The sequence below is a fragment of the Balaenoptera ricei genome, chromosome 3 (genome assembly GCF_028023285.1).
Source record: "Balaenoptera ricei isolate mBalRic1 chromosome 3, mBalRic1.hap2, whole genome shotgun sequence".
Classification (NCBI taxonomy): Eukaryota; Metazoa; Chordata; class Mammalia; order Artiodactyla; family Balaenopteridae; genus Balaenoptera; species Balaenoptera ricei.
In genome coordinates this window covers 114,227,811-114,515,920 of record NC_082641.1, presented here as the reverse complement: position 1 = coordinate 114,515,920, position 288,110 = coordinate 114,227,811, and the positions used below count along the sequence as shown (strand labels likewise).

General features: G+C 42.6%; 3 protein-coding genes and 2 pseudogenes across 9 annotated transcripts; 4 read left to right on the top strand and 1 right to left on the bottom strand.

Annotated features, from left to right (window-relative positions):
• Nucleotides 1-64,195: 64,195 nt before the first annotated feature.
• On the top strand, nt 64,196-64,787 carry LOC132363796 (neuronal vesicle trafficking-associated protein 1-like; annotated as a pseudogene).
• A 3,128-nt stretch (nt 64,788-67,915) lies between these two features.
• Nucleotides 67,916-191,970, top strand: TRPC7 (transient receptor potential cation channel subfamily C member 7). 5 transcript variants are annotated; one of them, XM_059919486.1, is made up of 11 exons: nt 67,916-68,686; nt 100,656-100,838; nt 133,709-133,873; nt 139,444-139,660; nt 154,588-154,821; nt 160,087-160,351; nt 176,076-176,271; nt 181,747-181,968; nt 182,613-182,693; nt 189,734-189,809; nt 191,801-191,970. In XM_059919486.1, exons 1-11 carry the CDS (start codon nt 67,934-67,936, stop codon nt 191,968-191,970), a joined length of 2,562 nt encoding a protein of 853 aa, XP_059775469.1. In that variant the 5' UTR covers nt 67,916-67,933. The 5 variants fall into 5 exon arrangements, with proteins under 5 accessions (XP_059775469.1, XP_059775470.1, XP_059775472.1 ...); XM_059919487.1 differs by having other exon boundaries at nt 67,922-68,686; nt 182,616-182,693; XM_059919489.1 differs by lacking the exon at nt 100,656-100,838 and having other exon boundaries at nt 67,922-68,686.
• Nucleotides 94,646-95,237, top strand: LOC132362066 (small ribosomal subunit protein eS4-like; annotated as a pseudogene).
• Nucleotides 191,971-209,786: 17,816 nt separating the features above from the next.
• SMIM32 (small integral membrane protein 32) lies at nt 209,787-211,473 on the top strand. Its single transcript, XM_059919485.1, has one exon. The coding sequence runs from the start codon at nt 210,416-210,418 to the stop codon at nt 210,725-210,727; it is 312 nt and encodes a 103-aa protein (XP_059775468.1). The 5' UTR covers nt 209,787-210,415; the 3' UTR covers nt 210,728-211,473.
• A 5,294-nt stretch (nt 211,474-216,767) lies between these two features.
• Nucleotides 216,768-270,026, bottom strand: SMAD5 (SMAD family member 5). 3 transcript variants are annotated; one of them, XR_009502395.1, is made up of 8 exons: nt 269,899-270,026; nt 250,345-250,898; nt 243,525-243,776; nt 239,698-239,817; nt 228,484-228,705; nt 226,410-226,666; nt 222,627-224,975; nt 216,768-216,832 (listed from the first exon to the last, which is right to left on the bottom strand). XR_009502395.1 is itself a non-coding variant. In XM_059917151.1 (7 exons), the coding sequence occupies exons 2-7, from the start codon at nt 250,745-250,747 to the stop codon at nt 224,832-224,834; spliced, it is 1,398 nt and encodes a 465-aa protein (XP_059773134.1). In that variant the 5' UTR covers nt 250,748-250,898; nt 269,899-270,026; the 3' UTR covers nt 219,902-224,831. The 3 variants fall into 3 exon arrangements, 2 of the variants coding, with proteins under 2 accessions (XP_059773134.1, XP_059773136.1); XM_059917151.1 differs by lacking the exon at nt 216,768-216,832 and having other exon boundaries at nt 219,902-224,975; XM_059917153.1 differs by lacking the exons at nt 216,768-216,832; nt 269,899-270,026 and adding an exon at nt 269,267-269,708 and having other exon boundaries at nt 219,902-224,975.
• Nucleotides 270,027-288,110: the final 18,084 nt, after the last annotated feature.

The following is a 288,110-nucleotide window of genomic DNA, read 5'->3' as shown; positions in this document are numbered from 1 at the left end:
AGATCCCATAAACCGAGCGGTGCAGCCAAAAAGAAAGAAAGGAAAGAAAAGAAAAGAGGTTCATGGGCTTCACCAGATGATAAAGGGTTTGGGGTGCAGCAACGTTAATTACCCTTGGCCTAGAAGGACAGGGCTGATTCCTATCAATACACAGAATCTGGAATCTGAACCCCTTTCTATCAGCTATCAGACTCCATCATTCCTGCTTTAATCATCACACTCTACTGGGCTTTGAGAGTGAGAGTAACTCTTTCAGGTATTTCAAATACCATCAAAAACCTGAGTGTTCCTGAGAACACTCCTGGCACTGATGCAGCCTCGGAAATCCCCAGTGCACACTAGAGGAGTAGTTTTTTCATCCAAAAGACCAGTCCTTTTCGGGGAGGGGGGTCACCTTTCATCATCTTTGAAGAATTTCACTCTATTTTCCCACACACATTGCCTTTTCATTTGCAAAGTGCCTTTTCCAGTGACTTCATTAAGACATGTCAGAAATATGCAGCTGACTCCTGTTTCCATCAGGCAGAGTAATGACATGTACAAAAATTAAACGTTTGGTGTGCTTACAGGAAGATATAAAGATGCTATCTTAAGACTTTTTCCATGAAACATCCAAGTCAGAAGACACCTGTGTGGCATTTTCTTTTCTGACAGGGCTTCCATCTGTGAGTATGGCTAAAAATATGGATGGCCTGTTTGTCATCATGTATCTGAGAATGACATAAATAGAAGAGATCTCATTTAACAGATAAAGAGACCAAAAGAAACAGTGTCATGGTTAAGGGCTCAGCTGTAGAGTCAAAAGGACTTGGGGTTGAACCCAACTTCTCATACTATTTGTGTAACAATGGGTACAAATCCTGGTTAGAGAGTCACTTTATCACAAGTTCATCATCTATCGGCAGGGGCCGGGACAGGGGGAGCGGGGGCGGTAGATTTACTTCTCAAGACATTTTCTTTTTTTTAACAAATGAGATAAAATATGAGCTGACTAGCACGCACAATGAATATTATTAACACAAAAGAGACAAAATTACTCAAGGTCATAAGACGGGATGGTACAAAGCCAGGTCTACAACCCAGGCTTCTGGCTCTTTCTGCAGTGTTCTTTTCTGCATGAAGACCTTCTATGTGACAGCTTTCTATCCTCTAGGACTTGGCTGGGCAGCTGGTGAACTGCGTGACGCCTTTCTAGCTTGTCCTTAGAGAAGGAAAAGTGTAAAAACACCTTTTATGTTTATGTAACAAGCAGAGACTCCGTAAGTATCACTTGCTTCTTCTATCCCCAGAAAATGAAAGAATAATAGCAGAACAGCCGAAAATAGATGTGAGGGGAGCTTTTAATCTCGTACCTGCTAGTAATCAGATTTCTGGACTCTAAGCTCCCTCTGATAAACTGGCTATTCTCTTTTCACATCTCCATGATCCATTTGTAGCACCTGCTCAGCCAAGGCTTCTGTTCAAATCATAATCATCTTTGGCAAACTCATTTGCAGGTGATTCAACAGATTTCTGAGAGCTGACATGTTCCAAAGTTGTCCTGGGGGCTCCCTTTACCACTCGCTTGGCTGATGTGGCTCGTAGAAGAGCACCTCTGACATAGCCCAGGTCCTCAGGGACTCAGAGTACAGGGGAGAGCACAGGCCACAAACTGATAAACCCAGGATTCTGGGGAGCACGTGGTAGGAGGGCGGATCTTCATGGAAGAGGGAGTTAGGGAGAGCTGCCTGGAGGGAGTCACGTTGAGGAGCAGTTCAGCAGGTGAAGAAAAGGATAAAAGCCAGGCAAAGGAAGTAGCATATTCCATGGCCCAGAGGTAAGAGAAGCGGAGTGGGTTTGAGAAAATAAAAAACAATTCTATGAGTTTCTGGGGTTGGTGGACCTTCAATAATCCTTTTCCCTTAATACCCTGATACCAAAAAGAAGTTGTTTATGCTACACTGAGATGGAGCCAGCTCTTTTCAGGGCGGAAGAATCACTTCTGTAGACCTCTAGTTCACAGCTGAGAAAGCACTGATGAGCGCTCAACAGCTGCTGGGGTTCGTGGGAAACACAGCAAGGGCCTTAAAGAGACCCGTCAGGCTGGGCCTGGCAGCCAGGCTGGACTCACTGTACACTGACCACCCAATGAGAATGAACCATGCAGGAAGAAGACAGCATTCCCTCTGATACAGCCACCAAGAGACTCCCTAATGGAGGGTCTGACCAGAGGTGGGACTGAATTTCCACTGGGCATTCCACTTACTCCCTCAAGTTCTCGAGAGCCAAGGGCAAGACAGAGAATCAGTATTAGGGTTCAGTTTTTACTGATTCAGCCTAGGGTGTCAACCATTCCAGTTTGCCTGGGACTCAGGACTTCCAGAACTTCAGAATATGGGAAGGTGGGTGCCAGGAGGGTGCCAGATGAACCAGGACAAGTTGGTCACCCTAGTTCAACCCACTGCAAGTGTACCTACTCTGTGCTGGGCTCCTAGGTGCTAAAAATATGGAGATGGATAAGACACAGTTCCTGCCCTCAAGAATTTCACAGCATAAGGGAAAAACAAACATGTAACCAAAATAAGTCCTGGGCCCACCATGTACCCCTGTTTGATTAAGTGGTGAATTCAAAGAAACAAGCTCAACAACTAAAATGAATTAAAACACAATTCTAATTTCTATTCATATCTCTCACAAAGAATATCACAGGAGATCCAGTTCCTCACCCACATTCCTCTTCTTTTTTAATCACCCTTTCTCTCATCTCATCTCCAAATCTCTTTAAACCTCAATGTGCCTGAGCCTCTGGGGCCTTCCTCACAGTCAGCTCCCTCCCCGAGGTTTCCCTGGCATCCTAATTACAGGGATCTTCTTCCTTCTCCCTTCCCTAAACATGTAACACTATTTCCCAACCAGAAGTGCCTGCTGGGACTCTTTCTGGGTCATTCCAGAAAGGCCAGAGACCCAATGACTCCATAGCCGCAGTCTTCCTCTCGGCCCAGAAAGGAGCAGAGCAGTTGTTTTCTCATGTGATTGCTTTTCTTGCAAGAAATTCTCCACCTCATTTCTCTCATATAAGCAGATCATTTCCAACTGCTCTGGAAAGGGCCGTGATGAGGGTAATGTGTGTACAGGGAGGTGTGCGGCCACAGAGGTCGGCACTTAGCTCAAGAACAAAGCAGAAACTTGGTCGTTGGAACCAACTCAGGCTTTGTCCTACAGATTGGGGCTTTCTCACTGTTCCAGACCCAGAGGAACTAACTGTGTGTGTGTGTGTGTGTGTGTGTAGGGGAGTGGAGATGAGGCTTTAAGGCTGCATCCATCCAACCCACAAGCAAAGTTGAAAACAAAGTGAAATGCACAAACCAAGCCCATGGTCCTCTATTTTCCAAATCACTTAAGAAAAAGAGCTTCTTAGAGGGGAGTTAGGGATAGGGGGTAGCTAGGTCTGCCCGGGATCATCTATTTGGTCACTAGAAATGCGGATTAATTCTGTCCTTAAAGGAATAGAGCGTCACTACAGTGAGTGCTAGCAACATATTGTTTCGGGGGAGGGGGCTTTTTCATTATAGTTCATATTTATACCTTCAAGGCCCTTTGTCATTGTCCTTTATGGAATATCATTATAACCATGAGGCTGCACAGACTGATTTGGAGCCAAACTGCCTGAGTTTAAATCCACTGACTATTTGTGGGATCCTGAACAAGTTATTTCACCTCTCAGTGCCTCAGTTTCTACCTCTGGAAAACAAAGACAATTATATTACCTACCTCATAAGAATATTAAACAAGATAATATCTGCAAAGTACTTAGAACAGTGCCTGGTACATAGTAAGCATCACGTAAGTATTTGTTAAATGACTATCATTTTTAGTACCATTTAATTGGTACTCACTGCGTGCCAAGCACTATTCTCACAACTATTCTCTCCAAAAGGCAGGCAGTTTGAAATTATCTCTTGTTTACAGCTGAGGAAACTGAGGCTCTGAAAGGAAAGTAACTCACCCAGATCACATGGTTGATAAATGGCAAAATCAGAAGCTAACTGCATGTCTGCCTGGCTTTGGAGCCCATGCTCTGGGCTCTTTTGCCATCCTAACTCCCCAAACCAAGTTTTGGAGAACTATCCCTCCAAGAGTTTGTCTAAGACCTGCCTCCCCACCACAGTCCCTCAGAAATCTGGGGATGGACTTGGAAGAACCTCTGGGAGCTACAGTTTGTCCGAGGAGAGGCAGAGACATGGGGCTGGACAGCCTCCACCTGGTTCCGGGCAGGTGCGGTCTCAGGCAGGACTCCACTGCCTAACAATCAGCACATGCCCCCAGCACCCGTGTGGGACCCAGCACCACCATCACTTCTGCTGGAACAATCTGCTCCCTGGGAAGCCCTCGCATCTTCAGGGCCAAGTGACTCAAAGAAAACCTTAGCTCCCCGGAGCCTGCTCTCCTCTGGCCAGTCCTCCTTCCTCAGGGGAGGAGTGCTACCTTTGACTCTGGGGACAACTCAGAGAGGCTCAGGCAGGACAGAGGACAAGGTGATTCCCCAACCTAACGCCACAGCTGTGTCCACAGATCAACAATAAGAATAGTAAATGTAACAACGAATGTAGTGGTTATTACACATGGAAATGGGAGCTAACTGAAGGAGTTACTGTGTGCGGGGAGCTATTCTGAACAACTTACACACATCATCTCATATACTCCTCACAATAACCCTAAAACATCTGTAATATACCCATCTTACAAATGTGAAACTCAGACCCAGAAACAGGAAGTTACTTGCCTAAGGCCCCACAGCTAGTGAGTGGCAAAGCAGGGGAAAGGGCCCAGGTCATCTGATTCCAGAGTGTGTAAGTCTCTTTCCCCTGCTCCACAAGACCTGGCCAAGTTGAGGTACCACCAGGCCATTTTTCCCATAACTCTGTGGATCTAACTTCTAAGCCATATGTTTCGTTTCTCTGTCCCGCTCCTGCCCCACGTCTTCCTGGCCAAGTTGAAAGTGCCAAAGAATTCTTCAGCGCACATCAGACTAAAGTATGGAGTGTCCAAAGCAAATAACGTTTCAGGATAATTTAGTTAAATAAATGTTCCAAAGTGAGAAACCGTATCAAAGCTTCCCCTGGGGAACGTCAGTCCAGCTTGGCAAGCTCAGCAATCAGGTAGGATCCTGCTGCTCTGTAACTGCCTCTCTTTCTAAGTGCTTCTGAGTACCACCCAAATGGGCCTCATCAGGGCATCTGCACCTTGCGGCGGTCCTGGGCTGAGAGGCATGTCCCTAGGACGGCTTGCACCCTCTGCTTTCTCCCACACTGCCATGGCCTATGCCGTAGATACCTTTGCTCTTCTTTGGCTGGTACCCAAGGCTTTCCTGGGGGTGCTGAGGCACACTGCAGCATGAGCATCCCTGACACTGGCCCCCTCTGCCTGGTGTGTTTAGAACTGGAGGGTCCAGCCCTTTGGTGGTGGCCATGAACTGCTGTCTATGACAGGCCAGATCGTTCCTCCAACACAAGAAGGCGTCCACTAGGTAAGGGAATAAGTCCTCACAAGCAGTTTCTCAGAAGATAGAACCACTACTGGGCCTCTTCCTCTCCCCTGGGGCCAACACCCCAACTCCTTGCTTACTCTCCTGGTATGCCCCAAGGCTGGGTGGCTTATGGTTAAGAACAAAGGGTGGGAGGGAGGGAGACGCAAGAGGGAAGAGATATGGGAACATATGTATATGTATAACTGATTCACTTTGTTATAAAGCGGAAACTAACACACCATTGTAAAGCAATTATACTCCAATAAAGATGTTAAAAAAAAAAAAAAAACAAGAACAAAGGCTTTGAAACCAGATAAAGTTAAGTTTTGATTCCAGCGAGGCCATGTGCTGATTGTGACCTCAAACAAGCTGCTTTGCTTAGCTTCTCTAGACCTCAGTTTCTTCACTTATAAAACAGAGGTAATAATAAACCCTACCTCAAAGAGTTGCTACAATGGTTGAGTGATTTAATGCACACAAAGAAATCAGCACAAGGCTGGAACTCTTTAGCACTCAAAAACTGGTGTCTGTCCATTCCATGTTGGTTGATAACTTCTCAAGGTACCAACCTCCTCATATAGGCTGGTGACTTGAAAGTCTGTATTTTCATTACTCACTGCCTCCTGGGCCTCCATGTGTGAGGGTACAGATACCTCAGTTTCAAAATATCCACAAAAGAACCCTCCTCTTCTCCCCAAATTAGTGTGACACATAAGACCTTCACCACCTCATCCATTCCCGCCCCTGACATACATAGCTTTAACTCTCACTTCACAGGACAAGTTACGTTTTTCCAGAAAGAAAACAGCATGTTTCATGCCTCTGTACCTTTGTGTGGCTTCTTCCTCTTCCTGGAATACCGCTGCCTAGTTTCTTGGGCTAACTCACTCCTACTGCTTTCCATTCAAGCATCACTCTCTGAAAGCCTTCCCTGACACCCCCTCCCTCCCACCCCAAGCTGGGTCAGGTGACCTCTTATGAGCTTCCATAGAGCCCTGTCCTTCCCCCATCATTGCCAGTATCACACTGAATCAGAATGGCCTGTGTGGCAGATAAGTATCTCAGTCTACAATCTAAATTGTGCACAAAAAAAAACCACCTTTCCTCTGTTGCTTGACAATTGAACTTAATTTCCTTTCAAGCTCCCAAATCATAATCTCAGTCACTTCAGGTAATATTAGTGAATTTAAGATTTTCTCAGCCAATTTGGCCCCTCTCCCAATCCCCACATTTCCCCAGCTTGAGTATGGGCTCTGAGAGCCTCACAGAGAGCGGAAGCACGGGCGGGGTAGGGAGAGAGATGGATGGGGCATCTGCTCCTCAGCTGCCATCATTCACTCATGTTGACATCTGCTGAGATGAAGCCCAAGCCGCCTCTGATCCTCTGTTATCAATCTACAAAGGTCTTAGCTCTGCCCCATGATCTGCCTTTCCATGTCCGGTATCATCTGGTTCCTTCTGTGTTTCTTTGGGTACATGGGAATCATTTTCCTGTTCTCCATGCAATGCTGAGCTCTAAGAGGCCGTCTCAAGGCCACCTGCCCCAGACACTGCACATACCCATCTCCACTGCCCCTGTGACCTTGAGTGTTAAGGAACAACGCAGGAGTCTTGTCATCCTCCCAGGCTCCACCAAGAAAATTAAGTGCAGATACCCTCCCTGCCAGGTTGTCCCCAAACCAACCTGGATATACTGTCAGTTTTCTCACCCATCCTCCCTAGAACTCAGCCCTGAGAGTCTTGGGCCCCATCTGAGGGAACAGCACCAGTGTTCATTTCTACTGCATTCCCTCCAATTTTCCTCTTTTAGACCAGAAAATCTTTATCTTTTATGGAGGACGGGAAAAAAATCCTAAACTCTGATTGGTTTTATATCTTCTAGCCTCTGAGACTTCAAGGCGAAGATTTTTGGAACCCTAAATTCCTCAGCTTTTGGAAGACCCTTTGAAACTTTTGGAAGTTTCCTTTGAAACTATTGTCTGTGCCTTGAGTTTTCAAACAAATTTTGAAACTCAAAAGCCAAGACTTGACTCCTATCTTTCTGTGTTCTGCTGTAAAAACCCTTCCCTGAGGCAAAGAATGCCTCAAGGTCTAGTTTGCATAGTTTGCATAGGAAATGTGCCATAGGACCAAAAAAAAAAAAAAAAAAAAACCCCCACTAACCAGACACAGTACTAAATACACCACGGAAACAGTATCTCACTCCCCTTAAATTGTCTGATTGTTCACCAGACTGAGCTCTCTGAAAGCAATTATTTCATTTCTTTCACTAATACCTACCATGTGCTCAATAAATTTTAGTTGAATAAATAATATGTCTATTTCTGTTCACAGTGTTTGGAATTTCAAGAAATAAACAACATACTGGACTATCAACTTGCGTGTGGAAAAGTGATGCAGAGCGAGCAAAGCTCCCTGTAGCAGAATGGTAAAGCCAACAGAATGGATCTCTTGACTCTTCCACAGGACTCTTTTTTTTCCAGCATTTACTAAGCAGTTATATGATCAGACATTGTTAAATATTTTACATACATTATCTCACTCGACTCTCTCGTAGAAATGAGAAGGTGGAATCTTTTAGGCGGTAAGTCCTAGTGCTTGGGGCTCAGTTTTTTCACTAGAAAATAGAACGGCTCTCTTTTCCCACAGAATAGCCACCAAGTGCAAAGGCTTATCAGTACAGGTATAGTGAGATGGGGAACATGGGAAGTTACAGAAAATGAGCATCTTTCCTGGCATCTGTGGCTCCGCAAGTGAGAAACCAGGGAACATATTTATCATTTCATGTTCTGTATTATCAACCCTCGCACTGAGATAAATTCATGGACGTTAATATGGGGAAACTGGTAATAATTTCAGGAAGGCTCTTGGAAACCTCATATTGCCTTTGCCCTGAGGCTCATAATTTGACTTTCAATCAATGAAGCTGAAATATGTGGCATGAAAATTTTATAACAAAAGGAAAATGTGTGTGCCAAGAGGTAACCTCCTTTATGGGTTAATTATTTACCTTTAAAGGGAAAATATTGCAGCATAAATCACAGGTGCATTGTTCCTCAGTGTCTGGCTGGAGTGTGGAGGTGACTATGCTCTCTAAAATCAAATGAGTCATTTATTCAGATTCGTCCTAAAGCTACTGTTGCCCAGCTGTATTGCCAAAGTGGAAATTAGGAAGGAGGCAATCTGGTGCAGGAGAATGACTGCTAGACTTAGACAAAAGGCTTGAGCTCGAGCCAGGCCTCTCTTTCTTCACTTGCTAAGTCACTTATGACCCTGACCCCGTTTTCTCATCTTCTGGGAATAATAATATCAACACTGTCTATAGCATACGCTTGCTGTGAGGACCAAATTAGTTGTTACATGTGAAAGAGCTTTGTAAACATTATGCCCTTGTGAAAGGAGAGAAGGTAACCTGGCGAACAAGCTTACACGCTTCCTGTTCCTCTTACAGAAATAACAGCTGGCACCCCTGTAGTGCTCACCAATGTACAGGGACTGTTCTAAGTGACTGAATATTAACTCATTTAGTCCTCAAAAAACCCAATGTGGTAGGTTCTACTAATATTCCCATTTATAGATAAGGAAACAGAGTCAAGGAGACGCTAAATCACTGGCCCAGGAGAGCAAGCTGTAAAGCTGGGATTTGAAGGAAGGCCATCTGGCTCTAGAATCTCTGCTATTAATACCCTTGGTAAGGATGTCTTCCAGCCCACCTTCAAGCCTCCTCTCAGATATCTTCATCCTTTGATCCTACTGTAAAGCCATACTTCTTTGGGCCATAAAACAGCTACAAGAAGTACATCTCTCCAGGAAAGAGTCTGCCTCGGGATCTGGTGCTCCTTCCCCACTTGGTACTATATTTGTGTGTCCTACAGAGATGGAACTTCTGCTTTCCAGTCCTCCCTCTGCCCTCTGAGCTCATGCAGAGTAAGGTGAACCCCTTCCACATGGAAGCAGTTCAAATCCTGAAGACAATCCTCAAATCTACCACAAGTCTTTTCTAAAAGCTAAATGACTCTTCGACTCTTTATCCCATGGAACAGTCCTAGGAATTTTCCAGATGCTCACTGCCCACTTCTGTATTCCTGATTTTCTCCCCTAGAAATGGGCTGTCTGTGATTGGGACTTTAACCACAAGGGTGGTCTGTCCAGGGCAGAGGCCAGGACTGGCATTTCCTATAGCCAGGACTATACCCCCAACACTAAAGCACAGCTAAAAACTATGCTTAATTTTCACATGCTGCTATATCTGTCTGAGCTCAGCTTCCCTCCAGCCTGGTGTCTGAAAATCCTAAGATATGGAAACTCTTTCTGCAGAGAACAACCTTCCTGACTGAGGAACACTCAGCCAACTCCCATCACCCAGAGATAGACTATTACTATTTTAGATTATTCTGCTCCTGGATTATTCTTCTCATCCTCCTTCATTTAGGCCCCCTTTTTTCAACTTCTCTAGTCATTTACTAATTCATTTGTTCAACAAATATTTAGATTCTATTAAATAACTGGTACTCCAGAAGCTGGGGTCAGAAAATATTAGAACTGTTTAGTAGCTCTGAAGAAGGTGGAGACTCAAGACATCTTTTGGAAGTCTTTTGGGAATTTGCACAGATCTCATTCAGACTCTCTCTCTCTGCTTATACAGATATGATTCTACCTTTACTTATAGTAAGTGTTCAATAAGCATTTGCTGAATTGAATTAAAGGTGTATAGAGGTATGATATACATATGTATAATGATCCATGACATGTCCAAGTGCCTGCTCCAAGGAAGGCAATGGAGGGGTATATCCACCTTACTTTGTAGGTTCTAACATTTATGTTTTCATCTTGCAACTGCATTAAGAGAGTTAACAAATTGGGTAATTTAAAAGGAAATGTCTAAGCAAAGAAAATCATTTGTAGATTTTCTCAAGGGCAACTTTTATTCTGGCTTAGCTGTTGACTTTGGGGAGATTTTAGGTACCAAATGGTTAGTTTTAATAATTTCCATAGATGAAGGTCCTCTTTGATTTCCTTGGTATTTATGACATTTCTCTGTGTAATAAATTGTTTAATTCTCAGCCAAGAATTAAGAGTGGAATTGTTGTGAAGTCAACCTTTACTTATAAAGAGTTATGAACAATTATAAATAAGTGTTTTAGGCCTTGACTTTTAATAGAATTTTCCTCTGCCTTTATATAGTGCATCACTTATCCACTGCTGTATCACACACCACTCCAAGACTCAGTGGTTTAAAACAACAGCCATGTTGAGGCTCACAATGTGGGTTGGCTGGGCTCAGAGTGGATGGCTTGTGTCTGTTCCACATGGAGCCAGCTGGGATGACTCAGCTAGCAACAGAAATCCAAGAAAGCCTCATCCACACATCTGGGAGCTTGGTGCTTGCTTGCTTGTTAGCAGTGGGCTGGGGTGCCCCAGTTCCCCTCCAGGTGACCTCCCTCTCCAAGTGGGCTCTCTGCAGCAAGACGGTCTAGATTTCTTTACATGGTGGTTGGGTGTTGAGAGCACAAGCAGAAGCTACAAGGCCTATTAAGGTCTGGGCTGCAAAATTCCAGAACAACACTTCTACTAGATTCCTCTTGGACAAAGCAAGCCACAGGGTCAATGCAGAGTCAAGGGGTAGAGAAAAAGACTCCACGTCTTGATAGGTGAGACAGCAAGTCACATTGCAAAGGGGTAGAGACACAAGAAGGCATAACTCACTGCATGCTATCTTAAAGAATCCATTACATGTAGGCGCGCCAAAGAGACGGAATGATATCACTCAGATGACAGTAAGAAGGACTCTTTCTGCCAAATCCCAGTGAGAGGGTGACCTGGAGTGTTTCACTGAGCCCAAGTACGCCCACCAGAATCAAAGCAGTCAACAAGGAGGAGTGATGTGACTGAAGAAGGTCCTCCTTGAGGTCCACCCTGAGTCTAGTGGATGAAATGAGGACTCCTGTTCAAAGCCCAGTGCATGGACTGGGCAGCCTAACAGACATGGGTTCAAATCCCAGTTCTGCCATTTGCCAGTCCTGGCGAGTTCTCGACCTCTATGATCCTTTTTCTCTCAAGCGTGAAACAGGCATAATATTATTAGGGGCCTCCCAAAGACGTTTGTGAAAATTAAATAAAGTGTTTCAGACAAAGTGCTTAGCACAGAGCCTGGTAAAGAGTGAGTGCTTAATAAACAAACAATAGCTCCCATTTCACCTGGAATGGAAGCTTTTTCTTCTCATGAAAATGCCCCTCCTATCTCCACGGAAGAAGGCAAGTCGGGCTTTCCTTGGCCAGGAAACAAGAGTGAGATTCAAAACCCTGAACAACCTGTGTGGCCCTGGACTAGCCATTCAGAACTGAAGCCAGTCTTAGGGCTCTGCCGGAGCTGAGCATTAACCCTTTGGTTGCTGGATTAGGAGAGATTTAAGAGATCCCAGGGGACAGGCCAGGGCAAGCAGGGTGGCAGGGAAGCCCACGAAGGGCTTGGAGCAGTGGCTATTTACCAGTAAATACAGAAAGATTTCAATGTTATAACCCCAAGGATGGACACACAGGTGTGGACCAGCTAAAACAACAGCCTTATCTAGGAGAAGAAGTGCCAAGGCCCCTTTTCTGCAGGTGATTTGATTAGTACAGCCAGCCTGGAAAAGAGAGCCAAAATCTCATCCTTCCTGCCTGAAGGACTGGGGTTTAAAAAGCAACTGATACTCAGCAGTGATTCAAAACAGGGAACAAAAGTACAATTCTTCAAATCTGTTGGCGTCCCACTTACATCCAGTGGCCTGGCAGCTGGTGCTGGAAGCTAGACAGCAGCCAGGAAACAGCATGTGAAGCTGAGCGTCAGAGGGAGCAGGTAAGGAGTGTGTGAAGGCTCGGATACAGGTGGACACTAGTAAGGCAGGAACACAAGGTCTGCATCTACAAGTGTCATTAAGCCAGGTCAACCAAATAGGTGGCGCTCTTTAAACTGAGTAAACGGAAGGAGAAGCGGGTTCCGCGGGAAATATCCACACAACTGCTGTTCGTCCAAAGGTCTGCGCTTAGTGCTGTGGGTGCTGAGACAGCGAGACTGTGCCCACCCTTGCGGGGCCTGTGTGCACCGTGACCAGAGAGCTCACTGCCCCAGCCGGAGGTGGGGGCACCCGGTAAGGCCGGTGACTGTGATAATGACAAGCAGGAGGCTGAAGGGGGGACTCCAGAGAGAGCGGGCACAGGATGGAGGACACAGATGGACGTGCTCCCGGCAAGAATATGGTAAGTGGGTGACGGAGCCTGCCCTGGCTAGACCTTGGAGGCCTGGGCAACTGGGACGGCCTCGAGAGGGATTCACCCAGTGGCTCAGGTAAAAGTCTCCTAAGCCAACCGAATAAGGTCCTACTTCCCAAGCCTACAGTCAAGACCCTCCAAAACTGGCTCCAACTTACTGTACCAGGATTAAGCCCCCCTAAGTGGAATTGCATGGGATGGGGAAATGAATAGCACATCCATCACAGGGCAGTTATGAGGAGTAAGAAAGTTATTATATGTGTGAAGCATTCAACACAGAGCCTGGTCCTCAGTGATAAATTTGATGATTCTTTCTACCACCGCGTACACTTCAGCAGTTGTGCACTGCACAAGGTTGTCCAGTCGCTCCAAGTCACGTTCCCATGAGGTGTCTGCCATTTTCTTATTCCCCAGAACTACCGCATAGGCTAGCAGAACCCTGATTTCCTCATAAGGTTTTGTGGGAATGAACTGAGATTAAAACTATTGTGTGTTTAGCTCAGTGTTTGACAAGAATTATATGTTCAGGAAGTGTTCATTGTCACTGCTTTGTTGTTGTTGATGATGATGTTTGATGTCCAATTAAAAAAAATATTTCCTTTCCTATTAGACCAGTTTTCCCATTGCCTGCTGAACACGGAGTGTGCACTGCCCTCCCAAGTTTCCCATCGGCCTGTCTAGTGCACCTCCAACGGTCAAAGCTTTCCCGTGCCCCAAATTCCTCTTCAGTTCCTGCATCCTCTGTAAATTCCCTTACAACCTTTGCCTTCCTCTTTTGAACCGCCAGAGCATCAGCCGTCAGCATAATTCACTTGGCAGTTAATTATTCTGTGCTTTGCCACAGCTGTCTACTGTGGGTAAGCCGAGGGTGCTGAGCTGACTTTGTACCTTCCTACCGCCTGTGTCCTCACACACCCCCAACCTTTGGATGTCCCTGAAGCGCCTAGTCCAGGATCTGGTTCCTAGGAGGAGCTGGGATATTCATCCGGAGAATGAGATGAGACATGGCAGTGACTTGAAGAGTTAAGAGCAAAGTGCCTATGGAAGCTTCTGGGATGATTATAAAGAAATGTGCAAAAAAGAGACTCAGCACTTCAATTGATCAAAATTATCTACTTCAGGGGCTTTGTGTGGACAGAGTCTAAACAGGTGTCTAAACATGCCTATGTGGTGCTCATCTCCCAGGCTGCTCCCACATGAAACTCAGAGTCCCAGTGAGCCCCTGTGAACTCACGGTGCAGTTCCGAGAAACTGTTCGCTAGCCAAGGGAAGAGGGGAGCCTTGGGCCTAACTTAATAATCCTTTTGAAACTGGGGAGAAATGAACTCTTGCTTCATACATTGTGACCCCCTCCCTTACCTGGGACCCTATTCATTAAGTAAGAATGTACTGAGCATCTGGCAAAGTACGGAAGATGACACAGGGCCAAGATGAATGAGTCACAGAGCCTGGCCTGAAGGGGCTAAGGGACCACAGAGAGGAAGTTCACACAGGAACAGTAGATGACTCTTGCTCAGCCAGTACCAAGTGCCAGAACCCACCTACATCAGGCACCAAATGTGCAGGAGGGTGCAGAGGAGGCAGATGGTCCATGTGGACCCCACTCCGTACCCATACCTTTCACCAACAATCCCTTCCCCACCTCCGAGACTCATTCCAATACCAACTCCTTCTGGGGTTTTTTTCTGGATTTTCCAGTCATAGGAATTGCTCCCCTACTAGGATCATTCAGCCCTTTTGGTCAATACCTGTAGCTTCCAAACTATCTCACAAAACATTCTGCATCAATGTTGCCAAAATCCCACCAAGGTTTCCTTCTAGTTTAGTAAGATGCTGAAGTAAATGTGAGCCTGGGAGCACCACCATAATGCCCAATTTCAAATACTTATGTTCCTCAAAGTGGCCACACCGATTGACTGTATAAATGTATAAACGAATGGTATAAACATAAAATCAATCTGTATTAATAAAAAGATTTTATCCATCTTAAAATGTATGTGATCTTGTTTGAAAATGGGTCCCACTGCTGAAAACAAAATAAAACACAAGTCTGAAAAAGACTGCTTCCTATCATACATCTGGTAATTAACCCTTAATGTTCTAAAAAAATCACTGGCATTGTTTCCCTATACTTTCAATATGTGTTGACCACATGTTAATTATTAATTATGGTGTTTTTTTTTTTTTAATGTTCTAGAAATTGAGTTCAGTTCCAGAAGCAGCAGGGAGCTGAAGCTGGGCATTCTGTCATTCTGACAGAAGCAGTCCAGCTATTCCTTGCCTTTCTCCAGTTTGAGGAACTGGACTCAAACACTTCAGAGGAGTGTGCACCGAAGACAGGAAAGGTGTTGATATCACTTTCTAAGCTTTTACACAGATGATGTTCATCTGCTCTGCTCTCCAAATCCATCCTAACACTGATAAAATCAGTGATCCCAAAGGGGTCACTGATGTTCCACCTCCCCTGGCGGAGCTAGCTCTTCTTGATCAAACTGGTATTCTAGATCTCCTTCTCCTAAGGGGCCTGCAGTATGTTGCCAGGTTTGCGGAGTCCCATTTGAGGACTGTTGGAATTTGTGGGCTGTCCAGAGTTCTTTCAGTCACAGAGATCAAACACCATGGGTTGCCATGATCTATTGTCATGGATGTTTCAAATCACTTAGAGGAAATAGTTTAAGTTAGAGTTAAAATACTAGAAGGCAATTTAGCATAGATGATAAGCACATTCTGGAATTCAAGTAATTGTTAGCCCAGGCTTCCCCACTGATTTGCTGCATGACCTTGGGAAAGTGACTTAACCTCCTTGAGCTTCAGTTTCCTCTTTTTTTTTTTTTGGCTTGCGGTATCTTAGATCTTAGTTCTCCGACCAGGGATTGAACCGGGGGCCCTCAGAAGTGAAAGCGCAGAGGCCTAACCACTGGACCGCCAGGGACTTCCTGAGTTTCCTCATTTTAAAAAATATATAATATTAATACCTGCCTCTTAGGCATTTTGAGGATAAGTAGGACAATATACATAAAGTGCTCAGAGAGTGTCCATCATTCAACAAATATTAGCTGTTATTTTTAATTAGTAAAGTTTATACATTATTTGCTTTTAAAAAGTTAAATGAACAAGGCCTCACTCTCACTGACCCACTTCTAAAATGCATTCCTGAATGCCAAGGAAAGGCTGGAGGTGCAGTTAGGCTATGGGAAATTGCTCACGGTATCAGGAATATCAAATAGTGTGCCATGCGCTCATAAACATTCACCACGTATTGGAGAGGATTCAGACATGCTTCTATGCCTAAAGCCAAAGGCATTTCTTTAGGTGTGAAAATCTCAAGGCTTAGTGGTGGTGATTGTTTCTTTTTAAAATGTAAGGACTTGGAGATCATGTCTAGAGCCCAAAGATGTCAAGATGTACAGCAGTAAGAAGACACAAGCTTTGGAAACACAGAGATATGTGTTCAGAGCCTAGCTTAACCACAACTCATGTGAAGGCGGGCAAGTTACTAAATTCTATTGTTCTCTGTTTTTTTTTTTTTTTTCTGTAAAATGGGACAAGGAAAAGATATCCTTGTGAATTGCTATAAGGATTTAGTTAAAAAATGCAAAGCACATAAGCTGGATTTTTTTTTTTCCCTATTGGACATTAATCAAGATAACCGCTAAACATCAGTTTCTTCATCAATACACTGAGGATGAAAATAATCTCTCCACGTTGGTTTTTTTTTTATACTTTTATTGAGTCATAATTGACATACAATAAACTGCATTTACTTCAAGTGAACAATTTCATCAATTTTTTTTTATACAGCAGGTTCTTATTAGTCATCAATTTTATGCACATCAGTGTATACATGTCAATCACAATCTCCCAATTTATCACACCACCACCCCCGGCCCCCTGCCGCTTTCCCCCCTTGGTGTCCATAAGTTTGTTCTCTACATCTGTGTCTCAACTTCTGCCCTGCAAACCGGTTCATCTGTACCATTTTTCTAGGATCCACATATATGCGTTAATATACAATATTTGTTTTTCTCTTTCTGACTTACTTCACTCTGTATGACAGTCTCTAGATGCATCCAAGTCTCTACAAATGACCCAATTTCGTTCCTTTTTATGGCTGAGTAATATTCCATTGTATCTATGTACCACATCTTATTCATCCATTCGTCTGTCGATGGGCATTTAGGTTGCTTCCATGACCTGGCTATTGTAAATAGTGCTGCAATGAACACTGGGGTGCAGGTGTCTTTTTGAATTGTGGTTTTCTCTGGGTATATGCCCAGTAGTGGGATTGCTGGGTCATATGGTAACTCTGTATTTAGTTTTTTAAGGAACCTCCATACTGTTCTCCATAGTGGCTGTATCAATTTACATTCCCACCAACAGTGCAAGAGGGTTCCCTTTTCTCCACACCCTCTCCAGCATTTGTTGTTTGTAGATTTTCTGATGAGGCCCATTCTAACTGGTGTGAGGTGATATCTCATTGTAGTTTTCATTTGCATTTCTCTAATAATTAGTGATGTTGAGCAGTTTTTCATGAGCTTCTTGGCCATCTGTATGTCTTCTTTGGAGAAATGTCTATTTAGGTCTTCTGCCCATTTTTGGATGGGGTTGTTTGTTTTTTTTAATATGGAGCTGCATGAGCTGTTTATATATTTTGGAGATTAATCCTTTGTCCGTTGATTTGTTTGCAAATATTTTCTCCCATTCTGAGGGTTGTCTTTTCGTCTTGTTTATGGTTTCCTTTGTTGTGCAAAAGCTTTTAAGTTTCATTAGGTCCCATTTGTTTACTTTTGTTTTTATTTCCATTACTCTAGGAGGTGGATCAAAAAAGATCTTGCTAAAAAAAAAAAAAAAAAAAAAAAAAGATCTTGCTGTGATTTATGTCAAACAGTGTTCTTCCTATGTTTTCCTCTAAGAGTTTTATACTGTCTGGTCTTACATTTAGGTCTCGAATCCATTTTGAGTTTATTTTTGTGTATGGTGTTAAGGAGTGTTCTAATTTCATTCTTTTACATGTAGCTATCCAGTTTTCTCAGCAACACTTATTGAAGAGACTGTCTTTTCTCCATTGTATATCCTTGCCTCCTTTGTCATAGATTAGTTAACCACAGGTGCGTGGGTTTACCTCTGGGCTTTCTATCTTGTTCCATTGATCTATGTTTCTGTTTTTGTGCCAGTACCATATTGTCTTAATTACTGTAGCTTTGTAGTATAGTCTGAAGTCAGGGAGCCTGATTCCTCCAGCTCTGTTTTTTTCACTCCAGACTGCTTTGGCTATTCGGGGTCTTTTGTGTTTCCATACAAATTTTAAGATTTTTTTCTTCTACTTCTGTAAAAAATGCCATTGGTAATTTGATAGGGATTGCATGGACTCTGTAGGTTGCTTTGGGTAGTATAGTCATTTTCACAATATTGATTCTTCCAATCCAAGAACATGGTATATCTCTCTATCTGTTGGTATCATCTTTAATTTCGTTCATCAGTGTCTTATAGTTTTCTGCATACAGGTCTTTTGTCTCCCTAGGTAGGTTTATTCCTAGGTATTTTATTCTTTTTGTTGCAGTGGTAAATGGGAGTGTTTCCTTAATTTCTCTTTCAGATTTTTCATCATTAGTGTATAGGAATGCAAGAGATTTCTGTGCATTAATTTTGTATCCTGCAGCTTTACCAAATTCATTGATTAGCTCTAGTAGTTTTCTGGTGGCATCTTTAGGATTCTCTATGTATAGTATCATGTCATCTGCAAACAGTGACAGTTTTACTTCTTCTTTTCCGATTTGGATTCCTTTTATTTGTTTTTCTTCTCTGATTGCCATGGCTAGGACTTCCAAAACTATGTTGAATAATAGTGGTGAGAGTGGACATCCTTGTCTTGCTCCTGATCATAGAGGAAATGCTTTCAGTTTTTCACTATTGAGAATGATGTTTGCTGTGGGTTTGTTGTATATGGCCTTTATTATGTTGAGGTAGGTTCCCTCTATGCCCACTTTCTGGAGAGTTTTTATCATAAATGGGTGTTGAATTTTGTCAAAAGCTTTTTCTGCATCTATTGAGATGATCATATGGTTTTTATTCTTCAATTTGTTAATATGGTGTATCACATCATATGGTTTTTATTCTTCAGTTTGTTAATATGGTGTATCACATTGATTGATTTGCATATGTTGAAGAATCCTTGCATCTCTGGGATAAATCCCACTTGATCATGGTGTATGATCCTTTTAATGTGTTGTTGGATTCTGTTTGCTAGTATTTTGTTGAGGATTTTTGCATCCATATTCATCAGTGATACTGGTCTGTAATTTTCTTTTTCTGTAGTATCTTTGTCTGGTTTTGGTATCAGGGTGATGGTGGCCTCATAGAATGAGTTTGGGAGTGTTCCTTCCTTTGCAATTTTTTGGAAGAGTTTGAGAAGGATGGGTGTTAGCTCTTCTCTAAATGTTTGATAGAATTCACCTGTGAAGCCATCTGGTCCTGGACTTTTGTTTGTTGGAAGATTTGTAATCACAGTTTCAATTTCATTACTTGTGATTGGTCTGTTCATATTTTCTATTTCTTCCTGGTTCAGTCTTAGAAGGTTATACCTTTCTAAGAATTTGTCCATGTCTTCCAGGTTGTCCATTTTATTGGCATAGAGTTGCTTGTAGTAGTCTCTTAGGATGCTTTGTATTTCTGCGGTGTCTGTTGTAACTTCTCCTTTTTCGTTTCTAATTTTATTGATTTGAGTCCTCTCCCTCTTTTTCTTGATGAGTCTGGCTAATGGCTTATCAATTTTCTTTATCTTCTCAAAGAACCAGCTTTTAGTTTTATTGATCTTTGCTAATGTTTTCTTTGTTTCTATTTCATTTATTTCTGCTCTGATCTTTATGATTTCTTTCCTTCTACTAAATTTGGATTTTATTTGTTCTTCTTTCTCTAGGTCCTTTAGGTGTAAGGTTAGATTATTTATTTGAGATTCTTCTTGTTTCTTGAGGTAGGCTTGTATAGCTATAAAATTCCCTCTTAGAACTGCTTTTGCTGCATCCCATAGGTTTTGGATAGTCGTGTTTTCATTGTCATTTGTCTCTAGGTATTTTTTGATATCCTCTTTTATTTCTTCAGTGATCTCTTGGTTATTTAGTAATGTGTTGTTTTGCCTCCACGTGTTTGTGTTTTTTACATTTTTTCCCTGTAATTGATTTCTAATCTCACAGCGTTGTGATCAGAAAAGATGCTTGATATGATTTCAATTTTCTTAAAATTACTGAGGCTTGCTTTGTGACCCAAGATGTGATCTATCCTGGAGAATGTTCCGTGCACACTTGAGAAGAAAGTGTAATCTGCTGTTTTTGGATGGAATGTCCTATAAATATCAATTAAATCTATCTGGTCTAGTGTGCCATTTAAAGCTTGTGTTTCCTTATTTTCTGTTTGGATGATCTGTCCATTGGTGTAAGTGAGGTGTTAAAGTCCCCCACTATTATTGTGTTACTGTCGATTTCCTCTTTTATAGCTGTTAGCAGTTGCCTTATGTATTCAAGTGCTCCTGTGTTGGGTCCATATATATTTATAATTGTTATATCTTCTTCTTAGATTGATCCCTTGATCAGTATGTAGTGTCCTTCCTGTCTCTTGTAACATTCTTTATTTTAAAGTCTATTTTATCTGATATGAGTATTGCTACTCCAGCTTTCTTTTGATTTCCATTTGCATGGAATATCTCTTTCCATCCCCTCACTTTCAGTCAGTATGTGTCCCTGGGTCTGAAGTGGATCTCTTGTAGACAGCATATATATGGGTCTTGCTTTTGTATCCATTCAGCAAGCCTGTGTCTTTTGGTTGGAGCATTTAATCCATTCATGTTTAAGGTAATTATCGATATGTATGTTCCTATTATCATTTTCTTAATTGTTTTGGGTTTGTTTTTGTAGGTCCTCTTCTTGTGTTTCCCACTTAGAGACGTTCCTTTAGCATTTGTTGTAGAGCTGGTCTGGTGGTGCTGAATTCTCTTAGCTTGTGCTTGTCTGTAAAGCTTTTGATTTCTCCATCAAATCTGAATGAGATCCTTGCTGGGTAGAGTAATCTTGGTTGTAGGTTCTTCCCTTTCATCACTTTAAGTATATCAGGCCACTCCCTTCTGGCCTGTAGAGTTTCTGCTGAGAAATCAGCTGTTAACCTTATGGGAGTTCCCTTGTATGTTATTTGTCATTTTTCCCTTGCTGCTTTCAATAATTTTTCTTTGTCTTTAATTTTTGCCAATTTGATTACTATGTGTCTCGGAGTGTTTCTCCTTGGGTTTATCCTGTAAGGGACTCGCTGTGCTTCCTGTACTTGGGTGGCTACTTCCTTTCCCATGTTAGGGAAGTTTTCAACTATAATCTCTTCAAATATTTTCTCTGGTCCTTTCTCTCTCTCTTCTCCTTCTGGGACCACTATAATGGGAATGTTCTTGCCTTTAATGTTGTCCCAGAGGTCTCTTAGGCTGTCTTCATTTCTTTTCATTCTTTTTTCTTTATTCTGTTCCACAGCAGTGAATTCCACCATTCTGTCTTCCAGGTCACTTATCCGTTCTTCTGCCTCAGTTATTCTACTATTTATTCCTTCTAGTGTAGTTTTCATTTCAGTTATTGTATTGTTCATCTCTGTTTGTTTGTTCTTTAATTCTTCTAGGTCTTTGTGAAACATTTCTTGCATCTTCTCTATCTTTGCCTCCACTGTTTTTCCGAGGTCCTGGATCATCTTCACTATCATTATTCTGAATTCTTTTTCTGGAAGGTTGCCTATCTCCACTTCATTTAGTTGTTTTTCTGGGGTTTTATCTTGTTCCTTCATCTGGTACATAGCCCTCTGCCTTTTCATCTTGTCTATCTTTCTGTGAATGTGGTTTTTGTTCCAGAGGCTGCAGGATTGTAGTTCTTCTTGCTTCTGCTGTCTGTCCTCTGGTGGATGAGGCTATCTAAGAGGTTTGTGCAGGTTTCCTGATGAGAGGGACTGGTGGTGGGTAGAGCTGGGTGTTGCTCTGGTGGGCAGAGGTCAGTAAAACTTTAATCTGGCGGCTTCCCTGGTGGCGCAGTGGTTGAGAATCTGCCTGCCAATGCAGGGGACAAGGGTTCGAGCCCTGGTTCTGGGAGGATCCCACATGCCGCAGAGCAACTAGGCCCATGAGCCACAATTACTGAGCCTGCGCGTCTGGAGCCTGTGCTCCACAATGAAAGGCCACTATAGTGAGAGGCCCGCGCATCACGATGAAGAGTGGCCCCCGCTTGCCGCAACTAGAGAAAGCCCTCGCACAGAAATGAAGGCCCAACACAGCCATAAATAAATAAATTTAAAAAAAAACAAAACACTTTAATCTGCTTCACTGCTGATATGTGAGGCTGGGTTCCCTCCCTGTTCGTTGTTTGGCCTGAGGCAACCCAACACTGGAGCCTACCTGGGCTTTTTGGTGGGGCTAATGGCAGACTCTGGGAGGGCTCACGCCAAGGAGTACTTCCCAGTACTTCTGCTGCCAGTGCCCTTTTCCCCACGGTGAGCCACAGCCACCCCCGCCTCTGCAGGAGACCCTCCAACACTAGCAGGTAGGTCTGGTTCAGTCTCATATGGGGTCACTGCTCCTTCCGCTGTGTCCCGATGTGCACACTACTTTGTGTATGACCTCCAAGAGTGGAGTCTCTATTTCCCCCAGTCCTGTTGAAGTCCTGCAATCAAATTCTGCTAGCCTTCAAAGTCTGATTCTCTGGGAATTCCTCCTCCCGTTGCTGGACTCCCAGGTTGGGAAGCCTGACGTGGGGCTCAGAACTTTTACTCCCGTGGGTGGACTTCTGTGGTATAAGTGTTCTCCATTCTGTGAGTCACCCACCCAACAGTTATGGGATTTGATTTTGCTGTGATTGCGTCCCTCCTACCATCTCATTGTGGCTTCTCCTTTGTCTTTGGATGTGGGGTATCTTTTTTGGTGAGTTCCAGTGTCTTCCTGTCGATGACTGTCCAGCAGCTAGTTGTGATTCTGGTGTTCTCACAAGAGGGAGTGAAAGCACGTCCTTCTACTCCACCATCTTGGTTCAGGGAATTACATAATTTTTGACATATGTATACATCTGCAAAACCATCACCACAATCAAGGTAATGAACACATATTCACCCTCAAATGTTGCCTTATACATCTCTGTAATCCCTCTCTCTTGCCCCTCCCCATTCTATCCCCACCTATGAATTCAGGCAACCAACCATTGGTTTTATTTCTATCATTCTACATTAGGTTGAATTTTCTAGAATTTTAGATAAATGCAATCATACAGTAAGTACTCTATTTTTGTGTGACTGTTTTCACTCAGCATAATTATTTTGAGAGTCATAATAGTGTGAATCTGTAGTTCATTATTTTTATTACTGAGTAATATTCCATTGGATGGATATAGCATAGTATGTTTATCCTTTTGCTTGTTGACAGACATGTGGGTTGTTTTCATTTTTAGACTATTCCAAATAAAGTTGTGTGGAACATTTGTATACAAGTCTTTGTATGGACATATGCTTTCATTCCTCTCAGGTAAATTCCACTCCTAAGAGCAGAATGGCTGGGTCATACATTATTGGTAATGTTTAACTTTTGAAGAAACTAAAAAACTGTTTTCCAAGGTGCTTTTACCATTTTACATTCCTACCAGCAGTGTATGAGAATTTCAGTTCCTCCACATCCTCACCAACATTTGATATGGTCAATCTAATATTAGGCATTATAATCAGCGTGTAGAAGTACTTTATTGTGATCCTCACTTGCATTTCCCTAACAACTAGTTATGTTGTTCGGTTTTTCAAGTGCTTATTTGCCATCCATGAATCTTCTTCATTGGGGTGTATGATTAAATCTTCTGCCCATGTTTTTATTGGGTTGTTTTCTTATTTTTGCATTTTCAGAGTTCTTCACATATTCTGGATACAAGACTTTTATCTGATATCGGTTTTGCAAACAGTTTCTTAGACTCTAGCTTGTGCTTTCAGTCTCCTACAGTGCTATTCAAAGAGCAGAAGTTTTAATTTTGATAAAGTCCAATTTCTCAATTTTTTTCTATTATGGATCATCTTTTTTGGTGTCATATCTAAGACATCTTTGCCTACTTCAAGGTTACAGAGGTTTTCTTCCATATTTTCTCCTAGAAGTTTTATAGATTTAGGTTTTACATTTAGGTCTACGATCTATTTTGAATTAATTTTTCATATGGTGTGAGGCAGGATCAAAGTCCTTTTTTTGTTTGTTTAGTTTTGTTTTGCATATGGATGCCCAATTGTTCCAGCACCATTTGTTGAAAAGACTACTGTTTCTCCACTGAATTGCCTCTGCACTTTTATTAAAAATCAGTTCCTCATATATATGTGAGTCTATTTTTGGATTCTCTACTCTGTTCCATTTTTCTCTTTGTCTATCTTTGCAGTGATACCATACTATATTAATTACAGTGGCTTTATAATAAGTCTTCATTCACCAATTTTGTTCTTCTTTTCAAAATTGTTTTGCCTATTTTAGGTCCTTTGAAATTCCATTAACATTTTAGAATCAGTTTGTCAACATCTACCATTAAAAAAAAAAAAAAAAAGCCTGCTAGGATTTTTATTGGGGATTAAGTCTATGAAATAATTCAGCAGAATAGTCATTTAACAACAGCTGATGACCAATGGTATTATACTAACAATGGTATTATATTTAGTTGCCTAACCCATAAATACAGTATACCTCTCAACATTCTTAAGACTCCTTTAGTTTTTCCTGATGTACTGATTTTTCACCTCTTTTGTCAGACTTCTCCCTAAGTATTTTCCATTTTTTGATGCTATTGCAAACAAAATTTTTATTTCAATTTCCAACTGGTTTCTGCTAATATAGAAAAAGAATTGACTTTTGCATATTGATCTTGTATTTTCAAACTTGCTAAGCTTACTTGTTAGTTCTAGAAGCTTTTTGTATATTCCACTGCATTTTCTACAAAGACAAAAATGTTATCTGTGAATAAAGACAGCTTTACTTTTCAATATGGATGCCTTTTTTTTTTTCTTGCCTGTTTGAACTGGCTAGAACATCTTGTACAATGCTGAAAAGACAGGATAAGAGCAAACATCCTAGTCTTGTTTCTGTTTTTAAGGGGAAAGCTTTCAGCCTTTCATCATTAAGTATTTGTCTTTTGTAGGTATTTTTGTATATACCTTTTCAGTTGAGGAAGTTGTATTCCACTTCTACTTTGATGAAAGTTTTTATCAGGAATAGATTTGGGATTCTGTCAAATGCTTTTTCTCATATATCGAGTTGATCATATGGCTTTTCAGTTTTAAGATATTAATATGATGAATTACATTGATTTTTAAACATTGAACCAGCTTTGAATTCCTAGGATAAATCCAACTTGGTCTCTTTTTATATATTGTTGAATACAATTTGCTAAAATTTTGTTTAAAATGCTCATATAAGGGATATTGGTCTGTAGTTTTCTTTTCTTGTAATGACTTTCTCTAACAAGAGAACTTGTTTTGCTAACAAGTTAAGGCTAGCCTCAAAGAACTAGTTGGGAAGTGTTTCCTCCTCATCAGTTTTCTGAAAGAGTTCATATAATATTAGTACAATTTTTCCTTGAATGTTTAGTAGAATTCACCAGAGAGCCATCCGAGCATTAATTTTTCTTTATGGGTAAGTTTTTAAGTAAAAATTCAGTATCTTAAGTAGGGTTATTCAAGTTTATTTGCTTCTTATTAAGTGAATGTTGGTATTTTGAGTCTTTCAAGAAATTTGTCCATTTCAACTATGTTGTCAGATTTATAGGCATAAAGCTGTTAATAACATTTCCATATTATCCTTTTTTTTAAATTTATTTTATTTTATTTATTTATTTTTGGCTGCACTGGGTCTTCGTTGCTGTGCGCGGCTTTCTCTAGTTGCGGCGAGCAGGGGCTACTCTTTGTTGCAGGGCGTGGGCTTCTCATCGCGGTAGCTTCTCGTGTTGCAGAGCACAGGCTCTAGGTGCACGGGCTTCAGTAGTTGTGGCACACAGCCTTCAGTAGTTTTGGCACGCGGGCTCTAGAGCACAGGCTCAGTAGTTGTGGTACACGGGCTTAGTTGCTCCGCGGGATGCAGGATCTTCCCGGACCAGGGCTCGAACCCGTGTCCCATGCACTGGCAGGCGGATTCTTAACCACTGTGCCACCAGGGAAGCCCCCATATTATCTTTTTAATAGCTGTAGAATCTATAGTGATGTCATTTCTCTCATTCTTGATACTGGTTAACACATGTCTTCTTTTCCTCTGATTAGTCTGGCTACAGGCTTAATTTTATTGATATTTTCAAATACATGTAGTATTATATTTCATTTTGATTTTTCTCTCTTTTTTTGTTTTCTTTCATTGATTTCTGCTTTAAACTTCATTATTTCCTTTCTTCTCCTTACTTTAGTTTAACTTGCTCTTCTTTTTCTGCTTTTGTTTTTAAGGTGGTAGCTGAGATCATCAATTTGTGGTTTTTTTCTGCTTTTCTGCTTTTGTTTTTAACGTGGTAGCTGAGGTCATTGATTTGTAGTTTTTTTCCTAATATAGATGTTTAGTGCTATAAATAGCACTAAATAAAATACTGTTTAGCAGCATCCCACAAATTCTCACATAGCGTTTTTTTTTCACTTTAATTCATTTCAAAATACTTTCAAATTTCTCTTTTAATTTCTTCCTTGATCCATGTGTTATTTAGAAGTATGTTATTCAGTTTTCAAACATTTGGGGATTTTCCACAGATCTTTCTGTTACTGATTTATAATTTAATTCTATTATGATCAGAGATCATATTGTAATCCCTCTAAATTTATTGAGACTTATTTTATGGCCCAGTAGTCTATCTTGGTAAATGTTCTGTGTGAATTTGAAAATAATGTGTATTCTATTGATATTGAGAGAGCCATATAAATACCAATCAAGTTAGGTTGGTTGATAGTGCTGTTCAAGACTACTATGTCCTTGAGGAATTTCTGTCTGTGTGTTTGAGTGGGGGTATTAAAATCTCTGACAATAATTGTGCTTTTGTTCATTCTTCCTGAAGTTTTATCAGTTTTTGCCATGTGTTTTGAAGCTGTGTTGTTAGGCATGAAAAACATTTAGGATTGTTATGTCCTCTTGATGTATTGACCTACTTATCATTATGAAATTACCTTCTTTGTCTTCTATCCCTGGTAATAGTCTTCACTCTGAAATATACTGTGTCTGATATTAATATTGCCATTCCAGCTTCCTTTTGACTACTGTTACCAAGATATACATTTTCCCATTCTTTTACTTTTAACCTATTTGTGCCTTTACATTTCTTGTAAGCAGCATATTACTGGGTCTTGCTTTTTTATCCAATCTCATAACCTCTGCTTTACTGGAGTAGTTACATTTAATATGAATATTACATTTAATATTAGGTTTAAGTTTTTCATCTTGCTTTTTGATTTCTATTTGTCCCCTTTGTCCTTTGTTCGCTTTTCTTCTTTTTCTGCATTTTTTTGGATTGAGTATTTTTTTATAATGTAGTTTTATCTCCTTTGTTGGCTGATTAGCTGTTACTCTTGCTTTGCTGTTTTAGTGGTTTCTTTGGAGTTTATAGTACATATCTTTAACTTATCATAGTTTATCTTCAAGTGATATTATACCCCTTCATACAGAGTATAAGAACTTAACAAAAGCACAATTTCATTTCTCACTGCTAGGTTTTTATGCTATTTTTGTCATATATTTGCATATGTGTGTATGTATTATAAACTCCCCAATTCATATTGTTTTTGCTTATGTCATCAATTATCTTTTAAAGAGATTTAAATAATAAAAAATCATATATATTTACCTATGTAATTACCATTTGTTGTGCACTTTTTCCCTGGATATACATTCCATCTGGTATCACTGTCCTTCTGTCTGAAGGACTTCTTTTAATATTTCTTGTATTGGAGGTCTGCTGGTGGTGAATTCTTTCAGCTTCTGTATGCCTGAAAACATCTTTATTTTGCCTTCACTTTTTCCTTAAATATCGATATTCTCCATGGAATTTATTTATTTACGTCTTTTTTTTTTTTTTTTTTCTGGCCATGCCACACAGCATGTGGGATCTTAGTTCACCGACCAGGGATCGAACCTGCGCCCCTTGCAGTGGGAGCATGGTGTCTTAACCACTGGACCACCAGGGAAGTCCCTATTTTGCCTTCATTTTTGAAAGATACTTTTACTGGGTATAGAATTCTAGGTTGACAGTATTTTTCTTTCAGTTCTTTAAAGATGCTTTTCCACTTTTTTCTCACTTTCATCGTTCCTGATGAGAAATTTTCTGGTGTCTTTATTTCTCTGTACACAAGGTCTCATTTTCCTTTTATTAATGATTTTGAGAAAACTGATTATGTGCTGTGCTGTAATTTTACTTATATTTCTTGTGCTTGCAGCTCATTTATTTTCTTGGATTTGTGATATCAGATGAGGAACATCTAATCTGGAGTTTAAAATGAAGTAGTAGTTTGCATGACCCAAAAGGTCTCAAAGATAAGGCAACTTTTAATACACCAACAGCTAATCTGAAAATTTTTCTTTTTTAGCCATCCTGGATCAAAGGCTAGAATCAGGGATGGTATCTGGCAAATAGACTTTGTGGAGAAAGTGTCTCAAACCTCTGTTTCTGGGGTCATTCAAGTATCATAAGGCTTTCTATTAATGGGAGATACTCCAGGCAGATTCTTGTGTTTTATGAAAAGGAAAGAGTGGAGAAAAAAATAGAGACTGGGTATAAGGAAATGAGGGAGTTTCAGCATTTGACACACCAAATTTGGAATGGAATTTCAAATGGAAACAAATTTATTGTATCAAAGATGTCTCAAAAATGCTTCCCCACAATGACTAAATTTACGTAATTCTCAGGTGGATGTGTTCTGTGGTCTACACTTTTCTAAGAGTTTTAGATTTTAGAGTGCACTAAAAAATCTTAATGCAAAAAGAAGAGAACGAGGTGAAAGAGGAGTATAAAGGGGAGGGGAGGGGAGGGCAAATGTTCAAGCTTATTCTAAAATCTTGGTTTTGCAGAGGTAATTTAAGAATACCTCTGCTGTCATTCCGGTCTCCTTTCACAACTCTACATTCAGCCCTCTAGAAGAGCTGAAAATAATTCTTCACATGCACCAAGATACCTGATATAAGAAAAGCCTTTTGAAAATGGCTTTATCGTGGTAAGTCATCATACGGGCTGGTATGGAAGTAACAGAGCTAGGTCTAAAGGAGAGGGGAAATAACTATATTTCTAAATTGTAAACTTTGTGTGTCTTTTTGAGTAAGAGGAACAAACTTATAAATAGAAGAGAACTCTAAAAGGATTTCATGAAGAACACATTCCTGTCTGCTGGCAGACTGAACAGCCGAACTTGGGCAAAGCAACATGATTTTATAGCAAAGCACTGAATCCTAGAATAGGCAAAGTCAATACAGATGGGTGGCAGTGGCTTCTTGTGACACTGCTGATGCATAGAAGCCTCCTTCTTCTATAAAATCATAGAAATGCTTGATAAAACATTCTTCACAAAATGTAAAATTCAAAATGTAAAATTCTTTCACAAAGATCAATGTCAAAGACACAAAAGGAAATCCCCAAGGGTCAGAAATGAATAAGCAAAGCAGTAAGGGGAAGGAACTGTCATGGTGGATTAAGGGAGTGTAGGACCATACATAGGCTTTAGGGACTGGGAGTTGCGGTTTTAAGATCCCCTCAGGAACCCAGGGTTCCTGAGGGGGACACAGCCCCATATTATAGGGATACAGTGTTCCATGGAACAGAGCTGTCACAGGGATATAGAATCCCCGCTACCTAGTATTCCATTGTATAATTACACCAGAATTTATTTGTTCATTCTCAATTGATAGACATTTGGGTTATTTCTGGTCTTTATGAATACAGACATTGCTGCTATGAAAAGCCTTATACAAGTCTCAGGGTGCACAAAAACAAGCGTTTTTACGGTATATATACATATGCCTAGGAGTGGAATTGCTGGGTCATAAGGTATTGTAAGTTGTTTACAAAATGTGATGTTTTCAGATGTTTTAATTTTTACTAACTGATGGATATAAAATGGTATTCATTGTGGTATTAATTTGCAATTGTTTGATTACTAATAAGGCTGATCATCATTTCATACACTTATTGGCCACTTAAGGTTCCTCTGCTGTGATATATCAGTTTATCTTTTGTCCATTTTTCTACTGAGTTTTTGAGCAGTTATTTATATATTCTAGATATTAAATCTTTGTCAAGTACATGTATTACAAATATCCTCTCTAATTTTGTTTATAGCAGGTTTTGATGAACAAAAATTTTTAATTTATTGTAGTCAAATGTAACAATCTTTCCTTTTTAGTTTGGAATTTTTGCTACCATTTTAAGAAGTCATTTCCTACCCCAAAGTCATAATATATTCTCCAATATTGTCTCCTAAAGTTATATGGTTTGAACTTTCATCTTCACTTATTGTCATATTTTAGGAAGGAAATCAATATGTAAATGAGCCCAGTACCATTTATTGAAAAGCTTATCCTTTCCCCCACTGATCTGCAATTCCAGTCTGTCTGAAAACAAAGTCTGTTTCTGGATTTTCTATTCAGATTCATTGGCCTATTTTTCTATCCATATACTAATAACTCACTAAATTACTTTTTATAACTTTAAGATAAATCTTGATATCTGCTAGGCCAATCCCCTCCTTTGGGATGTTTTAGTTATCGCTGCCTTTTTGCTGCTCTGCATAACTTTCAGAATTAACTTAAATTCCCAAAACCAAGCAAAGCACCCCACCACCACACATACACACACACACACACACACACAGACCTGTTTTTATAATATTTTTAAAAGTTTGGTAAAGAAAGATAAAGCAAGAAAATATTAACAGAAACATGATATAATAATACTGATATCAAATTATACTAAGGCAAAATGCATCTTTAGGGATAAAACAGGATCTTACTTAACGATGAAATTTAAAATTCATCAGGAAGATATGACAATCCTGATCCAGTATAAATGAACCACACAGTCACTTATTTTTTATAAGAAAAATAAGTAGACTCACGATGAGAAATTGATCAAAGAATCACCATGGGATATTTTATCTCATCTCGGAAACTGATAGATCAAGCAGGCAAAAATAAATAAATAAGGTGATAAAAGATTTGAACAGCAAAATAAACCATACTGGTCCAGCAGACATATCCTACAAATAAAGTAGATGCATTATTTTCAAGTACATATGGATAATTCACAAAAATTGACCATGTTCTGGACCACAAAAGAAGTTTCTACCAAGCTATTGATACAGAACAGTGAATTCTCTAACTACAAGACAATAATATTAAAAATCAATAGCAAAAGGACAACTTTTCAAAGTCCATACGTACAGCTCTCACAGGTTTTTCACAGCTTGCCAAGCTCTTGGAAAGAGAGCCAGTGAATGGCCTCTCCCACGACAGTAAAGAAAAGTCACCTAACAATGTAGACTATGGACTCAACCAAACCCTAATGGGGATTCTAACTCATTATACCAGCCTGTGACCTCGGGCAAGTTAAACAGTCTTTCTGTGCTTCTATTTCCTCATAGTTAGAATGGAAAGTGCCTTTCTCATAGGGCTGTATAAGGATTAAATAAGATAATACACAGTACTATGCATAAAGACTACAAAGAAATATCTAATGTTTGGGGTGTTTTTAGGTTTTATTTGATTTTGTTTAGTTATTACCATTGGTATTATTAATTTACGAACATTTGCTTCTCAGCATCACAAAGTGAATTTCTCTTATGCTTTCTGTCCTGGCATAGGCACCCTTTTTCAAATCTGAGCCACTGATTAAAGTTCAAACACAGCATTACAGTAGAACAGGCCAACCAAAGTAATAGCTTCTAGTTTCTCCCACTTGGTTTCTCTGGCAATTCATGGCTCCCAAGGAAACTCTCTCTCCAATTTCCCTATTTAAAACAGCTAAAGAGATCATTCAGATTTGATTACCTTTTACCAAACATATGGACGAATGATTTTTTTTATTATATTTTATACTGCATATCTTATCTTGTAAAAGGTACTATTTTTACACGTTATGTTCAAAATGTGAAAATTGGCAGTTTGACACACACATTGTATAAATCATTCAATGTCTGTATTAGAAATTACCAAAGTAACACCTGCAAAGTTTTGTGATATTTTGTCACCACATTAGGAAAGCCTATCATTATAGCTTGTAATCACTGATGGAGCGAAAACACCATCTTAGAATTAGTCTGATTCAAAGGAGCTGGAATTGAAAATAAATATTTTTCCACATACTACACAAGGAAGGAGATCTTAAAGGCCCAGGGACAGAGCCTCATTTCTTACACCCCAGGAAATGGTCATCTTTTACTGAATTGTCCTAGTAACTGAGAGATATCAAGCCTGATCTATGCAGCTCTGATGAAACTCATTACCTGTTATATCTGACAAGGTTCTATTAGAGAAGCAAAACCACTATGACAGATCAGATACATTAAAAGACGAATCAGGGATTTGACTTTACACAATTGGTGGAGCAGGTTAAAGAGTCTATGTGAAACTATTCTACCTTCTTCTGGTACTAGAGCCTAAATCTGCAGACAAGACCATCAGAAAGAGAAGACAGATGGGAAATGGGGGAAGCAAGGAAAAGCTGGAACCTATGAGGATGAGGAGAAAGGACTAGTACCCACTGCAGTCTCTCACTGCCTCCAAGCTCCTACTCTGATGATGGAGGCATCCTGCAGGGGAAGCTGGCACGCTTCATCAAAGAACTAATCACATGTCTGGGTCCAAGAGTTAGAGAAGCATGAAGGCAGAAATGCAGTAGGAGCTGGAGGTGAACCAGTAGATCAGCTACAGCATGTGAGAAGATGCAGCGGGCTGTACCAGTACCATGCCCTGCACTGACCTTCTAGGCATAAAGAACACGGCTGCTGCTTCACTTCCACCCACCACACCTCCTGTGAAATGCCTCACACGGCCCAAATGATTTAGAATTATACAGGGAAAGGAATTCTGGGAAATTTAGTTTTAGCTAAATTGACACAATACAAAACTACCACACTTACTTTTGAGGGCAGATCTAGGACAAGAGGGGAGTGATCAGATATTTCACCTGAGAAAATGTCACCTTCGATCTTCTCAACGCAGTTATTAGCATTCTGTAGGCAAAGACTTATTTTTTTTTTTCAAAGAAATAGTGATAAGTTAGTAAATATCAATACTGACACTGTGGATTTATATCCATTACCTTAGTTAACTCTTATGGTTAATATTATATATATTAGTCCTATTTTGGAAACAAATGCAATGAAGCTCAGAGAAATTATCAAGCTTACTCAAAGCTACACAGTATGTTGCGAATTCCATAACTCCTGCCCATCACCAATTCACTCTGCTACTCCTGCGGCGTAAGTTAGAGAAAATCTTTTCAATCACTGCCTTTTATGAACATCTGAGAAGGGCTAGACTCTTTATTGCCTTGGTATAGACCTACTTCCTTTTTCCTGAGTGGACCCTGAGAGAAAGTCAGAGACCCATAGAGACTTAGAACTGGAAGGGAGCCAAGAGATGGCCTACACCCAGAAAGAATGAAGGGGAAGAGGAAAGAAGAGGATTAAAAGTTCAGGAATAAAGTAAGAGAAGAGAATCACGGGCTTGTAAAGGGAATATCTTCAGGCAGAACTAAGGTGGGAAGAAGAGATGTATGAGCAGAGGAAGAGAAGTACTTCTGCATTTTCAAAAGGAAAAGAAGGATCTGTGTAGAGTCATGAGCAGACCAAGGGAAAGTCGGGAATTTGAGTGAGGGCTGGGGTGAGAACACAAGTTGCACAGCTCTCAGTCAGACCTCTGTAAATCTGCATTGTCATGACCAAAATGGCCTTATAATTCCTCCAGCTTAACTAAACTTCAGACAGGCTTCCCTTTTCCTAGAGCATTTACTTTTGAAAACTTATAATTGCAAACCCTTTCTCTGCTTCTTTGAGATGTAAATCTTTTAAAAAGCTTCTTAACCGATTTTACAAGCCTGTACTATCTTTCTCAAGGACCTGGGAGCCATCCCTTTGAAATATAAACATCAAGGGAGACAGCTCCCTTATCTCCTAGTTTCTGTGGGAGGATGGAGTCTAACCTCCCATGGACACCCTGCTCCAAGCTGTAAAACTACTTTCTGCCATGAAGATACAGAAAGTTTACTTCTCCTTTGGGTAAGGTCAGTTAGCGAACATGGATGGCCTATGATCCTCCCCACCCACCATCCCAGCTCTTAAAAACTTTCCAGCCCTTTGTTTCAGTGGAGTAGAACTCACTGGGTTCTAGTTTCTCTTTCTTACTGCAGTAACCTTGAATAAAGTCTCTCTTACCTGTTTAATTTTTGCTCTGACAGTCATAAGCCCGATATGGAATGGGCAGAAGTTTAACTTTAGTCTACCTAATGGGGAAAACATTTATTATGCAAAGGAAGGTAATAGTATCAACCAAAAAACAAGGAATTCAAGCACTTGGGATGTCAAAGTGAGAGAAAGATGGGGTAGAGGTTTAGAGCTCAGGCTTTGGAGTTCATCAGACTCAAGTCTGAGCCCCTGATCCCCCTCTTACTGCTCTTACTACTCTTGCAGTGCTGGAAACATTCTTTAACCTTATTTTTCTCTATGACACAGCAAAACAGTGATGGTAACGATAGTACTGGTAGTGCTGAGAACTAAATCAATGTACCTGACGCTTGTATGAGTAGGGTCTAACTAGGAATAATGAAAATTACCCTAATTATTTACACAGAGGGAGGTTTTTTCCCCCAACTTTTCATTCTGAAATATTTCAAACCTAAGGAAAAGTTAAAGAATGGTACAATGAATAACCACATTCTCTTTACCTAGATTCACCAATGTTTATACTTGGCGTCTCTCTCTCTCTCTCTCTCTCTCTCTCTCTTTGCCATTTGAAAATAAGTTGCAGACATCATGCCTAAATACTTCACCCCTAAATACTTCAGCATCCATCTCCAGAGAACAAGGATATTCTCTTATAACTATAACTGAAATGCATTATCATACCTAAAAAGATTCAATAATATCATCTGTTATTCAGTCCATATTTAAGTTTCTTCAACTTTTCCCAAAATGTCTTTCATTGTTTTTTTACTTTCTGATCCAGGATCCACTCAAGGTTCATACACTACTCTATACTTTCATTGTTTTTCTACTTTCTGATCCAGGATCCACTTAAAGTTCATATACTTTACTGTTTTGGCTCTTTAGTCTTTTTAAATCTAGACAAGTCTGAATGTTTTTGTGTATTAACTGTTTTTTACACCATTAACTTTTTAAAAGACTCCAGGCCAGTTAGTCTGTAGAATAAACCAGATTCTAAATATGCCTATTATTTTCCTCATTTTAGATTTAAGTTTCTCAACAGCTGCAGAATACACATTCTTTTCAAGTACACATGGAACATTTGCCAAGCTAAGTCATATGTGGGGGCCATAAAACAAGTCTCGAAAATGTCAAAGGATTGAAATCTTACCCAGGATGTCCTCTGACCACACTGGTATTAAATTAGAAATTAATATCAAAAGATATTTTAAAATTTCTCAAATATTTGAAAATTAAGCAATACACCTAAACAATCCATAGGTCAAAGACAAAATTCTAACATAAAATAGAAAATAAACTGAATAACATTGAAAACACATCTCAAAATTTGTGGGATACAGCTAAGCACTGCTTAAAGGGAAATTTATAACTGTGAATAGTTATGTCAGAAAATAAGAAAGGTCTTAGGTCAGTAACCTAAGGTAAAGTCAAACCCAAAGTAACCAGAAAGGATGAAATAATAAATATGCATAGAAACTGATAAAACTGAAAGAGAGAAAATTAATAGTTAAAAATTACTTGAAAAAAATAATAAAATTGATAAACATTTACTAAGACTGATCAAGAAAAAAAGAGAACACAAATTACCAATATTATTAATAAGAAGTATTATACATCACTGAAAAATCTACCAATGTTAAAAGGATGAGAATATTATAACTTTATGCCAATAAATTTGACCACTTAGATGAAATGGACAAATGTCTCAAAAAATGCAACTTATCAAAACTGACCTAAGATTTAGATTAAATATTTTTAGCAAATATACTACCTAGATGATGTTTTATACATCTCAGTTTATTACTTCAGGAGGCACATAATGTTAGCTTATTCCATTTTTAGAGATGCCAGGTTTGATTACTTGGTTAAGGTGTGAAACATCAGATATGTCCATTATAAAAGTATATTTTTCCTTTTACTCCAAATAATCTCTGGGATGTACTTTTAGACCACATAAATATCCTATTCCTCAACAATCTCTAACCCGATAGTTTCAGCATTCACTGATCATCCTAGTTTGAATAACTAATAATTAATTGATAACTAATAGTTTATTACATTGGAGTGAAAACACTTATTTCCTAATAGTGTTATCCCACCTACATTTATTAGCTAGCATTCTTTTATAAAAAGAGCTTTTCTTCTCTCTCAGTCTCTCTTTGTATCTCTCTCTTTCTCTCTTCTCAACATGAGGAACTCATGAATTCAGTTTACTCAACATGTTATAATCAATTATCATCATTCTTTTTGATGTGTAACTTGTCTCAAGCCAGCTTTTGTACTTTTCTTTGTAAGGAACCTATTAGTCTTTGTGCACTTACTTGCTTTTTGATATGAGATTTTTCAGGTTTACCTTGTAAGTTCCCTGCTCTGGGCCTGGAAATACCCATTTCTCTAGGAAACACTTTAGTGGTGACTGGTATTTAGAAATCCAGATCTAGGTGCCAGCTGTACTCATTGCTACCTGAAGCAGATTCGCTTAAATTCCTTTCAGCAAACAGAACTAGGAAGTGTACACACATGTCCCTGTTATCTATCAAAATATATACTATACTATACTATACTATACTATACTATACTATACTATACTATACATTTTGTTGGCCAAAAAGTTCATTCATTTGTAAGATGTTACTGAAAAAACCTGAATGAACTTTTTGGCCAACCCAATAATATAAATAATGAGCTCATATTGATATCTCTTATTGAAATCCAACACTATATTATTTGTCCTCACTTATGAAAGTAAAAACTCTGCTTCCCCAAAACATCGATACATTTACTCAATTGCTTTATCCTATTATACACACAAAACAATTTCAGAATTACACCACCAAATACTACCATCAAGAACAAAGCTGCTAAGCAAATGTCAACAGTTCTTTGTACCGATAGTTCTTTTTTACTTTATAATACATTCTGTTTAGGGTATACAGTCAAAGTCTTGTGTTCAGGTTACTTAATTCTTTTCTCTGTGTGACTGTTATCAATTTGACATAAAGTAGGTTATTTCTCACTTATTCAAATTTACTGTCCGCCTTTTCATGTTTTGTTAGATTTTTTAATATTTACAATATTCACATGTTCAAAATTAAAACCACATAAAAATGGTCTACTAAGAGAAATCTCACATTCATCCCTATACCCTCTCCACACCATCCCAACATACCCTGTAAGTAAATATTTTCATTGCTATCTGGTTGATATACCCTGTTTCATTTTGGAAGAATGAAGAATTTCCCCTTCTTTCTTACATGACAGGTAGCCTATTATACGCACTCCATTATATCCTGGATTCATAGACAGCTTCCTTATTCTTCCTCTTTGGCCACATCGTATACCATTGTCTGGAGCACTGTATTTAATTCGATTACTTTCCTTTGAGTGGTCATTTAGATTAACTGGAATGTTTTGTTATTACAACTCATTCCTGAATGCAAACCTTACACATATGCTGTTTCATATTTGTGGAGGTGTTTCTTCAGGACAAATTTCCAGAGCTGGGATTTCTGGTTCAAAAGGTAAATGCATATATAATTTTGTTAAATACCATCAAATCCCCTCTAGAGGGGTTGTTGTCATTTTGCATTCCCACCAGAAACGTACGAAAGTATCTGAATTTCCACAGCCTTGACAAATGTGTTATCTAGATTTTGAAATGTTCTACCATTCTGATAGATGAGAAATGGTCCCTCAATAAACTTCTAATTTGCATTTTATTATGAGTAACGTTGAATATCTTTTCTTGTATTTAAGGGCCATTTTATATTTTTTGTGAACTGTTTGGGGGTTTTTGTCCACTTTATATCATATTTTGTGATTTTTTTTTTATTGATTTTTAAGAATTCTTTATTATTAGAGAAATCAGCCCTTTGACCATAAATCTTTTGATTTTTTTATTGGTCTTTTGACTTTGCATGTGGTATTTTGCCACGTAAAATTTTTTTAATTATTTATTTATTATTTATTAATTAATGGATATTATCAATCTTTTCTTTTATTGTTTCTAGATTTGGGATTATAGTTTGAAAGTTTCTTCATGCCCAGGTCAAGAGATAAATCACCCTTGTTTTCTTCTATTATTATATGGATTCATATTTTACATTTAGATCTCTGATCCATTTGGAATTTGTTTTGGCAATTGGTATGAGATAGAGGCTATTTTTTTTTCCAAATGACTATTCAGTTGTCCCCAAACAATTTATTTTAGAACTCCATATTTTCCAAAACAGAGGGAATTTGAGAATTAGTTTTATGAGTGATGGATGAGCTGAGAAGTCAAACAGGGGGCAATGAAACAGCTCAGAGATTGGTAACCACAGGAAACCATCATCAGCTCTGGGTTAAAGTATCAAAGGGAAAAGGAAATGTTCCTGAAACCCAGGGTTTAGGGCCACCAAGCAAATACAGAAACCATAGCAGTCTGTCCAATGAGACCTGAAGCCTTCCAAGAGCTGCACTTGCTGCCTAAGCATAGAGACAAGCATAGAAATGTCCCTTTACTCCTGCCCTCAAATCTCCCACCAATGATTCTGATTGGCCACACCCAGATGGAAGCCAGCTAATGGGAGCCTGAGAAATGCATCCTGCAGAGATTAGATCCCTTGCAAAATAAAATGGAGATGGAAAAGGGGGAAGAACTGCTCTGAGGGCAAAGTGCCAGCATAATAGTGAAAAATATAAGAATTCTTTATCTTTTCATTAAAATAAATTTCCAGAAGATATCATGTAATTTATTAACATTCCAGCAATATGTAAAGTAAGTAAATGTAAAGGCATACATGGGTTTGAAGACAGACTGTAATACAATCTTCTTCTTAGTTCGAACCATCGCTACTGAAATTAATCTGAATCAGTGAGATTTTTATTATGTATAATTGGCCCTCCATATCCTCAGGTACCACAATCGCAGATTCAACCAACCAAGGATAGAAAATACTCAAAAGAAAAATTCCAGAAAGATCCAAAAAGCAAAACATGAATTTGTTGCATGCAGGTAACTAGTTACAAGGATTTATATTGTACTTACAACTATTAACCTAGCATTTACATTGTATTAGGTATTATAAGTAATCTGGAGATGATTTAAAGTACATGGGAAGATTTACGTAAATTATATGCAAATACTACACCATTTCATATGAGGGACTTGAGCATATGTGGATTTTGGTAACCCTGGGAGTTCTAGAACAAATCCCCTATGGATACCAAGGGACAACTGTATATGTTTTGGATAAAGAAGGATTGGGAAAATCAAGAGTGTGGGGATGGAACTAGAAAGATTTAAAAAATAGAATTAGCTCTGCAGAAATCAGAAGCATCCAAGAAACTGAAAATGAGATAAAAAAGTAATAACTGGAAACAACTGAATAAAAAAGATTTACTTTTCGTTTTAAAAGAATTAAAACTGAATTTAAAAAAGAAAAATTATAAGCCATATACAATGAATGCAGGAGTTTAGATACTCAGAGGAGGCAAAAACTTCTTTTTAATCATTTAAAATTTCTCTAGGTGCTGCATTTTAATGTAATATTTTTAGAAATATGAACTTTAATAAATCTAATGATCTATTTTATACCTCAAGAAACCCATTACACTATTTATACATCTAATCTAGCAAAATCCAAATATAACCCCAGTTTTGAAGGTTTGTTAGTTGTCATAAAAGAAATACTTTGATTTTTTGAAGGAATGATTTATTCTCAGAATTAGTCCAATGAGATAAGATCACTTTCTTGTAAGGAAACCAGTAATGTATCTCTGTTCAATAGAAAATCAAGGGCTCAAAATCAAACGCTTTGCTGACTTGTGATTCAGGTACTCAAGAAAGAATTCTCCAGCTGTAGGATTCTCTGGGCCTGTCAATGTTCCACTTATTCCTTCTCCTTTTTCTCCTCTTCTTTCCTCCCTTCTACTTGCCTGTGTCCTCCTCTGCACTGAGTAGCATCTCCATTTGGGGGAAGGAGAATCAAAAGCGTAAATAAGTCAGCTCAAGCAAAAACATTCTGGTGCATAGGAGGATGAAATAAATAATAGTGCGTGAGGCACCATTAGTCATCGTGGTTCTGCACACTCCATCTCCAATAAAACCATCTTAATCAAACACCCTTGGATAATTGGTCCCAGTGACTAATACATGCCCACTGATCCAGAGCCTGAGGAGCGTGAGTGACAAACAATAAACCTGCTTAGGATAATGTGATTGATTGTAATTCCATTTAAGATAAATGTAACAAATGGTGATGCACCACCTAGTTAACCATGCAGCACAACTGTAATTGCTAAGGTTGCTCATTTCATTACACAGTGTCCTTTCTCAAGAAAAAAAAAAAAAATTCTACTCTTAGGATGAAGAATTGTTGCCCTTCATCTGATCGCATGGTTTCCCCTGGCTACTTGGCTTTTTATTTCACTCTGGCTTCTAGAAGACCTGGAGCCTGTCTATAGCCTGTGAATAGGACTCAGAGAGATATCTGCATGTTAGCTTAAATCAAGTAGTTTATGTCCTATCCTTATTATGCCCTATTCTTTTTCGACTATCTCTAATTTTGATTCGTGATTTATTTATCCCTGTAAATCATCTGTTGCAGGTTCTCTAGAAATAGATCAGAGATAGCGTTTGGGGTCCAAGATGTTTATTTGTAATAAATACTTGTGAGGAGACGAAGGAGGAAGTAGGACTGGGCAGAGGGAAAATACAGGCCTGATCAAACCTTTGCCAGCCTAGCAGGGCTCTGTGAAGTGGTGAAGTGAGTACAGTCCTGTGCCAACCCATAATGGCTGGTATACTCTCCCCCAGTCAGTCACCAGAAATAGGTCCCCTCCGCCCCCCACAAGGACGGGAGCTCAGGCAAGGTGGGCCTCTAGAGCTGAGGGAGACTCTGATGGAGCTGAAATGTGGGGACTGCTGATTCTAACACTCTCAGCCAGCAGCAAGTCCTGCCTTAGGGGAAGCTGTCATCCCTACCTTTTTCTACTCCAATCCCCTACTGCACACAGGATGGAAGAGAAGCTTCTCCAGGGGTCTGGGGTGCCTCTCCTCCTAAAAGAAGCTTAGAAGAGAGATATTAATGCGATAAATACAGTGCCTGAAGTAGAAGTGGGTCTCAGAGTCCCAAGAGATACTCATTATTTTCTCCTTCCACTATCCTTTTTAGATTCTATTAACCATCAACCACCACCTCTGCTTACCTATTAATGTGCTTCAGACCTTCAGCCATAAAGACCTGAACCTACGGTCACCATGCCCTTTGGCTGGGGTCACTGTACCAGCTCACTTACAGCCACACTAGGCAAGGGAGTACTAATATAGGCCCAAGTGGACCAGTTCAGTTCCACCCATACTCCTCCCTTCCTCCTTTGTGTAATATCAGCCCATCTCCTCCAAATGATCAGTCAATTACCCCACCAAGATCGGGACTCCTCTTCTTGCTTTTGGTCCCTAAACAGAAGGAAGTCAAAGTGCCCAGGTGAAAACTAAAGCTTATAATTCAATGGGGTTCTTTCTGTGTGCCCTTGAGAAAGTGTGCTCCCTTTGGGAAGCAGGAGCTCTAACCCAGCAGAACCCAGAATTGCGGGGAAAAGAAACACAATGACCCTCAGTAGGTCACTGAGAGTGATGGTAAATGGGGTCACTACTGTTTCCACCCCTTGATTCCTGTGTTCATGTATTCTTCCTACTGGACACAACACCATATAAAGGTCATTAATTCAAAGCATTCTAAAAGATGGCATCTCACTCCTGTAGAGCATTGCCTCTGAGCTTCCAATGATCTATCAGGCTAGCAGTTTATGAGTGGAGTAGAATGTGATATGGCCAGTGAATCTCACGGTCAGACCCATTCATGAACCTCCTTTGCTAAAAAGGGGGGTCCTTTGGTCTGAGGCTATGTTACACAGGATCCCATGCCAATGAATCAAACCCTCTATAAGCCCTTGGACAGTAGTGCTGGATGAGACCATACGGACAGGAAAGGCAAACTCATACCCAAAATACATGTCCATTCCTGTGAGACGTGAAAATAAACAACGAATCCTTCCAGAATAAAATGAGTTCAACATAGTCTACCTGCCAGCTACAGGACCATTGGTCTTCTTGATTAATGGTGTCATTTTAATATTATTCTCTGTTGCTGGCATACTGGATATTAAGCAGTAGCCATAGCTAGACAAGCCTTGGTAAATGGGAGTCCAGGCTGTTGAGGCCTTGCATATCCTTTGTTACCATCATTGATGTGTCCATTGTGTCAGCACTGAGATGGCTGATGACAGAGGCTGGTTGCTATCAGCTGGACAGGTCATTTTGTTTACTTGGTTGCTTAGTATCACTGCCGTGGTAAATACTATCTGGTGGACATCAGCATGTGGTACGATGATCTTCACAATTCATACCCACTCTCATACGTCCATTCATACCCCTCTAACCCAGACTTTCTTGTCATCAATCTTCCATTCTTTCTCCTTCCAGGCCCCTGATCAGCTGGCCAAGCCATTCCTTACTGTCCATGAGTTTGCATACATTTAATCTCAGGTTAGTTCTCTTTCCACGCAAAAGGGGTAACCAGGTCCACCAATCCTCTGTGCACTGAGAGGACTTCCCTTATCTTTCAAGGCCAACTTTGAATGAGATTCTGGTGTAGCTACCATTTTTGACTTGTACCCATACATGAAGCCAACTCATCTGTATACTGCATTCAGGTTTTCTCCTCCTCTTTCACCTGGTATATTAAATTCTCTGTATAGCCATTGGTATAAGCTGAGGAAGGATCACTTGTGCCACACTGGTGGATGCCATGGGGATCTGAGCTACCGGCTCATGCTCATGCATTTTGCTTGTGTCTTCTGATCCTGATATTACTCAGTCCTAGATATACCACTTTCATTTTTCAATGAATTGTTCCTGGGCCCATCTGACCTGATGATTTGTGGATCTGACAGGACCCAGTTCATCATGGACAGTTCTGGACATAAAGTCAATTAGTTTGGCCATGATCCAAACTAATGGATCCAAATGATCCATCACTGCCAGGACCCAGTAGCATGCCAGAAGTTGTTTTTCAAATGGTATAAAATTTTCCACTGCAAATGGCAAGGCCATGCTCCAGAACCCGAAAGGTTTACATTATGATTCCCTCACTGGGGCTTAACACAAACTATATATGACATATTTTCCCATCAATGATAACCCCTAATCATATTTGTTCTGCCAGAGTGTGTGGTCCAAGAGTGCGGCTACTTGCACTACAACCTGGTCCTACTGTAGACTTTTCCTGCTCTGGGATGCACTCAAAGCTGTCAATGTTTCATGCATCCTGGGATATACTAGGTTAGCAAAAAAGTGCCTTCTGTTTTTAAGTAAAAATAAAAGACACATTTTTCATTTTCACCAAGAACTTTATTGAATGATGTATTCACCCTTTTGTTCCACTACCTTCTGACATTTTTCAGGCAACTTCATAATTCCATCTTCCCAAAACTTTTTATCTTTTTGAGCAGAGAACTGTTCCAGGTGCCTTTTACAGTCTTCCAGGGAATTGAAATTTTTTCCCTTAGGAGAATTTGGTAAAGACCTAAACATATGGAAATCCGAAGGTGCAATGTCTGGTGAATACAGTGGATGAATCAGAACTTCCCAGCCAAGCTATAACAGTTTTTGCCTGGTCATCAAAGAAACATGCAGTCTTGCGTAATCCTGATGGAAGATTATGTGTTTTCTACTGACTAATTCTGGACGCTCTTCATCAAGTGCTGCTTTCAGTTGATCGAATTGGAGGCAGTACTTGTTGGAATTAATTGTCTGGTTTTCTGGAAGGAGGACTCCCTTCCAATCCCACCATATACACAACATCACCTTCTTTGGATGAAGATGGGCCTTTGGTGTGGTTTGTGGTGGTTCATTTCGCTTGCCCCATAATCTCTTCCCTTCTACATTGTTGTACAGTATCCACTTTTCATTGCCCGTCACAATCTGTTTTAAAAACGGAATGTTTTCATTACTTTTCAGTAGAGAATCGCAGGCGGAAATACAGTCAACAAGGTTTTTTAGCGATGAACATTACCAAGCTGGTGCAAATGATTTTCAACACTTGATTTGGATATTTTGAGTATGTCAGCTATCTCCTGCGTGGTATAACGTTGATTGTTCTCAATTAATGTCTCAGTTTGATCGCTATCAACTTCAACTGGTCTACCTGACCATGGAGCCTCGTCCAGCGAGAAATCTCCAGCACAAAACTTTGCAAATCAGTTTTGACATGTTCGATCAGTCACAAAACCTTCTCCATACACTGCACAAATCTTTTTTTTTTGCTTTTCAGTTGCATTTTTACCCTTCTTGAAATAATAAAGCATAATACACCGAAAATGTTGCTTTTTTCTTCCATCTTCAATATTAAAATGGCTACACAAAAATTCACGAATTTTGATAAGTCATTTTTTAAATGCATGCTGATATGACAGCTGTCACATACAATCTAACAAAATTATTTCGAATGAAGTTAAAGACAACTAAGTGCTACTAGAGCCATCTTACGGAAGAAGATGAACAAACCTTCTGGCCAACCCAATAACGTTATAGCAGAATCCTCAGATGTGGAACTTGCTGCCTCCAGAACCCAAAGTGGCCTACCAGTCAATGTGCTTCTTTCTTTGGATAGAAGATCGCAAGACACAGTAATTTGTTTTTACTTGAGAAGGGATGTACCAGCATGCTCCTGATTCCAGGACCCTTAAATATGTTACAGACATGGAAAACCCATAAATCTTCACAGTTTTCATATTCTACCTTCTGGAGTACATGTGTCTTACCAGGACCTCCAGCATGCTGACCACCTGTGGTTCATCTGGCCCAGTAAACATAATATCACCAATCCAATAAATCAATATGATGTTCTGCAGTATGTTTAGGGAGTCCAGATTACTTTGTTCTACGTTATGGCAGACAGCAGGAAAGTTAATATAAGTCCTCAAGCAAAACTATAAATATATACTGTTATCTCTTCAATGTGAATATCTGATCCTCTTTCATGATTTGGGATAGAAAATAATGTATTTTCCAAAACAATGACAACATATGTGAGGCCTATTAATCTACCCCAATTAAGATACCACATCTAGTACAGAGGCTGTGATTGGGACTACTATTTGCTTGAACTTGCAGTAGCCTACAGTTGTCACCCTGGGACCACGGGCTTCTTCAGGTGCTAGACTGACCAATTAAATGGAGGTACCTTGAGGGCTATCACCTCTGTTTTTTAAATCCTAAGGAGTGCTACTAATCCTCACTACTTTTCTTCTCCAGGATGCCCTATTGCTTTTTACTTTACTATCTGTGTAAGAGGTATGGGGGATAGCTTCAAGAGCCTTCCAATTGATTTTCCCTGCTGTGATAGTTCTTACCCCACATGACTACAGCCTAATGTGGAGGTTACATCTGCCAAGTATGCCAAACTCACTTAATATCCTGGGACCAGGGAAATGGCCATCAGGTGGGTTCATGGACCCAGTGGATCTCCTGTAAGCTCAGTGTTGGCCAGCACTCCATTGATCGCCTGGTCATTGTATACCACCTCTCTAACAAGGGGGACATGATGAGGCTTTGGGTCCCTGGGTGTTAATGTCAACTCAGACACTGCATCCAACAGATCTCAGAATGCCTGGACATTCATTCCCATTTCTCTTTTCCCTAGTGCGAAGCTGTTCAGGTAAATGACCATAGGACCCTTTGGGGAAGGACGAGAGGAATCATTTCTATGTAAAGATCCTAGGTGTTCTTTCCCACCTCTTTAATCAGTGGGTTCCAGGCCTGAAAACTGGATCAGATCCAGAACCTGGGTAAGGAATCTTGACCTTGTTTTAAAAAAAAAACTATATTCTCTAAAGCAGTTTTAGGTTCACAGCAAAACTGAGCAGAAAGTACTGTGTTCCCGTATATCCCCTGCCCCCCACACATGTACCGCCTCCCCAACCATCACCATGCCCCACCAGAGTGGTATATTTGTTACCACTGATGAACCTACACTGGCACATCATTATCACCCAAAGTCTACGGCTTACATTAGGGTTCACTCTTGGAGTCATATATTCTATGCATTTTGACAAATGTATAATGACAAGTATCCACCATTACAGTATCATGAAGAATAGTTTTACTGCCCTAAAAATTGTCTGTGCTTTGGCTATTCATCCCTCCCTCCCTGCTAACCCCTGGAAATCACTGATCCTTTTACTGTCCATATAGCTTCGTCTTTTAAAGAACATCATATTGTTAGAATCATATAGTATGTAGCCTTCTCAGACTGGCTTCTTTCACTAAGTAATACACATTTAGGATCATGACTTTTTATTAAAGTAACACTCTCAGCCTACCAGTTATCCTTTCTTGATTGTTCTACAGGCACAAACTGAATAGCATCTTAGTCAGCTACCCATCTATTTTGTCCTTACAGGTACTGTTTTCTATTAACAATTCCTATAACTCTATAGGTTATACTCTTGACTGACCCTCCAGTCTTGCTGATCATTACAATATTGCAACAGCCTGGCTTGGGATGTTTAAGTACACCTGACTCCATTGTTTCAGGGTTCTATTAAGCCCACTGCTATCAGCGAGCCAAGTTCTGTAACAACTATCCTACTACCAGCCTTGGTCTACAGAAAAGAACCACACTGAAAATTTTAGTGATACTGGTGCCCTTCTAACAAATGCATTTCTTATGCCCTTAGTAAAAGATGTGTCCTCTAGGTCCCATGAACACAATCATATCACACGCTTTCTATCCAAACAATAGTTACGGCATCCCCACATCTACAAGCTTTTTATTCCTTTCCTCCAACCTCTGCCATGGAAATTCTGTCATTTCAACTTTGTGTATTGTGAGCCATTGCTTTTTTCATGTTTCCAGGGACCAGCCTAGTAGTAACTTCATGCCATCTCCTGGGATCCTTGCCAGAATGTTAAGCCCTGTAATTCAAGAGTCAATAAACTCTTTACTATCCAATTTTTACTTCAGGCCCCCTTGATCAAGCACCCTCAGAATGCAGTCCCACACGTACTCCCCTGACCCCTTCCAGTATATGTTGGCTAGTTCTCGTACCTCCTTTGGAGCATCATCCCTTTCCTGCCTTATCTATCTCAGAACATCCTCTGCTATGTTATGGGTCTCTAGAATTAATGTCAACTCAGAGCCTGTGTATAACTTAACCCTAGTTATAGGCCTTGTGGGCAATAGGGAAGGTGGTGTGAGTCCTGAGGCAGGCATATGGTACCCTCAGGGGTGAGAGGGCTATATATGCCTTCCACAGGGATGAGTGGGCCATGTCTGCAGTCTCAGAGGGTTCAGAGGTGTATGAGAAGTCAAAATCTTCAGAGAAATTTATGCAGACATCTTTATCCCATCAGAGTCCTGGATTTTCCCAACGAAGGTGCTAACCTCAGCATGACAGACCTAATTTGGTTGGGCATTTAATCATCTCTGAAACTCAGTCTTCTAAGTATTAACTGTTAGGCTCAGACCTTGACTTTCTCTACCCTCCCACTAGAGTTGATAAGAGATTCTTTGTATGCAACCAAGAGGTCCTCTGGCTTTTACACCTGGATTTCAATTGCCTATTATACACCCTCAACCACTCATTATCTTTTTGTTGGGCGTCAGTGGCATTTATTAACAGCCATCCAATACCACTGTGCTTGTCATTATTATTTCTCCTGTAAGTTTCAAATACATTACACATCACACCTGTTAATGTATTCTCTTCTACCAGTACAACCTCCCAATTCAGCACAGGTGAAGTTTAGGACCATTACCTTGTTCCAGGAGTTGATGTGCTTCACATGTGACCCATGATGGGGTCCACACTGCTATCTGGATAGTGGTGATACAGCCTGAAAATCCATTTTATCACCTACTTTCTTAAACCACAGTTGGTACCAATTAGTGCAGGCTGTATTCTCTGGACACTGAGAGTTTGAGGTAAAAGATACTTATTAGGGATCAACATTTATGAAAGGAAGAGAGAGGAAGAATGACTGGGCAGAGGGAGAAATCAAACTAGGATAATTTGGCCAATATACCAGTGAGCTATGGAATAAGTATTGCTCAGAAGAGTGCCCCTAAAATGGCCTGTATACTCCCACCTTGCTCAGTCACCAGATAAAGGCTGCTGAAGAAAATATATGGCCTCAAATAAGATGGCTCTTTGCAGCTGAGGCAGACCCTGAAGGAACTGACAGCTGGACTCTGTCAGCTGACTGCTATCTCCACGCAAGTCCTTCCTTGAAAGAGTATTCCCATGTGTTAATAATCATTTCATACTAGTTTCTGTTTGGTTTTTAAAGAAAACTTTCAGAGGCTACTGGTCAATTATTGCTGATATAAATCCTGTAAAGGTACAACCATTGAAATCCAAAAGTTACAGCTCAAACTGGAAGGTCAGTAATTTTCCATAAAATGCATAAATGAATAGGATTAAATCAGCATTATTCTTATCATCACTTTGAGATATTGTGTCATTTCTAGTCACTTCCCACCTGCTTGCAAATAAAGACACAATTTTCATGACTTGAGAACAGTCTAGAACGTAGGATTTTGACTAGATCTTGTGCTCACTCTGCAGAAGTTTTGTAGTGATACTGCCATCAACCAAAACAAGAAAGAGATCCCCTGTTCTTTTTGAATATGAGCTTAACATAGTGATTTCTGGCAATTTCAACCAGAATTTTTTTTCTATGAGACTGATTTGCATCACTTTCTTAAATCAAAAGTATAAGAAGAAGTATGCTTATATTATATAACAGTATATTGCTGTTCCTATCGAGGATAAATAGCCAGGTCTGTCCAGCAACCAAACAAAGTAGCATGCACTATTAAGGAACATTCTGAAAGGGGGGAAAAGAGAGACAATGTGTGTCTCAAAGAATTCAATCATTTGAAATAGACTTTCATATTCATGGCTGTGGTTTCTGAAACAGCTTAGTCTTCCAACAGACAAGAGCAGTGTTTCCTCAAAGTATGATTTATGAATCACCTGCATGAGAATCACCAGAGGATCTTGGGGAAAAATGCAAATTCTCTGGGGAAGGAGCACCAGACATTTGTATTTTTATATTTTTAACAGGCTGGAGCACACAAAGTCTGACAACCACAGATCAACAGTACATTCACTGCTCAGTTATAGATTGAGCTGTTAAGCAACAATGAAAGCTGACAGGAGGGGTCCAAGATGGAGGTGTAGGAAGACCCTGAGTTCACCTCCTCCCACAGACACACCAAATCTACACCTACATATAGAGCAATTCTTCCTGAAGAAGAACTGAGGGCTGACTGAACAGCTAGCTACTGCACACAGAAGAACCACATAGAAATGGGTAGGAAAGATGGAGGCATGGTATCCAAAGGAACCCCATCCCTAAAGGAGGCAACCTGCAGTAGGGAGGAATATTGCTGAGGGGCCTGAGTGCAGACTCACTCACCCTGGAACACAGAAAAAAAAAAAAGCGGTTTAAAAGGCACTTAGACTTCCTGGAAGGTAATCCATTCACTAACCCCAGAGCTTCTGCCAAACAGGCAGGGAACTGCTAAAACCCTCTCCAGGGCCAGAGGCACCAGTAAGCACCATTGTTTGAGTGCCCCTGCGACTCCCCCCAGCCTGTGCCCACTCCAGCTCCATCCATCCCATCAAGGTGGCCTTAGGTGCAGCACTCCCCAGCAAATGCCCCTGGCCCCGGCCCCTAAAATGCTCTATCCAGTAAGATTATCATTCAGAATTGAAGGAGAGATAAGGAGTTTCCCAGACAAGCAAAAACTAAAGGAGTTTATCACCACTAAACCAGCATTACAAGAAATGTTAAAGGGTCTTCTTGGAGTGGAAAAGGCCACAGCTAGAAATAAGAATATATGTAAGAAAAAAATCTCACTGATAAAGGCAAATATATAGTAAAGGCAGTGGATCCACCACTTAAAAAGCTAGATTGATGGTAAAAAGGCAAAAATAGAACAATCAACTCTAACTACAATAAGTAAAGGATTGAAAAAATAAAAAGGTATACAATATTACATCAAAAACAAACAGAAGGGAGTAAAAATGTAGTGCTTTTAGAATGCCTTCAAACTTAAGTGACTACCAGCTTAAAACAAATAGCTACCTATACAGGTCTATACATATGCAACAAACCAAAAACCTATAATGGGTACAGAAAAAAATAAAGAGAAAGGCATCCAAACACAACATTAAAGGAATCCATCAGACAACAAAGGAAGAAACCAAGAAGACAGGAACAAAGAAGAATGACAAAGACAACCAGAAAACAGTTAACAAAATGGCAATAAGTAGATGCCTGTCAATAATAACTCTAAATGTAAATGGACTAACTCCTCCAATCGAAAGAGAGTAGCTTAAGGAACAAGAAAAATAAGACCCATCTATATGCCACCTACAAGAGACACCACAGCTCTAAAAACACACACAGACTAAAAGTGAAGGAATGAAAAAGATACTCTGTACAAATGGAAAAGAAAGCTAGCAATACTCATATCAGACAAAATAGACTCTAAAACAAAGACTGTAACAAAAGACAAAGAAGGGCATTATATAATGATAAAGAGGTCAATCCAACAAGAGGATATAACATTTGTAAACATTTATGAGCCCAGAGGAGAAACATCTAAAAATATAAAGCAAATATTAACAGAAATACAGGGAGAAAGAGAAAGCAATACAATAATTGTAGGGAACTTTAATACCCCTCTTACATCACTGAACAGATCATTCAGACAGAAAATCAACAAGGAAACATTGGCTTTAAATAACACATTAGATCAGATGGACTTAACAGATATATATCCTAAAGCAGCAGGGTATACATTTTTTTCAAGTGCACATGGAAGTTTCACCAGGATCTTTCACATGTTAAGCCACAAAATGAGTCTTGATAAATTTAAGAAGACTGAGATCACATCAAGCATATTTTCTGACCACAGCAGTATGAAACTAGAAATCAAATATAAGAAGAAAACTGGAAAAAACACAAACATGTGGAGACTAAACAACATGCTATTAAACAATCAATGGATCAATGAAGAAATCAAAGAGGAAATCAAAAAATACCTTGAGCCAAAAAAAATGAAAACACAACTTTCCAAAATCTATGGCATGCAGGAAAAGCAGTTCTAGGAGGGAAGTTCACAGTACTAAAGGTCTACCTCAAGAAATAAAAAACTCAAATAAACAACCTAACTGTACATTTAAGGAAACTAAAAAAAGAACAAGCAAACATCAAAACTAGTAGAAAGAAAGAAATAATAAAGATCAGAGCAGAAATAAATGACATAGAGACTAAAAACCAATAGCAAAGATCAATGAAAGTAAGAGTTGATTCTTTGAAAACATAAACGAAATTGACAAACCATTAGCCAGGCTGATCAAGAATTAAGAGAGAGCCTAAATAAATGATATCAGAAATGAAAGAGGAATTACAACCGACACCACAAAAATACAAAAAAATCGCAAGAGAATACTATGAACAATTATAAGCCAATAAATTATACAACCTGGAAGAAATATATAAATTCCTAGAAATATATAATTTTCTAAGACTGAATCATGAAGAAATAGAAATTTGAATAGATGAATTACTAGCAACAAAACTGAATCAGTAATCAAAAACTCCCAAAAACTCCAGGTCCAGATGGCTTCACGGGTGAATATACCAAACATTTATAGAGGAGTTTATACCTCCCCTCAAATTATTCCCAAAAACAATTGAAGAGGGAGGAAGACCTCCAAGCCCAGCATTACCCTGATAACAAAACCAGACAAGGACACCACAAAAAAAGAAAATTACAAGCCAATATCCCTGATGAAAATAAATGCAAAAATTGTCAAAAAAGTATTAGCAAACCAAACTCAACAATACATTAAAATAATCATAAACCATGATCAAGTGGAATTCATTCCAGGGTTACAAGGATGGTTTAACATCCATAAATCAATCAGTGTAACATAGCACATTAACAAAGGATAAAAATCATACGATCATCTCAACAGATGCAGAAAAAGCGCTTGACAAAATTCAACATCTGTGTTTGATAAAAACTCTCAACAATGTGGGTATAGAGGGAAATACCTTAACATAATAAAGGCAATAAATGGCAAACCCATAGCTAACATCATACTCAATGGTGAAAAGCTGAAAGCTTTTTCCCCAAGATCAGGAACAAGACAAGGATGTCCACTCTCACTACTTTTATTCAACAAATTATTGGAAGTCCTAGCCACAGCAGTTAGGCAAAAAAAAAAAGAAAGAAAGAAAGAAATAGGCAACCAAATTGGAAAGGAAGAAGTAAAACTGTCATTTGCAGATAACACGATACTGTATATAGAAAACTCCAAAGACTCCACCAAAAAACTATTAGAACTAATCAATGAATTCAGTAAAGTTGCAGGATACAAAATTAATACACAGAAATCTGTTGCATTTCTATATACTAATAATGAAATATTAGAAAGAGAAATGAAGAAAACAATCCCATTTACAACTGCATCAGAAAGAATAAAATACCTAGGAATAAATTCAACCAAGGAGGTGAAAGACCTTTACTCTGAAAACTATAAGACACTGAGGAAGGAAACTGAAGATGACACAATTAAATTGAAAAATATGCCATATTCATGGATTGGAAGAATCAATATCATTAAAATGCCCATACCACCCAAAGCAATCTACAGATACAATACAATCTCTATCAAAACACCAATGGCATTTTTCACAGAACTAGAACAAATAATCCTAAAATTTGTATGGAACTACAAAAGACCCCAAATAGCCAAAGCAATCTTGAGAAAGAAGAACAAGGGTGGAAGTATCATGCCCCCAGACTTGAAATTATACTACAAAGCTACAGTAACCAAAACAGTATGGTACTCACAAAAACAGATACAAAGATCAATGGAATAGAATAAAGACCCCAGAAATAAACCCATGCTCATATGGTCAATTAATCTACAACAACAGAGACAAGAATATACAATGGGGAAAAGACAGTATCTTCAATAAATGGTGTTAGAAAACTGGACAGCAACTTCCAAATGAATGAAACTGGACCACTTTCTTACACCATATACAAAAGTGAACTCAAAATGGATTAAAAGCTTAAAAATAAGACCTGAAACCATAAAACTGCTAGAACAAAACATAGGCAGTAACCTCTTTGACATCAGTCCTAGCAATATTTTTTGGATATGTCTCCTCAGACAAGGGCAACAAAAGTAAAAGTAAACAAATAGAAGTACATCAAACTAAAAAGCATTTGCACAGTGAAAGAAACCACCAACAAAATGAAAAGGCAACCTACTGAACCGAAAAAGATATTTATTTGCAAATTACATATCTGCTAAGGGGCTGAATTCCAAAATATATAAAGAACTCATAAAACTCAACTATCATAAAAGTAAACAACCTGATTAAAAAATGGGCAGAGAACTTGAATAGACATTTTTCCAAAGGAGACATACAGATAGACAACAGGCACATGATAAGGTGCTCAACATCACTAATCACCAGAGAAATGCAAATCAAAACCACCTCATACCTGCTAGAATGGCTATTATCAAATAGACAAGAAACGTCAAGTTTTAGTGAGGATGTCATGCACTGTTGGTCAGAATGTAAACTGGTGCAGCCACTATGGAAAACAGTAGAGTTTCCTAAAAAAAAACTAAAAATAAGGGGGCTTCCCTGGTGGCGCAATGGTTGAGAATCTGCCTGCCAATGCAGGGGACATGGGTTCATGCCCTGGTCTGGGAAGATCCCACATGCCGTGGAGCAACTAAGCCCGGGCACCACAACTACTGAGCCTGCACATCTGGAGCCTGTGCTCCACAACAAGAGAGGCTGCGACAGTGAGAGGCCCGCGCACCGCGATGAAGAGTGGCCCACGCTCGCCGCAACTAGAGAAAGCCCTCGCACAGAAATGAAGACCCAACACAGCCAAAAATAAAAATTAATTAATTAATTAATTTTTTAAAAAAAGCATTAACCTAACATTTATTTAAAAAAAAAAAAAACTAAAAATAAACTACCATATGGTGCAGTGAGTCCATTTCTGGGTATTTATCCAAAGAAAAGAAAAACACTACTTTGAAAAGATATATGTACCCCCATGTTCACTGTAGCACTGTTTACAATAGCCAAGATATGGAAGTAATCTAAGTGTCCATCAATAAATGAATGGATAAAGAAGATGTGGTGTGCATATACACACACACGCACACACACACAATTGAATATTACTCAGTCATAAAAAAGAATGAAAACTTGTCATTTGCAACAACATGGAGAAACTTACAGGGTATTATGTAGGTGAAATAAGTCAGAAAGAGAAAGACAAATACCATATGATTTCACTTACGTGTAATCTAAAAAACAAAATAAATAAACAAAACAGAAACAGACTCATAGATGCAGAGAACTGGTGGCTGTCAGAGAGGATGGGATGGAGGAATGGGTGAAATAGGTGAAGAGAATTAAGAGTTATAAAAAAATAAGTCACAGGGATGTACAACATAGGGAAAATAGTCAAGAACAGTGTATCAACTTTGTATGGCAATGAACGGTCACCAGACTTACTGTGGTGAGCATTTATATAAAAATATCGAATCACTATGTTGTACAGATGAAACTACTCTAATATTGTATGTTAATTATAACTCAAAAAAAATTTTGTTTAAAAAAAAGAATGAAAGCTGACACATGCTGAGTTCTGACTTTGTGCCAGGCATTGCTATAAGCACTTTATGTGAGTTCTCTCATTTTATCTTCATTGTAACTCTACAAGTGAGGGACTGTTATTACCTTCATTTTATAGGTGATAAAACTAAGTGACACATTGGGGAATGGAATATTTGGAATTAAAACACAAGAAGTTTGACTAGAAGTGCTATGTACTCTGCTATGAGCCTAGGAAAAAACAAAGCTCAAGACCTTCACAGGAACCTTAGACATCTAACATCTTCTGAACTTTCACTGTTGATAGTAAGAACTTAATTACTTCTGCATTTTACATATTGAAAATATTTTGATATGTACATAACTTTTTTCAGATTACAAGTATTTACCCATTGAACCAAATGTTGTGTATAATATCCTCCAGAAGTGATAAAGCTCTCTAATAATGTGTACACTGCAGGTTGGATTCTTCATAAAACATCATCTTATCCCATCATTTCTGAAGAGCTGATTCTGACCTATCTTCAATTAATATATCTATAAAATAATTAGCTCATTTCCTCCATATATATGACTGTTGTACTGTCATTAGCACACTTTTTAAAATATGCAGGTTTTTTATGGGCTCATCATAAGTGGAAACAAGTACATAGTTCATGTCACAATTTATCTTGGTTATGTATTCAAAACAAATATAATAAGAATTCATCTCCATCATTATCAACTAAAAGCCAAAACCTAGTAGTCTTCAGAAAGTATTTTATAATTAAGAGTATCTTATTCTGTATTGCTTCACTAATCATGATGATGAGGATCCCAATCAAAGGAGTATTATCAGTGTCATAGCTAATCTTCTAACTCTGGGATTGTGTAAGACACTTTTGTTGGCTTCACATTTCTTTTTCTACAAAAAAATGTAATACTAAATAGCTCTTAATTTATTAACATTTTATTCAAAATGAGTTAAATGTCTTTGTTGCTGATTCTAATTAAAAATAACATTCCCTTGTCCTCAAGACTGCAAAATTTTTAAAGAAAAAGTCTTAATGTTAAGGAAATTTCTTTTTAAAATAGTATTTTATCCAATAAACCAGAATCATTAACATTGGAGAGCTTGTGTAGAGGATTATAGGAATCAAATTAGTTTGTTGTCAAACTTTTTAGAGTTTTAACTAGATAATTAACTTCTCTTGAACAAGGAGGGGAGGAAGAACAGTCAAACTTATTATGCATCTCTTAAATGCACGCATTTGGAAAAAAGCATTGTTACCCATTTTCACCCACCATTTACATATGAGAAGACTGAGATTCAGTAAGGTTATTATGCCCAAGGTGACACAGTTAATAAGTGAATCAAAATTCCGGGGTCTTTTCCCACATACCATGTTATATGCAGAGAAAATGCTAGTAGCATGTTAATGAACCAATGTAATCTGATTTGCATGTAAACCTAGAATGACATTGTGCAAAATATATTGAAGCCAACTCTTTAATCCTAAGTATACAGACTGTCAGTTGTTAACCATGAGTTGGTTTCAAAGAATAAGCCTTCTGATTTATTGTTCAGTGACCCAGATAGATCCTGGGAGTAATCCTGGTTTCTCTCACACAGGTAATATTTCAATTAAGGAGGTTTCTCTCCAATGAGGCCATCAAAATACCTTGGTGTTTAAAAATCATAGATCATTTGTTAACAAAGCAACTGGTGAGAGGGGGGGATGTGGGGAAATGGGTTTTTGCATTACGAATTTCCTTTCAAAAAGTGGAAAGTTACAAATGAAAGCTAACCCTTTTAAAGTCTTTTTACTAGTATCAGACTTGCTCTACATCACTGACCTCTTCCTGATCCTAGGCAATGCTAAAAGATCATGAAACAAAAGGTTAAATTTAGAAAATGCATCACTCACAGAAGACAAAGTGGGGTGTGACCTTAAAGCTTACTAAAGTAAACTACTTCTGTTATTCTTAAGGTTCCTCTGGTTTTAGTTTTCTTCTCAACTCCTCCCCTCTGTAAACACACAGATACAACAGGTAGAAAACCAGTTCATTCCTTATTTTTCATTTAACAGATGAATATTCTGCTTCGGGAGCCAGAACCTGCTACCTTATATAATTGAGGTGTGTGTGTGTGTGTGTGTGTGTGTGTGTGTGTGTGTTATGTGCCGTTCTGGGGCTTGAGTGGGGGCCGGCAGAAATCCTAAGGAGCTGTGGTAGGAAGGCAGAGTTGCTACCTCCCTTTCAAAGCTACTGGAGAGGGGGTGGGGACTATAAGAACCCATCACCACACCGCGTGCCAGTCTCACACACAGATCCCTCTCCGTCATGTTCCCTGGGAAATTTCCCCCAGATTAGGAAAAGAACAGTAAAGCGGATCTGCCACGGAAGGCGAGTTTTTACTATTACAACACAAAGGACACTGGAGTGCGCTTTCACATCCTTGCAACTCAACTCACTCGACCAGCTTCATACTTCAGCACCACGGAGAGTGGCATCTATTCGGCTACCACCCATGGGGAGCCAGAATCCCACGACTCAACACCGGATTCCGGTCATCTAGAGAAGGACAAGCCTGCGTATTTCACCCTCAATGTAAGCAGCTACGATGATTCTTTCATAATGATTTTTCCAGTACAGCTTGTTTTTCGCTGAAATATGGAATTAAACTTTTATTAGCCCTCTCCCTCTTGTGCATTGCTTAAGATTTTTAGATGTAAATCTGGATCTAAAGTCTCTTATTTGCTGGGTTGGTAGAGAATTTTTTTGTTTACTTTTTCATTGAAAGTCTAAGTTTACAAAGCCTTTTAGAAATAGGCAACTCATCTTGGTAGCCCAGCCGTTTTGTGCTAGAGTGTAGTTTTATTCCTATAAGAGAGTGTGCGTGTTGTCTCTTCTCCTCCTACTTCACTATTGAGAGATTTTTAATTTGATTTTTTTGTGGTTGTATTTATCTTAATATAAATACAGGGGTAGGAGGAGGAAAAAGTTATATCCTAATAAGTTGCCACCACTAAAGAACTACAGATGGGAAGAAGGAGATTATTACCTTATGTTCCTTTCCATTGTTGAAAGCATGTCCTTTAGACAACCATTTCAGCATAACAAATATGCTTTTAATAAAAGAGATGTAATCTGTCAGGGCTTTGACGCAAGCTTTGAAACTCTGGAACACAGAACCTCCCTCTTTAACTCTGAAGTTGTAAATTCACTTAAGTATAATTGGGTAGACATAACCAGGATACTACTGCCATTAATTGCGACTTAAAGCCTTAATGGATTTAGGGTAGATTTGAAAGAGGCAATAATGAATGACCCTGTCTGGTGGCACTCAGTGAATTTTTGCCTCAGAATGCCACCTGCTGGTGGGTCCTATTTCTGAAGCATTGGGCACACATCAGATTTATGAATGAATTCACATTAAATCCAGAATATTCATTATGGATATGATTCAAACTCACTCTCTAAGATCTTTTAAACAATGACATTGGTTCAATTATTTAACAATTTACTAAGGTTCTATGTCACAATTATAAGTTCAAAACAATTATTTCTAAAAACACTTGAGCTAACTCCTTTAGGCAGTAATTAACCCAGAAAAAATTCAAAACTATGTGAAGCCTCATTGAGGCTAATTACACATGCATGTGGTATCCTGGATGAGAGCATCTCTTGCTTAGGAAAAGCAATCAACACTGCCCCTCACCCCCAGATAAATATTCAGCATGTTACTTTTCTCAGTATTACATTTCATAATTTAAGAGCCTCTCTTACTTTTTTGGTACTAGATGTTTATTTCAGACTCTTTTGTCACAGAGGTCAATAAACAATCAAACGGTTACACATATCTATTGTATTCCAAGACAAATCTTTGGAGGAAAAAAAATATGTAACTATTAGAACTTACTGTTTCAGCTCTACCTGGAGCTATACACAATGAGATATAGATATTCAGTTTCGTAACTCCCTAGTTCCAAATAGACCACTAAGGATCTAAAAAGAAAAAAGAAATAAAAGAAGCACACACAAAGCACCAGTTATACTTGCATGGCTAATACACAGGGTAGTTTGAAAACACTAAGAGTAACCTCTTCCCTAAATGATGTTATTTGGTGAAAGATAAATGGATGATACAATCATTTATTAACATTCAGGAACACTGGATAATGTTTTTCAATCCAAGATGCAATGGCAAAAAAAAAAATCCCACATTAGCGGAAGTGTTTGGAAAGTATGTCTCAATATAATGTATTGTAATGAGTAGCAGAAGAATACTTTGCTTCTTTCCTGTAGGACCTGACTGGCAAGGAATATGAATTCATGTATATTCATGGAGTAAATAAGTGAATATCTTTTTTATTCAAAATATATGTGTTGCACAAGCAAATTATTTTCACTAGCTTAGGTGGGAACTTGAATGCTTTGAATCCACAGTTATTATAAATGTATTAAACTGAAATAGTTAATATTATCCAATTATTACTAGAGCACTTACTAAACACTGTAATTTATATGTACTATCTCACCTCAGCTTTGACAAAATAAGGAAGATGATACTTTAGAAATAAGTTGGATGCCTTTAGAAATACATTAAAAAACATTTAGAAGTATTCAGTCACCCACAAGACTTAATACACCCTCTGATATTAGCAGTCTCACCTAGCAACTTATAGGCCATTATTTATAGTGGAGCTAACTGGAAACTAATTTTCCTTTGCAACTCATACCTTATTTTAAAAGTTGTCAGTTACACATAGGAAACAGTATTTATAGGATTACATGGCTCCTGTATTTGTAAGAAAGAGGACACTAGTAAACATTAATACCTCTGTTTTATTGGCCTTCTTTAATAACCAACCCAAATTCAAGTATTTAAGAATTAAGTTATTTGACCATGCACCATATGCCAAGCATCGGGTGCCAGGTACATATACCATAAAAACAAGTAATTCCCCTGCCCTCAAGGATCCTGCACTCTAGAGGGAAAATTTACTATCTAAGGAAACTTAGAAAAAACGCATGAGGAAGATGGATGGCAGGGGTATACCAGCTAAAAGCACAGGCTTTGAAATCAGACAGATTAGACTCCTAACAGTAGGTCTACCACTCACAAATTATGCAGCCTCACAAGTCGTATAGGCAAAAGTGGTTAATTTACCTGAGCTTCACTTTATGACCTGTTAAATGGGAATGACAATAGCAAATATATCATATAGTTTATGAGGATTTAAAGTGATAATGCACGTAAAGTACTCAGCATGGTGCCTGCAATGTGGTTAATGTGTAATTAGTGTTAATCATATGACTAGTCATTAAGGACAATAGCCAAGCTTATCATACGATTTGTGTGAATTTAAAACAATTCATATAAAGCAGTTAGCACAGTATCTGGCACATGGCAAATGTGTAATATATGTTACCTCTAGCTATTATTTAGAAAAATAGCTAAGCTTTATATATCAGTGTAGAGTAAAATGTGAGCCAATTTATAATCATTTACTTAAATGTACTGATATGTAAGGTGTTCATCATTATTGTCATGGACATTTGTATAAGGTTTTCAGTATCCAGGGCATTTGATACACATTATTTCATCTTGACTGTAGTCTTGAGGTCCATGGAGGGTGGATTTTAATACTTCCTTTCTACTGGCAAGAGAACTGAGGTTTAGGAGAAAACTCGAAATCACCTGACTATTTCATCACTGTTGCTCTGAACTAAAACTCACAATATGTACACTTGACAGAGGATGTACAGACCAGAGCTAGGTTTTCCTGGATGACTGACCTGACTCCTGGATTTTATTTGGTTCTAAGTTTAGTTGTGGAATGTTACAGACTAAATTGGTTTCAGGCTTGGATAATTTCTACAAAGACCTATGGTGCATGTAGCAATTTTATAAAAACTACAACAAATATAGCTAAAAAGACATTGTGATTAAGTGTGGCCTTTGCTTCATCAGTAATTAACCACAGTCCCTGTCTCCAAAAGGGGCTGTGGTCATGCTCTTTTGCAGCGGGACTTAGGGTGCAGAATCCATACTTTTTATGGATCACTGACATCTGGCTTCCTTCAGACTGGCTGATGCGTCTGTAAGAGCAGCTTGATAAAAATAGCAACCAAGGGATCAAGAGGGAGTTTAATAATCAGTCCTCCTCTCAAATATGGTTTTGTTTCCACTGAAACCCTTCTTCTCAATGACATCAAATGTCAATGTATGCATTTATGGAAAATGGAAAAGATACACAGTATCTTAATTGAGGTGTTTGATGAGTTTGATCACTTGTTATCTCAGTAATATATGCAAATAAAAAGGCATTTGCATTCAAAGTTCATTTTTAAGAAAAAAATTAAAGAAGGGGCAATTAAATACTAACTGCATTTTAGGGAGAATCATTTTGCTCATTATTGGCAGTAAAACTGACAGGATCCCCAGAGTCCAACAGAGCAACACATCTGATTCATGAGTGTGAGCTTTGTCCACCAGCTATTGTGGACCAAATGACTATCTTTCTGACATATCATCTTTTGTGGAGTCTTTCCAACCCATATGAAAAGTATGGCTAAAGCCTGACTATATTATGTCAAGATTAAATGGCAAGGATACGGTGGCTAAATATTTTCATAGGTATATAAATGTTTAAATGGGGGAAGTAGGAAGAGGTTGGTAAAAGGGTACAAACTTTCAGCTATAAGATGAATAAGGTCTGAAGATCTAATGTAAAACATGGTAACTATAGTTGATAACACTGTATTATATAATTGAAATCTGCTGAGAGTAGAACTTAAATGTTCTAACCAAAACGTATAAATATATATCAAATCACCACAATGTGTACTTTAAATATTTTATAATTTTGTCAATTACACCTTAACAAAGCTGAAAAAATAAAACGTTTTGAAAGTATCATTAGAATAGAAATCGGAGCTAATAAGACTCCCAGTGAGGTTAAAAGGCCTCCATCAATATCTGAATCAATTCACGTAGCTCCAGGGTTTGCTGTGAAACCCCTTATGTTAAGAGTAATCTCATGCAGTAGCAATGTCCCAGTATACTCTTGTATACGTACATGATTTGAAGCCCCATAACGTTTCATCAATGCCAGATTCTGTAAGGAAAGGAGCTGAACTGACAATTCTGTGAGCATCCAAATGTAAGTCAAAGCTGAGGTATTTAAGGATGGGAAAGAAAGGCTTGTTTATTTCTTACTATATCTGAGTGTCTGCTTTCAAGGTCATTCAGGAAAATACATGGGAAGTAATAAAGACATTTTAACTTCTGACAAATACTAGCCACACATTTTTTCTTTGATAAAACATGATTATTACAGAAACATCAAGATTTATATGATGTGCAACTCTTGCACAGAAATTATCTGCCCTGAGGTTTAGTCATTTTGCTTCATCTACCTCAGTTTCTCCACCTGAAAATGACAATGTTAATACCTTGTTTTTTATGTTTGTTTGTTTATTTAATGAAGGGAATTAACAAACGATGCTTTCACATCCTTTAAGTTTGTAGGCTACAGCGTCTATGACATCCATATGGACTCTGAATTTAGATTGGGTACTTATGTGTTCCTTGAGAAATTTTTCTCTGCTCTGACTTGGTTCAGTAGTTATTATGTTTCCTTTGAATTAATCTCTCCATGGCTCACTGCTGTGTAACAGTTATGTACTCTTGACCTTGGCACCTGACCTATTCTCCCTCCTGAGCAGACCTCCAGTGGAAAAGTGATGTGGAATCAAGCTCAAGCTCTGGCTCCTGCTGGGACAGTTACTGTTACGTCTCTGACACACTGCTCAGGTGCTCTTGAGTCTTTTCTCAGGTTGAGTTGTGACGGCAAGTCCAGAGAGGTGCTCCTGAGAGGGGAGAAGCCTCATCATAGGACAGGCTGAGAAATTCCATGAGAAAGAGTTTCAGTCTTTTGTGGGCTTAATTCCCACCTGAGTGTGTGTCCCCAGATAACAGACCTTGAAACTGAGTTCACATTATCTTCTGAAACAAGGCCCTTTGGGGACACAAATGAGGTGACTGCTTAGCTTTCAACTCAGTTACCTCCTCTCCTTCTAGAAGAACTTATAGTAATAAACACTGTGCCCAGTTTGTGAGTCTTTCCCTCTCGTCGGGAATCCCAATCTACGGTCTGCGTTGGCATCAACGAGCACCCTCCCTCCCTGGAATGATGGCATTGTTGAGAGAAATGGGCTCAGGAGGAGCTCGTAAACTTGAATTCTGGGAATCTTCCCTAGCAATTTTTTATCAACGTACACTTTAGGAAAGTGGATGGCGGTTCAGAAGCTCTTCCTAAAGAAGAGAGGAGCATTCTATCAGGATTTATCACCCACAGCTGCCTTTTGAAGGAGTTGCCCATCATTATTCCTTTTACTTTTTTGCAGATGAAGAAGCTGCTCCACTGAATAGCTTAGCAGCTTCTCCCAAGAAGTGTGACTCAGGCCTAAGCAGGATCAGAGTACAAAGTCTGACCTCCAAGTCTCTGCTTTTTACCAGACTGGGGCCCCAAAAGGAGCTAAAACCAGAAGGGTTTGAGCATGTCAGAAGGTAAAATGAGCAGAAAACTAAATAGAGCCCAAATTTTTAAAAATCACAAGACTGAATGACAATACTTTTTTTTTAATCTCAAAATACTAGGTATAATTTAAAAGCCTTCCTCTGTGAATACTTTTGTTTATCTTTTACAAATGACTTCAGTGAAATACTCAATACATGGACACATGACCTATAACAAAAAGACAACTGGGAAGATGGAAAATAGTTCAAAACCAATCCCCAAGTGCTTACTCTTTAGAACAGATACTTTCTTATTGAAATGCATGCCATTCTAATATTATTTGAATAATATGAGTGTGGGTAGACTAGAAAAAGAGGCTAGATAATGTGGGTAGGGCCAATTGCAGAATAAAAAAGTTTGAGAGGTTCAAGTTTGTAGAGACGTAGGGACCTGGTCCAGACTCTCTATTTTACAGTTAAAGCATCTTGAACTGGGAACCTGATCAAGGAGTCCAGGTGAGCTAGAGATGGGATATCCAGCTCAAGCTCAAATCACACGACAGCTATTCTTCTCTCCAGTCTGCCATTTTAAAACCCTGACAAACTAAAAGGTTCAGTAACTTGGCCAGAGTCACAAGGCTGGCAAAAGGTGGAGCCAGGATTCCAACTCTAGACCTTTTAACTTGAAAGCCTGTCTCTCAGCCCCACTTGTCTCAAGATCTTCGTCTGAGATTGCTGTGAGCAGGAGCGGGCAACACGGAGGCTCAGAGTGCGGTCGGAGCCCAGACCTGCCGGAGCCGGGCGTGGGGCGGCAGCCTCGGGTCTCCCGGAACCATGGTGAAGTTGGGAAACAATTTCGCGGAGAAGGGCACCAAGCAGCCGCTGCTGGAGGATGGCTTCGACACCATCCCCCTGATGATGCCCCTTGATGTCAATCAGCTGCAGTTCCCGCCCCCAGAGAAGGTGGTCGTGGAAACTAAGGCTGAAAATGAACCTGACCGAAAGAAAGGCAAAGCACGTCCTCCCAAGATAGCCGAGTTCACTGTCAGCATCACTGAGGGTGTTACCGAGAGGTTCAAGGTGTCTGTGCTGGTCTTCTTTGCCCTGGTCTTCCTCACCTGTGTCATCTTCCTGGTCGTCTACAAGGTGTACAGCTATGACCGTGCCTGTCCCGATGGCTTCGTCCTCAAGAACACCCAGTACATCCCAGGAGGCTTGGAGGGCTACTATGCGGAGCAAGACTCCAACGCCCGGGAAAGTTTTACACTGTCATCAACCACTACAACCTGGCCAAGCAGAGCATCACCCACTCGGTGTCGCCGTGGATGTCAGTTCTGTCGGAAGAGAAGCTCTCAGAGCAGGAGACTGAGGCTGCTGAGAAATCTGCTTAGCGAGATGGGCAGGTTCCTTACAGTTGGAAGGTAACAAAGGGACTTTGAGGGACATTTCATTAAATATAATTACTGATAATTTAGAGGTTACTCATGTATGGTGCAACTGCTTCTGTTTGCTAATGCTGCTTTGCAAATACAGCTTGCTGCAGACCACCCTTGGCATAAAATCAAGTGCATATCAGCATTGCTTAAAGAGCTCTGACACCACTTGTCATGTTAAAGAATCTTAATTTAGCGACTTTACTGGGATTTATTGGATGCCGTCAAAAAATAAATTTACACTGGATATGCAAGGGATTCAGACTTCAGATAAATATGCATTTTGTGGGATTGATTTTTTTTTTTTAAACCACCTTGCCGTTTGCAAACCTTACTCCATAGCCATATCTAGAGTGATCCCTTGCTTTGCTAAGAGCAAGCTGTACTGCACGTTTCTTCCCACCTCCCGCCAACGGCAATAGTGCCAATGGTCAAGACGCACCATAGTTAGTGGCAGAGGGAAGGAAGGAAACATGCCATCAGGTTGCAGTTGTGCCCTCGCCTGCCCCGTGCTCACTCCTGAGTGCGCAGGCGCTGCAGCAGGTCGGCTCAGGCCGGGGTCACTGCTGCGGGCAGAAGGCAGCCTCTCAGCACAGAGGGCGCCTGCTGGGCAGGGGAGCCGTGTTTCCCTCAGTGCATGTGGGCTGGGTCAGAGCACGTGAGGTGGGGACTCTGGGAAGAGGGGACCCGGGGCCACAGGCTGCAGAACCCGTCTCCCTGTAGCTAGTCCGTCTGCTCTGTGATGGGCTGAGTAGGAATGAAACCTACCGGCCCTTTTGTTCACATCTATTATGAATAAGTTTGCACCAACAGCCGTATCAGCTACTTAGTTTTAAAACAATTAGCTGGGTGAGAAAAGTGAAAGTGTAATTGCTGGTAAGCCAAGGCTACTTTAATTTTTATTTTGTGGGACAGATGTAACTCCTTTGATGTAGAAACAGGCAGGAAAGGCTAGGAGGGGGGCTGGCGTCACACCTTGCAAGTCCAATTATGACATTTTCATTCACAATCTTTCTAAGACAATTACGTTTCAACCTGAATCTTGACAGTAAAGTATATGTTTACGAAATTGCCAGGTAGATAAACTAAGTGTGTAAGACGATTAAACAGAAAAAAGACATTCATGGACATTTTTTTCCACGTTATTTAAATGCGTCGTTTCTGGTGGACATGTCAAAAGTCTCACTGTTTTTTTAGATCAAAAATAAATGACAAATAGTGCAAGATCTGTTGTGAACAAGCATGGTGGTCATGGCCAACTCCATTACTGTTTCCTGAAATATGCCTCCAAAACATACAGTATTTTATTGTCAAGGGTGTTTGGAAACAACGACCATGACCTCGGAGCAGTGGGTGGGCGTAGAGTCATGGACGTTGTGAAGCTGTGGCGACGCATAAGAGCAATAACTACGTGCTAAAACTTCTTCTGTGTAGAGATATCATCTATCAGCAACTTCCAGCCCATGTCAATGCAGTGCCAAGGCAACCCTATTTGTATTTTCTAGTAGACGTGTATTTTATTGACTGTAAGTTCATTCACATGTAACTTTTGACATTTTCACTCTGTGCAAATAAAGAACACAGGACCCTCCCCACAAAAAAAAAAAAAACGATCTTCATCTGAGATAAGGATAATAATAGTACCTACGTCATAGGGTTTATGCAAGAATTCCACAGGCAATATATGTGAAGTATATTAACCTCTTAGTATAGTTCCTGGCATATCAGAAGTGCTTAATATATGTTGACTACTACTAATAGTATTAGTATTAATGTCTACACTATGGCACAATGGCAAAGAACAACGTGTTAGAAATGAACCATCTGTAGAGATGTGGATGGACCTAGAGACTGTCATACAGAGTGAAGTAAGTCAGAAACAGAAAAACAAATATCGTATATTAACGCATATATGTGGAATCTAGAAAAATGGTACACATGAACCGGTTTGCAGGGCAGAAATAGAGACACAGATGTAGAGAACAAACGTATGGACACCAAGGGGGGGAAGTGGGGCGCTGGGGGGGGGGATGGTGGTGGTGGGATGAACTGGGAGATTGGGATTGAAATATACACACCAATATGTATAAAACTGATAACTAATAAGAACCTGCTGCATAAAAAAATAAAATAAAATAAAATTCAAAAAAAAAAAAAAAGAAAGAAATGAACCCAGCATATAAATTAACCTGTTTTTCCACCCACATAAAAATCTAGGTTTGATCTTAAGAAACCGTGGCTGAATTTCCTCAGGAAGGCGGCTTCAGTGGCCATCAGTAAGCAGCAACGAGTCTAGGCCCGCTCCGTGCAACACTGTGCCCTTTAGTAGGCGCTCAGGCTGCATGGGGACGAGCAAGAAAGCACAGTCCCGCCATAGTATAGCACTGAAACAGAGGTGTGTGGCCATGCCTGCAAGTTGCTGCAGTTTTGTCACAGTGTGGGAGCTCAGTGCGGGTAATACACCTGAAGCAAAGGCAGCAGTATCCATGGTGGCCATTCCTATGGCAGAACCCCTGAAGAACTAGGCACATCAACAGGCAGGAGGGGACAGAATAAAACTAACGTGGACTGAGTACTTTCTACATGCACGTTACCTCATTTAATCCTCCTACAGACTCTTTGGCACACAAAAGTTATCCACATTGTACTGGTAAAAGCACAGAAAAGCATTGTACTAAAGCACAGAGAAGTTAAGTGACATTCTCAACTTTGCACAAATGGAAATAAAACAGACAGCCCTTGGCCTGTTTCCGCCACATCATGACCTCACACTCTCCATCTCCACCATTAGCTTGGCCTAAACCCACATTTCAGCTTTTCGGACACTCCTCCACCCAAGGCGGAGAGACTGTTGTGTAACTTAACCAATATTCTTCCATTAGTGTAAGAATAGTTCAGGTTATTAAATTGGTCTTAATCTCAGTGATAGGACAATAATTTCTAACAAGATTTCATAACTTCTCAAAATATTCCAATCACGATATTCTTTTTCATCTCAACAATTTTTGTTTGCTCTGCCCCTGGGGAACCTGCAGGATCCTGGGAGAGTAACTAGCATCTTTGCCATATCACCCCACAGGTTGGGGAGCAGCACCTTCAGAAACATGCAGCGCCGGCACACAACACTGAGGGAAAAGGGCCGCCGTCAGGCCATCCGGGGTCCCGCCTACATGTTCAATGAGAAGGGCACTAGCCTGACGCCCGAAGAGGAGCGCTTTCTGGACTCGGCTGAGTATGGCAACATCCCGGTGGTCAGGAAAATGCTGGAGGAGTCCAAGACCCTCAACTTCAACTGCGTGGACTACATGGGGCAGAACGCGCTGCAGCTGGCCGTGGGCAACGAGCACCTGGAGGTCACGGAGCTGCTGCTCAAGAAGGAGAACCTGGCGCGGGTGGGGGACGCGCTGCTGCTGGCCATCAGCAAGGGCTACGTGCGCATCGTGGAGGCCATCCTCAGCCACCCGGCCTTCGCGCAGGGCCAGCGCCTGACGCTCAGCCCGCTGGAGCAGGAGCTGCGCGACGACGACTTCTATGCCTACGACGAGGACGGCACGCGCTTCTCCCACGACATCACACCCATCATCCTGGCGGCCCACTGCCAGGAGTATGAGATCGTGCACATCCTCCTGCTCAAGGGTGCCCGCATCGAGCGGCCCCACGACTACTTCTGCAAGTGCAGTGAGTGCACCGAGAAGCAGCGGAAGGACTCCTTCAGCCACTCGCGCTCCCGCATGAACGCCTACAAGGGACTGGCAAGTGCTGCCTACTTGTCCCTGTCCAGTGAAGACCCTGTCCTCACCGCGCTGGAGCTAAGCAACGAGCTAGCCAGACTAGCCAACATTGAGACTGAATTCAAGGTAACTCTCCCACTTACCACCCTGCAGGCAGACTGCCCCGTGGGCTCTTCCGGGTGTGTCCAGGAGCCAAATGGGTTGTCTTCTGGTCTAACACTGGGTCTTGCCTATTCAGGCTCACAGGGAGGAAGGGGACTTCCTCAAGCTGTGGCAGATGTAGGCCTGAAGGAAAAGCAGCCCATTAGGTGAAATATTTGAAACCACATAAATGTGGTATAAAGAGGTGACTTAAATGCAAATCCATATAGTAAAAGACATGCTGCACACAGGCAAGATTATACTGTGGTTCTAGTATAAATGTCTCAGCTCTGCCCCAGGCACCTCAGGAATGTCTAGGATACTTCTGGTTGTTTCCTAGTCCAGGTCTTGGACTTCTTGATTGTCTCACCTGTACCGTTTTCACATTTGTTTTGTTCATAGCTCTAACCCATCCTAGACTCTGTTGATCCTAGATTCAATAGCAATAGCTTGCTGAATTGAGAAAGGCTTGCAGTTATGTCAAAGGGCTGAGGAGGAGGTACACCAAAATAAAAATAAAACTCTCTCTGCAGAGCTGGGCTTGTCATCCCAGTAGATGGGCCCAAGGCAACACCCCCTGAGAATACCTGGAACTACCAGGTTAGTCCAGGAGATGGAGACCCATCTCCAAAGTCCATTATTCAATAGTGGTCCTGTGCTTTTACTGTCAACTGTCACTCCCCCTGAAAGAGAAAACTGGGACCTAATTCTTTCGACAGTTTAATAATAAATTAAAAGCAAATATTTAGTGGGCACTTACTGTGTACCAAGCACTAACGTCCTTACCTATATGATATTTTTTGATCCCCTCAACAACCATTGGTATGGGTACCATTATTGTCCCCATTTTATATGAAGGTACAGAGGTGGAGAGGTATCATGTAGCCAATAACTAGTAAAACCACTGTTTTAATCTAGGCACTCAGACCCCAGGGCCAGCTCTTAGCCATTCTGGGAAGTTGTGAGTCAGAGGCCTTGTTCATACATTGGGCTTCTCAGAGTTTCACTTGTCTCTATCTGAAAGATACCTTCCACTGCAGAAGGTGTGGCTGAAAGAGTAGAAAATACAACTGGGCTCATAATTTCTCATCCTGCCATTCAGTCAGAGCCTATGATGCCACGAAGCATGCAAAAAGGTTTCACATGTTGGGCTGACACAAGATGTCACCGGCAGGAAAGGAGTTCATTGTCCAAATAAGATGTCAGGGCAAGAGTTGCCCCTGCATGGGACACAATTAGGTGGCGAAGGATTGGTACCAAGTCACAGCAAAGGAGGCCTCATGGACCATGCTGTTCAGGAAGCTCTCAAAGAAGGAAGCAGAATTGGGCTAGGCTTTAATGAGCAGAAGGAACTGAATCAGTGGGAAGAGAGACGTAGGCGTTCAGAGGAGGCAAGTGAAGGTGAGGTCCAGAATGGCCCACAGCAGGCAGGGGGCTGATGAGATACTCCATGTGACTACAATAAAGACTTCCTGTAGGGGCACCAGAAGGAAAGCTGAAGAGATGAGTGGGCAGACCTCAGAGGGCCCTGCATGTCAAGCTGAGCAGTTTGGATATTACCCTCTTAGAAATGGAGAGCCCCTGAAAGTTTGTGATTAGGAGACTAAAATGAAAGCTAGGGTTTTGGAAATTTACTTGACTGGTAGGTAACATGAATTAGAGGATTTGGAGTGTGAGACACTGAGACTGAAGAGGGGGACAATTTAGTTGTGCATGCATGAGGCCATTGAAGCCTCTCTGTAGGAATGGGATCACCCACAGCCAGGCACTGAAGAACCAGGCTTACAGGAAGCTGCAGGGCACTGCAAATTATGAATAGATGAAAAATCCTGTAATTAAACTAATTTTACCCCATCTGTCCCCTTATCTTGGATCCATCTACTGAACTGGAGCCACTTCCATAAACCCTGTAACATTCATAGCCTCATCTAGAAAAATTGGTGGATGTAGATGTAGAGATTAACCAAAGAAGCTCCCAAGGAATGTGGCTATTGCCTCTCATTTCCTTGTTTCTGTACAATAAACTCCACCTGCCAGCAATAAGTCCAGTGATGTCCCAAGGAAGCTTAGTGGAATTTTGCTTGTTCCCTAGGCTTCAGACTGAATATGCACAAGCATATAAAAGAAATGGCTAAGCCAATTAACTTAGATATTTCTGCCCAAGAAAAAAACAATTCAAGCAAAAAAATGTTTTTTGGATCAGATTATCTGGATAATTGCCCAATTCTCTATTTATCTGGAATCTGGGAGCATGCCAGCCTTATTAAGTAAAATGATGCTAGACTAACATTTGGAAGTACATCTGAGCCATTTGTTTTCTTTACTAAAACCCAAAGTCTGGCATATTTTAGTATATATAATAATCTAAAACTGGAAGTTTGTTGAAAGCATCTACTATGATATTTTGATTTAAAAAGTAAATTATGAAAATTATGTACAATTGAGAACATGACTAACATAATGACAAATCTTTTCTACAATGCAATGAATAAGAGTTAGCATAAATACATTTGCTGGCTATTAACATCCCCCTAGTTACCTTTGTTTGAAATAATGTCTTTCAGATTGTCGACAAATGGTGCATTATAAATTAACATAAGCCTTCCTTTAGAACTTTATTATTTATTCAACTGTCCTTGCATGTGCATTCCTGACATTATAAATCTTCTCAGAGAAGAGAGCAGCTTATTAGCAAGAGGGAAGTCAAATTGCAATAAAAGAATAAAGAGCAAGTGATGTGTCCTAAAATGTACTCTTCAGGAGTCTGTTCTGCTTTAGAGGGACTACACACTGATGAGTGCAGCCATGTGTCGTGGAGATGACCCAATGCCATCAACTGTGTAAAAAAGCTATCAGGTTCTCACTGCAGATGTCATAAGTCGTCCTCCAGATCCTCTAAAACACTCATTCTGGGAGTGACTCTTCCTGACTAGAAAATATCATGCAGGAAAACCTGGATTCAGTTGCCCAAGCTATTGTTTTTAGAGTCTTTTCAATTTATCACCAGAAGAAAGTTTAGTCATTAGCAATAAGTAGATCCAATGTCAAGGTCTTCAGTAAATTCTGGCTGGAGTCAGATGCCTGCTAGAAAGCCATTATTTGTAGTGTGGAAATTATGCACATATTTTCTTACGTCTCTCTAACCTTCTTGGGTCTAGAAAGACATTAAAACTTGATGTGGCAGTGAGGTCTCCCTAATGCCATGAATGGTGGCCAGTGATCTAGTAAGCACTCCATAAATACTTGAATAAAGGAAATCCTGAAAGGATAGTCATATCACTGATGAAGCAAGTGATGACTTTTATCTATGATTTAAACTCTTCCAACAACTATGGATTTAACAGAGGTATTTGATGGACCTGGTGAAATGAGGAAGCTCTAAAGATTACAAGGTGGTTGAAAACTAACACACGTTAAATAACTGAAGACCAATCATATGCTTCACCGTCTGGTGTCAATGACCACTCAACTCCTGGAGGGCAGAGAGTGTTTTCCTGGTCTTGCCCACACAGAACAGAACATGTGGCATCTTGGAGCACTGCCCACAAATGGCATTTTGGTTAACTGACTTATCTACACAGTAGGAGACAAAGAAAGGGAAAATCTATCGGATAGACTTTTCAGAGGTGTTTCATTCTGATGGAACGGGCTTTCTGTGTAGAGGTGCCTGGAGTAGCCTGGAAAAATAAGGAATCTGCCTATCTCAGTTGAGTTACAGCTCTGCCACCATGAACACAATGTAAAGACCTGAACACAGGTCTTTACATTTCTCTTGAATTAGCCTGCATGGTTTTCTTCACTGATCATCCTTCTGATAAAATTGCTCAAGGTCCCCTTTATTTTGCTGGAATCTTCTCAGTCAAATTCCTGGGCATCCTGTCTAGGTGTGTTATTTATCTGTGGAGCTGTTGTTTCAGAAGGATTACAGATTTGTTTCAAAAGGATTTCTTTCTTCCAACTTAGAGTTATGCCAACAGTAATGTCTAGTGGGGGTGGGGAGGGGATGGGGAAGGAAAGTATGACAAAGGAATATTGTAGAGGGAAGTTTAGGGGTTTGGAAGGAAAGAGAAAGCAGGATCAGGATTGGAGGTATTCCTCTTGCTTTCTCACCTCTTGCTTAAATTGAAAAAGTACCCAGTGTTCCCAAGTCAAGAAACTGTGGGAGCCCAACAAACACTTTACCTTAGTTATGTAAGATTTGGTCATTCTGAATAATAAGCTGCAACTAAGAAGGCTTTTCCTGTTGACAAAACATCAGCATGGCGGCTGCAGACTGTGCTTCAGATACAAGCAATTTATTCTTAGAGACCACAGAGGGGAAGAGTAGGGGGAAAGAAAGCTAAAGCTATAACTTCATCTTGCTTGAAGTGCTGATGATTTTTCTGTTTGTCGATGGGTTGTTAACTACATGCATTACGAAAAATAGATAATGAATTATGTATCAATGTTTCTGTTGCCATTTTAAGACCCATAAAAAACTCTCTGGGCCTAAAATACCACAAATTAAAAATGCAAATAATGATAAATCGGACCAATTTGCCACCTGCTACGATCTCTAGTGAGATCCCATTGTGAAGGTAAAGATGTTGAGATGACAGTTTGCAATTTGCTTGCAAACTTATCAAAATGGAAAAGGGAAGAGGAGGGGAGAAGGGGAAGGAGTGACTTCGTATTGTGGAACACATCTGAACCCTGGAGTCTGGAGCCACGAAGCTTGAGTAAAGCCTACTCTGGGCCTGGGGCAGTACCGAAAGCTGAACAAACCCATTACCCCCAGCCTCCGGAGGAATCTGTGTTTGCACTTGTTTCTCATATGCTTTGAATATTTTTACTATTTTTAAATTTTATAGACCAACATCCTGGGAAAATACATCTCCTTGAAGTCTGAAAGCTTGGCTGGTAGTGTAAACAAATGCCTGCTTAATATGCAGGAAATGACTTGAAAATTGTTTCCTTTTCCTTTGGGAAAATATTTTTAAGCTGTGAAGGATACAGGTCCTAAAAGCAAGTTGTTGTTGCTGTTGTTTAAGAGAATCAGGCAGAAACCTCCTCAAAGCACTCATTTATATATCATCCAAAAGACCCTCAGGGATGTGTGTCACCCAATCCCTCTGCTTGAGCATCTGAGGATGCAGAATGTAAGCACAGAAGAGACAGATCACAGATGTCAGGTGATGAGCTATAATGGGACAGCCCCCCCCCACTAAGCACGCACAGGTAAAATGTGGCCAGAGCATGTGCGCTGGTCTCCATACCTGAGAGAAAGATCCAGGGACTGGCTTATGCCAGGAGAAGAGGCAGAGGTGATTCTGCCCATGTTAGCTTTGTCTTTTTCTATTTTTCTACCTAAGTGTCTGGAGGAGCACTTTCACCAGAGCATTCATTAATGAGTCATCACAGGAAAATGAGCTAATTAATGTGTCCTTTAATGACAGTTTTTCATTGGGTCACAACTAATGCCTTAAATTAAATGATTTTTCCTCTTCTACTCTTTATGCCAAGAGTATTAGCCTCTAAAATACAGGGAGACAGTGTAAGTTGGGTGACAGGTATTCAGATGGGAGAAAGGAGGCCACTATGCTAGATGAGGACAAGGACGGGGACAGGCTTTGGGTGAGCACCCAGTGCAGCCATGCTTCATTTTCTCAAGGCTATGGAGTCGAAAGCACAGAGCTTGGCTCCGGAATCAGAATGACCTGGGTTCCAGTTCAGAGTCTTCTCCTAGCAACCATACAATCTTGGGCATCTATTGGAAGTTTGTTTTCTTATTTGAAAAATGGAGATGGGGAGGGAACAGGTGTTAAGAAAGAATTGCAACGTGTCAGAAATGGAATGTTTGTTTTCCCCACCCAAACACTTGCCCTTACCCTAATCTCTGTAAATGACATCTCCATTCACCCCACTGTTATGAGCTTTCAATGCCTCATCCCATTCAACCTCCAGAATGTCCTGGCACATATTAGGTACTCAGTAAATATCAGTTCAGTAAATAAATGAGTCAGTGAGTGAATTAATGAATAATGACCTCCAAGGGTGTTGATGAGGATTAAATGAGATGAAGAATATAAAACTCTTTGAAGAGGACCTGACCCATAGTAAGTACATAATTTTCCCCAGAGATCGCAGTGGGGATCCCTTTTTGTTCCCCAAAGCCCACTGGATTTTCAGCACCACAACTTTTCTTCCCAATAAACACAACTTAAATTTCTAACACCTCCTCTGTTCAGAGGGTCTTCCCAATTTCTGCTAAGCTTCCCTCCCCAATCCCAAAGATATTTCCAGAATAAGAAAAAGTACAGGCTGTATGTGTGAGCTTCATGATTGACAATAGGTCAAGGGAGTATTTTCCAATTGGAAAAATGCAGACCACTGAAACTGAAGAAGCCTGGCGTGCTGCTAAAATATTGCTGTGAAAAGAAGCAACATGGGCAGGAAAGACAGAGGCTGCAAAGAAGGGGAGGGAGAAAATGGGCAAGCAGAGCTCCTGCCAAGTACAGACGGAGATTATTTTTTGAAAAATATCTCTGTGTTAAAGATTCATCACTATACACAAAAAAACTGGGAAAAAATCATTTCCTATACAAGTGCAACTATCAGTCTGAAATATCAGAGATATGGAGAAAATGGAGGCAGTTCTTAGAGGATATCAGTCAATGAGTAGTAGCGCAAATTACATCAAAAGGAAATGATGAAAATGTAGAGTTTTTCTCTGAAAAAAAGTTACAATTCTATATATAAATTAATCATAATATGCCAACAACAGCGAGGCATGTGTTTTACTAGCAACAAATTCACATGTAGATTAAATGTGGAAAATATATGTCAGGAGGGTGGATGGAAATATGGTCTGTAGACCCGTAGAATATCAGAACTGGATGGACCCTAGTTACAGAGCTATCTGAAAATTCAGCATTCATGCAAAAATCACTTAATTAAGACTCTAGTATGAGCCAGGCTCTGGGTTGGGTGCTGGGATGAAATGATGAAAAGATAAAGTTCCTGCCCTCAGGACCTTACAGTCTAGTGGAGGAGATAGGCGTTCTTCATATAATCACACAAACAGCTTTACAAATCATGCTGAGTGCTAAGCAGTAAAAGAGCAATTTTAAAAGCATTGACTTACTGGGACAGCTGACTCTGTGTGCATGTGTTTAAAGATTTCTCAGAGATGACAATATTTAAATGGAAATGGAGGGTATGAGAGAGAGAGACAGCAGGGAATGGGAAAGATGGTTCCAGGCACAGCAACTGCACATGAAAAAGCCTAGTGAAGAGAGGGAAAAGAGAGGTCTGTGTAGAGAATTGTGACTAGCTCCCTATCATAAGGAGTAAACAGAAGAGGTGACAGGTGATAGAGGTGCTAAAGAACCACTCAGCCATGGCCTTACCACTTGGCAGCCTCGGTAAGAAGTTGGAATTCACCGTAGGGTGAATGGGGAGCTATCTGAAGGTTTCAGCAGGTGAGTGAGTGATGCAGCTTGGAAAGATCCACTCTGCCTAGTGTACAAAGTGGCTTGGAGGGGACAAGACTGGCAGGAGTTGGACAACTGCTGTAGAAAGGGGCAGTCCTCCCAGGAAGGTGGGGGGAGTGGCAGAAGGACCAGCGCATCTCAACCAGCAGGTGACTCACTGCAGGTGGAGTGACAGCACAGCCAGAGAAGGTGACGGCTCCTGGCTGTTTCCAGGACAGCTGTCTTATCTAGGAGTTCCCAGGAACTTCTTCTGTCCCTAGGGCCTCTCAGTGCTCTCCAGAGAGACACAGGGAGGGGAGGGAGAAGAGAGCCAGCTCTTTATTTCTTCTCCAAGGTGGAAGCCCAGTGGAGAAGCAGGAGGGCAGGACAGTGATGAGGATTCGGATTTTCTACCTTGAACTTTGGAGGTACAGAAGGGCGTGCCCCAGGCTTGGCCAAACTATTCACGGCATAGCACTGCCGGCACAAAGTATCGGAAAGTGGGTTCAGAAGTGATAACCCCAGTATAAAAAGCTTTCCACTAGATTTCAATCTTTCCACTGCGTTTTTCCAGATTCTCAAGACATCTTTCTCCCTGTGTTTGCTGCATGGCCCAAGTAAAGTTTACATTAAAGTAGAGGAAAATATCTAATCTCATCTCTGATTTGTGTTCAACTGGAGCTCATTTTAGCATAAATAAAGGCACAAAGGAGACCGCTCCCTCGTCTTCCTCCAAGACTCTGGATGTTGAGAATACCAGACCAGGAGGATACTGGAGGCAGATGAGGCTCTTCTGGGTACCCAGAATCCTCCCTGGTGAAATCCCAGTTGAGTCTAGGTGGATATATTAATTTCCTAGGGCTGCTGAAACAAAGTACCACAAATGTGGTGACTTAAAACAACAGAAATTTATTTTCTCACAGTGCTGGAGGCCAGAAGTCCAAAATCAAGGTGTTACCAGGGCCATGCTGGCTCTGAAGGCTCCAGGGTAGGAAACGTGCTTCCTTGGCAATCCTTTGCTTATAGATACGTCACTCCAATCTCTGCCTTTGTTGTCACATAGTGATCTCCCTGTGTGTTTGTTTCTTGCTGTCTTCTTATAAGAACATTCTTAAAAGGACCAGTCATTTTGGATTAAGGGCTCACTCTATCCCAGTAGGACTTTGTTTTAACTAATTATACCTGCAAAACCTATTTCCAAATAAGGTACCATTCTGGAGCTCTAGGAAGGATGTGAATTCGGTGGGGACACTACTCAACCCTATACAATAGGTAGCAGCAGGTTGAGAAACTGAGGAAGGGTGACACCAGGAATCTAGGCAGACCCACAGAGCAGGGCAGGATAAGAGCGCAAAGGTCAGTTATTCTGGGAACCAAAGACAGTCCTAAAACTAGGAGGTCATTCTGGAAGAAAGGACAGAGACTATTGATGCTTTCTACTGACCAAGGCACAAGCTGAGACACAGACAGGCTAATTCTGTAAAAGTCTGTGTGTGTGTGTGTATGTGTGTGCGTGTGTGTACGTGTGTGTGTACGTGTCTCCGTGTGTGTGCACGTGTGTGCATCTGTGTACGTGTGTGTACATGTGTGCATGTACGTGTGTGTGTACGTGTTTACGCGCGTGTGTGAGTGTGTGTGCCTGTGCGTGCGTGTGTGTGTGCATGTCCGTGTGAGTGTACATGCGTGTGCATGTCCGTGTGTGTGTGCGTGTGTGTGTGTGCGTGTGTGTGTCTAGGAGAGGCAGGGTGGCTAAGAAGTGGGAGGTAGCTGATAGGAGCAATGGGGGAGACAGTAATGGGCCACGACCCCTATCAAGTAGGAGAAAAACATTTCCAAGTGTTGGGTTTGGGGATAATGAAAATAAAACACACGGATTAGAAAACTTTTAGAGAATATAGAAAAGTAGAGGGAACAAAAAGTTCAGCGTTAATTCTGCCACCTAAGAGTACTTTATATTTGGTATGTTTGTCCCTAGTGCTCCCTCTACCCCCAGGTACAAAAATTGAATTAATACTATAACCACTTGATGCATCATTACTATCATATTTTTGTTTCCCTTCATACTTTATCCCCTATTCTCCCTCACCCCCAAAAACAGCACCCACTTCAATGTATTTAACGTATTTACACCGAATATTGTGGCATTCCCCCATGTGATAGCAACACATTACAAATAACAGTTCCTAGAAAATTTTAGTGTCATGTGTCCTGAGGAAAACTTTTCCACTACCATCTTAGGTTGCAATGGTTGGGGGCCTGTGAATTAACTAACAAAAGACAGATTAACAGGAGAAAAGACAGAGTTTATTCACATGCACACAGAAGTGCATAAAAGAAGCGACTCCCTAAGCAGCTAAAGACAGGGGTTTATATACCAACATAGAAGGGTAAGGAAGAGGAGAAAAGAGTTTAAGGAAAAACAGGATGTTTAGGAAACACATGGGCTTTTAGGGAAACAAAGGGAAGGCTTGAGAGTTCATGAAGTTTGTTCTCATCCTGGTGGTCAGTCTCCTTTCTGGCTGTAAACCACGCCCCCAGCCCCACCACAGAGGGGATTTATGGCAACTGTATTTTTGGGAGGCTCTCCTCAAGTTAGCAAAAGTTTAGCTACTGTTTGTTCAGATGTTTTTAACTTAAAATAATCTTCATGTCATTTTGATGATTTTGAGAGTCCCTACACATAATCATGAAAACTAAACCTCTGAGCCCCATTACAGAACTCCTGTGGACCAGTATGAGGTGAGGCTGGGCCCCAGGGACTAAGGAAGGGCCATGTGAAGCAGGGTGTCTGAGTCGTGCCCAGGGAGAGATAGATTTGCCTGTGTAGGGGAGGAATTTTCCCTCCACCCTTCTGAGTGCATAGCTGAGACCCCTGTGATAAAGATTAACAAAAGAAAAACAAACACAAGTACAGAAGCACGTATACCTCGTGTATACATGAGAAATACCCAGGGGAAAATGAGTAACTCTTTGAAGCGGCTTAGAATTCAGGATTAAATACCATCTAACAGGGAAAGGTACGGAGGATGGGGGCAGGGGTGCAGGCCTTTTAGGGAAGAGTAAATGAATTTTAGGAAACACGAATGGGCACGTAGAAGAATAGATGGGAGGTCTGATAGTTTGTGACAAAGTCTGTCTGGGTATAGAACCTCCTCTCCTGTGACAAGAGCCCATCTTCCCTGGTTCAAGAAGCTCCCAGGGAAGGGATTTATGGCCATCAAGTTCCTTTTGGAGGATCTGTCTTGAGGCAGAAAAGAGGCATTCAGAGAAAGTCTCTCTCTGTATTTGCTGTTTTTTTTAAGTGTATCGTGCAAACAGATGAGAGAACTCAGAGATGAGTAACTCAAAGGGGTGGTTAGAACTTGGGCTTATATAACGTTGTAACAAAAGGATAAATGTTTAGACACATGACAAGACAACAGAAAAGAACTCTGAGCTTCTAGGGGCATCAAATTGTGGGAAGGTAAATATATGGGGAAACTAATGGTAGATGAGAGCTAGTTTTAACAAGGTTGTTGTGTAGATACCTCTGGTGCTGTCTCTGGGCTGGTAAGGGTCTAGAGTTGTCTCTGGTGATTAACATCTGTTTTCCTTGGTAGAGAGCAGAGGAGGGACACCCTTTACAAATTTATGTTCTGCTTTTAGCCAAACAGGGGAGGGCAGAGAGCTTTTCTTGTATCTGCTTCTTCTTAATTGTCCTTAGCTCAAAAGAATCCTTATGACAAAGTGGCACATTTTAGGGTGGCAGATTCTGCTACCTTTCAAGCTCATGAATTGTAAGAAGCTGGAAAATACCATAGCAGCTCTTGGATTCCAGGTAGAGTTCCATTTAGTACCAATTAGGAAAACTGAGAGGACTGCACTTGATTGCAAAGGGAAAAAAGTTTCCATCATTCAGAAATCTCGCTAGACATTGATGAACTAGTGTCTCTCTCTCTCTTTCTTTCTCATTTATAAACTATGTGATCAGCACCTACCGTAAGTGTTATACACTCAAACACAGTGTAGGGATAATAAACACTCTTTTAATATCCTGGCACAGGCTTCCTTTCAAAACATGTATTACCCTAGCACTAGGAGGCCATGGACTTTTCCATCAGCTCTCAATAAGACAGATCAGGTGGTATGGTACCATCTGCACTCTTGCCGACCCCAGGAGCCTGGAGGAGTTGGAGTACAGGCTCTGGTCACCGCAGATGCAGAATGGTATAAGGCCCAGGAAAAATAAGGAAACTAATCTTGTGTACCTAGTCCTAAAATTACAGTGATGTAAGAATGACTGAGCCTAAAATTTTCTAAATACTATCAATTCTCAAACAGAAAAGTGCTCCCCAAATGCTTGGTAGCATGATTATCTTTCATATTATTATGTTCTTTCCATCTCCCATACCTACAGTGTGAAATTAATAATAATGACCTGTTTTTCTGGGCTGCAGAGCAGGTTTACTAATTACTGATGGATAAGTGCTTTGAACATTAAGAAGGGCCATGCTGAGATGCTAAGCTTCTCTCTCTCTTCCTCTCTTCACCCCCACATACACATCCTGGAAATACAGTACACTTCCATTTACCAGTAATACAGGTGCTTGGACCGGGGGCATCAGAACTCATGTTTGCATTTTGGGAAAGGATAGCATGCCTTTTACTGATACATGTTGAAGACCAGGGCTTTGCCTGTTGAGTTAATAGCTCCCTCCAGCTTCTCCTACATATACTTTGAAAGCAGTAGCTCAAGAATCTTTCTGATGACAAGTTCTCTTTTCTGGCGATTATTAATTTTGCTTAAAGTTTATACTCCAAAGAATTCACCTAATACCTTCCTGCAGCACATCAGAAACTTGACTTTTTATGTGCTTAAACCTGATATTTTAATGTAAGCATGGAGATGAGAGCCAGGAAATGTGGAAAAAAATGTTCTAATTTGGCTTAAAAAAACTAGGAGCAAGAGTTTATTTCCCCAAATGGTATTCCCTCTAAGATTACAAAAGTAGAAAGCAGATTTTAAACACAGGGCTGGATCTTTTCTTTACCTAAAGCAAATATGTGTGGAGTGCGCTCACGGTAGTCAGATTTCAGAGATTACTTGAGGGAACCAAATAGCTTGGAGCCTCGTGGTCACACTCTGCCCAGGGCATGGCATATGTCACACAGGTGATTTGCCACCATAAAAGACGATCCTCTGGGGCAATGCTAGCATGGGGGGCACTGAGTGAGGAGACCCGGGGCTCCACCAGGAACTGACTTGTGACCTTGGCTCAGTCACTTTACTTCTCTGCAGCTCATCTTCCTCATGCATAAAGCCAGGTACTTTTACTAACAATCCCTTGTTGAGGCCCCACTTCTCTAGGCCTTTCTGCTTCTCATTCCTACAGGGCATTTTCATAAACAACATCTAAGCTGAGATTTAAGAAGAGATGATTATTCCCATTTTACAGTTGAAGAAACGGACTGAGAATGGTTAAATGGTTTTCAGCAAATGGTGGTCTTCTTTCTGTGTGCCAGATACTATACTAGGTACTAGGTCTACAAGCGTGGAAGAGACCTGAACTCTGTCCTCAAAGCAATGGGGGAGACTGGAGTGTTGAGGGATAAATACAACATAGTCGAGTAGGAGCAATATGCTATGAGAACACAAAGAAGAGCGCAGCAAACTGCCTGGTGATGTGAGATAAGGATTCCTGGAAAAGATGATATTCTGAAGTGGTTCTTGAAGGATGAGTTTGGCAAATGGAGAAGGGAAAGAAAGACATAAAGGCAGACGAATACCATGTGCAGAGGCGTGAACGGCCCAGTGATCTTGGTGGACAGGTGCAGCTGGATGGGTTTAAGGGAAGGGGGCTAATCTTAGGGAGGTATATTGAAATATGGTAATAAAGATGCATGGATTTTTTCCTGTAGCTTTTTAACCAAGGGGAGAGTGGTTTGGCATCTGGGTAGAAGGAACTGTTGTCGGTAAACAGTCCAATCAGGAGGCTAATTCAAAAGTCTAGACACTAAATTATAAGGACTTGAATTAAGATCACGACTGTGAGTGTGGGCAGTAGGGCTCAGACAGTAGAGATTCTTTAGATCAGAATCCATAGATCTTGGTAACTAATTGGCAAAGACAAAGATGAACCCAGGACTTCTAGCTCAGGAGGCTGAGTGGATGGGGACTCTATTTCCTGAAGCAGGAAGCAGAACATTGGGTTTGGAGGTTTGGAAGACCCAGGTGTTCAGCTTGGGGCACGCAGAGTTTGAAGTGCCTGCGGGACTTACCAGTGTAGACGACCACTTGGCAGTTGGATACTGAAATCCGCTCCTTAGAATACAGGTTGGGGTTGGAGGTAAAAACCTGGGAGTCATCAGCACATAGGTAACAATGGAAGCTGTAGAGAGAAATGAAAGCATATCAAAGCCTTGGTCTCTCTTTTTTTTTATTTTTACAAAACAGCTTTAAGTCCTACTTCCAAGTGTTATTAAGTCATTCTTTGGATAAATCAGTCAAAGAACTAGAATCTTATTTTCCTGATTAGATTTGAACTTATTTAAATGCAATCACTGACTCACCTTTTACCCGTGTCTTCTGGGACTTTTAGAAAGTCAGTGCAGTTTGCTATGCACAAGATAATGAGCCTTTATCAGGCAGGTTTGGCTCCAAGACCATCTCTGAGAGCCAAGAATATACCCCCATTCGCACCTCCTAGATCTGTTCCCACACACCAGCACCTACTTGTGCCTCAGCTTCCCATAAATAAAATTCTTGAATCAGAGTATATGTATGGTCATTTTATGCAACATTTATCAAGTCCTATAATGTGGCATGCCCTGGGCTGAGACATACGAATGAATGAAGTTAATTAGTCAAGTATGAACGTGTCAAAAATACAGAGAGCACTTTGACAGGTCTACTGGACCCTAAGAATAAAATGCACTGGGTGCCCAAGCGTGAAACAGTGGATTTCCCCAGGGATATCAGGAAAGCCACCCTGGATCACCTTCCGCCTGGTCTTAGGAAGAGCAGAGGTTCTTAGAGGAAGTAAAGAGGAGCATCAGTCCAGACTTGGGAACACAATGGACAACGGCACTGAGGTGAAAAGAACGGTGTATGCTCTTTTGATCAGAGAAATCATAAGTATTGATTTGCCTAATTTGGTTCTGGGGTTTTGTTTTATAATTAGCAGGGCTCTACATTTTCTTAATTCCTACTTTGCCATCTAGTCTTTAGCCCCTCTTAATCAATAGCATTTTTCAGCAATCACAAGTAAATTTTTAAAAAATTACTTCTATACATATGCTGTGCTGTAATTACTCTTTAAAAAAATTTTCCTGAACATTTACTATTCTGAATCTATAATCAGGTGAATCATGACATAATCCTCTGGAAGGGTATGTTATCTGGTGATGTCAATTCTAAATTAGTGTTTCTCTGAAATGTTTTCACAATATCCGGTAAGTACAAATAAGATGCATAGGTCATATATGCTCTGAATCTCATTTTGGATCTTCTTTTAATTTGATATTTTAAAAAAACAAAGTTATTAGATATCAAGTAGACAAGACTGCAGTCCTGGCCAAGACAGCACCAAGGGTAAATACTCCTCTCCAACACTGAGATTTAAGGGTTTAGCAAATTCACCCAAAGGAAAACAGGCAGGTTTAAACATCATAACTCACTCAAATTTTTTTGCTTACGTTGGTAAATGTGCAATTAATGTAGAAAATGAAACTGTTTATAAGAAAAAGAAAATTCACCTATAATCCCATCAGATACTACCATGTTATAATCCCATCAGATACTAATTTCTTTCCAGCGTTTGATGTCCAAAGCACACCACATACTGAGTTCTTGCTTTCCTTCTGTACCTTAAATCCTGCTGCTACTAAAACTTAAATGTATCCCCAATCCATTTCCATCCCTGCATCCTTACCACCACTCTTCTTGACCAGATGATCACAAGAGCTTCCACCACATAGGTGAAGCTGTCCTCCACATAGGGCCAGAAGGATCCCACTGAAGTGCAAATCAGACCGTGCCTTTCTCCCACTTAAAAAGCTTTGGTGCCACCCCACTGCCTGTGGAATGAAGTTCAAGCTTATTATCATGGAAGACAAAACCTTCCATGGCCCTCCATGGTCCTGTCTACTTCCCCAGACTCATCTTCTGCTGCCCTGTGCCTCTACTTGCATAGTTTCCTGTATATTCATATAGCATGTTTTTTGTGCTTTTGTTTATGCTATGTCCTCAACTTGGAATACGCTTCCTCCACTTCTTGAACTCGGTAACTCTGATTTATCCTTCAAGATCCAGTCACAACTTATTTTTTCCAGGGCAACTTCCCTGAATACCCAGGCAGGGCTAAGAGCCCATCTTTGATGTTGATGTCCCAAAGCACTCAGCCTACTTCTGTCCCTTTATCATTCAGTTATTGCCACAATGATGTTGTGTAACAAACCACCCCAAAATGCAGCAGTCTACATGTCAACATTTACTGTCATGTTCACAAGTCTTCGGGTCAGAGAAGGAGGCCGCTCTCCATGCCTCATTCTGGGATCCAGGCTGGATGGACAGTGGAAACCGAGGGCACTCCCAGGGCAGAGGTCAGAACTCCCACACAGACAAGGGAAAATACATGATGCCTCTTAAGCCCTAGGTTTAAGGGTCACACACTGTAATTTCATGAACTAAAGCAAGTCCATGACCAAGTTCCCTACCAATGGGGAAGGAGGCGTGCTCATCTCAAGGAGATGGGGAAGCAGGAAGGAAACATCTGCTAAACAAGGAGCTCATCTAACACAGTGCTCACGTCATAAATGGTAACTATCCTCCCAGCTGCTTGGTCCAAAACCTCATTCGTCCTTAACTCTTCTCTTCTTTTTTCTTGATGTCCAATCCATCAATAAATCCTCTTGGCTCTATCCTTCGAAGACATCTAGAATTCTATACTTCTCTCCTGCTTGACCACTTACTTCTCTGGTCCAGGCCACCTTCATCTCTCCCTTGGATAATTGCAACAACCTCTTACTTGGTCTTCAGGCTTCTGCTCTTGCCCCTTACAATTCATGCCATCCCAACAGCCAGAGTGATCCTCTTCAAGCATACACCAGATCTTGCTAACACCGCTTCTTGAAACCCTCCAATGACTCCCTATCTCACCAGAGGAAAAGCCACAGTGCTACAAGTGCCTATTAGGGCTTTGGCCATCTGTCCCCTGCAGTTCCTCTGGCCTCACCTCTTCCCTCGCTCTCCTCCTCACCCACTCTGCCCCAGCAGTTGGCCTCCTCGCTGGTCCTCAGAAACACCAGATGCTCTCCCTCTTCTGCTTTGCACTCCTCTCCCTCTTTGTACCGGTGACCCTCTGTCTGGAGCGCTCCCTCCTCATATATCTACACAGATAGCTCCCTCCTTCACCAACTCTCTGTACAAAATCACCTCCTCAGGGAGTTCCTGCCTAACCATCAATGTAAAACAGAAACCTGAAGTCCCCAGGCCCCCAGTAAAACATAAGCTCCACGAGGGCAGGGAATCTATTTTGCTTATGGCTGTATTCAAAGACTGAGAACAGTGCCTGGAACAGGGTAGGAACTCAATGACTATTTGTTGAATGAGTGACCAGCACCACCATATAATATGAGAACAACTGGGTTACGTCTAGTCTCACCATGGCTAGGCAGTGACCGTATCTCACTCCTCCCTGCGTCTCCAGTGCTGGGCACAGCTTCTAGGACACAGAAAGCACAGTAAGCACAGGCTGAACTGGATGGAACATTCTGTAAGGATGGATTACTGGAAAGCACTCAAGCTTTCCATCTAACAGACTCTTACTGTTTCTACTGCTTGCCAACTGGGTTTATTTGGAAGGTAATGTTTTCCCAGGAATTACTATGAGGCTGAATGTAAAGACACTCAGGTCTAATTTGCACAAAGAGGGGAGATCCTCATCACATTTAGCTGCAGGACCTTCACTGTCTATCTTCCCCTCTGCTCCGTCAGCTCCCTGGGGGCAGAGACCATGCCTGCCTTGCTCCTCATTTATCTCCAGGGTGCTAGCACAGTGCTCAGTGTGGGGTAAATGCGCTATTCATTTTTGCTGATTAAATGAATAAATAAATGAATACATGAGTTCTTCTATGAGCCAATCCAAGGACCAAAGTGGCTTAGGTGTGCTTGTGGACGAAAGCTTTGGAAGGAGCCAGGAACAGAGAGTTGTTAACTCAGCTTCACTCTGCAGCTATACGGTATGCCTCAGCTCCAACACAGCAAACAGACCCAAAAATCATGCTTGCTAAAAGCCCGTGCACCATGCACAGCAGTCACCGCGCTGCCCCCTTTGGAATTCAGATGGCAAAAGCAATGCAGCCTCATCCCGCCACTCTCAGTTTCTCTGTGTATCTGAGGAGTGAGCTGCAAGGTGTCCCAGCCACCGCAGGGGGAAATTCTGCAGACCCTCTGCTTCCCACCCATAACTTCTCACCATGAAGACAGTGATCCTGCATGGGGGAGGGGGACCTGTTACAGAATAGAGGTGGATGGCCCCTTGGTGAAAGTCATAAGACTGAAAAGGATGTGGGGGAGTGGACAGACTGGCACTTAAATAAGAGGCTTAGGGCCTTGGGAGCAATAGGATGGCACATCCCATTAGGGATGACTTCCCCCAACATTCTGATGCCAACGCACCTGCTGGTAACGTAGAGCACGGGGCAAACTCAGCTCTCTGGGCTCAGCCAGTCTTACTCCCGGCCTGCCCCTGGGTGTGGATACACAGGGTATTGCCTCACGCAGTTTCAGTACCTTTGCCTCTTACCAACAGGCCCTCATCTCTCTCTTCCTCTTCACCAGGAAGGACCCTGAACCTGCCCCTTCAGGGTCGTGCTCAGGGTTTTAGAGCACGTGTCAGAGCAGTTGGTATTTTTATCAGATGAGCACTTCCCAGTGTTAGTATTAAGGAATTTGGAGTCAGCCATACTCAAGTTCAAATCCCAGCTGCTACTGAAGTCTCTGGGCCTCAGTTCTCCTTTCTATAAAGAGGAATGATAATTGTATCTACTTCCTAGGTTTGTCATGAGAATTCAATGAGCTAAATATGTAAAGCATTCAGCCCAGGGTCTGGCACATAGTGAGCATTCAATAAATGATAAATAATACTGCAGTAGTAAAAACTCTAAGCGTCATATGCTTTAATACTGTCTCCCATTCTAATGGGTACAGAGACCAACCAATCATGCTTAGGTAGACCCCACGCGGGGGCAGGACAGGAAGGCAGGGGAAAGGTGGGGCTGCTTCTATGTAAGCGAACCATGGGGCTTCCTGAGGGTCCCTCCTTCTCTTTCAACTCACACCTCCTGACTAATTTCCTGAGTCACAGCTTTGAGCAATCCCTCTACCATGGAGCACTGACCTGTGGTTGACAGAGTGATGTGTGAGAAAGAGAGAGAAAGGGAAAGGAGAAGGAGATAGAGAGAGAGACAAAGACAGAGAGTGTGCAGAGCGAGGGAAGAGAGCCCTGGAGCCTCCAGGGAGGCCTGGAGCTGTGAAGTGCTGGGGTGGGGCAAGGTTCACACAGGCAGACCTGCCTTCCTGTGTCTGTTCCCTGTGGTTCCTGCAGAAAAAGCAGAAAGCTGAGCAAAGGCTCTTCTGGGAGCTCAGCAAATGAGAACCAAGCAGCATCTTTAATCTGGATAAGGATGTGCAGAGAGCGTATGTGAATTCCTCTCTGGATACGTGAGCGCGTTCATGTTTATTTAATTATGAGAAGTTATGTAAGACGCTGGATAGTGTGCATAACCTATGTGTAACCCTCAGTGGTTAAAGTAGCTGACACCCATCACAGTCTACCCGTTGGTGAACGTTCTCTGCCCTCTGGGCCTTTGCACTTGCCAGCCCCTCTTCCTGGAATGTCCCTTCCCTGTTACTCTCCTCCCCACACCTGCCTCGCCCCTGTGAGCTTCTACCCATCCTCAGGGCTCACACTCTGCCTCCTCTTGGAAGTCCCGCATATTTGTAGCTGGGTGGCATGTCCCAAGACACTTACATCACCCTGTGGTCCTTACCTAGTCACTTGTCATTCTCTCTAGCAAGACCCTGAGTTCCTCAGAGGCAAGGACTGTATTTTACTTAGGTCTCTATCCCCAGTGCCTGGCACACAGTGGGTACTCAAATATACCTGCTGAATTAGAATAAAATACTCGAGTTGCTCATCTGTTTCCTTGAAAGACAGCCTCTATTCTCCTTAGGCAAGCCTCTGAATCCATCAGAGGGGACTTGTTATAAAACCAACAAGCAGAGCAATCCATTACTTCTGGGACTTCACAACATCATGGTGATGGCTTAAGGAGCCCCTTAAAGATGTCAGTAGCTGCCAATTAAGTAAACAAAAATCAGGATGGAAACCAAAGTATCAACAGAGACACTGTCAACACTGCCTGGCTAAGAAAGGCGGTGCAGTCACCTACAGACTCAGCTCAGCACCCAGGGGCCTGCACCTTCACTGTGAATTATCAAGGGCTCTGCTCCAAGCTTCTGTCCTGCTACCTGCACCTTCCACCTGAGGACTGACACAGGTGAAGCTGCGAAATTAAATCCAACAATGCGTGTGTCTGCTTTGTTAGAAAAGGCACTTGAAGACCAACACCCTGAAAGAGACAAATTTTCCATGTTTACACTCTCTGCTAACCTACAAGCACATGTATCTTAATATTGGCTGATACTGGTCACATATTGTGTTAAGCAACTTATATGGATTATCTTATTTAGTTTACAACAACTCCATGAGGCAGAAAACAGTATCAACCCCATTATACAGATTAAGCTAGAACACAGAGGAAGCTTAAGTTATACACGCAAACACAAAGACAGTATGCAGCAGAGCTGGGATTTGAACTTGGACACTCTGATTCTAGAGCCCAACCAAAGACTAAACACCCAGTCATCTCTCTCATGCAAAGACCGATCAGCCCCGTCCCAAGAAATTCTAAGATCACCAATGGCTCATATACAATCATCCTTCCCAAATTCTGAAACACTTAGGACACAGAGAACCCATTAGGAAATGCAGGGAGTAAGTCTAGGATGAATAAGGGAAGGCCTCCTGCAGAGAACAGATAATAAAGTCAAGGAGGGAGTGAGTAACCAGTGTGGGAGTTTGAGAGTCGCGCCTTTGAGAGGGTCACTAGAGCAGGGAGCCAGCCCTACCCCCCCACCCTGGGGTCAGAACCCTGGATTCTGAGGACCTAGGGGCTGTGTAAATCCCCCTGGGAAAGCCAAGGCAAGAAATGCTGGCTAGCTGATTCATGTACCGGACTTGAACCACCTTTCTTGGATCTGAGTTCCTAAAGGCAAATTAAATGCTGAAGGATATTTGCCTTTTATGATCCTCTGGAGCCCGGGCTTATTTATATGGTGAAGGTTAATGAAACAGTCAAGTGTGTGCATGAAAGCTAAAACAGGGATTGAAACTCTTCAATTTTCCTCTGCAATAACGAGCACTAGGCTCAGGTTCTTACCCTGCATTTCACATCCATTGATTATTTCAGTGACTCCAGTTACAATTAACAAGGATTCAGCCATGTGTGTTAAATCTTAACATTCAGTTTTCTCATCCATCAGCTGAGTGGGGGATGTGCAGAAGGGAGGGCTGGAGGGCAGGATGAGGCTCTGAAGTCCTTCCTTAGCTAAACGGTACTGATCCAGACCTATGTGCCCAACGCACGCTATGTGCTTCACCTGCTTTACCTCACTAAATCCTCACAATATAATTTCAGCAATTGTTTTAAACTCTCTTATGTCATCACTGCCTCCCAGGTAACCCCTCAGAACCTGCACTTGATTCTCCACAGGCTCCTCGTATGCCCCGCTCTGTCCTCACACCCCGCTGCTTCATCTCCAGATACGCTCCTACTTCACCCTCCAAAAGGCATAGTCTCCCCTCAGCAAAACCCCCCGTGTCATTGCCCCCTCCTCTTAGAGATGCGCCACCTTCTTGCTCTTTCTGCAGACAGGCTCCCCTAAGGACACACTTCCCCTCAGTCCTCCCAGGCAGGGGGCTGGCTTTCCTCTCACAGTCCTCATACCACTGGGCCTAGAGAAGGCGGGGAGGGAGCACATATCTCTCTTGCTGTTCCTTATGACTTCCAGACCTTTCTCCTTCTCTCCTCCCTAAGAACACTGAGTTCTGAACCATATTTCATCAGACTATGTCACCCATTATTCCATATCATTGGAATCTGCAACAATGGGTCAATCCCTGTCATTTCTCCACAGTTTTAGTTCCTGCTATTTAAATTCTTGACAATTTAATATATACATAGACCATCATTTTAACGCCCTGACTCAGTTTTATGAGCTCATCTCCTCCAGTGGTCTTACTTTAGTCACGATGAGCCTACCTGAGCCTATACCTGTCGTGATCAATAAATGCAAACTCTCCATAATCTCTGACTACTAGCTCAAATTTTTATATCTCCCTCTAATATCACAACTCTGTCAATCTTTTGCCTACCCCCAAGACTTCCAACTCACTAATCTAACCATGTTTTTTTTAATAGACCTTATTTTTTAGAGCAGTTTTAGGTTCACAGCAATATCGAGCAGAAGGTACAGAGTGTTACTATACACCCCCTGCCCTCACACACGCATAGCCTCCCCCATTATCAGCATCCCCCAGCAGAGTGGAACACTTGTGACAACTGATGAACCTACACTGACACATCATTAGCAGCCAAAGTCCATACTTTATATTAAGGTTCACTCCAGCTTTTATACATTCTGTGAATGTGGGCAAATGTATAATGACATATATCTACCATTGTGGTATCATGCAGAGTAGTTTCACTGCCCTAAAAACCCTCTATGCGCCATCTATTCATCCTTCCCACTCCCCAACCCCTGGCCACTGTGATCTTTTTACTGTCTCCATAGCTTTGCCTTTTCCAGAATGTCATATAGTTGGAATCACACAGTATTTTGTAGCCTTTTAAATTGGCTTCTTTCACTTAGTTATATGCATTTAAGGCTCCCCCATGTCTTTTCATGGCTTGATAGTTCACTTCTTTTTAGCACTGAGTAATATTCCACTGTCTGGATGTACCACAGTTTATTTATCCATTCACCTACTGAAGGACATCTTGGTTGCTTCTAAATTTTTGCAATTATAAATAAAGCTGCTATAAACATCCGTATGCACGTTTTTGTGTAGACATAGTTTTCAACTCCTTTGGGTAAATACCAAGGAGCATGATTGTTGGATCATATGGTAAAAGTATATTTCATTTTGTAGGAAACCACCAACTTTATGTTTAAAGTGGGTTTCTTGTAGACAACATATAGTTGGGTCTTTCCACATTCCTTCTCCCCTGGAAGTCCTGTCTCCCTTCATACCAGCCTCAATTCCATGGACTATCATTATAATCTCCCCCACATACATCTCAGTTCCTCTGCCCCTCTCTTGATTTCTTGTATCTTTTGGCAAAAAAATACAGTCCTGGTAAAATCTAATTGTCTGCTGGCACCCAGGGAGGTGAATGTGGTTACAGAGAATCAACCACATTAGCTGGTCTCATTTTAAATTTCTAACCATGAACTTCAAATGGGCTCTTACTGTTCTTCAGCAATAATATCCTGTCTCCTTAATTAATTCACTCTTAAATCTCCCTAAAATCTATTTCAGACCTCCTCTCCTCAAACTTCCATCACCTTCTCCCCAATTCTTACTCTCAGCTGATAATTTTTCTTCCTATTTCACTAGAAGAAAAATTGAAACAATAGAAAGAAAATGGCTACAGAGTCCTACCACCAATGCATCCATCTACTAGCCTCCTCACTCACATACTTGACCTTCCCTCCCACTATAGATAAACCGTATGTGATTCTATCGGAATTCATTCCTCTATTTATACACTATACCTAATCTTCTGTCATATACACTGTTGAATTACTGGATTCATACAATGATATACTGATATCATATACAATGACCAGCATAATTATCTACTGGAAAATTCCCATCAACATAAAAAATATTATGGTTTCTCCCATAAGGAGAAGGAGGGAAAGAAGGAAGGAAGGAAAGAAGGAAGGCATGCAGGCAAGGAGGGGGGAAGGGAGGAAGAGTGAGAGAGAAGAAAAGAGAAAGCTTCTCTTGACTCCACTTCTCACACCAGCTACTTATCCATTTCTCTGCCCTCCTGTTTAATAAAACTCCTCAAAAGGGCTGTCTGTATTACTGGCTTCAATTCTTCTCTCTCTTCTCATTCTTTAATCCTTACCAGTCACACCCTCCACTCAAAACTGCTCCCATCAAGGTGACCGATGACCTCCAAGTTGCTATATCCAATGGTCAATTCTCTGTCCTCCTCTTATTTGGGAATAATATTATACTATCAGCTTTATAAGGTAACTGTGACCATTTAATGAAATACTACAATGTTTAGAAACCTTTTATTGTAATCGTTTCTTAAAAACTCAGCCTAAATGTCCAAAACAGAAAACCTCCTAGGTTTACAGCATGCACATGTATGTTGATTTATCTCCGTTTGTATTTCAGTTGGAGCTTTCAATAAACACTCCTTCCCCATAACTGGGTCTCTGAAGGGAAGAGAAGGGGGTGTGGATTTGAGGCCCACACTCTTTTTCAATCTAATTTCTAAGGTCTCCATGGAGGAATAAGTGTTAATTATCCTGTACTGTGTGGGTGCCTCCACAGCATCAGTCTGAGAAATTCATTTAACTTCTGACCAATCAGAATAATGAGCTTCTTTCTCTCTCTTTTGATTTAAGTTTGTCAGTAGCTTTGAAAAAGTTTGAGAATTGGGGTTTTTAACCAAAGTCAAACAAACTAATAAGTTCCTAAAATTGGTGTTGTCAAAACAATAGCTTGAGCACCAAAAATTCAAGGTATCAAAATAACATGTTAGATCATTTTGGTTTGTCTTCTGTGTTAAAGCCAGTGATTCATCTCAGTAATAAGTGAGTTTGTGAAATTTATGGACCAAAAGGAAAGGGAAGAAATTCTGGGCCAATCAAAAATCAAAGAATCTCTGTTAATATCTGTGTTGAGCAGAGCACAAGAAATAAATGGTGGATGAATATTCTAAAAACTGTTCAATACATTGACCAAATAAAACACTCTGAGCAAATAATTTTGGGTTGAAAGCCAGCAAAAAATTGTTAGCAACATTTTGTTCCTAGAAATAATACTTTGTAAATCTTCAAACCAATGTAAAAGCATCTAACTGACCATTTTATTAGTCATATTAATAAATGCTTCTAAGCTTAAGTGTTCAAGAGTAAACAATCCATATGTGCAAACAAGATGCTTACCTATGTAGAAAATTCCAAAGAATCTACAAAGCACAAGTATGTGAGTTTAGCCAGGTCATAGGATATAAGGTTAACATACAAAAATGAATCATATTTCTATATACAGTAATGAATAATTAGACACCAAACATTTTAAAAATATTTCCAATAGTTAAAAAGGGAAATATTTATACAAGTCTTACAAAACATATGTAGACTCTATAGGCTGAAAGCTATAAAACACTAATGCAAGAAATCAAAGAAGACCTAAAAAATGGAGAGATAACACCATGTTCATGGTTTGGAAGATTCAACACAGGATGTCAGTTCTCCCCAAACTATCTATAGATCTAACATAATTCCAATAAAATTCATAGCAGAATTTCTTGTAGATATGAACAAGCTTATCCAAAAATGAATATGAAAAAGAAAGGAATGAGAAAAGCCATAACTGCTTTTTTAAGAATGGTAAAGTTGGAAGACTCAAAGTACCTCATTTTAAGACTTAACAAAGCTATAAAAATAAAGATAGTAGGTGTTAGTGAAAAATAGATATACAGATCAAGGAAACAGAATAGAAATCACAGAATTAAACCCATACAAATATGGTCAACAATTTCTGACAACTGTGCAAAAATAACTTGATGGAGTAAGAATAATATTTCAACAAATGAGGCTGGAACAAATAAATATCCATGTGCTATAAAAGGAACCCTGGGGCTTCCCTGGTGGCGCAGTGGTTGAGAATCTGCCTGCCAATGCAGGGGACACGGGTTCGAGCCCTGGTCTGGGAAGATCCCACATGCCGCAGAGCAACTAGGCCCGTGAGCCACAACTACTGAGCCTGGATATCTGGAGCCTGTGCTCCGCAACAAGAGAGGCCGCGACAGTGAGAGGCCCGCGCACCGCGATGAAGAGTGGCCCCCACTTGCCGCAACTGAAGAAAGCCCTCGCACAGAAACGAAGACCCAACACAGCCAAAAATAAATTAATTAATTAATTAAAAGGAAAAAAAAAAAGAACAATTACTAAAACTTAAAAAAAAAAAAAATGAACCATTAACACACACAACAATATGGATGAATCTCAAAGGAATTATACTGAGTGAAAGAAGCCAGTCTCAAAGGATTATATACTATATGATTCCACTTATATGACATTCTGGAAAAGGCAAAACTCTAGGGCCTCTTTGTTCCACGCCCAGCACAGCTACAGCTCATGGTCCCAAGAAGCACTGCAGCATGTAGCAGCTTCAAAGCCCTGAATCTGGATAAACTGACTTGTCTGCTAACTCTGTGTCCATCCAGCAGTCCCCGCAAGCTAAGAATGGCGGTCCCTTGTCACTTTCTTTAAGAAGAGACTTGAGTATGCCCTAATAGGAGATTAAGTAAAGAAGATGTGCATACAGCAGTTCACTGAGATGGATGGCAAGGTCCACACTGATATAACCTACACTGCTGGTTTTTTGGATATCATCAGCACTGACAAGACTAGAGAAAATTTCCATCTGACTATCACACCAAGGGTCACTTTGTTGTTCACTGTATTATTCCTAAACAGGCCAAGTGTAAGTTGTGCAAAATGAGAAAGATCTTTGTGGGTACAAAAAAAGATATCTCATTTGGTGAGCCGTGATGCTGACACTATCCACTACTCTGATCTCATCAAGGTGAACAACATCACTCAGACTGATTTGGGGACGGGCAAGATGACAGATTTAATCAAGTTCAATACTGATAACCTGTGTGTGGTAACTGGAGGTGCTACCCTGGGAAGGACTGATGTGATCACCAGAGATGAAGAGAAGTGAACAAATTCAGAGTATATTTTTAATATATGGATTAGACATGAGTGAGAGAGAGAGAAGAAACAAGGGTTTCTCCAGCATTTTGTGTTCTCCTCTCCATGGGCCAGTCTTGCTCCCAATCCAGTAACTAAAAACAACAAAAAGCAAGACGTCTAGAGTTTGAAATCAGTGGTCAAAATAAGGTGGTAACTAATTAAAATTACCATTTACAGGCTTTATATTTATTATCAATTTTTATTTATTTAGGTTTTTATTTATTTTCTTATTTGTGTTATTTCCTGTTAACTACACTAAGCATTTTACATTGTTTTGGTATTGATTCTCCCAATCATTATATGGTACGTATAGTATTACAGATTAAAAACTGAGATGCAGAAGAGTTACATGGCTTGTTCTATTTCCCACAACTGACAAGTAGTAAAAAAGAAGTTCAAACTCCAGGTCTTTCTGACTTCAAAACCTGTGCACTCATCTACTACACTACAGAATCTGTTGGGTATTCAAATATCCATATCCCAGCCCACCCTTTATTTCTCCAAGTTAGTTGAGCGTCAGCCCCAATTAAGTCTCTAGTTTTAAGTGTGCTAAGTAGAAGGGAACACGCTGCTCACCAAGGGGAAACACGTTGAGAGGGAAGAGCACAGTATTTGGGTCAGACTGACCTGTCTTGAAACTTGGCTCTACCACTTAGTCACTATGTCATCTTAGACAAGTACACTGCTCCAATAGATTCAACAAGCATTTACTGAGTGCCTATCATGTTCCAGGAAATATTCTAGGCTCTAATGTTATATTTGTGAACAAAACAGCAAAGATTCCTGCCTTCGAGAAGCTTACATTCTAGTGAAAGATATGGACAATAATTATAATAAATAACATGTATAGATGTCAGAAAGTCATAAGTACTATGAAGAAAAAAAAAGCAGGAAAGGGTGATTGCAAATGGAGAAGGGTTACAATTTTTTAAAGACAGTCAAGGAAGGCTTCTGAGAAAGTGACATTTGAGCAAAGACTTGAAGGAGTTAAAAAAGTTGTTCATGTAGATACCTGGGGAAAGAGCATTCCAAGTAAAGAGAATAACTAGTACAAAGGTCTAGTCCATGCCAAGTGTGTTTGAAGAATAGCAGGGGGGTCAGAGTGGCTGGAGTGGACTGAGGGAGGGAGAAAACCACAGGAAATGAAATCAGCGAGAGAATGGAGAGGCTAGATAATGTATGTCCTTATAGGACAGTATAATGACTCCACTTTTACTCTGAGTGGATGGGGAGCCACTGGAGGGTTTGAGCAGACCAGTGCCATGACCTGACTACTCTTCCTAAATGTCTGACTGATGTATGGAGAATAGACTATGGAAGACCAGGATAGAATCATAGAATCAGGGAGGCCAGTTAAGAGTCTCTTGGTTAGTCCAAGCAAGAGATGATGATGGCTTAGACCAAGGTAGAAATAGTAGAATTGGTGAAAAGAGGTCAGATCCTATATATATATATATATATATATATATATATATTTTTTTTTTTTTTTTTTTAGAAGGTAGAGCTGGTAGGATCTGCTACTAAATTATACGTCGGTTTTGAAAGGAAGAGAGGAATCAAGGATAAATCCAAGATTTTTTGTCCTGGACAACTGAAAAGTTGGGGAATACTAACAAGGTGGAGAAGACCAGGTCCAGAGTTAGTTTCATTAAGTTTGAAATGCCTATTTGGCATCTAAGTGGAAATACCAAGATGGCAATTGGATATATTTGACTCAAGTTCAGGAGAGAGGGCTGAGCTAAAGACATAAAATTTGAAGTCATCAGCATATGGATGGCATCTAATGATTTTAGATAGGATCACTAAGGCAATGAGTGTAAACAGACAGGAGAATTCAAAAGACTGGGCACATCTTTGGGGCATTCTAAAACTAAGACATCAGGGACACGAGAATTAATCAACAAAGACGCAAAAGTACTCATTCAGGAAGAAAAACCACAGAAAAGTATGTTATGCTAGAAGCCAAGTGAAGAATGTGTATCAAGGAGGAGGAAGTGATCAGCTATGTCAAAGCACCTAACAGGTCATGTAAGATGAGGACTGAGAAGCAACCACTGGATTTAGCATATGAAAGTCACTTGTGACCTTGAAAGGACAGTCTCAGTGGAGGCAATGGGTAGAGTGTTAAAGCCTTACTGAATGGAATAAGAAAGAGTATAAGGAGGACAACTGTCAACTATGAGTGTAAACAAGTCTAATGAGGAGTTTTTCTATAAAATGGAACAGAAAACTAGAGTAGTAATTGGAGAGGGAAGTGGAGTCAAGAGGAGTTCCTTCTTAAGACAAGACAATAGCAACATGTTTGTATACTAAGCCAACAGAGAAAGGGAGAAATTAACAGTGCAGGGGAGAGAAAGGAAGAGTGCAGGAGCCATGTCCTTGAGTGGCGTAAGGGACTGATATCCAAGACACAAGTGGAGGAGCTGGCCTTAGATAGAGCAGGAAGAGTAAGAAGAGGGAAAAGAGTCCATGAGCACAGATGAAAGCAGACTATGTGGATGGTGCGACCATGTGAAGCTTCTCTTCCGATGAGCGCTATTTTCCAAGTAAAATAGGAAATTAGGAGGGGGATGAAGTGTTAGAAAACTGAGACTAGAGAGGTATGAAATGCTTGTTTGGGACAGGGAGGAGGGTAAATTGCCCAGGAGCACCACGGACTGCTTGAGGTTGGAGGTAGTGAGTTTACAGCACGCCTGTTCAGTGCAGGTGTGTGCTCTCCAGCCGCGTTAACTGTGCAGAGGCGGGAGCAGAGTAGTGGAGAGCTAGACGCAACCAAGGTCAGGCTTTCATCCAGTGAGGAGGACAAAATAAGAGGAGGGTAAGAGAGTTGATGTGTGCAAGGATGATGATAAAGACTACCCATAAAAGAGAAGCTCTGCGAGGAGGGAGACAGGGGCCTGAGGGGGACGAAAACCAGTGAAAAGGTGGTGTGGTCAATGGCTTGTAGGTTTGGTGGAATCAAAGGACTGCTAGAATTGGGGTCCCGGGTGAAGAAAGCTGGACATATAGGAGGTAGTGGTCAGAGAGAGGGAGACCTAAAGTTAGGGTCATGGAGGAGCTGCAGTTACTGGTAATAACTAAGAGAATGAATGGTTGAGTTGGAGTTGAGGATAAGGTCACTGGAAAAGATGGTGTCAAGGAAATGAGAGGGCAGGGTAATGGAAGGGACATCTTCTTGGATACTGAAACCACCAATAACAACAGCAGTTAATGTTGGGAGAGCAACAGTAAGACAGAAGCTAAAATCTTCAAGGAAGGTAAGAGAGTAACCAGAGATGAGTAAGTGACCAATATAAGGAAAAGTGGATTCAGCCTGTTAGTTTATCTCTCCGAGTCTCAGTTTTCTCGCTTGTGAGCTGGAAATGCTGACAGTCCTTCTAACATGAGGTTTTTATAAGGATTAAGTAAGATGATGGAGGTAGAACAGCTGTCACCCACTGGGCCTGGCAGACTTCAGTGTGCAGGAATATGGAATTATTTGTAAAAGGGCACCTGTGAAGTCTTAGGTATATGTCTCATCTTTCCAACTAAAGTTGAGGAGTGTGGCTGAAAGGCTCGCTGAGCTCAGGGTTGACCCATTTCTCCTAATCATCACAACTCCGCAGAGATGTGTGCCCATGGCTCTCTCTGGGAGGCCTGGGCCTGGCATGACCCTCCCGTCTGCATCTATCCATACCCATGTCCATATCATCTCTGTCTTCCTGGCAGGCCCAGGCCTGCCTCCTCCAGCCATCTGCAGACACCAGGCATGTTGCCTTCCAGACTGAGCATCTAATACAGAAGGCAAAAAGCAAACCAGCTGTTTTGGCTGCTCTGGTGTGTCTCCCTTTTATATGGCCCGGCTAGCTGAAAGAGCCCAGGGAAGTGAAAGTCTCTAATGAAGTGGTACCTTCTATTCTGAACTGCACTGAACCCAGAAATGCGCAGAGGCTCTGGGATGGCACAGTCTGACTTGCCCATGACAGTCTGCCTGAGCTGAACGTCATTTTTCTACCCAGCATTTCCAAAGCACCCTGCTTATCCCTGAATTCTATATAGAAATGAAGGGTAGCCACTCTTGTCTGAAAACATTTTCTTGACCCTTTCCCTTTTCTTAGCAAACAAACACTTATCAACACTTACTTCTTTCTCTAACGCAAAGGGACATTTTGAAGCAGCAGTGCTGCAAGGAGAAACGAATCATTGATTTAGAAAAATTGTTGAGCTTCTGCAGTTTGCCAGCCTCCCATCTATTTGCTGAGGAATCCAGGTTCTGGAAAAGCAAAACTGCACTCCTATTTACCAACTACTATTTACCACTCTCAGGGCTTTTGACATTGATTAACACTGAAAGTGACATTTGGTTCTTGTGTTGCTTCTGAATAGACTCGTTTCAACTAAGAAACCAATAAGGAAGCCTTTAGGGGAAAATATTTTTGGGGCATAGTAGTTTGAAGGTGACATGAAACATTCTTTTGTCCAACATTTTGGATCATTATCTGGAATTGAAGCAGTGTGTTTTAGGGGAGAGAGAAGTTGGCATGTCACTAGGGAAGGCAGTCAGCCTCTGAAAGATAATTTAGAAACGTATGCCTAGGGAGGAGACGAGAGAAACCCAGAGGCAACTCACTAAAAAAAACAAAACAAAACAAAAAAGAGGTCAAGGTCTGAAAATGATTATTCAACAGGCAAGTAATTTAAGGTGTCATGATTTGCTGTACAAAAGGATCTGTGGTAAGAAAGGATTCTGTTAGATTTAAATTACATTTGATTTTTAAATTTATAATTTACAAGCAGATTTTCCAGCATGTTAAAAGAAAGCACACCTGTGTACATTTTTTCCCCAAATTTAGCATATCAGCCATATCTTTCCAGTAAACTTCCTGCGTAGAGCAGTTGCCATTACAGATTGGTGGTAAATGAGTTAAGTGATATTTCCATCAGCCTTAAAAGTGCATTTCCTTATAGCTCCTCCCTCAGATTTGGCTCAAAATTAGGCAAGGAGAACTGCTGCTTTCAAAGAGCTCAGGGTGGGCTTTGGTAGGCATCAGAATTACGTAGAGAACGAGGTTAAAAGACAGATTCCTGGGCCTCATCCCCAGGAATTCTGAGTCAGTAAGTCTGCAACAGGGCCTGGGAATCATAGTTATAGCATGCACCCAAGGTAACTCTGATACAGGTGGCTGAGGAGCACACCTTGACGAATCTTGGCTTAGAGAAGATGCCCTCTAGATTGCTGTGTCAAGAGAAGATGCCCTGCCTTCTGGATCCAGCATATCCTCTGGTTCCAACGCACTCTGTAAGCTCACACTTGGTGGACAGTTTTGCTGATCGACACTGCTATGCTAGGCAAGCCCATCTGTGGGGCTCAGTGTGACACAACCCTGATTTCTCTTTATTCTGTTAGAACGATTACAGGAAGTTATCTATGCAATGCAAGGATTTTGTGGTGGGCGTGCTGGACCTATGCCGAGACACAGAAGAGGTGGAAGCGATTTTAAATGGTGATGTGAACTTCCAAGTCTGGTCCGACCACCACCGTCCAAGTCTGAGCCGGATCAGACTCGCCATTAAATACGAAGTCAAGAAGGTAAGCTTCCCCACCGCTCCCGGCCTTCCCAACTCCAGGGCTGCTGGCCTGCCTTTGTGTTCATGCTTATTTTCTGTTCCCACAAGAGGACGGTGACAACACTGATTACCCAACTTGCCTCTAGACAGGGAACTTCCAGACCTGCAGGACTGCTCAGAGCTCCTTCCTTCACTCCCAGCCCACCAGGAGAGAGAGATGAATCATGACAGTTACTCCATGAACAGGCTTCAAGCCTGGAGAACAAAAGAGCAGATTTTCAACCTCCAAGCCACTAGCAAGGACAAGATTACAGTGAATGTTCCCATCAGCTAGCAGGCCAATTCCCAAGTTTTCATGAAAAACATATCACTCAGCTCTGTGAACAGCATTTATTGAGCTTTCCCTGTGTGCCTGGGGACTTATGTAGAAAATGTCTTACTGTAGAGGATTTGTAGGATCCATGGTTCTGGGAGGCTCAGAGGAATTTCACTCGCAAGGCTTATGAAACCTTTAATAGGAAGCATGACTAGACTTTCAAAAGAGTTAAGTCCCACCTCCTCAATCAACCTCAAGGTGTCTTTAATGGCCACCAGCACCCAGTAGCCCTCACACCCACAGTGGCTGGTCAGACTGAGTCCCTAAGGAGCAAAATTCAGTTATGGTTCCACTTTGGATATACTCTGGATTCTTTAGAATCTGCTCTTACGTTAGATGACCTCATTCATCCTGGTGAAAACTGCAGAGCCGCGAAGATCCATATGCTTAAACACCAATGTGCTTTCCACATACGCAAGGTGGCTGATCAGTCTTTAAGGGTTTGTTTGTTTTTCCAGCTCTTTTACAGGGTGACTACTGGGGGGACTTCCAATGCCCCCAAATTGGCCTCTTGGCATTTCTCCTCTTGTCTGATTATCTTAATTTGTGTGGGATGAACCATCCTTCAACAAACCACATATATCTGTGGTATTCATCTAGAGAGAGCTTCCAAGTTTGATAAAAATCTTCCTGTCCTTTTAATTTTAATAATATACAAAAATTCTAGGAAAAATAGCTTTTATCAAAGACTCTGAGTCCTGAAGATAAAATTGATAAATCATGGGAAAGGTGGCCTTAGATTAATATTCAAAAGCATAGAATTACAGGAGGGGAGGAGTCAGGCTGCAGTTTCAAGTATGTACAATCCTATTTATTTAGTGTAGGGAAACTCACTTTTTAGCTTATCTCAAGAGCTCACTGAGGCGCTTCAGCAAAGCACAGCAATCCCTTCCTAAAGGTGCTGAGATATCCATGGTCTTGGGGTTCAAAGAAACCCTGCAGAAGAGACTGCTTGGTAATGAATGGTAACAAGCCTGAGTTTCTAGCATTTCCTTCCTTCCCCAAGCCACAGTATTCTCCTGCTTCCCAACACAGGGTGAAAGGTGAAGATGTATTTGACACCCCAAAGAAAAGATGATGTTTGGCATTTGCAGATTTACATTCACAGTTTTGGCTATTCACAAGCAATTCCAACAGCCCATGAAAATGCAAGCATTCACCGTTTTTCTGAAACATAAATCCAACTTAGCAACACAGTCACTGAGGGTAAATCACTGAGCAAGTCCAGAGTCTGGCTACCACTTCAGAGCCTATATGTATGTTCCTTCTCATTGTCAACTACAAGTACAAAATAGCCCTGGTGATGAATGAGAAGAAAAAGTGAAAACACTCTATGAACATGACAGTTTTGGTCAGAATAAAAAGGTTTTGTGAGGGAAATTATTTACTCTAGTGGTATTTGCTAATTAGGAGAATCATAAAGGTCTCAAGAAATACTCATCATGAATGTCAAGTGTCTGCTGCAATCCATAGGTAGGAAGATGATAAATGACCTGCATAAAATGTCAGCCTTGCTCATTTCAAAATCTCCAATAGGTAAATTCTCTCAAACCACATATGCCATCATTCGAGAGCAGACAGACTCATAGTTTTCCTTGACATTTATTCTATCGTGAATTACCAGCAAAAATACATAACATTTTAAAATCTTATTGATATTATAATGAGATTTCATTTTTAATTTATGAACTTTAGAATGCTTGCATGGGCACAGTCTAACCCTGGGTCTTTGAATTATGAAACAACTAGCACCAAGGCTTATTTACACCTGACATATATATGTGTCGTAAGGCTGGAATATAAAACCATAAAAAAATTCCTAAGGCTCTGCCACATATCAAATCAAACCATTAATTCAGTGATTAAAACAAACTAGTTGTTCTTGGCAGTTCCATGAGCTGCTAATAGGTGACCTTAAGAAAAGTTTTTGTGTTCAAATAAATTTAGAGACCTTAAGTTAAGCAGAGTCAAAAAGACTTCTTTGCTTAAAAACATTATAGAACCTTGATCATGCATTGCTACTCTAAAAGAAGAAGGATACAATGTGTATGACTTGACCACAGAACTCCCTTTCTCATGGAGCATCTGGTAAAACTAGTTTTCCATGTAACAGTATTTGGGAAACTCTAGTATAGAATCATTCTTTATATTTCTGAAATGCATAGATCTGAGTGAAATGGGTGCCACTCTGTGGCTGGTACTGCACCCCAGATCATGTCCTTCATTTGAATGTTTGCCTCTCTTCGGGCATCACCCTCATGTCTGGTCCTCTGGCTGCCTCAGCCATAATGTCAGCCTCCGTTACATAAAGACAATTACCCCACCATGGCACAAGGGACCACCTGGTAAAGAGGAAGGAATGATGAAGAGGGTGTCAGGAGATTTCTAGCATGATTCTTACATTTAATGACCACATGGTCTTGGATAAGTCTTTGAAGCTCTCTGGGCCTCATTCCCCTTCTGAAAAATAGGCATATCCGCTTTTGCTTCACAGGGTTTCTGTGAACTTTCAAATGAACTGGTATGAGGGGAAATGCTTTGGAAACTGAAAAGGTCTCTACAGCTCCACAGGGAAACATCAGCACTGTCACTGAGTGATGCTATGCTCCCCCTTCCTTGGGACTAGAGGGGTCCTTTTATCCCCAGAGACATTCCCTAGCTTGTCCTTTGTTATCTTCCCAGAGAATGCTGGAAATGTCCCCCTGGGTAAGGACATCGTCCCTATAGCCTAAAACTCCTCCCCCAAAGACCAAAAGGCCTTGTGAGGATACGGCTGCTCTCCATGACTTCTGCCTTAATAGGGTGACTCAGCCTTCCCACCGTGTTTGGAGGGCAGTGTTGGAGAAGTGGCTAAGAAGGTACCCTTAGAGGTTAATCACGGTCCAACCACTTATTAATGGGGTCACTTAAGCAAGTCACTTAGCCTCTCTGTGTCTCACTTCCCTCATCTATAAAGTCTGGTTAATAATGCCTACTTTATTGAATTGTTATAAGAATCAAATGGAATAAAGCACGTGTGCCTCAAATAGCCCCAGGCCTCACCAGCCTGTGGGTATAAATGAGGCAGTGTTAATACACACATTGCACTGGCTTAGAGTCAGTGTTCACGTTACTTAAGACATTTCTGTTATCCATCTCAGTCCCCCGCAGCCTTTACAGGCCACAGTCCCTTCAGAAGCCAAGCATGCCTCTTGAAGAAGCAAGGATGCTTCTTCCCCATACTGAGTCACAGTTAAGCCCAGAAGCAACTCTACTTTCGCTTCACAGATAAAGAAAACAATCCCTCCAGCTTTGGCCTACAGCCCCAGTATATATACAGGCCTTGGTCTTCTCCCCCAGGGCCAACCTGAGTGACAGACATCTTGCCGACTCCTCCATTTCTAGCTCTGTCTCCAGGGAACATGCATAAATATCCTTCTTAAAGACTCTCCCCTCCCCCTGCACATCAACTCTAAATAAATGCTTGGGGACTCTGAGTCACACCAACTGGGAAGACCTAACCAGTCTGTGATTCATTCAGGTGCAGCTGGCCCAGTCTGCACCCGTAAAGAAAGATCAGTGTCTGGCACATGGTCGTTGCTGAGTGACTGGTTACAGAGACAAGATGCTTAGTGCTCTTTTCAGCTTGTCTAACTGAAGACCCACATCGGGGCCCTTCACTCTCATCCCTTCCTCTCTCTCCTCTTTATCGCTTCTTCATTTCTAGGCTTACAGGGAGGCTATCTCCCTTTCTTTCCCCTGTGTCATCTCTTCCTCCTTCCTGACTTCAGGTCTGCCTTAATGAGGATCAGGTGCATCTCCATTCACTGAAAGAACTTTGTGGGCGTGTGTCCTCCAGGTTCAAAGCGCCAAAGGAGAGTGAGACAGGAGACCCGTAAGGTCCTATTTTCTACAATAGAAGCCTTAACTCCACCTGTAGAGGAGATGGAGGCCCCTCTGGACATAATTAAGCTAAGGTCTGCTACCAAAAAACATGGGAACACATGAATATTTTGTCCAAAATTATATCACTGTCATTGCAGAAAGCAAGTCTATTATTAGGCAATATCACCAATAAGGGTGGTTAGTTTAACCTGACAAGTTGTTTTAGCCACGGCCTGGAAGCCCTACAGTCACTGATCAGCCTGTGGGGGATCCTGAGGAAAGTAAGACACAGTCTTGCCCTCAGAGAGCCATCAGTGTGGCGGGTGAGGTGCGGACAGACAGGCTCTGACCACAGCAGCAACAGCGTCTGCACTTCGCTAGCTGAGCAAAGTAGAGTTCATAGCATTTGCCTCTTTCAGACCCCAGGTGGCCCCCAGTTCTAGCGTCTTGACATGTGGCTTGATTTGGAGGATGCAGTCATGGTACCAGCTATCTTTCCTTCCGGCTGATGAGACCCACCCACTCACCTCAAGAAGCAGCACCACTCAGCAGAGCCTTCCAGATCCCAGAATTTCAGAGGTGCCCTTTCCTGACTCTGCCAAGCTCCTGGGTGATTCCTGGACCAGAAAGCTAGTATCACATGAAATAAAGACCTGGGACAGGACCATGGGAGGGGGAAGAATGCAGGCGGAACCCTCACTAGCCCTACTTAGTAACACAGTTCCCTTTTTCTTCACACTGCTGTACTAAGGAAATAATATCCCCTGTGATTTTCATTCACTGGCTGACTCATCATTTAACTAACATTCACTGATGTCTACTACATCACCAGCTCCGTGTTCAGCACTGGAGAGACTGAGAAGACCCAGGCCTTGTCCTTGAGCGGGGTTCATGTAGCACTGGAGAGAGATGTGTGAACAAAGGGTCACAATCCTGTCTGAGCAAGGCAAACAGGAATGGGAAGGGGACAGCATGGGGGTCAGAGGAAGCACTGACCAGCTCAGTCTAGACCTCAGGAAATGATTTTTCCCAGAAGTGGAAATGCTTGAGGTGGGGCTTAAAGGATGAGAGGTTCTGGAAGGGATGGCAATTTAGGTAGAGAGAGGTTAAAGTTAAAAAGCCACAGATATCTTAGTTAGAGTGGCACGTTTATGAAAGGAACATGTTTAGAGGGGCATGTGGCTGAGGCTGTACTATTGTGGGAAAGAAACAAACTGGAAAGTTTGTCAGCAGCAGATCCTTGAGGGGATCATATGCCATGCGCAAGGAACTTGGGCTTTATCCTGCCAGCACCATCCAACAGAATTTTCTATGATGATGGAAATGTTCTGTTTTCTACCGTCTAATATGGTAGCCACTAGCCTCATATGGTTAATTAGCACTTGAAATGCGGTTAATGTAATTATGAAACTGAATTCTTCATTTTTTTAATTAATTAAAATTTCAATAGGCCCATGTGGCCAGTGGTTACTAAACTGGACAGTATGACTGTATACCCTCATTCATGCATTTAACAAGCTTTCTCTGAGTGACTACAAAGTATGCCGTGCCAATCACTGGGGATGTGGCAGTGAATAAAAATGACGTGATGCGAACCATGGTGGGGAAGGCGGATATTCATCAGAACATCACACCAATACATTGTAATGTTCCAACTGAAGTCAGTGTTATGAAACAGAAAAACATGGTATTACAACTTCTAAAGGCAGATATGACCTAACTGGGAAGGTCAATAAAGGCTTCTCGGAAGAACTCATGTTTGCTCTGAGAGAAGTTTACCAGAGGTGGGGAGGACATTTCTGGCAGGAAAAAACATGTTCAAAGCTGTACAAAGGCCCTGTGGTGAGAAGAAATACAGCCTATAAGAGGAACTGAAAGAATGTGAATGTGGCAGAGTCAGAAGGCATGAGGAAGAGTGGGGTGTGGGATGACTCTAAAGAAGCATACAGATCATTGTTGCTTTTGTTGTGGTCATCCATGTACAATGCTTGGTGTCAGTCGATTTATCTCTTGTAAAAATAAAATACAGTGTGTGTGTGTGAAAAAAAAAAAAAAAAAGAAGCATACAGGAACCAGACCACGCAGGACCCAGAGGCTGTGGACCACGCTAAAGGATTTTGTTTTTGTTCTTTTTTAAGGAACAGTAGGAAGCCATCGGAGGAGTTTAATCGGGGGTGGTTTTCTCAGCATAGAAAGCCTCTGAGAAAGGCTGAAAGGCAAAAAGGGTGGGTATGGATGCAGTGTAATTGTTGAGCAAAAGGGACAGACTATTAATCAAGGCAGGTGAAGTTATGCTGCGTTAACAAGCAAAACCAAAGCTGTATTGGCTTTTAACAAAAAAAAAAAAAAAGGTTTATTTACTGCTCATCCTATTTCCATCTTGCAACAGAATTCAGAGGAATTCACTCAGGAACCCAGGCTGATAGAAATGCCACCATCTCAAATGTTTCCACCCTGCCAAAGGGAAATCCAGCCCTGGAGAGTCTCACATCAGCAATTAAATGCTTTCACCTGGAAGTGACACACATTGTTTCTGCTTACAACTCACTGTCAACAATTAGTCACATCACCCACCCCACCACAAACGGGGCCAGGAAGTGCTGAATAATCCTGCCATGTGTTTGAAAGGAGAAAAAAAAATGGAGCTATTTAGTGAAGAGCACTAATGACCACCAACAGGAAAAAAAAAGTTGAGGAAATTCATATTAAAAGCATCAATGTCTCTATAAATAGGAAGCAGAATCACCCTCTGAGGTAGAAGGCACCCTGAAAAAAAATTTTTAAAAAGGTTTGGGAAAAATTCTGTGGGAGATGGGAAAGAGAGCTGAACAGTAGACCCAATAGCCCAGCCAATACTAGAGACTGTAAATTCTTTGCAACAGCCTGTGTTCTTAACAAAAATGGGAAATCTCTACAAAAAATGGTAACATACCAGGTCAGTGCCCTCCATGAACCTCAATTCCCTGCTGTGAACTTCATTTCAAGATTCTTTCATAGAGATGGAGCCCAGAAGTGCACAAAATGTGCCCACAGAGAAGAATACGAAGGAGGGAGGGGCAACCTTAGAGGGGAGGGGTGTGGGGGGAACATTCCACCGGCATCACTACCCTGTCTAAAGGTGGGCCAGGGCCTCTAACAACAGCAGAAGTCTGTTTGTTCTTTCCTCCAAAAATCACCATCTTGTGCACATTTTACAGTCATGCCATAAGCTGGCCCATTTTTCTACCTGGAAAAACTCCCATAAGAAGAAAACGGAACCTGTTGTGTAGCAATTTATAGTGTCATGGCCAGGAGCGTGCCTGCTCACGTTCTCCACTTACTAAATATGTGGCTTTAGTAACCTGTCTCAAGTTACTAAATCTGCTGGCCTGCAGGAGCCCCTTGGATAAGGCAGATGCTACTCCAACCCTCAAAAGCCTCCTGGCCTAAATCTGTGCTAAGAGAGACAATGAGGCCCAGCAGTAGATGCACAACTGGCTGAAACCCCTCACCCTAGTGTGGTGACCTAGAGACGGCAGCTGACCTCTACTGGGGTTCTGTTTCATTTCCTCCGTCTGCAGAGAGCACAGGGCCAGCGAGCAAAGGGAATGTGGGGACACTGGGGCTTTCTAGAGGACGCCTGAGAGGCCAATCAGACGCTCACATGCTCTGAGCAGACATTCTCCCACTGTGTTTTCCTGCTGAGGCATCATTTCAACAGATGCTCAGAGTTAAGGAGACCAGAGCTGTCACAAACACAGTCTGGCTGGTCAGGCACTACCCCAAACTGTGCTGCAGGACGCCCAGGAGCTGCCAAACGCTGCTGGAATCCATCGGTATCGAAAGCATCAATCAGTGTCCTCTTTGGGGAGTCCTCTCAGCACTTTCGTGGCCCCAGCTGGCACAGAAATGACCGACGTCCATTAATCTCTTGGCTCAGAGCGGCTATCTTTTGCCTAGGAAAAGTAGTCTTGATTTTCTCAAGCAACAATCCTAAGAAGAACTAACTCAAGTATGTATGTACCCCTTTTCTGCCTGGAAAAACACTCAGGAGAAGAAAAATAAACACTGTTGGGCAGCAGCATACTGTTACGGCTAGAAACCTGACTACACGTGTGCAAATCCCAAGTCCTTCATTTACTAGACAGGTGGCTTTAGATAAGTTATTTCATCTCTGGGGCTCAGTTTTCTTATCTGTACTGTGGGGACAAACAATAGTACCTAATAAATGATAATCAATGTTTATTAACACATAATGTAGCTACAACACAGTTAGTGCATAATGCTAGCTAATGGAAACTATATGCCATGTTGGTTTCACAAGCAGAAACTACCCTTAAGACAAAACCAGCCTTTTTCAACCTCAACACTGTTGACATTTGGGGCCAGATCATTCTTTGCTGTGGGCACTGTTCCATGCGTTAGAGGATATTTAGCAACATCCCTGGCCTCTACCTACTAGGTGTCAGTAGCACCACCCTCCTCACAAGTTCTGTCAACCAAAAATGTCTCCAAGACACGGTCTCTAATGTCTCCACAGGAAGACATGGAAACAAAATCATTCCCTGTTGAGAATCTCTGGGATAGTTTTCAGGATCTAGGCTATAACCCCTTAACTGTAAACCACTGAGGACAGGGATTGTTCCCCAAGGATGCACTGCATCTGTCTAGACCAAACCCAACGTTAGATCGAAATCAAACTCAATGTATCTCTCTAGAACAAATTAAGTTCTCATACTTAGCTGCATAAAGGAAACCACTTGGGAGCTTTGTAAAAAAAAAAATGTCAATACCCTACCCACAGAGCTTCTAATCCAATTCTCCTGGGTGGGAGCCCAGGGACTGTGTTTTTAAAAGGCTCTCTGATGATTCTAAATTTTGTAAAGACTGAGTTCCTGGCAGGTGGGACCTCTCCTCATTCATCTTGGTCTCTGAAGACAGAGAAATAGTACTCACACTACACATCATGTGCAGTCTCCATGGTGAGCAAATGAATAGACAGATGGGTGTAAAATGTGAAGCCACAGGCTTTAATGTACTTCAAACATCTGTAATTCCCCTCATGATCAAAAATCCATACAACAGAATTCAGATGATGTTCCAGGCTGGCCTGAGAGTATGGGGCCATCATCTCCACGCCCTCCATTGCTGACCTGTGTCCCTTTTGGGTTTGTAACTCTGGAAAAGAGCTCTTACTATGCAGAGATGCTGTAACAGTGGTTCTGGCCTGGCAGTCTTAGGGATGGAGGAGAGCCGCAGGTGGCTCCCGGGGTGGCCCCGCACGGCAGGGAGAGGCAATGGGGCCGCTGTCCTCCACAGGGGAGCTCAGCTCACTGAGTGGTCCACAGTGGGTCTCAGGAGTGCTCCTCCACTCACTGGCCTGAGTTGCTGACCCGCCCCCCCCCCCATCCTGGCTCAGCTTTAAGAGGGAAAAGCAGAGCGCCTGATGCCTCCCTCTCTGCCCTTCCTCAGGCCTGCTGTTGAATCATCTGACACAATTTTCTCTAAAGAGCAAATACTACTGCACATTTGCAAAAGAGATTTCACTTCCTCAAAGTCCGCACAACCAGACAAAACAACTACTGCCTTTTTGGTTATTCTGCTGCCTTCTGTTCAGCAATTTGAATATATAAATATTTGCATGGAAGGATAATCCTTTAAAGCATTTTTCTTCTCGGTTATCATGTTTCCTAAGCTGTGTAGCCTTAGCTTACCTATCCTTATATCTATCATGTGCTGCATTTGTTAAGGTATTCAGAGGCTGATTATTATTACATTCTGAGTTAGGGACTAACAAGAAGAGAGGAATTTGAGGAGCATTCAAGGAAGGAACATAAATCGCCACTGCCTCCAAGAAACAGATGCAAACCAAATGCATTTACTAGCCCAAAGTGGAAAGAACAAGAGTCATTTTCAAATTGTCACTTTTATCCCAGAGTCAAACAGATCTTAAAAATTATAGTCCCCCCAGCCCAAGGACCTGTAACTAACTCCAGCAATTAAGCTAAAGACCAACTACCCATTTCCATCTCATTATTTCTGTACTAAATGCTCATATATGGATTCAGAGTCTTAAGAAGCATTTGATCTTTTATATATTCCTCCCATTATGTACCATAATGCATTATTCTTTTATTAACATTCATCTGCCTAAGGTCACCTGCAAATTTCTTGATGGAAGGGGAGTCTTGTAAGTATCACTGTGGATGAAAATCTTTGCTTAATAGAGATGCTTTAATTTATATAATCCAAGCCATAGTCCTGTCTTGCCTGGATTACTACAGTAGCCTCCAACTGATCCATCTGCCTCTGACCTCACCCTCCCCTCCTCCTCACCAACACGCACAAGCAACAGTCAGAGAACTTTTTGAAATAGTCAGATCACATCAGCCCCCCACTTAAATCTTCCATCTAAAAGTGAACAAGAAAGGCACAGTCCCTGACTCCAGGGCGTTCTGAGTCTAATGATCATCACTTCCAGAAGCAGAGCTGGAGACAAGGGTCCCTGTGCAAGTGAGTGAGAAGCCTGCAATGAAGGGGCAGAAGCAGGACGAGGCAGGGGAAGCTAAGCTAAGGCGTGGGTTCAGTGAAGCCCCACTGAGTAGCCCTGCAGACGTGTTGCCCTGTGACTCCCTCCCTCATCAGCCACTCTCTATCCCAGTGCCCTCTTCTGTAGCAAATATCATTTGTCATTTGTTTACTTGTTTATTGTCTATTTCCCTCAACACAGTAAGCTCTGTGGTGGCAGCTCACCAGTGTATTCCTAGCCTAGAGAGGACCCAGGCAAGCAGAAGATACTCAAAAATATTTACTGAATAAATGAATGACTGAGTGAATGAATGCACCATACCTGAGTTTTCCTCCAGTTTTCATTTTTCTCAAATACAACAAAATCCCACGTTCAAGGTGCAATGCATTCCTAAAAGCTGTTGAGGAAACTCAGGGTTCTCTTGAGAAACAAAATGAGATAAATAGGAAATGAGTCCATGATGAGCTACTAGACATTAGGCATTGTTTGTCTCGTTCTTAAAGTCCTACAACTACTGGCACAGAGTCCATGGAAACTCAGATCATGACTAATAGCCTTATTTTATTTAAAAATAAAAAGAAAGGTCATTTAAATACAAAATACCATTGTTTGATTAATAAAATCAGTAGCAATTTGGCCAGCAAGTTGCATCCTGAATAAATTACAAATCAATTAATCTTTTTATATGTATTACTCCATAATAAAACCATTGGATATATCATCATCTGACTGCTTTGCTTGCTTCCCCTCTGATAGGTGTTAGCTCTTCCTGAACAGGCAGACTTGCAAGCTTGAAGGAGGGAATAATCATGTGACACCTATTATCAGCTAAATCTGTAGATATTAAAAGACCTAGCCCCTAGAAGATGTGGTACATATATACAATGGAATATTACTCAGCCATAAAAAGGAACGAAATTGGGTCATTTGTAGAGATGTGGATGCATCTAGAGACTGTCATACAGAATGAAGTAAGTCAGAAAGAGAAAAACAAATATCATATATTAACGCATATATGTGGAACCTAGAAAAATGGTACAGATGAACCGGTTTGCAGGGCAGAAATAGACACAGATGTAAAGAACAAACGTATGGACACCAAGCGGGGAAAGTGGCGGGGGGATGTGATGAATTGGGAGATTCGGATTGACATATGTACACTAATATGTATAAAATGGATAACTAATAAGAACCTGCTACAAAAAAAATTTTTTTTAATAAATAAATAAAATAAAAGACCTAGCCCCTGCCATCAGAAGCTTACATCCTAAAGGGCTACACACTTCTGACTCCAGCCCTTTGTCTAACAAGGAAAGGAAAGATTAATTTAGACAAAAAATGATGTGGGAAACCCTCAGGGAGGCAGAATAGGTAGCTTCTGAGTCAGACCTTGAAAGGTGGGTCAGAGCTCCAAAGAAAAGGGGATTCCAGACGGAGAAAACAGTGGGACAAAGCACAAAGCTAAGCTGTGATAATGTTTGGAGAATCAGAGGTGGTGGTCAAGGTAAGGAGACATGGGAAGAAAGGCTGGGGCGAAGGGGACAAAAATGAGCGGGGGGGCGGGGGGGCGTTGTTTAGGAGACTGGGCTTGAAGGAAATACGACCTGCTGGGGAAGCAGGGCCAGCTCTGATGGGCTGTGAAGAAGCCGTGCTGAAGTGTTCCGCCTTCATTCCGTAACAGAAAGGGAATCCTTGAGTTGTCTTTGCAGTTTACCTTGATAATTTTACTTATTGTACAAATAGCATTTTAACAATAAGAAAAATCTTTGAAAGGAAAGGAATAGACTACATTCATATGCCCCATATGTCAGTTGCTTTCATTTGTTTAACATTCTTCCCATTCTTTCCCATAGTAGGCATGTATTTATAATACATACGTATAGGGTAAATAATTTTGTGGTTGGATTTACCAAGCATTAGAAAGTAAACAGTTTCCTATAATTATCATGTTTATGTCAGCATAACATTGATGTACCATTGTTTATATCTTCTCTACTGGTAAACATTCATTTTTTTTTTTAATATCTTTATTGGAGTATAACTGCTTTACAATGGTGTGTTAGTTTCTGCTTTATAACAAAGTGAATCAGCTATACATATACCTATATCCCCATATCTCCTCCCTCTTGCGTCTCCCTCCCACCCTCCCTATCCCACCCCTCTAGGTGGTCACAAAGCACTGAGCTGATCTCCCTGTGCTATGTGGCTGCTTCCCACTAGCTATACGTTCACTTTTTATTATTTATATTTTACTATCATCTCCACACATATCGCTTTCTTTCCTTCTTTTCTGTTATTTCCTAAAATTGGATTTCTGACAGTGAGGCTACCGGGTCAAAGGACATAAATATTTGTGAAACACACTGCAAAATTATTTTCCCAAAGGGCTATACTATTTCTCAATGTCAACAGTATTATACAACGAAACTGGTTTCATCAATGCTTTGCAAGCATGAAGTATTATTAGGATTTTTTCCTCTAATTTAAGAGATGTAAAATACTATCCTATGCAAATTTTAAAATTCATTCCCCTGGTCACTAGGCAGATGAGCATTTCCTATGAATTCCCCCTGCCCACAGCCACTCACTACACCACACCACAAATATCCTTTAGCATTTCCATACTGGACCCTTGATCTTTTCCGTGTTGACGTGTATGGCTCTTGTGCAATACAGAACCTTTTACACATGTGTGGCCAAGTCAATGGTATGTCAGGACTGTAGGTAGCAAGGTGTGATGGTGTATACGAGAATGGGGACTACCTAAGATGCTTTTAGAGGAGTCCAGGGGGAGGTGATGAGGGCCTAAATAAAGTAACGTGGTAGCTATGACCAAGAAAGGAAGGAATCTGTGTAACTGCTCTTTTGGAGGTAAAAAACAGGACTTTGTAACCCAGGGCACAAGTTCAACTTAGAAGCTTCTGTGGGAGTCTGGCCTACCAGAGGATAAATTACTTTACTCAGATTCTAAGTTGCCCTAACAGAGATTTCATTTAGGTGAGGGATGAAATTGGTGGCTATTTAGGAGCTTGGAGGACTTTGCAGTAGGATGGGGTACCTCAGAGCCCTGGGCCCACATGGATGGGGGGAAGGACTGGGCAGAGGACAGGGAAAAAAGAATCAGGACCCAGAAGACAAGGAGAGAAGATGCTCATGAAGAAGGCACGTAGAGTAGCTCTCTCGCATTGAGTGCCAGTCCTGTTCCCACTCATCATTTGCAGGCTGCAAACTCATAGCAGCCTCAGTCATGTTTTCCCCATTTAAATGATGAAGGAACCAAGGCCCAGAGAGGGAGAGTAAGTCACTGAAAATTAGGCAGCTGGTAAGAAGCAGGCAGGGACTTCAACTTACATGCCTGGTCCCAAAGCCTCTGTTCTTAACTACCACACTGTGCAGAGACCGACAGGGCTAAGACCGGCTCTCTCTGCCTAGAAGGCTGCCAGTGGGGTCCCCAAAGGGGAAGAGTGGGGAGCACTCTTAAACATTAAAAGAAATTTTTTAATGTTTGCTAATTTGGAAGCTGCTTTCAGTGACCATCAGGCTGGAATTCAGTAAAATTAAGACTCATTAGGGAGGATTTATAAAAACAAAATTCCAACAACCAAATCCATTAGCACTAGTTACAGATGCTTAGCTGATAACAGACCGCTGCCCAGTGAAAAATGACAGGGTGGGGGACATATACATTACATATACATATACGTATATGCAGTGCTCTATTATAATTTTATATTCGTAAACAGTGTACACATATCCTAAAGGTTCTTTACGTGGTTGTTAAAGACTTCTTCCTGAAATAATTGACTCCCTTCCAGATAATCAAAGAATGAATGTTTCTACTGAAAAACAGACCTTTCCACATGATGTGCAAAAAACATTCTGTGTGGCGCAGTGGTTAGAATCATGAGCTGTGGAGTGAGACAGCCTGGGGTCACCCTGGCAAATCACTTAACCTTGCTTTTCCTTCATCTCTAAAGTAGGCGTAATAATACTTGCCTTATAAGGTTCCAGTACATAGTAAGTACTGTATAAATGTGGGCTAGTAGCACATTACAAATGTTATCTTTCAGGAGTTATTCTGATCTGTAGCAGGTACTAGTAGTTAGGGAGCTGGCTACGTAATACCTGGTTGGCAGACAAGGCACAGCTCACTCCAAGTTGTTATACTCTATTACTAGAAAACAAATTATCTACTTCTAACCATAATCTGTTCTGTCAGAATTATTGTATTATATTACTAAAATTTTACATACAGTATTATACAAGTATATACAATATTAAGTTATGTAATTAGTGAAGAAACAAGTATAACCAGTATGAATTTGCTTCATGACTCTCAGGGGTAAGAAATCTCACATCTTAACTGCTACTTGGTATAGAAGAAACTCTGGAGTGAGAGTTCCTGGGTGGTTCACATCCTGGCTGTGTGATCTTAGACAAGTCACTTAGCCTGTCTATGCCTCAGTTTCCTCATTTGAAAAAAAAAAGAAAGTTAATCATCGTATCTATCTCATAGGATTATTGTGAGGATTAAATTAATCACTTAAAAAATGTCTGGTGCATCATAAATGCTCAATAAATGTTGGCTCTTATCATTTTTAAATTTTTCTAAATCATGTCAAATCTAACCCACTGTCTCCTACACCCAGGTTGCCAGGAAATCCTGCCTCAGTCAGTCTAGGGCATCCTCCTCTGTGTCATGTCACAGTCCTGAAGACTCACCTGTATACCCAAAGAGGGCTCTTAGCCTGTGCCCTTCTCTTTGTGGATACCTGATACCCCTAAGACGCACTGATCACCTCCATCTGTCCACAAGCTGTGGCTCCATCTTATTCATTCAACAGTTTGTTTTTTGAGCACTGTATCCCAGATACTATAGCAGGTGCTGGGAATATAATAATAAAAAAAACAGACAAGAATCCCTGCCCTCATGGAGCTGCCAGTGACGTAAGATCTCTAGGTCCGATTGGTGCCGGGACCGTCTCCTGAACTTCCATTAAAAAAGCCTCTTGGCCACTGTCAATACTAGCACTCCGAAATTACCCCTCTTGGGGGTCCTTCTACCTCCAGAGCAGAGAGTTCAAGTAGAATCTGATGCCTACACCCCACAGAGAACTCCCAAAGCCCACTCCCCTCTCCTAGTCTCAGGAAGTATCTCTCCACCACCAGGTACCCTCCTCCCCTCTAGCCCTTCCCCTTCACTGGGCCTTGCTCCGAAAAAAAGGCCAGCATATGGTCTTCAAAGCCATCCCTAAAGCCCCCAGAAACTGTGAATTTCCTCCTGAGCTAGGACCCCTTGGTTCACTAGAGCCCTCCTGGCCACCTCCTCTGGAGGTAGAAGGCAAAACACCACTCATTCTCCCGTGATGAGCCTTCAGGCAAGAAAACAAGACAGGCTCGATTCTCCCAGGCAGGTTATATAGACACCCAGTGATACAGAGGGGGTCAAGGGAGAAGGCATTAATGATTCAGCAGGCGGTAGGCTGCACCTGGACTACAGAGCTGTCAGAGGGAAGGAAGACACAGAACAGACTCGCAGATCTGACAATCAGAAGAGATTTTGAGAAATCCAGTGCAGCAGGGTTCAGGAGCCAGGCTTCAGACTGTCAGGGAGCCATAGGGAAGATCAGGAACACAGGTGAGAGCCCAGCTGTGATTAGGAGAGAGGCTTCTTCCTCAGAGAAGGGAGAGGAGCAGGGATGAGCATCAAGGCAGAGAAGAGGTGAGGACCGAGGAGAGAGCGCCTGTCCAACACTCAGTGACCTGAGGATGAGGGTGCAAGAATGATGGTGGATTCTGTAACCTCCCCTCCCCCATCTCCCCAAGAACAAGGAAGAGACATTATCTGGCCAGGAAGGATGGATTTCTGCTAAGAACTGAGCCTCCTTCAGCTGGACAAGAGGCCAGACTAATAGTGCCCACTATGCTTAGACAAACATCACATTTCTTCCCATGTCTGTCAGACTTTTGATAATCTAGTTCTTGCCTACTTCACATCCTGCCACTCTCCTCTTTGTTCATTTTGATCCAGCCCACTGGCAGCCTCATTCTTCCTGAAACACACCAAAGCCTTCCTTGACCACCCTGACCAAACAGAGGTCTTCGCTCTGCTTACCACTCTGTCCCTTCCTGTCCTTTTACCCAGGTCACCTGGCTTCCATTCTAGATTCTCAGACCTTAGGGTAGTGTCTTTGCTATACATTTGACATTACAGTGACTAGAAGCTATCCAAATTTGGTATGGAAAAAATGTAAAAAGTATTCTGCATAGCTCCAGATGGCTTTGTAAATTAAATTAAACCCATAACTGGCCCAGGAACTTTCCCCATTATTGATCATTAACATTTAAAGAGATTGCAAAGTGAATCCTGGATATTGCCATAAATTATCATTGTCTACTAGGCAGGTTCCATGAATCAGGTGGCCCTGGAGCCTTTTGAGACTGTCTGATGATGTAATTTAAATGACGTTGTTTTGCTCTTTGGTAAATGAGAGGACAGCAGGGGCGTAAGTGGGGGTAAATGTGTGTGCACATACAATCTACGCTATGGGCATCTGGTCCATATATCTAAAAATGAAAGTCTATTACAACTCTCTCTAGCTCCCCAGGTACCTGCTTTTCCAAGTCATATTTAGTTTCCATCTTAGCATGAGGCAAGACCCCTTCAGGGGCTCCCATTTCCCATCACTCCCCAATGGTCCATTCACCCTGAGATACCTACACCTCTCCTGACACACCAGGCTCCAAGGCATCACTAATAATAACAACAACAATAATTTATAAGTGCCTAATCTGTCCCCTTCACCATGTGAAGTGTTTTGAATGCATTCATCCCATGTAAACCATCAGTACTGCCATCCCCATTTACATATGAAACAGATTCAGCTCAGAGGCAGAGGTGAGATTTAAATCAAGATCTATCTAACTCCTGAGCCCAAACTCTTTGCAACTGCTTCTCTTCAACATGCCCTTCCTGACTCTCTCAGTGGCCTGGTTATAGCCTTCATGGCTCAGCTCAAGAATCTTTCTTCCCGGAAGCCTTTTCTCACTATCCCTCCATATCCCCTCTTGGGCTGGGTGCCTCTTCTCTGCTATATCATGGCATGCACGGCTAACCCCTGTTATGGCACTGATTGAGCTACACTGAATTTGCCTGCTTACCTGTCTGTTTCCCTAAGTAGACTTTGAGGGTCATGAGAGCAATACTGAGAGACATTATTTGCAAATTTTGTGTTTCTGCTATCTGGCTCAGTAGGTATTTTCTGGATGGATGGATGGATGGATGGATGGACGGATGGATGAACATAAATTTATGTATACATAGGTGTAACCTTAAATATATCACGATAACTTATGAGACTCGGTTTCCACTTCTAAAGAATATGAACATGCTTAAAGAGAGATTTTATTTGCCAGAGGTTGATAAAAACCAGCATTCAAAGTATGACCAAAATTAACTCAACCTATCAAGAAATTTTCTGTATATATATATCACTAGCCCCTGAATGACAAAGGAGACGACTGTCTCTTCAAATACCAAACACATTGTCAAGGGGACCTTTGCACTGGTTGCTGAATATTCATACCCCTCATTTGACATCTAAGAACACAGAGCCAGCGGTCACCTGCCTGACCAGAATGTGCCTTCACCAGAAATAAACGCTGCATGTTTCCCAGTGGTTGGGGTGTGATGGATTTCCACATTTCCGAGAGAAGTGAAAGGACCAACTGAGGATGTTCAGGCTGGAAGCCTTGGGTGACAGCAGGCACCAAGAGAAAAGAAACCAGCATTTACTAATTATCTAGCTAAGGTATGTGCCCGGCTTTTTGTCTATGTACCAATGTCCTTTAAAGTATCAGAGGACAGAAAGAAGCAGTAGTGACATACGGGATTAGGAGACACCCTTTAAAAGTTCTCTGTGTGCTCTAGATGGGAACAATTACGGTGGTTTTTGGGGAGGGGTGCTCATAACAGACACACCCTATTGTCTGCACAGGGCCAAGAGCCACATGGAAGAGCACTTGAACACTGTCTACACGGGACTTGACTTTGTTGGTCAGGTCGGTGCCAGAAGGTGGAAGAGCAGGAAATAAGGTTAATTTTTAAGGAAGGTTTGAGAGAAAAATTCCTAGAAGAGAGGAGAAGTCTGGCCAAGACCTGAGTGTGAGGGATAAGCAGGGGTTCTGGGCTCAGCAGACAGTGGTCCTCAGATCGTCCCTGGCCTCCCCACAAGCCAAGATGAGCTGTGTGTAGGGAGCTAAGAGTACTGGCTCAGGATAACACCTCTCTCCATCCAGCTTTCGGGAGGCTAACTCATACAGCCAAATGGAGGTAAAATGAAATATGACAAGTGATCCTCCACTTAGGATCTCAGAAGCAGAATCAGGCAGGCCTGAACCCTGAGAAGGAGAAACTGTGGGACAATGGAAGGTATTACTTCACCCTAGGCATCACTTCCAGAGACTGTTGGGGTGCTGCCCTCCAGAAAAGATGAGCATGAGAGGAGACAGCCATTTCTAGGGTAAACAGATGGAGATCTGGAGACAGGCATGATGGAGAGCAAGTGGTCATCTCTGCCAAGGAAGCAGATACCCCATCTGCCAAGGAGACATTCAAAGTCCTGAGGAATTCAGCACCCACCACCAGGTGGGAGCCCACCAGCCCAGAGGCAGAACTACAGGAGAAAGTCAGCCCCTGAGAGCAGAGCAGAGAGCAGAAGGATGGACACACTCTTCAGAGGCAGGGACCAGCCAGGAGGCTTCAGTGCAAGCAGAACAGGAGATCAGACAGCTGATGGTGGGGCAGCCAGAGCAGGGCTACAGAGGCCCAGGAACAGCTGTGCCTGTGCACTGGACCAGCCGCCGAGGAACAGTTCAGAAAACATTTAGTGACGGGTAAGGTGACTTGTGTAGGATACTTGAATCAAGCAGAAATATATAGGAAGAGGCAATCATAAAAAAAAATCCCTGCCATCTAGCTTGAAAGGGCTACGAACCATCAAGATCTGGGAATTAACAAGCTTCCCAAAGGTAGAGGCCTTGACCATCTTGCTCACTGCTGTGTCCTCTGTGTCTGAAAATGCTTGGTGCATAGTATCAACTGGCACTTACTATCTGTCTGGTGTATGGATGCAAGCATGCCTACCAATGGGGCTAGGTTTGTGCTCATCAGCTGCCAATATCTGGAACATCTGGGTCACAAACATGCTATTTCTAATTCTCGAACCAATGGTTATGCCATTATTTCAGCATTTCTCAGTATCATCAAAATACTGGTAATACTAACATTCTTTAAGTGTTGAGAATTCAAAATTTTAAATTTAAAAAAGTGACACAAAATCCTAAGCATGTTTCAAATTTAAAACTATATAGAAATAAAAACATCAAGTAAAATGAAAACATGGGCAAAATACATGTTACACATACATCAACAATATATTTATAGGAGAGAAATTAATTTTAAGTGTTATTTTTAAATAATTACATAAGAGTAAAACGTAAAGTGTGATTTTAAAAAGTAAAGTGGGGGCTTCCCTGGTGGCGCAGTGGTTGAGAATCTGCCTGCCAGTGCAGGGGACACGGGTTCGAGCCCTGGTCTGGGAAGATCCCACATGCCACGGAGTAACTGGGCCCGTGAGCCACAAGTACTGAGCCTGCGTGTCTGGAGCCTGTGCTCCGCAACAAGAGAGGCCGCGACAGTGAGAGGCCTGCGCACCGCGATGAAGAGTGGCCCCCGCTCGCCGCAACTAGAGAAAGCCCTCTCACAGAAACGAAGACCCAACACAGCCAAAAATAAATAAATAAATAAATAAATAAAATAGGGGGAAAAAAAAGACAGTGAAAGAGAGAGAAATTCTTACAAAATTCGTTCAGGGGCTGTGATAAAAAAAAAAAAAAGTAAAGTGTATCAAATAAATCACTGCTGAGTTATATGCACATTACTCTACAAGAGAAACCTGGAAATTTGGGAATCATAATAGAAAGTTATAGGTAAACTCAAGACAGTTCCCTCTGATTCTTTCATCTGCAACTGATCTAATATTTCATTCTATAATTGGAGAAAATCTTCTGGAAAAATGTATGACTACTTCACCCTACCACTTAGCACTAGCTCCATCAACCTAGGACTACAATTTTTTATTGGCTGGAAGCTGTGTTTTATAGTTCAAGAAAGCATTTCTGGTCTTTGTCTTCTTTTGTTTAATTAAGTATATAAATGTTGATTTCCTGTGTCAATATCAATACCTTTGGATATATGTTCTCCTAGTTGATGAAGTCTTTGAACTTGAGTTAGAATTGTTCTTGCAAGAAAATTTTGCTGTTATTGATAATCAAATTTCTTTCTCTACTTAAGAATCATAAAAAATATATAGATGAATACTCTGTGACATACTTTTGAATGACTAAAAATTTTAATGCATGACATAACTCTTTGGACAGGGCTTAAGATAAAAATGATTTACATTTCTGACTTTTATTACAGAAATATTATATCGACAACAACAACAACAAAACAGTATTGTGGCACTTGTAAACTGAACCATAAACCAAAAACTGGAAGTGCATTTTCTGAACCCTTGAAACCTCCTTTGAGTTAGTCATGCTTATGGTCATTTTATAAATGGAGAAACTGAGGCCTGAAAACTTAAGCTACCCTGTCCCTTAACAGTCAGTGGTAAAGTCAAGACTGGCAGCCAGGTGGGCTGACTCCAGACCCTGTGCATGTTCTACGACCTTGCACCTAAGGGACAAGAGTTACGGATCCAACTTGGGAATATTATCAAGATCTCAGGCTCAAAGAATTATCTGAAACTACAGCTCTTCCTAGTAAAATGTCAGCATCAGGAGGGATTTGGCAAGAGGTCGGAGATCCTAAAAAGATCCTTTAGCAAAGCGGGTTTTTGGCTGGAGTCTGTATGTTTCAAGACTGTAAATCAGGGCTTAGGTGACCTCCACATTAACCTGGTTCCTAGCAAAGTGCTGACCAGGCAGTTGAGCCACAGCTGAATCAGTTGTTGCCACTCTTGTCTGTATGCAGGAGAGAGAGCCCAGGATTTCATCTTTAGCATGATGACTCGCTCCTTTTAGGAAGATGAGGTTGTCGAGGAAACTGGCTTCAAGCCTTTCCCCTTGCGTATTCCTGATTTTTATCTCTACTGGGCCTTGGCTGGCCCACAGGCAGAAGCACAGAGATGAGAGTTCTAACAACAACTTGAATCGGGAGGTCCCCTGGCTTCTGTAAGCTTGGAGAAATCACTGTGGTTCCTCATGCTTTGGTGTGTCTGCCTGATTTAAAATCTACCTTGTGGAAATACAGGATAATAGTTAAAAATGGCTTCAAGTCCATACCCTGTTATATCACCTTCATGTTTATAGGCAAGTTACTTAATTTCTCTGTGTCTCATACTCCCATATTTAAAATAGGGATATAACAATATCTATCTCAAGGAATTGATATGAGGGTTAAATAACACCGATTGTTAAGCAAAGAGCCTGACACAGAATAGATAATCAATAGACATTAGCTATTCTTCATAATGATAATAGTTATTACTATTTTTAGTATATAAATATTTTCCGGATTGATGTCAGTTTGGTAATGCCATACAGAGAAATTAAACAACCCTCATTCAATCCAAAAGAGAATCCTCAAACCCTATTTCAGCCTCCCATTTCAAACTTCTCCTGCACAAGAAGACAACAGCCTGGTTTAGTTTTCATCATCTCTCCCTGTCTGCCCTCTACTAAAGATGTGAAGACAGTTAAATGTTCATCAGACCCTGAGAGTAAGAGAGGATGTGTTATATTTAGAAATCATTCTGGGAATATGAGTCACAGAGAAAATGATGGAGCAGATCTTAGAGGCTTCGGAAGAGTACAATTTATCACTCAGAATATGTTTACTGAGTACCTACTACGTGCAAAACATAAGGCTGCACACTTCTGGGGAAACAAAGACAGTTGGTTCCCTCAAAGAGCTTAAAAATAGCAGAAGAGATCAGATGTAAACACAATAATACAGCTATTCACAGCTTGACCCATGACCATGACTGTCAAGTGAGTTGGCTGTACAACAAGACCCAGAAGAGTCCAAGGTATCTCAGGGGGCTGAAGGACTTGGTAGGACTTGAAAGTAAAGAGAAACTTGGATGTTGAAGGTTGGTTAGGAACTGAACCAGAGAGAAGCAAGATGGACCTTCCTTGAAAAAGGCATGAGGGCTACTACACAGGCCATGTTTAGGAACAGTGTGTAGAGCAGTTTGGGTGGAGGGGAGGGATCAGGAACGTGAGTAGTTAAAGATAATCCAAGGGCTTCCCTGGTGGCGCAGTGGTTGAGAGTCTGCCTGCCAATGCAGGGGACACGGGTTCGAGCCCTGGTCTGGGAGGATCCCACATGCCGCGGAGCAACTGGGCCCGTGAGCCACAATTACTGAGCCTGCGCGTCTGGAGCCTGTGCTCCGCAACAAGAGAGGCCGCGGCAGTGAGAGGCCCGCGCACCGCGATGAAGAGTGGTCCCCGCTTGCCGCAACTAGAGAAAGCCCTCGCACAGAAACGAAGACTCAACACAGTCATAAATAAATAAATAAATAAATAAAAGAACGTGAATTAAAAAAAAAAAAAAAAAAAAAAAAAGATAATCCAAGAAGGTCTGCTAGAGCTGCTTCCATTTCTCCTTTAGTTTCAGGCTAGGGCACAGCCCTAAGTGGGGTGGAGACAGTCACTGCCCAGGCATGGAGAGTGGCCTCTTTGTGACACTGTGAAAGAGCAGAGGCAGTCATCTGGAGCCAGCTGGACGCTCACTCTGCGTCCACACACAGTGTGACTCTGGCCATGACAACACGGCCAGACTGGAAACCAAGTCGCTTCATCAGCACCCTCGGGGCTCAGTGCTGTGGGAGGACTCCCGGGAGCACCGCAAAATCACACAGTCAGCATTCGCCTCCAGGAGGGCCAGCCAAGGCCCGCTGCCACTGTGTCTGCACTCAGGAAATGGCTCACTCATAGCTCTGGGAGAAGCCCAGAACCATCTGTTTGGGTCACTGCACCCCAAAGACTGAAGCACAGGCTGCTTCATGAGAAAATCGTTCTTTCCCTGGCAAGAGAGACGCTGCTGAGTCACAGATACAGTCCTCAGAACCTACCAATTTGGGCCATTTGTGTAAGTAATCCCTATTGATCTGGAAAATTCAAGGTTTGATTAATTTGAGGTCGAGGAATTTTTCACGTCCTGCTGTCCCTGGGAAACAGGAACAGAGTGTTATCTTTGGGAACAACAAGCAAACTACTCAACTGAAAAGACGATATCAAATCTCTGTCTCTGTGGGCACGAAGAGTCCTCAGAAGTGCCCATCTTCTCTTGCTGCCCTGTAGACTTCCAGAACGGCTCAATCAGCAGCTACCTGGCAGGGCCCCCTGCTATGTAAATAACCAAGAACACGCCAGGGTTGGCTAGGCTAGCAGATACACAAGTGGAAGAGAAGGTAGGGGAAGCTGGAACCAAGCGAGAGCCATCTGTGCAGGCATCCGAATGGAATCTCCCAGCAAAGAGGGGAGTCTTTAAAACACACTCAGTTAGCAAATGGGGGATTCTGAAGACAGCGCTGCAGAACAGGTGAGGAGGGGGAGGCAGTGTGTGGAGGCAAGGCACGTGAAACACAGCAGCAGAACTCCCCAAGAGCTGAGCTCCAATCCCTGCCTGCCTCCCTGGCTCCGTTCTTGGGCACCTCCTGCAGATGATGGTATGAATTTTCTCCTGGTAAGATCTTTGAACTCCTAGCTCAGTTACCTCTGGAAATGAAGAAGTTGCTGTTGTTGCTGCTGTTGTCGTCGTTTTCCAATCTCCTGGCACTTCTGCAGTGAGAATAACTTCAGTGGAGACATGAAGTCAGTCATCTATCTGCTCATCATGTCTCCTGGAGAGCAAGCAAACTTTCAGCCTGTTGTACCCATGTGTGTCTTCCAGATGTGGTGACATGGCCACAAGTGCTGGACTCTGCCACACCACAGGGACCATGTTTGGAAGGCCACTCTGGTCCTCGAGATGGCACCAGGTTTGCAGTCTGAACTCGGAGAACTTCTTGCTGCACCATTCACTCATTCAGACGACACTGCCTGAGTACCCATGCATTCAGCACCACCCTAAGGACCACAAGAGCCCTCCAGAGGGGTTTTCTCTCCAGTAGACGGTTATACAGGCATTATAACTATGATTAACGAGAGAGACTACAAATGACTTGAGAGGAGAGAAAGAAAGATTCTCACCTGAATGGGCAGGGTAAACTTTCACGGAAGAGACAGTTATTGAGCTGGACAAAACTTGGCTATGGGGGGATGAGAAGGAAAGCACACCGGGTTGCAGCGATACCTTGACCAGAGGCTCAGAGATGGTCAAGCTTGGGAAGGCTCTGAGAACAGCTTTGCTGGAGTTTGGCCAGAGACTAGGGATGGGGAGGAAATGAGCAGAAGCTGGAACAGCAGCTGGAAGTCAGGTTTTAAACTCTATCTCTTACTCTCCCTTCCTTTGCTCTGTTCTTCTGTTTCCTTCCTTTCCCTTCCTTTCACTTGCTTCCTTTCTCCCCAACCAAAATCCCCTCCATCTAACCCTAACCCTCCATCCTCCCATCCAACCCAAACAGTGCAAATGGAATGGATGTGGGATTATCATAAAGTATCTACTGCTCTGGAGAAGGAAGTCAGAGATCAACTGTCCTCCCCAAGAGGACACAGCCCACTGCCACAGGGTGAAAGGAGACACCCAAAACTCTGGCTGGGGGTATGAGCATCTCTGCAGCACATGTGAAATCTGTAGGCTCACAGAGGGGCCTTCCTGCTTGGCAGATAGAATATGCCAGAGACCTGACCCAGAAAAGACGCAGGAAACGTCAGTTGAGAGAGGCGGTATAAAGAAGTGGTTAAGAAATGTCCACTTTGGATCTGACAGTCACAGCGCCATCAGCTCTATAATGGGCATAATGGATTAAATGAGACAATGTTCATAATGTGCTCAGCACAGGGCCTGATCCATGTGAGTGCTCAATAAGTGTTTGCTTTTACTGTTTTATTTATGGCAAAGAACTAAGACCAGGAAGGGCTAGAGTCCAAGCCAACCAAATCAAGAGAATTTCAGAGGGAGCTTACACATGAAAAGACCTCAGGCTTTGGAATCAGACAGACCTGAGCTGGAACCCTGACTACACCATTCTCTAGCTGTGGGACTTAAATTGACCCAGCCTCAGTTTCCTCAACTGCAAGATGGGGTTGATAATACATCCTCGTTTGTATATGAGGATGTAGATAATACATCCATTTTGGGGAGGGTTATTGTGACGCTTACAGATAACATAACCAAAGTTCCTTCATATACTAGGTCCTCAATTATTAACAGTAAAAAACACTCAAGCTGTGATTTTAAAACATTTTACTTTGTCTAGTGCCCATGCTTAGAGGCTCCTTGTAAGAGGTAATGAATTGTAGGGCTACCCACCTAAAGCTCCAAGCCCCACACCTTTTCCTTCTCATCCTCCGCCACCATTTACCCAGGACTATCATGGATTACACTCCTGTAGTGGCCGCTCAGGAGCCGCACGGCTAAATAAATAGGCTCAGCGGGCATGGTGGCAATGTTGTTCCCTACTAGAATGCTCCATTGATTTAAAACTTAATAAAACAATGGCAACTTCTGCTTTCTTTTTTACTGTAATTAAGCATACTAAGTTCTTCCGGAATGTTTAACTCTAAAATCACACGGGCAGGCAACACTCTGCTGATGGATAAACTCAGCAAAGGGAAGAGCAAAGAGAACTATTTTAAGCCCTGGAGGGGGAGGAGAAGTGTTAGTAGGAACAGCAGCAGCAGTTAACACCGACGCCCACCTTAAATCGTAAGTACCAGGCCATGTACTGAGCACCCAACACACGTTTTCCTCTCTCACAGATCACGAAGCTAGGAGCAGTGAAGTGGCTTGCCCAGGGCCACACAGCTAGAAAATGTCGTATCTGGGATTTGAACCAGGATGGTCCAGCCTCAGAGCCTGTGCATGTAACCACTCCGCTAACTGCTTGCACGGAGAAGAGTCTGAAGGTTAAGTTATCAGTGCAGACAAAGCAACAAGCTGTGCCAAGGATGTGGGGCTCTCAATAGTAGGTCTCACAAGAGGGAGGGACCCAGGAGAAAGCACACTGGTGGGATGAGCATTTGGTGTTCATTCATTCATGGAAGGCTTACTCCGTAACTGGTGGGTGTTACTGCTCAGCCCTATTCCATGCACAGACTCACAGAGCTGGGAGCTCCCTGTGGACAAGGATTGCAACTTCTCTGTATTTCCAGTGCTGAGCCCAGTGCCTGGTAAGGGGCAGCAGTGAAGAAAAATATGCTGAATGAATGAATGAATGAATGAATGAATGGACAAACCAACAAACTAAACTAGTCAACAAGTGACATTTCCATTCCTCTTCTTCCCTCCTCAACTCCCATGACTTGAGAGCTTTGCCAAGACAAAACGGGAGGGAAGAACATTAGCACCATTGAACCAAATCCTATGAGATGCACCAAACAGGAAGTGGCACCACAGAACTATACTAATTCAGTCTGACTGTCCACACTAAGAACAGCCACTTGACAACTGGTACAGTATCTGTCTCTTTTTGCCTATGTAGACAGTTTCCAGAGGGAGGAATAAAAAAGATTTCTAGATGGAAAGGCTAGTGATGAGCTAAGTGGAAAATCTTGACCACAGTCACATTGGACATCAGCCTTTGATGGTTTATCTGTATAAAATAAGTCATTTTCTCTATAAGCATTGGATTTCATAAATTTTTCTCCAGCTAATTTATTCTTCAGCTTATCAAATCATGCATTGCCGCATCTCATTATTCTGTAAATGAGGCCCAGTGTCAGAGAAAGAAATCTGTGTTTAAGGATTATGGAAATCATGCAGCCTCAAAGCCTCAGCTCAAATGTAGCCCTCTTCCCCTCCCCACTAAAGGGGAAATGCAGGATTTAACAGCTTTTAAGGTGGAGGAGGGGAGGGGCATCGAGGACGGAGGAGAAGTACTTCTGCAGGTTCAGGAACCTGGACTGCACCTCACTGACGGAGGGCTCCAGAGTGGAGGGGGACCATCAACATGGAGCTGAATAGACTTGCTGGTGGCCCTGACTGCCCTAGCAGAGACCAGCCCACTTTTACCTAAGTGCCTGGATAAAGCACTTTCACTGGAGGATAAGGAGGGAGGCGCTGGATAGAGAGGGACTGGCCTCACGCACCTGTTAGGCTACATGAACCTTTCCAAAGGCAACAACACTTCAAGAAAATCTGCCAAAACAACGTGGAGGTCAGAATAAAGATAAGGAGGGTGGAGTAGAACCTCAGGGAGTAGGGAGGAGGACAGAGAAACAAGAGGAAGAGGGAAAGGAAAAAATGGGAAAGGAAAGGAGAGTCACGGGCTTATTTTTATTTATCAAATACTAATACAGCGCTTACTATTTGTCAGGTACTGTCCTAAGCACTTTACAAATACTTACTCACTCAATCTTCATTATTAGCCTCATTTTACAGAAAAAGGAAGTGAAGCATGGAAAGAGTCAATGATCGAAGAGCATATGGCCAGCGTGTGACAGGGCCCGGACTTGAACCCAAGCAGCCAGGTACCAGTCCACACGCTTAAACACCCCCCATCAGGAAAGTCTTAGCCCTGTTGTAATATGAATATATGGCCCAAGGGTGTTAATATTCCATGAAACAGCCCTAAAAATACTCAATAGTTAGTTAAGGAATGTTGATAGCTCTTCAACAACTATCTATTCTTAAAATATCAGATATTTCCTTACAAATGAATATAAAGCAGGGAAAAGAGTGAAGGGGATACTTTTCCTTCAGGCTATAAAAGAAAAATAGTAGCACATGGACCAACTGAAAGCAAAGTAAGAGCCAAGATTTGGCCAATATGCCCAAACGTTCCCATATGCCAGCATTATGTTCTCACTAAGTCACCAGGGTCTGGGAGGAATAGGAAGTTTAGGTGAGATATTAACAGAAAACCAGCTTGGGCACAAATGTTGTTATACTAAACATGAAGGCTGGTCAAACGTGCCACCAGAATAACCAGCTTGAGATGGACTCAAGAACCGGCAGCCACATGAATTCTAGTCCCTCCTGACCCTCAGGTCCTGTTTTCCAGTCTTCTTCTCCATTATAGGGAATTCTGTCTCAGAGCTCCCTCCTACCCCTCTTTGCAACTTAACTTCTAAGCTCCCCGCCCCAACCCAGTCCTCTGGAACAGCCCATCCCAGCTGTGGGTATGGTCTGACGTGTATTCTCTGCAGAGGCTGCTCTGCTCCGTGTAAGCCTACCTCAACAGTCTCAGCTCCAGGCCATCACTCCCTACTAGGAAGAGAGTGAATCATGTCGATGGGAAAGCTGAGGTGGTCAATCCAGTTCTTCCCTTGAAGAACTTCCATAAATGTGTACCATGCTCTCAGTCCAGAATGGTTTAGGGGCAGGAATGGCCTGGGCAATCCTCTTGTTAGGATCCAGATCATTCCATCCTTTTGTGAGCCAGATGCCAAAGAAATCTGGCCCAAGACAACACTGATTTTCTGAGTTCCCATTCTGTTCTATCTAGCTGTGGGCTTTCCTTCCTCTGTTCCTCTCTGACCCTGCTTTTAAAAATCCTCCCCCCTGCTCCTGCCTTCATTCCCTGACTGAGTGCCCTTCTGGTTAGGGTGTTCTTTGTGTCTTGATGGTGCGCCTCATGTTACTCTCATCTTCCTTGGGTCAGGAATGATGTTTCTCTGTGCTTCAAAAGCACAGTGGAGAAAAATCCTCTGATACACATTGAACTATGCGTCATGAAGTTATCTTCAAAGTCCTGCTACCAATACAGAAGAGTGCCCACGTAAAGATGAATAACAATCTGGGCTCCAGCTATCAGCTGCCGTCAGCTTACTGGGAGCATTATATTATAAAGTCTGTCTACAAATAAATAGCATGTCTGGAGCTAGGTTGCTTTATTATGGAGGAAGAAAGGCTACTGTGGAAATTAACAAAGGTCTAATCAGAGGACAGAGTCTTAAGAGAGACCCCCCTGTTTTATTCGGGACCACTGTCCTCTGAGGCAGGTAAGGGTGAGTGGGAATGGTTCCTACTGTGTTCTCTCTCAGAATTCTTCCCCTCCTGCTCTGCTGCCCAATTTGTTGTGCTGATTTGTCTGCAGGAGGCAGCAGAAGAAGCATGGATGGGCTCTCCCCAGATAAAGACAAAGAGGCCAATGGCAGGGATCAGGACGGGAGTCCTTCCAGAGCAGCTACAGTGCAGGGAGCCACAGGGCGAGCCAAGTGGTCTTCCGCTACTTCATGAGACTGTGTGTTTCTCCAGAGCAGGACCATTTCAGCACCAAGGGAAGGCTAACTGTTGAAAAACAAAACCGACTGCCCCCCCATGCCTGCAAGTTGACCTGCAATGGGACGACTTGCCGTGATCAGGCTCTGAGAATTACTGAAACATGTGCATGATGTTCTGTTATTTGCTCCACTTTGTTGTGAGCCAGAAAGGGTACAGGAAAGCATATGATGGCCTGAGGGTTCCTACCTGGGTTGAGGAGAATCTGTTGCTCTTGTTCTTGAAGGGAAAAACCACAATGGTTGACATGAATCCAATAATGTTACCCCAAAAAAAGCCTCATTTGCAGCTAGTGATTGAGTAATAGTATCACCAGGGGCTGCTGCAGGGCCAAATAGAGCTTTGATAGCATCCTTGCAAATCATTTGGTTGCTACTGTGAGTTCCCAGAAACTGGAAACAAGAAGCTGTTGCCATCTGCGTTGAGAATTTTTTAAATAGCTCTATTTATATTGTTCTTATAATGAAAAGGGAATGTTTTGCATTTCCCAGAAATTGCTGCATATATCCTCTTAATACCCAATGAGGCAAATGGGATGAAAATTGGGACATTATGATCCAGGGTAATCCACTGAAAATGCAATCTCTTTGAAGAATGCCCAGTCTATCTGCTCTAGTCCATGGGTCCCAGCTCCTATGGCATATGGCTATCCTGACAGGGCCAAAGAGCAGGCTGCCTAAAGCAAATAATGGCTTCCCTTTGTCACAGGGAGGAAATAAGCTAATGAGCATAATTTTCTCAAGTGTAAACTTTATTACCATAAATGTTACTTACATACTGCCTATTACCAGTTTCTACTGGCCAAGACTCAGAATCGACTAAAAACAAATGGTCAAGTAGCACCAAATATTTGCAGAAAAAGGATGTTTGGTTACAGCAACTCAAGTCAACCTGCTGAATCAATCAGAAAAAGGAAGATGCTGTATATGAATCTAGGGGTGTCTCGTGGACCATACGTGCAGAGTGGAGCTGGACCTCAGAGAGGGAAGGACACTACAGAACCTCTTTCTATACAACTTCATTCTTCTTTCTCTCTTTGTAACTGGCTTGTTTTGCTACTTAGTCTACACAGTGGAAGGTAGCTGCCCAGATCCCTGAAGGTTACATGTTAACTCCTCAGTAAATAAAAAGACTGCCTCTCTCGATCACAGTCTCAAGTAGCCTGGGCATATACCCTGAGAAAACCATAATTCAAAATTATGTGGAGACATGTACCACAATGTTCACTGCAGCACTATTTACAATAGCCAGGACATGGAAGCAACCTAAATGTTCATCGACAGATGAATGGCTAAAGAAGATGTGGCACATATATACTATGGAATATTACTCAGCCGTAAAAAGAAACAAAATTGAGTTATTTGTAGTGAGGTGGATGGACCCAGAGTCTGTCATACAGAGTGAAGTAAGAAAGAGAAAAAAACAAATACCGTATGCTAATGCATATATATGGAATCTAAAAAAAAAAAAAATGGTACTGATGAACCTAGTGGCAGGGCAGGAAAAAAGACGTAGACATAGAGAATGGACTTAAGGACACGGCGGGGAGGGGGAAGCTGGGGCAAAGTGAGAGTAGCACTGACAGATATACACTACCAAACGTAAAATAGACAGCTAGTGGACAGCAGCTGCCTACCACAGGGAGATCAGCTCGGTGCTTTGGGACAACCTAGAAGAGTGGGATAGGGAGGGTGGGAGGGAGGCTCAAGAGGGAGGGGATATGGGGATATATGTATGCATATGGCTGATTCACTTTGTTGTACAACAGAAACTAACACAACATTGTGAAGCAATTATACTCCAATAAAGATGTATAAAAATAAATAAATAAATAAAAAGAGGAATAAAAAAAAAAATAGCCAGCTGAGAAAACCTAATGGACCCAGTTTAAGTCTGGGTTCCAACCCTACTCTAACATATATCAAGAAGGGTGAGGTCAACAATACAAAATGTCCACAAAAGGCCCATCTTGTAACCTGGCATGAGGGCAAGGCAGATCCAAGAGAGGGAGGTGACAGTGAGAAGCTACTGCATGGGGATACAATGTGTCAGTGCTCCAGCATGCTACAATAAGCAACAGGGACCCAAGCCAAATACCACTGAAATCCAGTGGGGAAATACTGAGGAGTTTTAACATGTCCTCTGGAAACTCCACTGCAAGAACTTTTTCTTAGACAACATAGGAAAAGAGAGAGGAACTTTTCTACAATATCTCATTTAACCCTACAAGACAATGTGACAGGCTCTGTTTTGCAGAGGACAATATTGAGGCTCAGAGAGGTGAAGTAGCTGGCCCAAGGCCACCTGGCTAGTAAATGGTAGAGCAAAATTCAAACACATGTCAACTCTAAAATCCCATTCATGCTCCATCCATTCCAATATGTTGACACCCATATGAACTCTGCCCAGAGATAAGTGTCCTTGGATTGGAGACAAGCATCTACCCAGAAGCTGACTGTCATTTTCTGTGCCTGAGACTTCTCAAGGCCCTCAGTTTACCAAGCCCTGATGCAGCCGGTCCTATGAGGGCCAGTCCTATGAGGGCTCATAGCACAGAGACCCCCAGCATCTCCAAGTCAGAAGGGCCCAGCAGGTACCTGACCTAGCTGCTCTGGCTCCAACACCCAGGCCACCCTCCCCAGGGGAACATGTCAGCCCCGAGCTACTCATAGGTCATATACTGTTCAAGTGCTACCGATGCCATTTTCCTGTTTGCGTTTTGTTTTTGTTTTTGTTTTGTTTTTACAGTTCGTTGCTCATCCTAACTGTCAACAGCAATTGCTTACCATGTGGTATGAAAATCTCTCAGGCTTACGTCAACAGTCTATCGCTGTGAAACTCCTGGCTGTCTTTGGAGTCTCCCTAGGCCTCCCTTTTCTCGCCATAGCCTATTGGATTGCTCCGTGCAGCAAGGTACAGACTGCTTAAGGTGCATGTCTTTGCGGTTATTTCTTCTCTCTACTTAGCATAACCTAAAGTCCATTTTGTCCAAATATGCAGCTGATCATTTCCCACATTTAAAGAAAATAGCCCTGAGAGACCCAACAAAAGTAGAAAACCACTTAAGAGGGAAAATGCTAAGATTTGCTTTTTTAAATCATTTTCTTAAAAGACAGAGGAGTGATAAAATGGAAACTTTTATACACACAAGGCATAATCTGATCAATAACAGAATAAAGGGGGAATAAAGGCACTGTTCCTTTTCTAATTATGCAATGTCCTAAACACGGCCTCCAAATCCATAGTAATAATAATTATAATAATGATAATAGGAATAGCCAACATTTATTGAGTACTTTCTTTTCACTAAGCCCTTTTCATGCAACACCTCATTTCACTCTCTCAATTACATTATGATGCACACACTTTATAAGCAGGTTCAGAAAAGAGAAACAACTAGGAGCTGAGAGTCAAAGGCTTCTCATTCCGGGGCACTGCAGACCCATCTCAACATCTTCCTGGTTTCCTGGCTTCCTTGTCTGGGTTCTGGCCCACACGGGCAGCTAATTAGGTCACTAGAAGGAAAAAAGACAAAGGAAAAAGGAGGAGAGCTGGAAAGGCGCAAAGCTGGGTTCTTTTCTCGCAGGAAGGGGGAGTGTCTAGTGCCCGCCTGTAATGGAAGGAGTGGAACCTGCAAGAGCCAAGCTGCCGCACCTCCTGTTCCACCCTCCCTACAGCCCATCTGACCCAAAGCCACAAAAGGCATCAGCAGTCACTCCAGCTTCAGGCAAGAGCTAGCGCCTATAAAAACAAATCATGTCGAAATTCTGAAATATGTTTCGTAGGTTAAGTGGTCATTAAAGTCTCCAAAGCTGCATTTACTTGGTGATACAGTAAAAAAGCAATTAAGCTTAGGGAATCAACATTCAGTAGAAGAAATATGACTACAGGGAGATTAGTTCCACAGGGAATTTGATCAGCTAAGGCAGTTAATAAAAGTGTCATCAGTGAATGGATCCTCTTGTCAACTCCACCAAGACAAAACTCATGCCAGGATGATGGGCCCAAGACTTCAGATCTGCTAATGAAGCCACCTAACCAGGCAGGCAAGGAACTGACTGCCTTAGAGTAGGAGGGGTGTCAGAGAAAGAAATTAGGACTCAAACTCCTTCTTCTGTAGAATAGTGTTAAAGATAAAAGTCCTCATACTGAATATTTGTGGTGTTCAATCTCATATCTATTGAGGATTTTGTTTCTATGGCAGTCTACCATGACACAGACTTCTAAATCGGTATTCCCCAAATGATACATATGTAGGGTAAGGCTATTTTTTTCTGTCCTTTATCATGAGCTGGAAAAAGCACAGTGAGTGAAAAAAGACTAACCAGATTGAAAGCTGGATTAGCGCTGGTCATTGGTTTTAGGCACTTGTTTTCATAGTAGTATTATCTAGTCTGTGCTGCAGGTTAGATCATTGCCTTCGTCCAGAGATGGACAGGGGTGCTGCCTCCACACTCTCTAAGCCACAAACTAATTCTAGGACATCAATCATTAAAACAACAGCCGAACACTGCCAATCCTCACTTTTGCTGTAAGACTAAATGTGACAGCTTCCAGGGAACTGGGACTAAGCAACACCAGCAAATTGGTTTGCCTCTACCTGCTTGGGGAAACGTTCAGAAAGAGATGATATGCCAGTTGCTGACTAAATTTTTTAGATTTTCAGTAGGTCTGAGAAGAATCTTGGCCAATATCATGCAGATGTGATGCAAAAAAAAGGATGTGTGGAAGGGGGAGGAATCCCGGACTTTCTGGGGACCCAGTAAATTCAAGAGACTGATGCCACCATGGAACGTAGGGGTCAGACTTATGGTGTCTTCTGGAATATTCTAGAAGTAATGATTGCAGGAAAGTTTGGCCCCATGGCTGCATCTTCCTCTCCTCTGTTCAGAGACTTGTCTGACTGACAATTTGTGTCCCTGGAATGTCCAGTAAGACAAAAAAACAGCTTGTACACTAAGCCCTTGCTTGTGGCCACTGGCAGCTGGCGGCAAGAGAGGGTGGCATTTGATGAGGAAGACTGGAGGTTCAGACTGGGGAGAGATGCTGGAAACTCTCTGGGTGCTCTACTGCAGCCATGGCCTACCTTGTGGGCAAGTGGCTACCAGGTCCCAGTTAGGTGCTTACACTTGTGGGCTAAGAGCCCAGTGCCATAGAACACAGAGGTGTGTCAACAAGTAAAAGCAGGTGTCCACCCTGAGGACTTGAGAATGCAGTTCATTTGGAGCTAATTCAGGAGCACTACTCAGTTATTCTCACATTCACCTATTTTCCAGAGTAAAAGAAAAGTACCCAGGAAGTCTGGGCTTGAGCCAGAGACTGAGTACAGCAAGCCTGGACTTCCCGATATGTTCTCAGCTCCTAAGGGCCAAGTAATGACAGAGCTGCTTTAGCCCATGTTTCAGACTCACCAGTTTTCCTCTTCAGGCAGAGGAGAACAAGGCCTATGTCTCCCAAAGCTCTACCATCTCTTTTTATATCTAACGCTGTTACCTGACTCAGCGTTAATGATTCCCCAGCTAAGAACTGCTGGTATATATTGGCTGACTTTTCTCCTTTCTTTTGGTTCACCTGGTGACCTTGTGAAAGGAGGAAGTTTACCCCAAGCATAATTTGCTTCAAAAAACTGAGATAAAAATGGAATGTCACAAAAAAAAGAAAAAGAAAAAGGAAATCACTGAAATGATTTGATCTCATCTGACCTTTATCAAAGTTTTACCAGTTAAAAAGATGCTTTCGGGCTTCCCTGGTGGCGCAGTGGTTGAGAATCTGCCTGCCAATGCAGGGGACACGGGTTCGAGCCCTGGTCTGGGAAGATCCCACATGCCGCGGAGCAACTAGGCCCCGTGAGCCACAACTACTGAGCCTGCACGTCTGGAGCCTGTGCTCTGCAACAAGAGAGGCCAAGATAGTGAGAGGCCCACGCATCGCGATGAAGAGTGGCTCCCAGCTCGCCGCAACTAGAGAAAGCCCTCGCACAGAAATGCAGACCCAACACAGCCAAAAATGAATAAATTAAAATAAAGATGCTTTCAAGCCCAGAAGAAATATAAGAAAGGTGCATCAATTGCTAAACTCATTTTTCCTTCCTATGGCTTAAATCAAGTGGGACTGAGCCCAGGGTAACCTTCTACATCACTGCAGGGCCTTATCAGGGTTTTTTCTTATCATCTGCAATAAGTACAATAATTTTTACAGATGCATCTTCTGCCGGAAGATAACAACTGGAAGGAGGGAACAAAGACAACATTAAATTCCTCAAAGCAGCTCTTATGGGGAATCCCAGGGCCAGCATGGGTGCACCTGCGTGCAGATTCCTGACATCAGGTGCTTGCCTAGATGAGAAGATGGAGAGGTGTCCCCAGGTCCTCATCCAGGTAGTCACTGGAAGATGTTACATAGAGCTCACTGATAAAGGATTGAGGAAACTTGGCCATAAATCCCTGAACAGCTGTGTCTACCTCCGTGTTCTCCACCTTTTTCTGACATTTCTGGGACCCTGCTGGGACACACAGATCTGGTATCCCTTGCCCTCTCCTCAACCTTTCCTCTCCCCACTCTGCAGTCATTCTCCAACTTTCCTCGCTTCTCACCACTACCTCAGCTAGGACACAGTGACAGGAAACAATGCAATGACTATCTAAGGATGTTGCCTGTATACACCAAAGTATCCCAGCATCTTGGTTGGGAAATGGGGCTCCAAGATGCCAACACAGTCAGATAAAATGTTGAAAAATTCAAAGTATGTATTTGACATCACATAAGTCAATATGAGACATCGTTTGATTCCGTTTTTTTTTTTTTTTTTACTGAATTTATGTAAGGTATTTTATTTGTCCTTATATTTAATCTCTACATTCTGAATTTAGTACATCTACCTATGGCTAAAAATAATCTACAGTCCCTATTTTGTAAATAATAAGGTTAAACATTACTAAGAAATGTCATTTGTAAGATGTTTGTGGGCCCCCTAGTTTTCAGGTAAACACCTTTTTCAACACTTCTGAAGTTATTTTAGTGCCATATGACAATTTGACAATGCAGGTGAATCCGAACAAGTTCTTTCCAGCACAAATAGGGATTTCCAACGTTCAGACTTGAAACGCAGTCTTTTTTAAAAAAAGATTAAAATTATCTTTTTAAATTTCAACAGATGGGTTCTATGACATTAGAACGTTACAATAATTACTGGCACCATTAACGTGGATGATTAGCATACTGAAGCCTACTGAAAGAACATTATCAAGCCATCTGATTTATAAATGTTATGTTGAACATAGTCATAGTTAGGGAAATTTTACCAGGAGAAACTCCTATAGCTGATCTTTTGCTGAACCAATACTCTACATGCTGGGTGACATTTCACTCTAGGACTCCTGAACGAGGCAGAACATGAATATCAATTAACTAGTCACTGGCTATAACTGAACATTTGCCCTGGAGAAGGAACTGAGATCCAGAAAAGACTCCCCTCTTTGCTCTTGTCTTATCAGTATACCTGGTGAGGTATTTAGGTGAGGGTGTTTAGGTGAGGGTGACAGCAGTGACCTGGAAGAGACCCAAGTGAATTCATTTACAGTGGTCAGCAAAGACTGACTGTGCAGCCCCCAAGTTAGTCCTCAAAGATCCAAGTGGCCTTTGGATGGCAAGCCAGGGATAAGAAGATATGACCAATACCTACTCCCTAAAAGGCATCTTTTGGATCACTTCAGGCTCACATGGAACAACTGCACAAGTTAATCGTGTACTAGGCCACAAAGAAAATCTCAATAGTTTTAGGGTAGTATCACAGAGGCTATGATCTGAACACATGCTGCAATAAAAACAGGATTTTTTTAAAGCAAGGGGGGAAAAGTCCTGTATATCTGGAAACTAAATAACCTCTGAGTTAAAAATGAAATCAAATGGGAAATTATAAAAATATTTATAACTGAATACAAGGAAAATGCTACATGTCAAAATTTATAGGAACATAGCTAAAGCAGTACCTAGTGGGAAATGCATAGCTTTAAATAAATTTACCAAGATATAAGAAATGTGGAAAATAAGTCATCTAAGCTAAAACTCAAGAAAATAGACAAAAGAGCAACAGAGCATATCCAAAGTGTTTTTTTTTAAATTCTGAACTCTACTGAAACAGATTTTTTTCCTAGATTCATAAAGCATAAAATTCACATCCACATGGTTGGAGGTAGCTGTGCAGTCAGATTGTAAAATGATGTTATATTAGTGTGTTCTACTCCTTTCTCTTACCGCTCCCATTAAGTCTTCTAAACAGAAAAAATTAAAGTGAGTAGAAAAATGGATTTGGTCAAGCAGCCTCTCACATAAAAGCTCTAGAGAAAATGTCTGGGTTCAATTAGCAGCTTCTGTCCAAAACTGAGGATTCTCTGGTTCAACTTTCAGCAAAAGCCTTTTAAAGAGAGCCCTGAACTTGCCTGGAGCTGCCAGATTAACATGTCTTGTATATATTTTGTTTCCAGCTAGGACGAACCCTGAGGAGCCCTTTCATGAAATTTGTAGCACATGCAGTTTCTTTTACAATCTTCTTGGGATTGTTAGTTGTGAACGCATCAGATCGCTTTGAAGGTGTTAAAACCCTGCCCAATGAAACCTTCACAGACTACCCAAAACAGATCTTCAGAGTGAAAACTACACAATTCTCCTGGACAGAAATGCTCATCATGAAGTGGGTCTTGGGTAAGCATGTCACTCTTTTAATGTCTCCTCCCCTAATTATAATAGGACATTATTAAACCCTGACTTCAGAAGCTCTTCCTCTCCTCTTGAATGCATTCTTGGCAGACAAAATGGTGAGGAGATGACCAGCAAGGAAGCCAAAGTCAACTTCTGTAAGTGCTGGTGTAAAAGATGCACAGACCTGTAATATAAATCCCAATTTTGAAAGGAGGTGTTTGGGGGAGATTCGTTCTGTACCTTTCCTTATGTGTGTATTGAAAGTGACTGTAAAGTGTGTGGGGGAGGGGGGGACATATGGTTTTGCTCATTTAAATACAGTCTACTAGAAGCCTTAGGAAATCAAGTTCTGCCTCTGAAAAAAAGTATAAGATTGCATAGCTTCAAAGATATTTTTTGTTACCACTGAATAGATACATAGTAGAATAGTAATAATACAAATCTAAAAAGTTAGGGGAGTAACATGTTCTCATTATTTGTGTTAGTGAACGTAATGAAGCTGTGGAATTCCTCTTTGTGGTGCTATTTTGTGCTGCCAAGGTCTGCCACTGGAATTGCCAAGGAAATCCTTCCAAATTGCCTCACTGACTAGTCAAGAAAGGCTATCTCTCTTTTGCCTAACTCACAAGAACTATTACTAGTAGAAACAAGCAAGATAAGATAAAACTGGCAATGGCTAAAATGGTACATAGCCAACTGTGTTGCAGATTTTTCTAACACTGAAAACTGCAAAATTTATTGGTAAAAAATCAGATTTGGTAGGAAACAATGAAAACCTGCAAAAACTATAATCAGTGATATTGTAAATAACCAAAACTTGATCAATAAATTATAAGATTTACATCAAAAAGATTTGAATTTGATGGGAATGTTTTGAGTAAAACAAAACTGAAAATAAAAAAGGCAAAAAATGTATGCAGTATCAAGATTTTATCAATTAATTAAACTGTCCTAATGGTATTCACCCCCAATTCCTTTTCTTAACAAAAATTCAATATTGGTGTAATATTCATTATGTTTATGTTCACAAACATTGAGTCAAAACGTATTCAGGGTCAAAGTGTCTGTACTTTCAACCAACAAATTCACAAAAGAACAAATACCTGAAAAGACAGCCCAGTACATGCCCTGTGCTAATTAAATGATATTGCCTAAGAGAGCCACAAGAGTTGAACCATTGGAGAATATCCCACAGATCCCCAAACTGAGAACAACTGGGAGTATGGTCTCTAAGCTGGATCTCTCAATAGGCAGAAGGTAATGAGGAGAAGAATGGTTTGACCTAAAGGGCAGAGACAGGAAAGCACACCATGCTTCCCAGGAGCTTTTAATCAACCAGCAAGTCTGTAGCCAAAGGTTCATTTTGTAGAGTCACTGGTACTCAAGTTGGAAAGGAACATTAAAGCCTGCTGCAGAGTAAGTTCTGTGGCTTCACTTTCACAGTTGAGTCTATCCCAATTCTCCCTAGTATACCGGCCCCACCTCCAATTTAACTAAATTAAGCACTTTAACACTAGGCACTTTACAATGGACTGAATGTTTATATCCCCCAAAATTCATATGTTAAGACCCTAGTTCCAAAGTCATGGTATTAGAAGTGGGGCCTCTGGGAGGTGCTTAGGTCATGAGGGTGGAGCCCTCATGAATAGGATTAGTGCCCTTTAAAAGACATCCCAGAGAACTTCTCTCATCCTCTCTGTGCCATGTGAGGACACAACAAGCAGTCTGCAACCTGAAAGAGGGCTCACACCAGAACACAAACATGCTGACACCCTGATCTTAGATTTATAGCCTTCAGAACTGTGAGAAACAAATTTCTGTTGTGTATAAACCACTCAATCTGTGTGACTTTGTTATAGCAACTTAAACTAAGACACGGTTAAAAAAAAAAAAAACTCACATGTTGGGTTTATGGATAAAACAAAGTATTTATGGCACCAATCACTCACCCATCCCATTTCCCCACCTGGGCTGCAAATAGAAGGCAGGTGAGTCCAAGCATACTCCCCATTCAGTGGGTGCTACCACATGTTAACCATGGTACTCCTACTGAGCCATGACTTCTTCCTGCATCCTCATATTTCTCTTCCTGGGTGTCAGAGCATTATCCCAACAAGAGGGAAGCATCTCTAGCTACAGAGGTCCCAGCTTTTGTAGTCTTGTCCCAGCTTCTACCCATCAAAGCAAAGCTGAGTTTTCAAGACCATTATATAAGAAGTATTGTAAAGGGGAAGACTTATTTTTCATTGACCTACTTCCTGTCACATTTTAGACAGAAGAAAGATTCAAACTACTTTTTCTTACTAGATTATATTTTTCAAACTTTTATCATGAATAATTTTAAGAACTGCAAATTTCGAGAGAAGATTATACTGAACCCTTTGTACCAATCACTCATCTTCAACAATTAGCAAATCAAAGCTAATTTTTGTTTCATCCTATTTCCCTTCTCTCAACCCTGTAGAATTTTGAATCCAATCCCAGGTATCATAAAATTTCATCTACAAACATTTTTGTGTGTATCCTAAAAGATAATTTTCCTTTTACTTTTTTCTAATCTTTCTGTGCTGCAAGTTCACTGACATTTTTTCTCCATTATCTGTGACTTTAATCCCCAACCACTGAATTTTTCATTTCAAATATTATATTTTTCAACCCTTTAGTTCCACTTGGTTCTCTTTTATATCTTTCATTTCCTTCCTCGTGATGTTTGTATTTTCCTTTAAATCCTTGAACATAATGTACATATTTATAGTAAGAACTGTTATAAAGTCCTTAACTCCTAATTTCATCATCTCTATCATTTCTGGGTTACTGACTAAACTTTCTCCTGACATGGATCATATTCTCCTACATCTTGGTGTGTTAGTAACTTTTGATTGAATGATGGGCACATTACATGTTATATTGGTGAGCATCTAGATTTTGTTGTCTTCCTTTAAAGAGTTTTTTTGCTTTATTCTGACAGGCTGTTAAATTCTTACAGATGAGTTTGGTCCTTTTCAAACTTTCTTAGAGTGGACCTGGAAAAGCTTTACCATAAGGATTGATTATCCTTGTACTATAGAGGCACACATCTGGGTCTCTACTAAATGCCCAGGGTAATCAACAAGGATTCTCAACTGTGGATGGTCAGAGCTCAAACATCTTTCCACTCTGGGTGAGCTCTAGAAACTGTTCAGCTTGCAGCTCTCTGGCTGTTGTTTGTGGAGTTTTACTCTATGCATTCATGACTTAGCATTCAGGGAACATTCAAAAGGACATCTATGTAAATTTCTGGACTATTTTTGTTTGTGTTTGGTTTTGGGTTTTGGTTCTATAGTACCTTTCTCTCTGGAACTCTGCCATATAACATCTAATCACTTCAGCCTTCCTGAACTCTAATCTCTGTGTATTCAACTCATTGGGACTGCCTTCTGTGCTTCTGGAATCCCTCTCCATACCCTGCAGACTGAAATGTGCTTCCAGAAAAAAATAAAAGACAGGGCTATCATGTGGCTTACCTTGCTTGTTTCTCTTAAGGATCACAGTGCTCTGCTATTTCCAACGTCTGAAAATAGTTTCTTTTTTTTTCCAGTTTACTGCTCCATCATGACTGGTAATAGAAATCAGGATTCTTTTTCTAAAACAGAACTACAAACATAAAAGAAAATTAATAATTTCTTTTCAAATACCCAGTCAGTATTCAAGTTTCTTTGACTGAGAAGACAAGTTGAATAAATGTCTGCCTACCTTGCTTTCTCTCTTCCTTCAGGTCTCTGTTCACATTTTACCTTATCAGAGTAGTTGAGCAGGTAAGGGCAAGCTCTCTTACCTCCCTCCTTTGATAAGGTGAAATGTAAACAGAGACCTAAAGGAAAAGAGAAAGCAAGCTTTGCAGACATCTGGGTGAAATGCATTCCAGAAAGACAGATCAGTATGTGTTAAAGGCCTGCATTCAGGAGCAAGCTGGACAAGTTTGAGGAACAGCAAAGAAATTAGTGTGGCTGCAGCAGAATAAATAAGGGGGAGATGGCAGAGATGAGGTCACAGGATAGGCAGAGTCAATCATGCAAGGCATTGGAGGCCATGGTACAGAGTTTAGATTTTACTCTGAGTATGACTGGAAACAACTGGACAGTTCTGAGTGCAGAAGTGACATCCTACGACCTCATTTTCTAATGGATCACTGGCTGCTGTGTGGAGAACAGATGATTCTGGGACAAGAGCAGAAGCAGGGAGACCAGTTAGGAGGCCACTGCAGTAATTCAGACAGGAAATAGCTGGTTTTGAGGAGGTAGTAGACGGTTATTATATTTTGGAGGTAAAATCAATAATATTTACTACTGGATTGCCTGTGGGGTGTGAAAGAAAGAGAGCAATCAAGGAAAATTCCAAGTTTTTTAGCTCAAGTAATGGTATAATAGAGAGTTCCTCTAAGGCAGGAAAGACCAGGGGAGGAGCAGTTTGGAGAGAGAGTAGATATGGAAATCAAGAGTTCGGTTTGAGATTATCTATTAGATCTCCAAGTGGAAATGTCAAGTAGCAACTACAGATGCTGAAGGTCAGAGAGGCTGGGGCTGGAAACATAAATTTGGAAATGTCAGTCTACTTAAAGTAAATTATATGCAATACCTCAACTGTGAATGTGGACATATGAACCGAGGACCAAGCCCTCGGGCACAGCAATATTTCAAGGATGGGAAAATGAGAAGTATCTTACCCAGCAAAGGAGACTGAGATAAGAGAGTGGTGTCCCAGAAGCCAACCAAAGTCACTGTGTCAAGACCCAGGCAGTGATCACTTACGTCGAGTGTTGCTGATAGATCAAGTAACATGCAGCCTGAGACTTGACCACTGACTTTGGATGTAAAGTTCCTGAGTAGCAAGAGGGGATGGGATCCAGCAGGCAAGCAGAGGACTTGCCCTTAGCAGGAGTGTGGACACTTCATCTACTCTAACAGGAGGAAGGTGGAGTTGAGGGCACAGAGCAGGCAGCTTGGTAAATGCAGTGCTGAGTACAACGTGCAAGTTTTCTGATAGTGTTGTTTCTATTTTCTCAATTTTTTTCTCCATAAATATTCTGTAGTTATTAAGCATTGTATTATGTACCAGGCACTGTGCCAGATACTGGGGAAGCAGCTATAAAATAAGACTAATATTATCTTCTCTCTATTTTCTGGAGCTCTTTAATTATAAAATACTGCTAATAATAATAACAACTTTTAAGAGAAAGACATTGAGCACTGTGTTCACTGTGTTCTTTGGGCTGGCACACCCTAAGGTCCACAACCTGATATACTCTGCTCAGACACAGAGAGCCTCGAAGTGGTATCAGGCCCTTACTGAAGGAGTCTTCATATGCTACTCCCGAGCACTGCTGGGAAGGCCTTGGAGCAGCCAGAAACACAACACACAGTTCTCTTCCCCCATGACTCATGAATGTAGTCCTTTAGACAGACTGGCTATACAAACCATGATTCCCTTGCCACCAGGAGCAGCCCTAGAGCTAAACAGGACTTTAGGACTCTAACAAGTTCAAACTGGTCCCCCAGTGATGGAGAGAGAGGTGGACCACTAAGAGATGAAGGGCCTTGACCAGGTGTCCTTGCTTCTGTCCTTCCCACCCTGTGCCTCAGTAGATGCTCAGCATAGGAGCTAGAGATCCATTTAAAATGTAATCAGGTTTTGTCACTCTTTGCCTCAAAACTCTTCAGTGGTATCACATTCTCCCTCAGCATGACAGCCAATGTCACTATAAAGGCCAACAAAGCCCTCCACCTCTCTACCCCACCTCTATGCCCTCATCTCCCATCACCTCCCATCTCATTCACTCACTTTCAGCCCCACTGGCTTCCTTGCTTCAAACTGTTTCTGCCTCAGAAACTTAGCTTAGGCTGTCCCCTCTGCCTAAGAGTTCTTCCCACGGGCAGCACCATGGCTCACTCCCTCACTTGCTCAGGTCTATGTTCAAAAGTCTCCTTCCACCAACCACAAGCACTGAAATTGAAACTGTGATTTAAAATCTTCCAACAAACAAAAGTCCAGGACCAGATGGCTTCACAGGTGAATTCTATCAAACATTTAGAGACGAGCTAACAGCTATCCTTCTCAAACTCTTCCAAAATATAGCAGAGGGAGGAACACTCCCAAACTCATTCTACAAGGCCACCATCACCCTGATACCAAAACCAGAAAAAGATGTCACAAAGAAAGAAAACTACAGGCCAATATCACTGATGAACATAGATGCAAAAATCCTCAACAAAATACTAGCAAACAGAATCCAACAGCACATTAAAAGGATCACACACCACGATCAAGTGGGGTTTATCCCAGGAATGCAAGGATTCTTCAATATACACAAACCAATCAATGTGACACACCATACTAACAAATTGAAGGATAAAAACCATATGATCATCTCAGTAGATGCAGAAAAAGCTTCTGACAAAATTCAACACACATTTATGATAAAAACCCTTCAGAAAGTAGGCAAAGAGGGAACTTACCTCAACATAATAAAGGCCATATATGACAAACCCACAGCAAACATCATTCTCAATGGTGAAAAACTGAAACCATTTCCAGTAAGATCAGGAACAAGACAAGGTTGCCCACTCTCACCACTATTATTCAACATAGTTCTGGAAGTTTTAGCCACAGCAATCACAGAAGTAAAAGAAATAAAAGGAATCCAAATCGGAAAAGAAGTAAAACTGTCACTGTTTGCACATGACATGATACTATACATAGAGAATCCTAAAGATGCTACCAGAAAACTACAGGAGCTAATAAATGAATTGGTAAAGTAGCAGGATACAAAATTAATGCACAGAAATCTCTTGCATTCCTATACACTAATGACAATAAATCTGAAAGAGAAATTAAGGAAACACTCCCATTTACCACTGCAACAAAAAGAATAAAATACCTAGGAATAAACCTACTTAAGGAGACAAAAGACCTGTATGCAGAAAACTATAAGACACTGATGAAAGAAATTAAAGATGATACAAACAGATGGAAAGATATACCATGTTCTTGGATTGGAAGAATCAACATTGTGAAAATGACTCTACCACCCAAAGCAATCTACAGATTCAATGCAACCCCTATCAAACTACCAATAGCATTTTTCACAGATCTAGAACAAAAAATTTCACAATTTGTATGGAAACACGAAAGACCCCAAATAGCCAAAGCAATCTTGAGAAAGAAAAATGGAGCTGGAGGAATCAGGCTCCCTGATTTCAGACTATACTACAAAGCCACAGTAATCAAGACAGTATGGTACTGGCACAAAAACAGAAACATAGATCAATGGAACAGGATAGAAAGTCCAGAAATAAAACCATGCACATATGGTCACCTTATTTCTGATAAAGGAGGCAAGAATAGACAATGGAGAAAAGACAGCCTCTTCAATAAGTGGTGCTGGGAAAACTGGACAGCTACATGTAAAAGAATGAAATTAGAACACTCCCTAACACCATACACAAAAATAAACTCAAAATGGATTAAAGACCTAAATGTAAGGCCAGACACTATCAAACTCTTAGAGGAAAACATAGGCAGAACACTCCATGACATAAATCACAGCAAGATCCTTTTTGACCCACCTCCTAGAGAAATGGAAATAAAAACAAAAATAAACAAATGGGACCTAATGAAACCTAAAAGCTTTTGCACAGCAAAGGAAACCATAAACAAGATGAAAAGACAACCCTCAGAATGGGAGAAAATATTTGCAAATGAAGCAACTGACAAAGGATTAATTTCCAAATTATACAAGCAGCTCATGCAGCTCAATATCAAAAAAACAAACAACCCAATCCAAAAATGGGCAGAAGACCTAAATAGACATTTCTCCAAAGAAGATACACAGATTGCCAACAAACACATAAAAGGATGCTCAACATCACTAATCATTAGGGAAATGCAAATCAAAACTACAATGAGGTATCACCTCATTGTCAGAATGGCCATCATCAAAAAATCTGCAAACAATAAATGCTGGAGAGGGTGTGGAGAAAAGGGAACCCTCTTGCACTGTTGGTGGGAAAGTAAATTGATACAGCCACTATGGAGAAGAGTATGGAAGTTCCTTAAAAAACTAAAAATAGAACTACCATATGACCCAGCAATCCCACTACTGGGCATATACCCTGAGAAAACCATAATTCAAAAAGAGCATGTACCACAGGCTTCCCTGGTGGCACAGTGGTTAAGAATCCACCTGCCAATGCAGGGGACATGGGTTTGAGCCCTGGTCCGGGAAGATCCCACATGCCACGGAGCAACTAAGCCCATGCGCCACAACTACTGAGCCCACATGCCACAACTACTGAAGTCCGTGCACCTAGAGCCCGTGCTCCTCAACAAGAGAAGCCACCATAATGAGAAGCCCACGTACTGCAACGAAGAGAGGCCACCGTTCACCGCAACTAGAGAAAGCCCATGCACAGCAACGAAGACCCAACACAGCCAATAATAAATAAATAATTTTTTTTTTAATTCAAAAAAAAGAGTCATGTACCACAATGTTCACTGCAGTACTATTTACAATAGCCAGGACATGCAAGCAACCTAAGTGTCCATCAACAGATGAATGGATAAAGAAGATGTGGCACATATATACAATGGAATATTACTCAGCCATAAAAAGAAACAAAATTGAGTTATTTGTAGTGAGGTGGATGGACCTAGAGTCTGTCATACAGAATGAAGTAAGTCAGAAAAAGAAAAACAAATACCGTATGCTAACACATATATATGAAATCAAAAAAAAATTGGTTCTGAAGAACCTAGGGGCAGGACAGGAATAAAGATGCAGTCATAGAGAATGGACCTGAGGACACGGGGAGGGGGAAGGGTAAGCTGGGACGAAGTGAGAGTGTGGCATGGACATATATACTACCAAATGTAAAACAGATAGCTAGTGGGAAGTAGCCGCATAGCACAGGGAGATCAGCTCCGTGCTTTGTGACCACCTAGAGGGGTGGGATAGGGAGGGTGAGAGGGAGACACAAGAGGGAGTGGATATGGGGATATATGTATAGCTGATTCAGTTTGTTATAAAGCAGAAACTAACACACCATTGTAAAGCAATTATACTCCAATAAAGATGTTAAAAAAATAAGAAAATTTAAAAAATAAAGAAATAAATTTTAAAAATAAATAAATTTTAAAAAAGAAGAAACTGAGAATGAAAAAAAGAAAAAAGAAAAAAGTCTCTTTCTCAAAGTGAAGACTTTTTTAACCAACCTGTTTAAAATTGCAAGTTTGTCCACCCTCACTGCCCTCCTATTCTCCCTTCTCTTTTTCTTCCTAACAATTAACATCTCTGACAATAAATACTACACGCTTTCCTTTGTTTCCAGCCTGTCTCAATTAATATTAATATTTCTCTAATCATAGAAATTGTAGTTGATTCTTTTCATCTTCTGTTAGATCTTGCTCCATGTAGGTATCTGGTTTTCCCAAGGCCCTCTCTCAATGGCCACATAGTGTGACAATACTCTATTACTTCCCCAAATCCCTACTGGATATGTAGGTTGTTCCTCTTCTGCTGTACAATTCTGTGGAAGGGTCAAACCCAATCAGAAACATATTCTTCCTGAACTCCATATGCTTTACTTGATTACTAGCAGAATTTTGAGAAACTTCTAGATTGTAAATGCAGGAGATTTAAAGCAGGGGCAAAGGAGGTGGAAGCCACAAAGAGCCTAAGACTACATGCAAAGGTAGAAGAAAAACCAGGACACAGTATCAAGGAAGCCAAGAGGCACTTCCCCAGTGGCACAGTGGTTAAGACTCCGTGCTCCCAATGCAGGGGGCCCGGGTTGGATCCCTGGTCAGGGAACTGGATCCCACATGCATGCCACAACTAAGAGTTCGTGTGTCACAACCAAGGAGCCAATGAGCCACAACTAAGGAGCCTGCCTGCCACAACTAAGGAGTACACGTGCCGCAACTAAGGAGGAGACGAGCCACAACAAAGACCTGGTGCAAACAAATAAATTTTTTAAAATTAATTAATTAATTAATTTTTTAAAAACTTAAAAAAAAAAAAAAAGTAAGCCAAGAGAAGAGCGTGACTGAGGAAGGAGGGGTGAATTTGCTAGCAGACGTGTGTGTTCTCTAGAGCTGTAAGACAACTTGCTTTGGGGAGGACCAAATGAACCAGAGATCACAGATCCTTCTGCCTGGAGAATCTCCAACATCAGTTCATACCACAGGAATATATCTTTCCCGCCTGTATCATGAGCAGCCACTCTGGGGTAGAGGAAAGAGCTTATAATACAGCTTGTGACTTGGAGAGTGTGTCTATACAGACGCTCACCAGAGGACTGGGACAACATTAGTGGTTCGCACAAAGCCATGGAGCTTGGAGGGCAGGAAGCCTCTTCACCACGCATGTCATTTCTCCATCTAGGAAGAGAATTATGTCATGAAGACTCTCTCAACCCAACTCTTACAGAGAACCTGGCAGTGTTTTCTTAAACAGATGCCCCAGTTGAAAGCTCAATTGATGGAGTGAGATGTAAATGCCTAGCACAGTAGGAAAATACACTTAAAGAGAAGGAGAGAAGGAAAGAGATTGGGACTGGTTATCAAGAAGCCCAGTCCTGACTGTGTCCCTTCTTCCTTGGTGGCTCTGCCTCTCTGAACTTCAGCTTTCACATGTGTAAAATGCGAGGATCAAGCTGCTCCCTCACGTCACCCACCAAGGATTACAAACTCTTTGAGGGCAGTGCTAAGTCTTAGCTCCAGAATCACACATCTAGGTTTGACCAAGAATAAAACTGCAAAATCAAATGGGCTGTGTTCCTCACCTAAATCATTCTTTTGATGGTTTCCTCATTTATCTAGGTAAGATTTCCAAGTAGACTACTCCAGCCAACCTGCCAAAATTTCTCCCAGCAAGTCAGACCACGTTGCTGCTCCACTTATCACCTTTAGGAGCTAACTAGCTTAGGGTGACACCCAGCCTCCTCCTCATGGCCTGAAGGAGGGCCTTTCAGGATCTACTGGGCCTTCACTAACCCTCCCTGCTGCCGACCTCCAGCCCCACCCACAACCCCCACCAACCCTAAGCCGTACTAAGCCTCTTGCAGTCCCCTAGAACAGCCTGTTCTCCCTCACATCCACAGCCGCTATCTGCAACACCTTTCAGCCCCTGCTCCTTCACCCAGCTAGCTCCTGGCTCCTCATGCCAGGTGTCACCTCCTTCATTCAGTCAACAGATATATGTTCTGCCCGACACTCTGCTGGGTCTCATGATTATAACACTGACTGCTCTTATCACTGTGTATCCACAAACAGTCCCCTGGACGCTTTTATTACAGCATCTGTCACCCTATAGCACTACTGTTTGTGGACACGTCTGTCTCCAGCACTAGACCGAGCTTGCTGGGGAAGGATAGCATCTTCCTGGTTGTGGTATCCCCAGAATGGTGCCTGGCACAAAGTCAGAGCTCAACACTGTCTGTTAAGTGGTAAATGAGTTCCTGACCAGTGAGAGTAAGTCTGTGCCTAGTAGAGGGCATGGTGAGCGACAGCACAGTGGAAAGAAGGTCCTGAACTGCCTGTGTGACTTTGGATAATTTACTTGCCATCTTCATACACAAGTCTGTTCATCTGTACAGTGGAGATAATTATAGTCAGTACCTATCAAGCTGTAAGGAAGCTTTAGTGTTGGAAAAGTGTTAGCACAGGGCCTAGCACCTAGCAGGTACTCAACAATGGTTAGCTACTAAAATTAGAGATGGGGATGAGCTTTCTTAGAAAATTTTTGCATCTATTAATATCATCTCCTTGCCTGGAAAACAAATGAACCCTGAATGTGTGTGAGGCCCAGATTTGTTGCAAAGGACCTGCCACTGAGATGGTGTTTGGATGTTAGGGCCTGAGGATTGAGGGCTTCTAGGGATATTCTCCCACCTGTGAGTTAACAGGACACCTATATCCTGACCCAATGGTCAGAAGTTGACCCAAAAGAACAGACAAGCCTCCCAAGATGTGGTTAGGGGGCGTTGGGACAGTGTAGAGAAGCCCTATGTAGAGGAAGGGGCTATGACCATTTAAGGAATGCACACAGTTAAGTCTCACAGGACTTTGAAGGGGGATCCCTTCTGAATAGCATCTGAGGCAGGGAGGGGGGTGAACCACCTTTTGAACTGTCAAGCCCCATCTCAGCAGCCTGCATGCCGTTACTTAGAACCTGTCTAAATAAAGCTACTCATTTCCCCCAAGGCTTCCCAGCATTTCCCAACCTGTTCCTCTGCTAGCCATCCTCATTAATTACCAGTGACCATGCTCTCTGTGCTCCAGGCATCTCTGAGTGAAGGGGAGTTTGCCTGAAGGAGGCTCCACTGCCCAACAACCTTACTCTCTAAGCCCCTGGACTCTATATACTCATCTGATTGACATGCTAGAGGCAAAAGTCCAGGGGGCTCAGGTTGGATATAAAATGCTGAACTACCCTCAGCACCCTGGAAGCAGGGGACCTAATTTCACTCACTGAAGTACTTAATTTCACACATTTCTTTTTTAATTAAGCATTCCTGCTGCTCAAACCCTTGGGCCCATGCTACTTTTACTCATGGACTTGGAATAATTTAAATTAGTCTGGGTAAGTTAATATGTAAATCTAGGAAGACTGATGTGGGCATTGGACCATGGAGGAAGTGATTTGCAATGCCCAACGAGGAACCTCTGTATTGGTCAGAAAAGTCAGTTTACTGTAAATAATTTGCATTTCAGATTCATAGAGTTTTCAGTGCTGGAAATTACCCCAAAACCTCAAGAAAATCAAGGAACTTATCCAAGGTCACATACCCAGTAAGAGTGACCAAGGTAGAACAGGGCTTCCTAAATTAAAGTAATTGATAGCCTGTAATTCTCCTAGTGCTCAGCAAAAAGCAGTTCCACTAAGACATTAGGAATTTTAATTGGGGGGCAGGGGCATAGAGGAAAGCAACAAACATTTTTTTCCAGCCTGTAATGGTTTTTCCAATAACATATTTTAAATATCTATTTGAACAAGCACAGATGAAAGTACATTTCATTGTTAAGGAAATTTTACTTCACTGAATTACCACAAAAATTTTCAAAGTGTAAGCTTGGGAAGTATGGCTTTGTTAAGGAACAAAAGGGGGGAGCAAGGTGTGTGTGGTGGGGGGAGTCTTGTAAACAGACCTGCAATGTTTGGGGACACTTCCTGCTGTCCCCCTCCAATTTGATACAGACATGCAGATCTTAGAATCTGTTTCATCAAACGAAGCCACAACCTCTCTAAACAGCTGTGGAAGAGGCAGGAGGAACCGGGAAGGCAGGCCATCATGTCTGACGCACCGGAGCCAGGGGAGTGCCGAGGGGCTGGCAGTGTTAACCTTTAGGGGATATGTGGTCAATGAGCTGGAATTGTTTCACTAACCAATCCGTTAGTGATTCTTTTACCATATTAACCTTCTAAGTATGCAGGTGAAGTGTAGCACAGTGTAACACAGAATGGGCTAGTTCTGCATCAAATCTTTCCTACGTCTGAGTAGCTGTAAACTCTCTGATGTTAATTAGAAAACAGTCAAGAGTCTTTTTTCTTCATTATCTGCTTTCAACTCAATTCTATTTCCTGGAGAAGCAAAGGGCATAGTGGTCAAGAGCATGGGACTCTAGGGGTAAACCTTCTGGACTCAAATTTCAGATCTCCTGCCTCCTCTCTGGCCACATTACAATTCACTATGTCTAAGGAAATATTAGCTGTAAAACTGGGATAATAAGAGAATGTACTTCATAGGGTTACTACAAAGATTTGAGGGAGTTAATATGTACACATACATGTACATAATGTGTATATATTATAAGAGATATAATATGTACACATAGTAGGTGCTCAAAATGTTACCAAATAATTTTTAATAATCTAAAGTGATTTACTTTTAATAATCAGTGAAGATAAAGGTAGAGAATAGCAGTATTCAATAGAAATATAAGGCAAGCCACACCATAAGCCACACATTTAATTTAAAATTTTCTAATAGCTATATTATAAAAAGAAAGAGATGAAATTAGTCATAAGAGATTTTATTTAACTCAGTATATCTAAAATAGCATTTCAGATTTTAAAACGTTGACATATTTTACATTTTTTGTAAAAAGTCTTTGAAATCTGGTGTGTATTCTACATATACGGCATCCCTCAATTTAACTGGCCACATTTCAATTGCTCAGTATCCACATGTGACTAGTGGCTACGATATTGGATAGTACAGGTATATAAAGATACACACCCAGTTGTTAGTCTCAGCTACCTCAGGAGGCTGGCTTAGAGGTGGGATGGGGGAAGTAGCAACATCTCGTTGACTTCTACATCAACATGTAACAGTGAAGACATATGTCTTTAAAATCCAGTAAGTTATAAAAAAGTAAGGAAAAGAAAAACTAATAACCCAAAACTAATGTTCACTGAAACATTCGTAGAAATATAAAGGAAAGCATTCTAATCAGGGAGTTAGGAGAACTGGGTTCTAGGACATAGGTGGGACCTTCAGAAAACCCTTTCCCAGTCCTGGACCTCAGTTTCGTTATACTTAGTTTAGAACTGGATGATTCCTTATAACCTCCCAGTGCTTAAAATATATAAATGTCAGCCATTACATTTCTCCTATATTGCCTCTAAGAATCTATCAGTGGATGAGAACTCTCTCCTCACACCTGGAGATGGTTTATCTGCAAGCAGAGGGACAGGTGGCACGAATTCTTGCCGTCTGTGGATTTCCTGACTATAAATCTGCCTTTGAAGGCATGTTTTCGTTTGCTGCTTGCTCTCAACGTTCCCAGCTCCAAAGAACCTACCTTTACATCTGTACCCTGGTTCCCTCCGTGCCCCCTATGGTCACACAGGCCCGGAAATGAAAAATGAGCCTGACCTTCTCACTCTCCGGCAGGAATGATTTGGTCCGAATGCAAGGAAATCTGGGAGGAGGGGCCGCGGGAGTACGTGCTGCACCTCTGGAACCTGCTGGATTTCGGAATGCTGTCCATCTTCGTGGCCTCCTTCACCGCAAGATTCATGGCCTTCCTGAAGGCCAGCGAGGCCCAGGTGTACGTGGACCAGCATGTACAGGACGACACGCTGCACAACGTCTCACTCCCGCCAGAAGTGGCCTACTTCACCTACGGTGAGTCGGCGGGGTGTTAGGCTACGCCTACCGCTCCGCGCGCTTCCGGGGCGTGGCCAGGGGCCGTGAGCGTGGCTTGTTCCGCAGCTGTGGTTTGTAACATGGGTGGGGCCAACTTTGGTCGTTTCTACTGTCAAAGCAGACACCGACCGCCCCGCCACCCTCCAAGAAAGTCCTAGTCCCTGCAATACAACCAGCTGAAAAGAACGTGTAATTAGTGACTACGAGAAATGAATTGTTTTGTGTTGGAAAGGATGGATTTGTTTTCTAAGGGTTCTTGGAGCGTTTCTGTAGGATCCTTTTATTTTTTTTTCTTTTAAAGAAATCTCATTTCTGATGTGGATCCAGGAGCTTTTCCTTACATATTGGATCGCTGTATTTTCTGCAAAAATAAGTCTTGCTTTCCCAGTTCAAAAGTTATTTTCTCATGGCAAGATAGGTTCTTAGAAGATGCCTTAATTCTTTCAAACCACAAGGCCATACAGTGTGAGATGCTAGATTGAATTTTTAGTAATAAGAGTTAAAGCATCCATTTATCAAGGACCCTCTAGGTGTCAGGAACTGTATAGACATTTTACACCATAAACTCCAATCATTGCAACAGCCCCACAGAAAGGATTTTGTTGTTGTTGTTGTTCCTATTTTATAGATGAAGAAACAGGTTTTCATGGCATGGCTTACAGTGTTCCCAGAAATACAGTACTGCCTCGGATAGCAAGGGATCCTGGTCCAACATGAAATGAAAACGATGCAGAATGGTATAGTGTTTATGTTCACAGGCTTTGGAGTTAGAGAGACCGGGATTCAAATCCTATTTCTGTAGCTTACTGTAAGGACTTGTTTACTTAATTTTTCTGACCCTCTATTTTCCCATATGTAAAACTGGGATAATACATGTCAGAAAGTTTGTTTTAAGGGTTAAATAAGGTAGTGCACATGAAGAATTTTGCACCGTGTTCTGAAATATTAAGTGCTCACTAATAGTAACAAGTTATTATCACTAGTACCTCTGGGGTCATTTTCTGGCTCAATCACTGTGGCTTCTGTACTAAAAGAAAGATGGGTGGGGAGAAGAAACAATAGATATTTGTTGTTACCGGTAAATTAGCTGGACATTTCATAGGCACTCACTAGTGGCATGAAAGGTTTGAATGTCAAATGTCCCTGTTAGATGGAAGCCACGTGGTGTGTATGACCACAGAATCTTCATGATCAGGTACAGCAATGATCTCCAGAAGGCTGGCCACTTAACACAAAACTTGAGTTGCTGCCCATATTCAATGTAGATTGTGTTACGCAGATTATGTTACATGCAAATGTGGTAGGGAACCCCACACACACTAAGAAATGGAGAGTCTTGTAGTATTACAAATCATCCACTCTTCGTTTGTTGGTTTAGCAAATCCAGACATTTTAAAAGCGTGGGTTTGCATATTTTCCCCTTCTATGCTGCTCAGGGTTCATTAAGGAAAGATGAGAGAATCTTGATACTGCATTGAATACTTTCCTTAGGGCTGTGATTCAAGCCACAGTATTGCTCACTTGTGACTTCTATTCCTTTTCTGGATTGTATTAAAGTCTCACCCATTAAAGTCTCACCCAACCCAAAGCTTTGCACTTTATTGCCCCTGCATTGTGGTCCACCCTGTACCCTTGAAATCTTTTGCATCTCAAAGTGTTGGCGTGTGCCCCAGTTATGGAGGCAGAGCGCCCTCTAGTGGTCAGCCAGGCAATGGTCCCTTTCAACCTCTACAGCATCAAGTAGGCAGGTGTTTTTCAGGTTACAATAGGGCAATTTTTATCCTAGAAACAGCTCCAAGGGGAAGAAAATCCCTTTGTCTGAATCATCAAAGTGCTGTTTGCTTTTACACCCATCAAAATTCTTACAAACCAGTCAAAGTAGAGTACTTTTCACTAAAAGTCCTGACCGGGTCACCAGGGTCTGACAACAGCTAAATCTATCTTAATAGATTATAGGCTTTTATTATTACGACTGAAGTTTAAGATGATAAATTATAGGGGAGAGAAAAAAAAGGAATTCCTTTTGGCGTCTGTTTGAAGAATCTGAGTCCTATTTCATGTTATCCAAATGTGTTATTTATCCATGGAGGGCAACAGATATATTGGAAAAATACATTTGTTCCCCTTACTTGTCTTTCTGAGTTTTATGACCTTGATGAGAACATGAAGTCTATAACTTTATATATTTCCGCATATAATTTAGAATGCACTACATGAAAGCCTGTGTCAAATGGAGGCCTGGCTCCCCTTACTAGAGATCTCTTACTGCTCTTTATGATTATAATTGTTTAACAGAGTCTAGCTTTGAAAATAAAGAACAAAATTCTTCTCTTCCATCTCCCTTGGGGTGCCAAGAATTACTATGTAATATCCTTGCTATCTGCATTTACCTGGCTCTGAAAAGGACCCCATACCCCAAATCCAGTCTTTAGAATGGCAGTAATAATACCTCCTCTATAGGGCTGTTGTGAAAATTACAGCTAATATAAGTGTAAGGGCTAATTTAGGTTTCTCTATGTTTCTCAGTTTAAGTTGCACTTAGTATTTCTCAACAGGGGCACAATTGACTTGTTCAGCAGGGCAGTCCTCATGGAACAGGTCTGTCTGGAGCATTGCAGGATATTAGCATCCCAGTAAGACTCCTACCCAGTCATTGTGACAACCACAGATGCCCCCCACACACTCTGCCCCAGGAGGAAGGTTCTACCCTCACTTGAAAATCACTGTATGTCTTGGCACATAGAAGGCAGCTTATTAAAGAAAGCTGCTGCTCCTTGCACCGTTAGAACTACAATAGAAACACTTCACAGGTTTGCTCTGCTGAAGGAATATACCCAGGGCAGCTCAGACCCTCACCAGTGACCACAAGCAGAATCTCCCCAGCACGAGACAGGTCCCAGGACTCTTGCCACCTGGAACAGGGATGTCATAGCAAACCTGGATGACTGGTCACCAGTTTTGGGGCCTTAGCTCAGTCAGGGAGCAACTCGCAGACACACACTGCCTGAGGAACAAAACCCAAGAGCATTTTCTCAGGCAAGAACCTTCAGATTCCTGGCCCCCGTGTGAGCTCATTTGTTCTGATCTATGGCTAAACTTGTGGTTAGGACTTCATTCAGCCATTTAACAAACATTTATCAGCACCTGCTGTGTGCCAGACCCTTGTCCCCAGGAACCCCTGAGTGGCCTGCAATTTGTTTTCCAGCTAAGCACTTTACATAAATGATTTCATTTCATCCTCACCACATTGATGATATTATCCCCAATTTGCAGATGGGGAAAATGAGGCTTAAAAATTTAATTGGACAGCCTCTTCAATAAGTGGTGCTGGGAAAACTGGACAGCTACATGTAAAAGAATGAAATTAGAACATTCTCTAACACCATACACAAAAATAAACTCAAAATGGATTAAAGACCAAAATGTAAGGCCAGACACTATAAAACTCTTAGAGGAAAACATAGGCAGAACACTCTTTGACATAAATTGCCGTAATCTTTTTTGATCCACCTCCTAGAGTAATGAAAATAAAAACAAAAATAAACAAATTGGACCTAATTAAACTTAAAACCTTCTGCACAGCAAAGGAAACCATCAACAAAACCAAAAGACAACCCACAGAATGGGAGAAAATATTTGCAAATGATGTAACCAACAAGGGATTAATCTCCAAAATATATAATACAAACAGCTCATGCAGCTCAATATCAAAAAAACAAACAACCCAATCAAAAAATGGGCAAAAGATCTAAATAGACAGTTCTCCAAAAAAGACACACAGATGGCCAAAAAGCACATGAAAAGATGCTCAACATCACTAATTATAAGAGAAATGCAAATCAAAACTACAATGAGGTATCACCTCACACAGGTCAGAATGGCCATCATCAAAAAGTCTACAAATAATAAATGCTGGAGAGAGTATGGAGAAAAGGGAACCCTCCTGTTGGTGGGAATGTAAACTGGTACAGCCACTATGGAGAACAGTAAGGAGTTTCCTTAAAAAACTTAAAATAGAACTACTATATGATCCAGCAATCCCAATCCCAAATATATCCAGAGAAAACCATAATTTGAAACGATATATGCACCCAAATGTTCATTGCAGCACTATTTACAATAGCCAAGACATGGAAGCAACCTAAAAGTCCATCGACAGAGGAATGGATAAAGAAGTTGTGGTATATATATACAATGGAATATTATTCAGCAATAAAAAAGAATGAAATAATGCCATTTGCAGCAACATGGATGGACCTAGAGATTATCATACTAAGTGAAGTAAGTCAGACAGAGAAAGACAAATATCATATAACACTTATATGTGGAATCTAATTTTTTAAAAAAGATACAAATGAACTTATGTACAAAACAGAAGCAGCCTTATAGATATCAAAAACAAACTTATGGTTACCAAAGGGGAAATGTGGAGGGGAGGGATAAATCAGGAGATGGGATGAACATACACATACTACTATTTATAAGATAGATGACTGACGGGGACCCACAGTATAGCACAGGGAACTCTACCCTGTGATAACCTATATGAGAAAAGAACCTAAAACAGAATGAATATCTGTATATGTATAACTACATGAATCACTTGGCTATATACCTGAAACTAACACAACATTGTAAATCAACTATACTCCAATAAAATTAAAATATTAAAATTTTTTTAAATGACAATAAAAGATTTTAAAAGCAAAAAAAAAAAAAAATGTTAATTGACTTGCCGAGAGTCATATTTTACATACAGCCCCTGCATAGAAAGGCCACTTTCGACCTCAGGTCTGTCTGACTCTAAGTCTGTGCTCCTCCCCACCACCTCCTTGTGAATGGGACAGCCCCTGCTTGTGGAGCTCAAACACTAGGAAGGAAGATAGGATAGCAAGCAGCATGGTGAGTGCATGACAGGAGGGTACACGGGATACCGTGGGAGCAGAAAGGGGTACAGGGAGGCTGCCCCAGCCTGTGGGGGGCACAGAAGGCTTCCTGAAAGAGATGACACCTGAGCAGAGTCTTGAAGGATGACTGGGATTGAAGTGAGGGGAGAGTGTTCCAGGCAGATGGGCCAGCATGTTCCAAGAGGGAGGGTGGCACCTTCGATGTATTAGGATTAATTTAAAGACAAGGGCAGGAATGGCAAGTGATGAGGTTAGAGGCCTCTAAAGATGCCTAACTGGTTTCTCTTCCAGAGCAGATCCTGTTGCCCAGTGAGTAACCCAGATGGTTTTCTTTTAGCCAGGGACAAGTGGTGGCCTTCAGACCCTCAGATCATATCGGAAGGGCTGTATGCGATAGCTGTCGTGCTGAGCTTCTCTCGGATCGCGTACATCCTGCCGGCCAACGAGAGTTTTGGGCCCCTGCAGATCTCCCTGGGGAGAACTGTGAAAGATATCTTCAAGTTCATGGTCATTTTCATCATGGTATTTGTGGCCTTCATGATTGGGATGTTCAATCTGTACTCCTACTACCGAGGTGCAAAGTACAACCCAGCGTTCACAACGTGAGTACCCCTTTGCTCTCTCCTGAGGGGTTCTCCGGGCTTCCCAGGGATCCTTGGCAGCCTCTTGCAAGTGTCTCCTCACAGAGGCTCAGGTTTCCTTGGCATTTCTAAAGCTTAAAGGCAACTTTATTCAAGGGTGGTTTCGAGTTCAGGTTCTGGAGTTGGAAAAGCAGAAGAGCTGGGTTTAATCCTCACTTTGCCACTTACATGCTGTGTGGCCATGAGCATGTTCCTTAACTTCTCTGAGTCTTAGTTTCTTCATCTTTAAAATGAGGCAACTAATAATACCCGCTTAATAGGGACAGTGTGAGGATTCAATGAGCTGATTTAGCTGCCACACAGTAAATTAAATAAATGGAAGGAATTATTACTATTATGATTGGCTTAGCCTATGTTACCTAGAAAACAAAGCCCTGGGCAGGTCTTGCATGCCAATATTTCACTGGAGAGAGGGAGTTGTAATCCAAATGAAATAAGATCAAAGGAAAAAAGAAAATGGCGTGTGGGGGGAGGGAAAGCACATACAGGTTGCTGACCTGGCCACCGTCTACCAAGACATACAACTTGGTCATCACAGACTTCTACAGTGAGACATATAGTACTACATCTCAGAATAGCCCATCAGGATAGAATTAGATAATTTATCAGCCAGACCTTTTCCATCTGCTGTCTTTCATTAATCAAATTCACTCCACAGGACATTAGTGTACCTACACTTCTAGGTCCGCCCCCGGAGAAGCCATATCTGCACAGCATGGGAGGTAGGTCTGCCTGTGGGCACAGGTCAGCAGCTCTCCGTGCCTGGCTGGGCAAACCAGTGCTGTGCATGGGCACCGAGCAAGTCCTGCAGCACCACGTGCCTCAGAAGCAGCAGGGAAGGCCCAGGTGAGGGAGGCAAGAGGCATGCGGTGTGACCGAGAGGCAAGGCGCTGTCAGGCCGACTGACTCGGGGGCCCAGAAGGAGCTGCTGCAGGCAGAGCAAGCAATGCCAAGGCCTCCCCCACGGGGTGGCGTCGGAGCTCACTGAGCCTATGTCCACAAAGACCCGGAGCTCCTCCCCTCTAGGGGACGCCAGGAGGTCTCCTGGAGGGCCATCAGTAGCACTGAGCAGTGGTCTAGTAGAAGAATCTGGCAAATCTGAGTTTACACTGGCATAGGCATTTCGTAGCTAATGACTTTAAGCCAGGTCACTTGATTGATCTGAGCCTCACCAGGCAAGATGGAAATAAGACTTCCCACCCTTGCTCATAAATACCTTCACAAATAAACAAAGCGATTCTATAAAGAAGCGTTTCCAGTCCAGGTCCTGCCCCAGGCTCACCTGGTCCCAGAACTGCTCCCTGCTTTCATCAGGCTCCCGCCCAGAGTCTTGAGGGAAGGACAGTCAGGTGTCCAGCCACAAGCATGGCAGCTGGAACCAACAGGGCTAAGCACTTGCGGACACTGGTCCCCAAGAACCCTTGAGCGGCCTGGAATTTATTTTCCAGCCAGTGACAGTGGCGGAGCTGCACCGTGCAGACTCCTTGAGCAGGTCCCACCTTGCAAGGGGCCTCCACTTGACCCTTCTTCCAGAGAAATCACTCTTCAAGGGACGGTCCATAACTCGAAGAACCCAGACCAAGTGCGATGGACCCTGCGCCCCTCAGCTCAGAACCGTGGACAGCGCTGCCCCGCCCGAGGAGAATTGCCCAGAAGGGTGGGCCTCTGGTGCTGCTGAAGCACAAAAGCTGTTACTCTCGGAGGCAAAGAAGTAGTTTGTGTTCACAGAGAACAGGTGCCTGGCCAGCGCTGAGAAATGCACCCGAGGGGTGCCTAGCTCTGTGTCTCAGCACACCACACGCCCCCGGCTCAGGCAGACGAGGTTTCAGTCTGAGTTCTCCTCTTACTGGCTGTGTGACCTTGGGCAAGTGCTTAACCCCCCTGGGCATTCATGTCCCCAGCTCTGGAGTGAGAATACCAAGATGGCCAGCTTCACAGGATTGTTGTAAGGATCCAAAAAGAAGAAATCAGATTGAATATAGTGCTTGGCATATAATGAGCCTTCAATGAATAATAGTGATCATAATGGAAACGATGAGTAATAAGGAGGAGGGGGCAGGATGAGCTGTAAGAAAGGACACCTGGGGACTGACTGGCTCTATGGGACCTTTCTGGACAGGGGCCTAGCCTACCAACTGTCCACCACATCAGGCCAAGTGCATTAGTGGATCAGTTGGACCACTTTATAGCACTCCAACACTCAGTGATTAACTGTTGAAGGAATGAAATAAGCTTGAATCACCCAAAAGCAAATTTGCTCTGGATCTGCTAGAGGCAAAGCTAACTGTACACACTCAGTGCGGGATGCATTGTTTATTGATGTCAAGTCAAGATGTCAGTCAATACACAGAGACTCTCACCCTCTGTGGTCAGGCCCTGATGTCCCTCCTGTGTTTCCAGTCTAGCACGATGTCTTGTACATAGCATTGCTCACTAAATGCTTCATAAGCAAGAATGAGGGAATCAACAGGAGAAAGGAAGCCAGATTCGAGGCAGTAGGATAAGCAGTTGACTGGGAATCTGACCATGAGGACCTCTGTCCCATTTCTCCTGCCCTGGGTGTTCTGTGCAATCCCCCTTCGCTCCCCCTACAAGGAGGCTGTACTGTCAGCCCACAGTCCCTCCGAAAGTTGGTAGCACACGACACATGAAAAATGAAAAAGGGCATGACTTAAGAGCAGGGCTGTCCAGGCCACAGTTCTCAGCTGGACACAGCACAGCCAATCTATAAAGGGAGTCTCTGGGATCAGGAAAAGTCATGGGGAAAGGTAACAGCAGGAGGAAGGGCCAAAGCAATTGGCTTGTCCCATTGCTGGGAACTGAATGGAGCTTTCTAGACATGAGAAACCCAACCAAAGAGGATTCAGGCTCTCCAGGATGGGCAAGGGAGAGAAAAAGGCGTGGCCGAAGCAAGCACAGTAAAGAAAGGACAGGATATTTATCGCCTTGGCAACTCCTAAAATGGGATGTGAAGCTGTGAATAGGATTTGATTGAACAGGAAAACAGTCAACAGAGCGGTGAAGTGGAGAGGAAAGAATGGATTTTTGTAAATGTCATCTCTTACCTTTTGACTGCTCTCTGGAGCGTATCGCACCCCCCCAGAGATCTTCTTTGATAAGCAAAAAGCCACATGAGGATAAAGGATTCTCGTGCTTCAGGGGGACTCAGAGCTATTCTGAGTGCCAGCAAAGCTGATGATAAAGTCCAATGACTCCCTTGGAGAATGCTTCATAACAGCCCACACCCAGGCCACCCTGCCCAGCTCAGGATCATCCCTTTGGCCCACCCCCAGGGCGCCCTCTTTCTGTGTGTGGAATTTATAGCTTTAGGGTAAGATGGTCCTCTCAACTGCTTCTATAGAGTCAGAAGACTCAACGATACAGAAAGGAAATTTGGGCTGGAGCACACTGCGGGTACCCTTCCCCTATCTTTGCCCCCCTCAACCCCACCCCAGCCATGTTCAAGGACAGCTTGGGTCCCTAAGGGGGTCCACTTTGAAAGTCAGCTGTTAGGAACCAACAGACAGCTGTCTCACGGGAGCCCTGTTCACCTAGGGGTGTGGGCCCAGGCCAGCTCACAAAAGCCAGTCCCACCCGAATCCCCCTCAGTTATAGTGCTGTCCCAAATGGGAGGGGGAGAGACGTCCTGGGACAAAAGGAAAGAGAAGAAGAAGGTTCCTCCACCAGCAACAGACCCACAACCCTCAGCCAAGCCCTGCCCTAACCTCCAGGGTGTTCCAGTTCCAGAATCACTGTACCTCCCTCCCCACCCCCAAATTCCCATCCCGTCCACCTGGCACACCTCACTGAGGGGAGGTAGAGGAAAACAGACAGATTGAACTAATTCTGCCCAAGGTATGAATAAACACACAGTATGAACAGTCTTCACTGAGACCAGTGTTTCTCAGACCACACCGGAATCATCCGGGGAGATGGCTAAACCTGAGTCTTCCCGGACCCCACCCCTTAGAGAGCCTAGTTACGGCCTTTCCAGGTAGGCCTAGAAGTCAGCACAAACAATCCACTGGGGGATTCTGATATAGGTGGTCTTGGGACCACACAGTGAGAAATGCTGATCTGATTCTACCTCATCATTACTCAGATGGGGAGACAGACCACGCTCAGCTCTGCGCATTGAAAAACAAAAAGAGCTTGTTAACCTAAGTGAGTGCGTTATTGATAGGATTTCAAGCTCTGTGCAGTCAGAATACGTAGCCAGATTCCAGCGGAGAGCATGGTCTGCAGTCAAATCCTAGGAGCAGTTAGGAGGCAACTTTCCAGCCTCCTCTCCCTTCAGAACCAAAGGTCTGGTTATGTTTCACAGCTGCTTCAGTGTCGGGGGCTGGCGTGAAGGGAGGAGCAGGAGAAGGGGCACGTGTGCGCACAGGTTATTGGGTGGTGAGCTGGGCCTGCCTGCGCATGGCAGATGGGCACCAGCTGGCAGCTCATTGTCTCTAAGTCACTTCTATTAGAAACTGCAAATGACCAGAGGTGAGGAGGAGAAGGTGTGCAGACCAGTTTTATGCTCCCAGAGTATAAAATCTAAGTGTCCTGAGACGGGCGTAAGGAAGTGGAGGTGAAATCGCCTGAAAATGCATTTTCTTTCAAAAAGTCTTAAAGTTCTCAATTCCAACTGTTAGAAATTTTGTTCTTAATGGGAACATACCTTTGATTTTTATCATGGAAGTCAGTAGACAAATAGGATTTGCTTTATGCAGCTTTGTTTTGTGGCCACCTTTGCCGGAATGCACATGTTCCATAGGCAAAGGCTTTCTGCTTAGAGATCATATGGAAACCTTGAGGTCCAGCACTCTAGTTTCAGTGTTGGAAAAACAGAGACAAAAATCCTTGGCTCACTAATGAAATACAGCTGGGTGAGAATGTGTAGGAAAAGGGTGGCCTTCCCTATACTCGGACTGGTGACCATGACAGGACAGGTACACAAAGAAGAATGGGAGGGGTTGGGGTCAATGAGGGGACCCAGAGCAGGGAAGTGAAGGGCTCTCTAACATAACCCAGGATGGGCTCCTGGTCTTCTCTTTGGATGAACTTGGCCTCCCCCACTTAATTTTGACTGGAGATTAAATGTAGGCCCTGGGCTTCCCTGGTGGCTCAGTGGTTAAGAATCCGCCTGCCAATGCAGAGTACACGGGTTCAAGCCCTGGTCCGGAAAGATCCCACATGCCGCGGAGCAACTAAGCCCGTGAGCCACAACTACTGAGCCCGCATGCTACAACTACTGAAGCCCGTGCACCTAGAGCCCGTGCTCCGCAACAAGAGAAGCCACCTCAGTGAGAAGCCTGTGCACCGCAACGCTCGTCACAACTAGAGAAAGCCGGTGTGCAGCAACAAAGACCCTACCCAGCCAAAACTAAATTCCAAAAAAAAAAAAAAAATGTAGGCCCTGACCCTCAAAAGATGATCCCAGCCAATCTTTTCTACAGGCTGTTGTGGAGTCAGCTTCATAGCATAGCTGGGTTGAGACATTGCTAATCAAAAAATACCTCTCTTAAGGTTATTCTGTTCCCCAGGAATCATTTTAATGGAAGGAACTTCAGCAGTGCTAGGCAAAATTAGAAGCTTCTATTTTCCATGACAGTCATGGGAAATTTCCATACCCTACAGAGAGACTCATATGCACACCCGGGGCAGAAGGCACTGACTCAGCTCCACCCCCCTCAGTGGGGCTGCAGGAAAGCCAGTTCCTCCTTCCAGTGAACCTGGAGATGGGCACTGGGGCTGAGGCAGAGGCTCCTTGAGACTCTGCCCACACATACACCACCCCAGGACCACCGCACCACCCTGCTGTTGAACAACTCATGACAGACACATGATCTGCCCTCTCGTTTAATCCACACAACAACGGAATGACATAGATACTACTACCAAGAACCTGAAGCTCCATGAGATATTGGTCTTGCCCAAGACCACAGAGCCAAAAGAGGATGTGAACCCAGATCTGCATGGCTCCAAGCCCGTCCTCCACCTTTTTACCTGAAACTCCCCCACTCCCATACCAGGGCCTATGCTCTAAGGGAGAAGCTGAGTGCCTTTAGAAGTTGTGTCGGGCTTCCCTGGTGGCGCAGTGGTTGAGAATCTACCTGCCAATGCAGGGGACACGGGTTCGAGCCCTGGTCTGGGAAGATCCCACATGCCGCGGAGCGACTAGGCCCATGAGCCACAACTACTGAGCCTGCGCGTCTGGAGCCTGTGCTCCGCAACAAGAGAGGCCACGACAGTGAGAGGCCCGCGCACCGCGATGAAGAGTGGCCCCCGCTTGCCGCAACTGGAGAAAGCCCTCGCACAGAAACGAAGACCCAACACAGCCAAAAATAAATAAATAAATAAATACATGTCAATTCATTTAAAAAAAAAAAAAAAGTTGGGTCACTTTCCTGTGACACTAAATTCTAAAGAATAGCATACTAAATTCAGATTTTGATTATCACTGAGAACCTGATGATTCTATATCTCAACTCTCAATAATCAGCCTGTGATTGTCCCCTGGGTAAAGCAGGTTTCTTTTCCAAAGTGTGCTCATTCATTTGACAAACATTATGAAACAGCTACTCCATGCCAAGTTCTGTTTTGGCCCAGGTGTCATAGAGATTAATAAGACAATCTTCCCATCCCTGAGGAACGCGTAGACAAGTAGGGAATTCCAAAAAAAAAAGGGGGAGGGGGGTGCATCAGTTATTTTACACCATGTGATCATCATCAAAGGGTACTTGGGCGGCACGGTGAGGAGGAAGCACTGAACTCTGCCTGGCAGGGTCAGGGAAGGCTTCATGGAGGGGGTGACCCTAAACGGAGGGTCTTGGAGGAGGATGAGGAGGGCATTCCAGCCTGTTTAAGGTAAAGGAGCAGGGCATTTTTAAGTGAAGGAGAAAGCAGCTGCCTCATTGCCCAGATATGGATTTGTTCAGATGTTTCAATGCCTCATAATACGTGAAAATTTTCTTAACAACAACAAAAGCCGCTTCCAGTGGCAGGGTCTGGGGAAGGGACAACAAACACCATGTCTGGCCACAATGGTGGCAGGAAGAAGCCCCTAAAGCAGCCCAAGAAACAGACCAAGAAGATGGATGAGATAAGATATTCATGCAGAAACAGAAAGAGGAGCGGAAGAAACTCTAGGAGCTAAAAGCAAAGGCTGAGGGGAAAGCCCCATGGCCAAGGTGCAGGTAAGAAATCTGCCCAGAAGTCAGCTCTTCCTTGTGCCTGAGGCCATGGTGATCCTTATTCCTTTCCTGTTTAAACATCTGGATTGCCTGCCATAACATCTGTTGCCACCTGTAGCTGGAATGAAGTGTTGTCTTACAGCTTATGGTACATTTAAGAATAAACTTTGGTAAAAAGAAGAAAAAAAAATAGGCAAGCAGGTGAAAGTTTAGGGAAATGGCAGAAAATTCAATCAGATAATCCAGCAGGAGCCAAATTGTGAAGGTCTTTTAAGTAAGTCCCAATAGGGTGCTAGAGTCTCCGATGAGGCCTTTTTAAAAAGAGGAAGCATGGTCGGATCTGCCCTCAGCAAGAGCGCTGCGGCAATGGTGTGAAGGATGGGTTGGAAGGGATGGGAGAGGATGGGAGGGGATGCCCGAGCTTGGTGCTGGGGGTTTTATGATGAGTAGAAGCAGTCGGGATTCCTCCCCTCAAGGAACTTGCAGACTGGTTGGGAAGACAGATACTAATCAAATAGTCACAGGAATGAGGGCTCGCTTACAACTGAACAAATGTTGTGAAGGAAATGCAGCTCCAGAGGGAGCTGATAGATCCATGAAGAGGCTGTGGACAGGGGATGGAGAAGGAGGCTGAGGCGGTTAGAGTGGATGAACCACGGTGACTGCCTGCACGTGGCGGGGGGGTGCGGAGGGGGGGAGAAGGAGGATGTTCTCCAGGTTTTGACATAGGTAAGGCCCTAAAAGGATGTGGGGAGGGTATCAAGGAGAGCATGATGGGGAAGAGGGCAAGGTCCCAGTGATCCAGGAAAGATATAGGGGCCTTGGCCTTCCTCAGGACCCATACCCAGCAGAGCTGAAGTCAAACACTCAGATCTACCTCCCAGGAGCATGGGTGAAGTGGTCCATATCCTAAAGGACTGCAGGAGCAGTGGGGCCTTAAAGAGGGCCCATCCTCAGCACCAAGGGACAAGCAGAGACTTGCTGAAGGGGTGCATGGGGCCCTTAAGCTAAAAATGCCATGTTGTGTTTTACAAACAGAAGAGCCTGAGACTTCCCTGGCCCAAGGAAGGGAGAAAAGGGAGATGGTCAGGTGAGCCATACAGGCCCAGAAACATCCAGAAGGGAGTGATGAGCCAGAGGGGCCTTCTGACAGCAAAGGGCCACAGCCCCAACAAGGATCCACCTGCAGAGGAGGTCCCACTAGGGCAGCCAAGGCTGGATTATACTGTCTGCCCTCATAAAACTCACTATAACCAATGGCCAGTTAAGAGAAATCAGCACAGCATCATGGGACCGTGGCCTCTGCCGTGTGCTTTGGGCTGAGCATGCTGAATGTGTTTGCAGGTGCGGATGTGGAATGGAGTCAGCCTCCTGGGCTTTAATGAGGAGAGATTTTCCCAGGATCCTGGGTCCGTGTTGAAATATGTGCATCCCTGATACACAAGCATTATCATCATACTTTATCATATTTGAAAGTTATAATCTCACCTTTCATCTTATGAATTCAAGTTAGGCATAAGGGTTTGGGGGGAATGAGAGAACTCTTTATACCCATTTTCATGTGGAGAAACTAGCACAGAGAGGTCTAAGACTTGATGGAGGAGATGGCAGTGGTCAATGCTGGGGCCCAGGTCAGGCTCATAGAGGCTGGGCATCTGGAAATGACCTTTACGTGTCAAAAAGATAGTTTGGGTCTAATGTAAATTCTTATCTTCACATAATTCTCCAATAAGTGATAAAAATATAGATCTTTCCCTGAGCTACTTTAGAATGATTATACCTATTATAGCAGACATTCTACTATCATATAATGTTTATTTATACCCTCTCCTCATGTTTATTCATGACATGAATTTTAAAAGCCTGGTACCTTTGCACTTCTGGAACAGGCTGAAAGCCCACAAAGTTTTGAGGAAAAAGACCTGATGGTACATAGAAAATGTGCTCTTTGGGATGAGGCCTTCACAGCATATTTGCAGGCACTCCCCTCTATCTTATCCTTAAGGGACTCAAGTCCTCTGTCTTATTCTCAGACTGACTGTAGCATCTTAAACGGGGAAATTCTGACCTTTTATTCACTAAAATTCAACTCTAGGATGGGAATAAGGTTTAAACTGTCATTCTTCAAAGTGACAGTGACAGGAAACTGGACTGTCCAGGGTTCGCTCTAGAATATTAACAGAAAAACAGCTGTTAAGTGGGTCTGAGGCAAGCTAAGACCACATCACCCCGTGCCTCAGTTTCCTAGCTTCAACCATTCATTGACAAAAGATGTTTCCTGAGCCCCCACTGTGAGCCACACATTGTTCTGGGCACTGATGGCAGAGCCATGAGCAAGTCATGACCTTGTGGAGGTCACAATGCTCCGTGAATGGGAAAAGAGGCAAAATAATAATAATGATGGTGATGTTGACGATAAACAAATAGACAAATAAGAACATTTTAGGTTAAGTGCTGACAGCTAGGAAGGAAATAAAATTGTCATGCAAAAGAATAATTAGAAAAGGACCTCCTTCAGACATGGTCGGAGAAGGTTGACCTGACCATGTGACAATTAAGTCATGTGACAATTAAAGTCTAACGGATGAGAAGAATGAGGAGGGGCCATGTGGAGAGAAGGGGGAAGGGCACTCCAGGAAGAGGGGCAGGGGCACAGCACCCCGAGTGAGGGGCGAGCCAGAGTGAGGTCAGGGGAGCCTTGGCTGGGTGACTAGGTTTGACTGTTAGCCTATGGAAAGCTGCTAAAGGAGAGAGGCAGGATCTGATTCATATTTTTAAAGGATTATTCTGAGAATTGATGGTAGGGTATGAGAGTCTTTCAGGCACTGTGCCAGGCAGTGTTTTATGCACCTCACAAACATTCTGCTAACTTATTTAATCCTCACGACAAGCCTGTGAAGTAGACATTATTGTTTTCCCATTCTGCAGCTAGGAAAAAAGAGGCACAGCGAGGCAAAGTTATTTAGCAAAAAGCTCACAGTTAAACCCAGAACCTGTACTCTGCGTTACAACAGCCTCACCTCAACACTGGGATCAGGAACAGGGAGCCAAAATATGCAACGGGGACTCATTCATTCAAAGGACAATGAATTTATTTAGCACCTTCAGTGTGCCAGGTTCTGCACTAGGTTTGGGGTTTCAAGGGGAAAGAAAACATAGCTCTGCCCTCAAGGAGCAACCGGGCTATCAGGGGGAGAGTTGGACCCTCAGTATGAATAAATCCGGGCTTTGTGCATCCCAGTTCCTTGGCCCTGATTCTGGGGCCAGACTCTTCTACTTCTGGACCATTTAAATCACGCCTCATTTAGGGCCCAGGATAAACCAAGAGGTGATTCAGAGGACCATGGCAGGGGTGAGGTCCAGACTTCCTCAGGCATTGGACGCTCTTGCCCTGACTGCCCTCAAGGCTGGTCCAACTGCTCTCAGTCTCCAGGTCTGGGTATTAGAGAAGCACAGCCCTGGTGCGGGGGTCTTTCTAGATTCCAAGCACCTTCTAGCAGTCCCCACTGGGATGGCAAGTGAGCATTGTTTCCGCTTCAGCAGAACTCTAGCTCAAGGCTAGCTATTGTCTTTGAACTTGAGAAAACAACCTTTCAGGAGCTGAGCCTCCTGCTTAATTTGAGGCTGCTACTTGCAGATTTGGGTAGGTAACCCTGAACTGAACTGTTCGGGGTGGCGGGCAGAGTTCCATGACACTGAGGGGAGGGCCTCATGGCATCCTGAAGCAGCAGCAATTTCCATAACAATTGCCCCAAACCCTCGCCTTGTTAATCCATTTGTTCTCTGAGGCCCATGCACAACTGCCTCTTCAGACAACCTGTTATTAAAGTCCTGTTATCCAGGCGAGACAGACCTGGTAGAGAACGGATTACCTCGTTCCTGCCTTCTGCATGATAAGTCAGCCCCAACCTTCCCACACACACACACCCCCGCCGGGTAAGAAGAGGGTGAATCACGGTCTATTCAACATCACTCTCAGGCACTTTTTCCCCTTTGACTTCATTAGGAGCAGTTCTTATGCTAGGGTGGCCTATTGATGAAACCTCAGCCCCTTCCACTGCAAGGCAGAAGTCAAACAATCAAAGACAGCACAGGCTGGAGAAATCAGAAAGGGGATTTGCATGAAATCAAGGGTTGGTGATGATCCTTGCAGACAGGAAGGAAAACGGGCCTTGTTCAGAAAAGTCAGTATGCAGCCGAATTGTTAACTCCATTCAGCCCTGTGTGGAGGCACCTGAAGGTTGATGGGGTTGTATGAGTTCCTGGGTAGGGCAAGGCGACCGGAGCATCCTTGCCCACAGCCTTGTAGCGCTGGCTCACACCAGTGCGCTTGCTTTAGACTGGGACCTCCACAGAGACAAACAAGTCCTGTGCCTCCTGCATCCTGCTCTGTATGGTGCCTGGCACATAGTTGGCGTTCAGTGAATGTTTGGCAAATAAACACATGAATAAAAATAATAGGTACCATTTATTGGACTCTTACTATACACTTTAAATGGGTTGCTCCATTTAATCTTCACAGCAACTTAATAATAAGGTACCATTATCCCTTTCATAGATAAGCAAACTGAGGCTCAAGCAGATTTTGTAACATGCCCAAGCTCACACAGCCGGTACATGATGGGGCTGGGATTTGAACCAGGCATGCACCTTTGCTTTCTTACTCCTCCGGCTATCTCTGTGAAGATTCCTGTGACTGACACAATTGGAGGAATCTGTGGCAAACTTGGTAGAGAGCCAGAGTGGGTGGGAGGAGGATATGGAACCAGCAGCCACCATGCCTATCAGTAAAGAACCTCAAGTTTAGCCTAGAGACCAGCTATCTGACAGTGGGGACTTTTCGTGAGACAAGTGGCTTCACGGTGAATATCATCTACGTCAACTGCAAGATACTTTCTTCTTGAAAGACAGTCCCAGACCTCTGCAGTGACTGGTCTTCTGCACCATGCCCTGTATCCCATAGCTCCTGAAAATTATGGGTGATGACTGGTACATGACTCAGAGAGCATCATTACCTCACAAGACATTGGGGCTCGCTCCAGTGCCCAAGCTCTTGGGATGAGGAATGTACTACTCACTCCTCTCCAAGGCCAGCCTTCTCTCTAAGCATATATTATTATAGGTTTCCAAGGTCAATGTAACACAATGCAGTGAGGACACGGTTCACTTATTTCCCACTACATATTAAACCAGAAGACACCACTAACCTGACCTATCAAGTTACTTGTGGAGCTCTTGTCACCACAAAAAGCATCAAGTTTTCCTGAAAGATTTTGTCCTCCTTTTATTTTTCAACAAGGATGTCTGTCATTTCATATTGATTTATAACAGCTCTTTATCTAAGAAAGACATCATCCATTGTCATATGTGTTGCAAATACAAATCCTTTCCTCAGTCTTTTGCCTTATATTTTTACTTAATATGTTTTCAATATCTACAAGTAAAGTTTTATGTGAGAATATCTTTCAAACTTTCCCTCTGTAGTTTTGAAACCTCTCCCAGGCCAAGATTATATAACTACTAATATTTTATTCTGGCTTTGACTATGTAATTTTTAAACATTAAATGCTTCAATTCCATTTAGAATTTATTTAGTTACATGGTTTGAGCTATGGATAAAATAGTGTATTGCTTACCACTTAGCCCAGCTAACTGGACATAAACTCAGCCCATAATGTCCCCTCTGAGAAACAACAACAGCAAAAATAGTCTATTCAGTTAGTCCACTGAAAGTTCATGTCACGGGGCGTGAGTACAAATGAAAGTCCCAAGAGACCCCAATAGTGAATCTAGCCATTATGGATGATCCAAGACAATGAACCCAGCTTTTCCTTAAAGGAAGTCTTTGTTACTGCAACTCATTTTGCCCCATGATAAGAGGAAGCAAGGGCTATAGACACTCCCTAAAGAACTTAGAAGAGTTTGTTAAAAAGGCACAGTTTGGCTAAAATCCCTTCCTGCCCAGCCTGATGCAGAGATTATTGCTTTGGAGGGGGGTTACTTCCACTCAGGCAATCCCAGTGAGTCTGGGCCACTTGTAATTAGATTCTCCTGGAGGTCATGACCAAATTCAATTCCAGAGGTGAATCCTGAAGCTATGGAATAGAAATGAAACAGGTGTGCAGACTGTCTGATGCCCAGACAACAAACTGAACAGATCAGCATTCCAAGCCTTGGGGGTGGAGGTGGGGTGTTAGAGGAGGGGCAAAGGCATAGGTTTAGGGATCTGTAAATATTCTTCTTTTACTGGAACACATACTGCTTAGTGGGCTGGTTCTGTCCCCTCCAGATTATTAACACAGAATGCCTAAGGCAAGGCACCAGGGATAAATCACAGCTTAGTAACAAAATTCATAGCAAGAAGCAAATGAGAACAAAACGCATGCCGAATCTAGGCCATTTTCCCTATTCAAAATGCAGAAGGTTTTCCCTGGATGTGTTCTAGAATTGCTTAGAATTGCTTGCTTCATTTATGTCAGCCAAAGGTTTGTGGGGTTTTCCAAGGTAAGAAAGGGAAAATGAATTTCTGTTAAATGTCCCTCAGTTGGATGTATTATCCACTTCTTAAGTTGTTCCTGGTAAGTACATTATCCTGGACCAGTATCTGTCTGCCCAGCCCCTCTCTTGGACAGCGTGTCCTCTGGTTTTCACCTGACCCTGCTAGGAAGGGACCAAGTATCAGAGAAATTATGTTCTGCCATCTCCTTTCAGTTTTGATTTGGGGCTCATTGAGTGGTTTTAGATTCTCTCTGCCACTGTCCCCTTCCACTAGGGTGATAAATGAAAGATTGCTTCTTAATGGAAGGCAATACCTGCAGTGAATCATGCCCACACATTGAACGGCATCTTTTTCACACAACATGGGTGCTGCATCTCATGTGAGGAAAGTTTTCCCCCTTTCTCAGAATAGCATCAGGAGCTGGAGCTCTAAAATAATAGCTCGATACCCAGTCTTTATTTCTAAACCCCTAACTAAATTACTGCTTACTAAAACTAAGATAAATTAAATATTCCAAACTCACAGATTTAAAAGAAAACAAAAACAAATAATGAGAACAAAAACTCAGTTCAGTGTTCAGTTTTCAGACTCTGAGATGCACAGGGAATGAGCAAACAGCTGGCTAGACACACACACACACACGTACACCCACACACTCACACACACACGTACACACACACACACGTACACACACACACACACACACGTGTACTCTCTCTCACACAGGAGAGCTGAAAATTCATGCAAGTCAGTGTTGGACTTTTAGCCAAAGTGACAAGTACTAGTATTTTTGTACATCTTGTCAAATAAATGCCAATCCTTAAAAAACGCTGATTTTTCTCCCGAGATCTAGCTAATCCTGGCCATTTGTGGGTAAGTGCTAAAAATCTGAAATGTTAAAGAGAAAAAAGAAAGTGCTTTCTCATAATAGGACCCAAACTCTGGATGCAAACTAAAAGCCCTGCACTTAACCATTCAGATATTATCACACACAGGCATGTTCTAAACCACCCAACCAAAATCCAGCTTTCTAATTGAATTCTGTGTCACAAACCTGATATAGGGTCAGAGCCACAAAGTATAGACTGTAAAACGTGCTTGGACCTTACTCTTAAAACCAGTGTATTTGGTGACTTGATAATCTCAAGTGTCAAAGAGCAGTGTCCTAAAAGCCAGCTCTTCCCTGGGCGGCCCTTACAGTACATGCAGTGTCTACCTTGAGTGAGCTGCAGGGTGAGGTTTGGGCAGTTACCTGGTGAATTTGATCAACATGGACACATCAGACTCATCACTCTCATTCCTGAAAATTCATCCCCAGTTTAGAGCACCCGATATATGTGGCTGCAGCCAGGATGGTGGTAAAGCATAGTGGTTAGAAGGACCTGCTTTTGAAAACCTCTGACATGCCTGGATTTGCACCCACTTGCCAGTTGAGTGCTCCTGGGAAAGGCACGGAAGGCTCTGAGCGTCAGTACTTCCATCTGTCAAATGGAGGGAATAAGCCAGCCCACCACAGAGGTGGTCACGGGGCTTAAGGGTGCTGCCCTGTGTCAAATGCCCAGCAAGCCCCAGTCGCCAATGTTGCTGGCTCCATTAGCGAACACCATCCTCTTCCCTCTCCTGTGGGGCTGGGTAGTCTGAGAAAAGACACTCAAGAGACTATTAAAGGAAGAGTATGCTTTCTGAAGCTAATAACCTACACGGACAAACGTTTGCCCTGGTGGTTAATTTTAAATGTTTAAGTAATTGCAACAAGAAAAAAACTGATGCTGCAGCCGAGAGTCCCAATAAAAGGGTTGAATGGAAAAGAAAGAGCCTACCCTTTATCATGGTCTTTCAAAGTCTTCTTAGAAACCTGAATATCTCATGACTTCAGAGTACAGATACCAGCTAGCAGCCCCAGCCCTACTCCAGGGTAACCACTGATGTCTGGGTAGTGGCAACTCTCCTGTGAGAAGTGTCAGCAGATGCAAACCGCCTGAGAGGACTGTCTGTTTCCTTGTAGGGTTGAAGAAAGCTTCAAAACCTTATTTTGGTCCATCTTTGGCTTGTCTGAAGTGATCTCGGTGGTGCTGAAATATGACCACAAATTCATCGAGAACATTGGCTATGTTCTCTACGGCGTTTATAACGTCACCATGGTGGTCGTGCTGCTCAACATGCTAATAGCCATGATCAACAACTCGTATCAGGAAATTGAGGTAAGACCAGTTAACTGAAAATGCTCTCTCTCCCTGGGTTTAATTTGCATTGCTGTTTTCAGCAATGAGGGTAATGACGTCAGAAGCTCGTGTGTTATTAAATGTGAAGCCAGAACAGCAAACAACAGGCATTTTCCCTGGATCGCTCCAAGAAGCACTTCCGGTCAACCTGCCATGACACACGGCAGGCACCATGCATGCAATGGCCCAGTGAGGGCAGAAAGAAACAGGGTCACGAATCTTCCCTCTTTTACATGTGTCCCCTCGGGACAGCATGCAGGTGACCCAGGGCAAACTGGAATGACTGTTTCTTTCACCCTACATTCACTTCTGCCTCTCCCGAGTTATTTATTAAGTACCTACTGTATGCCAAGACTGTGCTAGGCACTGGCGATACAGAGATGACCAAGACACGATCTCTGCCCTTGAAGAGATTCTCACTCAGTCCAGTGAGAGAAAACAGATACATCAATCAACAAATTACAGTGCAGTGGGGCCAGCGCACCCAGAGAAGTCCCAGCAGGTGTAGGAGCTGCAGAATAGAGAGCGTGCGTGACGATGGGGCGCCGAAGCTTGCAGAGGTGATACTTGAAGGCCGTTCAGAGACTCATTTTGCTAGACAAAGGAGTCAAGACAGTATATCAGGAGGCAATTTATCAAAATCTAAAATGCAAAAACCATGAACTATTGATTGCAGCCTTGTTTGGAACGGCAAGAGATGAAAAACAAACTAAAGGAGCATTGCTAGGAATCTAGTTAAATAGATTATGATGGATCTGAACAGAGGGAAACTGTGCAGCTTTTAAAAAGGATGAGGACTTTCTCTATATTCTGATGTGGAAAGGCCTCCAATTATAATGGTAAGTAGAGAAGAGGCAGGTTGCAGAACAATGTATATACTGTACTCTATGTACAGAGGAAGCAAAAGGAACACGTATTCCTTTTTGATCATATAATCATTTGAAAAAGAAAAATAACCTGAAAGGGTACACAAGAAGAGCACAGCAAGGGGCGCGTGTTGAGAGGTGGGGGTTAGAGGTCATGGTGGGTGTACAGGCTTTCTCTTTATACGCTCTTGTGCTTAGAAATCATGTCATTGTTCTACCTATTAAAAGTCAAATAAATAAATGCAACATTAAAACAAAATAAAATGCACTGACCCTTTGACTCAGCAAATCTGTGCGGAAATATGATTTTACATAGATGTTCATTAAAAGAAAAACTTGGAAATAGCCCATCAACATAGGAATATTTAAATAAACTGATATAGCATAGACTTTAAAATACTGTTTATAAACAATGAGAAAGACTTTTTTTGTGCTGACAGAGCAAATCTCTATGATATTAAGTGAAGAAATGCAAGCTGTAGAAAAATATCCATAGGCAAGTCTCATGTACGTAATAATACAAATGTGCAGATACAGAAAGCAAAGGTAGAAAAAGGGTATCCTCTGGGGAAGGGAGTGAAACAAGAAAGAAGATTTGAAAGGACTTTCGCATTTGCTTGGTATACCTCTGTACTTAAAACTTTTATAAGAAACAATTACTTGTGTATAGAAAAGAATTGACTTCCATGTATTTGTTTGCTAGGGCTCTCACAACAAAATATCACAGACTGGGTGCCTTAAATAACAAAAAGTTATTTTCTCACAGTTCTGGAGCCTAGAGGTCCAAGATCAAGGTACTGGAGGACTGGTTTCTTCTGAGGCCTCTCTCCTTGGCTTGCCGATGACTGCCTTCTTGCTGTGTCCTCACAGGGCCTTTCCTCTGTGTATCTCTTCCTCTCCTTATGATGACACCAGTCATATTGGATTAGGGCCCCACCCCTACAGCCTCATTTAACCTTAATTACCTCTTTAAAGGCCCTTTCTCCAAAGATAATCACACTCTAAGATACTTATGGTCAGGGCTTCAACATATGAATTTTAGGGGGAAGATTTGGTCCATAAAATCCCTCCAAAAAAGAGTATTCTAAACAGTAGGAACAGCATGTGCTAAGGCAGGGAGGGATAAAACCATGTGGTATACTCAGCACTGTGCTGCAAGAGTGTAGACTGAGCAAGAAAAAGAGGTAAGAGGAGACAGGAAGAGGTGAGCCAGTGTGAAGCCTTAGTCTTAGCCCCCAGCCTCACCACCCTGCCACCCCGCCACCTACAGGAAAACGCAGCACTGTGTCAGCAGACAAACAACATATATATATATATATATATATATACATATATATATATATATATATTTAAGTGTTTTACAGACTTGGTCACCTATGTGGATAATGAGCTGTTGCTAACTAACCTTCCCTGCCCTCCTGGGCCTCAGCTTCCCCACGTGTAAGAGAAACCAGATGGTGCCTGGAATACATGGGTCTCTGGAGCACTCACCCCAGGTGTTCTGCCCCATCCTATCGAGCACATTGTGCGTTGGTCCAAATGAACATAACGTGGGAAGTCACGTGGTTAGCATGAGTGATGCCCACTAGTTTGGGAGAGAAGTGAGCAAGCCCATGGCTTGTGACGTCCAGTTATCCACCACAGGGCGGTGCCAGGAGACAGAGAGAGCCCACTGCAGCCCACTGGGCGCTGGGCTTCTCCTTGTCTGGTGAGAGCAAATGTCCCCACTGTCTTACTGGTGATTCGTGTACAAGGACCCTGAGATCGGCTGCTGGGACGTGCCTAGCGTTCATGGTCACGATGAACCTTAATGAAGTACGTATTTGTAAGTTCTTACAGGAGAACACTTATTTATTCAACAGATCTTGAGCACCTAAGTCCGAATCCACAGACCTGCCTGCCTCTGTGCCTGCCCCACCCCACCCCCACCCATTGCCTTCCTGTAGGCAGACAGGCCTTCTCCGCCTGAGCAGCCCCAGCCATGCGTCCTGGCCCCCTGCCCTCTCCCCTCCTCGGGATCAGCCACTGCACATTAGCCCTCCCCACCTACATCCTCGCCCTCTCCCCCTCTCTAGCTAATCCTGCCTGTCAGCATTTAAATGCTTCTCTTGATCTTTTTTTTGTTTTAATAAATCTATTTATTTATTTATTTTTGGCTGCATTGGGTCTTCGTTGCTGCTCGCGGGCTTTCTCTAGTTGCGGTGAGCGGGGGCTATTCTTTGTTGTGATGTGCAGGCTTCTCATTGGGTGGCTTCTCTTGTTGCAGAGCGCGGGCTACAGTAGTTGTGGCTCACGGGCCCTAGAGCACAGGCTCAGTAGTTGTGGCGCACGGGCTTAGTTGCTCCGTGGCATGTGGGATCTTCCCGGGCCAGGGCTCAAACCAGTGTCCCCTGCATTGGCAGGCAGATTCTCAACTACTGCGCCACCAGGGAAGTCCCATCTCTTGATCTTTTTAAAAAAAAAAAAAAATAGTAACTACAAACAATCCTCCCTCCATTTCACTTTCCAGCTCTGAACCTCTTTGTCTCCTGTTCTTTACTGCCTACGAAGAATTGTTTACACTTCTCACTGCCTCTCCACTAATTAACTGCTACTCTTCTCCACCCCAGCCCACCCGCACTTGACCTGGTTGAGAACTACTCACCCCTTGGATCTCAGCTCAAATGCTAGCCCTCGGGGCAGCCTTCCCTGACCCCCAGGGCCAGGACCCCCAGCACCCAGCTCTTAGCCCAGCTCTAGATACAAAGAGCTGATGAGTTAACATACTCGTGTCATTGGCCAGGCTGCGTGTCCCAGGAGGGCAGGATTGCCATCCCCAGTACCTACCTAGCACAGCCCAGGCACACAGTAGGTGAGTGCTAGGTGGGCACATAGTAGGAGGTTTGCTGAGTGACTGAAGGTTGAACATCAGGCAATGTATTAAGCTATGGAGATACAAATAATACTTACTGAGGGTTTACTAAGTATCTGACATTGTTTTTCCTGCATTAACTTCTTTAACTCCCACAAGAGCCTATGAGGTAGGTATTATTATCCTCATTTTACAGATGAGGAAACTGAGGCCCAGAGCAGCTAAGTCACCTGCCATGGTTACACAGCTAGTAAGGAACAGAGGCAGGGTTTGAACCCAGCCAGGCTTCGGAGCCTGTGCTCTCTCCACTGCATCACCCTTCCTCTCAGGTCGGCAGTCCCTCCCACACCTCTCTGCTGTACAGCCGAGACCAGGAATGACCCCTGCCCTCACAAAGCTTCCAGTCTAAACGACCTGTATAGCATGTCCCCATAGAGCAGGCCAGGTGCTGATGGGGTCTCAGTAAAAGCAAGCCTGCTGGTGATGACCTTATACTCTCCTGGCACATCCCAGCAGCTTCATGTGGGCCCCTGCTGGGCTCACAGCCCCTTGAAGTGTAGCTCGGGCCTGTGGGGAGAAAAGCCCACTGTGCACAGAGCACATATTCAGTGCCGACCTCAGGGCTACGGGAAGCAGGCTGTCACCATGAGCAGAGGAGCAAGCCCAAGACCACTACAGCCCAAGTTGTACAGACCTACGTCACACAGCTAGTAAGGGTCTAGCTGATTCCAAACCCCACGCCTCTTTCCTGGCCTCAGTCTGCCCTCCTAGGACAGGGGCCCAAGGAGCCTCCCTACAGAAAACACACACCTGCTACCTCTCAGGGGGCCCCACTCAGCATTTCTGGCATTGCCACCAACTCAGAAGTAACAGATCTGCGCTTTAAATCTACCACCACCACCACTAGGGAAGAGGGCATGGCCAGACTACCTCCTGCCAGCTCGTCAGGTTTGCTCCCCTTAAATTACATACACTAGACCTCTTAACATCATTTGACAGCACTCTGACCAATGAGAAATACACTTTCTAATAGGAAACACATGATGGTGTCTGATATGGTAGCCACGAACCACACGCACTGAGCACTCGAAATGTGGCCAGTCCAAATTGAGATGTGCTATGAGTGTAGAATACATGCCAATTTTGAAGACTCAGTATGCCAAGAAAATCTGAGCTATCTCATAAATAATTTTTTTTTTAACTCTCTAGGAGTTAAGCCAGCATTTTATTTATTTATTTATTTTTGGCTGTGTTGGGTCTTCATTTCTGTGCGAGGGCTTTCTCTAGTTGCGGCAAGCGGGGGCCACTCTTCATCGCGGTGCGCGGGCCTTTCACCGTCGCGGCCTCTCTTGTTGCGGAGCCCAGGCTCCAGACGCGCAGGCTCAGTAGTTGTGGCTCACGGGCCTAGTTGCTCCGCGGCATGTGGGATCTTCCCAGACCAGGGCGCGAACCCGCGTCCTCTGCATTGGCAGGCAGACTCTCAACCACTGCGCCACCAGGGAAGCCCTCATAAATAATTTTTATAATGATTACATGTTGAAATGATAACATTTTGGATCTATCAGATTAAATAAAATACATCACTGATATTAATTTCACTTGTTTCATTTTACCTTTTATAATGTGGCTCTTAGAAAATGTAAATGCCCTCGTGTGGTTCTCCTTTGCGGCTGACGTTATGTGTCTGTTGGATAGCACTGCCTCTGATGGTGTGCTGTTGTTTTCCTTGCCTCACAGGAGGATGCAGATGTGGAGTGGAAGTTTGCCCGAGCAAAGCTCTGGCTGTCTTATTTTGATGAAGGAAGAACTCTACCTGCTCCTTTTAATCTAGTGCCAAGTCCTAAATCATTTTATTATCTCATAATGAGAATCAAGATGTGCCTCATAAAACTCTGCAAATCTAAGGCCAAAAGCTGTGAAAATGACCTTGAAATGGGCATGCTGAATTCTAAATTCAGGGTAGGTAGCGTGGGACTTATGGGGCTAGAGAGGCAGCAGGAGGGGGAGGGGGAGCTGTGTGTGTGTGATTCAGATGGTGCCCCTGATACAAGGGAAGTCAGGAGCCCGGACGGACCCCGTGCTTTTCAGAATCAGCCAGCACATCAGCAAGGCTGCAGCACCAGCAGGGGCAGCCGGCCGGCCGCAGTGCCCCTCGTCCTGCGGGCTGAGCCGGGACCCCACTGAGGGACTCCTTAGTGAACTCGGAAGCAGATTAGCTCTTCCCAGAAAGTATCTGCATTATGATGTCTGGGAAGAAAGGTTCCCTGCCCATTATCTCCCCCTCCTGGAGATTCTCAATTGTTAGCATATTAAAATCTCTGGGGAGTCTTGGAGGAAGGACACCCTCATCACTTTAACTGAGTGCTTTCCAAACAAAGCTGACCAAACGGTAATTTGTAACCCACTGACATCCTACAGAACTAGAGGCCCCAGGAACATGTTCTAGAAAGCCAAGCAGCAGTGGGTATAGTGACCTCCTGAGGGTCCTCATTTTAGAGACAGCCCCGTATGCAGGTCCTGTTCGAGTCCTAGCATGTATGTATGTACCATCATGTATCATGTATTATGTATTATATATTATGTGCTCTCTATTTTTTTCCCAGAAGACTCGCTACCAGGCTGGCATGAGGAATTCTGAAAACCTGACAGCAAATAACACTTACAGCAAGCCCACCAGATATCAGGTAACCACCCCTTTCCCAGGTATGGGCAGAAGTGGACTCCGTTAAGACACCGATTTAGTCACGTGGCTGTGTCACTCCCCCCAGAACACAGCTTCATTCCTTCCTTCATTCAACGAATATTTATTGAGTGCCTACTGTATGCCAGGCACCATGCTGCCTCCTGGGGATACAGACATGGTTCCCATCTTACTGGAACTTCCAGTCTATAGAGGGAGAGACATAATGAGCAAGTAAACACACAAATAAATATGTAACTTCAAATGGATAAAAGTGCCAAGAAGAAAACAATCAGATGTTAAAATGGAGAAAAATAGGGAGCCCCTGCTTAGATATGGCTGTCAGAGGATGTACCTTCAAGGAGAGGACAGTTAGCTAAAACCTCAGAGATGAGAAGGAGGCGGCCACGTGGGGCCTTTCAGGCAGAGGAAGAGCATCAGCAAAAGCCAGAGGGGAGAAGCTTGGTGGGACCAGAGCAGCTAGAGCTCAGCGAGCAGGGGAGAGGGGAGGACGATGAGGTCAGAGTCGAAATCAGGGGGCTGGAGCAAGGGCAGGAGGTGGATTTTACTCTGATGTACCTAGGAAGGCAGTGGGAGGAGTCTAACTTGGGGGAGGGAGAAGATGATAAAATTTTATTTGTGCTTTAAGAAGACTAGCTAACTGCTATAATGAGAAGAGACCGGTGAGGACAAGAGTGGAAGCAGGGAGACCAGTGAGGAGGATGTGACAGTCATCCGGGTACAAGGAAGGGCGACTTGGAGTGTGAGAAGGGTGAGGGAGAAAAACTGACTGACTCAATATACGTTTGGGATGCATCGCCAAAGGGACTTGACGCAAACCAGTGGGTGCGTGGTAGGGAGAGGCAGGCACGCAGGATGGCTCCCAGGGATCTGTCTTAAGCAACCAGGTGGATACTGATGCCTTCGGTAAGCACCTGACCTTAGACTGCCAGCCGGCAAAGTCTGTTGTTATAAAAGTTAGGAGAACTTTTATGCTTACAGATCTTGCTTTGCTTTTGGAAATTAATGCAAAATCTCTGTATCCGTTTGCATCAGCCAGTGATAAATGGTTACTACAGGTTATTGATTATAAAAGTGCTGGCCATTCTTTTCCTGCTTTCCCACTCCCAATGACCAGCAGTTTTACCCATGCTGACCATTTCCTATCAGATGTAAATCTGAAGCTGTCCTGAGTGTTCCTTCAGGCCAAGGTGATATGACCCTGGTGCCAGCATCCCCGAGGGAGCCATTACAGACTTAGCATGTTCCAGACACAGGTCTCTGATTGAATCTGCAACCATATTTCAGAAGCTAGCTGTGCAGTTACGAGGAGTTAAGTGTACAATTAAGAAACAGCCCATCCCTCGTAGCACTTATAGTTTTATCAGGTGACATGGGCTAAAAATTGGCAGAGGGCAAGTCTTGTCTTTAATTGTGCACAAAATTGGACCTGACCAGTTTGATCTGCTTTGAGTTATTTTACAGGACAAATCCTTTGGTCAGGGGAAGGATTTTTATTTCTCAGCTTCTCGGAGAGAAGTAGAGATTATCTGTGCCACAGAAAAGATAGAAAACCCTAACAGGGGCTTCCCTGGTGGCGCAGTGGTTAAGAATCCGCCTGCCAATGCAGGGGACACAGGTTTGAGCCCTGGCCCGGGAAGATCCCACATGCCGCGGAGCAACTAAGCCCTTGTGCCACAACTACTGAGCCTGTGCTCTAGAGCCCGCGAGCCACAACTGCTGAGCCCATGTGCCACAACTACGGAAGCCCACGCGCCTAGAGCCCGTGCTCCCCAACAAGAGAAGCCACCGCAATGAGAAGCCTGCGTGCCACAACTAGAGAAAGCCCGCGTGCAGCAATGAAGACCCAATGTAGCCAAAAATAAAATAAATTAGTAAAAAAAAAAAAAAAGAAAAGAAAACCCTAATGGATTAGGGCCAGATCTCTCCTGGGTTTTGAGCAGAATCAGCAGCTGACATCAAGGAAGGCAGCTGATGTGGTGAATGTCTATACCCAGGATGGATCCTTTATGAACGAGGACACGTTCCAGAGCAGTCTTGAGCAATCCCATTTCTGTCTTTCATCCTCACTGGCTGAGTCCCTGCAGCCTTCAGTCTCCCGGAGAGCTTCCTGCTATGATTACACAGATTAGCCGGTTTGCAGCTTCAGGCTACTGATGGCCTGGGAAAGCAGGCTCACCCTGTATTTTGTGAATCCAGCAAGAAAAGCCTGGGGCGACTTATTCAAATCGTTGTCACCAGAAAGAAGACAGAAAAACTGGGCCAGTGGGCGTCAGAGGGAGAGGGCTGAGAGGACAGTGGGTGGAGCAGAAAGCATCTTGCATTTGTACATTCGCACCTTGCTCAGTCCTTCAAGGTCAAGTCTGGGCATCTTCCTGAGCTATCATCTGCTCCAATAGGAGTAAACATTGAGTTGACACAGAAAGGCAGCTGGAGCAGACTAGACACTAGGGCATGTGCGAGAGGCAGGATCTGTAACCCCCACTGAACAGCTGAGGGAATTCAGGCTTCGTGGCAAAGGTCACACGGATGGTTGAAGTGAGATCTGTCTGACTCAGAAGGGCACCCCTCTTGCACCCCATCACGCTGCCAGGGCACTGGCCCCTTACTCCTCTTCACAGTGTCGGAACCTGCCCTGTTTGTGTCTGACAGCCACTGGGAAGAGCTCTATCTGAGCCTGGCGGGGAGGAAGCTAGGAACGGAAGGTGCTTTTGCTATCACAGGGCAGCAACCGGTACAGAATGAAGGATTTGGGCAGGGATCTAAAAATGGCTCAACTGATTTCTTGGGCCCACTGGTGGCCTTCCACGCTGTATTGCTTTCCTCTCAAAGCAACTTCCAAAAGTGCCAAGAATGTGAGGAGCCCAGCTCACGCCCTCTTTCTTACCATCCAGGCTGCACCCACAGCCTTCATCTCTCGGAGCATGTATGCTGTCAGCCTCTCACTGTCGAGGTTCTGAGACATTCTGGAGCGATCCCGATAAGATAAAAGCCCCGTCGTTGATACATGTGTAGTTGTTAAGCTTGTTTCCTTTGTGTCTCTAGTGGATCTGGCTGATTGCTCAACCTTAGCATGTTGGGTGTTTATTTTAAGCTTGTCATTCCTTCAACTTATTAGGGCTCTCTGTTATAAGGGAAGGCAGTTCCTCCAAACTTCAGAGGCTCTCTGTGCTTTGCTTTTCTTAGGCTTCCAGGGATCTGAATTGTCATTTTTCACAAAATTGCTTCCTTGCTTTTGTAATTTTTTTTTTTTTTTTCCCAATCTGGGCTCTGTGGACATGAGACCAAGCAATGGAACAAAACCATGATACCAGCAAAATGGCCAAAGTGTGCTTCCTATCAAAGCTACCCTTGACCCGTTCCAAGATCTGGCATGTCCACCTGTTGGGGTGTGTACAGACTTCATATACTCAGTCTCTGAGGATACATTTCATTCATGGGCAAAGCAGACAAGCTGCATCACAAATGAATCGTAGAACCTAGGCACAGTCCATCACTGAAATAAGCCCCAACTTTTATGATGCAATCCCTTCCCCAAAGCCCAGTGGGGAGTCCTCTCTTTTGCCTTCTAGATGACCTTTTCTGTAGAGATTAAAGCCAACAGGATAGACAGCTTGCCAACGCTGATTTCTTCCACTCTGGGGTCTGATAAACCCCAGTTTAACAAATGACTTGTCCTGTGATCCATTTTGCCCATTCTCTTCCAAATGTTCCTCAATGTCTCTGTTCCTAGGTGGCGGCATTGCTTTCCTCTGGATGCTAATTGGTTTGCCACGTTCAGCATGTGTATTCTCTTCCTTGTCTCTGTCCTCAGCTGCCCTGGCTGCACAGAGCGGTCCCTTCCATCCCCTCCTCACCAGCAGCAGCCAGAGGCCACCTGGCTCTTGGAGTCTGGGCAGGGGAACTGTGTGCCTCCCTGCCTGGATGTGGGTCTCAGTGTCACAACCATTCTTACCCATCGGGCACCTCAGTATTAGTTATTTTTCCTGAGTAAGATCACTGAATATACTCATCTCCAGTACTTGCTAAATGCCTCAGGGCAAAGTGGGCCAAGTTGGCACTGACAAGGGCGTGTTAATTTGGGGAAAAAGTTTATTATCTCCATGAAGTGAAAACTCTATGGAAGCTGGCCAGGAAGGGTCGCAAACTCATCACAAAGGACCGTGCTTTTCCTCCACATAGTGAAGTAGGGGAGGCTTTTGATGTCCATCTTTTCTGCAAACAGAGGTCCTCTGTAGCATCCACGTTAAGAGAACTTTGGTCATTTTCTAACCATTTCAGACTTGCCGGGGACGAGACTGGCATCTTGCTCCCACAGATCCCAAGTGGTCTAACATGCATGTGCCAGAGGGGAGGCTAGGTCCTCATCAGAGCATGAAGTCTCTAAGCAACCAACAGGTGGTCACACTGTTCTCCCTTAAGGTACATGTCACTCCTGGGAGTGAACCGGGGTGCGGAGGAAGGTTAGAGGCTCCCTGCGTGTCTGCCATGCTCACGCGATTCTGCTTCCATATTAAACCTCTAAAATCCTAATCTGTGGTGAGAGGCTTAAAAGCAAACCCTTGCTGCTCTCCCCTTGGAGCTGCAGGTCTGCAGAAACCACAGCTCAGATCAAGCATGCCAGGGTTCAAGAGCAAGCCTTGGGCATTTAGGACAATGACATACCAGTGACCCTCTTCTTCTGCGGGCTAACAATCCATCCTCTGAAATCTAGCTGAGGCTTCTTCTTGCATAAAAGACTTTGTGCTTTGTAAAGGACAGATTGGTACCCAGAAGCGGTCCAAGCCCCCTGTGACCAACAGGAGCTAGTTTCCTGCATCTCATCTCCAAAACCATCGTGCACTTAACCTTTTTCTGAAGCTTGGACGAAGCCTCAGCTTTGGTTTCCATTTTGGTTAAATCCCAGATCTGCCACTTTCTGGCTGTGTGACCCTGGAGAAGTCACCTCGCTCTCTGAGCCTCAGTGACCTCATCTGTAAATGGAGACGACAACCCCCATCTCACCTGGTTTCTGGGAGGATTCCATGAGGTCATTTTGTCAAGGAGGATAACACAACTCCTGGGCTGCAGGAAGTACTCAACAAATTTGCATTAATAATAAACACATACTATGAAATCTTTTAAAGTCATCAGTTTAATCATGTTGCACTAAAACACAATGTGCACATGAAGCCAGGAGGATGACAGTTGCTGCCGTAGCTATGAAAGGATTCTGCTCAGCTCCATCACAGAAAAGGGAGCTCTCCACTTCCACTCTCTGGCTTATAATTTTACGTCGTAAATATACAGTCTGTTTAATTGATGGATCCAGAAATGGAAGGACCTCTAATTCTTGATGTTTTCCTTTAAAAAGGCAACAAACTTTAACTAGATCCCTTTGTCTTATGTCAGTCTGAAAGTGTGCAGTAGAATACTTCCAAATTTCTTATTCAGTAGGAATGTCAGATACTTGGGTATCTGGTTTGTTGGGGTTTTTCCTCCATGAGAACTGGTTCAGGACAAAGTTTATTTTGTTTTGTTTTTCCAATTCAAAGTGAAAAGAGCATCATTGAGTCCCACAAAAGGCACAGATTCTTAAAACTTAGGTAACCTGCCTTATTGACTATGAGGACATCAGTGAGAAATCTAGCATTGCAGTTTAACCACCAACAGGACAAGACCCAGGCCTCTCAGAGAAGGAGCAGCACGAAGGCAACTCGCTAATGAACTGTTCAGCCTGAAATTAGAGCACGACACAAACCACAGAGCCAAGCGGACCACCAGCAGGGGCTGAGGAGGGGCAGAAGTGGCCCACATGAGCTGGCTCAGAGCTCAGGGTCCCGGGACACTGAATCATGGAATCACAGGGCTGGAGACGCCTCCTTGGCGAGGTTGTCACCATTAAAGGCCCCAAGGGAACCACCGGTTGATGATAATAATGAGATCAATCCTCCAGCTCTCTGCATCCCGTCAGCTCACTTCTCTTCTACTTGCAAGAAGCTTTTCCTGAGCCCAGGTAGTCAGAGAGAACTTAGCCACCTGCTTGACCTCACACAGCAAAGCTGGGGACAGAATTCGGGGCCCTTCAACCTAGCAAATGCCACCTCTGTCCCCTCGGTCCTCAGAGTGAGCAGGCAAGTCGGTCACCAGAAGGGACGCCGAGGAGCAAGGAATCCCCCCCTTCACGGTGCTGCTTGGCTCCTACAGATTCAGAAGGCTCGGCCACCAGAACATTTTTAGATCCTGCGATATCACAGTAACCCTGGAACGACTAACTGGCAAAATCCAAAGTTCACCGCCTGCAGTCTTTCTTACACTTGGCTCTATTCTTGGTGGCTCTTAAGTGTTCCTTCCTGCCTCCTTGGCTTATAGAATCTGGTATCTGCAGAATAAGTGGGACCTCCAACATGACTCGACAGTGTGACAGCGTCGGGCGGGTGGTGAGACTTCAGGGAAGCGGTATCTTGGCCAACCCTCCCAAGGCTGTCTCTGTCTCTGCCTCTGGTGGGAATTTTCCAAAGTACAGTGGACTGGTCCTCCGTGCCTGGCCCTGACTGTGGGCTACGTGAACCTCCTCTCCTCCCCAGCAGCTTGACGGAGGCAGCTCCACCGGGGCTGGCCTGCTAAGATTTCCTTACTGCCCCGTGATCGCATCAGTTGTTGAAATACAAGAAAGTGTTTCGGAGCTCAGGCCCCGAGAAGAGGGCATGATGGGCTAAGGTCACAAAGGCCAGGGTAGAGGCAGGCCCAGGACCCTCAAGCAGCGCCCGTGGATCTCAGGTGATTCTGTCTCTCTGCGTGGCTGGGCCTTCTGCCACTGAGAGTACGCTGTTTTCACATCCCGGGCTCAGGTGCTATTGAATCCAGAGGTACTGGAGCCTTCCCCACTAGGCAGGGCACCCCTTCAAAGTGAGGCATCAGACAAGGGAGGACCCCCAGTGCTGACAGGCGCTCTGCAGGAGGGAAGGCACTCACACCTACAGCACACGAGCTGCCTCTGCTCACCTGGGCTGGTTTGATCCCTTCCTTATGTTCACATTTCAGAAAATCATGAAACGGCTCATAAAAAGATATGTCCTGAAGGCCCAGGTGGATAGAGAAAATGACGAAGTCAATGAAGGTAAGCGATTGGATTCATTTGCCGTAGGGCGGAAGCCAGACGTGGTCTCACCAGGCTAAAGTCAAGGTGTTGGCGGCGGGGCTACATCCCTGTCTGGAGGCCCTGGGGAGGCTCGTTGGGCTGTTGGCAGAATTCAGGTCCACAGAGTTGTAGGACTGGGGTCTCTGTCCCCTGGCTGACCATCAGCTGGGGCTGCCCTTAGCTCCGACCTTAAAGCCGCCCCCCAGTCTTTGCATGTAGCGCCTCCACCTCAGCACCAGCAACAGGGCGCGGAGCCCCGCTCACACAGTTGTTCTGCCTTGTGCGGTCACGGCTGCCGTGAGTCGGCCTCATGTCCCTGGAGCTCAGGATGGCCCCAGATTCTTCATGCCCTGAGCACACATACAGACAGCAGCAGACCGTACACCTCTTTCAGATCCTGCGGCAGCCCCGGTTCTAGCTAGCTCTGTCCTGTCTAACCTCCTGGCTCTCAGAAGCTACCAACCAGCAGTTTCTCAAAGAATCTCCAACCTCAGAAGCACTTGATAAAAATGCGGATCTAGAGCCCACCCAGACCTAATGAATCGGCATGGCCTGGGGGTCTGCATCGTGATAAGGGTGGCAGGTCATCCTGATGCACACTGAAGTTTGCAAACTACATTATTTTCCCTGTGTGGGTTATTTTCCAGTCTATTTTAAGCAGTGACTCTTAAACGAAAAGCAAATTACCATACACCAGGTAATTAATCTTCATGAGACACCTGGGACAAGTATTTGCTACCTAGAAAGAGCCTCCTCCAAGAGTGAACGTACGAAGTCTCTCCCTTGCCAGGACCCCAGGGGCCTCCCGAAGGAGGCTAGTCAGTTAGTGACCCTCTGCTTCATCCTGGGACATCCACAGTGCGGCCTCAAGGTCAGCAATGACCGAATGACCCCGGGGCTGACACTGTCTAGGAGCCGAGCAGCAGCCCACCTACCCACCCCTACTGTTGGGTCTCAAATACAAAACTGCCGGGTGTCATGGCAGCTAGCTCCCCACAGTGTGTAACGTGATTGACAGGGATGTGACTGATTATAGAAGGCGGGGCTGCCCAGGTTCACGCCACTAGAATCACACCGTGAAACTGGGGCTCAGCGAAGCCCCCATGGAAGGAAAATAGGGGATGTATGCCTTTGTCAAAACTGGCCAAACTGTACCTTTAAGACCTCTGCATCTTCTGTGTATAAGGCATACTTAAAAAACACGTATGACTAATGTGACCCCAGGCAGTGGACTCCCACTTGAGCCAAGTCCAGTATCTCTCAAACCAGGAGAGAACCTTTCGACTCCCCTTTGTGGTTAATAAGAAGATTCCCACAGCCCAGGCCCATGTGGATTTCTAACCACATGGTTCGCTGTGGAAAGAAGTGGAAGACGCTACCTGTGGTCCCTTGCTAACGAAAGAGGAGAAGGCAGGCCTACCGTGGTGCACCGGTGAGGGGTGCTGCTGGCGTGGTGCGGACAGACCCTGCTCCTGCGAGGCGGCCTGTACTCCACGGCCGCAGTCACTGTGCTGAGCTGATCCCCTCAGACACTTGGGAGTTTCTCCTCCCTGCGACGACAGAACAAAACACGGAGCATGATGAGAAAAAAATGTTTCAGTTAACAAGGGTGTTGCTTAGAGTCTGGAAATTCTGCTTCTGATGGCTCCAAAACCAGCATTCTACCAATCGTGATAAAATAGGTGTTAGCAGTTCACAACCCTGATCTTGATTCTTCCATCTACCTCAAACCCTTAATGGAGAGCGTGACCAGGAATGGGAGGAGAGGGGTCTTAAGCAGATGAATGGTCCTTCGTCGGTAAAAGCTGAGTGGGATTTAGGTCAAAACAGAGCTCCCGTCCCCTCACCTCCACCCTTGGTGGGCTGGACCAGTAGCCTGACATTCTGTGGGAAGGATGCACGCCCCAAATGCCTATGGGATGAGCCCCTTCAGCGGGCTCATCTCACCAAAATCTCATCTGTCCTTGCAGGCGAACTGAAGGAAATCAAGCAAGATATCTCCAGCCTGCGCTATGAGCTTCTTGAAGAGAAATCTCAAGCTACCGGCGAGCTGGCAGACCTCATCCAACAGCTCAGTGAGAAGTTTGGAAGGAACTTAAACAAAGACCACCTGAGGGTGAACAAGGGCAAAGACATTTAACAGCCTGCATCGGCACCTGTGACTTCTACCAGCATTCCAAGGCCAGGTGGGATGCCCTGGCCACCAGCCCTGGTGGGGAGGGGCCTGGGCCACTCCTCTAGGACTGTAAGGGGACCAACTGGCTCTGTCCTGACCAGCCTTGCTGACATCTGCAGCCCAGTGGCCTGCCTGGACCCAGAACTGTTGTGAATCTAGGCTGTTGGGTGAGAAACTAGACCACAGGAGGAGGGGAGGAAGTGCCCCCCCGATGCATGTGACACCTTCAGTCCAGTCACAGTGACATAGGTCCCTGTGAGCAGCGCAGGCAAAGGCCATCTCGGATGCACACTCGTGCCCTCCCACTGCACACGGACCGCAGCGCTGTCTGCATCCAGGAAGCCAAACCACCTCATCCCGTGCAGCCCTGCTCACTCCCTCCCCGCCACCCACACACATCCAAAGGAACTGGGAGGTGTCCTGTGATCTATTCTTAAGTGCCAGATGAGAACACAGATAGCCTAACAGCAAAATCGCTCTATTTGTTTATATCAAAAAAAAAGGTTTAAAAATCCTAAATCAAAAATTGTACTGTAGGTAGCACTGTTCAGAGAACAACGACAAAATCCAAATGATGTATTTTTACCTTTATTAAAATTATCTTGTATTTACTATTTTTACCTGAAATGGAAAGAAATAAAATTACCTCATAATAGCCTGGGGAGCCTCTGTGGCTGCGCTGCCCTCCTGTTGTCCTGCGTCCTCTCTGGAGGTGGCCTTGGGCATCTGCTGCTCCGGGAGGAGAATGAGCAAGTGGGAGGGGGCAGGTACCAACCATGGGGGTCACGCAGCCAGGACCCCCACCTCCAAGCGTCTCCTCCTGTCCCCAGACCTAGTGACCCCAACCTCCCCAAGGTCAGGAAGGAGGCAAAGGAAATGGTGAGGGAAGCGGAACATTTTCTCCCGTCCCACCTCTCCCGCTCTCCCCCTGAGTGGCAGGGGAAACTTTCCTGCCTGAAAAACTTCCTTTCCTGATGAAAAGGAGCCTAAAATCTTTCCGGCGGGGCCTAGGTGTGAGTAGGGAGAGCAGCCACCAGAGGGCGCCCCAGTCCCGAGCAACGCCCATCCTGAGCGGGCTAGAGAAGATGCCGCTGGGCCCCCAGGATCACTTACTAGTAACACCGGCTGGATGTGCTGAGTGAGCACTTGCTGTGTACCAGGCACTGTGCTGAGGGCTCTGCATGCATCAGTCCACTGAACCATCACAGCAACCCTATGAGGAGGAAGAGGATCGGGTCATAAATTTAGATGCCTTGCAGACAACCTGGATGGGCCAAACAGGTGTGTATATGAGCGTTTCCCATATGCATATGTATGAGGAGACTTGTGATATGCAGTATATCTTCAGAGATAAAATTGTTTACTTAACTCTGCTCTAAGAAAAGTGCAGATCAACTGGGGTGATAAACAGAACTGAATTGGTCCCAGCATTGAGGTGGCGGGAAGAGGCCCTGACAACCCAGACAGCCACGCCCTACCTAAAGCGGGCATAGACGCCAAGCCCAGCTAATCGTTGCCATAAGGAATGCAGGCCCAGTTTTGCCAAATCTTCCCCATTTCTAGGGGGAAAAAAGCCCACATTTGTTGGGCCTTGGCAGCCAAGATGGGTGACTGGAGAAGCTGCCCTGAAATGTGACTCCAACCCAGGGCTTCCTGGCACCGGTACCCAGTGCTCAGCAAGAAGGAAGCAGAGGCGTCCGACAGGGATCGGGAGCACATGTATGTGCAGGGGGCTTTACGGATATAAACTCTGGTCCAGGAGTTTTTCCCCTGGGGTCTATGTGAGGGTCCATGGATGGATTTCAAAGAACCTGCAAATCCTGAAGTGCCCATCAAATTGTGAGCTTGTCTTTGTGAGGGTGCGTTGTTACGGAGAGAATACCTGCAGCTTTTCTCAAATGCTCATCCATGCTCCACCCACCCACCCCCAAAAGGCTGCAGATGATGACTGAATCCCTTCAGCAGAATTTCCCGAGTCCCTTGCTAAGTACTGGGGATGAGACACATATGTGTCCAGTGGGGGATAAATCAACTACTCTTCCCACAAAGCACATCAGCCTCCCTAACCAGGGGACAAATTACCAACACTTGTGGAAGATTTCCTTTCAGATCCCTCACTTATCATCATCAGAATGCTAATAAACATTTCTAAGATGCATTATTCAATTTCCCTATCTGCCTTCTACCAGAGGCAGCTGGCAACCCTATTTTTCAAATCCTGGGGTGCCCTTTTCCTATCAAACCCAAGTCTCCAATTTGCCCCTTAAGGAGATAAAGGAAAACAAGTCCCACTAAGTAACTGAAAACTAGGAACGAAAACTAGCGGCACCCGTTAGGCTCTGGCTGCCACATCTTGGGGGGTGACGGTGGTCCAGGAATGGATTCATGGTTGCCAGAGGGATGTGGAGGAGGGGAGGGACGTCTCTTTCATGGAACGCTGTTGGAGAGGCCTTGGAACTGAGGGCTGGCAGAGCTGTCAGCCTGGAGCCGGGGGCAGGCACTTAGTGGTTTTCCAGGCACTCACAACCTCCCTCACTTTCCCCCATTTCCTTGGCTCCTGTGGAATTAGCCAGGCAGGAGAAGCAGTTCTTGGAGAGACGGACGAAACAGGAGACAGAGGAATGGAGTCTGGGAAAGGCACAAGTACAGAGAGGGGGAGGAGAAAGGGCCCAGACCCCCCCAGACTCACACTTCCCAAAGCACCCGATCCGTCCCCTTGCAGCCCTCTACACAACAGTCATTATTTAGTCTGTAACTTTAGTGTATGCTTGTAACCTGTCTCCCAGTGCTTGTGGGGCTCCGGAGAGACGGCCCTGTCCGGGTTTCTGGGTAACCAGTGGTTAAGCAGCAAAGTCTCCATTGACTTGTCACCTTCTGATGGTTCCTAGTAGGACCTGACAGATCCTAGTAACACTTCCTGGGCAAAACCCCCCAATTAGTACCCAGAGCTATTTCTGAAGGAGGAGAGCTCACATACTTGAGAAAACACAGCTGGCCTCCTCTGCCCATCACAGAGCACCTCCCTCCGTCCCAAGGAGGCCCAGGAGACAAAACACTGGCCAAAGCAGCCCAGGCCGAAGGAGATTCCCTAACCTGGGTGCGACTCTGCAAATATTCCTCCCAGCGGCCGCAGGCCTGGGAAGCCCGTGACAGACACCTCCAGGTCTGCTTGCCTCAGGGAGGCTGAGACACCTCGTCCCACTCAGGAGCTCAGCCTCCGTTGTCTGGTTAAAAATAAGCGGCCTCACGGCCTGTCACTCCTGAAAGCACTCATTAATGCTTCTGTAAAGGGTAGAGCCTGAGGCTCTGGGGGGCTGACAGGAATTAGGAGTTTTGATCCCGCTGTGGCAGGGAGGCCACGCCCCATCCTATGTTTATCCCATCCCTTCCTCTTATCCCTTGAAGGGTGAGCTACTAGAGAGAAGGGACGCCAGGAGAAGCACGCGGACGTCAATCAACCCAGGCTGGTTAACTAGGCAGCAAACCCCCTTCCACCCTCTCTGCAGACACAGCAAGCTTCCGAGATTCCCCAACCTCGGAGCAGAGGCCGCCTGGCTGGCTCTTCCTAGGTAAATGAGCCGGGTTTCTCCTTCTGCTTTCCCACCACGGTCAAGCCACAGGGATGTCCCAGGCCCTTTACTTCAGGGGAAAAATGACAGAGACGCAGGGAAAAAAGAAAGGTGTCTAGGTCTTGGGTTCCCAAAGGCCTGAGCCTTTAAAGAAGAGAGAGGACTGAGGAAAGAATCAAAACGTTTGAGAGAAGCGGTGTTTGAGGAGCTAGGGCTCTCCCCTACCCAGCCCTGCTTCCCTCAGAGGGGGCGGGAGAGGGATGGAGGGGAGGGGGCGGGAGAGGGATGGGGAGGGGGCGGGAGAGGGATGGAGGAGGGGGCGGGAGAGGGATGGAGGAGGGGGCGGGAGAGGGATGGAGGGGAGGGCCTGAGAGCTGAGAGGCCAAGGCAGCCTGGCCCTGCCTGTGGAGGAAAAGTGCTCAGGGCCATAGAAATGGGACCACAGCTGGAAGGCCAGGTCCTCACCCAGCCGCCCTCCGTAGGCATCCAGGGAGGCAGGAGGAGGAGGGGGAAGGATGGGGCTCCCCGGAGCAAGCGGGACAGGCGTGGAGGGCACTCTCATTACAGTACGATTAAAAAGTGCGGATTCCACGTCCTCAGAGCGTCTGCATCAGGAATAACTGGGCCCAACGAGCCCATCAGCTGTGCCCACTGACAGACGAGGCCGCGGGTCCCGTGGCACTGACCCCCCACGCTCCCAGGCCAGCGGCCTGCCGTCCCAGCAGTGCGCTGGGGAAGCAGAAGGCCAGAGAAGGCCTCGTATATGCAAATAAAAGCGTGCCAGGACCCGTTCAGGTGTCTGAGTGCAGACTCAACACTCACAGGGTAGATAGCACTGCTAACTGTGCCGCTTCCACCCCACCACCTCCAGGGCCCTGTGTGCTCGTGGATAAAGCAGAGGAAGGCAGGGCAGGCAGGAGTGGGGCGGGGGAGGGCGTGGGCGTGCAGGCTTTGTACTGGCTGTGACCCCTCTTTGGCTGGAAACAGATGCCACCCCAACCGCAACACAACCTACCAGAGTACCCCGTGCCCCTGAAACCAACGCAGCCCCAAGCCGGGCGATCACATGCCTGCCCTGAGATTGATATCTATGTGCACACTGAGAAAGAGAGATCTTTTTTTCCAGTAGGGTTGCTGCACAGGGGAATGTGAATCTGGGACACCAGTAGACCCCTCCCTGCCACACAGACAGGCTGTCTGCAAATGAGGTCACAGATGAGAAATTAAGGAGAGGGAAGAAGTAAAGTTCAGAGGGGAGTGGGGAGAGGAGAAAAAAAGAGGGACAGGAAAGAGAGGAAAGGTGGAGAGGGGAGCTGTGCCACATTCTCACCCCTGATGCCCTTCTTCCTGAAGCTCTTCCTGCATCTGAGGAACTGTTCCAGAAGCCTTCTCAGCTTTGCTGCCAAATAAAGTCTCATGTTTGTTGATGCTAGTTTGCATTGGGTTTCTGGATGTCATTTACATCCTCAGAATCCTGATGAACACAGAAATGACTCTAGGACTTATTTGCCCCATCCTCCCCCTGGGGCTGTTTTGCATTTCTGTAGTTAGGTGAGCAAGGACCAGAAACTGTCAGGGTTATTCTTCTTGAGACTCTAAAGAAGACACGGTGGGTGATGGTATCAAGCTGGTTAAACTGTTCAAGAGTGAATCCACAAGACGCTGGACATACTGGCTGCTCTGGGGCCCAGGTGATGGGTGCAGCTCAGGACCGGGAGAGGACGCTTCTCCCTGATCCGCCCAGGCTCCAGTTCTGGAAGGATCCAGAATTGGCACCCTGGGCACGTCTGTGATGGACAGTGGTCCCAGTGAGGCACCTCTCAACAGCTTTGCCGGCAGTTAGTAGTGGGGAGACCAAGGGGGGCCAAAGCAGAAAGCGAGACAAGGCAGCGGGCATAGTGACTACACTTATCACCCTTGTTTGGGGGGCTAACCACTCAGAAACCCCCAAAATAACGAGCAGTCTGAGGATAACCAATTTCTGGCTGCTGAGGTTCCTGCTGTAAATAGGAGATGTAGCCTTACTTGTAGGTGCAGGCTGGTGAAGTGGACTATTCAAGTTACGTAAATATCAATACAACTCAATATTGGATTTGGGGGACTTGTGCTGCTTTCGGTGAGCTTAGGTCGTTGAGAGTAGCATGAATCCCAGCAGCTGTACCAGTGACCCATAGGGTTTTCGGACTGGTGGTGCTGGGGGAGCAGTGCCCACCCCAGACCGGAGCTGGGTCAGTCTCCTCGAGGGAGGAAGTAACTCCTGATCACTTCAAGGATAGAACAGAACAGAGCCCCAGGGTTTCACGCTCAGCTCCAATCAATCACAAGACAGACACCCCAGCAAACCACAGCCTCTGGTGGCCCCCCAGCCTGCAGAACTAAATTAGAAGCCCCCAAGGCCTGTGGAGCCCGGCTGAAGGTGAATGTTCTGAGAGCCTAGCTGCTTTTTCAGACACGTCTTCACGTAAAGATGCTCACAGCGTCATCCCTGTCTGTCACAAGCAGCATGAACAGAATGTGTATTCTGAGCCTCAGCAAAGGCCATGCGGCTGGGGGGCCAGAGTGTCTCATGAGGTCCCCCTCCAAAGACACACGGACGTGTTCCTGCGCCCTGGGACTTCCGAGCCTCCAGGTGAACGGCAGCGACGCAGAGGTGAGCGATTCCCGTTGCGCTGAGGCTGCAGCGAGAGGCTGGTACAGATCAGTAGTCTAGTCGCTCTGGACACATCCTCAATTTTTCTCCCAAAGGGCAGAAATACCATTTTGCTGATTCTTAAAGACGCTCCAGTCTGTCCTCTCCCTGCATACACACATATGACGTGAAAGATTCAGCCTGAGGTGAAACAGAAGGGGCCTCTTCCAGAAGACGGAGCCGACGGTTTGAGACAAAAGCCCAGATGTATGAGGAAACCAAGGGACCTGTCACTCCCCACACAGCCGAGGTGCACATCTACCCACAGGGTCCCGGGCCAGGCGCCCACAACTCTGAAGAGACCCGAGGCACGCCAAGACCCCGCTGGTCACCCCTGGTGCCCACCACTTGGTCAGAGACATGAGGAGAGGGGTTTGGAGGTGAGAATGGGATCTGGCTCCCAGCACTCTCCAGCCAGAGGAGGCAGGCCCCCCCCCCCCCACACTGTCACACAGGTCCCCTGGCGGCAGAGACCTGAGGCAACCCAAGCAGATGTGAAGAGTGACAAGGTCTGTGGCGCCGTCTTCATGGAGCCTGGGAGGCTGTGCAGGGGCCCCCACAGGCCTCTCCGGAGGCCACCCCCAGAAAGAGAAGGCCAGAACTGACGTGCAAGAGGCAGCATGCGTGTGCAGCTGTGCTACTGCAGAAAGTAATAGAGAAACTGCTTACCTGCCAGGCCTCTGAGTCTCCTCCGTACAGGCTGTGGTCGCCCAGGGACAGAAGCCACCGTTGGCACAGAGCATAGGAGTGGGGGGTGGGGGGGGTCTCCGGAACTTCCCCAAGTCACAGCCCAGGCCTCCAAGCCCAGCAACACTGGTGCCAGTGGAAAGAGAGCAGGTAAACACAAGCCTGGCTGCTGCTCTCTTCTATGATGTACGGGGCTGACTTTCCAAGAAAGAAAGTGAGGTTGTGGGGAATTAGCACATCAGGGGCCCCCAGGACGCATGCCTCTGGGGTCGCCTGCCTTTGCTTCTTCCCCTCCCACGTGGACGCTAGGCTTGGTCCTGTGACTCAGGGGGCCCAGCCGGGCACCATCAGCGGCTCCGTGAGCATGGGCTCGTCCTCGTGGTAGGCGGCTGCTACGTCGTGGAGAAGCTCGGCTGCACAACTCACTGTGCAGACGCCGTGCGGAGAGAAACCTGGGAGGGTGAGAAGCCTCTGGTCCTTTCCAGTGGAGCCAAGCTCCCAACTGAGAGCAGCCTCGGGAGCGGGTCAGCCACGGGAAGCAGAACCGCCCAGCTGAAGCCTGTCAACCACAGAATCACGGGAAACAATAAAGTGTTGTTTTAAGACTCTAAGTTTTGAGATGGCGTCTCACCCAAGCGGTAGATAACTCAAACAAAGGAACCGAAGCATGGTCCCCCCCACCGGAGGAGAGGAATCTTACCCATTCACCCCAAGAGGATGACTTACTCCTGGGGCCTCAACCAACAGCCCAAGAACGCAAGTCAGCAAGTGTTAATGAAGCCACAGTGTGGGTTCCCATCTACCCAGGTCAGCTTTGCTCCACCTGGGAAGAAATCCTGTTTCTGTCCACCAACAGAAACCAACAAAACAGCTCTGGCCATCTTGTGGAAGGAGGCAGGCTTTGCTGAACAAGCTGAATGCAGCCAGTCAACGAAGCCAAGCCCTCAGCTGAGAGTGGTTAAGTAGATTTGTGAGATTTTTAATAAGCGTGGTGGGCAGTACAGAGACGATGTCACAAGACAGTCAGTGAATCATTGCCAAGCAGGCACAGATAACCCTCCCTTCGATTCCCAGCCTTACAGCTCTCAGAGCACTTTCACATCCCTTATCTCACTTAATTAAAACAACAACCCAGCCAGGTGGGCAGGGCAGGATTTGTTATCCTCTTTGCATAGAAAGAGCTTATGCAATGCAAGGGTCCCATTGAGTGGAAGTTCAACCCCCGGGGCCCCTGAGCCTGGTGAACGGGACTGGGTGCAGGGTGGGTGCCCATGGACACAGGTGAATGGGAGGGGTGCCCTTCGGCTGGACAACATGTGTAGAAGCCCTGTCCTGGGAGGCAGCCTGGGGCAGGAGGGACAAGCCTTTCAGGGCATTTCTCAGTGCAGTCCTAGGACTCCCTGCCTCAGAATCCCCGGGGACACTTGCTGATAATGTAGATTGCCAGACAGGGGGTGGAGCCTAGGAATCTACATTTTAAGATGCTCCTGATGGTCGACTGTATTTGGACACCATTGCTACAGAAGTCCCCTTGCCAAACAGTACAGTTATCAAGTTGCTTGACTGATGGGCACTCGTGGTCTAGTGCTCTTGCTAGCTCTCTTGTCTTCACCAAGGTGAAGTTTTGGAAGGATGTGTAAAATTTGGACATGTAGAAAAGATGGGGGATAAAGAATTGGAGGCACTAAGAAAAAAAGTAGGGATGGGCAGTTCAACCCCACTCTATCCTATGCTGCATAACCATTATCAAACAGCATCATTATGAAGTGAAAACACGGTAAAGGGACTGGAAACACTAACAGGGGCTGGGGTAATAACATTCTCCAGGGATGGCCTTGTTTGGATTTGGTGTCCTGTTTCTTGGAGGTGAGGAAATGTCATACCTGCACGGGGGCACAGGCAGAGAGATGCCTCTGTCCTGGGATCTTAGGGCTCACCTGGAGTCAGAGAGCAGAGCCCTGAGCAGACAACCTGCCCCAGTGAGGACAGCAAGCTTCCTGGATGTCCTGGCACTGGATCACCTGGGAGGGACCCCTCATCCCTCCATCTCCTCCATCCCCAGCAGGCAGGTTCTGCCAACAGAGATGGGAGCTTTGGGGAGCGGTTTGGGGAGAACGGGTAGCATAAGGGGAAACAGACCCAGTCCCTGGAGAACGCTACCCCACGGCCCAGCAACCCTTGTGGGGCAGTGCAGGACAGTCCCTTTACTTGCCCGGGCCGGTGAACTCAGGACCCCACCGAGCTGGATGGGGGATTGTCATTTCTCAAATGCCCTTAACACCCCCATGCATCTTCCTGTTTTCCCTCTTTGGTTGCAGCTGAGATGTTGAGAAAATCCACTCAACACTGTATCTGGCGGAGTGTCATTTTAAAGGCTTTCTCAAAGAAGGGCCAGATGATTCCCAGTCATCCGGCCCACTTCTCCCGTCCAGCAGAGAGAGCCTGCAGGAGCCTGCAGGCAGCCTCCTTAGGGAGTGGTGGGAAAAGCCCCTTCCCCAGCAGTACTGAGGGGCAGGGACCACGCATGACGCTCCAGAAGAAACCTTCTCAGATGGAGACCCCCTAACTTCTGACCTGGGAGCCTGAGCCGCAGGGGAGGAACAGGTCAAATCTCTTGTGCCTCAGCATCAAATGGCAATGCTAATGTAGTTTCTAATTTCGGTTTTAAAATGCCACTTAAAGGACAGCTTCAGTTCTCTCACTTAAAACTTTTTTTTAAATAATCACATTTCCTCATGAATCAGGCCATGGGCATATTTGTCCCTCCCTCCCTGTGAAGAACTGACAGAGCCAAAAGGACATTCTCTCAGGTTTCTTCATGTGAATCAGCACATTCTTTTAGCACCAATGTGCTGCTGCTTCAGTCAGGGGGCCTTTCTCTGGTCTGACCCCACATCCATGGTCCCTTCTGCTCGTAGCCTCTGACCAGGATCCGGACCCTGTCACTCCCCATGGGAGAAGATGACACCACCCAGAGGCAGAGGCAGAGGAAGAACAGGGAAGAAATGAGAGCTGTCCCCCGCGACACCCAGATCCTGCCCGAGGAGGTGTGGAGCAGGGCTGATTGGCTGCAGGGAGGGACTTCTCCAAAATTAAGATAATTGGGATCCCTAGGAGTTTTATGAGAGAGAAACCAAGTTGTTTTTTGTTTTGTTCTGTTTAAACTTTGGAAGAAAAAGAAAACATAATTTTCCTTTATGGAAATTAGGAATAATCTTTTAGGAATAATTTTCTAATTATTCCTGAAAGAATATGCTCCAAAATTGTGTAAACTTGGATTTTCCTCCTCTTTCTAGTCAAGGATGGAAATCCTCCCCTACATGGTAAGTATACGTGGGCAGGGGGGTGGGGTAGGAAGGGTGTTGTCAGAGGATGTCTCTCCTCTCCCACCTCCTGTTAACTTGGGAAGTGACTTTGGGATTTGTGCCCATGAAGACAGGGTCTGCAGGAAGCCCAGACCAGTGGCCAGGGGGCCCATCACAAAGGAAGAGTCTTCTCTAGAGGACCAGGTTTGCAGGCTTGGCCTGGTCCTTGGGATGGGAGGTGAGTAGGGAGGCATGCCTGCCCATGCAGAGCCTGGACTCAACCCCTGAGAGGGGAGTCAGGCCTCTAACTGCCCACCCAGGACCCCAGCTCTGGAGCAGAATCTGGAGGCAGAGCTGCAGCTCCCCATCCTGGCCCAGCCTCCCCACAGGCTGCCCAGGGGCACCCTCTGGGGGTGGCCAGGAGAAGGATGTATTGAAGACAAGAGTTGGTGACATGCCTCCATGCAGGTCCCCAATCCTAGAGTTTCCTGCTGACTCAGACCAAGTCTTTCTAGCTGGTGCTGCCCTCTGGCCATGGGGGTGGGTTACAGGTCGCCTGAGCCATCCCTTATACCTCCCAGGTAGAGGTTCAGCCATACCTGAACCAAAGGAAGGCTGAGCCTGATGGCCCTTGCCAGTCCTTCCTTTGTGGCAGGTCCCCTGCCCCTACTGTTCCCCACCCCCCATATCAGGCATCCCAGACAGAGTTGGAAGCAGGACCAGCCCTCGGCTTGTCTGTCCTTGGGACCCCTCAGCTCACAGATCTGGGTCAGTAGACAAGGAAAGACCTTTTCCCCCCATCTCAAACAGGCTGCAGCCAAAACAGGTATCTCTCTTATCAAGACCCACAGCTGTGTCACGTCTTCCGGTCAGGTCCTCATTTGAGCCTTAAAGGGCTTTGGGTGCGAACAATAATGGAGGCTGGCAATCAGGGATGTTCTAGAATAACCAGCCAGACTGAAAGGGGGAGCACAATGCGAGCCCACGTGCTGACGTCTGGACATTCCAACCTGTCTGCTTCAATGTCCTGTCAAACCCCTAGCAGGGGATGGAAGAAGAGTGAAACTAAATTGTTACTGCTTGCCTGCGGGGTTTGCTCCAGGATGACGTTAATTGTCTCCTTTACCCTTGTTAATATTTTCTCAGTAATGACCAAATACTATTTTTACAAACAGAATAAAAATCAAGGGGAATGAGTTTCATTTTAAAAAGGTCAGTGGGAGCCACTGTAGGTCACTGACTCGGGAAGTGACCTAAGGATAACAGGTTCCCTCTGGCAGAGGAACATGTTCAGGACGGATCCAGCTGGGTTTACGGTGAGGCAATGAAGCTTAAGCTTCAGGCCCCCCCCAGCTCACGTTGACCTGTCATGTGTTTAAAAAATTTGCAAAAGCAACAGCTAAGACTATTGTTTTCCACTACAAATTCCCCCATCACACTTTTCCTCAGGTTGGGTGGCGCTGAAGGGACCGTGGAAACTCGGGCAATCCGGCTGAGAGGAGGCCAAGTTGGAGACACATTTCCTCCAAGTGTTAGTGCATGTAACTAAGTGGTTTCCAGTTACTTTAGAGGTGAGGTACCGCCAGCCCTCCACTGGGGATCCCAGGAGAACTCCCACCACTTCAGCTCACAGGTGTCAGGACACAAAGGTGCAGGGTCAGAGGGGGGACCAGATACGGAGCTGTCACCAAACACCAGGTACCAAGGAATGTGATGATGGAAGGGAACTATGGTTTGAATCGTATGGCCCCAGAAGCCAGTCTGGATTGTTTTCCTGTACTTTGGATCTTGGTCAGCTTTTTAAAATGTGTCATTTATTTTGATTCTTTCTCATGCTAAATAATTATTTACTTTAAAACCTAATTTTGTGCTGTTGTTCTCAGAGAGGGCCCCTAAGGTGCAGGAGCTGCAGGCTCCACAAAACCTGCATCTGCCCCTAAGGATGGACCACAGAGCACAGTGCAGGGCAGGGGGCTCAGCACCTGGGCCGTAGCAGCTCCTGCGGCAACGCCGACGGCAATGAGAGGACACACGTGAACTTTATACCACTGACCACAGAAACAAAGCACTGGCTTTGAGGGGGTCTGGCTGAGACCCAGGGCTCTGACCTTAGCCCAGACTCAAAACCCAAGGGTGCAACTCTCACCCTCGGAAGACTCTGGATCTGAGGCACCCAGTCAAAGCCATCAGTAAATAGCTGGAGACTGTGGGGGGGCGAGGCCAGAGAGGAAAGGATACCAGGGGCTGGGGGCGAGGAGGCGGGCTAGGATTTAGAGGTGAGTCTGGCTAGGATTTCAACCCCTGGCAGCTGTCCCTTCCTTCAGGCCTCAAGTGCCCCGTGTGAAAGGTCACCAGCCCCAGCAGGGGAAAGATCATGCTACTCTTGACCACCCTCTGAGCCCAACTCCGCACAGCTGCATACATCCTGCCTGATGGGGCTCTTCTGACAGGCCACCCACTGGTCTGCACGAGACATTTTTAGTTTGTGGTGCTTCCTACCAAGTCCTTCCTACCCCTATCCTCTTAGAGGTGTCAGACCCGCACTGTTACCTGGAGGCTCTCCCAGCGTACTCCAGCTCCCACACCCTTTATCCTCGACAGGCATTTCTACCAGTAAATCTCTTGCATGTGCTTCTCAGAGGACCCAAACTGACACAGGACCAAACTGGATTTTTCCTCTTGCCATCATCAGAATAATTAAAGCTGATTATAAGACATTAACTTTCACATTGTGTGATTCGATGATGTTTAATGCCGTACCCACGTGCCATCTAAAATAATCCTGCATCCCACTTGATGTATGCATACCAAACCTTAGGCAATTCAATCCAAAAAGAGCCAGCTCTTCCTGAGTGAGTTCCTTTGCCCTGGCCTCACCACCAAGTCCCAGACCTTTGCATGAAGTAGTTCTCCAGCATGCCACAGATGGGGTGGGTTGGGGGGCCTCTTAATTGACTGAACATACCCCCACCCTGCCTTGCTGCCTGTCACCACTTCTGGGCCCCAGGTATCCCCTCTGGCTCTCAGTGTCCCTCCAAGTGTAACCTCACAGGCCAGGTACCCCCTGCCTTGATACAGGGATCAGAGGGCCCCAGCCAGAAGGCCAGGTACCCCTGAGCCTGGCTACTAATCTCAAACAACAGTCCTGTTCCTTTTGGCATATGCTGGCTCCATCCCAGCTTCTGCCTCCTTTGCACTCTTGGCCAGAGCAGTGGCCTGTTCCTTAGCATTCAATGACCCTACTCGTGACTCTACCCAACACCCGGTCAGGCCCAGGCAGCAGCAGGAGTGCAGGTTCACCTTCATGCAAACCCCTGTCCTTCCCACAGGAGGCTAGGTGATGGGGCCCGGGGGTGGCAATATGTCTCAGCAGCCTGCAAGCCTTGTGTCACTGGAACCCACTTGGCTGGAGGCCACACAGCTAAAGGGACTCAGAAAGGCAGGTGAGGTCACATGTCACTGAAACCAAAGAGAAGGATGTTGAGGCACTAACCAGTGAGACTTTGTCCAAAAAATGTCCAGAGTCACCCCATCACCAGAGCCAGAGCCAGCACCCACAGCCTGCACATCCAGGTCCCAGGCAGCCCGTGAATCACGTCACTGACTCTCCATCTCACCCCCTGACCTTAAGAGACCCACAGGCCCGTGGGATCAGAAGACAGAGGTGGAGACGCCCTTTCTGGGATTGGAGACCTTTTGTGAGCTCTTTCCTTCCAGAACCGTCTCTCCCTCACACCCCATCCTTTCTCCAGTTTTCCTACTTCACAAACCAGACTGCAACCCCTCGAAAGCCCTGGCATGACCATTCTCCAAACCCACTGCTGTCTGCTTCCATTTGGAAAATCACTTCATTTCAGAGCCTGGGCTTGGCCTACTTGCTATTCAGTTCTTAAAACGGACATTCTAAAATGCAACCTTCAGTCACAAATCACTATGGTTGCCAAAGCCATCTGTACCAAACAAAAACAACACAAAACAACACAAAACAAAACACACACACAAACCCAAACAAAACAAAACAAAAACATTGCCAGGGGTGATGGTTAAAATAAAAGTCTGCAAGCAAGGGCATCACCAGCATTCACAGAGGATGCGGAGACCACTCCACAGTGGTCGAATACGCACAGTACACAGGGAAACCCACGCCAGCAGCAATGAACTCCAACCTCAGACAGCAACACTTCACCGTTGATCATCACCCCAGCCTCCTGGTGATGCTGAGCGCTTTAATAATAATTCCCCTAGTGAGCAGAAGAAACAAAAATAGCTGTACCAGTCACCAAGGGCCGGTGCAGCAGTTTATGAAATCCTGGGGCTGTAATGCTCGCAGTCTCCCAAGTTTCCATTAAACAGCTAACAAATGGCCCCATCGCGGCAGGAGAGGCACCCGTGCCTCGCCTCTCTTGGTCTCTCTGCAGACAGGCCAGCAGGGAGGGAGCGTGTGTCACTCAGCGACCACGTAATGGGGAAGAGGTCCCGCAGGGATCCCAGCCCTGTGACCTCTGCCTGTCAAAGCCAACCTCCAAGCCCCTTTATAATCTTTCCCGAGACTTAAATGTATGGGTACACAAAGCTTCCTAATGGAAGGTCGCTCTGGCTTGTGTAAAAAGCTGTGTAAACTTCATCTCTGCATTTACTCAGCACCAACCTTGTTTAATTTCCTGCCAGGGGATGTTCAGGGAACGTGACCATCCTCTCTGAACATCTTTTGGAAAAGAAACAGTGCCCTCCCACTTTGGGACCAAAAGACCCCCTAAAAAGGGTAAGATACCTCCTCCAACTTTACCAAAAGGAAAGGCAGTTTGACCACACTCTCTGTTAAGTTTCTCACTAGAAAAAGCAGCTTAAGACGGAGTAGACGAGAACAGACTGCCAAGTCTGAGGCTCCCTGGCACCCCGACCCAGCCGTGTGACCTTGGCAGGTGACACCACCTCTCGGGGTTGCAGCTTCCTCCTTGGGAAAATGGAGGTGCTAGTGTGTCTGTCCCACAGGTTGCTGTGAGCAGCAAGTGCTTGGCCTATGGAAAGAGGTGTGAACCGTGGCTACTAGAACTGCTCTAAATTGGAGGTGGCCCACGGTAGTGGTTCAGTGCGGACTCTGGAACCCACTGCCCAGGTTCAAGTCCCAGTTCCTCCATTCACAGGCTGCAAGGTCTTGCAAAATGCAAGATGGTGATGAAAAGCGGCAGCTCTGAGGAAGGAATGCGCATTGCCAGGGACCCCAGGTGCAGAGATTTCCCTGCCCCACCAGGAGCAATGGAGCTGCAGGGACCCTCCATCCACACCAAGCCCTCTGCAGACACCCCCTACTCTTTGCCCACTTCCTGGATGATCACAGCACAATTTTGGAACCCAAAATCACTTACCATAAACCCTTACTTTATAGCCCAAAAGGCTGAGGCCTGGCCCAGATTCCACTTAGGACCTCCCAACTGAGCCACCCAGCCTTCCTGCCACTGCCTGGTGTCTTACCTGACCTCATGAGCAGGGTGGAGAGGAAGCGGAGGTCAGCAGGGCCACCATGACTCCCCACACAAACATGGAGGAAGTTCCAGGCCAAACCACAAACTAAGCTACAAACCAAAAACACTTTGATGTTTTTCTTCATTGTATATATTTCAGATGGGCACAATCTTTAATGAAAAAGAAAATTTTAATTTTGTTTTACCTTAAAAAACAAACAAAAAACTCAAGACCCAGAGAGTTACTGACAGCAGGGGCTTCACCTGGATAAAATCCCCTCCATCCAATCCACATGCTGCCTCTCCCCTTGGCTGACAGTGTCCCTGAGGAAGCTTCTTCTGCTTTCACATAACGTCCCTGGGATCCTTCTGGCTGAGTAAACTGCTATCCCAAGTAGCTCCGGCCTTCAGAGAAAGGGACTCTGCTCCTTGCCTGAGCAGCCCACATCCACGGCTGCTGCATCACTGTTACGTGGAGGCTGTCGTGTGCTAACATGGATGAGCCTTGCCCCTCTCGGAGCCAGCTTTCCCATCTGGAAAATGAGGAGTTGGCCTAAGCAGCAGCCGGGCACAGGGGCTCGGGGCCCTATGCCCTTGGAGCACACTGGGCAGCGCCCCGGGACCAAGGTGGGCAGATGGGGTCATGCTAAGTCCTGCCAGGTCCCGCTCTCCACCCCACACCCACACCCACACCCACCCCCATGCTCAGGGAGGCTCCCCACAGGCCTGTCCATGGAACTACAGGAAAACACTGAGGAGGGTCTCCGGAGCATTTCTGCACCTCACTTAGCAAGCAGTCAAACTCTCTGTAGGGTCAGGACAGGCCCACAATTCAGTGTTATACAAAGAGCTTGCAGAGGTGTTTCTCCTGGGCTGAGCTGGGCTTTGTGGGAATGCGCTCTGGCCGAGGATGGCCTTGCACACCTTGCTTGCTCTTGTTAAGCCTGTGGGCAGGTGCGAGGTGCAGTGGGGAAGAGGCGAATAATGAGTTCATCTTCCCACAGGCTCCTGCAGCCGGTGCTCACCAAGTTCTCCCACATCCTGTACCCCTTGATGGGGGAAGGAGGTGTGGGGGAGGGAGACAAGGCTGTGACCTTGGCTGACCCTGTAGGGGTCTCAGAGCTGGGACTAGGGTGAGGACTGAGGTACCCAGGGTGCAAAATGGAAGGAGGCACACTCCCTCCTGACCCTACACTTGCAGAACCTTGAGGGCAATTGCCTCCTTCAGCTTTGGGCCAGACCATGACAGTCCAGGGCAGGCAGTGCTTCTTGAAGAGTTCAGGGGCTGCGGTGGCCAGGCCACTGGTTCCCATTCTAATCTGGGGGGCTTGGAAAACTTCGCAAAGGAAGTGAAGAGTGTGGACTCCTGGAAAGGAGACACCCCCTTGCTCCTGCTGACTGCTCACCCCGTCCTGGCCACCAAGCCTTTGCCAGGGCTGCCAAGGGCAGGTGGGCCATTGCCAGTATCACGTCTTCCTCTTGCCCTCTGTGCCTGAGCAGAACAGGCCAAGTGCGCTGAGAAAGTGAGCTCATGGTGGGGAAGCATATGTGCCCTCAGCTAGAGAGGAGCCTGGGCCCACGGAACAAGCCCCAGCTTGTCTGGGAGCCCTCTGCCCTTGCCCAGGGCCTCCCTGCCCTCCCCAGACTACCCAGTTTTGGGACTGGGAGCCAACCAGGCTGTGCCGGGAGGGAGAATGTCCACGAGAACAAAAACAGCTATCCATGCCTGTCTGAGCCTGGTCTCTGAACCGGTTTGCTGTCCATACTGTCTCTATTTTGCGTGTGTCTCTGTTCACAGGTCTGTAATCGTCTCTTTGTCCGTCTGTCTTTCCATGACCCTGTTTTTCCTCCCTCCCTCTCTGTGTCCCTCTGTCCGTGAGTGATGTGAGGCCAGGCCGGGGGTGGGGGTGGGGTGTGGGGGGGGGGGGTTGCGGGATGGGGGGGAGGTGCATACCTGTCCTCTCTCGCTCTCATTGGTTCGCAGCCGCTCCCCGGGGACAGCTGCCGCCAGTCCCGCCCCTCTCCAACCCCCACCCCCACCCCCCGGACCTGGACCTGAGAGCGCGGGGCACCTCAGAGCTCAGTCTCCAGCTAGAGACAGGAGCGCAGCAGCCGAAGCCAGCGGGGACAGGTTCTCCGCACACCCGGCATCTCAACAGGGACTCGAGGCTGCAGAATTGCTCCGAGACTCTGCGGCGGCAGCGCGGGAGGACGCGGAGGACTCCCCGCCTGCGCCCTCTGTGCACCCGGCTTCTGGCGGCGCCCGGCAGGGACCCCGAGCTGCGGCCGCACTCACCGCTCAGCTTTCGCCGCCGTCGCAGCCCAGGGGCGCCCCGGAGCCCGGAGCTCACCGGAGCTGGGGTCCGAGCTGAGAGGGCGGCCGTAAACCCGGGTCGCTGATTCGGGACCGCGGGTAGCGACGGCGAGAAACCCGAAAAGTCCGGGGGTCGCGGCCGCCGAGCCGTCCAGCTCCGAGCCGTGGGGTCCACCACCCCGCGGGGAGGGCAGCTGAGCGCGGCTGGCTACGGAGCGGCGGCGGCCCGGGGGCTCCGCGGTTCCGGCGACCCCGCAGGCACCTGGCTCGCGGTCAGTCACCCGTAGCGGGAAGAGCAGGGCGCGCCATGGAAGCGCGGGGCGGCGCCGGGCGGCACAAAGCGAAGTGAGGCGGCCGGGCCGGGGTCGGCGGCCCCGCGGGCCATGTACGGCGACGTGTTCAACGCCACGGGCGGCCCCGAAGCGGCGGTAGGCGGCGCGCTGGCCCTGGCAGCCACGGTCAAGGCGGAGGGCGCTTTGCCGCTGGAGCTGGCTACCGCGCGCGGAATGCGGGACGGCGCGGCCGCCAAGCCCGACCTGCCTACCTACCTGCTGCTCTTCTTCCTGCTGCTGCTCTCCGTGGCGCTCGTCGTCCTCTTCATCGGCTGCCAGCTGCGCCACTCGGCCTTCGCCGCGCTGCCCCACGACCGCTCGCTGCGGGACGCCCGCGCGCCCTGGAAGATGCGGCCGGTGTAGCGGCGGAGCCAGCCACGCCGGCAGGCGCCCGGTCCCGGTCTCGCCACCAGCAGTCGGTGTGAGCCAGGCAGGGTGCACCTGACGCCCCTGGGAACACTGCGCCCTGACCCCCAACACCCTTCCCGCCCTTGAACAGCACCCTGGGCGTCAAGGGAGTAGGAGGAGTTAGGAGGCTGCAGAGGGTCCCGATCCTCGTGGCCGCAGGGAACTAAGGTTCTGCTCCCCTGGAGGACTCTCTCTTCCCTGGACAGTGGGCCCAGCTTGAGGGGGGTGGCGGAGGGTGCCTTCCTGCAAGACGGCGCTCCCGCCCGGACAAGGGAGCCTTCCTCGCCGCCCGCTGACTTCCCTACTTTGCACACCCAAGGGGCAGGCGCTGTGAGCGCGCAACTACCCGAGCGCGCAGCCAGCCGGGGAGCTGCCTGTCCGGAGTCCCCGGCCCTGCGGCCGTCTTCCTGCGGCTGTTACCACCTCTCCCACTCTTTGGCACCGAGGGTCCCACTAGGATCTGACTGTGAACTCAGCCGGACTTGGGAATGATGGCTCTCGGAAGCTTCGTCCCCTGGGGAAGGAGGGGACGCGAGTTTCAGTGGGTCCCGCCCGGGTCTGAGGACCCAGTTTTCTCTGCCCGCACGCGCAAAGGGGAAGCCGGTCTAGAGGCGCAGGGTCTCACCTGCAGCACCCTGTGGTCAGGAAATAGTGTCCTTCATCTCCAGGGGCCGCATTTCTACAATAAAACCTCACCGAATTAGACCCAGTGCTGACGACGCTCTGGTCATTGGTTGCGCCACTTGGGAAAGGGGGATAAAGGGCAGGGCGATCCTGAGCAGGCTGAGACCCAAGCGCAGCACGCCTCCCACCTCGCTGTGGCCCAGGTCAGTTTTAATGATGCTCGCTCCTCTCCAGCTCCACCCTTCCCCAGGGTCAGTCAGTTACTTGCTCTGGCAAGTGTCTTCCGAGTGGGTCTCAAAGAGGAATTGCTGCCTCATCTGCTGAAAAAAAAAAAAAATCCCTCTAATAGGGCTCCATGGAGTCCTTCCCTGTGGGGTGGTTCCTCCCACCTGGCATCCACTCCGTCGCTCCCAGAGCCTCTCTGGGCCTGAGCCCTTCCAGGAGCCTTTTCTGGACCAGAACCACCTGGTGAAGGAAGGGCCTGAGGGTCAGGCGATGGGGGCAGCTGCTCAGCACTTCTGCCCAAGGTAGACAGGAGGCCAGCTCTGGAAAAGACAGCAGGAAAGCAATGGATGAATAAGCCCAGCTTGGAGGAGCAGATTTCAAAGAACCTGAGAGGGAATAGAAAGAATTGTGATAACCTTGACCATTTTCAAAGTTAATCTAATTCTAGGGAGAATTCTTTATGGTGGTTTAAAAGTTTCAGGAGTCACCTGGCTCATTAGGACACTGGAGCTTAGAGAATGTTTGACTAAAAGGAGATTTGGTAGATTATCTAATCGAGTAGTTTTAAACCATTTAGGGGTCACTCAGATTTTGAGAATCTGAAGAATACTAAGGATGCCTGTCTGGCAAAATGCATACAGGCACACAATTCTACAAACTTTTTGTGAGGGCTGACACTGAAACCCATCTAAGGACCCCAGCTGAGGCTGGGAAAAGACTTGCTACGGCTCCAGTCTCAGGCTAGGGCTCCTCACCACCACTTCTCCTCAGCCAGTGCGCAAGATCCCCTCCTGCTCCTATCCCATGAAGCAGCAGACATGAGCAGCTGAGGGTTCATCTTGGGCTTGATTACCCATGTCTTGGAGAGCTAACACCAAGCAAGCCCTAATGGAGCTAATTCTATGATAACCTCACAGAACAGTCTGGTTTTTGGAAATGTAGCCAAACCTTTCTAGCCTATAGTAATGGTAACTCAGCTAATGCATGAGACCCTTGGTTGCAGAGAAGACTAAATGGAATAAATTTTAAGGAGGTATGAGAGCCCCGGCTGGCATAATGAAATCACACACTGCTGATATGCGGGACCCTTCAGCTTTAGTCTGGGGGCTGTGAGGGGTAAGAGACTAATGTAGAGGCAGCGTATGCCTCCTCCACATCCCCCCATGGATAGATCTCAAGGCAGTACGCAGAGTGGTCAGAAGCACGAGCTCTGGAGTCTGTCTGGCTTTAAATCCCAGCTCCACTGCTCACTGGTTGTGTGACCCTGTGCAAATTACTTATCTATCCTAGCCTGTCTCCTTATCTGTGAAATGAGTATTATATCACCTAGCTCTACAGGGTTGAACGTCAAATGACATAATCAGTGTAACATGCTAGCACTCAAATATTAGCTGTTATTGTAACTGAGCCTTAGGCTTGAGGCAGCACTGCCGAAGGGAGAAGCTGACCCACAAGCAGGATGTGCTCTCACCACAGCTCTATTGTGACCACAAAAAATTGCGAGGTAAGGGATTATCAGTGGACTTCTGGCTTAGAGGTCACCTGAAGTTCCTGGACCAGAACCAGTTGAAGCCAGAGTGATCCAGGAGGCTCTTGGGATCCCTTAATACAATACTGTCCCAAGGCATCAAGAGGTTAAAGCTAAAAAATGCTAAGATGCAGACAACGTGGAAACCATCTTTCTGATGTCTCTACAAGGTTTCAGTGGTCTTAGCCACCTAAGCCAAAGGCTTGGCCACTTCAAATGAACCGATACTTCTGGAAGAAATTCCTAAGTAATTGCGCCGTGTAGAGCTGGAAATCTAGAAACCGAGCAGGGTCAGTATGAGGAACTGGACTAGAGTTCTGCTTTTTGCCAGGACTGTGACCCTAAATAATTTCATTCTCATCTCTAGGCTAGTGTTAGACTAGTTGAGCAGTAATGGGTCCTTTGTCATGTGGGACCTAGACCCAGATTCTCCCCTGGAAAGGGTGTGGCTGAGCTCATGTCTGTCTCCTGCTGATATGCAGGGTAAGTGGACTATGACGTGCTAACTGGACATTTAGATGGGTATCAGGAAGGTCGATCTATGCACACACATCCTCCTGCCCTTTGTTCTTCCACCAAGCCCATGATGTCTTGGAATTACCTTGGAAGGGCTGGGCCTACAGGCTAAATTGAGGAATAGGACCCATGACATAGGTGTTTGGGCTGCTCTTCCATAACCAGTCACTGGGGCAGGTGAGAGGGTTGAGAACACATTTCTGATGGGGGGTAAGAGGGTGGGTAGGGTAGAAATTAGGAAAGTGGTTAAAGATGCCAGGAACCAGGAGAAGCAGCATAATGTAGAGACCAAGAGCCAGAGTCCTGGAGACCGGTAACCTGACCTTGGCCATCACTCCATGCCATGCTCATGCTTCTGGATTTCCGAAAACCTGCTTCCTCATCTGTAAAATGGAGACAATAACAGTACCTAGCTCATGGGATTTTCAACATTGTGGGGGACACTGGAGGTAAAGTGTTCAGCTCATGTTTTACATGTGGTAAGTGCTCGAATGTGAGCTATCATTATTCGCCATCAGGATGACCATTTCAGAAGTGTTTGCAGCAGCAAAAATAGCAACTGCTTTCCCTCAGTGACTAAAATTCATCACCTTTCCATATAAATTAGACCTTCCTCCAGTCTTCTCCATCTCAGTAAACTGAGCCATCATCTGGTTGCCCAAAGTAAAAAGCACATGGTGGTCATCCTGACCCCGAACTCTTCTTCATCTTCCCATGTGCAGTCCATCCTAGACACCACTCTGCTCCATCTACTCCCCTCCATCTCTACCAACATGACCTGAATTCAAAGCCCAGCATTCACTTCTGCCTCTCTCCAAAGCAGGTGTCCGATCCCAGTACCTGCCTCCAGCCCCAGCTTACATTCCAGTGGCTTCTCCTTGTTCTCAGGATTTAAAACAAAACTCTAACCTTGGCCTACAAGATGCAGCATCCTCTGGCCCCCACCAACCTCTCCAGCTTCATCCCCTCACATTCCTCTTGCACTCCAGGCTTGAGACACAGTGGCCTGTTGATCCCTAAAGCCTCTCTGCCTAAGCTGCTTGTCCCTCCTCCTTCATCCAGCTAATGCCTCCTCATCCCTCAGGTCTCAATATCTCTTCCTCAAAATGGATCTGCCTGAGTTCTCAGAGGAGATCAGTTATGTTCATTCACAGCCCCCGATCAGGTCCCTTACCGCAGCTATCAAGTAACTGCGTTGTAGTTCGTGGCCTAATGTCTCCCCTCTACTACCGTGTAAGCTGTATGAGGTCAGGGACAGCATGTGCCCGCTCTGCTCACTGCTGCTTTCCTAAGGCCCAGCATAGTGTTAAGCACAAAACAGACACTGAATAAGTATTTACTGACTGGAATATAATGGAAAGACAGCTAGAGGTTAAGGTAAACTCTTGCCTGTGGGTTCTTCATCCGAACACTTCACCTTTGATTTGCTGCCTTAAACTAAACTTGCATCAGATGAAATACTGAGTTGAACGCTCCTTATTGATCGGGCCTCCAACTGGCCTGTTTCCTGGAGGTGGTAATCCACAAAGTTGTTAGCAACTGACATTTCTTGTCTCCATCTGTGTAACACTTCAGTTATTATCGTATCCTGCAGAGACTAAAGAACATGCAATTTAAAAGTTTGTACCTTTAGCTATTTCTGCTTGAATTACTCCTTTTCCTGCAGGGAAGCTGAGATCTTTACCATGTCATTCATATGCTTTCTGAATTGCCTTGACTAAGAATCAACTAAATCACTACTTCACATACTGACTCCCTCACCTCTTCTTGGACTTTGATCACAGATTTCCTTCTCAATGAGACCGTCTCTGGTTTCTGGATCTAAACCTTCAGCCATCTTCCTCCTCCCACCCCTGACATTTCAAATCTTCCTTTCATACTTTTTCTTCTTAGAACTTACCACTACCCTATATATTTTATTTGTCTTATTTTGTGTCTCCATCAGCCGGAATGAAGCTGCTTGAGAGAAAGTATTTTTGTTTTATTCAGTTTATCCTCAGCCTGACATCTAATAGGCCCTCAAATATTAGTTAAATGAATGAACAACCTGATACTGCTCACGCAGAACCAGAAAAAAATCCAGATATTTGGAAAAACAGGAGCAGAGCCTATTTTTTTTTAATTAATTAATTAATTTTTATTTTTGACTGTGTTGGGTCTTCGTTTCTGTGCGAGGGCTTTCTCTAGTTGCGGCAAGTGGGGGCCCCTCTTCATCGCGGTGCGCGGGCCTCTCACCATCGCGGCCTCTCTTGTTGCGGAGCACAGGCTCCAGACGCGCAGGCTCAGTAATTGTGGCTCACGGGCCTAGTCGCTCCGCGGCACGTGGGATCCTCCCAGACCAGGGCCCGAACCCGTGTCCCCCGCATTGGCAGGCAGATTCTCAACCACTGCACCACCAGGGAAGCCCCGAACCTATTTTTTAAAGTCTCCCTGATTCTCCATTTCTGCCCCTCCTCCACCCTCCAAAACTGATCAAATAACCCTAACTAGATAGAGACTGAAACCACTAAACTGTGTTTATAGTTTCGCTTTCCATGAGGACAGGAATGACTCCCTGAGACAGCTCTGCTGCCGAGCCTGAAGCCTGACTTGCAGTAAGCATGCAATAAAGGTCTGGTGAGAGTAAGTGAAGAAGCAAGTAAGGGCTCACCAGGTTACAGCCTGACTGTTACAACAAAGAGCACTCCCCACCTCCAAGTTTCTTTTCCACATAACCTTCCAAGAGTAGCACAACTCTGTCACCCTCGTCCCTTGGCTCCCGTGTCCACTTTGAGGTGGCTACTCTAGTCCCTGCCATCCTATCTGCATTCTAGCCACAAGGAAGGGGAAAAAAGCAAGAGGGTTCCTCTGTGGAGCAGTATGCCAAAATGACACGTATCATTTCTGCTATTATGCCAATGGTCAGAGCTTAGTCGCATGACCAGCCACAGCTGAAAGGGAGGCTGGGAAATGTGGTATGCAGCTGGACAGAGGTGTTCAACGATTAAGGAGAGAGAAAATGGGTATGGTAAACTTCTAGCAGTTTATTAAACAGACAGTAAAAGGACAGCACCTTTCTTTTCATATGAAGATCATCTTTGCAGGCTTCCTGTTCATACATAACGAGTTTGTACTTGCATTCATCATCTTCACCTTCACTGCCATCACTAACTTGGCCTAAACAAATTCTGTAAAATTCACAGAATTTTATGTAAAGAAAAGACAACCAAGGGATGTTTACCATTAATCTTAACTAATGTCTGCATAGCCCTTCAAACCCTCCTCTGCTTTTTCTTCCCCGACAATCACACACGCACTCTTCAGCAAAATTAATCTTTTATTCTGAAGTACAAACACAGGTCACTGTTCTGTTTCTCAAAGGCAATGCGTAGGGTGTCCCACCTGAATGCAATTAAAGGCCTGACCCTCAGGCACAACAGTTGGGGGTGATATTATGGAATCTAAACCAGGGCACTAAAATCAAACTACGGGGTTCTTAACACTGCTGCCCCTGTAAGCTATGAACTAAAAAGCACACTTTTTTGTTGTTGTTATTTTCTCTTGTCAAATACATCAAGGAAACTGTGCCCTTTCGATTCTCTGGGAAAATATTAAATGTCAACAGGTTAAAGCTCCAAGTTGCCTGTTAATTTTGTAGGTTCTCTAAGCAACAATCCAGGAGCCTGATAACTTTGGGGCAAAGGTCCAAAAGCTCAAAGAGAAAGAATAAATATGAATGTTCTTAGTTGAGTTTCCCCCTTTCTTCTCCTATGAGGTGGGTAATAAAGAGATCTAATAAAGTACAGAGCTCCAATCCATTCAATTAAGTATTGTCTTATTACATAATTTAAAGCTAAATTCTAGTATAAAAAAATCATATCTGGTTTCAGTACTCTCATTCATTCAACAAATATTCGACTGCTTACAATATATCAAAAACTGTTCTAGCAGTGGGAACACATATCTGGCCACAGCTTACATTCCCATGAGATGACACAGTCTATAAACAGGGCAAAGAAATAAAACATGTAGGATGTTGGATGGTGATAAATGCTATGGAGAATGAAAAACTTTTTTTTCTTTCTCCTTCTTTTCCAAAGTCTTATTTTCCTTCTTTCTGAAAGCCTTCCCAGATTAATCCCAATTGGCTTCTTCTGTCACTTCAGCAGTCTCATTAAAATATCTGGAGAGCTAAGCTTGATGTAATATGTTTTGGAAAGGTCTGCCATTCAACAAAATAAGAGACAGCTCAGAGGACAATGCTCTCTTGGGGATACAGAATTCAAGAAACACTTTGGAACCAAACCAATTTCTCTTAGAACCCTTTCAAAAAAGGAGCTATAGCTTCACCCATAATCAGCTAAATTCTTGTCAAAAAAAGGAAAGGACTGATGTAGAATGACTACCTGAATAGTTTAGAAGGATACATGCACAGATGTTTAGTGGTTCACTATTGGTTTGGGATTTTTAGTTCATACTTTCCTGTACTATTAAAATTCTCAGCATTTATCTCAGATAAAACTATTATTTAAAATGAAATAAAAGGTGACAGGAAAGGGGTAAGAGATTAAGAAAAAGGATAAGAAGGCTTTCAAAATCCATCCCAAACATCAAAAACTGCCTCAGGAAACACTCCTCACAGCAACTATACACACATCCACTTGAAACAATATTGATAATACAATAATCTTAACCACCAAACTAAATCCTCCTTCCACCCCCATGCAACATACTTTAAGATGGAGATGGTTAAGCAAGGTGCCAAAAACTCTTCTTTATATTTTCCCTATAGCCCGTTTAAAATACAACCATAAAAAGTTATTTAGACCAAAAGAACACAGGACTTTTTTTTTTTTTTAACAAAAGTCAGTTTATTAAAATAGGCTTACAAATTCAACAACAAAAAACACAGTAATATTTAAAATGTTAAATGGGGGGAAAATACTTCCTTATAGCCCGCTGATAGCCTTCTTATAAATATTTATAAAATATGAATTGCATCAAAACTGCTGTAATATGGAATAGCATTAGCCATTGAGTTCTTGTGTCTAAAAGAAAATTGAAACAGATGTCACAATTGATCCCTGTCACCTGAACTGTTTTGGCTATGGCAATTTGAAAACTAGTTATCTTAAATCTGAGAGAAGCCAACACTACCTCTCACTGTTCACTGAAATCTTTTGCCAGAACAAATGTTTTTAAAGTATGCTTCTAAAACAGTGAAGTTGCTACTAAATACCTTACTAAATGCCTTACACTTGAAATAAAAAAAAAAAAAGCATAAGAAGAAACTGATTTGCAAATACGGATTCTTTTGATGAAGCCTTTTCTCTATAGAGAATAATAAGAGCTTTTATATTTATTCTTTCAGGTTAAAATATTTAGTTTGGGTTTTTCTAGTGGGGACACATGGATTTTCACCATCCCCTTCTAATTAGAATAAGTTTGTATTTCTTGTATATACAACACAGAAGGTGGTAAAAGTAGGCAGGCACTTGGTGGGGATGACAAAACTAATCTGTGATTTTGAACTTTTTTTAAAAGGAGAAAATTAAGAAAAACAAGGCTAATTCGCAAAGTGGGTAATCAAGGATTAATCTACTAAGGTCAAGTAGCATCAGAAATAATTCCTCTGATTCAAAGAAGCAGCAGAAAGGTAAGAGATGATGGTTATGATAATAATCATAATAAAAGAGCTCTGATGTGGCGGGCACTAAGTACTTTATTTGTATTACTTTATTTAATCTTCCCCCAAATCCTACAAGTAGACTTTTACTTTACAGATCTGGAAACTGAGGCACAGAGTGGTTAAGCCTAAGGGCACAGAGTTAAGGAAGCTCTGAGGTCCAGGACCCAAATGCAGGCAAGCAGACTCCAAAGCCAGCTCTGCTAACAACTATTCTCTCAATCATCTGGTCAAGACCTCTAATTTTAGATAGAGCTAGAGAAGGGAAATTAGTGGTTAATCTAAAAAACCCCAGACTCTAGATTCAAATCCTTTTTCAAAACAAAACTAAACTAACAAAGAAAAACACATCAACTCTCTTATAAACAGAATAGAAACATACTGATCATTCTGAGCAAACCTCATGCTGGGTGGAAAGGCCTAGTATATTCATTTTCTCTCGCTAGTGCACAAACAGATAACACAGCCGATCACAGCAACTGATAATCTCATCCTTTTTTATAACTTCACTCAATGAAACATGTTAAATCAAAAAAGAATAGCCCCCAAAACAAACAAAAACACACATTAAGCAGATTTTGAGATTTATTAAAATAAAGTATTAGCAAACAATATCCAAAAACAAAGTTCTTAAGAGTTATGGCTTTGAAAAGCACAATATAGTAAAACCTAATACATTTTTATAAGTATCAAAAAGATAACAGAATTGAAGCATGTTGCTAGACTTTCATTTTCTACAACATAAACAGAAGGAGAACAAGTACAAGTAAGAAGCAGACCTAGAGTGCAGCCAGTGATTTGGTCTTTATCATCTGCATATGAAATATCTTTTTAAGAGAACATGGGCAGGATTACATACAAATACCCAGTTTTCATGATTACAGTCCTACCCAATTTTAACAAGTGATTTTCAAAATGCAACTTTAACCAACCACGTTGAAAAGAAAAGCACTTGCCCAACTATTATCTCCAAGAGTCCCTACAGTTAAAATACTTTATGAATAAATCAAAGCAACATCATCTCCAATGGTATTAGAAGGGCAAATCTGACTCTAAAAGATTTCTTCTTTACTTGGGATTGTTTGGCCTCACTGGAGTTTTGTTATAGCTAACACCAGCTAGTATTAAGAAGGCACTACCTATCAATGGGGTAAAAAAAAATCTACCTCTACACAAAATTTCAAACTTTTAAAAAACAGTTATCTTCAAATAAATCCTTAAAAGACAATGGTTTATGACGATTTTAGGAATTTTAAGACGTGAATTATTTGGACGAGAACCACACAAAGCTTTTTCACTCTGTCACAAATAACAGAAGAATCCTGCTCTGAGACTAGATCTTTTCAACAAAACAACTCAACACTTGTTCTACAGCAATTGCTACCAGCAAATATTACAGCATAAGCTCTTATTGTTTTAAAAAAATTGATATGTAAAGTCCTTCTCATTGGTTTTTGTAAATCATCCAATTTTAGGGTAACACTTCAATTATAATAACTGCATTTTAGAAGAGAAGTTTCTATTATGAAAAATCCAATATAACAAAGGCTTGACAAATACTCTTACCTCTTGTAATTAGGACGTGCTAAACTTCAATCCAGTGAATTACAAAGAACTAGCTAAGTTTCTGTTTAGCAGGTATTGAATAGAATTGTTTACGCAGAAGAAATGCCTCAAGTTCTCTCTCCATACATGCATCTTCTGTGAGAAGTAAACCTCCCCAGTCCCACCTCTTTTAATGAGGAAAATGCTACTCTCCAGGGGAAACAGGCATCAAACCTGAGATTACCACCCAAAAAGCTGCGCTACTGAATATCTGAGGAGATGCCCATAAACCAATACTTAGGAAAACTCCCACCAATAAAAATCACCAAACACTTCTAAAACCACCAGGCTATCTACTACCTTAAAAGTTTCTTGCTTATCTAGCTGATGGGTATAATGAGGACACACAGTCATAATTCCTACCAGAGAGATTAAGTGAGGATTTAACTAATAAGACAAGGAAGAGCTCTGAGCCTCTTAAAAGTTAATAGGTCCAAAATTTAAATCATCATTGGAAGCTGAATTTAATAATTATCAAAAGATTTCTCCTTCTTCAGAAAGTATAAAAGATATTAATATATTTTAAGTGGGAGAGTGATAATGATCCAAAGTAATATTAAGCAAGCAACTAGAAAAAAAAGTATAAAGAAATGGAACTAAAATGGTATATTAGATGCTCTCTGTAATAGAAATACAACACTTAAACAGGTACTATCAAACTTGAAATTAGAGTTTCTCTGCTACTGGCATGATTTCATTTTTGTATAAACTTTCTCCTTTAAAAGAACACCATTACAGGGGAACTGTTTCCCACAGGTACTCTACGATAATACTGAAGGTTATATAATGTGAGCCCCAGTCCTTATCTTAACAATAGATTTCAGATCTGAATACTTACTGATCATTTTACATCCTAAAAGAATGTCTTACTCTCAAATGTTATGAAAAGTATAAAATAGCTACACCCTCTTTCCATACTATTAAGTATAACTTATTGAACTACCTATTGACAGCAATCTTACTGTGGATTTCACCTCAGAAACCCAGACAATTCTATTATCATATTGATAGTTTACTTATATAACAAGAAAATGTAAAAGGTGATTTATAGTCTGATATATATATTTGACATTTAGATTGATGTCTTCCTTAAATTTTCTCTAAAGAAAAAAAGTTCACTTCAGTAGATCAGTAACTTGCCTACTAGTTTATATTCCATAACGTAAGCCAGGTACTTATGTAGAGATATTAGTAAAATGCACCTCTTAAATTATTTTTTTCCAGTCAGTATCTTTTTGTTGCTTTAATACATTACTGAGATTAATTTTGATTCTATTCCTCTTTTTGCATTTACCAAACTGGTTGTAATTTTATTATTCCCAGACTCTGTCTTTTCAGCTGGCATATATTTATTTAAATGTTGTACATGCTATAAAATGTAATTATTCTGGTTGTGATGACGTTTTCATAAATTTGACTATAAACCATTCTGGAGATTAAATAAAAGCTTAAAACTGTAATTTTATGAAATGGTTTCCTTCAGAGGTGCTTTTTTCATTGGTAGAATTTTACTTTGTTTTTTTAATGTCACTGGCTAATTTTTATTTCCCATCCATTCCTGTACTGAGCATCCTCAGGAATTACAGGACCAGCTGGATTGAATGAAGTTTTCATATAAAACCCAGGGGTGTAGAGTTAACAACTTTTTGGAAATACAACAGGCTTATTATACTTCTACATGAAACTCTTACCAGTTAATAGCTTCAGTACTGTCATTCATGAGACACAGCTCCTTAGAGAAAACACAGAAAAAGCCAATCACATAAAATCTTGCTAACTCTAAAGGCTGTTACACGAATAAAAACAATTTTTAATTAACTCAGTTGTAAGCATCAATAAAACAATTCAATAGTTTCCACCAGTTCAAGCCCACTGAAGTTGATTACATGTATCTGCCAGTCAACTTAGGTAGTTTTTGTACAAATTTGTTCCAAAGATTGTGCCATGAGCCTGCTAAGTAAAAGAATGATGTAAATAGCTAAGTTCTATCACTAAGCAAATAATCCTCTTTTGTGTGGCTGACACAATTCTGGAAGATTGAGAATGCATGTCATGTAAAACTTACGTTTAAGGCTCAGGTGACTGTCAGAAAGTTTCCTTTTACTTAGCAAAGGACTGTGAGCTGAAACACATATGGCACTTCATCTGAGAGAACTAAAACCATCCATTGGCTGCACTTTATAAAAGCAATAAATAATGTTATGGAAAACAAAAGGAACTGCATTCTCCTTTCCTCAAAAAATGCATTTTTTTCCCTCGTAAGAGCAGAAAGGGCAAAGTAGAAAGTCAAATGAAACTAACATTTTAAACAGAAGACTGACATGGCTCCACATATTTTTAAAAGGCACTGGAAAATAAGCTTCTTCTAATAGGTAACTTAGGTGGTTTTTTTTCCAAAAAAATGTATTTGTTCTTCATGCCATAACTAAGTGTCCATTTGACTGCTCCCTAGAAAAAGAGGTTAAGAGTCCTTTACTCAAAGCCCTTAAGCTTGACTGATTAAATGAGTATTTTAGAGTTTTCATGTCTTTCCTCTCAGAGGACTGTGGAGACTAGTATCCACATAGGTGCTAAAAAAAATGGAAAAAGAGCACCCATGGTAACTGAGAGAATAGTCTGTATTCTTTGATATGTGAATGTTTTCAAATCAGCTAGCTCAATTCATTTAAGCATCAGACAGGTGGCCTCATCCTTGGGGCCAGACTGAAGAGGCTCCTATGGATACAGGACACAGGTCCTCGCATGAGGAAACAGATGCAAGTAAGAGCAATGGGATGAAGTACATGATTTTTCAACGTTAATATCATCCTGCAGGGAATTAAAAAGGCACCTTCAATTGGAGCTACAGAATACCAGTCTTATAATCTAGGTTGAAAATACAACAAAAGCTAGAAAAAGTATAACTTCCTATAACTGTAATCTATAAATTGCAGTGTTTAATACAAAAGGGGTACCAAGGAAGCAAGGATGAACATCTAAGTCCAAGTCGCTTGAGTGTGTTTCACAAAAGGTTACTCTAAAAACTGTCACCCATCAAAGTGCAAAATAAAAGATTAATGCATGTCAAAATTAGAGTTCTTGCAACATTGGCCAAAAGCAGCAAACACAGCTGAACAAGGCCGTGCATGCACTGTCACTAGCTATAAAGTAGTACTTATGACAGATTTGAGTAAATGACATATACTGGAGATCTGTTGTTTGCAATAAGTTTTTTTTAAAAAAGGAAATATTTTACAAAAGATAATATTGAGTGAAGTCACAATGCACTGACCAACATTTAGCTGTATTAAATGTAAATTTTATGAACTTAGAAAACTATCACTTGGCTTTTACTGAACACTACCTGTTAGAGCAGTGCATAGTGTTCCTTCAAATAAAAGACTTTTTTTTTTATAGTTTCTTTTAAGCCCCTACCATATGCTTTTATAAAACAATGAATTATACTTTTTTAAAGTTGGTGGGACTAAGAAACTGGTAAAAGTACAGCTTCTGGAGAATCAAGAATAGAACGGAAGACTCTCATTGAACACCTTCTTATACTGTTGTAATTTTCATCATGTGATGTATTACTTTTCCAAAAAAATTTAACAAATAAAAAAACTGAGGGGACAATAAGGCAAAAGTATGTTCCAGTTTAAGATCAATGCCAAACTTCTGAACTGGGGCACAATACTCACTCTGCATCTTTCACAACACTTTTGAGAGTTAATCACATGAACATGAATACAAACAGATGTTGATTCATCACAAAAACAAATGTATTGGTCACAATTATGTAGAAAAAAAATAAGCTGTAATATCTGTTTTCCATGTAAGCTCACAGTATCTGTACTGAAATTTTCCCTAAAATTAAAACAAGTCCACTAATAATATAACTGGAAAAGAATACTTCTGCACTATGAAACAGAAGAAATGGGGTTTAGAGGGGAGCCCATCTGAGTGAGGACTTTATCCAGCCACTGAAGAGGCCCATGAAGATGAATCTCAATCCAACATGGGGTGCTGGTAACATCTTGCCGGTGATATTCTGCTCCCCAGCCCTATGAAAATGAACAGATAATATGGCAAGCCACTTTTTAAACTGTCAACCAGTCAAAACCAATTTCAACACACTAACAAAAATAAACTTTAACAGTAGAGATATACAGACATAACTAAAGGAAAAACTATCACAAAACCAATCTTAGCATTCACCATGAAATTAAAAGCAACACAATAGCTGCATCATTATAATAACATATAATCCCTTAATAGAAACCCTTGGAGCAAGATATGTTTCAGAATTCTTTTTTTTTTTTACTTTTAGGAAGTTAATAATGGTGCAATACCTCATAATTAAAATATTAATATTTCTGCAGTGAGCTATTCTCTCTTAATGGGATAAATAAAACTCAAATATAGCCTCATGTAAGTTCACATCAGATTTTGTAAACAAAAAGTTTTTGATTTTCAGGGTTTTTTTCAAACATCAGATAAGGCGTTGTAAATCTGATCAATGCATACAAATGTAATTAAAGTGGCGGTCACATATCATTATCCTTTAAGATGGGAAATTACTGGGATGAATTGAGCTGGACCACTTTAGCCTAAAACTCCGAAGAGTAAAACAGAATTTTTTCACTTCTATTTGCCTGAATTTATCTAGCTCTCTGCTTTACTGCTTACAGTAGTCCTGGCCCAGGAAAAGTAAGCAGCTGTGATGAGGGTGGATTGGGAGACTATATTGAATATGCAAAAGCCATGTTTCTATAGAAGGCAAGGGAAATGCCTTCAGGGCTATTGATAAACTGCTGCATAAACAGGCCTATAACAAAGCCTATAGCAAGAAAATACTGGGCTGTGGGGCTGTGGGCCAAAAAGAAAAAAAACCTACACAGAGCATTTGACAATTGCTCTTCTTTGGCTAAATCCTTAAGGAACAAGCAGGTACAGAACAGGTTGCTGAAGTATAACACTAAAACTCTTTCTAAATTTTGCTTATGCAACGTCATTTGGAATACCAATAAAATTAGGTCAAGAGCAAATGATAAATTTGAAAAGTTCTTTGAACTTTGCAAATCCTTAATAACAGAGCTTAGAACAAGGAAAATAATTTTAGTATGGTAAAGAATTCTTTAAGTCAACCTAATGGGATCTAATAATGATTGAAACTGCTGAAGCTACGGAACTTAAAAAGCAATTTTAATATTAAATGCTTTCTAGCAATTTAGCCTTTAACTGAAATCCTTTTATAAACTCAGCCCCTATTCAATATCAATATTGAGCACTTTATAATGTCTGGATTATAAAATAAAATCTTAGACCAATCATGTGGTTTAAGTTATAAATTAAAGAATTTTATTTAAAAACCTATTAAGTCAGGTAAAAAATAGTACCTTTCATTTAACAAAGACTTTTTAAAATCATAACCTACAGACATATAATATACATATTTACAGTGACTCAAATTAAGCTACAGGTCACAACCCACTCACCTTGACAAAACTCATTCGAATGGTACACATTTTGGTGAGCTCATATACTGCCTCAAATCCATGGTTGACAGACTGAGCCAGAAGCTGGGCAAACTCCTGATTGTTAAAAATTTTGAGGCTGCAGCTGCTGGGAATCTTACAGACAGTGGTAGGATGAAAGCCATGATGAAAGTTGCAGTTCCTACTCTGTACAAATATGCTGCTGTCACTGAGGCACTCTGCATACACCTCTCCACCAACATAGTACAGATGAACACCTTAAAAAGACAGGCATTACAAGAGTAAACTCAACAAAGCAGTATAATGAAACCGAGGGAGTTGTATGAGGTACAACCAAGAATAACTACTGAACTATAGCAAGTCTTCAGACAGAAGCTACCACTAGATGGCCTTATGCCACCAAAGATAATCAAGAGGTTAATGTGCCTAAATCTAAAATGATCCTCAAATAACTAAGACTTAAGCCTCAAGTTGGCAGCATATTAGGTTATCAGTTCTCAGGGTTTTTTTTTCTTTTCCAACAATCATTTATCATCTCTATGAAAGAAAGCGATGGCAAAAAAAAAAATCCCCCAAAAAGCACCTTATGATGAGTCCTTTCAAAGGAATTCTTAGAGCTATCAACCATCATGAATAGCTGTTTGGCAAAAAGTTTTGCACTCTTTTTGCTAATGGAAGGGTCTGCAGCATTTAAAAAAAAAAAAAAAGCTAAGTCACATACGTAATTTCAGGTCATAGGAAAAGCCTTTAAATGGCAGATTTATTTTACTTTCCTTTAAAAAAAAAGTTTGGGGTATTTAAAAAATATATAAATAATATATGAATGTTCAATATTTAAAAATTCAAATTATATACTAGAGCTGAAGTTGTTCCCAACTTTTCTCTACTGCAAATGGTACTAAAAAGACCATCGTAGTACACACATGTGAGTCACAGACTGGTTTCAGGCTATGACATTAAAAACTATGTTTTGCTTCTGGGCCAATAAAAATGAGCCGTGGAAGAAAGGATCCTAGAACTGCATACTAGGAAAAAAGGGGAAAACGATTCTAGAATTTAAGAATTCACCAAGTAGATTTCTGTTAAATTATTCTACTGCAGAATGAAAAATCAATGCATAGAAGTTGAGGCATTTTACCTAAAAAATCATGGCAAGTTGACAGTTCAGTCAAAAAAGGATGGAAACTTTCTTTCCAACTTATTTTTGGACATAGTATTTTTCTGAATCTCTTCTATAAGAAATCATATTACAATTAAAGTTATTTATTTTTCTGAATCTCTTCTATAAGAAATCATATTACAATTAAAGTTTTTTACCTTTTGTTCCTAATTTGGACCAAGACTTTCTCAAGTCAAAGAAGCAAAAAGTAGCAAGTGGTAAAAACAAAACTTCTTAAAAGAGAGGCAAACAGCTCTACCTGGGATAGGTTTCCTTTCTGACCACTTGATGCGTGAGACATTTCACTGCAATGTGAAAAGTTCCTTGTTTGCTATGGCAACTATCTTGTAGGATGAATTATAAATAAAACCCTGTTACCTGAATTTAAAAGGTGGGAGATGTGGCAGTGAAGCCACTGAAGACTTACGTCATTCAAACTGGATTTCCTACCAGTAACCCTGCTCCTCCAACATAATGGAAATTCTTTCAAGTCATCAACCCAAAATATTCCACAAATATCATAATTTTAAAATTTTAATCCTTCACTAGCATTCATATATTCTACAAATATTTCTTGTGTATGTACTATGAGCCAGGCATCGTTCTAGTTGCTGAAGATTTGTTGTGAACAATGCAAATTTCTGTATAGCTTGTATTTCAGTCAAAAAGACTGAAAATTTAAAAAATAAACACAGAATAGTACGATTTCAGACCCTAAGTACTATGAAGAAAAAATAGGTAGGATAAAGAAAAGAAGTCTGTCTTTACTTAATACATTCTTCAACATCTGCAACTTGAGGGCAGGACCATGCCTTAAGCTTCTTTGTATGCCCCAGAACCTTACACAATGCAGACTACATAGCAAGCACAACAAATGACTGAATTCAACTGAATGTAGGAAAATGACAAAATTACCTTTCCCAATATGTCGCCTAGTGTTTTCAATTGTTGAATTACGATTAACATTTGACAACAATCCCAAGCAGAATCTACTTTTGTTATTTGAAGGGTCTGTGAATCCATCTACTAACACACTAGTAGAAGATGCATGAAAAGCTTCCCCAACACGATTGTTTAATTCATAGTAGACAATTGAACACCAATGTTTGGGCTCTTCATAGGCAACAGGCTGAACATCTGTGAACAAACCAGACAGAAAAAATGTTTAATGATTACCAGGAACTCCAGACTCTGTGTTTCCTTTAACCCAACCCAAGCACTATATGAAAAAGAAAATTTTCAGATATTTCACTTGTCTCACTGTCCTTCCTGACTTTCAGTCTGTTTGTATGTTTGTTTTCAAAAAAACAAACATCAGAAATACCTTGATCATAACAATTTTCAAAAGTATACATATACATGGATAGGCAACATCACATTTACAGTTATTTTTCTAGCAGAATCTAATCCAGGTTTAAATTTGAGATGACAAACCTCTGTTTCAGCAAACTGAAAAGACTTAACTATACCAGTGTCTGTAAAATTACTTTAAACAAAAATCTGAACTAAAAAACTAAGTAAGGCTCTTAGCAGACTAGGAATAGAGGGGAACTTCTTCAACTTGATATAAAGAACATTTACAAAAAACTTACAGCTAACATCATACTCAATGGTGAAAAACTAGAAGCTTTTCTGCAAAGATCAGTAACAAGGCAAGGATGTGCTCACCACTCCTTTACAACAACACACTGGAAATCCTAGCTAAAGCACTAAGACAAGAAAAGGAAATAAAAGGTATACAGATCGAGAAGGAAGACATAAAACTGTCTGTTCACAAATGACAAGATTGTCTATGCAGAAAATCTGAAATGACTGACAAAAAAACTCCCAGAACTGATAAGCACTTACAGCAAGGCTGCAAGATGTAAGGTTAATATACTAAAGTCAATCACTTTCCTATACCAGTAATGAACAAGTAGAATTTGAAATTAAAAATTCATTACCATTTATATCAGCACTCAAAAAATGAAATATTTAGGTAAAAACCAAACAAAATAGATATAAAATCTATATGAGGAAACTATGAAACTCTAAAGAAAGAATTCAAAGAAAAACTAAATAGAGATATAGTCCATGTTCATGTGTAGGAAGCCTCTATATTCTCAAGATGTCAGTTCTTCCCAACATGATCTAGAGAGTCAACGAAATCCCAATAAAAATCCCAACAAATCATCTTGTGGATATTGATAAACTGATCCTAAAGTTTACATAAGGAGGCAAAAGACCCAGAACAGCCAACACAATATTGAAAAACAAAACTGGAAGACTAACACTATCCAACTTAAAGACTCACTATAAAGCTACAGGAATCAAGACAGTGTGGTATTGGCAAAAGAACAGAGATCAAAGGAACAGAATAGAGAGCCCAGAGATAGATCCACATAAATATAGTTAACTGATCTTTGATGAAGGATCTTGGTTACTTCCCCAATAATAGATAAAAGACAGTCTTTCCAACAATAAGAACAACTGACATTCACAGGCAAAAAAATGAATCTAGACACAATATCTTACACTATTCATGAAAATTACCTCAAAAATGGATCACAGACCTATGATACAAAACTATAAAACTCTAGAAGATAGCAGAGGAGAATATCTAGATGACCTTGAATATGGTGATGGCTTTTTAGATACAACATCAAGGCACCGTCAAAAGAATGAGAAGACAAGCCACAGAATGGGAGAATATATTTGCAAAAGACACATTTGGTAAAGGACTGTTACACAAAATATACAAAGAACTCTTAAAACTCAACAAGAAAATGAACAAGGTAATGAGAAAGACTGGTCAAAGACATGAACAGACACCTCACTGAAGAAGATATACACATGGCAAATAAACATATAAAAAGATGCTCCACATTACATGTCATCAGGAAAATGCAAATTAAAATTGCAAAGAGACACTATTTGCACAACCATTAGAATGACCAAAATCCAAAGCACTGATAACACCAAATACTGGTGAAGATGAGGAGCAACAGAAACTCTCATTCACTGCTGGTGAGAATGTAAAATGGTACAGCCACTTTGGAAGACAGTCTGTTGACCTCTTACAAAACTAAACAAACTTTTACCATACAATCCAGCAAATGTGTTCCTCAGTATTTACCTAAAGGAGTCAAAAACTTATGTCCAAACAAAAACTGCAGAGAGATGTTTATAGAAAGCTTTATTCATAACTGCTAAAACTTGAAAGCAACCAAGATATCCTTCAATAGGTGAATGGATAAATAAACTGTGGTACACCAGACAATGGAATATATTGAAAATATAAGAATATAAGAATGGAATATATTGAAAATATTTCTAAAAAGAAATGAGCTATCAAGCCATGAAAAGACATGGTTGGTGGGGGACTTAAATGTATATTACTAAGTGAAGAAGCCAATCTGAAAAGGCTACATACTGTAAGATTCCAATTACAAGACATCTGGAAAAGGCAAACTATGGAGACAATAAAAAGATCAGTGGTTGCCAGGGGTTAGGAGAGAGGGAGGGATGAACAGGCAGAGCACAGAGGATTTTTAGGGCAGTGAAACTATTCTATATGATACTATAACGATGGCTACATGTCATTATTCATTTGTTACAACCCAAAGAATGTTAATAGAAAAAATGAATCCTAATGTAAATTATAGAATGGTAGTTACCAAGGGGGTAAGGTGAGGGGGAATGGGGAGTCATTATTTAATAGGTACAGAGTTCTATTTGAAATGATGAAAAAGTTCTGAAAATGGATAGGAGTGATGGTTTGCAGAATACTGTGGATGTACTTAATGCTACTGAATTGTTCACAACAGAGCCCCCAAAGTACAAGAAGCAAAAACTAACAGAACTAAAAGTGGAAATAAATAATTCAGCAGTAGTAGCTGGGGACTTCAATCTCCCACTCTCAATAATTGATAGAACAATTAGAAAGAAAATAAGCAAGGATACAGAAGATCTGAACACTACTGACCAGCTTCATCTAACTGAAATCCAGAGATCCTATGACACCCTACGACATCAGAATATACAATTTTTTCAAAGGCACATGGAGTATTGTCTAAAAGAGACTATATGTTTTGCCAAGGGTTGGCAAACCTTTTCTGCCCACCCAAATGGGCAAATCCAGCAACATATAAAAAGGATTATACACCATGACCAAGTGGGATGCAAATACCTTAGGTTTTGCAGGCCACATACTACCTGTCATATATTCTTCTTCTTCTTAACAATTCTTTAATAATCTAGAAACCATTCTTAGGTCACAGGCTATACAAAAACAAGCATAAAACAAGTCTCAACAAATTTAAAGAACTGAAATCATACTAAATATGTTCAAAGCACACAACAGAATTAAATTAGGAATCAACAACAAAAAGAAATTTGGGAAATCTTGAAATATTTGGAAATTGATTAACATGCTACTAAATAATCCATGGGTCAAAGAAGAAACCACAAGGGAAATTTTAAAATATTTTTAACTGAATAAAAATAAAAACAAACAAAAATGAATAAAAATAAAAACAAACAAAAATAAAAATTTATGGGATGCAGTTAAAGGTGTGATTAGAGGGAAATAAATAGTTTTTAACACCCATATTAGAAAAGAAACAACTCAAATTAATAATGTAAGATTCAGAAACTATAAAAAGAAAAGTAAACTAAAAGTAAACTTGCATTCTTCAAAGCAAGAAGAATGAAGGAAATAAAGATTAGAGTGGAATTCAATGGAAGAGGGAAAAGTTGTCGTTCAAAAGATAAACAAAATTGACAATCCCTTAACTAAACCAACAAGAAAAAAAGAACATGACACAAACTACCAAAATCAGGAAGTAATACATCACTACCAACTCCTACAGAAATTAGAAAGATTATAAAGGATACTACAAAAAACTTTATGCCAAATTAGATAATTTAGATGAAATGGATAAATTCCCAGAAAGACACAAATTACCAAAATTGACTCAAGAAAAAACAAACTCTGAATAGACCAATATAATAACTAAAGAAACTGAATCAATTATTTAAAATCGTCCCACAAATAGAAGTCCAAGCCAAAATGGCTTCACTGGTAAATTCTATCACATAATTAAAGAAGAAATAATACTAATACTTCAAAACCTCTTCCAAAAATAGGAGGGAACACTTCCCAACTCATTCCGTGAGGCCATTATTACCTGACAGCAATACCAAACAAAGACATCACAAGAAAATTACAGACCAATATCCCTCATGAATATACAAGCAAAAATACTCAACAAAATATTAGTAAACCTAACCAAGCAATATATAAAAAAGGATTATACACCATGACCACATGGGTTTTATCCTAGGAATACAAGGTTGGTTTAACATCAGAAAATCAGTTCATGTAATACACCTTATTACTAGAAAAAAAGAACAAAAAACTCACATGATCATCTCAGTAGATGCAGAAAAAGCTTTTGACAAAATCCAACATTCATTCATGGTAAAAATTCTCAATCTAGTAATAGAAGAGAACTAACAGTTTGCTGGCTAGACTCTCTAGAACAATACTGAACAGAAGTAATAAAAGCCGACATCATTGTCTTACTCCCAATTATAGGTGGAAAGTAATTCAGTTTTTTATCATTAATTATGATAGCTATAGGTTTTTCATATATGCGCTTTAATAATAAGAGAGAAGGGGCAGTTAAACGCATTCAGATTGGACAGTAAAAAAAAAAATACTGTTCTTTATTCATGGATGACATGCTCCTATATTTACAAGACCTTAAGGAATCCACATATGCATACACAAAAAACCTACCACTAGAACTAATAAATGAATTCAGCAAGGTTGCAGGTTACAAGATTAATATACAAAAATCAACTGTATTTTTTTAATTAAAAAAAATTTTTTTTTATAGTGATCAATAGAAATTTATTTCATTAATTAGACCTGAAACCACTGCATTAATGCCATTTTGAAACTAACCTTTCAGGGATTTAATACAGTTGTTATTTAACAAAAGAACTTGGTTCATTCACTACTTAAGACCTGATTATTTAAATTAAAGTTAACTGGTTTCCTTACTCTCCTTTAGGGCTTTAGGCTCAGAACATTTCCATTAGAAAAATCTAATTTGTCTCAAGTTCCTATTTCTAAATTTTAGAGTGGTTAAAATGCTCTTATATTTTAAATCTTTGTAGCAAAAATTATGTCTAAAATTACAGCTCAAACTGGCAAAGCAATTAAAGATGCAGGTGACGCAAGTCTTTTTTTAAGTCTTTTTCATACAGTTTTACTGAGATACAATTGACATATGGCACTGTATAAGTTTAAGGTATACAGCATAATGATTTGTCTTACATACATCATGAAACAATTATCACAGTAAATTTAGTGAACACCCATCATCTCATACAGACACAAAATTAAAGAAACAGAAAAAAACTTTTTCCTTGTGATGAGAACTCTTAGGATTTACTCTCTTAACAACTTCGTATATAACATACAGCAGTGTTAACTACATTTATCATGTTATACGTTATATCCCTAGTACTTATTTATCTTATAACTGGAAGTATGTGCCTTTTGACTGCCTTCATCCAATCAATTTTATTTCTATCTACCAATGAAGAATCCAAACTCGAAATTAAAAAATTCTTCCACTCACTTAGCAATAAATTTAAAAAGAAAAGAAAAGAGAGACATTCCATGTCTGTGTACTAGAAGAGGACAGCAAATCTCCCCAAGTTGATTTAAAGATTCAATGTGACCGCTATCAAAGTCCAAGGAAGAGTTTTGGTGGCAGACAGAAATTGACAAACTGATACTAAAATGATATGAAAATATGCAAAGAATGCAGAATTGCCAAACAATTTTTAAAAAGAAGAACAAAGTTGGAGGACTAACACTTCTTGTTTTCAAAACTTACTATAAAACTTTAGTAATCAAGACGGTGAGGTATAGACATACAGATCAATGGACAAAATTGAGAGTCCTGAAATAAACTCTTAAATTTATAGTCAACTGATTTCTGAAAAAGATGCCAAGACAATTCAGTGGAGAAATGATACTCTTTTCAACAAACAGTGCTAGAACTAACTGGATATCTACTTCCACAAAGATGAATTTAGAACGTTAACATACAAAAATCTTAACTCAAAATGAATCATAGACCTAAATATAAGAGCTAAAGAACTTCTAGGAGAAAACACAGGAGAATAATTTTTATGACCTTGGGATAGACAAAGATTTTTTGGATGTAACACCAAAAGCATAATCCATAAAAAAACTGATAACTTCATCAAAATTAAAAACTTTTGTGCTTCAAAAGACACCATTAAGAAAATGAAAAGACAATCCACAGATTGAGAGAAAATATTTGCAAATCACATATCTGATAAAGGACTTCTATCCAAAATATATACAGAACTCTTAAAACTCAATAATAAGACAAACAAAGGACTTCTATCCAAAATATATACAGCACTCTTACAACTCAACAATAAGACAAACAACCCAATTATAAAAATAAGGCAAAAGATTTAAATAAGCCAAAGAAGATACATGAATGGCTAGGTACATTAAAAATGTTCAAAATCATTACTCATTAGGGAAATACAAATTAAAACAAATGAGACACCACTTTACACCCATCAGAATAACTATAATCAAAAAGATAAACAATAACAAGCGATAGGAGGATATGGAGAAACTAGAACCCTCATATGGTACTGGTAAAAATGTAAAATGGTGCTGTCACTTTACAGTAATTTGGTAGTTTCTCTTAAATCCTTAAATTTACCCTGTGATACAGAAAAATAAAAACAAAGACCTATCTGCAAATGTTGATTACAGCATGTTCATGCTAGCCAAACAATTCAAATGTCCATCAACAGATAAATGGGTAAACAAAATGTGGTATATCCATACAATAAAATACTGTTCAGCAATAAAAAAGAACATTATTGATACATGGTGCAACATGGATGAATCTTGAAAACAACGCATTTTGTGATTCTATTTATATGAAAAGTTCGGAAAAGGCAAATCTACAGGTACAGAAAACAGATTAGAAGGTTCCTGGAGCTGGGGATAGGAGGGGATAGACTGCAAATAGGCACAAGGGATATTTTTAAAGGGTTATGAAAATGTTCCAAAACTAGATTGTGGTGATGGTGTAAAACTTTATACATTTACTAAAAATCATCGAATCATACACTTAAAATGGATAAATTTTATGGTATATAAATCATTACTGGTTTGAGATGGCGGAGTAGAAGGACATGAGCTCACCCCCTCTTGCGAGAGCACCGGAATCACAACTAACTGCTGAACAATCACTGACAGGAAGGCACTGGAACTCACCAAAAAAGATACCCCACATCCAAAGACAAAGGAGGAGCCGCAATGAGATGGTAGGAGGGGTGCAATCACAATAAAATCAAATCCCATAACTGCTGGGTGGGTGACTCACGAACTGGAGAACACTTATACTACAGAAGTCCACCCACTGGAGTGAAGGCTCTGAGCCCCACGTCAGGCTTCCCAACCTGGGGGTCCAGCAACGGGAGGAGGAATTCCTAGAGAATCAGACTTTGATGGCTAGTGGGATTTGATTGCAGGACTTCGACAGGACTGGGGGAAATAGAGACTCCACTCTTGGAGGGCACACACAAAGTAGTGTGTGCATCGGGACCCAGGGGAAGGAGCAGTGACCCCAGGGGAGACTGAACCAGACCTACCTGCTAGTGCTGGAGGGTTTCCTGCAGAGGCAGGGGTGGCTGTGGTGTACCGTGGGGACAAAGACACTGGCAGCAGAAGTTCTGGGAAGTACTCCTCGGCGTGGGCCCTCCCAGACTCCGCCATTAGCCCCACCAAAGACCTAGGTAGGCTCCAGTGCTGGGCCACCTCAGGCCAAACAACCAACAGGGAGGGAACCCAGCCCCACCCATCAGTAGACAAGCAAATTAAAGTGTTACTGAGCTCTGCCCACCAGAGCAACACCCAGCTCTACCCACCACCAGTCCCTCCCATCAGGAAGCTTCTACAAGCCTCCTAGATAGCCTCATCCACCAGAGGGCAGACAGCAGAAGCAAGAACTACAATTCTGCAGCCTGTGGAAGGAAAACCACATTCACAGAAAGACAGACAAAATGAAAAGGCAGAAGACTTTGTACCAGATGAAGGAACACGATAAAACCCCAGAAAAACAACTAAATGAATTGGAGATAGGCAACCTTCCAGAGAAAGAATTCAGAATAATGATAGTGAAGATGATCCAGGACCTGGGAAAAAGAATGGAGGCTAAGATTGAAAAGATGCAAGAAATGTTTAACAAAGACCTAGAAGAATTAAAGGACAAACAAACACAGATGAACAATACAATAACTGAAATGAAAAATACACTAGAAGGAATCAATAAGACACTGATGAAAGATATTAAAGATGATACAAACAGATGGAGAGATATACCATGTTCTTGGACTTGAAGAATCAACATTGTGAAGATGACTATACTACCCAAAGCAATCTACAGATTCAATGCAATCCCTATCAAACTACCAACGGCATTTTTCACAGAACCAGAAGAAAAAATTTCACAATTTGTATGGAAACACAAAAGACCCCGAATAGCCAAAGCAATCTTGAGAAAGAAAAACGGAGCTGGAGGAATCAGGCTCCCTGACTTCTGCCTATACTACAAAGCCACAGTAATCAAGAGAGTATGGTACTGGCACAAAAACAGAAATATAGATCAATGGAACAGGATAGAAGGGCCAGAGATAAACCCACGCACATATGGTCACCTTATTTCTGATAAAGGAGGCAAGAATATACAATAGAGAAAAGACAGCCTCTTCAATAAGTGGTGCTGGGAAAACTGGACAGCTACATGTAAAAGAATGAAATTAGAACACTACTTAACACCATACACAAAAATAAACTCAAAATGGATTAAACACCTAAATGTAAGGTCAGACACTAAAACTCTTAGAGGAAAACATCGGCAGAACACTCTATGACATAAATCACAGCAAGATCCTTTTCGACCCACCTCCTAGAGAAAGGGAAATAAAAACAAAAATAAACAAATGGGACCTAATGAAACTTAAAAGCTTTTGCACAGCAAAGGAAACCGTAAACAAGACGAAAAGACAACCCTCAGAATGGGAGAAAATATTTGCAAATGAAGCAACTGACAAAGGATTACTCTCCAAAATTTACAAGCAGCTCATACAGCTCAATATCAAAAAAACAAAACCCAATCCAAAAATGGGCAGAAGACCTAAATAGACATTTCTCCAAAGAAGATATACAGATTGCCAACAAACACATGAAAGAATGTTCAACATCACTAATTATTAGAGAAATGCAAATCAAAACTACAATGAGATATCACCTCACACCAGTCAGAATGGCCATCATCAGAAAATCTACAAACAGTAAATGCTGGGGAGGGTGTGGAGAAAAGGGAACCCTCCTACACTGTTGGTGGGAATGTAAATTGATACAGCCACTATGGAGAACAGTATGGAGGTTCCTTAAGAAACTAAAAATACAACTACCATATGACCCAGCAATCCCACTACTGGGCATATACACTGAGAAAACCATAATTCAAAAAGAGTCATGTACCACAATGTTCATTGCAGCACAGTTTACAATAGCCAGGACATGGAAGTGTCCATCAACAGATAAATGGGTAAAGAAGATGTGGCACATATATACAATGGAATATTACTCAGCCATAAAAAGAAACGAAATTGAATTATTTGTAGTGAGGTGGATGGACACAGAGTCTGTCCTACAGAGTGAAGTAAGTCAGAAAGAGAAAAACAAATACAGTATGCTAACACATATATATGGAATCTAAGAAAAAAAATGGTTCTGAAGAACCTAGGGGCAGGACAGGAATAAAGACGCAGACGTAGAGAATGGACTTGAGGACAAGCGGAGGGGGAAGGGTAAGCTGGGACAGAGTGAGAGAGTGGCATGGACTTATATATACTACGAAATGTAAGATAGATAGCTAGTGGGAAGCAGCCACATAGCACAGGGAGATCAGCTCGGTGCTTTGTGATCACCTAGATGGGTGGGATAGGGAGGGAAGGAGGGAGGGAGACACAAGAGGGAGAGGATATGGGGATATATGTATATGTATAGCTCATTCACTTTGTTATAAAGCAGAAACTAACACACCATTGTAAAGCAATTATACTGCAATAAAGATGTTAAAAATTTTTTTAATTTTAAAAATAAAAGAAAAAAAAAAGAAGACATACAGATGGCCAAGAAGCACATGAAAAGATGCTCAACATCACTAATTATTAGAGAAATGCAAATCAAAACTACAGTGAGGTATCACCTCACACCAGTTAGAATGGGCATCATCAGAAAATCTACAAACAACAAATGCTGGAGAGGGTGTGGCGAAAAGGGAACCCTTTTGCACTGTTGGTGGGAATGTAAATTGGTACAGCCACTATGGAGAACAGTATGGAGGTTCCTTAAAAAACTAAAAATAGAATTACCATATGACCCAGCAATTCCATTACTGGGCATATACCAAGAGAAAACCATAATTCAAAAAGACACATGAACCCCAATGTTCAATGCAGCACTATTTACAATAGCCAGGTCATGGAAGCAACCTACATGCTCATCGACAGACGAATGGATAAAGAAGATGTGGTACATATATACAACGGAATATTACTCAGCCATAAAAAGGAACGAAATTGGGTCATTTGTAGAGATGTGGATGGATCTAGAGACTGTCATACAGAGTGAAGTAAGTCAGAAAGAGAAAAACAAATATCGTATATTAATGCATGTATGTGGAACCTAGAAAAATGGTACAGGTGAACTGGTTTGCAGGGCAGAAATTGAGACACAGATGTAGAGAAGAAACGTATGGACACCAAGGGGGGAAAGCGGAGGGGGGGTGGGGGTGGTGGGATGAACTGGGAGATGGGGATTGACATGTATACACTAATATGTATAAAATAGATAACTTATAAGAACCTGCTGTATAAAAAATTAAATTAAATTAAAAAAAATAAATTATTACTGTACCTCAATAAAGGTGGTTGTTAAAAGTGGCTAAGAAGTTAAAAAAAAAAAAAAGAGCAACAACAACAAAGTAAGTATTGTATTTCTCTTACCTCTGCTGGATATACTGGGCATAATCTGAGGAATCAAATTATTGCTTGTATCCATGGGCTGGGAATTATCTTGACCCATCTGATCATCTGGTGGCATATATGCAGGAGGAGGAGTATCAGCTAAGAGGGATAAAATGAGACAAATTAAGTCCCAAAAGAATAGTTAAAATCTTCATCCTGCTCAAAGTTAATCTAAACACATCTGAAAATTCTTAAGATTACCAGCAGGATTCATTACTGAACATCAGAGACACACAAAAATGTAGGATGCTACCTTAGGGCAAGGGAAAAGGAGAAAAGACAGCACACCCATTAGCTACCAAAAACCTACTGCAGGTCCACATGAATTTGTTCCAATCCAGGATAGTAAGATCAGTGCTAAAATTCACTAAAATAGAATTCAAGGTCAAGAATTTTGCCTCCATTTGCTTAGAATCATATGCTCAGAGAAACTGCAACTACTGCAGGTCAATCTGAAGGCCACAGATTATCCTTGTTTAGATAGATATCTACAGAGACATTTTTGAATTATCAAGATCATCACATACTGTATGGTTATTTAAAACTGGAAAATAAAACCATGCTCTTTCAAAATTTGCCAACACTAACAGCAGCTGTCTAATTCTTCTGCAATGTCTTAAAATGGTTGCTCTGTCCTATTAAATGGCTAAATCCTATTAAGTGGCTCTTAGGAAACTGAAAGTTAACTAGAATATCTTTTGAGTTCCAACATTTGTGGTTGAAAACCTTTATAAAAGCTACAGTTATACTTATTTGTCTCATAACTATACATACTGAATATAACTTGTCTTTCACCTCAAAGTTTGTATAAGATGTATTTTGAGACAGAGCTACAATCAGCACTGAATCTAGGACAAAGGATGAAAATTAGTTTTTGAACAAACACCTAACAGCAAGTTAAACAGTTGGAACTGAAATCCTCTTCAAAGAAACACAACACAACAAAACACAACTTCATCAATTGCTATTTCACTGCAGTAGAGAAACTGCAAAGTATATATTTACATATGACCCTACTTACAACAGTAGGCATCCCAATATTTCTTGACACAGTGACCTCACAATTTACTCACATAAGACAGGCATGCCATTAACAAAATTTAGCAACTTTAAAAATCCACTTATGATCCTTCTTCAGGCAATTCGGTGCATCAGTTACCTAATTAAAGATAACTGGGGTTCATTTTAACCTACCGAAGTACAAAATGATTTGACAACCAATGTAGCAAAGTTAAAAAAGCACACACTTTAGACTCAGAGAAACCTGGGCCTGAACCCCCACTGATCAGCTGTGCAACCTTATGCAAGGTATTTAAGCTCTTGGGGTTAATACCAGTTTCGTTTTCCATCCGTAAAACAAGAAAAATATCTATCTCACTTGGTTGTTCTGAAAATTAAATTTAATGTGGTATCTTTCATCACAGTATTAGTTACATAAAAGGCACTTGATAAATGGCACTTGGTATTATAAATTATACGAAAATATTTAACTTTACATCAAACATAGCTACTTCCTTTGTTGCTGCTGTTGTTTTGGTAGAACTTAATTTTAATGCCTGATGGTATATATGGATTTAGTCATTTGGTCCAATAAATGGTCAATTGATATCTAACCACATTTTGTTTCCAGATTAGCTACTTTACTTCACATTCATCAAACAGTCATTTTGTCTTTATGTCTTTGATAAGCTTTTACTACACGCTGCCTTTACTGTATAATAGGACTCCTCTCTATGAAACCTTTCAAATTAACACCATTTGGCTTCAATCTCTCAAGCTGCACTGGCATCCACTTGACATATGGGTATACCTACAGTTAGCAGTAAATGTATTTATGTGTTGCTATAATTTTGTCTATTCATTTAACAAATATTTATTGAGGATCTACTGCATACTAGACTCTGATATAGGTACTGGGTATATAGCAAAAAACAAAAGATGCTATAAAATCCCTGTTTTCATGGAGTTTGTAGTCAAGACAGGGGAGGCTGGGGAGAGGCAGACTGTAAATAAAGACAATATATACTATATTGGATTGTAATACATGCTATAGAGAAAGATCAAGCAATGAGAGAGGGAAGGTGGGTTGGGAGGAGGGAGTGCAATTTTTAAATTCTATCTTATTTTATTGTCATTATTCTTAAAGGGTAATCTCTGATCTCCCCCAAATTGTGTTTGCTTTTTTAAAAAATTCAATTTATTTAAACTAAAAAAAATAAAAACAGTTCATCCACTTCCCCCACCACCTCTGGCAACAACCAATCTGTCCTGTGTATCTGTGAGCTTAGTTTCTTCTTTATTTTTTAAGATTCCACATATCTTATTTGAGAGAGACCATATAGTATTTGTCTTTCTCAGTCTTATTTCATCTAGCATAATGCTGTCAAGGTTCATCCATGTCACAAATGGCAAGATTTCATTCTTTTTTTAGGCTGGATAATATTCCACTGTGAATATGTGTGTGTGTGTTATTGTATCTTCTTTATCCATTCATCTATCAGTGAACACTTAGGTTGCTTCCAAATCATGGCTACTGTAAATAATGCTGCAATGAACATGGGGGTGGGGGGTAGATATCTTTCTGAGTTAGTGTTTTTGTTTTCTTTGGATAAATATCCAGAAGTAGAATTGCAGAATCACATGGTAGTTCTATTTTTGATTTTTTGAGGAAAGACATACTCCATACTGTTTTCAAAAGTGGCTGTACTAATTTACATTCCCACCAACAGTGCACAAGAGTTCCCATATCTCCAGATCCTCACCAACACTTGTTATTTCCAACGCGTTGCAGCTGCATTTCTACCTTTCTTGAAATAATAAAGCATAATATGCTGAAAACGTTGTTTTCCTTCCATCTTCAATATTAAATGCCTGCACAAAAATTCACCAATTTTGATAAGTCTTTTTTTTTTTTTACAGATAGAATTTATTTTTTTTAAATTTATTTCTTTATTTCTTTTTGGGTGTGTTGGGTCTTCGTTTCTGTGCGAGGGCTTTCTCCAGTTGTGGCAAGCGGGGGCCACTCTTCATCGCGGTGCGCGGGCCTCTCACTATCGCGGCGTCTCTTGTTGCGGAGCACAGGCTCCAGACGCGCAGGCTCAGTAATTGTGGCTCACGGACCCAGTTGCTCCGCGGCATGTGGGATCTTCCCAGACCAGGGCTCGAACCAGTGTCCCCTGCATTGGCAGGCGGACTCTCAACCACTGCGCCACCAGGGAAGCCCGATAAGTCTTTTTTTAATGCACACTGATATGACGGCTGTGAAATACAATCTAACAAAACTGTTTCAACTGAAGTTAAAGACAACTAAGTGCTACTAGAGCCATCTTATGTTAAAAACTGAACGAACCTTTTGGCCCACCCAATAATTGACCATTTTTGCATGAGTTTATTTCTGGACTCTCTATTCTGTTCCAATGATCTATGTGTCTGTTTTTATGCCAATATTATATTATTTTGATTATTACAGCTTTGTAATACAGTTTGAAATCAGGGAGTGTGATGCCTTCTGCTTTGTCCTTCTTTCTGAAAACTGCTTTGGCTATTCGGGGTCTTTTATGGTTCTATACAAATTTCAGGATTGTTTCTTATATTTTGTGAAAAATAGGTCTACTTACATTTTTTTAAACTTACGGTACTTGGCAAAATAAAATCCCAAACTCTTCTGAAAATCAAACAATTACCAAAGAATAGTCAAAAATAGTTGGCTCTTGGCATATTAACAGTTCACCCAGAGGATCAGCAGTATTAGAACAACTGCTAATTCCTAGGAATTATTTTTTTGTATCAATAAAATAAATTCTTACCTGGGAGCTGAAATGGACTTCCTGGTCCAGAGCTTGCTGGGGAGTTGGGATATGTGCTGCTAGCAGGGGAAGGAGGGTAGGGACTATTTGGAGATAAGGGAAAAGGAGTGTTGTTGGGCTGATGGAAAGAATCTGGAAACGTTGCATTTTGTGGCATGTGAGGTTCATTGTGGCTTAAGTTTCTAAACTGAACCAGAAGGCTGTGTTGTGGGTTGAATTCATTATGACGAGGCACTAATACTGGAGGTAAGACTGAAAGACAAAAATCAAAAGTCATCTGTCAGCAACGATTAAAACAAATATACACATGAAGGGAAAGACACAAAGGATTCAGGGAAGACTGTAAACCTATTAAAACAATTTATTTTTAGGAAGGGCTGCTTTGTAGAACCTTGAATCTATATTTACAAAATAACTAAACCAAAAATTCTCTAAGCACTCAGCCTATATAAAATACTCTAGAAGACAGAACATCCAAAGCAGAGAAGATATCACTCCTGTTCTATAAGAGATCAAGCACATTTAAGAACAACCATAATTACAACACAGGGAATATAGCCAATATTTTATAAAAACTATAAATGGAGTATAACCTTTAAAAATTGTGAATCACCATGTTGTACACCTGAAACTTATATAATACTGTACATCAACTACATCTAAAAAAAAAAAAAAGGTAAATATGTCATCATCTCCTTAGATGTTACTGCTGTTGGTCTTGCTTTATCTACATGCAACAGGGAACACATCCTAAACCATGTGCACAAAAGTATCATCCCTTAGTTTGCAACCAAGGTAGCTATTACCATGACATTACTGCTTTGCATGTTTGCTCTTTACCATTCAAGACTGTGTATGCTTTTAATGAAATAAGAAGCTAATATTAATTTGAAATAAAATAATGGATTAATATAACTTTAAAATTTTTTTTAATTAAAAAATAGATAAAAACAACCATAACACAGAGAATTTAATGCACTGAGAGTTGAACAGAGGTGAGCATTCCCAGCTAGCAAGGAATCAAACAAAATACCATGGAAAAGACAACACCTGATTGGACCTTAAAGACTTGGAAGCATTTCACAGGGAAGTGCTAGTGGTGGAGAGTGTAAAGAATGTAAAGGAGGAGATGGATAAAGATAAGAAAGAACAGTCAGGTGGCCTAAGCACTGAACTGGGAGGTAAGACTAGAGAATAAAGTTGGGATCAGCTATGCACATGCCCTGAAAGCCTCCATGTTTCCAATTTTGGACATTTTACCTTCTTTCTTTGAGAGATCTTGCATTTTATGTTCTTCAGTAAAGTTTTCCCAACTGAAAACAGTAACAACTCCTAGGTAGAGGTCTTCCATTCAAAATAATTTTTCTAAACACGACCATAATGAAAATATATACAAGAAAGCCTAAACATTTTAAGAGATACACTTTTTCTTAGCAGATTCACTTTATTCAAACATTCAATTTCTCTAAAGACCCAAGTGTCAACCACATACAAATATCCGATCACCTTTCCCTACAGGAAATTGAAACAAACCTGATTTCTCTAAACTCTTACGGTACTAATTCATCTCTTTTATAACTTTCCTATATTTGTCAGTGTAATTTCACTTCCGAAAATCTCACTTTGACTCTGACATCAGTCAGCAGCAACAAAATCAATCTGTTTTTAAGTTAACTGGGTCACACTTCCCCTTCCTGAAGTAAGAATGAACCTGCGGAATCAGAAGCTCTGCAATTTGTACTATTTTTTTATCTCTTTTCATTTTACTGAATTAGTGTTGTGATTATGTAGTTAACATCTGACTACAATCGCTTCGTTCTACGGTGTATTACTAACTGCTGTTCCCCTTACAAAATGATGGGACAGATGCCACTGGACAGTAGTAGGGCATGAGACAGTAAGAATGTCTATGTGTAGCTGCCTAGCAATCTGAAAGACTTAGTGAAATAACTACTTAGGAGTTCAATCCAGTAAGGATTTCTTTACTTTTTTTTTTTTGAGGCACAACTAAAATCACTGATTTCTCTCTTACTTGTATATTATCTATACACATCATTTTTTTAGAAATTATTTTATTTTCATTCAAAAATAATACATGGATAGTTTAAAAAGATAGATGCTACAAGAGATTATAAACAAAAAGAACAATTTCTAAGCCTCCTCAAATACTGCTTCCAGAGACAACAAATTTAAACTCTTAGCCATTTCTTCTAACATTCACTTTGTGCACTACTAAGTAATATACTTATACTGTTGTTATTGGTTGGTCAAGACATTATTTGTAGACTTGCTTTTATGGTAAATGAAGTAGCTTTCTTAAACCATTCTATCCCACTCTCCTTCCCCTTCCCCACAATAAAGTCACATAAAAAATTTTGGTTAAATCAATATCCAGTGTTTATATATTTTTTTTTTTTTATAAATTTAATTTTTATTTATTTATTTATTTTTGTGTGTGTTGGGTCTTCGTTTCTGTGCGAGGGCTTTCTCTAGTTGCGGCAAGCGGGGGCCACTCCTCATCGCGGTGCGCGGGCCTCTCACCGTCGCGGCCTCTCGCTGCGGAGCACAGGCTCCAGATGCGCAGGCTCAGTAATTGTGGCTCACGGGCCTAGTTGCTCCGCGGCATGTGGGATCCTCCCAGACCAGGGCTCGAACCCGCATCCCCTGCATCGGCAGGCAGACCCCCAACCACCGCACCACCAGGGAAGCCCTATATTTTATATGTTATACAAATTATATAAATACAATTCACTGCTGAGCCAAGTATATATTATGATTATATTTTTCCTTGAACAATGTTTTTATTAAAGTTAATTATTGCCTTGGTCCTTCATTTAATTAATCTCAAGTTTGTACCACTAATTTCCAGAAGTCCAACAGATCTATCAAATTCCCATCAATATTATTTTCCAGATCCCACAAATAAACAAATAATCTATTGATTCCATTTTCTCCCCTGATTCTCCATCCTTTGCTATAATCTAGACTGGCTGCTACTTAAATCTCCTACAAATCTGAGGTCCTTGAACCTCCCCTTCTCTTCTCTCTTGCTGGATCCCATTTCCTGGACCTCATTCTTTATTAGCTTCCTACGGAAGGATGTAAGGAAGAGAAATTTTGAGCCCTCGCCTATATGAAAATATCTTGTCTTATGTTTATCTGCAGACAGATTCCAGAATAGATAACTTTTTCTTTCTGAATTTGGGGGGCACTGCTTCATTTTCTTCTAGAATCTAAAACTGCATTGAGAAATCCAGTATTCTCATTCTCAGTCTTTTCTATGTGCCCTGACTTTTCTGAGAGCTTTCAAAATCTTCTTTTTATCCATGATATGCTAAAATTTCATGTGTGGGTCTTTTTTCTGCCCCTTGCTCTGGTTACTCAGTCACTGGGCCCTTTCAATTTTCAGTTCTGGGAACTATTCTAGTACTATTTCTTTGATAATTTTCTCCTTCCCATTTTCTCCAATGCTTGATTTCTAGAATGTATTATTTTATTGGAATATTTAATTTGAAACTTATTCTGAGCCAGTTAATGTTTTATCTAAGCACTTTTCATGCATTAACTCACCTAATTCTCGTAACTAACCTGAAGTACGTATTATTATTCCCATTTTACAGATGAGGAAACAAAGTCACAGAAAGGTTAATTAATTTGCCTGTGGTCACACTGATAGTATTGGTAAAGTCAGGATTCAAATCCAGAAAGTCTGGTTCCAGAACATAGTCTTAACCAGTAGACAATACTGCCTATTAAACGCTGGATCACCTGGGTTGGCCCTCTATTTTTCTTTTCTTTATCACTTTCCAACTATTTTCCATCCTTTTTTTTTTTACCATTCTGCAATACTTTCTGGCTCCACTATATGTGATCTTATATAAGTTACTTCCCTATTAAGTTTTGGTTTCCTTATCTGTAAACTTACTGGTAAACTTAGAGTGCTGTAAAATGTTAGTACCATTTTCTAACCCTATGAAGGAATAACCTCATAGGATTAGGAAAGTGTCTAGTCCTTAAGTGCTCAATAAGTGTTCATTACTATTACTATTACTGTTACTATTATTATGACTTTATTAATACTGGTACTATAAAGTGATCCATCCTGTGCCACAGCTGCTTAACTTGCTTAAGCATACCAGGCCTAAGCCCCAGTCTTTTCTACAGAATGAATCACAGCTGAGAAAGACAGATTACAAAAATAAGACATTTCTATTGACTGATTATTGGACACACCCTAGCTATGGGGGAATACACTAAATTCCTTGACTTTCTTTCCAACAACTTCTAGCAAATATCAAGCCTGGGAACTTTCCAAACTACACTTCTCTATTAAATCCTCACATCTTCCTTTCCTCATCAATTCCTCAGGCTACAGCTCTCCTTGGATTCAACAAGAAATTGAGAATCACCTCAAATACCACCTGGCAGCCCTAAAGCCCTTAAAATGAACTTTCCCTGAGAGCACCATTACTACTATTTTTTTTTTTTTTCTAGTCTCCACAATCAATGTTATTTTTATAGCTTTTTTACCATACTGGGCTCTTATATTATCTTCAGTGAAATCCAGCGGAGGCCCGCAGACTAAGGTGGCTACCATGATTCCTGCCTCTGGGTATTTACCCCTGGAGTAATCCCCCTCCCTCTGAGTATATTATCTGTGACTTGCTTCTAACCAATAGCATATGGCAAAAGTGACAGGATGTACGCAATAACATTCCACAAGAATACAATGTTCCTTCTAGCAAGAAGACCCTTTCTTACTGGCTTTGAAGAAGTAAGTGGCCATGAATGTGAGCTACCTATAGAGAAGGTCCCATGGCAAGCAAATGAAGGCAGCCTCCAGTCAACAACCAGACAAGAGTCCAACAGCCTGCAAGGAACTGAATCCTGATAATAATCACATGAGCTGGGAAGGAGATCCTTTCTCAGTTGAGCCTCCGGTAAGACCCAAGTCCTGACCAATACCTAGAGTACAGCCTTGCAAAGGACCCAGTTAAGCCATGCCTGGACTCCTGACTGACAGAAACTGTGAGATAATTAACATGTGTTAAGCCACTTACCTTGTGGTACTTTGTTATGCAGCAATAGATAACTAATGTACCCAGCTAGTATCTCAGCTTATATAATTCATTCAATACAAAAAAATATTTACTGAGCACTCCCTACTAAGTTCTAGGTAATAATACTATTCTAGGCACTGGGAATGCAGTACAGAATGAGCCAGAGGAAGGTCCTTCTCACATCAGTCAATAAAAAAAATAAATACCTAATAGAGTCAAGTAGTGATGGGGGCATTTGAGCAAGGACTAAATGAAATGAGAAAATGTGACATGAAAAGATCCTGGGGGGAGAGTACTCTAAGTAGAGGAAACAGCATTGGAAAAAAGCCTGGATGCAGGAGTATGGCAAGTCCAAGGAACAGAGGAAGTTTGAGGATAGGTCATGTAGGCCCTTGTAGAAATCTGTTCTAAGTGTGACAGAAAGCCTTTAAAGTGTTTTGGGCAGGGACTGACATGATTTGATATATATTTTCTAAAGATCACTCTGGATGCTATAATAGAAAACAGAATGGGTTGGGGGAAAGAAAAAAGACAGAGAGACCAATTAGACTACTTAAGGTGAAAGATGATGATGGTCTGTACTGGAGTACTGCTGTTAGAGATGGTGAGATGATATGATCAAGATATATTTTGAAGGTACAGCAAACAGCATTTGCTCATAGCTCAAACACAGAACCTAAGAGAGAAATAAAAGATGACTTCTAGGGAGCAATTACATGAATGCTAGTGCCATGTACTTCAACTGGGAAAACTGGAGGAAAAAAAAGACTTGGTGGGAAAAACAAATCCAAAGTCCTATTTAGACATATTAAATCTGATGTTTATTAGACATTCGGGTGGAGATGTTAAATAGGCGACTGGATACAGAGTCAGGAGAAGCTGACTCTGGAGTTCAAAATGTGCGCATGAGCTTATAGACAGTTTTAGGACATGTGATAACATAAGAGTACACAGAGGAAAAATATAGATGGAGAAAAAGTCCAGGGACTGACTCCTATGAAAACAGGAAAATAGCCAACAAAGAGACTAAGCAAAAACAGCCAGTGAGGTAGGAAAACTAGGAGAGTGTAGTGTTTCAGAAGCCAATATAAAAAAGTTTTGAGTGGGAGGGAAAAAGAGCAACTGTATCAAATGATGTTGAGAGGGCAAGTAAGATGAGGACTGAGAATGAATGACCCCTCTATCTGTAAGAAAGCAGTCATTAGTGAATTTGACAAGTCAAATGGTAGGGAAGAAAGACTAACTAGAGGGGTATCAAGAAAGAACAGGAAGAAAGTAATGTGGAGATAATAAACATGGAGACTACTATAAAAGGTAGACTGGAGGTGGGGGCATATTCTTGAGGTCAAGACAGAAATTCTTAACTTTTATTTGAAGTTGGGCTGTATCATGACATGCTTGTATGCTTTCAGAAAAAGTCTAGCAGAGAGGGAAAATACAATGCTGGAATAAATAAAAAATAAACAAAAAGGAGTGGGATGTAGTACACACATGGAACTTAGACTTTAGATAAAATAGAGGACTGGCAGAGTGTATATACGACTGGCTGCTTACAGCGAACAATGAATTAGAACAAGCCACTTGGGAGCTGTATCATCCATATATTAAGCTAAATTCAAAATCCAGTATTCCTCCCAAGATTAAAATCTTTAAGAAGGAAACATAAAGCTAAAATAACCTTTTTAATTACTAAATTCAGTCAAATGCAAATCAGAAAGAGAAAAGTTTTTATAATTTTTCCCAGAGGAGTTAAAACCTACCTGGACTCTCCACTCTCTTATAGTGGTATGGGTTGATACAAACTTCTTTTTGCTTAGATCCAAAAGGAAATTCACAAATATCCAATGGCTTTAGCTCATGATGACTCTGCAAATCAGGCCAGCGCCAAACACGACAATATATAACATGGGGCAAGCCTTTTCTGTGAGAAACCTGCAGGCGTCCATCTAAAGATCTGGGAATAGTGACACATTTGCTTGGCTGTCCTGGACTGCTCAAGGCTTTCTCCAGTTCCTCCATGGCACCCTTTTTCTTTTTTAGCTTTTTCACCAAAGCATCGACTGCCTTTTCTGCCCATTTCTCCTCTTCATCACCTTGCTTCCAGCCCAACAATCGCTTTACTGCTGGACTAGTAAAAGAAAACAAGCTGGCCATTGACGTCATTTGATTTAAATCTTCAGAAACCTTCCTGCAACTCAAAGTCAGATCACAAGTGAAAAGTCATATACAAGTCCTAGACAAAAATTCCAATTAAAAAGGGAGGAGTGACATTTATCTTCATAAGTGCCATAAGCTTCTTTCATTGGTTCAAGTCCTGAAAGAGAAAGGGGGAAAATTTAAATGAATGCAATTAACATACATTTAAATCAATATAATTTGAAAAGCATATTACTTTTAAATAACAGCAGAAAAGGTTTACAAAGTAAAACAAAAAACCTACGTCTAGAAAGAGAAATTTTCTTAGTCCTGTGACCACTCACTTCCTTCTTCATAATATGAACAAATAATTCACTGGCAATGCCAAATGATAACCAAAAGCAAAGTAGGGTGCTCTACTTTCTAGGTATTATCCCCCCACCAAAAAAAAAAAAAAACAGCCCCTAGACCTTTATTTCTTTCAGTCAGAAGCCCCCAAATCTAAGGTTTGATTCTAATGTACTTTTCTTCATTGAAATCCAGGTTATGTGCTGTGTCAGTTTTGAACATGATATTATCCTGATTTGAACAAAAGTCTTAAGAGAAATCTAGCTCTTCCCTAGGGTCATTATTCTCTTTAAAATGTTTCACAGACTTGTAAGATTTGGGCAAAAGTCACAGTAGTACTCAAGTCACATTATTATTATAGATGCAAATTTTATTAGAAGTTGTCATAAGATGTACCAAACCCTCAAATAAATTATAACATACTTAACTGCCAGAAAAATGGGAAGTATCTACTTTTAAAATGAAGAATGCTAGATTTAAAGAGAATAAATTCAAAGTTTAATCCCAAAAAAGATAGTTTATAATTTCATAATTCCTATTGCCTTCTCTGATATTTTAAGCATGTTAAGTTAATGAACCTGCTCCAGGCAGACCACCATTCTACACCCTGAAGAAGCCCTTGGTGATGGTGACAAGATGAAGTAATACGCAGTGGTACTCCACCGGTAAGAGTGGTACAGTCCCCTGTGGTCACTACACAGCCAACCGCAGACAATGAGTAGCTAGTGAAATAGCAGGAGTAATGTTTGGAAAAAGGATGTCAGTAACAAAAGATGCTTCCGTTCTTATGTCTAAAATTGCCAAATAACACTGCAGCTCTGTCTTTGACAAATACTAGCAAATTCTAGCATCAAGCCTATTCTGGATTGGGGTGCATCTTCCCAGAAAAGAATACATGTGCTCAGTTAAAACTCAGGTAAACGTAAAGTAAAATAAAATAGAGTTAAATTCAACAAATAAGTATTGATTGCTTGTCGCCATGTACTGTGAACAGCCATGGTACTTTAAAAAAAAAAAAGTCATATACCAAATAATTTCATCTTAAGAGCCAACTGATTCATTCTTTCAATATGTGCTTACTAAGAGCCTACTAAGTGCCAGGCACTATTCTAGGTGCTGATCCAGAAAAGGAAAAATATAGGAGCACTGACTGACTCCTCTTTAGGAGAAAAGGGTTACATGTAGAGCTATGGAGCGTTACGGTTCCTCCTTTAAAAAGTGCTTAATTGATCAAAAAAGGGCTAAGAGCTGCAAGCATTTATTCACACTGTACACCACACCCAAGAAACCTGTATCATATAACCTCTTGGCACCTGTCACTAGGAACTGCACAATCTTCAATTAGACTGACTTCTCCCTACTTGCAAGGCCAGACTATACAGAGTGCAGAGAACAACTTACAGCCCATTTCACTAAACTCAAACTCCACTCAATCTGCTGCCACTGGGAAGTCAGAGATGTGCTCAGATGCTTAGTGGCTATCCAGACTGCCATGCTGGAACCATGGGAGGAAGGGTGCAGGGAAGTGAAGGTATATTCCTTATGTATGGATGGATATGCCTAACCCTATGCAGGACATCTTTCCCAATGTTACACAGGATAATTTTCATCAGGTAAGCAAAACTGCCTACATTAAACCAAAGAAATATAACAAAAAGATGAAAGCACGTTTTTCAGTAACAGGTCACACAGTATAACGTGTTATGAGTTAAACAAACTGTAAGAAAGGCTTACTTCAGTTGTAGCAACATTAAGGATATAGAATAAGCCATCTGGGTCCGAAAGTAAAGGCATGATTTGGTTGTCTGAGATGAGAAGGAAAATTTCAAAGGAAAAGGGGCACAAACAAAAAAATACATGGGCAGATATGAAGAGAGCATTTTCTAGGATAGAGAGCAGATAGGCCTGGCTGACTGAGACCTTATTCTGTAATACTAGAATATAACAGAGGCTAAACAGAGTAGTGCATGTGTATGAGAGAGAGCATGTATGAGCAATGATATGTTGAAGAAGGGAGAGACAAAAGCAGAGAAGCTTGAAGACCAGATACTAGATTAGTAGTTAACCACCAGAAAGTGCTTAATAAATGTTAACTACTAATCTAGTATCACTATTACTATTAAATACTAACCATATTACGTACTAACAAGGAAAAAGGGGAAAGTTATTTGTCTATATAAACCCAAAACAAGGACTAAAAGGCTACATACTAAATTATTCATTGCAGTTACCTCTGGGGAGAGGCATGGAATGGAAGACAAGCAAAATAGAAAGGGGTCCTGCATGATTTGTTCTATATGCTTCTGTATTTTTTTAACCTTTTAACAAAGGCATAATGCTAAGATAAAAGTAGAAGGACTTCCCTGGTGGTCCAGTGGTTAAGAATCCGCCTTCCAATGCAGGGGACGCGGGTTCGATCCCTGGTCAGGGAACTAAGATCCCACATGCTGCGGGGCAACTAAGCCCACACGCTCTAGAGCCCGTGAGCCACAACTACTGAGCCTGCGTGCTCTGGAGCCCACGTGCCACAACTAGAGAGCCTGTGCCCCGCAGGGAAAGATCCCACGTGCCGCAACAAATATCCCAAGTGCCACAGCCAAGACCTGATGCAGCCAAATAAATTAAATAAATAAATAAAATAGGAGATAATCTATTATCTACTATAGAACAGAATGGAGTTAACAGTGCTATTACAAAAAAACAGGTGAAACTCATGCATGCTATTAGAACTCAGGATGGTGGTTACCCTTTAAAGGGAAGGGTGGGGGTATTGACTGGAAGGGAGCTTGAGGGTTTCTGCCATCCTGGTAAAGTTCTTCATCTTGCTCTGGGTGAGTTTATGAGAGAGTCACCTTGTGAAAATTTGGCTGGCTGAATACTGAAGATGTGTACACTTTCTGTTAACAATTTTAAAATATTTTCCTGCTATGCAAAGTGCAGAGTGGTCAGCTTCCTTCCTATTTTTTGCCCCATCTTCAGGTCCCCTTCTCACAGGCAATCCCTCTTGTATTGTCTTTTATGTCTTTCCAGAGAAATTTTACAAATACAGATATATAAATAATCATAACTTTTTTTACACAAATGGTGGTATATTGAAAAGAAAAAAAGGTACAGAAAAATGTATAAACAATGTATCTTCAAGATCTTTCCATACCTATATAGAAAGAACTTCTATATTCTTTTCTAATACACAGAATTCCAGTGTAAAAGTAATCTTAAAAGTATATCAAACCATGTCATTTCTCTGCTCAAAATTCATCCAGCAGTTTCCCATTACACTCAGTATCCAAATTCTTTAACATTACTTTATAGGACCTACATGATCCAGCCTTTGGCTTCTCCTCCAAACTCATTTTTAGCATTCTCCTAGCTAACTTTGCACGTAACCACACTTGAAGGCTTTCCATTTCTCAAATGTTCCAAAGTCATTTCTACCTCAAGGCCTTTGCACTTGATGTTCCCTCCCATGGAATTCTCCTCTCCCAGATCTTAACGTGGCTTTCTCTCTCAATTAATTCAGCTGCTCAAAAGTCACCTCCTGAAAAAGGACTTCCCTGACCACTTTATCTAAAAGAGCATACATCCCACTCCTGCATCATTCTCTATCCCCTGGTCCTGCTCAATTTTCTTTCATGACATTTATAATAATCTGATATCATATGGATTTTATTTATTAACTACATGTCTTCCCCACAGACATGTTAGTAGGCAGGTAGCCTTGTATTCTTTATCCATCATCATATTCCCCTGGACCTAGAACAGTGCTTATTTATTAAATAAGTGAGTAGAGAGTTTTAAAAAAAGCAATTTGTAAAAAAGAGCAACTGTATAAAATTTAAAACAAAAAAAAGGAGTTCTTTATGGACATGCACAGATATAGTAAGAGAATAAAAGTATGCATGGAAATGATACATACCAAACTCAGGATACTGAATACTGACTACCTCTGGTGAAAGAAGAAAGAAGGTGGAAGAACAAATGGAAAAGCTTTAGCTGTGTTTCTTTTAAAACTGGATTTGAAGAAAATCTGACAAATCATCACATATATTATTTTCTCTACTTTTCTACATTTAAATATTTTATAACTCAAAAATGCACTATTTTTAATTTTTTGAAGTATTATCAATGTAATGAAAACAGAAGAGGATCAGATTCTGTCCTTTACTAGGTATATGACCATGACCAGGTATCACTCTTTCTTAGCCTATTAATTTTTCTGTGAAATAGGGATGATGGTTCCTAAGTCATTAAAATGATGAAGTAATAAAATAATGTGTGCCTGAAGTACTGAAAACACACATATACATATACATACATGTAACAGATGCTTTATAAACTCAAACATGCTATTCACACATGAATTTCTAGCACTGGGAAAGGAGAAGGGACAAACTTTGCACTCACCTCTTTAAATATGGAATGATTAAAAATTTTAAACATGTTTAATTGAATTCTTTCTAAAAATGTTTTATAACTTTCCAAACTGCATAACTGGTATGTGCAAGTAATCCAAGTACTTGTTATCTAAAGTTTAAAAAGGGAGCAAAATTGATTATAAAAATTCACTAGTGAATAAGTAAAAGACCTGATCAGGCACTTCACAAAAGACATCAAAATTGCCATTAGATGGTAAAATGGACTCAACAGCATTAGTTATCAAAGAAATGTAAAAAACAAACAAAGACAGTGAAATATCACACCACATCTACCAGAATAGCTAGACTTAAAAAAAAAAAAGAGAGAGAGAGAGAAGGTGTTCATGACAATCAGAACAATTCTTACATATTGCTAGCAAAAATATAAACTAGCCCAACCACTTTGGAAAATTGTTTGACAACATCTACTAATGCTAAACATAGGTCCCTATGACCCAGCAATTCCATTCCTAGGTATATATCCAACAGAAACAAGTGCTATGTCAACCTAAAGGCAAGTACATGTTCATAACAACTTTATTTGTAATAGTCCCAAATTGGAAATAACCCAAATATTCATCAACAGTAGAGTGGGTAGATAAGTCATAGTAATAAATTCATACAACAGAATACTTCACAGCAATGAAAAAGAACACACACATGTAAAACATGCATGAATCGCATTGATATACTGAAGACATCAGATACACATTTTATCATTCCAACTACATGACACTGAAAAACAGGCAAAACTAACCTATGGCATCAGAGGCAAGAATATTACTAAGAGGGGACAAGACAGCCTTCTGGGGAGCTAGAAAATTTCTATATCTTGATCTGGGTGATGGTGGTATAGATGTACACATACATAAAAGTTCACTGAGCTATACACATAAGATTTGTGCACTTTATTTTAAGATATACTTCAATTTAAAATATTTTTTAAAAATTTACTAGTGTACTGATCACTTATAATTAGTTCTTGTTCACTAGCATCTCCCTTACTATAACAGCTTCTAAACCACAAGTAAAACTGCAAATTCTGCAAAAACTGTAACATTTCATAAAGTCTATTAAAATGAGAGCAAAAGATGCAAGGTCTGGGATTTAATTTTACCTTATTATCCTATAAACAAATAAGTCTATTGTTGTTTCATGCATACCGTCAAAGAACATGAGACTCCTGAGTCAGAGAAAGACAAAGGACTTTATCAATCATGGCCCATCAAGCAACATAAGCGTCAGATGTGCGGTTCCCTTTGCCTCTGAGACCCACAGGAAGAATGCAATATGACCCAGATGGACAGTACTCCTGCAGTGGTTTGCACTAATGATGAACAGTGAGTTTGGGAAATTCACCACTTTTATAGTTATCAGTAAGCAATAATAACTTCACTGTCAACGGATTAACAGAAGTCCATGGGAAAATCCATATATATTTTAATGAATATTTTCACAAAAATAAAAATGCTCTTAATATTAGTACCACAAATGTCAAACATGAAGGATGTCATATCATGCTACTAAATTGTTCTGTGAGAAAAATTAAGCCTATCCATACTCACTTCAGTCTTTGTTCATTATAAAACTTAATGCATGTTTACAATTATAACCTAATGATTTTCCAAAATTTTAAGTTTTTAAGATAAAGTCCCAATCAGACCTTTTATTCACAATTCAGTATGAAATACTGGTCTGCATTCTAAGTGGTTTCATTTTGAATGGGTGTTTTCCTGAACCAATTATCATTGGCTCATGAAGACCTAAATATAGCATAAGCTTTTCTTTTTTTTTCATTTTAAATTTTATTTATTTATTTTTTTAATTTATGGCTGGATTGGGTCTTCGTTGCTGCACACGGGCTTTCTCTAGTTGCGGCGAGCGGGAGCTGCTCTTTGTTGCGATGCGCGGACTTCTCATTGTGGTGGCTTCTCTTGTTGTGCAGCACGGGCTCTAGGTGCATGGGCTTCAGCAGTTGTGGCACACAGGCTCAGTAGTTGTGGCTCACGGGTTCTAGAGCACAGGCTCAGTAGTTGTGGCGCACGGGCTTACTTGCTCCGCGGCATGTGCGATATTCCCGGACCAGGGCTCGAACCCATGTCCCCTGCATTGGCAGGCGGATTCTTAACCACTGTGCCACCCGGGAAGTCCTGGTAAAACTGTTTTATGGTACCCATGTGATAGATCAATTTTCTCCCGTCATCTTTTCTGTAAAATATATATTTAAAATAAGACATTGGTCCACAAATTGAAATAAAAGTATCAGAGTGCTTGGGATAGAGCAACAGATTTATTTTACTACCCTCACAAAAGTCCTCCATTACGATAGAATTTTTTCATTATGTATACAAAAAATAGAGTAAAATAATAATATTTTTGATTTGCAAATACTAGCATATGCAATATGAGTCCCAGTGAACCTGCAATACCTTTGAAAATAAGAGTATGGTCAGGTTTTCTAGTACCCAAAAGGTTTAATTTTAAATCTCTTATTGAAAAGTTGGTTCAATTTTTCACACCCCCTTCGCCTTTCACTAAATAAAATGAATTTAGAAACACTGAGAACACCCATCCTCAATTCAAACAGCTGGTTGTATTCACAACCAACAACAATACTCTTCTATATTATCTCTAAACTTATCCCAGTAATAGAGAAAAGTCCCAAAACGCTATATTCATTAACTTCAGCCTTTAGAGGTTACAGATTGCTGGGTAGTTAAATTTGGTCCTCTCTACTCCCTTTCTACAATGCTGTCAGGGTCTACTGAGGCACAAATATATACCACCCATGCTAAACTCAATAGCAGACTTATACTCTTATTTATACAACACATACTTACTGAGTGTACCTAAAAAGGGCGAGCCACTAAACTAGATGCTAAAGGGTTAAAAGATAAATCAGGTCCAGACCTTAACCGTAAGAATTACAAATTAATAATCAACTAAGATGTGCCCATTCCTATCTGCAATACACCATGGAGAATGGCAGATCCCCTAGGGTGTATAGGATGCTAAAAGAAATTCAAGGGATGGCCCTTGGGGGAAGGGAGTGGAGGGAGACAAAAAGCATGAAGTAGCTATATCTTAGGCATAAATGCTATTCTGATAAAGACATAAAATCAGAGTTTTTATCTACCAGGATGGGGAAATACTACAGTTCAGTTTGCTGGAACATAGGTGGTAGAACAAGGAAAGTGACTAGATACATACAATAAGGCTAATCTACACAGGGATATTCATATACGTATTGTAACACACAAAAACACCAGATTTGAAGTCTAATGAACTAGGGTTCAAATTCTGAATCTAACACACCTAAATATCCATTTTTCCTATTTTGTATAATGAGTATCAGTTCTGAGAATTAAATGAGATACACAATTAATGCCTGGCATAGTACATATTGAGCAAAGGGAAACTGTAGTCATTATTATTGCAATAATCATGAAATTTTTTGACATCAGGCTCAGGATTTTAAATACACAGCTGGGTTACTTTATTTCATCAAATATACAAAGCCATCTACTTAAGAGGTTCCATTATTTTATGAACCTTGAAGGAAGAAAAGGCTGCAAATTAAACTATCACACCATGCTTTCTCATTGCTTAGATTTTTTTCTTCATAATATCATCCTTCTGCCATCAAGACTGTAGGTCTGAAGAGTGTTCCAATATTACTCCGGGATTGTTGTTCAAGCCACTGACACCCATCCTGCAAGTTTTGATACTGTTGCTTCCTTGATCTTCCCAGAGGGTGTAAATGAAAGAAATGACAGCAATGAAAACAGCAAAGGCAGAGATCATGCACGTGCAATGACAACAACATCAAAACTGCCACCTAGCCAAAACCAATATTCAGATGCCATCGGCTGTAAGACACATACCAATTTCAGAGATGTTATGAGGTGGAAAAAATGCATATCTTAGAAGAAATAAGGCAGCTTTTTCTTTCCTCCTGTCCCAAAGTCCTTTCTGATGTTCCCCATCACTTCCCACCAGTATCTACTGCTCTCCCTTCTTTCTTGTTCTCATTCTCCTTTCTTGCCTCCCCTTTCTCCATTCCTCACAGCTTCTCCCACATTCCTGAGTGTTGATTTTGGAGAAGCTTGGCTACTACCTAATGATGTATAAACTACCTAAGGAAAATGAACTTTTCTTCTAACTCCAAAAGGACCTACTTAGCACAGAGTACGTATTTTGTACCTCTGGTACTTTCAAGTGCTCCAGGGCTTGCTTACCTCCCGAGTTTTCTTCTAAGTAGATGAGAAGATGCATTTGACAGCCCAGATATGTAAGACAATACCCTACATGAAAACCTGGCTTCTGAGCAAATTCTATTTGTGCCTCTGTCATCCTCATCCTGGGCCACCTAATACATTGAAGCTAACCTAAAGTACACCATTGAGAATAAAATATTTGTTATTACTCTTTAAAGGTGACTTATTTAGTTCCTATGAAAACCAAAATATCAGTAGGCTTCAAGGAACTTAAATCATGGAGTTATTTTCTTTTGCAATAAACCTCCACGAGAAGCTCTTTCAAAATAGTTATTATTTATAAATGTTAAAGCCATGTTTCAATAGCATAACTGGGGACAGAAGACAAATTCTGTTTTCTTTTTGCTCTTCTGGAGTCATACTAACCCAACCTTTTTGAATGCTAAATAGTAACTGAGCCTTCTTAAAAGCCAAGTCTTCTTAAAACAATGCATAGGAGGCTAACAAAGAAGTCAATAAAACAAACAAACAAACAAACAAATCTCACAAACTAAATTGAACAATGCCCAAGATATCTTTCAGGGAATTTCTATTTCTAGCTTAAAACCCAGAGAATCCCCCAAAATCTAATATCCCATTAGGAAATACACAGGATAATCTGTGTAAAGTAAGTCAATTCTCATCAGTACTGCAGTTTTGAGTGAATATAATGATATCTAGTGATCACTTTCAAACTTCTATCTATTTAGGGGAACCATAAAAAGAACAGAAAGGAAGAGGAATTATGCCAATATAACTGGAAAACAGGGGAGGAAAAGGTGAAAAGATTACACACTTGTGAATACGGTTGTTAAGAAGGAATTAACTGTGCTTCAAATGGCTGGTGACAGCAAAAAGTGGAGGGCTCAGCAAATGTACAATAACCTAGCTCCGACAGGCTCCCTGTTCCCCCCACCCAAACACACACACACACACACACACACACACACACACAGCACTTAAGTGAATAAAAGCCTTAATGATTAGGTGTGGATAACTGCTCACGATATTAGCACAGATTTCAGGAATGACTATCACAAGATCCAAAAAGGAATATGACAATCTATAATTCATAATCCAGTTGGTAATAAAGGACAAGAATAAGGAAAACCAAGTATCATTAAGCCAAATGAGGCAAGAAAGACTAGGAGGAGACAATCAGCTAGATCGTGAAGCTAAAGGGAAAGATACCACCACAGAATGAAAGCCAAAGAAAGAAAGACAGTATAAGGTAAAGGAGTCAGGCTGCTAGAAGTAATCCTATATGCAGTACAGAGTTCTATCTAAGCAGAAAGACATGTTCAAAGAGCCATTTTGAGAAGACAAAAATGGCAACAGCACATAGCCAAGTAAAGACTTAACCAAGAGGGGCAGAGAGGGTAAATGGAAAACATGTAATCCAACTATGAGAGGAAGCCGCACCAGGGTGGTGGTACGCAGACCAGGTAGTGACGGTAGTAGAGATAGAAAAGGAAGAGTTATGAGGGACATTACAGATAAACAATCCATAGGACTTGCTGACCACCAAGAAGAGAAATGGGGCAGTCAAGAAAGGTAAAGGTTGAGGACTTTCCTGGCAGTCCAGCGGTAAGACTCTGCACTTCCAATGTAGGGGGTGCGGATTTGATTCCTGGTCGGGGAACTAAGACTCCACATACACAACCAAAAAAAAAAAGGAAGGAAAGGTTTAAAAGCTGAAAGAATTAGACACCGCTCACCCAAAAAGGGGAATTCTAGTTATTGCCAAGATGAAGCAAAAAGGTGATGGTGGAGGGGTATAAGGAAGCAAGTACTGATCCAAGTCCAAGCACATGTGACACTTAAAGCTCAAGACAGGAGGAATGAATATAAAAATTTGGAGGATGATACAAAGATAAGTAAGAGTTGAATTTGATTTATTCAAATTTATTGGGTGCCTAGTAAGCCAGGAATACTCTGTGCTAGGAACTGAGGCTTAAAAGATACTATCTGTAATCTCAATGATCATAAAGAATAATGGGAAAAAGAGAAGATGTTATGAAGAGCTTCATATGCTGTTTAGCACATCACTTAGTTTTACTATAGATTTCCATATGATACTCAACAGAGATGGGGTATTAAAACAGAGTAAAAAATATATACAGCAAGCACAGAAGGCCAGTAACTGAGTAGATAGGAATGTGTGCTACTTCGTACATCAGAACTTGGAGGGACTTAAGAAAATAACTGTAAACACATTATGTGCTATTACCTTGGCTTTTTATAGTTTACCTCTGGTTTACGAAGACCTAACTAGATGACTCTTTCACTAATGGGTTTTGTCATTTCAGACAGCTAGAAAGAAACCTGGGATTTAATTATGAGCTTCAGAAATCCCTGTGTATTAGGTTCCCTGAAATTCTTCTGAAAAACTGCAACTATCAACTGAACAATAACAACACAGAGCAGTACCTTGGAAATCCAAAGAAAAAGAGTGGCACCTCAACCATAAATGAAAATCTTATAAAATTAAGAGATATCATGCATTACAAAAGAATCTATCACATTACAAAACATACACACTCACACACACACACACACACACACACACTTTAATTCTATTTCAGCTCAAGCATCCCTTCTTCAGGGAAGCCTTCCCAGACTACCTTGCCTAGGTGAAAGTCCCCTATTATACGCACTTACTGCTTCACCTACCTCTATTTCGTAGCACTTAACATATCTATGTTTTTACATTTACCTGTACAACCTGGCAAGAATGTAAATGAGAAGAGCCATATCTGTTTCACTCATCACTGTAAGCCTAGTGATACATATGCTCAATAAATATTTGTCTAATGAATGAGAATGTGAATACAAAGCATTTGAAAGGATATTAGCCATGGGGGTAGGGTGGGGTTCAGGGTACTTTTTACTTTCGGCTTCATGCAATTCTGGACATCTTAAAATAAACATGAATTTCTTGTATAGTTAGGGGGAAAAAACCTACTTTAAAACCAAAGTGCAGATGTACCTCAACTATACTAAAATTCTTACTAAAGAGAGGATTTATAAGAGTCATTCTTATTTCAAAAGAATTCTCTCCAGTATATTTAGGGGTATACAAATTTGGAGGCTGAAATTTAAGAAGAGTCAATCAAAAACTAGAGGCAAATACTTTCTGCTTCCAATAAATAATAGTAAGAATTCATTTTTCAAAAGCATTTATCTTCCTGTACTGGAATATCTTCTGTACCTCACAGATTTTACAAATGCCATTCTCTGCCTGGACCACTTTCCTCAAGCTCCAACCACTAATTTCTAGCTCTCTCATCACTAAGGCTTCAGCTTTAGCTATCATCCCAGAGACCTTCCCTGATCATCTAACTCTATATAAAGTAGGTTTTCCCTAAGCTCTAATCCAGTACTATATTCATTTCCTTCACTGTACTACCAATTTGTAATTATTCGTTGGTTTACTTGATTTTTGTCTCTCCCACTAGAATGTAATTTTTAAAAAAACAGTACTAAGCATATTCAGAGAACTTGTTAAATTGATTCAAGTTATTCATTCAAAAGTCTATTTATTGAGGTAGAATTCTAGGAACTGGGAATATACAAGTGAATAAAGGGGGCCAAAATCCTTGTCCTCATGTAGCTTACATTCCAGTGGAGGGAGACAGACAAAAGACAATAAATAAGTGATACAGTATAGTTTGTTAGGTGAAAAATGGTATGGAGAAAAATAAAGCAGAGGAAGGTGGATGGGGAGCACTGTGGGAGAGGTGTAATTTTAAATAGGGTGGCTGGGCTGAGCCTCTCTGAGAAGGCGCCAACTGAGTCAATACTTTAAGGAAATAAGAGTGAGCCAGGCAGATATCTAAGGGAAAACTAGTACAGGCAAAGGCAACAGGCAATGTGAAAATCCCAAGGAGGGAGCATGCCTGGCACACTCAAGTTAACTGCAAGACCCTGAAGCCTGAGAATAAGCAAACAAGAAGGGGAAAACAAGGAATGGGGTCAAATAGGTAAGAGAGCCATGCTGGATATGGTAAGAGCTTTGGCTTTTACGGTAAGTGAAATGTGGACCCATCTGAGAACTCTGAGTGAAGACATGACATTTTCAGACTTTTATTATTTTAAAGAATCACTCTGGCCCACATGTTAAGAATAATGGGGGCGGGGGTGGGCAGCAGGGGTAAAAAGCGGGGAGATCAGTTCAGAGTTGAAGCAATTTAGGTAAGAGATGATCATGGCTCAGACAGGGTGACAGCAGTGGGGTGGTAAGAAATGGAAAATTTCACATGTTTTGGGAGACAAAAGGTTTCCTGATGGAAGAGAACGGGGAATGTGAGAACGGAGGAGTCAATAATGATTCCAAGGCATCAGCCTGGGCTACCCAAAGAATAGGATTTGTCATCAAATGATTTGGGAAAGGCTGATAGGGAAGCTAAAGGATGATCCAGAGTTACATTTTACATACATTAAATGTATGAATAAAATGTTGTTAAACTTTACCAGGCTTCCATTCAAATGAATTTTTATTAACGTCAAGAAACCAAAAGTCTTGTTCTTACTTCAACTACCTGAGTAGAACCTCCGACCTACCATAAACACACACACAAACTTCCCTCAACAGTCTCCCCCAAACAGACAGACAGACACATAGACACACACTGCTCATGCCCAGACTTCAGAGGTAAATTCATAGAAACAGCTCCTTCACTTTCTGCTCCAACATCTCTCTAATTGCTTCAATTCAAAATAAAAGGCAAGCAAACCAATCCAAAAATTTCACCCAACACCGTTAGCCAAAAGGCAATCTCCTGAGCACATCAACCCATGCAAATAAATGTGCATATGGGTCACAAGCCACCATCGTCTCAGCCAAACCTACACAGAAGAATTACAGATGGGGGTTTTAAAGAAACAAATTCCTCATAACCATTCCACAAAATTCAGATTCATTAGGTTTGAGAGTAGGGCCCTACCTCCCATATTTTTAACAAGCGTCCCAGGTTCTGCAGTAGGTTTGAGAACCAAGGCCCTTAGGACCATCTGCAATGGGAGAAAATCACTTACCTATATACATTCAAAGATAACATTTTGTGGTTGGTGGGGGTAAAGCTTTAAAAATGTCTTACCCCTGTGGTTCTAACATCCTTAGTCACCAAGTATCAGCAAAAGTAGACACCCCCCCCCACCACTGTCAAACCAATCCTAGATCTAGGTATACAATTACTATAAAGCACGTAAGCCACATCCACGACTACACTCAAGTAACAGAAAGAAACCAAGAGCACGTTGGCTCCAAAACTCTCCTAGATTCAGAAATCCTATTCTTTATTGGAACATCTACAAAGAGGAGGAAATAAAATCACAATCGTAAAATCAAAATCATTTTCCTAGAGAAACGCTTAAATCACCACTTTTCCCAATTGTGGCTCCCAATTTCCAAAGACACCCAAAGTTCTCACAGCCATCCAGGAGCTGAACTCATGATCCCTGACACTTCTCACACCATAATACTCTCACCTAGTCTCTCTCTGTGACCACACAAGTCTCTACTTTTTTATCTCCTACATCCAGACTTCTGTTTCCCAGTTTTTAATCACTCTTTAAACCTCGCCTGCTCCTCTAAGTCCTCTAATTAAGCAGAGCCTGATCTAGATGTATCACTCACCGCCAGAGCCTGCAAGATTTCTGACATTGCTGCCAGATGTGTCTGAGTATACCTGTAGAGGCTTGTAGGCACAGGAATAGACACAGAGCTGGTCAATCTTTATAGTGCTTTCCTTTAAATTATAAAATCATCAAGGGCAGATACCAAATCATTACGTTACAGAATGTGTCTCTGGAGTACAAAGTGCTAACTTGTGTACACAACATATATTCCAATGCTTTATGAAGATGTTTTCCAGATACCTCATGTGTACCCCAGAGGTCAAGTCACCTACTCACCTAAGTGGGCAGAATGATGTGAAGAAGGGGAAAGAAAACAAAAGACTAGCTTTGAAAAAGTTCTGCAGCACCCCCCTTTTCCTGGAAATACACAAACCAGAATAACTAGACCTCAACTTATACAGCCTACCAGATAGGATGCTAGGCAAATCCTAACACATCATGAAAACAGAAGTGAACAGAACAAAACTTGCCTTGAAAGTACCAGCCATATTCTGAGATCATAGTTAAATCTGAAAAGTGTAAAACTGTTCACAGGACTCCAGCTGCTATGCTCAAAGAAAGGTGGGAAGGTGACACTAGTTTTTTTCTTACTATTATTTTCAGTAATAACAAAACAACATACATGGAAACCAAAAAGAAAAATCCAGTTAAATCTCACAACAGATAAGGCCATTTTCAAATTTCCAAAGTATACCAGTCTGTAAATTATATATATATATATTTATATATATAAATAAATATATATATAAATATATATATATAATAAGCAGAGACTGATGTACCAAAGAATTCAAGAGCAAACCCTATGTACGAAATGTACTTTAACAACCGTCTTCCAATAGTGAATTCCAATTATAGTACTGCACACACAGAACCATCTAATAAAGAATTCTTTCTTCTAAAATACTATCACAACCAAGTTAGGGATACAATAAGAAAAGTCACTAAAACCACCTCTCTACTAGAAAGGGAACAAAAATTCCCCAACCTAGGTGCCCAAGGCAAAAAAGTATCAAAACTACAGAGCCTAGAACTAGCTGATTATTTATGAAAAACCTAGTAACTCTGTAATTACGCCATCTTTTCAAAGTTATGAAACAATAAAAGCTGTTAGAATATGAAAAACTAGCTGATCCTAACAACAATCTAGTTTTTAACAATTCTTCAAAGAGAATTTTATATCTTAACCTTCCAAGTAGTAAATGCACCTCTCAGATTCCGAGGTCTAGGTAATGGCAATGAATTGGATAATCCAGCACTAAGAATTTCAATTATTTTTATTCTATTAACTTTGGAAGTAGAAAAACAAGGTGTAAAAATACATGGAGAGACTTTGTGAGGTCATTCATCATCATCTTTGGTGGAGAATGCGTACTATCTCTGTGCAGTCTTCTTGGGTCCTACCCTCCCAGATAGTCTTTTCTCCAAAATATCCAGACGGTTAGAAATAAGAATCATCCCCCAGGCTGTTTATAATATTTCCTTTTATAAGACTGTCCCTAACAAAAGGAAATCTTCTCCAATGTCTTTGACCTTATCAATACACTGGCAAACCCATAGGGTATACGGCACCTGTAACATTTGAAGAAAAGAAACTGTTTCAGTTTCTTTTTTGTGCGTAGTATGAAGCACAAAAAAAGAGAGACAAAGAACATAGACCCTCTAGAAGTAAAGCGAACAGGGAAGACTGATAAACCAGGGGAATAAAGGCAGCTATATCCTAAAGAGTACTCAAGTCAGCTATGAAATTCACCCAAATGTGTGGCTCACTGCCTGAATCAACATATACATCTGGTTAATAATAAACACTGGTAAGTCATAAACAAAAAGGGCTTTCTTACTCAAAGACTCTACAAACTACTGGTAACATTAAAATTTACAATTAAACAATATGTGTGAAATAGATTTTTTAAGATAGTATTTCAAGTTACAAAGAAATTAAAAACTGTTCGATATTTTACTGCCTAGTCTTCAAAACACTAAGAAGCCAGTATCTTTGATTTAACCAAGTTACAAATCTGTTTTCAGAAGCAAGCGAAAACATACTGCCTCTGCTTAATGCAAGGGACAAAAAAGATCATCACTGCAAATCATAATGTTTGGGTTCATGATGAAAACAGGAAACAGACAGGCTGCCCAGGTATAATTATGGTTATAGTCTAATGTGCCTTCAGGTTCAGCCAAGAATTAAAACCCAGTGAAGAGGGTAAGCAGAATTTATTTGCCTCTATCTTGCTACAGAAGGCAACTTTTAATAATACTCCCAGCAACATGTTACATAACCAGTCAATCTGATTCAAACCTCATTAGTAACAACATTCTGCCACTGTCTCCCTCTGAAATTAATAACTGACTTTGCCAGAGGGGAAAGAAATGCAACACACATCAATCTACCCATTTTTGTGGCGCCTACCGCAGTGAACCAGGCAAGTAGATAATTCCACCAAATCTGCACAGAACCTACAAAAATATTTTATTCTTTTCTCTTCCCGTTCACTGTTCTCTTCTTTCATCTAGATCATATCATATGGATGCATTTAAAATCTAAGAGGAAAGTTAGTTGGGAAGGTTCATCAAACTTTTATTGCCTATTTCAGCTGTGATCGGAAAGGAATGGAAGCATAAATGACAAATCAATTTTATTAACAAAAATAAACGGGTAAAGTTATGCGAGAACAGCAGCTATATGAAAAGGAAAGGCACACTGACTCAGGGAGCAGCAAGGTAGAGAGGGAAGAACGGAGGATGCTATAGAGACAATTATGCAAAGGTTAAATTTTAAAAATCTAAACATAATAAATACAACCTTTACGAAGGTTACACTTTGTTAACTTGTTTCTTAAGAATTGTTTCGTATTCTTGTAACCTCTGATTCATCTTAGAGGAAAAAAGTTACCAAAGTAGGAGTAAAAGGAAGAATATAAAATAATTTGTTCAGATCTATAAATAATTCCTATTTACTGAATTTTGAACACACTAATTGCATAAAAATAGTCAGATCAATAAATGTTCACATCGTGTCTAGGTACTGTCTTCCCCACAAAACTGGCATCTAGCAGCAACTTTAAACTGCTTGGAAAGTTACTAATCTATTGGGATTAAGGTTTTCAACCTTTCAGCTTTCAAATTAAAGTTAAAAACTAATTCATTCTGGGCAATTCGGGTACTCTAATTTAAGGAAATTTAACTACTCCCGTTTAAAAACAGAATTTAAAAAAGAATTTAAAAAACAGCAACTCAAGTACCCCTTCCTCTCAACTTCTGTGAGGCCAACCCACAACCTTCCACCTATCCAGTCTTCGTTGTTAGATAAGAACACTTTTGGTGGTGCTAGGCAACAGGCATGATGTGACAAACCCAACCAGACTTCAAAACTTTTTCCACAGAAAGATAAGGTAAACAAGATACACTGAGTACCACACCCATATAAACGCACAGGCAGCCAGGAATGCTTCCCCAGGCCCCCCAGTCTCTCTCTAGACCTCCAGCTGGTCAGGAAACAATGTCTCTACAATCAAGATAGAGATCTGGCCCAGGGTGTTCAGGCATTCCTCACCTCTAGGCTGGCCTACAGCTCCACTCTCCAATGCCATCCAAACCAGAGTTGGAACATTTTGTTAGGAAGCGGGCAAACGTCCAAATAACCGACTATCCTCGCCCCAGTTCTTTTTGCAACCAAAATCTGTTTTGGCTACTGAGCATGCTCCGACTTAAGACAGGCGCCACATGGGAGTTTTCAAAGCTTAGGCTCCAAACTCCACGTAATAACAGCAGCTGAAAGGGGAAGGCAGGAAAGAGGGAGGGGGAGGGGGACAGACCGGAATATGAGTACAGACACTGAAGTGAAGGACCCCGGTAGGGGGTGAATATGGTGAAGGCAAACAGACCTTGCTAGTCGTTTTCCTTGCCGCTAAAGTTTACATAAAGTAGAAGAAATCTTTGCAATGATGAAAACTGGCATGGCAAGTGGCAGAAACCGGGTCTAACTACCAGCTGAGCGCAGCAGCAGGTCACAACTGCCCATAGTGTAATTTCCACCGATAAGCGTAGATCCTTATCTTTGAAACACAAAGCGACGGCGGCACGGATTCATCAAACCACTGGACGGCTTTGCAGTGTAGCCGACCGGGCTGCTCGGCCGAGCTCGGCAATCCTACCAGGGGTGTGTACTGAGGGTGGCGCTTGGATGAGGGAGAACAAACCGCTCCTCCGGACAGAAGTGGGGCCGGGGATCCCCGCGAGGGCGTCCCGAATGCCTCCCACCACAGTCCGGGGACGCCCCGGGGCAGGCGAGGCCTCCACAGCCAGACGGGCCGCACCATCGCCGCCTGCCTGGACCCCGGCAGGCCGGGACTCGGCCTACCTCCCGCCCCTCAGGCCCGGGTGGTTTCCGCTCCGCCCGCGCCCGCACGCCCCCGCCTCGGCCCGCGTCCGGCCGCTAGGGCAGAGCCGCGTCCGGGCAGAGCCTGCAACCCCGGTCCCGCTCGCCCGCCCCTCCCGAGACCCCACGTTCACTCACGGGCCGGCGGCGCGCGCTCTCCCGGCGCCGTAGCTGCGCTTGCCCACAGCGCAACTTTATTAGCAGCTCGGCCGCGGGACACGCGCACGGCGCCCGCTCGCCCAGGACCCGGATGAAGGAGGGAAGGAGCCGGGGAGGACGCCGCGGGGTCGGCGCATGCGCGCAAGCCGCCGAGTGACCGCTGTGGGACCCACCGAGGGAAGGGCCTCCTCGCTACAGCGGCTGAAGGAAGCCACCGCGCTTGGCTCGGCTCCCGCAATCTCTGGCTTCCGATCTGCCGATCTGCCGGAGGCTTCTCTCGTCCATGGCTAGGCCCAGGAATGGCAGTCGGCTAGTTCCCACCGTCCCGATAGCCACTAGTAGTCTCCACTAACCAAATCAACTCACATTATAATAAAATAATTGTCCTCGATATGGACAGTTGGAGATTTTCCCAGTCACGTATGAAGTGTAAATAAAAACATCTTCGGATACAACTTTGCTACTCTTAATGATTTGTAATATAAATCTGAGAGAAGAGAGTCCTCTTTCTGTGAAAAAGTAGCTTCAAAACAAGCTTCTGAACATCTTACAGCTTCTTACTGGATGCCCTAAGCCCCCTCCCACGTGGAAATCTTGGAACCTCTACCATCCCCCACCGCTCTTGCAGTGCCAGACCTTGTAGCTCCCTGAACTAGGCCTGCCCATGTACTGACACCCCAGTAGTTCAAGATACCACCGTCCTGGCCAGGTGGGGACACTGAGGTGTACAGAGGCCATCCATAGACTGATGTCCCTCCACTCCATCTCTGGGGGCAAGAGCCTAATTCTCTTTTTGTAGTTACTGGGGCTCTTCTCAACGCTCTCCCCCCCTCCCCAATTCCCCAAAGTGTCAGCATTTCCCAGAAAAGGATAATAGTACCATCTAGGGCACCCAATTCAGAGAGTACTAGTGAAGAAAAACTTTAAAATAATTTTGTTTTTATTTTATAAGTTCAATCCTGGTTTTCCAATATTCCACTGTAGTTTTACTTTTGAAATAAATTAATCTAAATAAAAATCAAAATTGGAGTCATTTTCAAATCCTCTCTCTCATTCCCTAAACCGAACTATCACGAAATCTTAGCAACGCCATGTTCAAAATATATCCCAAATCTGACCACTGCTCACTGCCTCTAGGGCCACCAGCGTGGCCTGAGCCAGGGTCATCTCCCCTGAAACAAATGGGAATCTGCTATTTTGCTCCAGACTTTAGCGGTTTGTTTCCACAGTGAAGAGGTGCGGTGAATGTCGTCCAAGTCTCTGCATTAAGGGTAGTCATCTCAGACAGGGACAGAGGCCTGGTAAGGGAGTGTAGTGGGCCAGGGTGGGGAAACTGAGAGGGCAGCTGCTATTTCACTCCAGCCAAATGTCACCATGGGGAAATGTGGGAATAAGGACCCAGTGTTGGCAGATCTTCTGATTTTTCAAAAACAGCTGGAAATCCAGATTTTAATACAAAAATCTCAGTTTTACATGTTTAGCAACTTCTTTCATTCTTTCACTCTTTTTTCTTTCTTAGACATTCAAGAGGCCAACCCTGTACAAGCCAAGTAAAACAAATCCATGGTCCCAATTTAGCCTGCTGGCCATCAGTTTGCAATCTCAGGTCTACGTCTTAAAACTCTTTACTACATCATAAACTTTGTGAAAGTAAAGTCTGTGTACTTTAACTCTTTGTCACACTCACTGATTATTTGTTGTTAATTCAGAAGTTTCCAGCCCTTGGAAGGCACATATTTCTGGAGCCTGCATGGCTTTACAACTCCCAAAAGTGCCCATAACCCTGCCTTGGAGGATGCCTTTTTTTTTTTTTTCCCCCAGAACTGTTTGCAGAGAGCTTTGTTGAACATTATAACACATAAAAATTTGGTTTAAATATTTTGTATGCTTCAGCCACTCCTCCCTTCAAACAGCCAGTAAAATCCTTCCCAAAACAAACTGTTTGCTGTCTTGCAGTCACTGCACCCACAAATGGAGAGAACAATTTGTGATTACGGGATTCCTTTTGACAATCACATGTTGATCTCAAAGCCAAAAGTGTTGCTTCCTGAACTATGTGTCCAAATACTGATCAGATCAACCAGAGACACCAACTTCTCCAAGTTGCTGTGTAGGCTCAGCTTAGGTCTTAAATCCGAAGAGATGATAACATAGAAGACAGGAAGGGAAACTCCTTCCAAAGGACTGAGACATCAACCAGACCTTAAAGGGCATAAAAAAATCAGACAGCTCATTAAAGATCTGTATAGTGAAAAAGATGATCAAACAGCAAATGAACAGGCCTGTCAGAGCCATAGGGAAGGAGTAAGGAAGTCCCTGTTTTGGGCAATCAAATGGGATCTAAAAGCAAATGTAGAACAGGATGACCTGAACAGATACATATGGTTAGTGGGGCATCAAAATAGACAAACTACTTTTTCAGTTTAGCATTCACCTGATCAGAAAGATCAAACAGAAGCAGCTTCAGTACTCAATTTTATATTACTTACGGAGAAACTTAATTCTGGATAATTTAGGCCAATGCTTCTCAAGCAGGGGTGACTGTGGCCCCCCAGGGAACATATGATAATATTTGAAAACAATCTTGGTTGTCACATCTAGGAGGGTGGTGCTAGTGACATCTACTGGGTAGAGGCTAAACATTCTACGATACACAGGACAGCCTCCTTCTACCAAGAATTATCCAGCCCAGAATATCAATCGTGCTGAGGTTCACAAACCCTGATTTAAAACCTAAACAGTTTCCCTCTAGTTGAGTTGATGTTTAGGGAGAAAATGAGCCCTTTCTTTGAATTTTTCCAATAACTGTGTTATTTATTCATTTGATGTAAAGAACCAGCCTAAATGTTTGGTCAATGACCTACTCCCACCCTGAATTTTGCAGATCCAGTATGCAGATAATTTTCAGGAAATGTGGGAGCATATGTGGAACAAGAAGAACTGGAATAATTAACTCAGTCTTTCCATATTTGTAAACTTTTATCTTTAAATGTAAGGTAATTGAGGCGAATTGGGTTTGGTTTCCATATATTTAATATAGATCTCAATCCGACCCTTTGCTATAGCTCAGAAGATTCTCCCTAAATGACCAGTGCACACCCAGTAGAAGTGGAAGAATGTGGTGATGTTCAGATGGGTCACCCAGTGTAGAAGTATCAGTGAATGACATCACGGAGATCCATAAAGGGTCCTGGTAGCCGCCTAAGAGACCTCTCACTTCCTCACACAGTTGTGGCAAGTGGACATCAAAGGAAGAAATGTCTAAGTTTGTGTGACTCTTCTGGACATTGTCCAGGAAACAATAAAGCCTCCTTTCCAAGTTCTGAAAATTCTATGCTCTTCAACTGAAAAACTAGCCCCACCTCACGTCCTTAATATTGGAAATGGTGCAGAAGGCAGAGCTAAACTTAGAAAAGTTATGAGAAGAGTGAAGTCCCAAAGAAATGATCTGCAAAGACATACCCCACGATCCCAGAGAGAAGAAAATCATGTTACAATTTTCAAAAGAAACTTCACGTTAGTTTTTAACAGAATGAGCCAAGGTTCTGTGCCAATCAGAGAATACACTAAAGTGACTTTATCCAATATTTGACAGGATTTTTTTCCAGTAAAATTTGAGTGTCCTGGTGTGAAATGATCCCTTAATAGTCCACAGATACTTTATTTTCACAACACAGAACTTGAGAATCTTAATGTATCGAAAAAAGGAAAAGTAAAGTAAAAGAGTAACAGCTGTCTCCTCTGGAAGCACAGGAATCTTGGGGCCAGAGACTCCTTGAAGCTTCAGGGATAGACCTCAGAGACTCCAGGAGCCCCCATGGAATGAACATGCACGTTTCTGTATATATACCTATGTACAAATTTTCTGCAGAAAAGGTCTGTAGCTTTCATCAGATTTTCAAAAGTTTTTCTGACCTCCAAATGTCTGCAGATGCCTAAAGCAGTGGTTACTTTACATGTGGTGTAAATTTAATGTGTCCATTTTAAGTTATCTTTTCTTCTCCTCTCTTTTTCAGAGCAACATAATTGGGAGATTCCTCTCTAGGGAAGGCTGCTTCATGTAGAGAGTAGGAACCCGCTTACCCGTCTCCAGCCATCTGCTACATTAAAGAAGGCCTGCTATGGCTGGAATCCAAAACACAAAATTAAAAGGGTTGCATGCACCCAGAGTCATAAAACAAAGAGGCTTTCTACAGCAAGGCTTGGAGTGAACGCTCATTTCTTCCTGACTTAAACAGCATCTGTTCCTCCTGATGGCAAACACCCTCTGAGTTAACTCAACTGACCTCCCTGGTTCTACATTCTCAGTTTTCATCCTCAGACATATAGTCTCTGATGAGCCAAACCACATGTGCACTCCGCTGCAAATCCAGAGGAGCAGGTGAAAATCTGGAAGTGTTGTGGAACTGGGGAGAGGGGAAGGAGACAGAAACTTCTCGTTCTCCAGGATGCCCTTTAACTAGATAAAATCATAGTGGTGAGCATTCCAAAGCGAGACTTCCTGGTTTGAACATAGACTCTCTTGCTTACTACGTGTGTGACCTTGAACAAGTTTCTTACCCAATCTGTGCCTCGGTCTTGGCATCTGTAAAATGCGGTAACAGTAAAATTAACTTAATAGAATTATTATTTGGATTAAATGAATAGAGACTTGTTAGGGACTTAGAACAGTGCCTGGCACATAGTAAGTGATATTTAAGTGCTTGTTTTAAAAACATATATTTTCATACAGATGGCCAAAAACACAGGAAAAGATGCCTAACATCACTGTTACTAGAGAAATGCAAATAAAAACTACAATGAGGTATCACCTCACACCGGTCAGAATGGCCATCATCAAAAAGTCTACAAACAATAAATGCTGGAGAGGGTGTGGAGAAAAGGGAACCCTCTTGCACTGTTCATGGGAATGTAAATTGATACAGCCACTATGGAGAACAGTATGGAGGTTCCTTAAAAAACTAAAAATAGAACTACCATACAACCCAGCAATCCCACTACTGGGCATATACCCAGAGAAAACCATAATTCAAAACGACACATGCACCCCAATGTTCACTGCAGCACTATTTAAAATGGCCAGGTCACAGAAGCAACCTAAGTGCCCTTAAACGTAAATGCTCTTAACGTCTCTGCTGAGCTACAGTAGTTGTGGATTTTGTCTGCCTGCCATACTCTCCAATCCACTTTCTCCTGCTTCCTTTGTGGTACCATTTCCTGTCTATTTTAACCACAGGGCCAGACACCCTACCCCAGAGGTGGGTACATGGCCCAGGAGGGTTACCATAGTTCCCCGCTAGTCAGGCCACTGTGATTGGTTCATAGATGAGCATATGACTCAAGCAAAGTAACAAGTGTCATCTCTTAGACTGATGTATGGATATTGAGAGGGAGAAGCTTTCGTTCTTACTGCCACCCTTGCTAAGCTAAGGGTGACCCTGAGGCTACCAGGGGCCATCTTGCCACCATGTAGAGGGAGTTTGCTTGAAAATGAGGCCAAAAGAGAGAATCAGAGCCGAGATAGAGAGGAGAAGACAAAGCCCTGACAAAGTCCCTTCATCTGGCTGTTCCTGAAGCTCTACAGATCTCCCTTACACTTCCCAATCACATTACCCTATACATTCTGCTTTAGTTTAAGCTAGTTATGTGTCTGCCACTTGTAACATCTGCCCTTGGCAGTATAACTGGATTTATCAGGTCCAAATGTAACTCCTGATATTTGTCATTCTTCCTCCCCAACCTGGTCCTTCTCCAATCTTTGCCATATCAATGAATAGCTCTATCCACATAGTTGCTCATACCTGGCAGTCATCTGTGATAGACTGGATTATTGTTCTAAAACGTCACTCCCTCCCTGTTGTGGAAGAAGTACGCACTATACATCCATACCATTTGCCATGTGACTTTGCCATAACTTCCTCTAGAAAAGGTGGCGTATACTTCCTTTGCCTCTTTGATGTTGACTTTGGCCATGTTGACTTTGGACAGTAGACATGACATGAACATAAATCTTTAGATGTGCTTGGTAATTTGGCTTGGTCTTTTGTGCTTTTGCCATCTACCATTAGAAGAATAGACCTGAGGTAGGCATTGGTCCAAGGAGGGTGAAAATACACAAAGAGCAGAGCTGATCCCAACCCACAGCCTGGAGCCTAGCTCGACAGACCTGCAGCCTGAAGCTCGCTACCTAAGCTGATTCACAGACCCATAAGTGGGAAAAAAAATGTTTGTTATGGTATACAACTGATATTCTGGGGTTGTTTGGTATGCTGTAATAACCAACTAAAACATTCTTTGCTTATCCCTATCTCTCACCCTCATTTATTTATTCATTTGTTAACTCCTTCTTTTAATAATGTGACAGATGTTTATTGAATGCCCATTAGGCATCAAGCATAATTTTGGGCACCAGGAAAAAGACATTAAACAAAACAGACAAAAATCCCGGCTCTGAGTAAACAGATAATTTTTTAAAATATGAAAACAAGTAAAATTTGGCATATCACGTGGTAATGAGCGCTTGGTAGAAAAATAAAACCACGAATGGGAGCTGGGGGCCAGAGTGCTGGGATAAGGAAGAGCAACGGCTGCTGTTTGGATGGAGTAGTCAGGCTTAAATCAGGTTGCCCTTCTACTTCCACTCCAGCATCAGGCCTCGTCAGTTCAACCTTCAAGCCATACCTTAAATCTATCCACTTCTTTCCACGTCTACCAGCCACCAATAGTCAGGTCCACGTCCTAGTCCAGGTCACTATCATTTCTCACCTGGACTATCATCTGCTTCTACTCAGCCTTGCTCCAGTCCCTTGATCACCCAACAGATACCACATGCTGAAAATGTAAATGAGGTTATGGTAACTCTCAAAGTAAAGGTCTTCAAGGTCTTCCCATTGCATTTAGGATAAACCCTCTACCACGGCCCCACCCCGAGTGATGTGGTCCCTGCCATTGCCAACACTCTCACATGTACCTTGCCCACACTGGCCTTCTTTCTGTTCTTCACACGCCACAAGCTACTCCCCAACTTAAGGCTTTATACCTGTGCTTCCCTCTGCTTGTTCTCGCCCTCTACCTTGGTAAAGTCTGCAATGCCCTGCCCACCACTCCTCGCCTGTCTCATTCCTTCTCACCAACCCAAGTCTCAGCTTAAAGGTCCCTTCCTTACAAAAGCTTTCTCTGCCACTCCACTCCACCTGCCCCTCCACCCCTGTGTACACTTCCAGAGCATCCAGCTCTTTCCCTCATGGGTCTCTCTTCTCACATGTCATGACTTAATCAAAGTTTATGTTCCCCACTGGAGTTAAGCTCCTCTTCACAACTGGATCCTCAACACTTAGATCAGGGCCTGGAGTGCTATAGGCCCTCAATAAACAGTCATTGGATTTTCTCCTTCAATTTTGGTTTTACATTTACCCCTAGTAAAATCACTTTGTTTGCATTTAATTTTTTAAAATTTCCTAATCAAATTTTAACATGTAATAGGGTGTCATTCCCCCCACCTCCCAAGCAAAAACTCAGCCCTTAGATTTAGGATTCATTCATGCATTTATTCATTCAACCTAAATATTTATGTACTACCTACTATGTCTCTGGCACTGGGCCAAGTACTGGGACTACAACGGTGAAGTGATATTTTCTCTGCCCTGGTGAAGTGAAGTTCACAGTCTCCAGGGGGAATGTTTGGTTGTCTTCTATCTTCAAGATCCTTGAACATTTGATGGAAAAATCAGAAACTAGAAAATCAAAATCTGTCATTTCAAAGCTGTAAGCCCAAGTATTTACAATGGAGGAGATTTTTCATACTTTGAGGATCTCTTCTTTTGTAAAAAGCTCCCCACATATCATAGACCATTCAATCAGGAAAATGAAAAACAAAGACCCTTTTCTGAAATGGAGTTTTTAGTGCTAAAGGGTTAAACTATTCAGTTTGATCATTTGAAAGGCTGTTACAGAGTTGCATCCCTCTAGACTACATCTCCTGAAATGTTTCATTGCTAAGTATGGATTTTTTAAAAAATACTTTAAAGTTTTTTTAAATTATTGCATGTTTTTTAGAAAAATTCAAATTCTAGAGAAAAGACAAAAAAAAGTAAAAGTTACTTGAAATCACACAAACAGAAATAACCATCGTTAATCAGTTGATGGAAAATCTTGCCAGACATCTCTTCATGTGTACAATAATAGCTAATATTGATCAAACACATACTTAATGCTAAGTACAGAACAGTGTGCTTTATATATTAAATACCACAGAAAATTTACAATGTAGTTACTATTGCTAACACCATCATCCTACTTTTTCTCAATGAAATAACTAAGGCACAAGCCATTAAGTAACTAGCTGTTGTGAATGCACATCTTTCTACAGTCTGCTTGGGGTTATAACTCCCAGAAATGTTTCTGACTCCACCTCGGAGGGTGTCGTTTTTAAGCACTGATGTTTGCAAAAATGCTTTGCTGATCATTGAAAGATATAACAGAATCTGGCTGAAATATTCTGTACCTAGGCCCCAATCCTCACTCTGTGCATTTTATAAAATCTTGCACTCTCTGCTTTCCATGATGCTGTGTCTTCTGACTCCTCCCACCAAGCCCCTGTACCACCCGCATTTCCCGTCACTAAGCTGGTCTCTGCTGTCCCCACTCCCTCCAACACACCATCACATTCCCATCAACACACTCCTGCTTTCACAGTAACCTCTGTAGGGAATGGCCCCTCCGACACCCTGTCCTACCTTTCCTTCCCAGGCCAACTTAATTGCTTCCTTCAGGAGGCCTGCTTGGTCCTCCTGATCTCTCATGGATCTTCATGTGATTCTTTTTTTTTTTTTTTAACATCTTTATTGGAGTATAATTGCTTTGCAATGTTGTGTTAGTTTCTGCTGTAAAACAAAGCGAATCAGCTATATATATATATACATATATCCCCACATCTCCTCCCTCTGGCATCTTCCTCCCACCCTCCCTATCCCAAAGACGCAAACAAAGAGAATGGACTTCATGTGATTCTTGACCCTATGAGAGGTTCATAAGAAGGAAGAGATATACAATGTAGAGATGGTGGGAGGTGAGAGGTTTCACAGCCACTTTACAATAAGGAAATGGAGACTCAGAGAAGTGAAGTCAATGTCTGAGTTCATACAGATTGTTCGTAATGATACTAGAATTCAAATCCAGGTGTGTCTGACACCCAAACTCCTTCTCTAACTACTATGCACGCTGCCTGCTCTCTTGACTCACCGGCATTGAAGTATTCTTAACTTTTGCACTCCAACAAAATGGTTCTTGTGACTCATGATAATAGTCAGGGAACCACAATACTCTCTGAACTGAGCTGGAAAACAATTTCAGTTACTAAATAAAAGAATGAATGAACACATAAATAAATAAATAAACGTGTGGATGAACACAAATGCAATTTCTAAATGTGTGTCAGTTGGTGACGGTGAAGTCGCACAGAGCAAGTAGGCCATAAAACTCTGTGTTTATTCTAACAGTCAGGTAAGGGCCCTGAAGGAACAAGCTCAAAAGGCCCTGAGTGAATGGAGTTACTGTTCCAACATGTTTATCTTGAAGTGTAGTGAAACCTATTAATTCTATTTGTATAGTGACTAATGCCTCTGTGGATGTATCGTTTACAATATGGTGGCATTACTAATGTGCCACATTAAAGGTGATTTGAACTGATGAATCAAATCAGTTAAGCTCCTCTAAGCCAACTCTGGCTACCCGAAGTCAGGCGGTGTAATGTTTCCATTGCAGAGAGGCACTGTGCTAAGCGGTCCAGGGGGGTTGATCTCAGCTGTGTTGTTTCCACAAACCTGTTTTGGTAAGAGTGCTATCGCACTGTGTGCTAAAAACCAGAGTTCAAACGATTTAAAAATGAGGTAAGAAGTCAACCAAGTCGCCTGCCTTGAATGTGTCATGGATGGAGTAGTGGGAGCCCCCTGCCAGGTCATTCTGCCAAAAATGCATTGTCTGAGCTCCAGTGTGGTCCTGGCTAGGATGTCTCTGGGGTCTGAGCAAAAACCATCTGGGAATGCTTCCGGTTTTCAGGACCACAGGAAAGGAGTCCACTTGTCATACAGGTTAAAATATTTCTCTCTTTTGCTTATGATTGCTGGATGAGTTTCTATTATATGCCAGGCACTATAATGGTAAGGAAAAGGTCCCAAACATTCCTCTATTTTTTTCATGAAAAATAAGGATATTTGGAGATAAAGATATCAGTGGAAAAGAATACTCGCCTCTCTCCTTGACCCTCCCTCCCTATCTCTTCCTTCAGTCAGTTGTCTATTCTGATCTCTGGCTTCAGGATTGAAACCTACTTTCTGATCCATTTATTCACTCAACAAACAGTTGTGGAGGGCTCACTATGTACCAGGCCTCGGACCAGATGCTGGGAATGCCTTAGAGAGCAAAACTAGGCAGGGTCCCTGCTCACATGGACCGCAAACAAGCCAGGACAGCAGGCGTAAATGGCTCCCCTTCCAGTCTGCCTAACTAAGATGGACCCAAAACACCCTTTTATTCTTTTGATCAGCACTGCCTGAGCTAAACTTTTTTTTTTTTTAATTTATTTTTGGCTGCATTGGGTCTTTGTTGATGCGCGCAGGCTTTCTCTAGCTGGAGCAAGCGGGAGCTACTCTTCGTTGCGGTGCATGGGCTTCTCATTGCAGTGGCTTCTCTTGCTGCGGAGCATGGACCCCAGGCGCGTGGGCTTCAGTAGTTGAAGCACGCGGGCTCAGTAGTTGTGGCTTGTGGGCTCAGTTGCTCTGCGGCATGTGGGATCTTCCCGGACCAGGGATCGAACCCGTGTCCCCTGCATTGGCAGGTAGATTCTTAACCACTGCATCACCAGGGAAGTCCCGCCTGAGCTAAACTTTTAAACTGCAAATTTTTTTCCTCCCTCTACGCATCTCATCATCACACATCTGGAATTCATTTTATAGGTCTATAAGCAACCTCATGGACATAGATACACTCACATCTTGCTTGCTTTTTTGGTTTTTGTAACATTGACATAACCGCAAACAAATTGGAGTAACTAAGGCACCCAGATACCCAGGCACCCACACCTGCATTGACTCCTGAAAAAGCTTCAGCACCTGGGGAGCTGGCGATTACCACTGACTCACAAACAGGCCATGTCTTCACCGGGCTGTGATACGTCACCTTAAGGACCCCAACAGTTCTGGAACTACTAGGACGCCATGAACAATTGGAGCAGCAGGCTAACGTGCCACAGCTACGTGAGCATATCGGGAAGAAAAGACACTGGACACAGGTCTTTGTGCTGCGTGGTCCCTAGCTGCTTGCTGTAGAGACTCCTAACAGCCTTAAGAAGTAACCAAAGAAGTCCTTTTTTTTTTTTCTACTCAGCACACTATGAGGACAAACACACAGAGAAACCCATTCCTCATCCTCACACTAGGATTGTTCTTACTCCTTAAAATGGAAAGGAAGGGATGGACATGAATCACCGGTGGTAAAGGAGGCATATTGCAAGGCTATGGGGCAGCGCAGTGTGGCAGGGATGTGGTTTCCTCAGCCACAAAGTCACTCTGTTCCCAGGGCTACCAAGGCTGGGTTAGCCAGCAGTCTTCGAGAACAATAGCTCAGGGCATGGCTGGGGATTGAGCCAGCTCTGGAGTGACCCTCCTTTACTTTTTTCACTTTTCCAGAATTCCTGGTAGTTAGACTTCTCAAGAGAAACTCCCAAGTCTGCCATCACCCAAAATGAATTCTACTGGGTAGAATTTCATGCCAATCCTCCTCAAAAAGTATTGGCTTCTCCACATCCAGCTCATTTGCCATTTGGCAGGGGCGTCAGACCTCATCTGGGCAACCGTAGCCAGAGCTATAAGGCTGCTTCCACTCAAGCCACAGGGCACAAGTCACAACGACCTCACCAGGAATGAAGTGGCTCGGGCCACTTTCCTGACAAGGTTGCTGTGGGCATGGCAGACACCCTGGGCTCCCTGGACTCCACCACTGCCAACCCAGCACGCAAAGTAAGCGCCAGGGGATCTGCTTGGTACAGACAGCTTCCTCCATAAAAGACATGCATTGATCCATTTATCCATCCAAGCATTCATCAGACTTTTACTGATAGCCTACTATGCAACAGGCTTTGTGACAGATGCCACACACGGTGACCAAAAACAGACCAGTCCCTGCCCACACAGATTGTATGAACTAGTAGGAGAGACAGGTATCGATCAAATAACCATGCTGTATAAAAAGGAACAAGGGCCAAGGAGCACACGGAACCAGGGGGCAGGGAAGGCTGCTCTGACAAAATGGTGCTTGAGCTGAGATCTGAAGGATGAACAAGAGGCGGTTAAGTGAGGGTGAAGGTTGGGTGGGGATGAGTCAGGGGAAAGCCTTCTAGGCAGAGGAGGGAACAGCATGTGTGAAGACCCCATGTACAGAAGGAGCGTGGTGTTAACAATGAGAAACTGAGAGAAGACCAACGTTGGACAGAGACAGCCAGTGGGGCTGGTCCTGGAGAGGTGGGCAGGACAACCCAGGGCTTTGTAGGCCGTGGCTGGCATTTGGCATTATCCTAACGTGCTCCACATGTCAGAGCTGCGCCTTAGGCGGTTGCCTTCCCCGAGAAGAGACAGGGCTACTGAGGGGAAGGAGAAGGGAAGATGGGGTTATTCGAAGGACAAGCTCTCTACCAACATTTCAGGACTGTGACTTCTGTCCCACCTGTGGCTTCTATCCAAGGCCAGCCCAGACCCACCCCAGCTGGCACTCCTGGGGCTTTGTACCACCTTCCTGTTGTGGCCCCATAACTGTATGGGCTGTGTCTCAGCCCCCTGCGCACCTACTGATGGGAAGGGCAGGAGTGAGATGGAACATTGGAGAGCTGGGAAAGTATGTCTGGGGCAAACAGATCCCATGGAAGACTGAGCCCCACGTGCTGCTTTCGCCCTTCCAGGAGGTGTTCAATGTCACTTCCTCCCAAGGTGGGGTGGGGGGGACTCCTCCATGACTCCTAGATGACAAGACATCCAGGAGCGCCTGTGGGAAGACTTACTGCACCTGGACTTATTTCTGTGGTGTAGGGAAGGGGTAGGGACACATCTGTCCAATTCTTTGCTGTGATGCCTGGTGTATAGTGGTACATTGCAGACCCACAGTAAATGTTTGTTAATTGAATTCTAATGCAAAACCTACAAAAGGCAATTTTTTCTCTTATTATCTTGAGGGAAAAATGTGGGAGGAACGCCCCAAATTGACAAGGAAAACAATTTCATTTCTTATCCTCTGGGTTGGGGCAGGGTAAGTTCATTATAAATTGAAACGGGTTTGCAGCAACATGGATGGACCTAGAGATTACCATACTATAAGTCAGAAAGAGAAAGACAGATACCATATAATGTCACTTATATGTGGAATCTAAAATACTACACAAATGAACATATCAACGAAACAGAAACAGACACACGGACATAGAGAACAGACTTGTGGTTGCCAATGGGGAGGGGGCGGCGCGGGAGGGAAGAATTGGCAGTTTGGGATTAGCAGATGCAAACTATTATATACAGAATGGATAAACAACAAGGTCCTACTGTGCAGCACAGGGAACTATATTCAATACCCTGTGAAAAAGCATAATGGAAAATAACATGAAAAAGAATATTATATAAATATAACTGAATCACTTTGCTGTAAGGCAGAAATTAACACAACATTGTAAATCAACTATACTTCAATAAAATTGTTTTAAAAATTTAAATGGATAGAGAAGTCTTAGACTAAGCCAGGGCTCCTGTAGACTTTGCTCTCATTCCCTTATGAGACATCGGTTTTTTGTTTGTTTGCTTGTTTATTTGAATTGCAGAGACCTCAGTTATTTTGCCCTGGTCAGCATTCCAGCAAAGGTTGGAGCCCAGACAAGTTTCTACTGTAGAGACTGGTCTCTTGACCCCTGTGTGTGTGTAGGAGTGTACTTTCCTCTCAGAGTGACCTAGGAAGGCCCTAGGTCCGGCCGGCTGGTCAGGAGTCAGCAGACTGGTTCAAGGCCATAGGGTGAATTCTGTAGACTTTTCCCTTATGAAAGCATTGGAAATAGCACTTCACTCACCTCTCAACCTGGAGGAAAATTCTTGCCGCAGTGCAATGATGGTAGAGAGGAAGGGCCCCTATGTGATGGCACTGTCCCCAAAGAGAAAAGAAAGGTGCTCATTCACTCACTCTTTCCCTGCAGCCAGGACTTGGGCACTGGACCCAGGATGAGACTAGGTCGCCCTTGCCCTCTCTGGCCTGGGGAAAGGGACTCGGGTGCCTGCCCGCCCACTGGCACACAGCTTATCCGGAGGCCTGGGCTCTCCCTGGCCCTCTGCAGGGTGGAGCCCATGCTGTGTGCAGAGCTTTGGGCACTTTTGCCCATGGACATCTTTCTGGTGAGAGGACCCTTCATCTGTTCTAAGGGTTTGTGATTGCCAAGAGGCTAAGAACCTCTCATCTTTATAAAAGGGATTCTTTATAATCTATTTCATCTTTCAGAAACCCAGATGACCATGGCCTCATTCTGGTCTGACCTCCTCATAAGGAGAGCTGGCCCACGGTGGCCCACCGAATCCATGAATGAAGCTTCCTATGAGGCTGGAAGGCGTTCTCCCTGGGAGATACCTGCTCCTTCGAAGCAGAACTCACAGAGAGGTGCTTTCTAGCCCCAGGCCAGACCTTCTACCTGTGCCACTCCTCAGGCCAAACAGCTCCAAGATTCCAGTTCTAAGAAGGCATCTTCAGATGCTCACAGCACCTTTGCTTTCCCAGGTGGCACTCTGGATCTGATGGACGGCTGGCTACCGAGGAAGAGGCAGAGAGAAAGGGGCAGGACGTGGGTGGGTAGTGGAGGCCCAGGGGTCCTGAGAGAGTCCTTCCCATTCCCCTCTCATTACTCATAGCCTGGGGGGATCTGGTCAGAGTGGCCTTGGAGTTTGGTCTGGGACAAAGGAAATAAAATGGTGGAGTGAAGCGCTGGGCCAGGAAGGAGAAGCATGTGGGGTGGCGGGGGTGGTGCTTGGGGCTCATGAGGTGAGTGTGAAGACTCTGTGCAGAGCAGAGGAGGCTGGAGGTTGGGCGCAGGTGGTATCAGGAAGGGGCTGTGCAGCGTCAACCAGAGGGAGAGGAGCCAGGGTCTGCGAGGGCGAGAGGAAAGTTGGCAGAGAGAACCCCTGAGGCTTGGAGTGGGGAGCTTTTTGGGTTCAAGAGGAAAAGGGTCTGGGCATCTGAGTCCAAGGGCAACGGCCTACGTTTCCTGAGGAAGGAAGAAGGCCCAGGAGTCCGGACAAGGAGTGCGTGGCCTTGAACCAGACCATCTGGCATTTCAGCTTCCCGTCCAGTAAAAATGATGAAAATTAAAACTAGACAGTCAAGTGTATATTTTTACCATATTTACTTCAGATCCTCTTATGTAGATTTCTCACTGTTTCTTAATTAGCAGGAACCTGAGTCAATTCACCTCTTAGTTTCTCTCTCAGTAAAGTATTGAATAGTAAAAGGAGGGATCCAGCCCTGCGAGGAATCCTTTGGTCTTGACCAGTTCACCCTCCACCTGCTTCCGAGTAAGATATTCAGGGGCTGTGTGTGTGTGTAGAGGGGCTCGTGGTGCTGGTAGTCAAGTGTATCTCCATAAAAATCATTTCTTTTCTCTCTCACTGCCCTCCTTCTCACCCCTGTCCACCCCTCTCCATCTTCCCTGCTGCCCCCCTGGCTCATGACACCATTCTCTCTGTCTGGAGGGTCTACCAGAGTGTTCCCTCCCCACGCCCCTCCACCCTTGTCCACTTCTACTCACCTCTCAGAGCTCAGCATCACTTCCTTAAGAGAGCCCTTCCCGATCCCCGGACTAGAGGGGTTCCTTCGTTCTAGGTTCCCATAGAACCTGTTTCATCTTTCAGAGCACATATGTCCCTTGGCTATTATATACTCAGGATGCTGACTGAAGGTCAGTTCCCAGAACTGATGATCCCCAGTGTATGGTCAGAGTTTTCTAGACCAGCTCATCTGGAACCAAAATTTTAAGAATTTAGAGGGTCATGAGGGGAAACACAAAAGTTTTTCTGGGGCCTCTGGGAGGAAGGGAAGAAGGAAAGAGCTGCTGTGCTGAGTTCCCAGCCTGTGAGATGGATCAGGTCCTAAGGAAGCCCTTCCTTTTCATCTGGCTCAGACCCAGATCTGCTCCTGAGGGGGAGCTCTGACCATAGCCCCCCTACATGCCACCTCCGCGGGAGGAAGAAGGAGGGGCTTGTCCCTGCATCTGCGCGGGACCTCTGCTCTGAAGCTGGTTGGCGTTTGCTGCCCTCGATGGGGGAACAGATCCTTGAGCTGCCTGTGCTCCAGGTCCAGCAAAACTTGACCTTTCCTTGACCAAAGATCCCACAAAAGAGCCTGAATCAAACCACCTCTCTGGATCCTTGACACTGCACTCCAACCTAGCCGAATACCCCAAGGCTGGACATGTAGACTCAGACCCTTAGATTTATTCACCCTCAGGTTTGTTGATGTGCATTTCCTTAATCATCTTTACTGGGTTTTTTAAAATTCAAAATTAATATATCTTCATCTTGAAGAAGTTAAGCATTATAGAAGTAAATAATAAAGTGCAAAGCTCCTGTATGCTACCGCCCTCCCGCATCAAGGTAACAACTGTTAATAGTTCCACATCTATTCATCCAGACCTTGTCTCCAAGCGTATACTAACAAAGGGGATTTCACTACATTTAATATTTTGCAAGCTACCTTTTCTACTTAATACATATTTGGGACCTTTCCGTGCCTTTCTAGTCTGTATACTAAATTACCTCAATATTTTAAACAGCTCGTATAAATGGATTTTGCATGATCTCTCTCTTTTCTGCGATTCCAAATATGGCATTGGGATGGGCACTTGGGCTGTTTCTGATTCCTTTCCTTTACTGGCCTGCTGCAGTCAACAGGTTTGTGCCTCTTCCTCTGTGCGTGCGTGTGCTTGTTTCTCAACAAGACAGATTTCTCAAAATAAAAGCTGGGTTAAAGGGTAGGTGCACCTTTAGTTTTGAAACACTGCCAAATTGTGCTCTCAGAAGGTTGTGGCAGTTTTCACTCCTACTAGCAGTCTGTGAATTACTCAGCTGTGCTTTAATGTTATCCTTGGCTTTACTGGGGGATGTGCTAAAACACAACTATATGGACCCCATTCCTACCCTTGCCATGGGATATCTGCTCAGCACAGTATGGGCGACATCATTCAGCACCTGCCAGGAAGTCCCACTTGAGGCTGCACACGAGTAATGAGAAGGTCCTAGGAAACTTCTTAGAAACCCTGAGAGATAGGCACAGGCAGAATGGAGGTGGACAGATAGATAGCTGGGGAGACCCCTGCGTCCTCTCTCTTATCCAAGGAGCTTAACCATTTTTTCTTGTTGGATGTTCTGCATTCCCCCTCCAGGATACACATACACATACACATACACACACACACACACACACACACAGTCACTTTTCCCAGTTTCCTGTGCCCTGGACTCCATCAACGATCCAGATAAACAGTCCAAGGCTCAATGTAGATTCCATTATATCCCTGCTTGGCCCTGCAAGTAGACAAGTGTGTAGTGAGCCTGCAATGCAGTGTGATTGTCAGGTTCTGGAAAGAAATGGCATCTTGACTGGTTAGATCTCAGCTGCATTGTGAACCGTGGCATCTTTAAAATCCTCCACTGCCCTGTCTATTTGGCCTACCCCTCTTTGTAGAATGCAGGACTGCTGCGGGAAGAACAGGCATTTGAGCCACATGACCAGAAATGATTAGAAAAAGAAGCAAAGTACAAGCCCAAACTGGGCCTCTGGCCATAAGCTTGGCTTAGTCACTATAAGACAAAGCAGCCCTGAAAATAATAACTCATATACAATAGTTAACATTGATTCAGTACCATTCCAAATACATTTAATATGTTTTATATTATATTTATATTATATATATATATATATATATATATATATATATACAACTAAATTTAATCCTCTCATCAATCTTAGGTGTTACGAATTATTTTTTGAGTCTAACCTGAGTGAAACAGTCAGTCTGATTCCTCAGCTCACTCTGCTAAGCTCTCCTGTTTGCACATCATGTCTCTCATTTTATAGAGCATTCCAAGTGCCAAATACATCATCTCATTTGATGTCCAAACAAA

Coding starts and splice junctions, on each gene's coding strand:
- SMIM32 (XM_059919485.1), top strand. CDS start 210,416: ATGTACGGCGACGTGTTCAACGCCACGGGCGGCCCCGAAGCGGCGGTA.
- SMAD5 (XM_059917151.1), bottom strand. CDS start 250,747: ATGACGTCAATGGCCAGCTTGTTTTCTTTTACTAGTCCAGCAGTAAAG. Junction 243,777..250,344: donor TAAGAGAGTGGAGAGTCCAG/GTAGGTTTTAAC, acceptor TTTGTCTTTCAG/TCTTACCTCCAGTATTAGTG. Junction 226,667..228,483: donor TAGGCGACATATTGGGAAAG/GTAATTTTGTCA, acceptor TGTCTTTTTAAG/GTGTTCATCTGTACTATGTT.
- TRPC7 (XM_059919486.1), top strand. CDS start 67,934: ATGCAGCGCCGGCACACAACACTGAGGGAAAAGGGCCGCCGTCAGGCC. Junction 100,839..133,708: donor TTAAATACGAAGTCAAGAAG/GTAAGCTTCCCC, acceptor TTGTTTTTACAG/TTCGTTGCTCATCCTAACTG. Junction 181,969..182,612: donor TGCTGAATTCTAAATTCAGG/GTAGGTAGCGTG, acceptor TTTTTTTCCCAG/AAGACTCGCTACCAGGCTGG.